Below are 262,468 nucleotides of genomic sequence, written 5' to 3' on the forward strand. Positions count from 1 at the left end.
TGAGTGGATTAGAAAAACAGTGGTATATCTACACAATGTATTATTACACTGCTGTTAAACAAAACAAAAAAAAAACAAAACAAAAAAAGGAGCTCTTGCCATTTGCAACAGCATGGATGGACTTGGAGAGCATTATGCTAACTGAAGTAAGCCAGTTGGAGAAAGATACATACCACATGATCTCACTCATTTGTGGAATATAATGAATAACATAAACTGCTGAACAAAAATAGATCCAGAGACAGAGAAGCATCGAACTGACTGTCAAACCTCAGAGGGAAGGCAGGGGAGGGGTGGGGATAAGAGATCAACCAAAGGAGTTGTATGCATGCATATAAACATTACCAATGGACACAGACACTAGAGGGGTGAGGCCACGTGCTGGGGAAAATATTGTAATAGCTATGTACAGGCCAAAGGGGGGTACTTGAAATACCAGGGGTACCACTCTGTAAAGTATATGATTGTCTAACCACTATGTTGTACACCTGAAACTAATACAGAATAATATTGAGTGTGAACTCTAACTGAAAAAAAGATGGAAAATTGTATGTTATATGTTTTTCATCACAATAAAAAAAATTCCAATAGCATTTTTCACAGAAATAGAAAAAATAATCTAAAAATTGTGTGAAGCTACAAATGTCTCCAAATAGCAAAAGCAATCTTGAGAAAGAAGAACAAAGCTGGGGCATCACACGTCCTAATTTCAAACTACTAGTATATTACAAAGTAATAGTAATCAGAACACTATGGCATTGGCATAAAAGCAGACACATAGAACAGTGGAACAAAATAGAGAACCCAGAATAGATCCATGCATAAATGGTTAATTTATGACCATGGTACCAAGAATATAGAATGAGGAAAACATAGTCTCTTCAATAAATAGTGTTGGAAAACTGAACAGCCACATGCAAAAGAATGAAACTGAACTCTTGTCTTACACCAATCAGAAAAATAAACCCCAAAATAAATTAAAGACTTGAATGTAACTCTCCTAGAAGAAAATATAGGGTGTAAGCTCCTTGACATTGGTCTTGGCAATGAGTTTCTGGTTTTGATACCAGATGCAAAGTTAACAAAAACAAAAATCAATATGTGAGACTAAATCAAACAATAAGCTTCTTCAGAGTAAAGAAAGCTATCAACAAAACGAAAAGGCTACCTAACTAAGTGGGAGAAAATGTTTGTAAACCATATATCTCATAAGGAGTTAATAGCCAAAGTACCTAGAGAACTCATACAACTCATTAACAATGACAACAATGAAACAATCTGATTTAAAAAATGAGTAGAAGACCTGAACACACATTTTTCCAAAGAAGACATACAGGGGGCCAACAGGTACATTAAAAGGTTCTCAACATCATTAATCACTAGGAAAATGCAAATCAAAACCACAAAGAGATACATCTTATACCTTTAGAATGACTGTCATTAAAAAAAAAACAACCAAGAGATATTAAGTGTTGGTGAGAATGTGAAAAAAGGAAAGCCTGTGCACTGTTAGTGGGAATGTAAATTAGTGCAGCCACTATAGGAAACAGCATGGATGCTCCTCAAAAAATAAAAAATAGAACTACCATATAATTCAGAAATCCTACTTTTGGGTATATATCCAAAGGAAATGAAAACAGAATATTGAAGAGATATCTGCACTCCCATGCCAATTGCTCCACTATTCACAATAGCCAAGGTATGGAAAACTAAGTGTCCATCAATGGATAAGTGAATAAATAAAATGTGAGGTCTCTCTCTCTCTCTCTCTCTCTCTCTCTCTCTCTCTCTCTCTCTCTCTCTCTCTCTCTTTTAATATGTGTGTATGGTGCATGTGTATACAATATATACATATATAATATGTACACATATATAATATACATACACACAATGACATATATTTCAGCTATGAGAAAGAAGGAAATCCTGCTATTTGTGACAACATGGATCGATCTTGAAGGTATGATGCTAAATAAAATAGACCAGAGAGAGAAACACAAATACTGCATAGTATCACTTACATATGGAATCTTTAAAAAAGTAAAACTCATAGAAACAGAAAGTAGAAAAGTGGTTGCCAAGGTTTGGGGGTCAGGGTACACAGGGAAATGTTGGTAAAAGGGTACAAACTTTCAGCTATAAAATGAATAAGGTCTGAAGGTGTAATGTAAAACATGGTGACTATAGTTTATAACACTGTACTATGTAATTGAAATTTGCTGAGAGAGTAGAACTTAAATGTTATCATAAAAAAATAAAAAAGATAAAGTGAAAATAACAGAATTTCTGAAACAAAATTTCTAGAGAAAATATATTATAGCCTTGACATTGAAGTTAAATGGAATTGGCATAATTAAATAGTAAATTAGACACAAGTCAAGAGAAACAGTGAACTGAAGATAGATAAAAGACATTGACTTAAAATGCAGCAGAGGAATATCCTATTTAATAAAAGCCTAATATGCTAAGTGTCCTGTTGGCTGTTCAACCAATCAAAGTGTAATATGCTAATGATATGCTAAGGCCACTCAACTGCTTGCTATGTAGTGCACTGACCACCAGGGGGCAGATGCTCCGACCAGTAGGTTAGCTTGCTGCTAGGGTCTGGCCAATCGGGACTGAGCAAGACGGGCTTGACATGCCCTAGAGCCCTCCTGTGGTCCCTCTTTGGCTGGCTAACCTCCTGCATCCCTCTCTGTCCCCAATCGATACACTGGTGGAGTCCTTTGGGCTGGCTTGCACCCTCTCACAATCCAGGACCCCTTGGGGGATGTCTGAGAGCTAGTTTCAGCCTGATCCTGCAGACCAGGCCAAGGGACCCCCCCCCCCGCGCCCCCCCCCCCCACACACACTGGTGCACGAATTTATGCACTGGGCCTCTAATACGAAGTAAAGGTTTACAGACAGCAATTCTGATGAGAGAAACGATACAATCTTGATTTAACTAACATGGATGTGCCAACAGAAGGACACTAGCAAGATATTATATGGAGACAGCCTGCCATGTGTGCTCTATGGCTAAATTCTTCAGTTATTCAGAAAATTCATAGACAACTAGTATTTTTGTTGATGTCCTCATCAACTTTCTTTTGGCCTTTTGCTGTTTTACATGAATAAACCACATATTCCCTTGCATGAGATTCTCTTCCTTTGAGGTTAGGTGTCCTTCTTCCTGAAGTAAAGTAAAGTAAATCTTTGGGCAGAACTTTCAGTGAACTCCTTAGTTGAAAACTCCTTCTTTGCTCTAGCCAGGTTGGTTCAATGGATAGAGCATCAGCCCGTGGACTGAAGGGTCCCAGGTTTGATTCCACTCAAAGGCATGTGCCTCAATGTTTCTCTGTCTCTCCTTCTTCCTTCCATTCTTTCTAAGAATCAATGAAAAAATATCCTCAGATGAGGAATAAAACAAAAAAAAAGAAAAGAAAAAGAAAGCTCCTCCTTTAACTTAAGTATGGATGACTTGAATGATATTTTAGTTGGGTATAAATTTAAGTTGGCAGTTATTTTCTCTTAGCACTTTGATAATTTTTTGGCATATGCTGTTTCTGTTGATAATTCTGCTGTCTTTTAAACTGTCATTCAAATCTCTTTTCTAGACTAAAAACTTTTTAAAGACTTTTAAGATTTTATTTTTGTTTGGGGTGTCCTGCAGTTTTACCATAAAGGGTCTTAATGCAGATTTATTTTTGCTTTTCTTCTCAGATATCAGCGTATTAAATTTTAATACCTCTGTGAGAAAAAACAAAACACTAAAAAGTGAAAAAAATAAATTTGGAAAAGAGAGGTGCAAGAAGAACTTATAAAGGTCTAATGTTCAGATTATATAAAGGATGTCTACAAATCGATATAAAAAGACAAATGACCCAACCATAAAAATGGACAAAGGATTTAGACAATTCATGAAAAGGGCAATCAAAATGGCCAACAAACATATTATGTGCTTCTCAACATCAGCAGCAACAACAGAAATGCAAAACAAAACAGCAGTGAGATACTATTTCATACTTATCAGAATGGCAACAATTAAAATTTCTGAAAGTTCTTGCCTAGTTTATATGAGGTTATAGAGAAAAAGCTCTTCACATGCTGCCAGTAGAAGGGGAATTTGATACAACTACTTTGCAGTTAAGTTTGGAATTGTCAAATTCCATCCATAGGTATACACCCTAGAGAAACTCTAACACATATACATAGGATATTGTTGCAGCACAGCATGAAATGGCACAAAATGAAAGTAACTTCATTGTTCATTAGAATAAATAAAGTGGGATATAAGCATATAATTCAGTGTATCCAAAAATAATATACAGAAGTTAAAATTATTGAACTAGTTCTATGTATATCAACATGGTTAAATCTTAAAAAGCATATGGAGTTTTTAAAGAACAAGTTGTTGAATGACATGCAGAAAATAATGCTTTCAATATGACACTTTTGGCATATTTCAGTATAACACATTTTATGGTTATACTATAGAGATATGGACATATACTATATAGATATGCATTGAAACTATGAATAAATCCATGAGAATGATGAACAACAAAATTAAGGTAGTGGTTACTGCTGAGGGGATAGAGTATGATACAATGATGACAAAAATATTCCCAATTTTTTCCCTTATGCTGTGTCCATGCTTTTTGCATTGTAACTTTTGTAGTACTTCTGGGATGGCTTTGTGACTTGCTTTAACCAGTAGAATGTGGTGGAACTGATAAGAGTGTCAGTTCTGAGTCCAGGCTTCAAGAGTCATTGCGTGATTCCACTATCTTTGCAGCTCTGCTGCTGCCATGTGAACAAGTCCTGGCTAGCTTCCTGGAGGACGAGACCCACTGAAGGAAAGTCCAGGTGTTCCAGCTGAGGTCATCCTATTCCAGACTATAGCCAGCCAACCTCCAACCACGTGAGAGAGACTAACCAAGATTATCAGAGCTGCCTACTTGACCTACTGAAGTCGTTCTGAAGACTCACGAATGAGCCCAGGAACGACTAGAAGCACTGCTGAGGTGACCCATAGAGTCACTGAAGAAAGATAAATTCTTACTCTTTCGGCCACTGTATTAGAATAGTTTGTTACTCAGAAATAGCTGATATAAGAACAGAATAGAATTGGGAGGGGCAAAAGAGAAAAGGGTTCAACTGTACCTTCCACGTTTTATGTCTTAAAAAAGGAGACCTGAAGCAAATGTAGCAAAATGTTAAAATTTAACAAATATAGGTAGTTGTAGATAGATGAGTATTTGTTATATAAGCCTCCCAATTTTTGCATATGTTTGAAGTATTTCACAATAAAAGAAAATTTAGAGTAAATACATCAATGCAATATACTACACAAGATAGCCAAGATGATGATAAAAAAAAAAGATGTACTTTTCCTATTGCCTTCTCCCCCCTCACACACACACAAAGTACACAAATTAGAACCCAGTGATTTTTGGGCTCTAATCCTCTTCTTGCATCCTCAAGACATCTTCTCTGTACCTTCCTAGCATTTAATTCTTTTTGCCAGCATTTCATTTTCTGGCCTCAGTATGTCATTTGTAATACAGCAAACACCTGATCAGATCAAACACTGACAAGATAGTTACAAGACATGAAGCATTATAGGGTAAGTTCTACATAGCTGCCACGTGGGGTAGGAGACTGTAAATTTCGTAACTACTTCATACTACTGTTACATCTAAAACCTAGATTCACCTATAAAAATGTGATCATTATTCCTGCCTCACTCAAATACAGGTTTACTCACCTACCTTGTGACTGACTTCCTCTTGACATTCTACCCTGACCTGTCCTTTGTATCTGAAGTTGTTGCTGCCGCTGGCACAGGTGACACTCTGTCTGCCAGGAGGATTTGTGCCTGACCTATTGAGAGTGACAAGGGCTCCCAGAGGGTGCCCACTCAATGCCAGAGAAAGGGAGGGCTAGGCAGGCTGCTCTCAAGGGGCTCACATCCCTCTGGCCCACTGTCTGCTCATGCTTCCACTTTGACTTCCGCCACACTCCACGTACACCTTATTATGCACTGACTGTACACCTTTACCATATACACTGGCTGGCACTGTGAGTTATACAATGTGTTCTTTTCCCAGCTCCAGCAGGCTGTAAGCCCCTTGAGGACATGGTGTTTTAAGCAACGTAGTGTCCTTACTATCTAGTGAAAGGAAGGAAGGAAAGAAAGAGAAAGGTCAGACAGGAAGGAAGAAAGGAAGGGGAGACAGGAAGCAATGAGGGAAAGGAAGGAGAATAGATAGTGGCAAGTATTTATAGAATGACGATATGCCAGGTAGTGTGCACTTTCTTATTTAATCCTTCCAACTACTCAGTGATGTAGATACTATTACTAATTTTCCTAGCTTACAGATGAGGAAACATGCTTATGAGGGTTAGGTAATACGCCCAATGTGACAGGCCACAGTGAGAAAAGCAGGCTGTCCACACTTGAACCAGGTTTGTTTAACTTTAGGGACTGTGCTCCCCTCTGATGCTATACTGTTGCTCCGAATAGAGTTTTGAGAACAGATTTGCTGATAACAAGAAACCAGAATTCATTATAAAGAAAAAGGAGGGAAGGATAGAAAGTAGGAGAATAAAAGAGGGAGGGAGAGACCCACCAACACATTCTCCCCCTGCAGAAGTCAGACCTAACCTGTGTCAGCACGGTTTCTGCCTCATTCTCAAACACCTCCAGGAAGGGCCTGTTTGCTTCTCTGGTCATGCGTTCCAGGTTTCATTCTCCATGTGCCAAATGTGTCCAGGGAGCTATCTATGCACGCTCATTGGACAGTCATTTCCTTGAGTATAAAATCAAGACACATTCCATGGTGTGGGGAAGCATTTTGTATGCCAAGAGTTTCTCCAAGTTATTATATGTAGGCATACTAATCGAGTGCTTTTTGTCTCTTGGAAACAAAATATAACATTTTATCATGTCAAAGGTCCTCCATATCATTCCATTGGCCATTTACAACATCCATACAACATGAATTTGACAAAACAATTGCTTTTGTGAATGCCTTTGGTCAGTGTAGTGAGTGCTCATTGCAAATGTTACAGGTGGGATACATAAGCGATATGCAGCACTTGAAAAATTATTCTACAAAGAAAAACAATGGAGACGGAGAGGAAACAGCAGAGACAGAAATGGGGACATCATATCAGCAAAAAACTGCAAGTAGAAGAATGGTTAAAGACGCTGAGAATGCAGACAACAGGATGGAGAAATAAAAATGATCCTCATTGTCTGACTGTCAGTATTGATGGGCACTACAATACTACCAGGTGCTGGATTAGAATAACTTTCCACTGGGCTTGCAAATAAGCACACTATTTTCCCAGCTCACGAAATGTTACTAACAGACAAGGGCAAGTCACAGAAGGAAGATGAGATAGAGGAAAAGAATCCAATATCTTTTTCTGTCTCTGAACTTATAAAACCTTAGTAAGAGTACATTAAAAACAAGTTTTGAAATAGAAGAATTTTAAAAAGTATATGTCTCATATATTTGTGTTTTGACAAAAAAGATTTTCACAAGACGTCCAAATGTGTAATGTGTATTTCAGTGCTTTTAAATTTTCACTCGACAAATAAGATAGAGGAAAGATTTTATTTGTATGCTTAATTAAGTCTTGTATCTGATATGATTCATACCTTTGGGAAAAGACAAATGTCTTTATGAAAATGCAGTGAACACTCTCCTACATCAAGTGTCCTTGCACGAGATATAGGAAGTTTAAACCTACTAATATTCACAGATAGGATACAACAATAGGAAAAGACATTTTTTTTTTCATAGAGACTTTAGCAATAAATGTTTACATCAGGGGCTGATCATCAGCCTGTACAGTAGATGAGTCTTTGGAATGTTTAACAGACATCTATCATGATTTGATTGGTGGCTTGGGTCGCAAGTTCTCTTTCTGGGCATCTTTGCTTGACAGAATCCCAGCAGAGCTCAAGTTCCTGGAGAGGTTAACAATCCTCTTCTGCCAGCATGGTGATATGTAAGGGTTTAGTGCTTGGATGTCAGAGTAAGTGTTGATGATACTCGGAAGATCTGGGGAAGCATGTTACTAAGTTGGTAAAACATTTCTTCAGAAATACTCTGTAGGAGGTTAAAAAAAAGTTTGTATTTGTTAAATCAAACTGATTTTTTAAACATTTAAAATATTTTAAATTATGGAACTAGTTCTAGACATAGAGTGCAATATGTAAAAATTATCTTTCACGACTGATTTAACTGCGCAGCTAAGGACTGGAGTGTTTTCCTCGCTCCCTCCTCTGAGAACATATGTTGTTCCTATCAAATAAGGTCTGATTACCAGAAAGACCCTAGATAACACTAGTATAATCAATTTTAAAAGTGCCACTGATTCGCTAAGGGCCACACAGAATACAGAGCCACTCTCTGCTGTTGCCCTTATCTATGAGCTCTTCAAAATCTATATAACACATATGTGGGGAAAAGGGGCAAATAAGTCAAGTTTGGTTTTGGGGTTAAATAAAAAGATCCCCGGAATGGTAGATGCTAACATCATTGACAATAAACTAAGTGCCTTTTTGGCATCCAAACACTTAAAAAAGAGGAAGCTGTTAGCATTTTGTTGTGTTATATTGAGTTTAGGGCAGTGTGCTCACTATACCTGTGAAAAATACTGTAAAAGAGATTAAATTGGGGTGAGATATATTAAGATAACACACCTGTGGTACCAGAAATTGCACTGTCCTAGAAATTCCGCCGTCCCATGAAGCCATTTCCATCATGAAACCTAAAACAGAACAATAGACTTTGCTGAATTATGCGTTCTGCTTCAAGCCTACCTAGCCCTTCATCGAAATATACGAAATTTTCATTCGTATATTCGTGGGGCTTCATGTCTTGACTTTTTATGTAGTCATTTACTGCAAGAGAGGCTCAGCCTACAGGGCAGATAAACATCTGCACCCTGAATTCGCCATGCCAGACATGTTTAACGTCGCTTTGTCAACACACTTACTTATGATTTCTCAAGTCCTTTTCAGTCTCCATACAATAAAAGCAAAATAAGTTATCGAAGGCTAAACATATGGCTCTATTTTTTTTAAAGAATAAAAGACAATAAAGAACAAGCTATAATCAGAGCAAAATATAAATAATATCAAGATATCTTGTATTTGAAGAGGGCTGAATATTTGTGTCTAGGAAAGGATAAGTAAGAAAATGTCTGCTATGAAATATTTGCTTAATAAACCATTTAATTGAGGCACCCGACGATGAGTAACGTTCACAATTGTCCTCCTCGGTTGCTCTATTTTGAGTATTTGGGAGGAAGATATATAGGTCGTTGTTAAATATAAGGTTATGCTCACCTTTGACACACTTAAACACAAGTTCTGCTCTCTTTAAGCACCATGGTATAGTCATTTCCTAGAAACAGAAACAAAACAAATCTTGTTTCTAAAGAACTCTAAAAAATACATACTCAGATCTTAATTTATCTATAATGTTGATCATCCAGCTTGTGAACAAAGTCAGGTAACTATTAGTCAATTTTAGCTGGATTTCTCTGTGTGTGTTTTTTAAGGCACATGACTTCTTCCATTTGCTGTACTATACATACATACTATATGTACTATACATATTTATTGCATTAGGAACTAAAACTAATAAAATCTTGCTGACCGCTCCCCCCTGCCCCCCACAGAAAGGGCTAGGATTCTGGGGGAATCTTCAGAACACAATTTAAAAACTGTTGTTTTATTGAACTAATATATCATAATTTATTTAAACAGCCCCTTATAGCTAGATTTCTATTTTTAAATAACATTGCAGTGAATATATTTATGTATATGTGTGAGTATACATATCTATCTGTATTTTTTTATTTACTGATTGATTTGAGAGAGAAAGGGGGAGACAGAGAGACCTGTTGTTCCACTTATTCATATACTAGAGGCCCAGTGCACAAATTTGTGCATTAGTGGGGTCCCTTGACCTGGCCTGCAGGATAGGGCTGAAACCGGCTCTCTGGCATCCCCTAAGGCAGTGGTTGCCAACCTTCCTAATGCTGCAACCCTTTAATACAGTTCCTCATGTTGTGGTGACCCCCAATTTCATTGTTACAAATTGAACATAATGAAAACATAGTGATTAATCACAAAAACAGTATGTAATTATATATGTGTTTTCCAATGGTCTTAGGTGAATCCTGTGAAAGGGTTGTTCGACTCCCAAAGGGGTCATGACCCACAGGTTGAGAACCGCTGCCCTAAGGGGTCCTGGACTGCGAGAGGTTGCAGGCCAGGCTGAGGGACCCCACCAGTACACAATTGGGGCAGGGGAGGGATGCAGGAGGTTGGCCAGCCGGGGAGGGACCATGAGAGGCCTCCAGGACATGTCTGGCCGTCTCACTCAATCCCAATAGGCCCAACCCTAGCAGCAAACTAACCTGCTGGTTGGAGCGTCTGCCCCCTGGTGGTCAGTGCACATCATAGCGAGCGGTTGAGCGGCCTTAGCATATCATTAGCATATTATGCTTTGATTGGTTGAATGGCCGACCAGACGATTAGACACTTAGCATATTGGTTGATTCTTGTATGTGCCCTGACCAGGGATCAAACCCAAAACCTTGGTGTACTGGGACTATGTTCTAATCAACTGAGCTGCCTGGCCAGGGCTTTATATCTTGTTTTTGAGTAATTTCTTGGTATACTTATAAAATTTAGGTCCTTCCCCTAAAAGTTTTTTCAATTTACATTAGCCATTAGCAATGTAAGCACCATCCAATTTCATCATATGTTCACTAGCATCTGGACATTTAAATATTACTTAAAATATTATTCGACATTATTACTAATTTAATAGATCCAAAATTGCATTACCCTGAATGTTTTTTAAAAAGAGACTTTATTTTTTGAAAGTTTTAGGTTTACAAAAAAATTATGAAAATGATAGAGAATTTCCCTATAGTTTCACACCCAGTTTCCCCTACTATTAACTCCCACACTCATTACTATTAACTAATATATTAATATATTACTAAGAGTGAGGCCGTTTAGCCACCTATCAAGAATAAAGAGAACAGATTACAGCAAACAATAGCAGGGAAAAGTCTTTAGCAATTCTAATTCACTTTGGGTTTTTGGGACAGAATGTCCCAAAAAATGTATACACACTTTAACAGTTGATAGCTCAATTTTGAAAATGAAATGTATTTTAATAAACACTGCCTTTATTCACTTTTGGGACACTATAAATACATATATATGAGTTACTACAACTGAATTCTTTTCTACACTGTGAAATAATAGTTTATGAAATTACAGAAATTCTGGTCATGATATTTAAGTGAAATAATCAACATATATACACACACAAATAGAAGACCTCATTTTAACAACTGACATGAAAAAAATTAAGAACCTATAACTTCATTTAGGAAATGTTTTCCAACAAATAAATGCTGTCTCCCTATCATTTCAGGAGCCAGATGAATTGGAAGCCATAGAAAGAAGCAGCTGTAGAATTTGATCTTGCAATTACCCCATGGACCTTTACTGAATATAGCCATAATATTGTCATATTGTCATGATCTCACTAAAGGGTTTCTAGTCGCTGCCAATAAAAATAAAACCCCAAATACATTTTTATTCTTTGTACTGAGTGCATTGTCTGTTTTCTTTGTAAATGCAGTACAATAAAAAAATCATCCTATAACACCCCCCCCCCAAAAAAAAAAACACACTATTGCTACATTACTATTAACTAAAATCCACAGTTTATGCAGATTTCCTTCGTTTTTACCTAATGACTTTTTCTGTTCCAGGATCACACCCAGGAAAGCATATTGGGTCATTATGTCACCTTAGGTTCCCTGCCTGTGAGTCTCTCACTTTCCTTGTTTTTGATGAGCTTTGAGGAAAACTGGTCAGATTTTGTAGGATGCCTTATCTTGGAATTTACCTGAGGGCTTTGTGATTATTAGACTTGCGCTATGGATTTTGGTAGGAAGTCTACAGTGCTTAAGTGTCATATTCATGGCATCATACCAAGCGTATATACTGTCAACAACATATATGACTGTTGCTATTGACCTGGATCACCTGGTACAAGTACTGGTAGTGTTTTTTATGTTTCTCCATTGTAAATTTATCCCTTCCCCCAAACTTTCCACACTGGACTCTTTGGAAAGAAGTCATCCACTGTGTGCAGCACACACTTAAAAGTTGAAGGTGTTTTTGTGCCCCTCCTTAAGGATGGAGTACGTACATAAATTATTTGGACTTCTGCATGGGAGATTTATTTACTCTTCTCCCCTCCCTTCCCTTCCCCTCTCTTCCCCTTCCCTCCCCTTTCCCTTTTCCCTCCCCACCCTCCTTTTTTTTAACCAATTATGTTTAATCAGTAGGGACTCATGAGTCTTTACTTTAGATGTTGAGTTGTAATTCAATGATTATTACCAAAACCTTTCTCAATCTTATTCTGATTGACCTTTCTGGCATAATTCCCATTAATGACCACTCCCTTTTTTCATGAAATTTGCCAACCTTCTTGGGGGCTGATGTGTCACTCAATTATCCTAGTTCTTGACTAAACTCTCAAGGTCTTTGGACCTCATGCCTACTTACTGCTAAGACTCCCTACCTGGTTTCCTGGACTCCAACCCCCCTCCAAAACACTGATTTGGCTAATTTAAGTACATTTGTGATCATATTATATTCTTGTTTAATAACTTATAATTGCCTCCTATTGTCTCATAAATAATATCTAAGACTTTATTTAGTACTCAAGGCTATTTACATTAGGACCAAAACAACAGCAGCTTCTAGACTTTTAAATTTAAAAACGGTTTCACTCATACACATCTGCCCACCTTTGCCTGAATATGATCTGTAATGCTGTCGCCCACCTCCTCGCACTCTGCCGCAAGCCATTTCTTCCACCTAGAATGCCCTTCCTGTTATTTCCATCTGTTGAAATCTGATCTTCATTCTCCAATGTCCAGCTTAACTTCCTTCGCCTTCATAAAGTACTTCCCCAGCTATGAATGGTGTCGTTTCTTTCTTTCATCTCAACAATCACATTTCACTCTGTCTTTTTTGGAGGGTGTGTGTGTGGAGAAATAGGTAGGGAGATGGGATTTATGTTTTCTTTACTTAAGTTGTGTGAATCATTTTTTAGTTACCTTTAGTACCTTTATGATATTTCTATAATACTGAGCATATAGATGCTCAGAAACTTAGGTTGAGTGAATCATTATTTATGGAAATCTAAAAAGAAAGTGACTTTCTTTACAGAAAGACTTTGATAGGAAACTACTTTTTGTGTCCAAAATACTTTAAAATTGGTAAGTAAAAGGAGTCTAGTTACTGAGAGGACTAAAATGTCCAGAACCCTCTTTTCCAAAGTTTTGGAAGCTTATGAAAATGACTAGTGAAATTTTCTGATGTTTACAGTATATTTATAATACTTCTCCGCTTCAAAATTCACAAAGGGGAACAGTGCCGTATGGGAGTATACACATGCACAATGACGATTTTTTGTATTTTGACTTGTTCCTCCCTAGTTTAAAAAAATAATCTACAGAGAGAGCAAGATGACTAAGAAATATCTACCTACAGCTAAGAGGAAATACTGAAAGTTCTTAAAACTACAATAATAATGTCTTATGTTTTCATGGAATTTTACAATGTATACAATTTATATTTCATAAGAAACCTTAATTTTTTTAAAAAAAGACACCAAGAAAGGTACAGCGAATCATCCAAGGCCATGGGACAGTCTGAAATGTGCATTTTCATTTTCTTAACAGTATCTTCTGATAAAAAAGGTTTTATATTTTAATTAAGTATGATTTATTAAGTTTTTCTTTTATGGCTTTTGTGTGTGTGTGTGTGTCCTAACACATCTTTGCTTAACCTGATGTCATCAAGGTTTTCTTTTATGTTTTCCTCTAGAAGTTTTATAGTATTAGCTTTTTTGGTTTAGGTCTATGATTCATTTGAAGTTAATTTGTATGAATGATGTGAGGTAAAATTCAAGCTTATCTTTTCTATATGAATATCCAATTCTTCCAACACTGGTGGTTGAAAACACTACCCTTGCCCTGCTGGTGTTGCTCAGTGGTTGAGTACCTATGAATCAGGAGGTCACAGTTCAATTCCCAGTTGGGGCACATGTCAGGTTGCAGGCTCAGTCCTCAGTAGGGGGTGTGCAGGAGGCAGCAGATCAATAACTCTCTCTCATCATTGATGTTTCTCTTTCTCTCTCTCCTTATCCCTTCCTCTCTGAAATCAATAAAAATATAATTAAAAAAAAAGAGAGAGAGAAAACACTAGCCTTTCTCCCATTGAACTGCCTTGGCAACCTTGCTGGAAATCAAATGATCATATATGCATGGATTTATTTCTGGATTCTCCATTCTATTCCTTGGATCCATAGTCTATTCTTCTGCCAATGTAACACTGTATTGGTTACTATACATTTATAGTAAGTTTTGAAATCAATTAGTGTAAGATCCCCAACTTTCTTCTTTTTCAAAATTTAGGTTCTATGCATTCATCTAAATTTTAGAATTTTTGTTAATATCTTCCAAATTGCCTTATATGAATTTTTGTCATGATATTAAATATTTTATTTAAAATTAAAAAAAATTCCTGATGCTAGACTCTAGAAGAATTACAACAAGATGTATTTGTAATATCAAATCTCAGTTGCAAAGACCAACACTAATGGCACCAACATATAAATATTATTGAGTTTACACATTGTCAAAAATAGCTTACTGGTAGGCTGCTAGATAAAATAGTTGGAAGGTTATTGACTCAAGCAAGCTAACGGTTCTCCATCTATTGAAAAAAAAAAGCTATAGTAGTTTTGGGGAGATATTTTTCAAATTCACAAATATAATCTTGGATCCTATTAATATCATCTATAAGGTGAAATAGGATTCAAAAGCTTAAGTTTCTCATTCAGGGATCTTTAATTTTTAATTGTTTTGTTTTTTTTTTTGTTTTAAAATTCTTTATTGTTAAAAGTACTTATATGGACTTTGATTAACATTTAAGTCTATATAGATCACTTTAAGGAGAACTGATAAAAGTATTGAGCCTTCCAAACCATGAACACAGACTACCTCTCCATTTATTTCGATCTTTGAAAAATTTCTTTAGGTAAATAAAAGCTCAATTCTGTAGTTGCTAGGTCATTTTTCATAGCATCTTTTTACCTGAAGACATTTTAAGCTTTTTAAAAATTTTTTAAAGACAGATATCAACTATTTTATGGTTTGTGTCCATTCTGGTGCTTCAAATCTTTGTATATCTGTTTCTATGTTTGGTTGTTTCTGCTGGTTTTCAATTAATCATGATGTTTTATTCCTTAAGGGCCTACTTATCTTTCACTTATGTCAAACATTTTATTGAAGGATCATATATAGGAACAAATATGTATTTGCATCACCTTAAAATGTTACTCTAATATACACCACTTTTTAAAATACCATGAAAGTAACCAGAATCAAGGAATTATTACTATTTATACTATTATAAGTAACTAGCGGCCCGGTGCATGAAATTCGTGCACGAGGTGGGGGTGGGGTCCCTCAGCCCGGCCTGCACCCTCTCCAATCCGGGACCCCTCGGGGGATGCTCGACTGCTAGACATCCCTCTCGAAATCTGGGACTGCTGGCTCCTAACCACTCGCCTGCCTGCCTGATTGTCCCTAACTGCCTCTGCCTGCCAGCCTGAACTCCCCTAACTGCCTCTGCCTGCTGGCCTGATCGTCCCTAATTGCTTCCCTGCCGGCCTGATCGCCCCCTAACTGCTCCCCTTGCTGGTCTGATTGCCCCTAACTGCTCCCCCCTGCTGGCCTGATTGCCCCTAACTGCTCCTCCTGCCAGCCTGATTGTCCCCAAACTGCTACCCCTGCCGACCTGATTGCTCCTAACTGCTCCCCTGCCAGCCTGATCACTCCCTAATTGCTCCCCGCTGCCGGCCCAATCGCCCCTAACCTCCTCTGCCTCAGCCCCCGCCACTGTGGTTTTGTCCGGAAGGATGTCTGGAAGACGTCCAGTCTAATTAGCATATTACTCTTTTATTAGTATAGATCTGTGGTTGGCAAACCACAGCTCTTGAGCCACATGTGGCTCTTTGGCCCCTTGAGTGTGGCTCTTCCACAAAATACCACGTGCGGGTGTGCACATACAGTGCGACTGAAACTTCGTGGCCCATGTGCAGAAGTCGGTATTTTGTGGAAGAGCCAGTATTTTGTGGAAGAGCCACACTCAAGGGGCCAAAGAGCCACATGTGGCTCACAAGCCGCGGTTTGCCGAGCCGTGGTTTGCCGACCACTGGTATAGATGTACTCGTTTTTATATATACCAAAACATTATCTGACAGTTGTCTTATAATCTACTAGAGGCCCGATGCATGAAATTCATGCAAGGGCCTTGGCCCCGACCCCCGCCCACCACTGCAGCAGCCGGGGGGCCTCTGCCACCTCTGCCTCGGCCCCTGCCTGCCATGGCTTTGTCTGGAAGGAAGGATGTCCGGAAGGACATCTGGTATAATTAGCATATTATGCTTTTATTATTATAAATAACATACTGATACTTATGATTAGCCTCTGAATTATTTCAGGCCCAGGTTAAGACTAACCATCACTCTCACACGAGTATAACTAATGTGAATTGTAAGCATAGAGCTTCAGAGCTACTGTTTGCAAATATCATCGCCCCTTTGGTGGACTGCCTCTTTGTTTTGTTGTCAGTTTCTTTTGCTGTGCAGAAGCTTTTGAGTTTGATATAGTCCCATTCATTTATTTTTGCCATTACTTCCCTATCTTTGGGGTCAAGTTCATAAAATCTTCTCTAAGACCAAAGCCCATAAGTTTGGTTCCTATGTTTTCTTCTATGTAACTTATTGTCTTGGGTCTTATAATTTAGGTCTTTGATCCAGTCTCATATTCCATTTACTTTAACTTAATTCTGCTTAGCAGCATATGAATCAGAAAGGAAATGCTAGACAGTATGCATCCACACATATATAATCCTAGTTGCTTTTAAATCTCCCGTTTGTCTACCCAGAGACTCCATCCCAGACATGTTTGTCATTTTTTCTCTGTTTAAAACCAGCACCTAAAAAGTATGGCTTTTTATACTTGAAAAAGGTAAACCATAGGCTTTAGAAGTTGTTAAGGTCATGAAAAAACATGACTTATTGGATATCCTCATGGGATGTGGCCTTCCAACCCATGAACACAGTTACATAAGGAGCTTTCTTCTGGAAACTAATCTTAGTATACGTATATTATATAGTAGATGGGATATACAACATAGTGGGCTAGTAAGAGTATAGAAATTTTTTTATCATGAGCTCTAAATAATGGCAAAAGTGACAACCTTACTGTCACACCCGTGAGAACGCACTATGAAAGAAATACAGTGATGCCCTAGACCAGTGGTCAGCAAACTGCGGCTCGCGAGCCACATGAGGCTCTTTGGCCCCTTGAGTGTGGCTCTTCCACAAAATACCATGTGTGCGCGTACAGTGTGATTGAAACTTCGTGGCTCATGGGCAGAAGTCGGTATTTTGTGGAAGAGCCACACTCAAGTGGCCAAAGAGCCACATGTGGCTCGCGAGTTCCAGTTTGCGGACCACTGCAGCCGGTTTGGCTCAGTGGATAGAGCATCGGCCTGCGGACTGAAGGGTCCCAGGTTTGATTCCAGTCAAGGGCACGTGCTCAGGTTGTGGGCTCGATCCCCAGTAGGGAGTGTGCAGGAGGCAACTGATCAATGATTCTCTCTCATCATTGATGTTTCTCTCTCTCTCCCTCTCCCTTCCTCTCGGAAATGAAGGAAAGAAAGGAAAGAAAGGAAAGAAAGGAAAGAAAGGAAAGAAAGGAAAGAAAGGAAAGAAAGGAAGAAAGAAAGAAAGAAAGAAAGAAAGAAAGAAAGAAAGAAAGAAAGAAAGAAAGAAGAAAGAAAGAAGAAAGAAAGAAAGAAAGTCATTGAAAAAGCTGAATGGATCATGTGAAATACTTCACACTTTGGAACTGAGGCAGAAAATTGGGCCCTATGGCTATCTATGGCTATACTTTAGATCAGGGGTCCTCAAACTATGGCCCGCGGGCCACATGCAAATACAAATATTGTATTTGTTCCCATTTTGTTTTTTTACTTCAAACTAAGATATGTGCAGTGTGCATAGGAATTTGTTCATAGTTTTCTTTTAAACTATAGTCCGGCCCTCCAATGGTCTGAGGGACAGTGAACTGGCCCCGTTTAAAAAGTTTGAGGACCCCTGCTTTAGATGATAAGTGGGCACTGAACACCCAGAATAAATGCTAAACTTGTGAAATTAAAATGTCAATTCTGATTTAACTGCACACAGTACTGTCTAAAGTTAATGGCCATACCTTGACGACTCAACTTGAATCTTCTGATTAGGGTAAGGCTAACTGTAGAGGTGACTACGATTTAGATGGTATACAGGTCTTCACTGTAGGTCTTGGAAGTTAGATATCAGAATTATTTTATGAGTTTTTGAATAGGAAGGAAATTGCAAAATTATTCTTTACTCCCAAGTATGTGCCACTGAAGTACCTAAAATACTTGTATTAATCTGTTTCACAGTCATTATCAGAAGGTGAGAAATACTCTGGCTTTCTCATTTTTCATATTCAAAAGCAATGGTGGGTTACAACCACTCTGAGGGTGTATTTGACTGTTTCTGCCAAAGTGGAACATATGCACACCCTGAAACCTAACAATTCCATCCCTAAGTATATGCCCAACAGAAATGCCAACATGTATGTACAGAATGTTCATAGAAACATTTCTCACAATAATCAAAACCTGGAAACTACCCAATGTCCCAAAATAGTAAAACAGTAATAGTAAAATTGTAAGCTCTGTGCTTACAATTCACAGAATGGAATGACATATAACAATGAGAATGAAGTCCATAACCACAAGCGATAATATAAATAAATTTCATGAACATAAGATTGGGTGAAAGAAAGAAGCCAGATACAGGAGTATGTACTATATGATTCATTCTGCTTATATGAACTATAAAAACACACCTAACTAATTTCTGCTTTTCAAAGTGAAAATTGTGGTTACCCTTTTGGGGGGGATTGTGGTTTACGTGATTGGAAGAGAGCATGAGGTGCTTCCGGGTGCTGGTAATGTTCCGTTCAATGATCTGGGTATTTGTTACATTGCTGTTCAGTTTGTGAAAATTTGAGCTATGTATTTATGATATATGTATTTTCTATATGTGCATTATACTGTAACAAAAAGTTAAAAACAACCTCTTCACCAACCACAATAATTACAACTAAAATCCCTAAGTCCCAGATTATTCAACAAATTAATAGTAAAAATAAAAGAAAGGCAGGGCCCTAGCCTGTTTGCTCAGTGGATAGAGCATTGCCCTGCGGACTGAAGGGTCCCAGGTTTGATTCTGGTCAAGGGCACATGTCCAGGTTGTGGGCTCAATCCCCAGTAGGGGGAGTGCAGGAGGTGGTTGATAATTGATTTTCTCTCATCATTGATGTTTCTATCTGTCCCTTCTGAAATCAATTTAGAAAAAAAGAAAAAAAGAAAGTCACGAATATAGGATTCTTGACTTGCAGGTTCATAACACATGTATCAGGTTAGACTAACTCCAGTAAGAGAGTATCTTCAGATCACAAAGACCTACACAGATAAATCAGTAATATCAGTATATTTTTCTTCTTACTGACAGACTATTGTTTCCTTTGTTAAAAACAACAAACTACAATTAATTTCTACAGCTCTTTTTATTTACCGTAGTCTATAGTCTGTTCTAGACAGTATCATCCCGCACACACTAAAATGTGGTAACTGAGTGTCTAGCAAATTCTGTTAGAGGAAGAAAACAACACCTAAAAATGCAGGAAACCTAAGACAAATATCACCGCTATATCCTGTGTAGTGTTGTCTGAATTTATAGAATAAACTTCTTGACCTGAATGAATGTTTAAATGCAACAAATGGTAAGATCATGGCCCAATATACTTTTGTGAATTAAAATGGACACTTTGGAAACAAACTTAATGTTCTGCAGCTGGCTGTCCCGATTTAAAACATGTAACTTTTGTAACTTTGTGGGAGAGGGAATGCTGGTAGTATCCGATGTCTGAAGTAAATCCGAACTTAGTGACTTTTGGAAACACTGCTTTGAGGTTATTTCCCACCTACATGTGACCATTTTTATAAACTGGTTAACCAGGAGCGCAGCTGCAGGAATGTTTGAATGTTTTCTTGTGGCTGGAATTCATTACGAACTTTCTTTGTTATTCCCCAAAAGCTCTTTTATATATGGACTAATTAGTGATGATATCCTAACAATGGCTAAAAATTCCTGATGGAACTGAGACTTTATAAAGCTACAGTGGGGGAAAAACATGTTGATGTCAATCTCCCCTGATACCATATTAGGTATGACAGGCTACAGAAGTGAATGGAATGAGAGGTTAGGAAATATGAGGCAACTTTCAGGATGGAACCAGAATTCTCTTAATCAAAATAATAATGTGTCTGGTGAAAATACAAATGGACTATAAGTGGAAAAGCACTGAAAATCATCTTGCCCTATATGGCAATGATTTGTGTGTGTGTTTACATAGGGTATTGCATTTAAAAATGAGGCCTCTTATAATCAGTCTAAGTGGAGGCTCAGCCACTCTAAAAAGCAAAACATAAAACCTTTTACACACTTTACCATATAGCATTACCACACATCTTTTATTTTGGTAAATAACTTTTAATAATCAATGATCAAACTTCCTTCCTGACATTCACAATCTGCACTTACCAATCAGCCATTTTACTTAAAAAAAAAAAAAAAATGCCACCTCAAGATAGGCAGCAGCAAGTGTCTGACATGGGCCCTTTATCACCAGGCTGACCCCTGGCTCTCCCAGAAAGACATGCCTGCATCCATTTCTTTTGAGGCTGCTTTGTTCCTTCAGACTATTTGAAATTTAATTTTCAGTCCTGGTATTATTTCCACAACTTAGCCCCTCTAGCCAGTTTTTATGTGGGTGAGGGAAGGAAGCAGGAGAGAAAACAAACAGTCATGGAAAGAGATTTTTTAAAATGTAAAATATAAAGTACAGTATTTAATAAAATACCATGTTTTAGTTACAGAAGTCAATACTTGTATTATCCAAAGATCATCTTTGACAAAATGTTAAAATGAAGCTGGCTTCTTCCTGTCATCTAGCATCTCTGTCCCTTGCCTATTAGTGCAGACTCAGAGATTGCAAACTAAGTTTAATGTTAGCCTAAGCCAAATATAAATGTGGAGGCAAATCTAATGCTAAATAATTTAAGACAAAAATGGAGGAGAAAAAGGAGGAGGATGGAGAAAAGAGGAGTAGGATCATATGCTTTATGCAAAGCTAAAGATAATTTTGATTTTCTAGTTTACCTTCTATAGAATAATGCTATAATTCTCTGAACATAAATGGTTAAGAATTATTCACTATTTTGTATTTTATGCTACTCAATTCTATTAACCAGATAGGAGATAAAAATGTCTATTAGTAAAAAAAAAAAAAAGTGCTTTTAAAATGTAAAGTGATTATTATATGGAAGGTTAGATATTCATACAATTACAGCATTTTCCTATATGCTCACCTCTGACATATCATGCACAAGCAAGAGAGGAATACTTATTGTTGTGATGTCGTGGGTGCAGCAAACCTTGAGGATGTTTCGGAGTCCCATAATGGCAGGATCGCGAGCAGTGATGTTTCCAGATTTCACATTGTCATCCACACAAAGATGAAAAGCAACATGGATTTCCGAGAGATTAGAATGCCGTGTAATATAAAATTCTCCTGTGAACAACAAATGCAATCATGATTTTCAAATGGCTAAATCATCGCCATCAGTGGAGTGCATAAAGAGCTGGAATGGGCAAACAATGTATCAAACTAGTAGAGGTGAATAGGAACCTATTTTGGATTCAGGAAGCAATTATGATTACCACTTCTAAATTCTTGGAAAGAAAGTGACGAAAAAAGAAGCAATATCCAATTTTGCATTAGGTTCATAAATTGGTATGAAGTCACCACCAAGAAGTAAATCAAATGAGTATTCATCATCTCTATGTTGATATCAATGCTCAAAGTGTCCCACTTAACTCAAACTTAACATGTGAAAACAGGTTACTTGCCTACCTTTCATCCCCATAACCTAAACCTGCTCTTTTCCATCTCAATTTATGGCTCTAATTTCTATCCAGTTATTTGCTCAGGACAGAAACACAGAAGTTGCCTTTCATTACTTTTTTTCTCTCAGTGTGTCTGCCCAATCCCCAATCCAATTCACCACCAACTATTTTCAGTAACATCTCCAAAAAATATCTCAAATATGAACACTCCATTTTTACTGCTATCACCCTAATTCATGCTACCATCACCTCTCACCTAGGTTTTTGTAATAGCCTCTTAATGAATCTCTCTGTTTCCATTGTTGCCCATAGTGCTGGCAAATGATTTATATGTAAATCATATTATATCAACCCCCCTATGTAAAATCACCCAACAGGCTCACACCACATTAAAAAAAAGTCCAAATGCTTTACTGTGATCTGCAAGGCCTATATGATTTGGACACTGCCTATCTGTCTGACATCCTCTTGTCTCAACCTCACTCTTCCAGCCCAGCCACAGTGGCTTTTGTTCAGCTCTGCAAACATGCATAGCTTGTTCCCAATTCAGGCTGCTTTGTGAAAGGTGTCCCCAAGGTTTTTGTACAGCTGACTTTTCATTAATCATGTCTCATATCAAAGGCCACCTCCTAGGAGAGGCCTTCTTTGACTGTTCCAGGGGCTGGAGGACTTCCTCACCCCTCATTTCTCTTTCAGGTTGTTATGTTTTATTCTATTCCTGGCAGTGAAAGTTTTCATTGTTCATGAGAGTATTTTAAAGAGACCATTTGTTTACACTCCATAACTAGGAATTTTGTCTACCTTGTTTAATGTTCTATCTCTAGAACACAGAAGAGTACCTGGTACATAGAAGGTAGTTAATAAATATTTGTTGAATGAATGGATGAACAAATGTTTTAGTCTGAATTTTAGAGCAGTACCTATGGAAACTTAAAATCCATGCTTCCTACAATCATTCCATTTTCTATGTAGCCACATTAATTACAGAATATAAAATCTCATCAGCCTTTGTATTCTGCAGTTTCTGTCATATAAAGAAATAAAATATAAAACATAAAGAATATGTTTTAAAAAATACACATTGTTGCCTGGAAATTCTGATATGTCCTTCTAGGAAAGCTGTGCTCTTCTAAGAAGTATTCTTGTATCACTAACCCCTCCCCACCACACATTCTTCTCACCTTGGTTTCAAAGTCATTATCTCAGGATTTTACTTATACGTACTTATAAACAAATAGTATAGTTAAAGGTACTTAATATACTTTAGCACAATGTTTAACCATTTCTAGTTACCAGTGTACACGAATTATACCCATGAACGCCACTGACAGGCCCCAGGCGGTGTTTTTCTTTTTAACTTAAGATAAATGAATTAGATAAGCAGGAAAAGGAATTAAAGAAAAAAAAACAGAGATATAAACATGAAAATAAACTAGTCAAATAAAAAGTTAAAAAAATTATCTGATGAAAAATAGTTTTGTTACAATTTCCTGGAAGGCAATAAAAGGCACGGGTAGATTATCAGAAACCTGGAGACAATATCCTTGTGGGTCCAATGAAATGCACTGCCTCCTAAACTCCTCTGATCATTAGGTAATGGAGGTTGTAGCAGGAAATGTGGCCATGGTCCAGCAGTGAGGCAGATGACTTAGTGAGCAGTCGCTCCTAACCCCCACATCGCTTTGGGTGACTTTAGAAGACCTGTCACTGGGCCTCATTTTACCCATTAGTAAAATGGGGGCTGTGGAGCTGGCAGCAGTAATCACAGCAAAATAATATTGTAGAAAAAGGACTAGATTGGGCATTAAAAGATCTGCCTCTAGCGCTTATTGGCTGAGTGATCTTGGGTAAAGCAATTCAACGTATAGATCCATCATACTTCATGTATAAAATGGAAAAAATAATGCCGAATGGCTTTTCTTGCAAAGTATTTGTGAGAATTAGATGATTTGACTGTAAATACTTAGATAATGACAAAGCAAAACTACTAGTTAAAAATTATATGAATAAAATTGTTTTTCTTTGCAACTTAAAAAATTTAAAGCTTTTGTGATTTGGATCTTTTTTCACTCCTGTTTACTTCCTAGCTGTGTAGGCATCCTTTAACTAAATGGAAATTCAGATGCTACCTGTATATCAAGTTGAAGAGCTTAATACTCCTTTTTTAATGCAGACTTAATAGCATAGTTTCCTGATTTGGTGGTGATAACCTATAGGCTTTTTCCAAAAAGGAACAAGGAAGGAAATAAATACAGCAATGAAGAGTTAAGTTTTGCCCTGGCTGGTTTTCTCAGTGGTTAGAGCACTGGCTCACAGACAGACGGGTTGCAGATTTGATTCCCAGTCAAGGGCACATACTTCAGTTGTGAGTTTCATCCCCAGCTCCGGTTGGGGCATGTGCAGGAGGCAGCCAATCGGTGTGTCTCACTCACATTGATGTTTTTCTCTCTCTCTCTGTCTCTTTCCCTTTCTCTCTCCCTCTTCCCTCCAACTTTCTCTAAAAATCAATGGAAAAAATATCCTCGGGTGAGGATTAACAAAAAGAAAAAAAAAAAGTTAAGTTAAAACAAAAAACAGACAATGTTACTTCCGGAGATATTAAGATTGGTACATTTTAAGAAAACCACAAAACATGGATAATTTAAATTATGGATCTATGAAGAGAAATATAATGATTCCTGTCTCAATGAAGGTATTTTTAGATAGAGAGGAGGACAGTTTCCTGTTCCACAAAGTGGTGATGCAATCCGGCCTCTAACATTATCCACTAAGGTAGGATATCTGAAGGTGGAAGGAAATTCAGAAGCTGATGACCACAAGTTAACTGACTGGGACTGACAAGGTAATACCAGAAATGGTCATGCTATTTTCCTAGATTAAATGGAATGTGACCTACATGTAGAAAATCTGGGAAGGAAATGTGAAGAAATAACCTTGGTTATTTATGAAACTGCAAAATATACCATTTAGTTTAAAAGGCTTTACACTTATAAAGTAAACAGATAGGCCTTCCTTGTTATGCCCTGTCATACAAACACTATTAAGGATCATCAGAGTGAATTCAACCTGGGATAGAACCTAGAGACTGAATTTCCAATTTATATACTATATACTCAAGAATAATTAGGAAATTAAAGAAATGGAAAGTAAGAAAGTTGATGGGAAAATAGAAAGATTCTAAATTAGATGACCCATGTTCTCTCTGCAAGTTCAACTGTTTACACTTCTATGTACCATTGTTTATGTTTCGGAGTAAAATTATTTCTTGGTTCATTAAAGAAACTAAGAAACCAATGTATGAACGAAGAAATCTAAAATAGCAAATAACAATAAGGCTTATGCAACTCCTTGAGCAAGTTTTCTTATATGGATCTAGAAAACTCAGTACTAGTATAAGATTTAAATTGTAGAACATCTGTGACAGTACAGTATACTATATAGATACGATGCTGTTTTAAAGTGATACACTGACAAACTTTTTATGAAGTATGCCATAAGAACTAATGTTTCAAATCTGATTTCAATGTATATGATTATAAGAAAATTGCAATTTGAAATAATACTTACCAGGTAAAATATTTAAATAGTTTCTATCAGCATTTTTAGACTTATCTTCACTTCCTCCATTTCGGTTTCCAGAATCTATTAATAAGATAATGGACCATGAAAGAATATCACAACATATGAAAACACATTACTACTACTATTGCTCAAGCAATCATGACAGCAAACATTTATTAGGCATCTCTAGGTGCCTGGCATTCTGAAGCATGCTTTACATCAGGAGTGGGGAACGTCCAGCCCAAAGGCCGCATAAGGCCTACAAAATCATTTGGTCTGGCCCTGCCAAGGCATTAGGGGCGAGTTAATTAAATGTTTAACCAAATATAGCAGGCTAATTTTTAAGTTGATAATTTTGTATGGTCTGTGAATGATGTTATAAATATCTACATGGCCCTTGGCAGAAAGTTCCCCACCCCTGCTTTACATGGATGATCTCATTTAATTCTTATAAAATGCCTATAACCACAACCTTATGAGTTAAGTACTTTTAGTACTTCATTTATATATGAGGAAACAGAGGCTTCATAGGTTAATTAACTTAACCAAGAATTCGTGGGTAAGTGGTGGAACCAGGTATTGAACCTACATATACAGATTCCAAATCCTCTGATCTTAACCACATTATATTTGCCAATACTCTATTTTTCACCTGAGAGGTTCAAGGTACTAGGTTAACAACACATAAAATAACTTCATTAGATAGTTGTCATGTGGCTATCTTTATTTTTAGAATCTGAGTCACTTTTTTTATATAACTTGTTCAGAATTATAAACAAATAATTATTAGCACCAGGAATCACTTTGTTACTTATAATTTGACATTATATATAATTTATTTCAAACAGATATGTAAGATCCTGTTTCAAATGAAGCATTTTTTTCAGGTAGTCAATAGCTATTCTTTGTAGAAGGCATGATATTACTTAGGATACATGTTAGTGAAATGAGATACATCACAATTGAACACACATTATTACGAATTATTTTACATATACACATACTTTTAACAGAAGATACATATGAATTTCATAAGAACTTTATCAGAAATCAAAAAAATGCAGAACAAATATTAGCATTCAAAGTAGCTCTTTTAAAGAAGCTGTATATTAAAAAAAAAAAGTTGTATATTGATTCCAATTAAATACGAAGCTATTTGGAATGGCCTTTGGCATCAGAAAATCACTTGAAAAGAGTCAGAACTTCAAATGAGTAAACTGCAAATACCAAGGGAATATCATGGTTTCAAGAAAGTTCTGAATAAAAATAACTGAATATTTTTTACCTAGGGACTACTTTGATGAATTGATTTATAACATCATACCTTGTAAATACATATATTTTATGAATGGACAGAGGGAGAGAGTGGCACAAAGAGAAGGCTCTGTATTGCCAGAATCCATATTTAATGTAATAGTCAGTTTCTCATACAGAGCCATGTAATTGATAGACTCTTAATACGTATCTAATTATAGCACAGAAAACAAAAAAACAATAAGGACTCTAACTTTGTTCACGTAAGGTATGAACAAACAGAATTCCTATTCAGTAAACAAGAGAGAACAGTTCATAGTCCATTTTCCTTTCCATGCTTATTTGTTTTTTAAGAGAAGAAGAGAGAGAAAGAGAGAGAGAGAGAGAGAGAGAGAGAGAGAGAGAGAGAGAGAGAGAGAGAGAGATATGATGTGAGAAACATTCATTGGTTGCCTCTCGTACATGCCTCAATCGGGACTGAACTTGCAACCTAGGTATGTGCCCTGACCGGGAATTGGAGCCATGACCTTTTGGTATATAGGTAAATGCTCCAACCAACTAAGCCACACCGCCCATGGCTCCCTTTCCATGTTTACTAAGAAAATGACTATTTTTTATCTTTTAAAAATGTATATAAAATATGTAAAGAAAACCACTGTTTTTGAAGGAATATAAAGATGATAATATAATAAACACAGTAAACAATGGAATGTCTTAGATTAAAAGGTACTTGTGTATCAGGATATAAATGTGTAGCACAGAAAAGGAAAAGACAGAGGAGTATTTTTAAAAAGCTCTTCTGTAACAACATGCTAGTCCCTTTAAGAAGGTTGTCTTTTACAAACCTACTTGTTTCACTGACTCACTTAAACCACAAAATAGTTGCTTGAACAAAAACAAAATAGTACCATGATGTACACACATTGCCTTAAGCGTATGTGGTTTAAAAACTTCCTGTCATTTACTGCACACTTGCTATCTCTCCCAAATATACTTAGAATCCTCCTTCTCCCACACCTGTCATGATCTCAATCTTCATGTTTTAGTCACTACTAAGAATACTATTAAAATGTTAGTGATCACATCATTGCTAGTTTTGAAAGAGATGGAGGAAGATGGTAGATGAATAAGAGGGCACACTGAAATTTTCCGAATGGTCCCGGTTAGGATATGCTTCCATACCAATTTCCTAGTACTCAGCCTGGCTCTGTCATACACATACTGCCATAGCACAGCCACAGTTACCTATAGTGAGAATACAAACTGGTAGAACTTCAATGGACAGTGGATTAAAGGACACTTACATTTGTAACTAATGTAAGTGTCCTTTAATCCAGGAATTTCTCCTTAGGAATCTATTCTATAGATATGGTCATACACACACAATGATGTATGTGCAAGGTTATTTATACATTATTACTTACTAGAGGCCCTATCCACGAAATTCGTGCAAGAGTAGGCCTTCCTTCCCCTGGCTGCTGGCACCAGCTTAGCTCCAGCACCGGGGACCCGGGCTTCCCTCTGGCCGCCAGCAGGCACCCAGGACCTGGGCTTCCTTCTGGCCGCCAGCAGGCACCTGGGACCTGGGCTTCCTCCGCAGCCCCAGATTCGTCCGGAAGGTCGTCCGGTCTAATTAGCATATTATGCTTTTATTATTATAGAAGAAGATAATAGCAAAAACTTTGTAACAGATTAAATGTTTATCAATGTGGAAATGATTAATAATGGCACATCCTGCAATAGACTGTGCTAGTAAAAGGTATGAGAATGCTCTTTATGTATTGATATGAAATATTGTCCAAGATAAATTACTCAGTGAAAAAGGCAGAATTACTCTATAATTTGAGTCAGAGTTTTTTCTTTTATCTATAGAAAGAAAAAGTCTCTTTATCCTATTTAATAAAGAGGTAATATGCAAATTAACCCTCACGCCCTCACAAGATGGCTGCCTATGACCAGGCTGACCGGGGGGTTTGTGAGGGACTAAACGACTAAACAAGCAGGCTGTGTGGGGTGACCAGGCTGGCAGGGGGGATTAGTGAGCAAATGACTGAATAGAAGGCTGTGTGGGGTGACCAGGCCAGTGGGGAGGCCGTGAGGGGCGACCAGGCCGGCAGGGGGTGAGGTAGTTAGGGTGACCAGGCAGGCAGGCAGGTGAGCGATTAGGAGCCAGCGGTCCAGGATTGTGAGGGGGACGTCTGACTGCCGGTATAGGCCCGATCCCCGGGATCGGGTCTAAACCAGCAGTCGGACATCCCCCAAGGGGTCCCGGATTGGAGAGGGTTCAGGCTGGGCTGAGGGGATTCCCCCCACTTAACAAATTTCGTGCACCGGGCCTCTAGAGCATATATAGAAATCTTCTGAAGAAAGATGCCATGAACTTTTTCCATAGCCTTTAAAATATTTCCCAGTAAATTTCCTAGTTAGAAAAGATGTTCATATTGTGGATAGATATAGAAAAAGCAGGACATGGTTCTGGACATCGTAATATTTTAAAAGAACAACCAAAAACAATTCTTATAATTGACTTTATGTTATCTAAGTGGATGAAAGATATAAAAAGTGTATATTTTGTGCTACTATTTATTCTGTGACTCCAATGCCATCTGCAGTAATAATCATATCCATTTTAGATACAGAACTTGGTTGAAAGATCAGCAACTTTCCACTCTGAGTGCCTATTTCAAATATAATTACAGAAGTGAAATTCATAAAGTTTTTGCTAAGGATCTTGTACAAAATCATGCAAAAAAGGGAATTAAGAACGGAATCTAAGTTCCTAAAGATAGTGAATTTTATTCTTAATTTCTTTCTTTCACCTCTCCACCAATGCAATTTTCTGTATTTCAATGATGGCCCATATGCTATTAGAGTGTATAGGGACAGAACATAATGAGAGTGAAATTTTTAAAAATTTGAGTTTCACTGACCATGTGGTTCTTTCAACTTACTCCTGCGCTGGGTTCTAGCATAAAGTACCACCTGCTGGACAACTTCCAGTTGCTCTTCAATTCGGGGAAAATGAAAGTCAGTGCACTCTTGGCAAACTGTGGCAAAATCTAAGGAACCCAAAACATGTACAAACTTTAAAAGTGAACTATCAAATATTAAGTATTTACTTACAGACAAGGAGATCCGGTGAAATAGAACATAAAATTCACAAGTATGATTTCTTATACTTGTCCTTTCAACAATTATGTCTTATGAAGTTAAGGTACAGCAATTTTGTTTTTATCAGAAACAATCTCTCCATCACTCAAAAGAGTAAACAATAGACAAGGAAATTTTAAGGTAATTCCAAGTCTTCTTTAAACAATAGATAGTTTGGTCATAATCCAGTCACAAATAGACTTTCTTCAAGCTTCCTTTAAAAAGTTAATATATTTTAAAACAGTTTATATATTGAAATCTTTTAAATAATCATAAAAAATGAGTTGTATTTTGAGGGAAGGTATACATTTTACCTAGCACATTTAAGAAATAGGTTATTTAAAAAACAAAAAGGTACAAATGGATAAATTAAAATTCACTAAGCCAGGATCTGTTTCTAAATTGAAACTACATTTATCTTTCTTTTTTAAGCTATTGCTATTCTTTTCTTAAAAAAATATTTTTTTATTGATTCCAGAGAGGAAGGGAGGGGAGAGATAGAAACATCAATAATGAGAGAGAATCACTGATTGGCTGCCTCCTGCACACCCCTCCACTGGGGATCGAGTTTGCAACCAGGGCATGTGCCCTTGACCAGAATTGAACCTGGGACGCTCTAGCCACTGAGCCAAACCAGCTAGGGCTACATTTATATCTTGATTATTCTGTTTGTTGTACCTTGAAACAAGGAACATGTAAAAGCATTGTTTATAATATAATACAATTTTAAGAAAAATTAAATATTCCAAAGCACCATGCCCATGTTAAAGCATGAAACAAATCTAAAATAGCTGTGACTGAACAGGTTGTTTGGTCTACTTGAACACTGGGATGACTACAAATTTTTTTCAACTTTTCCATAATTTAATTACTTTCTTTGTAAGAATAGTATTTTTAAAAGAAATTTAATGAAATAAATATGTATAATGGTAACTTACCTCTTTTAATACCACTATATGAATTAATTCTATTATCTACTAGTAAAACCAGGCCACAGAGAGATGTGGAATAAAGTGACAGAGCTGTCTGGAGTCGATGGAGTTTCACACCACTTCGATGATTTCTTTTGTGCTTACAGAAATCCAGCATGTCTGCTCTCAGCAATCTCAAATTATGCATGGTCTTCAACTGAGCTCCTAGGGGATATAGGCAACAACCCCAAAAAGATACTTAGCTGAAAAATCTAGTACAACAGAATGCAAATTTCTATGACAAGCATCCCGATAAATCTGTGCTACAAATTACTGAAACTAGGCCTTGCATTTTCCCATTTTAATAACTAGTAATATTGAATCTTTCTATTTGCAAAAAGTAATATATAAGCTAAAACTTATAGCCAAAAATCTGTAGGTTTTTTTGGAGCAGAATATACTTTGTAATTAAAACTAACATAGGTATGTTTTACTCACATGCTAGGAATTTTTCTTATAGCATACAAAAAGCTTCACAACTTACAATACATTATGACTGTAAAAAATTAATATACTTACCTAAGTGAATGGTAAAACTTTCTTCTAACTTTCTCTGTTCCTCATAAATCCTTCCATTTGGTTCTACTGATTCTCTGAACTGACTTGGTTGAACTTTAATTTCTTCACTGAAATTAATAAAATTATTGATTTGGGGGGGGGATGTTTATCAAGAACTTGTAAACTTTTCTTTTAAAGAAAAGAAAGGTTCCTAACAAAATGACAAACTAACATATGAGAGTAACTGTTAATTTATTCCTAAACTTATCCTTAATCCATGATGACAAATAAGATCATAAGTACCAAGAGGTTCTAAAGTTCCCACTTGTTCTTTCATTTCCTCACAGTAAATAATGCACATAATTCATTTTCAGTTGCTATCATATCAATTCATATATTATCATTTTATATTTCTTTGTGGCCTACGAGAATGATTAAAAGAAGTGACCAACTTATCACTTTAAAAATAACATTTAAAAAATACATACTACTGATTGTATGTATTGCGGTAGACAAAATTAGAAAATAGGCAAAGTGAAAGAAATGAAAATTAAAAATAAAACATCACATGGATAAAGGACTTAAATATACAATGGGAAACCATAAAAATACTAGAAGAATCCAAAGGCAACAAAATCTCAGACATATGCTGAAGCAATTTCTTCACTGATACAGCTCCTAGGGCATTGGAAACTAAAGAGAAAATAAACAAATGGGACTATCTCAAAATAAAAAGCTTCTGCACAGCAAAAGAAACCATCAACAAAACAACAAGAAAGCCCACTGCTTGGGAGAACATATTGGCCAATGTTATCACGGATAAGGGTTTAATCTCCAACATTTATAGGGAACTCATATAACTTAACAAAAGGAAGATAAACAATCCAATCAAAAAATGGGCAAAGGACCTAAATAGACACCTTTCAAAAGAGGACATTCAGAAAGCCAAGAGACATATGAAAACATGTTCAAAGTCACTGATCATCTGAGAGATGCAAATCAAAACAACAATGAGGTACCATCTAACACCTGTCAGAATGGCTATCATCAACAAATCAACAAACGACAGGTGCTGGAGAGGATGTGGAGAAAAAGGAACACTCGTGCACTGCTGGTGGGAATGCAGACTGGTGCAGCCACTATGGAAGACAGTATGGAGTTTCCTCAAAAAACTTCAAATGGAACTCCCATTTGACCCTGTGATTCCACTTCTAGGAATATATCCCAAGAAACCAGAAACACCAATCAGAAAGGATATATGCATCCCTATGTTCATAGCAGCACAATTCACCATAGCTAAGATCTGGAAACAGCCTAAGTCCCCATCAGCAGATGAATGGATTAGAAAACCGTGGTACATCTACATAATGGAATACTATGCTGCTGTAAAAAGGAAGGAACTCTTACCATTTGCAATGGCATGGATGGAACTGGAGAGCATTATGCTAAGTGAAATAAGCCAGTCAATGAAGGAAAAATACCACATGATCTCACTCATTTCTGGATAATAAAGACCATTATAAACTTATGAACAAAAACAGATACAGAGGCGGAGCTACCTCGAACAAACTGTCAAACTACAGCAGGAAGGCCGGGGAGGGTTGGGGGGCAGGAGGGCGAGTTAAGAGATCAACCAAAGGACTTGTATGCATGCATATAAGCATAACCAATGGACATAAGACACTGGGGGGTAGGGGAGGCCAGGGTATTGTCAAGGGCGGGGAAAAAAGGAGACATATGTAATACTCTTTGTAATACTTTAAGCAATAAAACAATAAAAAAAGAAAGAAAAAAGAAAAGAAAATATATATTTTATGAAGAAAAAAAATAAAAAAAAAATAAAACATCACATAATAATAGAAAAAAAATAAAGTTAATTTTGATGTATTTTTTTCCCATCAACATTCCCCTCCCATTAAAGGACTTCTCTATTTGCCCTACTTTGCTCTTGTATTTCCTGAAAAGGTTTCCATGGAGGCACTTTAACTGTACAGTTGTTCAATTCAAATTTCATTGTATTGTTAGGGACAGAAATAGAATAGTGAGGACTAGTCCTATATAATAAAAGAGAAACATGTAAATTAACTGTCACTCCACCATGCTCAAGCCACGCCCACAAGCCATGCCAACCAGCCAATCAGGAGTGAGTACTCAAATTAACCCAACTAAGATGGCGGTGGCCACGGAGCTGGAGTGAGAAGGAGGCTTGGGTTGCCCCTGGCGATGGAGGAAGTCAAGCTTCCCTCCTGCACTGGCTGGCCCCTGGCTCGGCTCAAGGCTACAAAGTTTCAATTATAGAAGATAAATAAATCCCAGAAAAAAAAGAAAAAAGAAAAAAAGGAGAGGCTGGTAGCTTGGGTTGCTGGGGGGTGTGGCCAGCCTGAAAAGGGCCCTCAACCCCTCACCCAGGCTGGCCAGGCACTCCAGCGGGACTCCCTAACCCTGAAGGGGCTGTGGCCAGCCTGCAAACAGCCATCAGCCACTCACTCAGGCTGGCCACACCCTCAAGGGGAGAGGGTCCCTGCTGAGGGGCTTGACCAGCCTGCAAACAGCCCTCAGTCCCTCACCCAGGCTGGCCAGGCACCCTGAAGGTGCTGTGGCCAGCCTGCAAACAGTCATCAGCCACTCACCCAGGCTGGCCAGGCACTCCAGCAGGGACCCTCACCCTGATCTGGGACACCCTTCAGGGCAAACCAGCCTGCCCCGACCCATGCACCAGGCCTCTATCCTATATGATAAAAGGGTAATATGCAAATTGACCCTAACAGCAGAACGACTGGGAATTACGGGTCACTATGACACACACTGAACACCATAGGGCAGATGCTCAATGCAGGAGCTGCCCCCTGGTGGTCAGTGCACTCCCACAGGGTGAGCTCTGTTCAGCCACAAGCCAGGCTGACGGCTGCCAGCAGAGCAGTGATGGCGGGAGCCTCCTACCTCCTCAGCACCGCTAAGGATGTCTGACTGCAACTTAGGCCTGGTCCTTGCTGGCAAGTGGACATCCCCCGAGGGCTCCTGGGCTGCCAGAGGAATGTCTGACTGCCAGTTTAGGCCTGACTCCTTGGGGAATGGGCCTAATCCAGCAGGTGGACATCCCCTGAGGGGTCCCAGACTGCGAGAGGGCACAGGTCGGGCTGAGAGACCCCCAGGCTGAGGTCTCTAGTAGTTTAATAATAATGCATCCATCTGCCTATTTGAAAACAGTTTAATAATAAAGCATCCATCTGCCTGTTTGTTCCCAATCCATAAATATTTACTGAGTATGTCTTATGTGCCAGTATCAAGAGCCAGACACTTGACAAGGATTTGGGTATACAGTAGAAAAGAGATGTATTTTTTTGTCTTCAAGGCAAGACTAATGGGGAAGACTGACATTACACAAATAAAATGCTACTTCTAAATGTTTATAGTATATACCAGTTGATGCTAGAAATAGGATCATTATACTATGCTAAGTATATTTCCAGTTGAATATACTTTAGGATTTAAAAGAAAGATATTCTCAAATATAAATATACTAGAGGCCCAGTGCACGAAATTCATGCACAGCGGCGGCAGGGCGGGGGGGGGGGGGGGGGGCTTAGCCCAGCCTGCACCCTCTCCAATCCGGGACCCTTGGGGGGATGTCCAACTGCCGGTTTAGGATCGGGCCTAAACTGGCAGTTGAACATCCCTCTCACAATCTAGGACCACTGGCTCCTAACTACTCACCTGCCTGCCAACCTGATCACCCCTAACCGCCTCTGCCTGCCAACCTAATTGCCCCTAACTGGCCCCCTACAAACCTGGTCGCCCCAACTGCCTCGCCCTTCCAATCTGGTTGCCTCCAACTGCCCCCCCTGTTGGCCTTGTCGCCTCTCACTGGACCCCCTGCTGGCCTAGTCACCCCCAATTGCCCCCCTGCCGGCCTGGTCGCCCCCAACTGCCCCCCCTGCCAGCCTGGTTGACCCTCACTGCCCCCCAGCCAGCCTGGTCGCCCCTAACTGCCCCCTCCACCGAACTGGTCACTCCCAACTGTCCCCCCACCAGCCTGGTTGCCCCTCACTGCCCCCCCCCTGCTGGCCTGGTTGCCCCCAACTGTCCCCCCTGCTGGCCTGGTCACCCCTCACTGCCCCCCCTGCCAGCCTGGTCACCCAACGCAGCCTGCTGTTCGGTCATTTGGTAAACCCTCACTGTCCCTGCTGCCAGCCTGGTCGCCCCATGCATCATGCTGCTCAGTCGTTTGGTCATCCCTCACTAACCCCCCTGCCAGCCTGGTTGCTCCACACAGCCTGCTGCTCAGTCGTTTGGTTGTCCCTCACTAACCCCCCTGCTGGCCTTGTCACCCCACTCAGCCTGTTTGGTCATCCATTCAGTTGTTTCGATGTGACGGCCCCTGGCTCTTTATATATATATATATAGACTAGTGGCCCGGTGCACGAAATTTGTGCATGGGAGGAGGGGTGTCCCTCAGCCCAGCCTGCACCCTCTCCAATCTTGGACCCTTTGGGGGATGTCGACTGCCAGTTTAGGCCTGATCCCAGGATGTCCGGCAGGCCTGATCCCAGGATGTCCGACTGCCGGGATCGGGCCTAAACCTGCAGTTGGATATCCCTCTCACAATCCTGGGCCGCTGGCTCCTAACCGCTCACCTGCGTGCCTGCCTGATTTCCCCTAACCGCTTCTGCCTGCCAACCTGATTGCAACCTAACTGCTCCCCTGCTGGCCTGATTGATGCCTAACTGCTCCCCTGCTGGCCTGACTGATGCCTAACTGCTCCCCTGCTGGCCTGATTGATGCCTAACTGCTCCCCTGCTGGCCAGATCACCCCCAAGGCTTTTATTAGTATAGTATAGTATGAAATTTTCACAGAAAATTTCACTAACCCTGCTTTACAATAAGGGCTTGATGATTGAATCATTGGGGCCACACACCAAGATTTCCTTTCTTTGAATACTGGAGGGAATAATTATCTTATCTTTAAGTTGCCCTAAACATCAAATAAGATAATGGCTTAGAAAAGTATAAAAGCACCATATAAAGACAACTGTCTTTTTCAAGTACTGAAAAGACAATAAAATGGTAAAATGAAAAACACTATTTTTATTCTCCCCCTTCCTTCCTTTACAGCCTTTATTTAAACTTTGAAATTTAGAAAAATTTCACTATTTTCATTTCTTTACATTCAATATTATTTTGTATTAGTTTCAGGTTTTATATTAGTTACAGAATAGTGGTTAGACAATCATATACTTTATAAAGTGTCCCCCGATATTTCCAGTACCCACCTGGCTTCATACCGTCATTACAACACTATTGACTATATTCCCTATTTAAGTGACAAAGGTTTACAGGTTCCTTCCAACCTTTCTTTTGTGTTGCTCGCCCTTCCTGTTCTTTCTCACGTCTTCACTCATTTTCTTTATATAGTATCTCATTTGGCCCTCAAAGCTCAGTGAAGGCACTGGGACACGCTTAATCCATTTTACAGACCAGGAAACTGAGGCCAATTCCAGTTCGCTATGGAACTGGATTCAGCGTGCAGGGAGCCCTCACAGCCGGCTCTCCGCCTTTCCTAAGGGACAGCCGCAGGACAAACAGAACAAACCTCCCCGTGAGGCTTCCGAGCCTCATTCTCCAGCACCTCTTCATCGTGGATGCTCCACATTCTTTCCTCTCCCCACTCCCACCCCCATTCTTTACTGCCTCCCCTTCTGGGGAGCAGGTGGTAGGCTTGGCATTCACTGTGCAGGCAAGCGCCCCCATGGGGAGGGGCGGGAACTGGGCGCAGGGTGGGCGCAGGCTTGCTTTTGGGCCAAGGCGGGAGCAGGAGCCCCAGCCTCTCAAGTGTGCAGGCCACAGCAAGGCCCCAGTTAGCGCCAGGAGCTTCACCAAACCACTGCAGTGGGGTAACCAACAGTGCGGCGCTCCTCCACTGAGGTGGTGCTGCCCCTCAACCCCCGCCTCAGGGCTGCGAGTTTGTGCCCCTCTGCCCGGGCGTCCTTCCATGCTGGCAGTCATTGCCTCTTGTTTCCCACGTCTTGGGGCCACTGCAGAACTTCGCTCTCTGCAGACGAGGCAGATCCCCGCCCGCCAGCACCCTACCAGGCCTGAGACCCCTCCAGTGCACCCCGCCTTGGCGCCGCTCTGCGCCCCTTGGGCTGCCCGCCTCCTGGCCAGCAGCTTCGCTGAAGCCATAGCGCTTGCCCCTCAGGCGGAGACCTGTCCACATGCCTGCAGACGCCATGGCCGCGGCTCCTGGCTGGCCGCTTTGCCAAAGCTTCCTCTTCCTTCATGTGCTCTCCTCAGACCCCCAGGAGCTTGGCCCTGGCGGCCCTGCCCTTCCATGGCTCCCTGCAGCCCCGGCTCAACTCAGCTCTCCCAGGCCGCCTGCCTGTCAGGAAGCTGCCGGGGCACCTTGCTGCGGGCAGTGCGGTTCTGGAGCAGGGGCTGGGGGCCTGGGTCCGGACAGTGCAGCGGCGGAGGCGGTGGCAGCAGAGCGGAGAGGCTGCATTGGCCCGCCTGAGTGGGCAGGTCATGCCTTCCTTCCTGCTCGCCCCTGCGGCCCCGGCCGGGTCCACAGGCCTGGACACTGCCGTGATTAGCCCGCCGGATTGGTAACAGGCCTTGACACTTCAGCAGTGGGGCTGAGGGGACTGGGCGCCGCCATCTTTGTGACGGAGTGACAAAGTGACGGTTAATTTCCATACTACTCTTTTATTAGATAGGGTAGCCGGGAAATAACAAAGCACTGTCAAGCTCTTGGGTTATCTATAAAATATAATGTAATTAGGCCATAAGGAACCATGCAAGTTATAAATCACGAAAAGTCCTCTATACTACTTTTGTACTTTGTACATGCTATTACTGTACCTATTGCTCTATGTAGTTTTATTTTATTTACAGGTCTCCAATCTCTCTAGAATATAAGCTCCACATGGGCAGGTAACGTTTTTATTTTTTTGCTTTGATAATACTTAGCATTTAAGATGCATTCAACTAATGTTTATTGCACTGAAGGAAACCACTTTAAAGAAACAAGAGATAGTACTTGGGGTATTTAGTTATATACACCTAAGAAATTTACAAGGCTAAGTTCTAGGGGAGAAACCACTATTTTAAACCAACCAATTAATCCTCTTCCAAAATAATCCACATAAAATTTATAAAACAAAAGGCTTTTTAAAGAACCCATCCAATTTGGAATCCCACCAAAGCTGTTTGCAGCAGCTTTTCCATATGAATGTCTTGTCGTGGCTCAGGCTTCGGACTTCCCTAAAATCTTTCAAACAAGCAGCAGCTGGCATCAGTATGCCCCATACCTATCAATAGGTGCCCAAGACTCAGCACTAGCACCAACCTATGTTGATTCACAGCTTGGTCTCGCCTGAACACTTCTAAGCCCAATATAAGTAGCAGCCATCTGAAGATTGCTCTGTAGCTCCTGCCAGGTGGCCCCAGGCAATGCCTGACTTTGCACCTCCCAGGAGGCCCCAGAACCAGTGCACCTGGTGGACAGCTTCAGACCATACTAGAGTACAACTCTACACATCCACAAGTGACACACTCAAGTGGCAGACTCAGTGAGCACCAAAGCCCCACTGAAGCAAGTCCTGCTCCACAGGGGTGTCTCCTGCACAGCAGCTCTTCCATTATAGTCACAGCTGGTCCTCACAGCAAACTGGTCTGGAGGTCAATTCCTCCCAGTGATACCAATGGCAATCAAGGCTCAACTACAACAAGAGTGTGCACATAGCTCACTCAGGGGCACTGCTAGAGTACCCTACCCAGTTCAGGTGACTGCGGAGGCTGAACTACTGGACCCTACAGGACATCTCCTATACAAGGCCACTCTACCAATTCCAGGAGACATAGCAGCTCTGCCTAATACACAGAAATAAACTCAGGGAAGCAGCCAAAATGTGGACACAAAGAAACGTAACAAATGAAAGAACAGAACAAATCCTCAGAAAAAGAACTAAGTAAAATGAAAGCAAGCAAACAACTACATATAGAGTTCAACACAATGGTTATAAGGTTGCTCAAGGATCTTAATGAAAGCTTCAAGGGACTTAGTGAGACTTTCAAGGACCTTAGTGAGAATTTCAAAGACATGAAAAAGGACCAGTCAGAAATTAAGCACACACTAACTGAAATGAATAATTTACTGGGATTCAACAGTACAGTAGAGGATTCCAAGAATCAAATTAATGATTTGGAATATGAGGAAGCAAAAAAACAAACAAACACCCAATCATAAGAGCAAAAAGAAAAAAGAACCCCAAAATATGAAGATATTGTAAGAAGCCTCTGGGACAACTTCAAGCATACCAACATTAGCATCATGGGGGTACCAGAAGGAGAAGAGAGAGAAAAAGATATTGAAAACCTATTTGAAGAAATAATGACAGAAACCTTGCCCTATCTGGTGAAAAAAATAGACTTACAAGTTCAGGAAGCGCAGAGAGTCCCAAACAAGAGGAACCCAAAGAGGCCCACACCAAGACACATCTACAATAATAAAAGCATAATATGCTAATTAGGCCAGATGTTTTTCCAGACGACCTTCTGGATGAAGCCTGGGCTGTGGGGGAAGCCCGGGCCCCGGGTGCCTGCCAGCAGCTGGAGGGAAGCCCAGGTCCTGGGTGCCAGAGGGAATCCAGTGCCGGCAGCCAGGGGAAGAAAGGCCTACTCTTGCACAAATTTTGTGCATCAGGCCTCTAGTCATAAATAAAATGCCAAGGGTTAAAGACAAAGAGAGAATCTTAAAAGCATAAAGACAAAAGCAGTTAGTTACCTACAAGGGAACACCCACATGACTATCAGCTGATTTCTCAACAGAAACTTTTCAGGCCAGTAGGGAGTGGCAAGAAATATTCAAAGTGATGAAGAGCAAGTACATATAATCAAGATTGCTCTACCCAGCAAAGCTCTCATTTAGAATTGAAGGTCAGATAAAGAGTTCACAGACAAGACAAAGCTAACGGAGTTCATCACCACCAAACCAGTATTATATGAAATGTGGTATTCTTTAAGAAGAGGAAGAAGAAGGAAAAAAAAAAGATAAAAAATATGAACAATAAAATGGCAATAAATACTTATCTATCAACAATTGAATCTAAAAATCAAAATAGATGAACAAGGAATCTAATGAACAAAACAAACTGATGAATAAAATAGAACCAGAGGCATGGAAATATGGAACAGACTGATGAATCTCACAGGGAAGGGAGGGGGCGGGGGATGAGAAGAAATTAACCAAAGATCTTATATGAATGCTAGAGGCCCAGTGCACGAAATTTGTGCAAGAGTAGGCCTTCCTTCCCCCAGCTGCCGGCACCAGCTTCCCTCTGGGACCTGGGACCCAGGCTTCCCTCTCTCTGGCCACTGGCAGGCACCCGGGACCTGGGTTTTCCTGTGGCTGCCAGCAGGCACCTGGGACCTGGGCTTCCCTTGCAACCCCAGCTTCGTCCAGAAGGATGGAAGGACGTCCAGAAGGATGTCAGTCTAATTAGCATATTATGCTTTTATTATTATAGATATGTATTACTTATGAACACAGATAATAGGGTGGTGAAGGCCTGGAGTGGAGTAGGAACCTGGTGGAGGAGGGCAATGGGGGAAGAAAAGGGGGACATCTGTAATACTCTCAACAATAAAGATTTTTTTAAAAAAGCATAAAATTACCTTGAATTTTCTTTGGTAACTTAAAAATACCTACAACTAAAAAGGTTCAATTTTACAATAAACACAAATTATTAATAACAGTGAACTTTCATCTAATAAGAATAATACATGATTAATACCTGAGGGAACTGTTGTTGGGGTTTTTTAGGTCCTGATGAAGTTTTATCACCCATTCCTGATACTCTTGTTTTTGGATGGCAGTCGATTGTTTTAATTCATTTGACCATTTATTTTCTAAGTCCTAAACACAGACAATATACCAACTAGTTAATTTTTTTATGAAAATAAGTAAGAAAAAAAAAATAACTGCATATCTAAAATCCATTGTACTTTACTTACTTGTTGGGATTCAAAATGCTGAGCAGCCAGTGAATTTACATCTTGATCTGTCAGTGATTTTCCCAACTCCTGCATCACTTTTTCCATTTCAATACCTTGTCTAAAACATAAATAAGAAGATCACATATATCATTAGAATTTTAAGGTAATATGACCACTCCAGATTCATTGAACAATCTCTAGAAAGTAAAAATAAAATTTTTATTTTATAGGAATATGTCCAAGAATGGCAACTATAATACCTGGAAAACATTATAAAGCCTTTTCAGTGGAGATGTGGAAATAATAATGATAATTTCATATAATATTAACAACATCATTTGTACAGCTAAATTTTTATTAATTGATTGATTTTAGAAAGAGGGAGGGAGGGAGAGAAAGAGAGAAATATAGATTTGTTGTTCCACTTATTTATGCATTTATTAGTTGCTTCTTGTATGTGCCCTGACCAGAGATTGAACCCACAACTTTTGTGTATCGGGATGATGCTATACCCAACTGAGCTACCCAACAACGGCCCTGTGAAGCTAAATTTTAATCTAAATTTAATGCAAAATGAAAGCCGTCAAAATCTAGGTCATCTTTCAATTTCCATGGCTAATGTTTAAAAGTCCAAACCCCATTTCATCTGAAGATTTCCTCAAAGATATTCTGCAATTCCAACTTAAACACATTTTCTATTTATTTGTACATGAGTTAAAGTAATTCCAATCTTTGAAAGTTAGTTTATAAATAGAACCTGCCAATTAGACTCTAAAAATCAAACTGCTATTAAGTCACAAGTTGCCTTTACAGAGAAATATAAAACACTACTAAAAATATGCTTTAGTCTTACCTTATTCATCTATCCAAATAAATAATGTGCAGACACTAAAAATGGTTTTCCCTACAGGAAAAACTAATCAATGGTATTATAAGTTCATATAATGGTTATTTATGGGGGATATTGGTAGTGACTAGATGGACACCAGGAAGCCTTTGGCAGTGCTGGAAATACTCTATTTCTTGAGCTGGGTGATGATTACAGGGTGTACTTACTTTGTAAAAGTTTAGTGAGTTTACACCTACAGTTTGTTGCCTTTCTGTAATGTTATATTTTAATAAGTTCATTCAAATTTTCAAATTAAAAATTATCTTTTAATGCAATGTGTTAAAAAGTTTGTTCTAAAACATATTTTAAACAAACTTAGAAAGAATGAAACAGACATCAACTAAAAGAATTTTACATCATTCTAGTTAATTTAAATAAATGCTCTTAGAAGCAAGTTCATACTTCTTTATAACAACTGATTAAGATACTTATGTATATGATAAATGAAATTTATCCATACATCAGACACTTACATATTTCTATACATATCTTCTAATATTATATATTCAACACCACTTAGTCACCACTTAATTCTAATGTAGGTGACCCCCTTAACTTTTTAATAACTACTAGAGGTCAGGGGAGGATTATGCTAGCAAGTAAGATTTTTATTTAAAACAGAAATAACTGCTAAATATTTATAAAGACAAACTTCCATGTGAATGTATTAATATTTTACATTACACATGTTCCCTCTAGTGGATAAAATATATCACTGCCATTTATACATTTAAAAAAATATCTTGAATCTGGTATGCCAAAAGAAGCAAATTTCCAGTGAGGAAAAAGAAAGACTAATAAATAAGAACTCAACAAATAAAATGTCACGAATATTTTTTACCTTAAATGTATCAGAAACACAAGTAGCTAATGATATATAAGATGGGGCAAAAGTAGATTTACAGTTGTTTCTATAAAAAAATACCATAATTAACAAATAATACAATAAACTCTGTTTCATGTACTCACAACTATAAACCTACTTTTGTCCCACCCTGTATTAATAACACAGTATATATTTTTTATGATTAAGATCAAAGGGAATATTATATTTCAGACATATGTATGTAAGGCATGACAATTCTGACAACTGTATATAATCATGAACACACTCTGGAAAAAAAGATCATACACTGATGCTGTGCTTAGAAACTGTCTTTTTAAATATATATATTTTATTGATTTTTTTACAGAGAGGAAGGGAGAGGGATAGAGAGTTAGAAACATCGATGAGAGAGAAACATCGATCAGCTGCCTCCTGCACACTCCCCACTGGGGAGGTGCCCACAACCAAGGTACATGCCCTTGACCGGAATCGAACCTGGGACCCTTCAGTCCGCAGGCTGACGTTCTATCCACTGAGCTAAAACGATTAGGGCAGAAACTTTCAAAGATGTAAAATAGAATTAAAATAAAAGGAGATATAGGAAAATGTGTCACTTCTGCTCACACATTGGATAAATGAATTAAGCAAAATTTTGGGTGAAATTCCACAAATACTAGTGAATTCCAACTTACCTTAAGTATACTGTTCACCTTTGCGATAAATATTATGGACTTTAAGAGCAACATAGCTCATATTTCCTTTTTAAGCTAACAGTTTGAATATGTGAAAGATAAACTATAAAACTGTTTTAAAAAGAAATGTATTGCCCAGCTGACATGGCTCCATGATTGAGCGTCGACCTATGAACCAGGAGGTCATGGTTCGATTCCCTATCAAGGCACATGCCTGGGTTGTGAGCTCGATCCCTAGTGGGAGATGTGCAGGATGCAGCTAATCAATGATTCTTCTCATCACTGATGTTTCTATATCTTTCTCCCTTCTCCCTTCCTCTCTGAAATCAATAAAAATATATTAAAAAAAGAAATGTATTCAAATATTGATATTTTAGAAGGAAAAAAAGCAAAGTCCTATCAAGAATTTTGGCCAAAGGACATTTTAAAAATATAACGTAACAGCCTGGCCAGTGTGTCTAGTGGTTAGCACCAACCTATGGAGCAGGAGGTCACGGTTTGGTTCCTGGTCAGGGCACATGCCCCGGTTGTGGGCTGAATCCCCAGTGGGGGGCATGCAGGAGGTGGCCGATCAGTGTTTCTCTCTCATCAATGCTTCTATCTCTCTATCCCTCTCTTTTCCTCTCTATAAAATCAATAAAAATAGTTTTTAAAATAATAGCATAATAAAACTTTACTAAAAACTATTCCAGGATAGAGGGGAAAAAAGTCTAAAGTTCCAATAAATGCAGAAAATTAGTAAGTTAATTCAGCTTCCCAAAAGGTAAAAGTCTCAAAATACTGATGGCCACTACTGAAGTTTTCTGGGAGATGTAGTGACTAGGCAGCAAAATGGGCCACAATTTAGAGTAGCTCCCCAGATGAATAAAAGGACAGTAAAAGCTATTGATATAAACTATAGATGGCCAAGTTGGGAATTTTTTCATATACCTTAATAGGCAGAATGACTATAGTCCCAGAAAAACTGAGATCCAAGAACAAATTTAGAGAGAGTTATATTAGTTGAAGCCCTGGTAGGAAAATTCGTACATGGGTAGGTGCATAAAATTCGTACATGGGTAGGGTCCCTAGGCCTGGCAGGCAATCAGGGCCGATTGGGGCCTTCCTTCCCCCAGCTGCCAGCTAGGGCCTTCCTTTGTTCTGCACCACCCCCTGGTGGTCAGCACACATCATAGTGAGTGGTTGAACTCCTGAGGGGACAATTTGCATATTAGCCTTTTATTACATAGGATATTTAAAACTCTAATTTTATTTTGTTCTTATCTTGAAAATATATTCACAATTTTATTGGCTACATAATAAAGAACTAGAAAAAAGAATGTTTCTCTCCCCCAGGGACACAGCTTCAACTCTTTACCCAGTGGCAACTACCCAAACTACAGGTATCCCATCTAGAAAAAAATAAACTGCTTCAAAACAGCTAATCAGCAAACCCAAACACATAAAGAGTGACAAATGTCTCAAAACATCATATTCTTTTTGAACCAGAAACAGTTCTAATATCTTATTGGATATAAGAATAAAAAGTCCAAAGGAGTTGAATTATTATGAAAAGTTACAAATCTATGCAAAATAGGAATACTGATCTGGTACACAAAAGACAGTAGCCACAGGAAAAATGATTAAATCTATTTGCTATGATTTCTGTGTTTTAAGATTTTTTTTAAACTATGACAACCCTCAAAGTAACACATTATTCTCATCTTGCTAGTCCCAAAGTCTCTAATGAGAAGCTAATGAAGGCCAGAAGCAAACCAGTACATCATTTTAAATTTATTTCTTTGGGGCTAACTTCATAATATGCAATTTTTCCTAATAAACTTTCACAATTAAAGAAATTTTACATCAGCAACACTAAAAATTATCTTAATGCCACATATACCTAAAGTCTTATAAATAAATGTTTTTAACTTAATGCAATTAGAGTCAGCTAGATCAAAATGGGTTATTTGGAAGAAACGTGTCCTGAATTACTAATTATAGAATTACTAGGAAGCAGTCTAGAAAGTTATGCTTTAAAATAATGCTAACAATTTTTTACTTACTCTGAAGAAAAAAGTGGATCATAAAAACACTGCATACTCCATTAAGCAATTCATACAAAATGAATTCAAATCTAATCAACATTTCTTGGAATATTATTAGTGTTTTTGCTTTTCCCCCCCGAATGTAAATAAGCTTACAAAATGAACTGAGACTATGGACTTAGTCACAGCAAGGTTTTAAATGGGTCCTGAATAGGGAGGCAGTATGGTATAGTGCAGTGATGGCGAACCTTTTGAGCTCGGCGTGCCAGCATTTTGAAAAACCCTAACTTAACTCTGGTGCCACGTCACATATAGAAATTTTTTGATATTTGCAACCATAGTAAAACAAAGATTTATATTTTTGATATTTATTTTATATATTTAAATGCCATTTAACAAAGAAAAATCAACCAAAAAAATGAGTTCGCGTGTCACCTCTGACACGCGTGTCATAGGTTCGCCATCAGAGTGCTTAATAGCTTTAGAGTCAGACTTCCTGGTTTCAAATTCTAGCTTTTCCTTAGACAAGTTACTGAAGCCTCAGTTTCCTCATCTGCATAATGGGTATAACAGTAGGGTTGTGGTAAGGATGAGATAGGGCACCTGTTATAAACTGAATGTCTGTGTCCCCTTCAAGCTCATATGTTGAAACCCTAATCCCACGCCTCCCCCCCCCCCCCCAATATGATGGTATTGAAGGTAGGGCTTTGGGGAGGTAATTAGGCTTAAAAAAGGCCACGAAGTTGAAGTCCACATAATGGAATTAAAGGAAGAGATGCTAGAGCTCTCACTCTAGAGCTCTCACTCTAGAAGACACAGTAAGAGCACACAGTAAGGAAAGGCCATGTGAGCACACATCAATACGGTACTATCTATAAGCCAGGAGTAAGAAACAAATTTCTGTTGTTTACACTACCCAATGTATGGTATTTTGCTATAGCAGCCTGAACTGACTAAGACAGCATCCAAAGCATTTTGTACAGAAATAAGCTGTTCTTCTTATGAGAAATAGAATATATAAAGTCATCATTATTTATTTCAATAAATCACTTGAGAAGTTTTATAAACTTATGAGGATTTCCCAGTTGAAATTACACATGTAAACACACAAGAAAATTAATTTCTAATATTAAAGAATTTTTTCTATTTATTCTTCAATTTTATAACAAAATAAAAACAAGTTCTGCAGGACACATTTGATGATGTAACATTTAATTATGATAGTGCAAGAAATTTTAAATACCTCTCTCGTAATTTTTTCAGCTCCACATCTCTTTCACCAATCAGTTCTGAGATACTAACAAAGTAATTATGTTCCAAATTTAGGAGCGTTTCAGAGGCAGGAGAATGAATTAGGTCATGGTACACATCTGCAAAATCTTCATCCCAGCTGGGCTCTTCAGGCCTTGCATGCTCTAATGTGGTCTACAAATGATACACAGACATTCTTAAATCACGATGTAGGGTTTTTATTTAACACACTACAGAAAAGCATGTATATAATGATTCTATTTTTGTACATCAATCATGGACAGAAAGACTTTGTCTTTTTATATATGTGTATATATTGGTTATCTAGGATTATCTTAGTACACATGCAAAAATTAAAAGATGTCAACTAAGTTGTTAACATGAGTTACCTGGAGGCAGGGATGGGGAGGGGCTAATGTGGAAGAAGAGATGAGAAGTGTCCACAATAAAAACAAAACACTATGCTATAACCTAATTTCTGTAAAATAGCAAGGATGTGATCAACAAAATGCTAGTGATGGCTATTTTAGGACAGTGGGATTGGTGATGACCTTTGCTTTTATATAACTAGAGGCCCGGTGCACAAAAATCGTGAATGGGAGGGAGGGGTGTCCCTCAGCCTGGCCTACACCCTCTCCAATCTGGGACATCCCTCTCACAATCCAGGACTGCTGGCTCCTAACAGCTCACCTGCCTGCCTGCCTGATTGTTCCTAACTGCTTCTGCCTGCCAGCCTGATCGAAACCTAACTGCTCCCCTGAAGGCCTGATTGACGCCTAACTGCTCCCCTGCTGGCCTGATCGCCCCCAACTGCCCTCCCTTGCCTGCCTGATCACCCACAACTGCCCTCCCTTGCCTGCCTGATCACCCACAACTGCCCTCCCCTGCCGCAACCTGCCTCCTCAGCCGGGCCCTGCCTCCGCTGTGCACATGGCCATCTTGTGATGGCCATCTTGTGACGACATTAGGGCGTGATGTGTGAGGGCGTGATGACCACCTAGGCCCATGGTTGGCAAACTGCGGCTCGCGAGCCACATGAGGCTCTTTGGCCCCTTGAGTGTGGCTCTTCCTAAGCCTTAGGAGTACCCTAATTAAGTTAATAACAATGTACCTACCTATATAGTTTAAGTTTAAAAAATTTGGCTCTCAAAAGAAATTTCAATCGTTGTACTGTCGATATTTGGCTCTGTTGACTAATGAGTTTGCCGACCACTGACCTAGGCTATTATTAGTATAGATGTACTAGAGGCCTGGTGCACAACATTCGTGCACTCAGGGGGGGATGGGTAGAGGGGATCCCTCAGCCCGGCCTGCACCCTTTCGCAATCTGGGAGCCCTCGGGGAATGTCCAACCGATGGCTTAGGCCTGATCCCCTGGGGAGCAGGCCTAAGCTGGCAGTCAGACATCCCTCTGCAGCCTGGGAGCTCTCAGGGGATGTCTAAGGGAGTGCGCCTAAGCCATTAGTGCTGCCACAGAGGTGGGAGAGGCTCCTGCCACCACCACTGCGCTGGCCAGCCATGAGCCGGCTTCGGGCTCAACGGTGCTCCCCCTATGGAAGCATACTAACCACCAGGAGGCAGCTCCTACATTGAGCGTCTGCCCCCTGGTGGTCACTATGCATCATAGTGACTGGTTGTTCCGCCATTAGGGTCAATTTGCATACTACCCTTTTATTATATATAATAATAAAAGCATAATATGCTAATTAGACTGGACAGCCGAACAACTTTCTGGACATCCTTCCAGACCAACCTGTGGCAGCAGGGGCCGAGGCAGAGGGGGTTAGGGGCGACGAGGCAGGCAGGTGAGAGGTTAGGAGCGATGAGGCAGGCAGGCAGAGTGGTTAGGAGCCAGCAGTCCTGGATTGCAAGAGGGTGCAGGTCAGGCTGAGGGACACCCCCCCCCCGTGCATGAATTTGGTGCACCGGGCCCCTAGTATAGGATAATAAAAGGGTAATATGCAAATTGTCCCCTCGACTGGGAGTTTGATGGAGTTCGACCTGGGGGTGGGGCCGGCCTGCCAACCTTCTGCATCCCCTTCCCCCGGCCAGCGCTGGGCTGCTGGGGCCAGAGCCAGTGGGGAGACAAGCCCTCAGGGGGTCTGGACCTCAGCCCCAGTCCTTGCGGCAGTGGCGCTGGGCTGCTGGGGCCGGAGCCAGCGGAGACACAAACCAGCAGAGATGGCCCTGATTGAGCCGGTCCCTATGACGCCCAGTGTAGCCAGCAAACCAGCTGATCAGGGGTTGGGGCCTTCGGCCAGCCTTGCAGCCCCTCCCCGCTGCTGGCCTGCCCCTGATAGGACTCTCCCATCCTGATCAAGAGCAGGGCGTACAGAACCTGGACCCTTCCTGGCAGCCCCGAGTCCGTGAGGTTGAGAATTCTGATGGCCCTGATTGGGCCGGTCACTATGACATCCACTGTAGCCAGCAAACCAGCCCGATCAGGGGGTGGGGCCATCAGCCAACCTCGCAGCCCCTCCCCCCTGCCAGCCTGCCCCTTATATTACTCTCCCATCCTGATCAAGAGCAAGGTGCACAGAGCCTGGACCCTTCCTGGCAGCCCTGAGTCTGTGGGGTTGAGAATTCTGATGGCCCGGCCCAGAGAGTAGAGGTGCCTGACGGGCAGGGACAGGGACCACAGGCCTTCAGGGAGCACTGTAGAGTTCGCAAGGAGAGGAGAGGGCCTGCGAAAGGGGAGGAGGTGAAGCCAGCCGACATTAGGCCGAATCCAGCCCTTCCCCTCCAGAGGCAGCAAGACCTAAACCCAGAACACCAGCCCGAATCAGAAGAGCCCTAGGGAGGCTTCAGGAAGCTCTATGCAAAGCTGCGCATTGAGAACTAGAGACTTCGTGAGGCCCTGACCCAGACCACACTGGGGCTGGCACAGCTCAAGGTGGAGCTGGAGCACACCACGCAGAGGCAGGAGCACTTTGCAGAGAGGCTGACCCTCCTGGAGCTGGAGAGATTTGAACCCAGGGCTCTGGAGCACAAGGCTGCTGAGCTGGAAGAGGAGCTGAAGGGCCTGTCCAACTTCTGGGCTGACAACCAGTGCCTCAAGGAGAAGAACGTGGTGCTGATCCGCGTCATTAGCAAACTGTCCAAGTGACCCCAGAGGACTTGCCCCTGCAATCGCATTTATACGGCTGCTTCTGCCACATGCACCCCTTCCCCTATGTAAACATGAGTGACAGGGCTGCTGGGGAGTCTCTGAGAAGCCATAACCTCCCCTTGGGACCTCCAGGGTAGGGGAGGACAGAGCTCCCAGAAGCCAAGGGGGCCATCTGAGGCCAGGATGGAGACGGGAGGCTGAGCCAGGTAGGGGGACCAGGGCTGCAGGCAGGACCAGAGTAGCCACCCAGAAGTCCCCTTTCACATGTGCTGCCACCAGTCACCCCTCTAGCCCCTGAGCGGGGGTCTGAGAATGTGCCAAGCATCCCACTGGCCTGGGCCAGGTGGGCCTGTATATAGGGTCCGTGTGCAATAGGGAGGGACGTCTTCTATTTTTTGCTGCCCCGTCCCCAATGCTGTCCCAGGCAGGGGGAGAAGGTATTTTTGAGACATAGCACAGGCACCACAAATAAAAGTAGTGAAGTTGCCAAAAAAAAAAAAAAAAAAAAGTGGGCTGGCTGGCCAAGCCCCACCATAATAGGCCCGCAGCCCTTCCCTGAAACTGCCTGCCCTGATTGCACCCCCCTCCCCACCCCAATAGGGGGCAGAGCCAGCCAGCCAATCTCCTGTAGCCCCTCCCCCTGCTGGGCCCCACCCCAGATCAGCCCCCTCACCCTGATCAGGGGCAGGGCTGGCCAGCCAACCACCCATGGCTCCTCCCCCAAGCCGCTGGCCCCTGATTGGCACCCCCCCCCCCATTCAGGGGCGTGGCTGGCCAGCCCACCGACCATAGCCCCTCCCCATGGCCGACCCTGGCCCCAATCAGGCCAGCAGGAGGGGCATTTTGGGAGCGATCAGGCCAGCAGTTGGGGGCAATCAGGCTGGTAGGCAGAGTGGTTAGGGGCGATCAGGCAGGCAAGTGAGCAGTTAGGAGCCAGTGGTCCCGAACTGCGAGAGGGATGTCTGACTGCCAGTGCGGGATCAAGCCTAAACCGGCAGTCTGACATCCCCCAAGGGGTCCCCAATTGGAGAGGGTGCAGGCTGGGCTGAGGGAACTCTCCCCTACCCCCGCATGAATTTCATGCACGGGGCCTCTAGTACATTTATAAGGATGACCTGGGGTCAACAAGAAGTTAGAACTGAATCTGATATACCATGCTTAAGAAAGCAGGGAAATGTGTACTACATTTTAAAAAGATTTTCATCAAAAGGTGGTTAAGGTAAGTTTCATGATTTAAGTACACCACATCTGAAATATCTAAAATGGAGCTCATTCCCTCATAACCCTAGGTGACTGGTATTCCTATAAACATTCTGTTAACTTACTTCTTTATTAATGCTCCTATTATTTGTCTCAGTGTTACTGAAAGACTGTTTACTCATATGTTGCAAAGATGCTTTAGCACTCCTCTGTCTCTTCCACTACTCTGTCCTGCCTGCACCATCAGAGTCTGCTGTTGATCATAATTTGATTCTTCTAATCTCCACAATGCTGCATCTTCTCATCTCTGCCAGCCCTTCTGCAATCTATTACAGAGTTTCCTTTTCATTTTTTTAAAATATATTTTATTGATTTTTTACAGAGAGGAAGGGAGAGAGATAGAGAGTTAGAAAAATCGATGAGAGAGAAACATCGATCAGCTGCCTTCTGCACATCTCCTATTGGGGATGTGCCCGCAACCCAGGTACATGCCCTTGACCGGAATAGAACCAGGGACCTTTCAGTCTGCAGGCCGACGCTCTATCCACTGAGCCAAACCGGTTTTGGCCCTTTTCATTTTTAATTCCTTCCTTTTGGTCACTGATTCCCATCTTTCTTGAGCTTGTATTAAGCTGCTTGGCTTTTATAATTATCATTGACAGTGAGAGTCCAGATATATCCAGTGGGTATGTCTATAGCAATATTTGGGTTTTCTTATTTATTTTCCCGATTGTCAATATTTCTTTTTTTACTGTTAGAAATAGCTTCTTTGCTTTTTCTTTCCTTACTTCTTTAAAGATGATCAAGCTACTATAGTTCTAAAATCCTGGCATTGCTAGAACTCTGAACTCCAAAAAAACAAGAAGTGCTATGTACCTACTAATTTTACATAGGGTAGAACAGAGTACTTGCTTCAATTGATACTGATGATTTTAATTCACTGTTAATCTGTACTCTTGTGATTAAATAAGTTAATCAGTATAAAGTGTTATTATTTTGTACATTGGTGTTACTATTATTGTTACTATTATTAGGATCATTAATCTGAAAGATGGTCAAATTCCTATTTTTAGAATGGCTAAAGCACACAAAAAATAAGTAAAACCATAAATTTTATAAATATGGTAATTATTTTTTATAATAAGATAAAAGCCCAAGCTGGTGTGGCTCAGTGGATGAAGTGTCAGCCTGCACTGAAGAGACAGAGGAGTGCTGAAGCATCTCTGCAACATATGAGTAAACAGACTTTCACTAACACTGAGACAAATAATAGGAGCATTAAAAAAGAAGTTAACAGAATGTTTATAAGAATACCAGTCATCTAGAGTTATGAGGGTATGAGCTCCGTTTTCTGTAAACGGATTTCCTAGATATTTCATGATACTTACCTTAACCACCTTTTGATGATAATCTTTTTTAAATGTAGTACACATTTCCCTGCTTTCTTAAGCATGGTATATCAAATTCAGTTCTAACTTCTTGCTGACGGAAGGGTCCCAGGTTCAGTTTCAGTCAAGGGCACATGCCCGGGCTGCGGGCTCAGGAGGCAGCTGGTCAGTGATTCTCTCTTGTCACTGATGTTTCTATCTCTCTCTCTCTCCCTCTCCCTTCCTCTCTGAATCAATAAAAAGTATATACTAAAAAAAAAAAAAGATAAGCAAATAAGCATTTATTGACCTAGTATTCAGGAAGTTCTCTCTTTGGTTACATAAAATCAGGGAGAGGGGAGGTTTTGCTTCCAGATTTTATATCAAAATAACAACACTCCTAGAGGAGAAACTGCTTTCTTCAGTCATTCTTTCTTGAACACTCCTTCTTCCCCCAACTTCTCTACATGTTCCCACACTGATCCCACTGACTGCACAGTGTTACAACAGTCTGTGGATTTCTTTGTATCTTCCTACTAGATTGTATGCTTCCTGAGGGCAAAGACTTAGCCTCAGCTCTACACCCAACCCATTTCAGAATGGGTATAAAAATATTGGTTGAATAAATTAAGTGAAATTACTCTTTTAATACATCTTACAGCTTTATTTCTTTTTATCAGAAGAAAGATTATGATTCTTTAAATTGTAATTGTCACAGATTTTTTAAATAAAATAATTATGTTTTTAGTATTTAAAATAATATATGAGCATAGTGTCATCTTTTTTAGGAAACCTTACTGGGCACAGAGCAATCTGCTTAGAATAACAAATATGACCCCATAAAATTGATCTCTTTCAAAGTCTCATAGACTGAGCTACTTAAAGTGGAATGTAAGTTAATAAGCATAAAGTGTTATTATAGCTTGCAATTCATTCATTATAGCTTGCAATTATTAAATTTGTTTGTTTACATATTCCTGTATCTGGCTCTCTAAATAAAATGTAAATGTAAATTTCACTTGTGTCTGTCTCACTCGCTATTTTACACCCAACACCTAGTAGAGTACCTTGCATATAAGAGATTCTGAATATACTGTATTCCATCAATTCTAAGATACATATTTTTTTTATTATACAACTCTCAAAAATCAGTATATATTTTATATTTTTGGGCATTCTATCATAGTTTAAAAATAGAAGTGTTCTTAGTAGTAAATAAAATAATGGTATGTATTATGATCAATGGCATGTTAGACTTTATGAAATAAGATATATTTAAATGGAAAAATGAAGACGTTATATAACTATCTAAAAACAGTTAGAAGGTAAGTAAGAGGACAAAAGTAAACCAGATGAAAATAAGCTACTACTGCTAGTTTAAGGTTGCCAGATAAAATACAGGTCATCCAGTTAAATTAGAATTTCACATAAACATCAAATAATTTTTTACTATAAATATGTTCCACAGAATATGTGGAATATACTAATACTAAAATTATTAACTGTTCATCTGAAATTCTAATTTAACTAGTGTCCTGTATTATTAATTACTAATTCTGGCAACACTACGTTGGTTAGAGATACAAAGTAGTTTTTCATTTTATATACGCATTACATAAAGCATTGAGTCTTGGATACTTACCTTCATATAGAAAGGAAACAGTCAAGTATTAATATGCTAGTGGCCTGGGGCACGGATTCGTGCACATTGAAAGGAAATTAATTAGAAGAAATATTTTAATATAGCTATTCGCCCTTTCTCTATAATAGAAGTGTCAACCAAATTCACGATCGACAATGACAGACTGAAACACACGCATGCGACTGGTGCCAGCGAGAGCTTTATAAGTATCGCGCGTGCGCGAGTCAACTTAGCCTTTTATATATATAAACTTGCTTAGTTAGATCTACTTTCTGATTTAGCTAAACTTTTTCTAACCCAGTGAAGTACCCCAACTTCTCTTTCAGGTAATTGTCAGCAACACAGCAGTAAATACCAACATGAAGCAGATTATTATTGTAGACTAGAGGCCTGGTGTACAAAATTTGTGCACTGGGCGGGGGGAGAGGATCCCGCAGCCTGGCCTGTGCCCTCTTGCTGTCCAGGACCCCTCAGTGGACATCATCTTGCAGTTCAGGAGACCCTCACTCCTTACCACCTGCCTCCTCGCTGCTCTTTAGCACTGCTGTGGAGGCGGGAGAGGCTCCCATCACTGCTGCTGCGCCCGCCAGCTGTGAGCCTCGCTTCTGGCTAAACAGCACTCCCTCTGTGGGAGCGCACTGGCCACCAGGGGGCAGCTCCTGCATTGAGTGTCTGCCCCCTGGTGGTCAGTGCACATCATAGTGACTGGTTGGACAAATGGACATTTAGCCTTTTACATATATAGATTACGCAGCGAGAACAAAGGGTAAAATATTTAACTGCAGCAGTATTTGACTATATTCTGCGCAGTGAGAAAACCTGAAGTCATTTTCAAGGTCCACCATTTCTTACTTATTTTCAGTCAGGTCAAGTTCCTAAACTTTCTAAATCTCCGTTTTCTGGCTAATGAAAAGAAAACGGGGGTCCCACTGAGTCTCCTATTTACCTACCCCAGGATTTCTGCAAGGATCAAATGAGATGAGGCATGGGAAAATGCTTCACAGACATTTGGTGAAAGTGTGAAATGTTTGCACCTAACTATAAAGCAAGTGGTGTTCCTGGGCTGAAGAAACTGCAAGGAGGCTAGTTCTCACTAGGGAGAGGAAACCAGGCGTTGCTATGTGACGTCATTACCAGGCGCCCACAGTGGCCGTTTCCGGGCTGGGCTGGTCTGTGGGCCGCATTTACCGCCACGGGGTCTCGGCAGCACTGGCTGCGATTTGGTGAGCTGTCGCTCTGGGGTGGTGGCAGGGCCCTTGTCCCACTGGGGGGAAGCCGAGTGCTGCTTTGTGGGCGCCAGGCCCGCAGAGCTGTTTCTCTGTAACTGGCTAGTGCGCATCATGGCAGCTCCTGCGTTGAGCGTCTTCCCCCGGAGGTCAGTGCGCGTTATAGTGACCGGTCAAACGGTGGGACACTTAGCATATTAGCCTTTTAAATATATAGATATTATATGTTATGGAAGAAATTTTTGTAATTAGAGAAAAAAGGATTCTACACCTGTTTCAGTATTATCTTAGCAATTTAAAAATCCTCATCAAAGTCCAGAATATCCTTAAAATTTACAATCTGATCTATTTTCTTACCTCAGCGTAAGCTTTGGCCCATGTACTTGCCAGATGATGTAAATCTACTTCACCTGATTTCACAGCTTCCAGCGATGCTTCAGCCTCTCTATCATAATCTCTGAGGGATTCTCCTTCTATAAACTGGCTCAGAGCTTCTTTTAAGTCTATATCAGGGTCAAGAAATGCTATCATCATCAAAATCCAGACAAAAACAGGAAACATTTTACCTAAGCAATCCAATGTCAAATTTTATTTTATCAAGTACAATGTCTAAATAAAATAAAATAAACTTAGGGGATCATTTATCTACTTCACAACCATTTTTCTTTTTTAAAAATATCTTTGTTATTGAAAGTACTAGAGGCCCAGGGTGCACCCTGCTAGTAGCTCACGCCACCATGCCCTGCCCCAACCCACCCCACCTGCCAAGAGAACCGCTGCTCATGGGCAAGGGGAGGGGGGAGGGACCAAGAGGTGCTCAATGCACCTCCTGGTGGTCGTTATGGCGTTACCGCATTACTGCCATGGGCCTTTTATAATATAGATTACATATGTCCCCTTTTTTCCCCCATCGATCCCTGCCAACCCCCCCACTCAGGCCCTCACCACCCCACTGTCTGAGTCCCTGGGTTATGCATATATACATACAAGGTCTTTGCACAACCATTTTTCTTTACTATTACAGGTTACTGCATGGACAATGGTCAAAATTCTTGACTCATGTATAACCTTGATACTAATTTGAAATGTTAATTTCTTAAGCCTGATGTTTCAGTTTGAAACTGAGTTGGTAAAATCACATACAGAAAAACTTCTACAGATTTCAAGGGTTTGAAGGTTACTGTACTTAAATGAAAAAGTTTCCTATATATACACTGTTACACACTTTGAATTTGAAGAAATTAAATAATTAGTGTATTAAAACTGATGTAGTTCAGATGCTGTATAAATCCAATTTTAGAGACAATACTTAAAAAACAGATATAATGGAAAGAGCACTGGGATAGAAGTTAGTATGCCTGTGTTCTGTCCACCACATTACATTAGACCAGTGGCATGCATTATTAGAATGCCCGAGAGGGCTTACTGAAGTAGCTTGCTGCATGCTACCCCCAGAGTTTCTGATTCAGCAAGAATGGGGTGGGGCTCAAGAATATGCAATTCTAACAAGTTTCCAGGTGATGCTACTGCTCCTGATCAGGGAACAACTTTTGAGAACCACTGCCGTAGGCAAATATTTTAACCTTTTTATTTGCAGATTTCCTTACCTATACAATGAAATAGTGCTAGAAAGTTTTCAGGTTCCCTAACTCTAACTTTCTATGATCCAACACATTCTCAATTAAATTTTTTTCTTCATCTGTGAGGTAGAACACAGGCTTTTAAAATGGTTTAATACAGATGACTTCATGGAATTAATTTAGGTAAGCAAAAATTATTCAACGATTTATATTCCTTCTCTTCCATGACATCTCAGGAACTGAGAACCAGATCATTAAAGGGACAATGCATTTAGCAATATAATTCTATAATAAGTGACAGCTGAAGTGCCTTATGAATTCATCCAACTAAGAGGTTAAAAGTTCTATTCCAGACTTTGTAACTAATTTTTCATTATATAATTTAATTTTTATACTAACCTGCCTTATCAACAACTACAAGTTATAGGAAAAAGCACTAAATAGAACAAAGGTCTGGGGAATCTTTTTATTCTTAAAAGCAGTTAACCACTTTATATTTTATGGTTCTTTCCAATGCTTCTTAGTTGTATGCTTTCTAATATGAGACTTTTAATGTCAGAAACTCTAGCTAAACAATAAAATAGTATTAAAAAAAATCAGTCCTCACCTTTTTCTATAAAGCATGGCAAGCTGTGCAGCAGCATCAGGCGCCCATGTAAGTAGCTGACATTCTCCTGAACAGGAAATTTGAGGGGCACCCTCAGTTCTAAGCACTGACTTCCTATTTTGAATTTATACACAAATTCCCTCTCTCTGCTGCAGGATCTTTCTCTGTTTTTCTTCATCTTCTTTGGCAGGATATCTGCAGAACTAACAAAAAAGCAGCACGTTATAAGTTCATAAAAACATGCTATTAAGAAAATGTTCCACTACTCAGAGATTTTATTTGTGTGACTCGAAGCCAATTATTCTAGTTTTTTCTACTTTTATCCTTGTGTTTTCATCTTTGTGGTGAAAATATAGTGCACCTTTTAAAAAGGAGGACAGTTTCTTTTAAGCTTTATTTAAGGAAAAATATGCCCATAGAGAACGTTGCATTCCTAGGCAGGATTCTCAAGAACAACAACAACAAGAACAGGGAGAAAAGAGCAGAGAGGAGTCTGAGGAAGGGATGCATAGCTGGGATAATAGAATTGATGGAACAGTTGGTGAATACAAAATCAAAGAAACAGCACCGCCGGCTTGGTTCAGTGGTGGAGCGTCGACCTCTGAACCAGGAGGTCACAGTTAGATTCCCGGTCAAGGCACATGCCCAGGTTGCCGGCCCCATCCTCCGTGTGGGGCTTGCAGGAGGCAACCAACCAATGATTCTCTCTCATCACCGATGTTTCTATATCTCCCTCTCCCTTCCTCTCTGAAATCAATAAAAATATATTTTAAAAAATCAAAGAGATCAGGAACCAAGAAGTGATCTTGGAGATCTTAGATGTTGTATGAGATCAGATTGGGGGTAGAGGGAAGGGAGATGGGTGTTGGAAAGATTTTCATGTGGGAAGAAGATACACAGAAAATAGAAAATAAAAAATATCCCACAAGGCAAACTGGATGCTGTTCAAAAAGAAGAAAAATCTAGTAAAACAGAGTAAGAATCAACATTCTGTAAAGGTTTGTCAGCCTCCTTCCTAGACTTACAGTCTATACCAGTGGTTCTCAACCTTCCTAATGCTGCAACCCTTTAATACAGTTCCTCATGTTGTGGTGACCCCCAACCATAAAATTATTTTCGTTGCTACTTCATAACTGTAATTTTGCTACTGTTATGAATCGTAATGTAAATATCTGATATGCAGGTTGCATTTTCATTGTTACAAATTGAACATAATTAAAGCATAGTGACTAATCACAAAAACAATATGTAATTATATATGTTTTCCGATGGTCTAAGGCGACCCCTGTGAAAGGGTCGTTCGACCCCCAAAGGAGTCCCGACCCACAGGTTGAGAACCGCTGCTCTAAGCATTTCCTCATCACATTAGTTGACACTATTCTGGGACAAAACAGAATACGGCACAAACCACAGTAACCTTTCCAACAAGTAGATACCGTGTTGTCACCTGCTTAGGACACTTTTATAACATTCCATTGGCCTTGGGATAAAACTCAAACTCCTTAACCCAGTTTACAGTGCCTCTGTTTATATCTCCAGGCTTCTTCCTCCCCAGCATCTGCTTCCCAAAGACACAAATTTGCTGAATGCTCTTCCCAACCTTTCTGAATGCTTTTCCTTTACCTAGAACACTCGTACTGCTCTTCTTTCCTTGGCTAAATGTTTTTAGTAAATAATAACCATTAGCTTTAGTTTCAATCGGTTCAACATGTAGACTTGTTTCGACAAATTATTATTTAGTTCCCTCCCCCCACTTTTTTTTAAAGAAAAAAAATAACGCAGGGGTGAAATAAGAAAAGGATTCCCGTGCAAACATGGGATGGGAGTGGGAGGGCAGGACCGAACTCACGCCGTCCACAGCGGAGATTCTGAGGGCAGACTGCGGGGCCGCGCAGCTCCGGCCGACCGAGGGGGCACAGCCGCTCTATTAGGGAGTTTTATTCTGAAGGGGGGTCCCTGCTCTCACCTCTGGACTCAGCTCCCCACGTTCCTAAGTCCGCAGGGTCCGCACTCCGGGGCCTGTCAAGAAGCCGCGGCACGGGGAACGTCAGCGGACCCACTGATTGGTATTTACAGCCAGCCAATCCGCTTAAGCCGATTCGCGCGCACCTTTCCCTCACCTGGCACCCCGTAGAAAAGTCCCCGATCTAAGTGCCCCCGTGTTCCACCATGCACCAGTGTAGTCATTCAAAAACTGTGAGAAGGTGTATTTCTACCGCTATTGTGTATGTCAGAGTCCGCGCAAAAGCCACCGTCGTGGCGAAAGCGTAGCGGCCAAACACACCAACTTGGCTCCGGCGGACCGGAAGCGGAAGGGCCCCGGATAGAGAAGGGGGTGAGCACTCCTTTCAGGACGCCTGCGCTTGCGCAAGGATGGCCGGCGATCATTGGAGGACTGGTGGCGGGGGGCGGGGAGCTCGGGTCCGATTTTGGGCGGGAATTGAAACCGCCTCTGCTGCCCGCAAGCCCTTGATAGCTGCAAGTATCCAGCCTGGAAGGGAGCCATGGTGCGGCCTGTGAGGTGAGGGTTCGGGACGTCCGGGGGGGATGGGGAGAAAGAGCAGGAAGACGCTGTAGACCCGAGGGCCCAGTAGAACGGAGGTAGCGACGGTGGGTGGGATTGACAGTTACTGGAAAACTCCCCAGCCTCCCTGAGGGTCCCCCTTCTGTCCCCCCGCCCCCCATTCCTCAGAAGTACCCTCTGTTTCCGTCTCCTTGCGTCCCCGCCTAGCTGCTGCCCTTTCTTTTACCCACCCCATTCAAGTAAGACCTTGTTGTGGTAGCATCGGATCAGCGCCTTGCGTCTCACCGAGCTCCTGCTTATTTCATTTGTTCTTCACTGTCGTTTGGTATCCCTGTTTCATCGGTTTAAACTAGGCGCAAAAGCCAGTGAACCCAAGTCGCAAAGCTAGAGAGCGGCAGGATAACCCTCACACCCCACACACCGGGCTCCAGATCCTCTGTGCTTTCCCTTGCATAGTATTTGAAACGATGCCTCTCCTTACCAGGTGAGGGCTAGGGCCAGCCATTCAGTAAGAAAAGCTACGGAATATATTTACTTCCCTGCGTTACTGTACTAGGTGCAGGCGGTGACATTCAAGGGGCGAGGTGAGGGGGCCCGAAATCACCAGGGACAGGTGAGAAAGGGTGAGGAGGAAAGCCTTAATTGCAATAGGGTAACTAGGCTGTGCCTCCCCGAGGAGATGTTACAAGAGCTGAGGCCCGGATGCACGAAGGATGTGGCCGGTGAAAATCCGGGGCAAGCCCGGGGGCAGCGCCAGGCCCTGAGCTTGGCCCGTGTGAGGGACAGAGGAAGGAAGGCCCGAGAGCGCCAGCATCCCCAGCAGTGGGGAGAACAGTCGGGGTTCGGTCAGAGAACGAGGCAGGGACTAGAGCAGGCAGGCCCCGTAGGCTTCCGAAAGGAGTGTGGGCTGTATTTTCCGTGCAGTGGGAAGCCAACAGTTTTAAGGAGAGGAGAGAAGTCTAATGTTGGCTGTCCGTAGGTGGCTGGTGGAGAATGAATGGGAGACCGGGTAACCGGGAGGGGAGCGGGAGAACCACTTAGGAGGCTAGCGTAGCATTGAATACTGGTTTCCTGTGGTCGGCCAACTGCGGCTCGCGAGCCACATGCGGCTCTTTGGCCCCTTGAGTGTGGCTCTTCCTAAGCCTTGGGAGTACCCTAATTAAGTTAATAACAATGTACCTACCTATATAGATTAAGTTTAAAAAATGTGGCTCTCAAAAGAAATTTCAATCGTTGTACTGTTGACATTTGGCTCTGTTGACTAATGAGTTCGCCGACCATAGGGTGTTATTATCCGTGGACAGGAACTGGGACAGATGCATTTGGGATGCATTCTGGAGGTACTGTTGCCAAAACTTGCTGAGGAAGTTGATTAGGGAGGTAAGGGAAAAACAAACATGGGTGACTTTACAATATTTTTGGTCTGAACTACTGAAAATCTTTGTGCTACTGAGGTGGGGAAGACTAAGAAAAGGAACAGGTTCAGGAAGTGTGGGGCCCAGGGGTTCTGTTTTGGCCTGGCCACCGTGGCTCGGTGGGTGAGCATTGACCTATGAACCAGGAGGTCACGGTTCGATTCCCAGTTGGCGTTTATGCCCGGATTGTGAGCTGGATCCCCAGTGTGGGGCATACAGGAGGCATCCGATTGATGATTCTCTCTCATTGATGTTTCTATCTCTCCCCCTTCCTCTCTGATATCAATAGAAATATATATTTTTTAGAAAGAGTACTGTTTTCAACATGTTAAGTTTAACATCCAAGTAACAAAGATTTGCGACTCCTTCAGGTCCCTGGGATGTTCCCAGGAGCTCCATGAGGTTAAAACTATTTTCATTATAACACTAAGCCATTACTTGCTGTTTTTAATTGCTCTGTCATTTGCACTGCAATAGTGGTCAAAGCGCTGATGCCTTAGCACACACAAATCAAGGCAATGGCACCAAACTGTGGGAGTAGTCATTGTATTCCTTACTGTTACACATTCAGAGTAAAAAATAAATAAAAAATAGAAAATGCCAGTTTCAATGAAGAGTGTGTTTGATGACACAATAAGAATTATATCATTACTAGAGGCCCGGTGCACAGATTTGTGCACCGGTGGGGGGGTCCCTCGGCATGGCCTGCGGGGATCGGGCCATGGCAGGTGGCCGGGGAGGAGCCCGAGCCTGGTGCTGCACCACTCCGCTCATCCCAGCCCAGCTGCACCTGCCGCGGGCTCACGCCCAGTCAGTCCTGATCCAGAGAGGCTCACACCACCGCAGTGGTCCTCGCCAGTGTAGTGGCGCTCCCACTGTGGGAGCGCACTGACCACCAGGGGGCAGCTCCTGTGTTGAATGTCTGCCCCCTAGTGGTCAGTGCGCATCATAGCAACCAGGTGAATGGTTGAACCGTCAACCAGTTGCTTAGGCTTTTATATATAAACCATTGAGCATACTTTTTTTTTTTTTTTTGCAAAAAAAATGAAAAGAAATTTATTCCTAGATACATCATAGTGAAACAAGGACAATAATATGGATCAAAGCAGCCAGAGACAAATGATACATTCTTTAAAAAGCAGTGAATCATAATTCATGAGGTTTTCAACAATACAAGGTCAGAATATTTTTGAAATGTTGGGAAAAATAGCTGTCAACCTAGATTTTATACCCAAAATAAACCATTATGGAACTGTTAGGGTAAAATAAAGACATTTTCAGGTACCCAAACACAGAGGCAGTTATTTAAACAAGAAATTCTCAGGAAAGGTGCTTTCAAAAAGCAAATTTCAAGATCACATAGATGATTCCAGAAGGAAAGCCTGGGTGCAGTCAGTAACAAAGAAGAAAGATAACAGCAAACATATGGGTTCATGTAAACATATATAATAGAACTGCAAGTGCATGTTTTTTCATTTCCTAGGATTTTTATCAGAGGGAGTTTCCAAGAAGTGTAAACCATAGATGAATACCACTAGAGCATACTTTTTAAAAATATTTTTTTATTGATCTCAGAGAGGAAGGGAGAGGGAGAAAGATAGAAACATCAATGATGAAAAAGAATCATTGATCGGCTGTCTCCTACACACCCCACACTGGGGATCGAGCCCACAACCTGGGCATATGCCCTGACTGGGAATCTAACTGCAACCTCCTGGTTGATAGGTCTAAGCCCAACCACTGAGCCATGCCAGTCAGGCTGAGCATACTTTTTTTAAAGTGTTGATTTTATTTTACTACTAGATGCCTGGTGCACAAAATTTGTGCACTGGGGGTCAGGAGGCTCCCTCAGCCCGACCTGTGCTCTCTCACAGTCTGGGATCTCTTATTCCTTACTGCCCGCCTGCTTGCTGCTCCCTACCGCTCGGCTCGCTGCTCCTTAGTGCTGCCATGGAGGCTCCCGCCACCACCACTGCACTCGCCAGCTGTGAGCCTGGCTTCTGGCTGAGCAGCACTCCCCCTGTGGGAGCACACTGACCACCAGGGCGCAGCTCCTACTTTGAGCGTCTGCCCCCTGGTGGTCAGTTCATAGCGACCAGTCATTCCACCATATGGTCGATTTGCATATTAGGATTCTATTATATAGGACTAGAGGCCCGGTGCACAAAAATTTGTGCACTCGGGGGGGGGGGGTAGGGGGGGATCCCTCAGCCCGGCCTGTCCCCTCTCGCAGTCTGGGACCCCTCGGGAGATAACGCCCTGCTGGCCTAGGCCTGCTCCCGGGTGACAGAGGGCAGGCCCAATCCCTAGATGCAGCCCCTGGTTGGGCTAAGAGGAGGGCCGATTGGGGAGTTGGGGTGCCGCCCCCTGTCATGCACAGAGCAGGGCGGATTGGGAGGTTGCGATGTCACCCTCAGTCACACTCGGGGTAGGGCTAATTGGGGGGTTGGGGCACCGCCCCCTGTCACACTCAAGGCAGGGTCAATGGGGAGGTTGCAGCGCAACCCCCTGTCACGCACAGAGCAGGGCCGATCAGGGGGTTGGGGCGCTGTCCCCTGTCACGCACAGAGCAGGGCCCATCAGGGGGGTTGGGGCTCCGTACCCTGTCACGCACAGAGCAGGGTCGATCAGGGGGTTGGGGAGCTCCCCCCTATCACGCACAGAGCAGGGCCCATCAGGGGGTTGGAGGCTCCCCCCTGTCGCGCACAGAGCAGGGTCGATTAGGGGGTTGGGGAGCTCCCTCCTGTCACGCACAGAGCAGGGCCCATCGGGGTTGGGGAGCTCCCCCCTGTCACGCACAGAGCAGGGCCGATCAGGGGGTTGAGGAGCTCCCCCCTGTCACTCACAGAGTAGGGCCGATAGGGGAGTTGGGGCACTGCCCCCTGTCACACACAGAGCAGGGCAGATCAGGGGATTGTGGCGCCGCCCTCTATCACCCACAGAGCAGGGCTAATCAGGGGGTTGGGGCGCTGCCACTGTCACACTCAGGGCAGGGCCGATGGGAAGGTTATGGCTCTACCCCATCACAGAGCAGGGCCCGTGGGGGGTGGGGGGGATTGGGGCACCGCCTTCTATCACCCACAGAGCAGGGCCGATCAGGGGGTTGGGGTGCCGCCACGCTCACACTCAGGGCAGGGCCGATGGGGAGGTTATGGCTCTACCCTGTCACACACAGAGCAGGGCCCGTGGGGCGGGGGTTGGGGCGCCACACCCTGTCACACACAGAGCAGGGCCCGTGGGGCGGGGGTTGGGGCACCGCAGCCTGTCACACACAGAGCCGCAGGGCGATCAGGGGGTTGGGGAGTTCCCCCGTATCAGGCACAGAGCAGGGCTGACCAGGAGGTTGGGGCGCCTTCCCCTGTCACGAACAGAGCAGGGTGAATAGGGAGGTTGTGGCCCCGCCCCCCTGTCACACACAGAGCCGCAGGGCGATCAGGGGGTTTGGGCGCTGCCCCATGTCACGCTGATCCCGGTGCCGGGAGGCCTCGCGGCTCCGCTGATCCCGGTGCTGGGAGGCATATTACCCTTTTACTATATAGGATAGAGGCCTGGTGCACGTGTGGGGGCTGGCTGGTTTGCCCTGAAGGGTGTCCTGGATCAGGGTGGGGGTCACCACTGGGGTGCCTGGCCAGCCTGGGTGAGGGGATGATGGCTGTTTGCAGCTGGTCACACACCCTTCAGGGTGGGGGTCCCCACTGGGGTGCCTGGCCAGTCTGGGTGAGGGGCTGAGGGCTGAAACTCCCAACTGCTCCTTTTTTTCTTTTTCTTTTTTTATTCTGGGCCAGCTTTAGCTCTGAGGCTCCAGCTCTTAGGCCTCCGCTGCTGAAAACAGGTATCTGGTTTGTTTTGGTTCTATAATCGAAACAATGTATAACTCCAGCTCTGAGATCCCGGCTCGCTGAAAGCAGGTTTCTGGGGTTTTGTTTAGCTTCTATATTTGTTATAATGTTTGAAACTACAGGCTCAGATGCCGGCAAGGCAGGCGGGGAACGTTGGTTTCCTCCGTCACTGAAGCAAGCAAGCCTCATGTTAGTTTCAAGCTGCCTGGCTGCCGGCCGCCATCTTGGCTGGCAGTTAATTTGCATATCTCACTGATTAGCCAATGGGAAGGGTAGCAGTCGTATGCCAATTACCATGTTTCTCTTTTATTAGATAGGATAGGATATTGAATGTGAACTGTAAATGAAAAATAAAATTTAAAAAAGAACCAAATAAAATTTTAGATCTGAAAATTTTTAATATATATATATTTTTTTAATTCTCACCTGAGGATGTTTTTAAAATTGATTTTTAGAGAAACATCCATGTGACAGAGAAATACCAGTAGGCTGCCTCTGCACCTGCTGACCCACCGGGATCTAACCTAAACCTAAGTATGTGCCCTAACCTAGAATCCAACAGGAAATCCTTTGGTGTACAGGTTGAGACTCCAATCAATTGAGCCACCTGGCCAGGGCAGATCTGAAAAAAAAATTTTTTAATGTGCCTCCTGTCCCTGGTCTGTGTGGATCAGTAGTTAGAGTGTCCTTCCATGCACCAAAGGGTCATGGGTTCGATTCCAGGTGAGGGCACATAAACAGGTTGTGGGTTCCATCCCTATTGGATTGCTTGGGCAACTGATTGATGTTTCTCTTTCCCTTCCTCTCTCTCTCGAATCAATGAAAAAAACATATCCTTAGAGGAGGACTTAAAAGGAAAAAAAATGCTGGTTTGGTTCTGTGGATAGTGCTTCTGCAGGTGAACTGAAAGGTACCAGGTTGGATTCTGATCAAGGGCACATACCTGGGTTACAGGCTCAATCTGGGGCCCTGATGGGGGATTCAGCAAGAGGCAACCAATTGATGTCTCTCACATTAGTTTCTGTCTTTCTCCCTCCCTTCCACTCTGTAAAAAAAAAAATCAATGCAAAAATGTCCTTAGGTGAGGATTAACCTAATCAAACAAACAAACACCCACCCCCAGTGTGATTATTGAAGGAGCATATGAAGTTTTTGTTGAATGAATAAGGAAGGGATGGGACTTCACTTTCTAACTGTTTTAGCAACTCTGCAAGCCAGAGGGTTTATTTTTTTAATTTTTATTGATTATTTTAGAGAGAGGAAGGGGGTGAGAGAAATACCAGTGTGTTATTCCACTTATTTTATGGTCTCTTTGGTTGCTTCTTGTCTGTGCCCTGACCAGGGATCCAACCCGCAACCTTGCTGTATTGGGAGGAGGTTCTAACCCACTGTGCTGCGGGCTGCCTGTCAGGGCCCCTCAACAAAACCCCTCTGGCTGCCCTGGCCCCTGCTGTGGGCTGGAGCTCCTCTGCTACAGCAAACGTTTGGGTTGCATTCTGTCAGGGCATCTACTTAGGTTTCAGGTTTTATCCCCAGTCTGGGCTAACTGCTGCTCAGGAAGTGACCAAGGACTGTTGAGTTCCGTGTGCTCTAGTCATTCAGCAGGGAGCTGGGGTTCCATTGGCCAACTCCGATCCCCACTACCCCCGGTCCTCCATTGAGGATGACTTCAACTATGGCAGCTGCGTGGCCACCGCCAGTGTACACATCCGCATGGGTAGGTCGCTTTCTCCGCGACTCACCAGGCCTGGCTGCTGCGCAGTCTCCCCAGGAGGCGGGTTTCCATGTTCCCAGGGAGAACGCCCTCTGTGCCGGACTCCCAGGTAGAGCGGGGTCGCGGAGGGAAAGCACTTCGCTCCGCCTCCCCTTGAGGCTCTCAGGCTGGAGCACCCATCCTGTGCAGGGCTCGGAAGGGAGAGCCGCCCCAGGGAGGCCTCCTAGCTGGGTGCTGAGAAAACGAAACTGGAGCCCTTCCTCCTTGAACCCTGTTGTCGTCAGTGTAGAAAGGGGACAGATGAAAGCCTCAGCAGCTGTGCTGGGGCATCTTTCAATGAAGTTGTTATTTTTTTTTCGGTGAAAATAAGCTTATTGTGTAATCAATATTGTGTAATCATTATGATTTATTGTGTAATCATTGTGATTACACAATAACCTTCATTGAGTTATCTGCTGGGATGTTTGTGCTTTAGGGCATGTGAACACATTTTATTTTATGTGATGCAGCCTCATGTCCCCCTGCCTTGAGTGGCATGCAAGCCACATCCACCCGTTCCTGCAGGTCATTATCCATGAGGGCGTCTCAGCTAATTTGCATATTCCTCTATTATTATAATACAGGATTATTCAATTTCAGAATTTCTGTATTCAGCTCTCAAATTCTTCAATTCTAAAGAGTAGGAGATTAACAAGAATACTCTTCATTTTAATATTCTGTATGAGGAAATTAGAAGTATGCACAGAATACTTCTACAATTGTCTTAAGGAAAACCACTTGTAAGATTGAGTTGTGAGCTGAACTAGTCTCTTTTTCATAGAAAACTATTTTTACTTAAAAGAGCAACTGACATACTAGGTCATTCACACTTGGGAATTTGGCAGAGGACCATTTCATTTAGTGCCTAGAGAAAGGAAATTATTTTTTTCACATTTGTGTAAATGAAAAATTTCTGTGTTGGTTATAGGAATAAGAAGCCAGTCAATTACTCACAGTTTGAGAACTCCGAAAGCGATGGTACGTAGAGATTCTTATTTTGTTTAAAGTTCTGGAAATTTATTTCCTCATAAATGTATAAATGTGTGTGTGTGTGTGTGTGTGTGTGTGTGTGTATATATATATATATATATATATATATATATATATAACCCAATTGCATATGAGGTAGGTCTGGAAAAGTAATTTTCTAAGCATAATTTTCTAAATGAGAGGGCCAGGTAAAGTAGTTCTTTAGGTCAAAACTGCTGCAAGTGCCTGTTTCTCAAAGTGAGGTTTGACTCTTCACTTTGGAGGAGAGACTGCTTCTTTTTTTTTTTTTTTGAGACACTGCATTTTTTTTTTTTTTTTGACACAAATGTGTTACAGAATGTGATGGGAAATTCCCACTAATTGTACAATAAAACAAGACCTTGAAGAAAGGTTAGGTTTAAGCTATACCCTATTTATTTATCTCTCCTATTACGGGAATTTTAGTCAAAACACAGACACAGACAAAGTGAACAGTGTGGTGATAGCCAGAGGGGAAGAGAGGTGGGGGCTAGGTGGAAGTGGGTAAAGTGGGGGGAAATGGGGGCGTGAAGAAACTGCTTGGGGCGATGGGCACACGATGCAGTGTGCAGGTAATGTTTTATTGAGCTATCCATTTAAAACCTGTACAATTTTGTGAACCAGTGTCATCCCAATAAATTTAATTAATAAAAAGTGTTTGATAAATATGGGGCTAGAATACATTATACTTTGAAGCAGGTTTTGTATTTCTCAAACCATAAGAGATTTTTGTGAATCAAATACTTAGTAACTCTGAGGTTTGAAGGAATCTGTGTTTTGGGGTTTGTTTTTTGTCTTGGGCATAGCCTTAAATAGGTCTAAGACTTAGGAGAAAATAATACAGAATAATACTAGAGGCCAGTGCATGAAATTCATGCATGGGTAGGGCCCCTGGGCCTGGCCGGCGATCAGGGCTGATTGAGGCCTTTCAGCTGCTGGCTGGGGCCTCCCTTCCCCAGCTGCTGGCTGCTGGCCAAGGCCTTCCTTCATTCCGCACCGCCCTCTGGTGGTCAGCACACGTCATAGTGAGCGTTCAGTCTCCCAGTTGAACTCCCAAGGGGATACTTTGCATATTAGCCTTTTATATCTATAATATAAAAGCCAAGTGACCAAAATGGTGGAACAACCAGTCACTATGATGCAAACTGTGGCAGCCAACTGGCCTGATGGGGATCCCGATCAGTCCCCCTGCAACCTTCCACGGCCCCTCCCCTCGGCCAGCCCTGCCCGGATTCAGCCCCCATCGGGCCAGTCAGCTGGACCTCACCCGTGCAGGAATACATGCACCAGGCCTCTAGTATATAGATAATTTGTAGCTTTTTATCACTCTCATCTATCTCACACCAAATATTTATAAATCGCTGGTTGTGTTCCAGACATTATGGGATAGGTGTGGGGGCAAGTCACAAGTTATTATATTCCTGCATGAGGAAGCATAATATATATAGCCTATATTAATAAATACTAAGGCATATTATTAAGACTACATGTACCCTGAAAGTATGCATGCATGTGTCATGTGTAAGTTTAAAAGCTACAGCAGCAGTTTTATGTTGAGTGCAACAGAGATATACCAGCTTTTTAGTGAATTGGTTTTTGATAGATTGACATTTTTGATAAATTGATAAAGTTCACTAAAACAAAATTAAACATGAGTGAGAATAAAGACAAATAATATGCCAACAATATTTTTTAAATTGTAGAAATTAAATAATTTGCTTAACCTTATAATATGAACACACACTATAATGAATTTAAACTGCTAAGAAAATAATTTTATTTCTTTCTTTCTTAGAAAAAGTAATTTTATATATTCTTTTATTTTTAATTCACACATAGTAGATGATGATGATTTTGTTTCTGCAACTGGACCTTTAAATAAGAAATCCAGAACACCAAATGAGTTAAAACTAGAAAAACCAAAACCCAAATTGAAGAATCTCCAGAAAGAAGACATCCCATTACAAGAGAAAACTCCTAAAAAAAGGTGAGAGGTAAGACATGCAGTAAATGTACAACTTTAATTTAAAAGAGAAACAGATGAAATAAGCCAGTCAGAGAAAGATAAATATCACATGATCTCACTCATTTGTGGAATATAATGAACAACATAAACTGATGAACAAACATAGAATCACAGACATAGAAGCATCAAACAGACTGTCCAACCTATGAGGGGAGGCGGGGTGAGGGGATAAGAGATCAACCAAAGGACTTGTATGCGTGCACATGAGCATAACCAATGGACACAGACAGTAGGAGGGTGAGGGCATGTGCTGGGGGGGTGGGAGCAGCCAGGAAGAGATCAATGGGGGAAAAGGAGACTCATGTAATACTTTAAACAATAAAGAATTTAAGTTAAGAAAAAGAGAGAGAAACAGATTCGAACTCTTGGTTTAAACGAGAGCTTGAGCAGAGTCTTAGGTATGATTTTATTTAGTGCCTGTAGGAGAACAGGGTTGTACTATTAATCCCCTTCTGGCTTTCTGACTTAAAAAAGAAATTCACAGCCTTGGCTCAGTGACTTATTTGGTTGAAATGTCATCCCATACCCCAAAAGGTTGCAGGTTCAAGTCCCAGGTCCCCATCAGGGCACATACCTAGTTTGTGGGTTTGATCCCGGGTCAGGGCACATAAGGGAGGCAACCAATTGATGTTTCCCATTCACATCAATGTTTCTCTCTCTCTCTCTCTCTCTCTCTCTCTCTCTCAAAATCAATAAAGCATATCCTCAGGTGAGGATTTTAAAAAAACTTTTTAAAAAAGAATTCACAAGTATGTAAGCAAATATCCATTTAATTATTAAGGTAATCATACTTACAAAGTATGGTGGTTATAGCTTACTTTTATAGGACCTTGTACCTGTCTCTGAAGCCTTCAAGTCTTACAAGACTACTTTATTAAAAATTATGTTTGTAAGGACAGTTTTATAAAATTTAAAAACAGTTTTCACCAGATAAAAGATATTTTCTCTTTATATTGTTAAGACTTGTTCAGCAGTGAGAAAATCCTACAGTTTCTGTAGTATTTCTGGAATTCCATTAGTTCAGCGGTTCTCAGCCTATGGGTCTCGACCCCTTTGGCAGTCAAACGACCCTTTCACAGGGGTTGCCTAAGACCACCCTGCATATCAGATATTTACATTACGATTCATAACAGTAGCAACATTATAGTTATGAAGTAGCAACAAAAATAATTTTATGGTTGGGTCACAACATGAGGAACTGTATTTAAAGGGCCAGAAGGTTGAGAACCACTGCATTAGTTAATACCGAGAGAGTAAGGGAAGTCTTGAGGGGCTCAAAACATGTTGTGTGGAGAGTAGAAGGCCAGAAGAGGAATATTAACACATGGAAAATGGGGCATGTGATCGTTTATTGCTGCAAGTATGAGAAAAGTTAATTATCAAAGAGAAATATAGCCCATGTCATTCTCTTTATCTTTTTCTCTCTCTTAATTTTGTTTTGTTTCTATTTTTTGAGCTTCTTGGACTACATGTTAAATATAGTGAAAAAAGCAACCCACAAATGGGAGACAAGATCATATAATTGATGAGGGACTTGTATCCAGAATATTTAAAGAACTCTTACAACTCAACAATAAAAAGACTAATAATACAGTTTAAAAAGCGGGCAAAAGATTTGAGTAGACATTTTTCCAAAAAAGATACAGAAATGACCAATAAGCACATGAAAAGATGCTCGCTCAGCATCCTTAGTCATCAGGGAAATGCAAATCAAAACGACAGTGAGATAATACTTCACACCCACTAGAATGGCCATAATAAAAAAGACAGACAATAACGAATGTTAAGGAGGATGCAGAGAAATTAGAACGCTCATACATTGCTGCTGGGAATATAAAATGGTACACCTACATTGGAAGACAGAGTAACAGTTTCCCAAAATGTTAAACACAGAGTTATTACATGACCCAGCCTAGGCATATACACAAGAGAAATGAAAACCTATGACTATACAAAAACCTATACCTGAATGTAGAAGCATTATTCAGAATAGCCAAAAAAATAGAAGCAATCCAAATGTTTATTAACTGATGAAAAGATAATGTGGTATATTCATACAGTGGGATACTATATTTAGCAACAACAACAAAAATGAAGTACTGATATATATAGTATATTGTAGCATGGATGAACCTTGAAAACATTATGCTAATGAAAAGAAACCAGGTACAAAAGGCCACATATTTTATGATTCCGTTAATACAAAGTGTGCAGAATAGACTAGTCCAGAAGAACAGAAAGTAGATTAGTGGTTGCCAGATGCTGGGCAGAGGTAAGTGGGGAATTAATGCTAATGTATACAGGGTTTCCTTTTTGGGGTGATAAAAAAGTTGTGATGGTTTCACAACTGTAAATACTCTAAAAACTGCTGAATTGTACACTTTAAAAGGATAAATTGTATGCTATGTGATTTACATCTCAATAAAGTTGCTATTTAAAAAAATAATAAATCCTTCAAGATACACTCCAGATTTTCCTCCTTCATGCAGTTTTCCTTACCTGTTTTTTACTTCTCTTCCTTTTACACCCCATAGCACTTTTCACCATCTTGAATAGGAGACATAATAATCTGCTTATGTGGGATAATTTATAAGTATGTCTTATTTCCCCACCCTCATTAATTGCAGACTCCTTGATGGTACAGCAAACCCTTGATTTTTCAGGCCTCAATTTAACAACAAAATTTCTGATCTGTATATGTCATATGTGCAAATGAACACTTTGTTAGTTTTAAAATGCTTTTAACCAAGATTTGCTCATAATGAAAATAACAGGTTAATTTTTGTTATTAATTCACTGTTATTTTTAATAAATTTTAGTGAATAGGCCATATGTTGGACAAAACTGTAGTAATTTCACCGACATAAATAAATACTACATATTTACAACTATACATATTTAAATCTAAGAGTCACCACTTGTAAACAGTGTTCGGGGAATGATTAGCACATGATCACATGGTATTTCTTGAGGTAATTGGTTCTATTGTCGCAGGGTGTGACTTGCTGCAGCAGTTTTAATGTGTGCAGGCTGACGTTCCCATATGTGCTAAGCCGCACCCCAGCCATGTACATTTCTTTACTCGCATGACTGGTGAGTGCACACATTTACTAGACCTATCCAGTACAAACTTAACAGTAAATGTACAAAATACTTTTCTGTGAAATTAAACTTTTCATATACTCTTAATTTTAATTACACAAACATGTCTACCTACGTAAAAACAGGTAAACTAATTTGTCAATTTTTAACATACTCATGCAGAAAACCTACTTTATTGTATAACGGACTTTCAGCTTTAATGGACACCCCCTCACCCAAATTAGTCCGTTATATCAAGGTGTTAGTGTATTTTTGTATCCTATCTAGTGTAGTACCTCATACACAGTAAGTACTTGGTGAAATATTTGTTAAAATCTAGATTGGGAGGAACAAATTAAATATGTTTACATTAAATATAAGACCTAAAAGAGCTGTCCTAGGAAGTGTGGGTGAGGTCAGGGAAGATTTTTAAGTGGAAATTATGTTTGAGCCAAGTCTTTATTTTGTATTGAGCAGGTGCTTCCCACCTGTGTGGAACTAGTAGAAAGGACAGACAGTAAAAGGAAACAGTAAGTGTAACAGCACATGCTGCTCCTATTTCAAATCTCTTCTGATAGTTATAAAATGACATTGTGACATTTTAGAAGTCATCCTTAGAGGTCGATTATGGTCGTGATTATTGTTTAAAAACATTTTTGTAAGGTTAGCCACTCTTAAATAGTAATTCAGGAAAATCAAATTTTTCTGTTTGAGATCAATAATTTTAAGAACTCATTATTATTTGTGTGTCCACTCTAGGATGGCTTTAGATGACAAACTCTACCAGAGAGACTTACAAGTCGCACTGGCATTATCAGCAAAGGAACTTCCAATCGTCACCATTGATGTGGAGGGGTCTCAAGGTGAAAGTAACTTCATTTTCTATGTATTTACTTTTATAAGGTTCTTATTGCTTTGTAATCATTTCTTTGAATGAGCCTTCAGAGAGAAAAGAATAAATTTCAATACTTTGGACTATAAATAGTGCAATTTGCAGAGGGTATAATTGGGTTCAATTGTTTATTCTGTTGCATAAATCTCATCATACTAGTACATACCTCTCTGCTTAACACTCAGAGTAAACTCGACGACATGGACTATGCACTAGATGTTCAAATTACATCTTTGTATACAGTGAAAATTTCTTTTTTTGATCAAATGAATTGATCTATACAATCCTAACAATCTACCTTTCTCTCAAAATGCAAATTAGTTAAACATGACATAATTATGCTAATTTTCATTATTTATTATTAGTTTAGAAAGCTCAGTAGACTTAAAGGATCTATGATTTCTGGATTTCTCTGGAGTTTTCTTTGATTTTTCTGGCAACTGCAGCAGGTGGCAATATTGATATTCTGGAGAGGCAGAAGTCATTATTGCTGGATGAGACATTCAAACTGTTAAAATAATTTTGGATTGCCCTACTTGGTTTGGCTTAGTGGATAGAGCATCAGCCTGCAGACCAAGGGGTCCCGGGTTCGATCCAGTCAAGGGCACATGCCCCGGTTGCAGGCTGGATTCCCAGTAGGGAGCGTGCAGGAGGCAGCCAATCAGTGATTCTCTCTCATCATTGATATTTCTCTCTCTCCCTTCCTCTCTGAAATCAATAAAAATATATTTTAAAAAATGATTTTGGATTAAATATTTTTGGCTTACCTTCCTTTATGTTGGAGGATATTTTTAGCCTATTAGCTTATGTAGGGGTATAGGTTTTTAATCACTATTGTTTTCTATTTGAAAATAAATGAGACAGTGTTGATTAGAGGGCCTTTTAGTAATCAGGAATCAAAGAAACTTAAAACATTAATTGTCATATATCTAAGATTGAGAAAGTGAAATTCATCTCTGTATAGCAGGTATTCCTTGGAAGTACCACTTCTCATAGAATAACATACTTTATAGCACTGCAGTTTAACAGCACCAATTATCATGACTTAAAGTTCTCTTAAAATACTTGAGATCGTTTTAAGGTTATCATAATGATTGAAGAGTCTTAATGCTAGTGAAAACATGGATATGCCTACACAGAAATAATAGTTAATATAGTTAATATTTATTGACTGTTTCCTATGTACTGGGCATTACAACAAGCAGTTTTCATATGTGATTGACATTTAATCCCACACAATAACCTCATTTAATTCCCACACTATTTAAAAAAAATTTTTTTAATCCTCACCTGAAGACACTCTCCATTGATTTTTAGAGAGAGTGGAAGAGAGAAGGAAAGACAGAGAAAAACATCTATATGAGAGAAACACATCGACTGGTTGCCTCCTGCATGGGCCCTGATTAGGGCCTAAGCCGGGGAGGACCCTGCAACCAGGTACATGCCCTTGACCGGAAACGAACCCGGGATGCTTTGGTCCACAGGCTGATGCTCTATCTACTGAGCCAAACCGGCCAGGGCAATTGCCACACTATTTTTATCTCCATATTATAGATGAGGAAATTAAGTCTTAGACTTAGAGAAGATAAGCAACTTTCCCCTGGTCATATAGCCAGTTTAATTAGTAGAGCCTAACTTTGAACTTAAGTCTGATTAACTCTGATTTCAGAGCCCCAAACTCCTAACACTATGCCTGCCTCTCCAAGTAAAGTGCTAGTCTGAGTTTGGATCACTTATATGTATCTGGATGCTATTACGTTTAGCACTAATCTTCCTACTTCTAGAGTAGACATTGGTTGATTAAAGTACATCTGTTTTTTTCTTACCTGTTCCTTATATTTAGGCAGTGAAAAACATGACAATAGTGAAAGAGAAACAATGGATAAGTCTCCCCATATCTCCAATTGCAGTGTAGCCAGTGATTATTTAGGTAAGTTTTTTTATAGTAATAATATTTGTTTATTACAACAATGCTGTTTTTCTACCTTGTGTTTTAATTCCTGAAACTGTAGCTAGATCCAAGGTCTTTAATTTTGTCAAGGTTCCTTCATCTCTCTTTGTTTCTTTCTGTTTTGGTTTTCTTCTCGCTTACGGTAGATCCAATTTCTTCCCTGGTGAAGGGTCAGGAGTACCTACTCATGGCTTCTAATCAACAGCAGTTGGCCACTGAAGAAAGAGGCTGTATCTTCCCAGCTTCAGTTTGAAAATTCTTGGGGAGAGACTCTCATTTTGGGTTCTTGACTTATTCTTAAACCAGACTCTTTTGTCAGGAGACAGATGTGTTATGATTGGCCCAGATTGGGCTCTGTTGGGTATTACTAGAAACAGGGAAAGGATGAAGCTGGGCAAATTAGAACAGATGTAATTGGAGTCTATTCTCACTTCTATAAATATTGCCTGTCACAGAAAGTTTTCCATTGATTTTTATGCCTGCCTGAAGATTTAGATAAGATTACTGAGGAAGATGATGTTCATGGCGCTCAAGGGAGAAGAAAAGCAGCATCTAAAGCTGTGGTTCAGCAGAGGAAGATCCTTTTGGAAGGCAGTGATGGCGACAGTGCAAATGACTCCGAACCAGACTTTGCAACTGGTAAGTTACATCCTACCTCCAAATTCCATGGCAATTAGGTAAAATGCTCTAGAGACCGTTAATGTAAGATAAGACTTTGCGGGAAATTACAGGTATGTCCCAAATGAAATCATAGCATTACTAGAGGCCCAACACATGAAATTCATGCATGGGTAGGGTCCCTAGGCCTGACCAGCCATCAGGGCCAATCTGTGGGGTGATTGGGGGGGCCCCCCCACTGGCACCTGCCTTAGTGAGCCTGACAACACCCACTTGCTGCCTCCCCCCCCCCCCCCCCCCCCACCGCAGCCACTGGTTGCCTCTCTCAGAGAAGCGACTGGTGGGGTGTCAGGGGACCCCCGCTGGCACCTGCCTTAGCTGGCCTGGGGCCTGTGGGCTGGGGGCAGCTCCTGCGTTGAGCATCTGCCCCCTGGTGGTCATTGTGCACCATAGTGACCGGTCGTTCCGCCGTTCGGTCGATTTGCATATTAGGCTTTTATTATATAGGATCTATTAAGCTTGTTGTGGTATGGTTAGTCTCCTCAATTCCCAATGTGTTTCTGTTTTAGAATGCTAAGTTTATGTGATTAAGGGAAGGTGTGCTGTTATTAATACCACCAAGGTTATCATTTTGAAAGAGTAGCCAATGTAATATCCTACCATTGTTTTAAAAAGTTACTGAGCTAAACTGGTAAAATCAGAAGTAAAGATTACTAATGGGAAATTATAATGATAATAGTAATAGCAAACAATTCTACTTTGCTTGCTATAAGCCAGATGTTATTGCACATGCTTTACCTATATTAACTCATTTAGTCCACACAACAACCCTGTGACGTAGGTTTTGTGATTATCCCCACCCTATACATGGGAAACTGGGGCACAGTGCAGTTAGCAAGCAACCTGTCTGAGGTCACACAACATGTAGGTGGAGGGGCCAGGATTCAAAACCAGGGAACCATGCTCTCCATAATTGCAGTGTTTCACATAGGAAATGACTTAGCACAAATTTACACAAGAATCTGGTGCAAAAGCTGTAAAGTCAAGGCCATAGAAGCCTTACTTTTTATAACAAAACTGAAGCATGTAATCTTTTGTTTTAGGTGAAGATTCTGAAGATGATTCTGATTTTAGTGAGAGTGAAGATAATGATAAAGACTTCACTATGAGAAAAAGTAAAGAAATTAAAAAGAAAGAAGTGAAGGTTAAATCTCCAGTTGTAAAGAAAGAGAAGAAAGCTAAATCCAAATGTAATTCATTAGGTAAGCTTAGTTTAAAACACATTTATAAAGAAAATGTATTTAATTTATTTAATGAGTTTCTTTTATCTTTGCCTTTGGTCTCCTTAAGGTTTGCCAGTGTTCATTTCTGGTTAAAATACATACAGGAAAGTAGGGTGGGGTGGGGAAGGAAGAACAGCAGACAAGAGTAATGAGCTCCACTACCTATCTGGCACTTCCTGTGTATTACCTTCCTTTAGCACTGACAGCCACCCTCTGATATAGCAGTTGTCACCTGCATTTTGCAGTGAGAAAATAGAGGCTCAAAGAGTTTAAATAATTTGTTGAAATTTTTACAACTAATAAGTGAGGGGCTGGGATTTGCACCCAGATTTGCCCATTCCTGGTGTAAACTCTATCCACTGGACCACGTTTTCTCCAGGCAACTTTGCATGATTCTAACTTCTTGCTTTCATGCTTGTTTAATTTTTTATTTGAGAGCCCTTTTGCCACATGTTTAGGGCCTTTTTGTTTTTTTCAAAGCTAATTCCATTAGAAATCATTTCTACAATGAAACTTTTTCAATTTGTGATAATTTCAACATGGAATACTTGTTTCTTTTGTAAAAGAAGTTAAGATAGCCCTAACCGGTTTGGCTCAGTGGATAGAACGTCGGCCTGTGGACTCAAGGGTCCCGGGTTCGATTCCGATCAAGGGCATGTACCTTGGTTACGGGCACATCCCCAGTAGAGGGTGTGCAGGAGGCGGCTGGTCGATGTTTCTCTTTCATTGATGTTTCTAACTCTCTTTCCCTCTCCCTTCCTCTCTGTAAAAAAATCAATAAAATATATTTTCTTAAAAAGTTAGGATATTTTTAATTCATGATCTATGGTAGACTATTATAACTTTCATTAAACTGATATGTTTCACTAGTTGATATATATTTTTATGTGTTATTTACTTAATAGAAATGCTTTTTTGAAACTAAAATTTTCATTATTCAGGCTCCATTTATTAATGGTAGGAATTGCTCTTGCCTTAAATAGCGTGGTGTTGAGTACTTGCTAATACAGTGGTTCTCAACCTTCTGGCCCTTTAAATACAGTTCCTCATGTTTTGACCCAACCATAAAATTATTTTCGTTGCTACTTCATAACTGTAATGTTGCTACTGTTATGAATCGTAATATAAATATCTGATATGCAAGATGGTCTTAGGCGACCCCTGTGAAAGAGTCGTTCGACCGCTAAAGGTGTCGCGACCCACAGACTGAGAACTGCTGCCCTAGATGCTAATATATTGACTCACTGACACATACTAATGAGACTCTTTATGCAATGTTTAGAAGTATGAACTTTGGAGTCAGACCTGGTTCCTAATCCTATTATATTGTTTACTAGTGATCAAGCCACAGACAGTTTGCTCAACCTCTGTTCCCCTAACTGCTGACATTGGGGATAGTAATATCTGAATCAGAGTTTCTTTAAGGGTTAAATATAATGTTTATGATATGCTTACTACACTGCCTATCATATAAATGCTCATAAAAGATGGTTATTCTTAGGCTTTCAGTACATATTTATTGATTAATAAGTTTTTCAAAATGATACTGCCTTTTAAATTTTTATAAGATTATATAACTATAATTTTTACACATACATGCTGGATTTAAACTCTATTTTATGTGTGTTTTTCTAATAAATGACTTCAGTAGACTCTGCTCCAGCTGCTGTCAAATCAGAATCTCAGCCCTCATCAAAAAAGGTTTGTCTTTCTTCAGAGGCAACTAGGAAACCATTACAAATACGCAGTCCTTCAAGTGAAAGCAAGAGACCTAAGTGGGTCCCACCAGGTATGGTATATTTATCAATCAAGAGCAGGGGCTTGGAAAGTTACCACTGGTAGATTGTTTTTCTCATTGTAAATGGTATACATATTGTTATATTTTCTTCAAAACCAAGGTTTTGCATTTATTCATCATTTTATCATTCCCTTATATTGAGCATTGAGATTATTTATTAGTTTTTAATGTTATAAATAAGGTTGCAATAAGCACAAACATCCTTATTTTAGAAGTCTGTGGGCACATCCTAATTATTTTCTTAGGATAAATTCCTAGTAAAAAAAAATAGTGTCAAAGAGTATTAACAGTTAAGACTCTTATACATGTTTTGGCAATAAATCAGTTTGCTCAAGACTTGCTGACCTCCACAGTCCAACTGAAGAAGCATCAGGCTCACATGTGGGAATTCCAACATTTAGCAAATGCCCTAGCAAACTCAACCTCCGTCTCGCACAAACTTGACCTTTTTATTTTGTTTTCTTTGTTCCACAGCCAAGTCTCACTGATGCTTCAAGATTTCTTTGACCTTCACCCTTCTTGACATTACTAAAACCCTAACGCAGCCCTGTTCATTTTATATCCAAACTATTAGTGCCTTCCTAATAATTCTTTCTCCACTTGCTTTTGTCCAATCAGTTGAGTCCTCTATTCCAGTGAAATGGATACATTTTTTGCCTCTTAAACACAGTGTTTGTATTATTTTGTCACAGCCTCTCTTTATGCAGTTTTCTCTTTCTAGTAACTCTTCATTTGTCCCCTGTCCTCTGAGTCATTCCAAGTCTACTCAGGTTTATTTTACTTCTTTTCAGTGACATTCTTGGTTGGCCCACAGTGTTCATTCCTCTAGTCATAACTAGGTATTAATAGACAGATTTAGGCCTGAGACATGATTATTTAATTTGTGAGTCTTCATTCCATCATCTAAAATATTAGGCACTATATAATCTTTAATGTTTTTTTCCAGTTTAAACAACTAAGATTTTAAAATTTTTTGGAGAAGGAAAGGAGGAACATTAGTTACTGAATTAATAATGCAGTGTCATTAGAAGGATAATCCTCAGTGTATTTCTCCTGAGAATAATTAGTGATTCCCCAACAAAAGGAATTTTTAAAAGAATGATATAATGACAAGAAATGTAAAGGTAGCATAATAGAAAAAGATAGAAAAAAATAATGGAATGATATGGCATGGATGGATAAAGAGTTAATATCAGTAGGAATAGAAAGTTCATACCTCAACATCATAAAAGCCATATATGACAAACCCACAACCAACATCATACTCAATGGGCAAAAACTAAAGCCATTTTCCTAAGAAAAGGAACAAGACAGGGATGCCCACTCTCACCACTCCTGTTCAACATAGTACTGGAAGTGCTTGCCATTACGATCAGACAAGAAGAAGAAATAAAAGGCATCCAAATTGGAAAAATAGAAGTAAAACTGTCCTTATTCAAGATGACATGATACTGTACATAGAAAACCCTAAAGACTCCATCAAAAATTATCAGACTTATTAAATGAATTCGGTAATGTATCAGGATACAAAATTAACACCAAGAAACCTATGGCATTTCTATACACCAATAGTGAACTTACAGAAAGAGAGACTAAAAAAAACAATCCCATTTACCATTGCAACAAAAAAATTAAGATACCTGGGAATAAACTTAACTAAGGAAGTAAAAAACCTGTACTCAGAAAACTACACGATGTCGAAAAAAGAGAGGAAGACATAAACAGATGGAAGAACATACCGTGTTCATGGATTGGTAGAATCAACATCATTAAAATGTCCATACTACCCAAAGCAATCTACAGATTCAATGTACTCCCCAGTAAAAGTTAATATCATAAAGCACAAAGTGCTCATAGATTCATTGTGTGAAAGGGTAAGGCAAGTAATGTGAGAGAATTGGGCCTGAGTCATAAACTTGGATGAGAAAGGATTGTTGGACTTAAGAGCTCACACCCCTTTGATAGGAAGCATCTGTTGCTCAACTCCATCTAATTGTTTACACGCAGGATTATTTCCAGGTCTGATTTTTTACAAGAGAAACCAAAGATGTAGATTTTAAAGTGAAATCTCTTGTTTTAAAAATGAATTTTTTTTTTTTTACACCATGTGGACTAAACAATATATATTTGAGAGCTAGATTTGACCTCAAATTGCCAGTTAGTTACTGTTTTATTCAAATATGAGAAGATCACCAAGATCCCAATGGGAAAATGAACCAAAGACACGAACATATTAATAGTCTCAAGAAATACAACTAGAAATACATATGAAAAGAATTTCAGTCTCACTGGTAATTAAGGAAATATAAATTAAAATAATAAAATACCATTTTATACCTCAAACTAGAAAGTAATAAAGCAGTATAATCTAGGGCACTCTGGGTTATGGGGTAGCAGGAATAATTATCCTATACTCGAGGCCTGGTGCACAAAAATTTGTGCACTCAGGGGGGCGGGGGGGTTCCTCAGCCCGGCCTGCGCCCATTTGCAGTCCAGGACCCCTTGGGGGATGTCCACCTGTTGACTTAGGTCCACTCCCCAGGGGATCGGGCCAAAACTTGCAGCCAGACATCCTTCTGGCAGCCAGGGAGCCCTCGGGGGATGTCCAGCTAAAGGCTTAGGCCCCCAAGGGATCAGGCCTAAACTGTTAGTTGGACATTCTTAGTGCTGCCACGGAGGTGGGAGAGGCTCCTGCACTGGCCAGCCATGAGCCAGCTTCTGGCTGAGTGGCATTACTCGGTCTGACCTAAACCCTAGAGATTAGTACTTCATTTTACAACTTTTTCTCGATTTATAGGCAGCAGCAAACTAAGACCACACAGTCGGGTGTGCGAGAAATGTTGCTTTCTTTATTGTTTAGTAACCAAACCTAACTTCAGCTTCAGCCCCCATTCTGCCAAGTGAAAAAACAAAAACAAAGTATTATTTAACTTAGGTTCCCCACCCCCTTCTCTGGAGCTGTGCTTCCGTGTCAGACAGTGTATGTCTCAGGCGGAGGTGCCAGAGAGCCGAGCACAAGGACCGAGGGTCAAGGACGTCTGGGCCTCAGGCTTCTGTCTGGGCTGCCCCACCCGCTGCCCCTGACCCTCACCTCAGAGCTCAGTCCATGCTGTCCCTGGTATATTCTCCTCATCTGGGCCTTGAGCCTCTGGAGTCCAATGTGCTCTCTCCCTCCCTCCCTGCCACCTTCTCTCTCTCACACAAAGAGCTGTTGGGCTTTCTGGGGTGAGGTCCTCTGACACCTCCTCAGCCCCGTTTCACGGACACCATCTTGGTGCCTGGATCACGGCCACAAAGCTGTGTGGCTGCTCTCAGACCCTCCGTCTCCTGCTGCCTTAGGGAGTGACTCAGCGGGAGGGGAGGGTCACAGTCCTTTTTACATGGCCGCCAACCAACACTCAGCGTTCCTTCCCTCTAGTTCTCCTTCTCCTCACCCCAGTCCAGGCATGTCTATGTGCAGGGCAGGGGAGGTTGGGAGTTAGGGGTGTCTCTGACCCAGCACACAGGCTTCCAGATCGACTGCTCCCCCAGGAAGTCTTCCACGCTCTGGACCTCGACACCCAGAACCTGTCCCCTCTCAGCTGCAGGTCTTTGCCTGCAGTGGTCAAGTCTGTTTAGAGCAATGGTTCTCAACCTTGGCTGCACATTAGAATCACCTGGGAATCTTTTTAAAATCCTGATTTCTGGGCCTCATCCTCCGGAAATTCTGTTTCTTTGTTACTAATGTTGTGGCTTCACCGCATAACAAAGGAACAGAATTTCCAGATGAGGCCCAGAAATCAGGATTTTCAAAAGATTCCCAGGTGATTCTAATGTGCAGCCAAGGTTGAGAACCACTGGTTTAGAGGCTTGAAGTCAAGAAGTGCCTCTTCTCTGCTTTCTGGAGGCGGTCAGCGTGGAACATGCCTGCCCTGGATTGGGGAGGGGTCTCTGGGTGTTAAGAATACCAGGGTGGGGAGCACAGACTCCTCCTAGAGCTCTGAGAGGGGAAAGGCAGCACCCCCTCACCTCTAACCCCAGGATGTTTCTTTAGAAGCAGAATCCTCGTCCCGTGCAGGGGCCTGTGCTGGCTACCTCAGTTTCTCAGAGACAAAGAATTTGATGAACGTCTTTTCCCCACTGCAATAGCTGCTTCATTTGTTCGTTCTCGCATTTTTCATTTTTTATTAGCTGCTATCTCGCCCCTGTGGCTGCAAACCTGTTGTGCCTGACTCAGCCAGCGGGGGGCTATGGGAGCTGTGCAGGGAAGGGGAAGGGGGAGGGGGGCCCGGACTGCAGGGAGGGTCAGTGGTGCCTGCCGGGCTGTCTCAGAGGATGTGGCTTAGGTTAGGTCCTGTCCTTTGGCGACTTTAGGAGGGGAGTCCGTGTCCTCTGCTCCCCACTTTGACTCAGGGGCGGAAGTTCTCCTTGCTCTCTGGCCTCATAACTCAGTGGATCATAGTGGGATGCAGCAGGCAGGCAGCTTCTGCGGCTACACACGGGCGCCGGCCTGCGGCCCGGGACCTGGATCCGGGTCCCAGACGGCAGGCAGGCGGCTTCTGGGGTCGCACACGGGGGCCTGGATGGCAGCTCATGCCAGCTTATGCTGTCCCACCATGCCTGTAGTATGCAAATTAGCCGCCATCTTTGTTGGCGGTTAATTTGCATATCATGCTGATTAGCCAATGGGAGGTATAGTGAAGGTATGGTCAATTACCATGTTTGTCTATTATTATATAGGCTAATAAAACCCTAACATGCAAATAGACCGAATGGCGGAACGACTCGTCACTATGACACTCATTGACCACCAAGGGCAGACGCTCAACGTAGGAGCTGCCCCCTGGTGGTCAGTGCACTCCCACAAGGGGAGCACCTCTCAGCCAGAAGCAGGTTCACGGGTAGCGAGTGCAGCAACGGTGGTGGGATCCTCTCCCGCCTCCGAGGCAGCGTTAACCGGCATGCATACATCCCCCAAGGTGTCCCAGACTGCACTGCTGAGGGCCTTCCCTACCCCAGTGTACGAATGTCGTGCACCGGGCCTCTAGTTTACTATAAATCCTTTATAGGTAGAACAGCTTCACAGAACCCATAAAAATAAACCTGTCCTTTGGCCTAGGAACTAGTCTTAGGAATTAATTTCTTTTTTTTTTTTAATATATTTTATTTTTTACAGAGAGGAAGGGAGAGGGACAGAGAGTTAGAAACATCGATGAGAGAGAAACATCGATCAGCTGCCTCCTGCACACCCCCTACTGGGGATGTGTCCGCAACCAAGGTACATGCCCTTGACCGGAATCGAACCTGGGACCTTTCAGTCCACAGGCCGACGCTCTATCCACTGAGCCAAACCAGTTATGGCGGAATTAATTTCTTAAAAAGAATTCAAAAGTAGAAAAAGTAATAAGTGGTCAGATTTTTATAACTTTATATGAAAATGGTAAACACTTCAAAAGTTTGTTAAAAGAATTTGATATATGACACATACATGCAATTAAGAATGATAAATCAGATGGTTAGAAACATGGAAATATTTATAAATCTTTACTTGAAGAAGAGTACACACATTTGTACTTATGACTACAATCATGATCAATTATGAACATTTAAGTGGTTAAAATTTGAAATTTAATACTTGCTGGCAATAATTGCTACATTAGAATGGTAGCATAAATGAAGCCCATATAAATAAATTAAAATAGCATTTGTCATGTTTAAAGTGATTTAATAATTGAAAAAAATAGATTCTTTCAAAAGAGTATTTGTAAAAATTGCAGGATTTTAAAAAATGCATTAAATTTTTCTTCTACTTTAGAAATGATTACATTCATCTTCTTATGCATCAACAACCAATGTTATTTGCTTTTAACTTATCTATTTCAGCTTTTACCCTTAAAGTTTTGGAATCACGACCTTGCCTTTTGGGGATGTTTGAAAATGGACAATAATATATTTTTTTTTCTGCTCTTTAGTACTTTCTATTATTTTGATCTTGTTTATAACTTGATAGAACCTGTATAGCAGAATAATGCTTAACTATATTTTTTGCTTTTGTTTTGTAAGTTAATTTTTGTTAAGAGATTTCTAACATCATCAGCATCAGGTGATGTGTTTTCTTTCAGCGGTATCCGGAAGGAGCAGCACCAGCAGCAGCCCACTGGCAGGGGAGTTTGTTAAGTCTCCAAATCAGAGTCTCCGCCTTGGCTTGTCTAGATTAGCACGTGTTAAACCTTTGCATCCAAACACTGCTAGTAGCTGAGTGTGGTAGTAAAGAAATGTTTAAGAGAATCACAGTTTGACAAGTGTGTTTATATTGTAATATAAAGGAATCCTTTAACGTCATATAAATTATCTCTACCCATTTTGTGATTATGTTCTCTGAAAAGCTACTCAAGACTTCAATAAGATTTGTTTATAAGACTTAATATCATTTTCTTCTGAAGAGAATATTCTACATCCTTATATATAAAATAAGTCACTGTCATTAGTGTTTGTCTATTTGACATGGAGGAAGTCCACATTATATGATATTTTTTTTTCTAGTAACATGAGGGTTCTTTCTAGCTTTGACTAGTTTATGGCACTTTTGTTCAGAGTTTATCTGGCAAAATAAAACATTCCAATTTTTCCCAATAGATATTTCTGGAATATGTTACTTAAGCTACATTGTCAGTTTTATTGCCAAGATGCTTATTATTTTAGTCAAATATTTTTATAGGAAGAATTCAGAATGAATTTCCACATTAAAACAGTTGCTATAATATGACATGTTTTCTACTTAGGAATGGATGGTTATTATATAGCAGATAGAATTTCATGACATTTTGTGAAGTCCTCATTGTCAAACCCTTTAATAAATATGAAAAAGTTTTGATATGATCTTTTTCTTGATTCCATTGCATCCATCTGTCTCTTCTCTGACTGTCTGCATTTCATGATAAAATGAGTGTTTAGCCAAAAACATTAGCCTTTTGTTGTAAATATAAAAGGGGGCTGTTAAAGCAACCACTTTATGTTAAGTCAGTACTTTTGAGGGTGGCTGTTACGTACCTAATTATTCCTATTAGTTTATTTAGCTTTTCAGGAAACTTAGATCTGAATTTGTGAATAAAATAGTAGTAAATATTTTATATTGTGAAAATTCCAACCAACTCCTGAACACTTTTAATAAAAATTCTTCAAATTACAATAACCGTTTTAAAAATGTGTAATATGGCCCTAGCCAATTTGGCTCAGTGGATAGATTGTCAGCCTGCTGACCCAAGGGTTCCAGGTTTTATTCCTATCAAGGGCACATACCTTGGCTGCAGGCTTCTCCCTGGCCCAGGCCCTGGTCAGTGTGTGCAGGAGGCAACCAATCAATGTGTTTCTTTCAGATCAATGTTTCTCTCTTGTTAGGTCTGATCAAATAATTGAATTGATACCTCCTCCCCTGGGGACTGACCTTTAGGCCACTTCACAAAGAACATTCCCTCTTTCTTAGACCACATTCCACTTGCTAAGATCATTATCTCTCCCCTACAGACCTTCCTAGGATCTGGACCCACCCAGAGAATTCTCCGCCCAGAAAAAGCCCGCCTAGAGTCCTTTAAAATGTCTGACTCCCTGTTCTTGGGGGCTAGTGCCATTTAGGGGCTCAGCCTATATGGTATCCATATGACCTAATCCTATATAATAAAAGCATAGTATGTAAATTGTCCCCTTGAATGGGAGGTTGACAGGGACTTTCAACCAGAGGGCGGGGCTGGCCAGGGAAAGGAAGGGAGCACCCAGCCAGCAGCCACTTTGAGACCCTACCAGTGCACAAATTTCGTGCACTGGGCCTCTAGTAAATTCATAATCCTGCACCACTTTGGACTTGTGCATTTCTCCTTTTGTGACCCTAACATCTCTGTCTTTCCCTCCCACCCTCTAAAATAAATTAAAAAATATCCCCGGGTGAGGATTAAAAAGTAAATTAAAAAAATAAGTAAATAAAAATGTGTAATATGTAGCTCAGTTCTTTTTGATTTATGAAATCATGTGAAAATATGTAATTTAGAATTATGATTTAAGTAAACATCTGCATTTTGCTATTGTCCATTTTTATTATCCAGTAGATACTTTTACACTGTCCTATACCACCTCACCTACCCTACCCCATTTTTAAACTATATTTTCCAGTTATACAGTATTGAGATACCCTATATGTTGCAGTTCAACAGAAAACATTTATTAAGAGCCCACCCTATATTAGATACTGATGTCATTGTTTAATCACCTGGCACAAGTTCAATGAACCTGTTTTCTCTGTGTAATTCATAGTTTCTGTGGAAACCCTAAAATTTCTTAAACTGGCCTTGCAGAAAGTATTAATGAGCTCATTAATGTTGCCAAATCTAGTATACATTTTTCTCAACTAATCTTGTAGAACCCTATTCATCATGCTCTGGGTATGGGTAACACTATTCTTTCATAATTTCACCCCATCTCCCTGCCTACTCTTCATTATTTTGCAGCTTTCTAATCTTCTGTCACACCCATTTCTCCCTTCATGGTATCATATTCTGTGATTGTATTATTTTCCGTCCTTTAAAAAGAAAATCCAAAAGCTTTGGTGATTTCAAGCTCCAGTGGTCACCTATGTGACAGTGACTGCCATGTCAGGAACTTTAGTCCAGAGCTCACTCTGCGCAAGACTTGTTGCCTTGTCCATTGATAATTTGATGTATTAAATCATCAATAACATCTCCCCTTGCCCCCAAAGTCTTCCCTCCTATATTCTATTAGTAAATGGCATCATCACAAACTCAGGTGCCTAAGGCATTGCCACCCTTCACATCCTATCATCAGGCTTTATTTTCCTCAATTGCTCAAAACTATTCTCTCCTTCCACTGGTCCCTTACTCTAAAACATCATCACTTAACTACTTTTACCTTGATTCTTAACCTACGCTGGCTTACCCTCCATACCATTATTGCCAGAGGGAGGTTTCTAAAATAAAGTTTGAGCATGAACACTCCCCTGCTTAAAATTCACGCACATACACCTTAGCCTGTTTAGCTCACAAGCTATTTTGAATTAGTCTGGCCCCTGCCTGACCCCCATGATATTATGCCCTTGGAACCCTGGGCCTTCAGGTTGGCTCTAATTTGCCTTCTTTACATTGTCAGTTCTTACTTGTCTTGAAAACTCAAATTCAACTCAGCTTTTCAGAAAGCTTTATTTGGATGTCTGTTGCCTCTGTAGACCATACTGTGTATTCCCTGAGGCCACCCTGCCATCATCGTATATAATAAAAGCCTAATATGCAAATCGACTGGACAGCAGAACAGGGTTGCTATGATGCGTACTGACCACCAGGGGCAGACATTCAAAGCAGGAGCTGTCCCCTGCAGGCTTCAGGCCAGCCAAGGCGGGTGCCAGTGGGGGCCCCCCTATCACCCTGCTCGCCGCCCCGCAGATTGGCCCTGATTGCTGGCCAGGCCTAGGGACCCTACCCGTGTACAAATTTTGTGCACTGGGCCTCTAGTTTAACTATAACTTTCCTTAGTTTTCCTGTTTTTAAAACCTGGTGCAGAAGCAAGTGCTCTAAGTGTTCATCTGATAAACACATGTATTCAAAACTTGTTTTATGAATTCTGGTAACCACAAACTTTGAAAAAGGAAGAGGGTAGGGATAATTTTACGAATCTGCTCTGTTTTGGTCAACTATAATCTGTCCTTGGGAAGTCCTCCAATTCTTGTCCCAAACTTTAAAGGACTGGGGCAAGAGAATCGGAGCAGGATGAAAAGAGATGTGTTTTTCAGGTTGATGTAAAAGGTGGTTCAGGACTAGACCAGAGCCTTAAGTCCTTTCAGCTCTGGAGTCACAAAAAGGGCGGACACAGTTTCTATAGCGACATGAGGAGGGTGTGGTCCTCCAGCTGCACTCCTAGGCTCCAGCAAGGTGCCGCTCCTCCCACCTCCTACCCACACCTGAACAAAAGGCAAGAGAGGCCACAGGGGCTCGCAATCCGCAATCCCAATCCCCTAGGTCCCAGTGGCCCTTCCAGGGTAAGAAGCACCCAAGGCAATAGGGGAAGGAGGTTGGGTAAGCGGGAGAATGAAAGGTCTACAGAATGCAAAGAAGTAGAAGGGAGTGTGTGGGTCGGAGGAGAGAGGGGCGGCTCTGAGTGCAGAGGGAAGGCAAATAGAATCTTAGATCTTGCTCTGAGCAGCTGCAGCCTCACAACCCAACATTGACAAAGTTTCTGCTAATGGAATGTTGTATCGCTGACTTCAGCTGACTGCTGGTGGGGAGAGATGGATTTTAGGGAACTCAAGACCTACCCTAAAACTGCTTCCAACCCTGACCCCAACAACCCGGGACACAAATTTCCTACCCCCTTTCTTTATGTTCACTGTATGTCCAAAGTGAGTCCCTGACCATTCGTGGATGAGGTCTGGCTGCTACTAGCCTATTCCTACCCAGCTCATAGTCCCGCACCTCCCAGGTCAACCAGAGCGGAATCCTCGACACAAGAGCACTTTAAAGTTTATTCCTTCAGAGCAACACTTCAGGTGCTACTTGCCGCTCCTCTGGGGTAATTCCCAGTAGTGGGGTTTTTTTGTTTGTGTGTTTGTTTTCCTTAAAAAGGGGATGCAAAATTTGGGATTTTTCTTTTTTAAGTGTAGTTAATGTGTGGTATTTGCTACGTTTAAAATGTCCATCAGCCAATTCAGGGCTTAAGTAACTTGTGACCCTTTGGACAATTTTTAAATGACTGACAGTCCACAATCTTAGTTCATGCTTCACTGTTCAGGTTTAAAGGGAAACTTAGCAAAAGTGTGAGGCCATTTAAATGAAAAGTTCAAACTGAGAAACAACAAATATAAGTGTCCCTTGTGACTAGTCAGTCTTTTTTTAAATTATCTTTATGGTTGAAAGTATTACAGATGTCCCCTTTGGTGTTCCTCCTCCCCCCCCCCCACCCCCATTAATACCTCCACCCGCAACCCACTCCTCCCAAGCCTTCACCACATTATTGTCTGTGTCCATGGGCTATGCATATATGCATATAAGTTCCTGGTTAATATCCCCCCCCACCCCCCCACCCCCCACCCCCCACTCACCGACCCCTACCTTCCCTCTGAAATTTGTTAGTCTGTTCCAGGTTTTATGTCTCTGGATCTATTTTGTTCATCATATTCCACATGCAGTCTTTCTCTGACTGGCTTATTTCACTTAGCATAATACTCTCCAAGTCCATCCATATTGTTGCAAATAGTAAGAGTTCCTTCTTTTTTACTGCCAAATAATTTCCATTGTGTAAATGGACCATAGCTTTTTTATCCACTCATCTGCTGATGGGCACTTAGACTGTTTCCAACTCTAGCTATTTTAAATTGCACTGGTATGACCATAGGAGTGCACATATTCTTTCTGATTGGTGTTTCTGATTTCTTAGGATATATTCCTAGAAGTGGGATCACTGGAACAAATGGGAGTTCCATTTAAATTTTTTGATGAAACTCCATATTGTTTTCAACAGTGGCTGCACCAGCCTGCATTCCAACCAGCAGTGTAAGAGGGTTCCCTTTTCTCCACATCTTCACCAGTACTTGTCATTTGTTGATTTGTTGATGATAGCCATTCTGACAGGTGTGAGATGATACCTCATTGTCATTTTAACTTGCATCTCTCAGACAATTAATGACTTTGAACATTTTTTCCTGTTTCTTGCCCTTCTATATGTCCACTTTGGAGAAGTGTCTATTTAGGTCCTTTGCCCATTTTTAAATTGGATCATTTATCTTCTTTTTGTTAAGTTGTATGAGTTCCTTATATATTTTGGAAATTGATCCCTTATCAGTTATATCATTGGGAAATATGTTCTCCCATGCAGTGGGCTCTTTTCACTTTGTTGATGATTTCTTTCGCTGTGCAGAAGCTTTTTGTTTTTATGTAGTCCCCTTTATTTTCTTCTTAGTTTCCTTTTCCTTAGGAGATGTATCCATATTGCTACGAGAGATGTCTGAGATTTTGCTGCCTATGGATTCTTCTAAGATTTTTATGGTTTCATGACTTACATTTAGGTCTTTTATCCATTTTGAGTTTATTCTTGTATATGGTGTAAGTTGGTGGTCTAGTCTCTTTCTTTCTCTTTTCTTTCTTTCTTTCTTTCTTTCTTTCTTTCTTTCTTTCTTTCTTTCTTTCTTCTTTCTTTCTTTGAGGTAGGCCTGTAGTGCTATGAACTTCCCTCTCAAGACTGCTTTCACTGTGTCCCAGAGATTTTGGGTTGTTTTATGTTCATTTTCATTTGTTTCCAGGAAGTTTTTTTATTTCTTTCTTGATCTCTTTGGTAACCCATTCATTGTTTAATAACATACTATTTAGCCTCCATGTGTTTGAATGTTTTAATTGTAGTCGATTGCTAATTTCATGCCATTGTGATCCTAGAAGATGCTTGATATGATTTCAATCTTCTTGAACTTGTAGAGACTTGTTTTGTGTCTTAACATGTGATCAGTCTTTAAAAATGTCCCATGCGCACTTGAGAAGAATGTATATTATGTAGCTTTGGGGTGAAATGTTCTGTAAATGTCAATTAATTCCATTTGACCTAGTGTGTTGTTTAGGATCACTGCTTCCAGTGATGTCAGTGGGGTGTTAAAGTTCCCCACTATGGTTATATTCCTGTCCATCTCTCCCTTAAAGTCTCCAGAAGTTATTTTTATATATTTGGATGCTCCTGTATTGGCTGCATATATGTTAACCAGAGTTATATTCTCTTGTTTTATTGATCCCTTTAGTATTATGAAGTGGTCTTCATTGTTTCTTGTTATGGTCTCCACTTTGAAGTCTATTTTGTCAGATATGAGTATTGCTATCTTAGCTTTTTTTTTTTTTTCCATTTGCCTGGAAAAAATTTTTCATCCATTCACTTTCATTCTGTGTGAGTCTTTTGTTCTGAAGTGAGTTTCTTATAGACAGCATATATAGGGGTCATATTTTCTTATCCATTCAGCTACACTATGCATTTTGATTGGAGCATTTAAGCCATTTACAATTAAGGTTATTATTGATATTTACTTATTTGTTGCCATTCTTACTCTTGACTAGTCAGTCTTGCTTGTGGGATTTAATCACCTATATGTGGTAGATACATAAAATCTAGAAATTCTAAGGAATTCTTCACAATGACTTGAGTCTGTAATTTCTCTTCCTTGTTTTAGTCCTTTTCAAAAGGGTAATGACAACCTGAAGGGAGTCTCTAGCAATGTGTCAGCCACTCTTCCTTAACATTCCCTGCTCATCTCCATGTTGTCAACAATGTGGCTAGAATGCTTGCTTCTCCAACTGGGGGGCCCAGTGTTGGGAATCAATGGTATTGGCTGAGCACCAACCCACATGAATGCGCTGTGACAGCTCAAAAGAGCAAATACTGGTCTAGGTGCATTAATAGAAACACAGTGACCAGATGAGAGATGTAAAAGTCTCACTGCCTGACTTAGCAGTGATTAGAGCATAATTTAGACTAGAAAACTTTAGCCACATTAAGAGAGGTCATAAAAAATTAGAAAACAGAGAGGGACAGTCACAATACAGGTTCCCTCTATTATGTTTGAATATTCAATCATATAAGGAGGGGTTTGAAACGAAACCACAGAATGCCTGGAGATGAGTAGGTGCAAAGGGAGACTAAAAGCCAGTTTTGAATACTCAATTTCCCTTGAGTAGAAGAGTGGGTAGTGTTTTCTTTGTTGCTCTGCAGAGGATAACAAGTGTCAGTGGAGGTATGTTGTTCAATATCATTTCTTCTGACCAACATTTACTGAGCACCAGCCATGTGTCAGTCAGTTAACAGCTGGGTGCAAATGGGGTGCCTGAAAAACAGTGAGATCTGTCACAGTAATATTTAAGTGGAGACCCATTGATTGCCATGGATACTCTAATCTAAAGAGGATTCCTGCCCAGGGTGGGAAAATGGGCAAGATGGCCTCTAAAACCTCTTCCAACTTTTAAAGTCTGTAAGTCCGTGGACCATGAAGAGTTTCCAGGAGAAATGCAGAGGGGCCAAGGAGTTCTCTTAGGCACAAATGCGAGTAACATAAATACATTCAGTACATTATCTCCTGTTCATAAAAATGCAAAGGGAATCCCTGCATGTCCTAAGTGGCCACAATTTCTGCCCCAAAGGCAGCCCTCCCTCCACCCCCAGCATAAAGATCAAGCTACTGACAACTGCACTAGAAATACTGAAATCATAGCAGGTAAATCTCAAAAAAGATATTTCCTTCAGGGGCATTGGCACTTGGTATACAAAGATAATTCATTACATATAAAATACTGTGCACATAGTAACACTGGCACCACTGTTTATGGGTCTGTTTTTCCCACCAGACTTTGAACTGAAAGCAATAATTCTGTTTTATTTATCACTGAATCCCCCATGCTTAGCACAGTATCTGGTATGTATTTGATGGTCTGAAATTTTTTTGATGAATTGATGTAAACTATTTTAGATTTCTCTCTCTTCAGCAAATATGTACCAAGAGCTTTCAATAAATTAGCCATTGTCCTCAATTCTATGAAAAATATAAAAATAAAATACAAGGTCACCATTCGTATTCCCAAGAAACTCATGATGAAAATATATACACTTGAAATAATTAACACTAAAGCTGCTGACCAAGTGACAAAAATGGTCCCCACAGACGAAAGTGTTGAAATCTAGAGAGGAGATTGGTATAGGCTGTACAGATTGGTAGGGAAACTCTGATCTTTGTGTAAAACAATAGGAGAACTTCTTAAATTTTAGTTTCCATTCCCAAAGTCATATTCACTCTAGCTCTGAGCTGAATTTATTTGTTATCTTTAATCCTTCACATAACACATAAACAAGTTATAAAACGTATTTTAATTCCTTTCCTGCATAACTCAGCATGTATTTTGAGGATAAAAGTGACATTTGTGAAGCTTTGAGTGTGGCTTAAGTGTAATGGGTTAAGTGGAAGCTAGATTGAATGTATTAAGAAAGGCACAGAATTCTTTGATAACCAAAGAATAATCCAAAGGAGGGAAGTCATGGAATAAATCACAACAGAACTCACCCCTCAGGCCCCACCCCCAATCTGGCAGTATTTAATAGTTAGAATCAAAGAAGCTTAGAACTGGAAGGGAAATTAGAGGTCATCTAGTCTAGCTTCGTCATTTTATAGATGAGGACACTGAATATAGAGAAGACAAGTGACTTGCTCAAAATCTATCTGGGACAGCACTGAGACTAGACTCCAATTCCTTGCATTTTCTTTGGGTTTCAGGTTCTCTTCACCTTCAGAGCTCCCAAAACTGAACAGAAGAAAGAGCTCCACTTACTTGGAAAGAGACACATTGGGATTTATTTTCTACTACTTCCGTGGGAAGTAGATGGAGGGAGCATCTGATACAGAGCCTTGGCAGGAGAAATTATATTCATTCTTTCCCAGTGTTGGGATTTTACAAACGCCACCCTGAATTGATAGCCAAACTTCTACCAGTTCTGTCTCCAAAATTATTCCCAGGTTCATTCCTCCACTCTGTCCTCACTGCCATTGCCCCGTGGAGGCCCTCATCATCTCTTGCCTAGATGCTCAGGGTGGCTTTCTACCTGAGCTCTCCCAACCATGCTCCATGGGATTGTCAGGGAGATGGTCCTAAAATACAAAGCTGGTATTGTCACCCCTAGAATAGCCACACAGGCCCCAATGCCCTACATGGACTATACGACATTTTACAATCTAACTCCTTCTCTGGCCCTCCACCAGCAATGTCCAGCGACTCAAAGTTTCTGGAAAAGGCAATGTTGTTTTATACTTTTGTGCTTTGCACAGTTTCATCCATCTGCCCTTGACTTTGTGCCTGTCCTGTTTATTCTTCAAGGACAGTTCTATTCTATGCAGTCAGGTGTGAAGACTTCCTCAGCCTTCCCAACAGAGTTAGTCACCCTGAAGTGCGCTGTTAACTCTTTGCCCAGACCTCTGTTAGTGTGTTGGTCTCCAACACCCTAACAGCCTGTCTCCAGGGGTCTCCCTCCTGGAGAATGAACTCTCCTTAAGGGCAGAGGCCATGTCAGGTGTACCAGGAGAATTGTTTCAGCAAATGTTTGTAGAAAGGAACGAAGGGGAGGGAGAGGTAAAACCATGGTCATTTGCAGAGAATCAACTATTACTTTTGCTTGCCTCTGCATAAGATTTTTTCGTGTGTGTGTGTGTGTGTGTGTGTGTGTGTTAAAATTAATGTTCCCACTCACCTCCCCCAACCCCACTCCTCACTAAATGTTTTAGTTTATTTTTTTAGATCCTTCAATATACCTGATAAAGACATGCAAATATCTTGTTTTTTTCTTAAGTAAATATGGAATCATATTATCCATATTTTTCTGTCTTTACTCAATATATTATGGACATACATAAAGATTTACCTCATTTTTAGAATGACTATATCATATACCATAATACATATGTGCCATATTTTTAAACTTCTCATATATAGACAAGTAATTTTTGATTTTTCAACATTATGCTCAATGTTGCTCTGACATCTTCAATTCTTTGAATAACTTCAAAATTGTGATTCTATCACTATGTATTATAGTATCTGCAGAAGCTGTGATAGCATTTGCATTGATTCCTGTTCTGTCCCTATTTTATGTATCCCTAATTCCCTTGATTCTTTCTAGAGTTAGGGGCTGAAAAGGGACTTCCAAGAGACCGGAGTTTCACAGTGGCCCGCTAATGGAGCAGGAGTATGTCAGTGGCATGAGAGCCCTTTAAGATGCTATCTTCCTTTTAGATATATCACCACTAGATTCCATATGCTTATGTGAGTTATTTTTTCATCTTGCAGTGAGGTCTTTATTTGTAGAACTGTGCTCTGAATGAAGAAGGTACAAAAGTGGCCAAAAGAGATCCAGGGACAGCATTTCTACCAATTATTATCTTTTCTTTTTCTATAGGCATTAAACTACCAAGTAACCATTAATATATCTATATTTTAGAACAAGAGGTATTTGTGGCAAAAGAATGGCTTACTTTGCAGTTAACTAGGGGAAATGGGTCTTTTCTCTTGGTGTCCTAGCTGCTCACACCTCAGTAGGCCATCTTCCTCCCCTGGCTCCTATCACCCTCTCCCTGAGCACAGGATGTCCCCGCTCCGCAGTCGCCAGAAGGGAAACAAAAGGAGCAGCAGAGACTCAGCCACTGCTTTTAGGCCTGCCACCTTTTTCCTCCAAGCCTGCCCCGTGTTCTTTGCATCTCTGCATGTGGGGCCATTACTTACATTTTGCTCCTACTGCCAATTGATTTTTTTACTCTCCCTCCACGGGATTAAAATGGATGCAAAAAAGCCAAGCAAAGGCAGTTTGAAATCCTTCCCAATATTGAAAACAAAAAAGAAACCAAATGTCACCTTTGTAAAGGTAAGTAAGGATCCTGGAATTTCATTTGGGGAAGAGAAAGGGACCATCATGAAGACTTGGGGGCCCAGAACCCAGTGGTGATTGTTGTGCCCCAAGCATTTTGCAAAGATGGGAAACTGAGATTCAAGTGAAGTTAACTAGTCATGACCATAAACCAGTGAATGGCGGGCAAAATTTAAACACATATAGTCTTTTTTTTCTTTTACTTTTTAAAAAATTTTTTTTTTATTGATTAAGGTATTACAATTGTGTCTTTATCTTCCCCATTGTCCCCTCATCCCCCCAGTCCTGCCCTCACCTCACCCCCTGTTGTCTGTGTCCATCACTTATGCTTACATGCATGCATACAAGTCCTTTGGTTGATCTCTCCCCCTTATACCCACCCTCCCCTACTTTCCCTCTGAGGTTTGAGCATCTGATTCGATGCTTCTCTGTCTCTAGATCTGTTTTTGTTCATCGGTTTATGTTGTTCATTATAATTCACAAATGAGTGAGATCATGTGATATTTATCTTTCTCTGACTGACTTATTTCACTTAGCGTAATGCTCTCCAGTTCCATCCATGCTGTTGCAAATGGTAGGAGTTTCTTCCTTTTTTACTGCGGCATAGTATTCCATTGTGTAGATGTGCCAAAGTTTTTAATCCACTAATCTGCTTTTTTTTCTTTAATTAGTATCTTTTTTATGTATTGGAGTGACACTGGTTAATAACATTCTATAATTTTCAGGTGTACAAGATTATAATTTGCTATCTGTGTACCCTAATGCATGCTCACTACTCAAAGCCTTTTTCTTCCATTACTATATGTTTGACCCCCTTTACCCACTTTGCCCTCCCTCTACTCCACTTCCCCTCTGGTAACCACCATTCTATTGTCTGTATCAATGAGTTTGATTTTGTTTGTTTTGCTAGTTTGCTTTATATTGCACATATGAGTGAAGTTGTAGGGTTCATGTCCTTCACTGTCTAACTTATTTTACTTAGCACAATAATTTCAAGATTTATTCATGTTATTGTAAATGGCAATATCTCATATTGTATGGCTGTGTAAGATTCCATTGTAGAAATGTACCACATCGTCTCTATTCAATCATTAGTCCATGGACACTTAGGTTGTTTCCCTTGTATTGGCAATTGTAAATAATGCTGCAATGAACATAGTGGTGTACATATTTTAATGAATAAATGTTTACTTTTCAGGTAAATATTCAAAGTGGCATTGCTAGATCATATGGTAACTCTACTCCTAATTTTTTGAGGAGACTACATACTGTTTTCTATAGTAACTGCACTAATTTACATTTCCACTAATTCTTTGCATCTGTGCATTTGGGGGCCATTACTTACATTTTGCTCCTACTGCCAATTGATTTTTTTACTCTCCCTCTACAGGACTAAAATGGATGCAAAAAAGCCAAGCAAAGGCAGTTTGAAATCCTTCCCAATATTGAAAACAAAAAAGAAGCCAAATGTCACCTTTATAAAGGTAAGGATCCTGGAATTTCATTTGGGGAAGAGAATGGTATCATCACGAAGACTTGGGGGCCCAGAACCCATATTCTTAACCACTCTATTCCATGCCTTTTTGCTGAGTAATGTCAACTCTGGTAAATGTTGTTGTATACAATTCCATAATATACTTACATTAATCTTAAGGAAAGTAAATTCTGTTGCAGTTACAGTGAAAGAAATTGTAAAATTGAAATTAAAAATCACACTGAAGATAAATTCATTTATGTTGTATTTTATGATAGCTACTGGCAAATTGATAATATCACTTGCGATACCATTTCAACTTACAATTATTATCTTTACATTGGTAATTATTCTGATGGGCCCTAAACAAATGTCTTTCCACCATCTGTTTATTTTCTCCCAATGGACTTATCATCCAATGAATTGAATAGGCTAAGTAAGGAAATGCAAACAAGTCAATAACTTTCCTCAGAACATAAAAGCTAGAGTTTTAGTGGACAGTTATATTAACGAGAATTAAAAGAATGAATTACAACCCCTTCACCTAAAACAATAGTGAAGATGAATGAGCTATGGATCTCAACATATCAACTGCCCCAAGCAGGTGTTGAAAATTTTTTTGATATTTAAATAAATTGATAATTTATATTTATTTCATGATATTTAATATGTTATAAATATGTTTATAATAATTAAGTAGTTCTATATGAGTCTTGATAGTATTTCAGCTAAGGGAATTTATTAAATGTGATGTTTAATAATTGATTTCACCTGGCTTTAAGACAACAAGTCTTAATATAGTATTCAATAATAAACGATTACTAATATTTGTAATAGTAACATATGATTATATTAATATAACTAGAGGCCCGGTGCACAAAAATTTGTGCACTCGGGGTGGGGGGGTGGTCCCTCAGACCAGCCTATGCCCTCTCGAAGTCTGAGACCCCTCGGGGGATGACCACCTGCTGGCTTAGGCCCGCTCCCCGGGGGATTGGGCCTAAGCTGGCAGTTAGACATCCCTCTGGCAGCCTGGCAGCCCTCAGGGAATGTCCACTTGCCAGCGGGGAGCAGACCTAAGCTGCAGTGGGACATTCTTAGCTCTGCTGAGGAGGCGGGAGAGGCTCCCACCACCACTGCTGTACTGGCAGCCATCAGCCTGGCTTGTGGCTGAGCAGAGCTCCCCTTGTGGGAGCGCACTAACCACCAGGGGGCAGCTCCTGCATTGAGTGTCTACCCCTGGGTGGTCAGTGTGTGTCATAGTGACCAGTCATTCCCAGTCCTTCTGCTGTTAGGGTCAGTTTGCATATTACCCTTTTATTATATAAGATAGAGGCCTGGTGCATAGGTGGGGGCCAGCTGGTTTGCCCTGAAGGGTGTCCCAGATCAGGGTGGGGGTCCCCACTGGGGTGCCTGGCCAGCCATGGTGAGGGGCTGATGGCTATTTGCAGGCTGGCCACGACCCCCAGCCACCCAAGCTCCCAGTGGAGGCTGGCTGGAAGCAGGTAACTGGGATTTATTTATCTTCTATAATTGAAACTTTGTTGCCTTGAGTGGAGGCCACAGACGGCTAGGGCAAACGGGAAGCTTGGTTTCCTCCATCGCCAGGGCAACCAAGCCTCCTACTTGCTCCAGCTCCATGGCTTCTGGCCGCCATCTTGGTTGGGTTAATTTGCATATAGTTGCTCTGATTGGCTGGTGAGCATGGCTTGGGGCATAGCAGAGATGTGGTCAATTTGCATGTTTCTCTTTTATTAGATTAGACTAGAGGCCCGGTGCACAAAAATTTGTGCACTCAGGGGGTCCCTCAGCCCAGTCTGTTCCCTCTCGCAGTCTGGGACCCCTCAGGGGATGTCCACCTGCTGGCTTAGGCCTGCTCCCCAGGGGATCGGGCCTAAGCTGGCATCAGACAGCCCTCTGGCAGCCCAGGAGCCCTCGGGGGGATGTCCACTTGCCAGCGGGGAACAGGCCTAAGCTGCAGTCGGACATCCTTAGTGCTGCTGAGGAGGCGGGAGAGGCTCCCGCCACCACTGCTGTACTGGCAGCCATCAGCCTGGCTTGTGGCTGAGCAGAGCTCCCCCTGTGGGAGCGCACTGACCACCAGGGGGAATCTCCTGCATTGAGCGTCTGCCCCCTGGTGGTCAGTGTGTGTCATAGTGACCAGTCATTCTGCTGTTAGGGTCAATTTGTATATTACCCTTTTATTACATAGGATAGAGGCCTGGTGCACGGGTGGGGGCCGGCTGAAGTGTGTCCCGGTCCGGATCAGGTTGGGGGTCCCCACTGGGGTGCCTGGCCAGCCTGGGTAAGTGGCTGATGGCTGTTTGCAGGCTAGTCAAGTCCCACAGTGGGAACCCTCACCCCATGAGTTTGTGGCCAGCCTGGGTGAGGGGCTGAGGGCTGTTTTCAGGCTGGCCACAGCCCCTTCAGGGTGGGGGCCCCACTGGGGTGCCTGGCCAGCCTGGGTGAGGGGCTGATGTCCATTTTCAGGCTGGCCACGGCCACGGGCTGGAAGCAGGTATCTAGGATTTATTTTTCTGTAATTGAAACTTTGTAGCCTTGGTCCCGCTCAAAGCCTGGGTTGCCCCTGGCAATGGAGGCTCCCAGCCCCTCCTTGAGTAGAGGCCACGCAGGCTGGAAGCAGGTATCTGGTATTTATTTATCTTCTATAATTGAAACTTTGTAGCCTTGAGCAGAGCTCAGGACCGGCCAGGGCAGGCGGGAAGCTTGGCTTCCTCCATCGCCGGGGGCAACCAAGCTTCCTGCTCACTCCAGCTCCGTGGCCACCGCCATCTTTGTGACAGAATGACAGAGTGAGGGAGTGAGGGTGTGACAGTTAATTTGCATATTACTCTTTTATTAGATAGGATAATATACAGTAAATAGTAGTATACAATTTTTTTAAAAAATGAGCCCTTCCACTTATCTAAAACATGGTAAAATATTAAAGATCCTCTACCATAGAGAGTCCTTTGTGTTTGATGTCTATGGAGAGTCTCCATCCTTGCTTAGCTGTCAAGGGTCATAGAACTCTCATAGTGGCTCTTGGTTACACAGGCTCTCTCTGCCCTCAGGAAAATGCTTTCATGCTAGAGTGTAGGGAACACACCCTCTTCCAGAGCTCAGTTGTCTTAGCTGGTCAGTTGGAGGAATTTTTACTCTTCTGTACCTCTATTCAAAGAGCACAGTGTTGCCTTGCAGTCAGCTTCTGGGACTGGAGGAGCAAGCAGAACTGCAGGGTCTCAGGTTCAGCCATCCCAGGAGAAGAACCTGGGAGAGGCCTGGGGGAGGAAGCTCTGTTAAGTTAGGATGTTACTTTACAATTCCCCTGACAAATGCTGAGTAAGTGATACACAGTATATCTGAAGGCATGCTTAAGACACATTTCCTATTTTCAGCACTGGAAGATTAGGTACTTGTGTTATTTCTCTTCTATCCTATCCTTTAAATCATTCCATTGCTGAATACCATTATTTTTCTACCACATGGGGACAGATGTCTACGTAAACACCAGCTATGAGACCCTGGTTAGGTTATTAAGTCTCTGTTTGCTGGCTGTGAAACTGGAATAGTTTTTCCTACTTCTCCTGATTGCAGTGGGATTGAATGAAATAAGAGAACCTGGGCTTGCTACCTGGCAGATACTGAAAGTCCAATAAATATTGACTGTGTCTACCTTCCCCACTTCTCTCCCTTTAACAGAAAGTAGTTTCCTGTAGGTGACCTACTTATTAGTGAGTCTCCCACACTAGAAGAAGGTATCTGAGGGCAATTCATTCAGGCTCATTTGTGTATCTCATTACTACTCCACTGGTGGCCCGGTGCACGAAATTCGTGCACAGTGGGGGGGGGGTGTCCTTCAGCCTGGCCTGCACCCTCTCGATTTTCGGACCCCTCAGGGGATGTTCGACTGCCAGTCCCACAAGGATTGGGCCTAAACTGGCAGTCGGACATCCCTCTCGCAATCCGGTACTGCTGGCTCCTAACTGCTCAGCTACCTTCCTGCCTGATCAACCCTAACCACTCTGTCTCCTGGCCTGCTCACCCCCAACTGTCCCCTCCCGCCGGCCTGTCTGCCCTCAACTGCCCCCCCTGCTAGCCCCCAACTGCCTCCCTGCCAGCCTGATCGTCCCCAACTGCCCCCCACTGCCGGCCTGCTCACCCCCAACTGCCCTCTCCTCCTGGCCTGATTGTCCCTAACTGCCTCTGCCTCAGCCCCACCACAATGGCTTTGTCCGGAAGGATGTCCGGAAGGTCTCCCGGTCTAATTAGCATATTAGCCTTTTATTAGTATAGATAGGAAAAACAAATAAATAAACAGTCTGGCCATTTGGTGTTGCACAGGAACCGAATTCACAGTCAATTATAACTGAAGAGAGAGCAAAAAGCAAGGATTCCATCCAGTTCCCAGTTTTGTCTAGGTTTTCAGTGTGCTACACTATTAATTATGGTAAAGAATTTACCTTTTAAATGCAAGTGGACCATTACCTTTTAATGGTCACAGAACTAAGAATTAAAACATTTAAACTATAATCACAAGCAGCCAATCTACAATTGGTGACTCAATAAAAAATGGTCATACAAGGTGGAGCAAAAGTAGATTTACAGCTATTCATATGGAAAGTAAGACAATAATTAATAATTGTACAAGAATAAATTTTCTGTTTCATGTATTCACAACTGTAAACCTACTTATGTCCCACCCTATATGATACAATGTAACATCTATGTTTGGGGTGCACTTGGAGTTCTGAGAGAGGCCACTTACCTACTTTTCCCCATTCTCTCCTAGGGCCCCACTCTTCCTTCTGGTATCTACAGAGTAAGTACTGGTTCCTTTGTTCCTCATTCCCATTGGAGCTCTCAGTTAGAGGAGAGAGAAGAAAAACTTGAGTTTACCTTCAATCGCTATAACTAGGATGCAAAGCAAGCTGGCATGGGGACCACCTCTGAATCCCAGCATTAATAAGAGAGAATAGAGAACTTCTCTCCCAAACTTCCTCAGACCATGACAAATAGTCTATCTGTTTGACATTGGAAGTGAGGATGAGGATATGTTAGAAAGACAATACCCACCAATATATGTGTTCAGCTTTTTACATTTGCTCCTTTCATCACCCCCATTTTACAGAGGAGGAAACTGAGACCCTAAGACAGTGGTTCTCAACCTTCCTAGTGCTGCGACCTTTTAATACAGTTCCTCATGTTGTGGTGACCCCCAATTTCATTGTTACAAATTGAACATAATTAAAACATAGTGATTAATCACAAAAACAACATGTAATTATATATGTGTTTTCTGATGGTCTTAGGTGACCCCTGTGAAAGGGTCGTTTGACCCCCAAAGGGGTCGCGACCCACAGGTTGAGAACCACTGCCCTAAGAGATTAAGCAAGTTAGCTAATCTACTTATATAAAAACCATGGGTGGTGTTCATTACATACAGATGAACAGCCGCAACGGAGCAGAAGGAAGTCAGTCCTACAGGGATTGTCTTGGCAATGGCTGTGCCCTCCCCCAAGCTGTTTCCCAGAGCTATTTCCTGTAAAGGCGGAGTTTGAGGCAGGAACCCGCCCTGGGAGGCAGATCTTTTTAAAGTGTGCTGCGCCAGCACGGGGTGAACCTGAGTGGGGCGGCTGAAAGGCTTAGAAAAGACAGACAAGAGAATGAAAGCCGGGTCTTGGTGGGATGCAGCTTCTCTGAGAGACAGTGACCATGCCCACAGCCATGCCTTTATTTTATAGCAGATGCTAGGAGGCAAAGTAAGGGCATGACCAAGATGTTTACAAACATTCTCCTGGGTTTCAATCCTACTCAATTACATGCACCTGAACTCTATCAAGCCCACATTACTCAGGCATGTGGGGCCACATGCTCGGACCATAGGTTCAAGCTTACAACTATATCTGTTGGCTATTTAAAGTGGTGTTGCTGTGAACGTTGTTGTGCGGTTCTCCTAGTGCTATGGTCGGCAAACTGTGGCTCATGAGCCACTTGCAGCTCTTTGGCCCCTTGAGTGTGGCTCTTTCACAAAATACCGACTTCTGCACATGGGCCACAAAGTTTCAATCACACTGTATGTAGGTAACTCTCTGTCTCTCTCTTGTAGCCTTTAAGATTCTCTCTTTGTCATTAACATTTGCCATTGTAATTATGATGTGTCTTGGTGTGGGTCTTTTTGGGTTCATCTTGTTTGGGATTCTGTGCTTGTGTGACATTTTTCTTCCCCAAATCAGGGAAATTTTCTGTCATTATTTCTTCAAATAGGTTTTCTAATCCTTGCTCCTTTATTGTCCTTCTGGCACCCCTGGTATACATATGTTACTTTGTTTCATGTCCCAAAGCTCCCTTAGGCTCACCTCCTGCTTTCTAATTTTTTTCTCTAGTTGCTGTTCAGATTGGGTGTGTTTTCTGCCCTATATTCTAAATTACTAATTTGATCCTCCACTTCTTCTAGTCTACTTCCATCATGTTTTTTTTTTAATCACAGCTATCTCATTCTTGATTTTGTCTTGATTCTTACATAAGTTGTTGATTTTCTCATCCATCTGATTTATGAACTGCATGACCCTTCCTCTGAATTCTTTTCCTGACATGTTGCATGCCTCTGTTTCATTTAGTGCCTTTTCTGGCAATCTTTTTCTTTCCTTGGGGTGTTGTTTCTTTGTCTCCCCATTTTTGCTGTCTCTTTCTGTCCCTGGGCACCCTGCTTGGGGTTTGAGAGGTTGAAGATCTTATCAGGGCAATGGTCTGGAAATCTTTAGCCCAGAGGCTGGGTCTGCCTTGAGTCTCATGCCTTTATTGTCTCTGCTCTTGGTTGTATCCCCTTCTCCCACAGAACTGGTCCCTCAGTCGTCTGCTTCAGATGCTTGGGGTGGTGGGAGCATGTGCACAATTCCTCTGATGTGTGCGTCCCTGTGAGGACCCAGAGCCCACTGGCATGCAATTCGCTGTGCGGCCCCAGCACCTGTGGCAGGTGACACCCTAGGTCCCTCTGGTAGTGCACTTGCGGCATGGTCCTGTGGCTCCTGGCTTGGCACACTGGCTTGCTCCAGTTCACCCGGGCAGCACTTTCTTATAGCCTGAGTGAGGCATGTGCTTGGTTGCTCCGGATAGCCCCTGCAGGACTGTTTCAGGGGCTGGGGAGAAGCAGGTGCTGGTTGCTCTGGCTCGCACTATCAGAGGTCCTCTGTGGCCTGAGTGGGACATGTGCTGGGTTGCTCCAGGTTACCCGGAAGCAAGACCCTGGGCTCCGGATGGAGTGGGTGCGGGTTTCTCTGGGTGACAGTCCCTGCTTTCTTGTAGCCCAGAGTGAGGCACATGTGGGGTTGCTCCAGTTTGCCCCTCCTCATTGTGGAGTGGGGTGTGTTTCCCTGGATCACTCAGTCTGCCCTTCCTTGTCACCTGGGGTGAGGTGTGCACTGGGTTGCTCTGGATGGCACTGGCATAACTCTACCGGGGGCCAGGATGGAGTGGGCACAGGTTGCTCTGGGTGCTGGGGCCCAACCCCAGAAGGTCCAGGGGTCCCCAAAGGTGTGGACGAAGTTGGTGAAGAAGGAATGACATGGAGACAGCATTCAGTTGATCAGCAGCCTAGCCAGGATCTCTAGCCAAGTTCTGGTCAGGATCTCCAGTGAAGTTCTGGTTAGGATCTCCAGCCAGGTTCTGTGTCCATGTTCTCTTGCTAGGTTCTCCAGCCAGGTTCTCCAGCCAGGTTCTGTAGTCATGTTCCCTTGCTAGGTTCTCCAGCCAGGTTCTGTCCAGGTTCTCCAGCCAGGTTCTGTAGTCATGTTCCCTTGCTAGGTTCTCCAGCCAGGTTCTGTCCAGGTTCTCCAGCCAGGTTCAGTCACCAGGTTCTAGTCAGGTTCTCTTGCCATGTTCTATCCAGGTTCTGTAGCCAGGTTCTGTCTCTAGGTTCTTCAGCTAGGTTCTGTGTCCAGTTTCTGTCCAGGATCTTTTGCCATGTTCTCTCCCTAGGTTCTGTTTCTAGGTTCTGTCTCTAGGTTCTGTGTCCTGTTGTCTTGTTACATCTGTATTTATACCAGTTGATTCCAATCCTATCAATCTCTATTCCAAAGGTTAGGGCGTTTCTTATCTCCGTTTCAGGGAGTAAAGTTTATGTAGTTTAAGCATGATTGTTCGTAGTTAAAGTGATTAATTACCCACCTGGCACTTAGTTAAGGGGTTTTATTCCCTCCCTAACTTCAGGGGAAAATCCCTACCTGGGGAAACAACCTTTCTCAGAGAGGTGACCTTGGTTAAAACACATAGTGCCAAGAAGGTGAGAAAACATATTAAGAACAGTATGCCATATATGCCAGGTCCCTTGAAACAGCAAGGATGGGCCGGCTCCCGGCATCTGGGTTGCATAATCAGAGCTCCTCTGTGGTCCAGACAGGAGTGTGCTCTGGGCTGCTCTGTGTCGCTCTGACAGCAGGTCCTGGGGCTCAGGGTGGAGCAGGCTCCAGGTGGCTCCGGGTTAGGCTAGCAGCATGGTTCTGGGGTCTTTGGTGGGGGTGAGGCACAGGGTTCCCCCTGGCTTGCACTCACTGCAGGGTTTTGAAGCCGGATACTAGGATGCTGGGTCCCAGTGGGCTGGTGAGAGGCCTGGTGAGGGAACTCACTCTTGGCATACGCTCCCTGCAGACATCTGGGAGCCTCCTGGGAGGTACTGTGCCACTCACTGCTGGGCATGGTGGTGGTTCCACATAAGTAATGGCTGGCAAGCAGCATTCTGTAGGCATTCTCTGCCCTTCCTTATGAAAAATTGTCTCTTCAGCTGTATCTAATTTGTTAATTCAGGGTGGATGGTCTCCGATTTAGTTGCTTTTCGGGCCTGGCTCTAGGACAGCCGTGGGCAAACTACAGCCTGCGGGCCGGATCCGGCCCGTTTCAAATGAATAAAACTAAAAAAAAAAAAAGACTGTACCCTTTTATGTAATGATGTTTACTTTGAATTTATATTAGTTCACACAAACACTCCATCCATGCTTTTGTTCCGGCCCTCCAGTCCAGTTTAAGAACCCATTGTGGCCCTCGAGTCAAAAAGTTTGCCCACCCCTGCTCTAGGAGGAGGTGCACAACACTGCTGCCTATTCAGTTGCCATTTTCTCTGACCTGTTTAACACTTGCTTTCTGAGTATCTGTTGTCTACATCACAATACAGCATGATCTTATTATTAATTAGAGACCTTTACAGAGAATGTACTTTATAATCCCTTCACATCCAGGTTCATGGCAGGACATAAAATAGGTCAGAGGAAGTCATCTGATGGCAGCATGATGCCATAGAAGGGCACTAGGGGGCATAGATTCTAGACTCAGGTTCCTGACTGTTTTGTTATCTTGGACAAGTCATTTCGATACTTTCTTAGTTTATTTTTCTCATCTGTAAAGTGAGGGCATTTAACTACAGGTTCTCTAAGGTGACTTCTAAGACCATGATTTTCTTTTTATTTATTTATTTATTTTTTTTTTTTTTAAAAAAATATTTTTTATTGATTTTTTACAGAGAGGAAGAGAGAGAGATAGAGAGTTAGAAACATCGATGAGAGAGAAACATCGATCAGCTGCCTCCTGCACATCTCCTACTGGGGATATGCCCGCAACCCAGGTACATGCCCTTGACCGGAATCAAACCTGGGACCTTTCAGTCTGCAAGCCGACGCTCTATCCACTGAGCCAAACCGGTTTCAGCCAGACCATGATTTTCTAAGCTCCGTGTCCAGAGGCCCTGAACGAGAAGCTCCCCCAAGGCTTTCCAGTGAATGCATTAAAAAACAGCTCCAAGCTTCTGGGCTTACAGGCTTATCCTCTTGCCCTTCCCTTGAGCCCTAAGGGTGGCCAAGGTCTTTTTCTCCCATTACCAGGGCATAGCCTGGTGGGAAGGCCCCAGGAAGGACATGCATCAGCCGGATGAAGGCTTGATTCTCTCTAGAGGCTGGTCACATTCACTTTACTAATGGGTCTCCAGGGGTCAGCCTGGACTGTGGGTGTATTGGAAGGCCACTTCCCTCTGGCTAGGCATCCTGAACTTTCTCATATACAGTAAAGGGGCTTGAAGACCAGAATCTGCTAGAAGAGGCAGTGGGAGAGAAGCTGTGGTTTGCCTAAAGCCTGCCAGTGATAGTAGCTTAAAAATGTGAGGAGCCTGGCACCTCCCTCTTTCTCCCAGCTCTCTGTGGTGCTCTGCTGTGCAAATCATGAACTGGTGTTTTTTAGAGAATCCCCAATTAGAGACCAATTAGTTTCTCTTCTCTCTCCTCATCATACCCTCTCCCTGCATTAATGCATTTGTTTTGATCTTTTGGTTGTTATGGCTTCTGAGAAGGAATTGTGGAGCCTGCAAGGAGGAAGTTATGATTTGAAATCAGATAACTTGACATTTTTCTGCCCATCCAACCTTGACAAGGCACGTGGGGATTTTTTTTTTTTTTTAAATGGGGAGGAGGCAGAGACAAGAAGGATCCAGCTGAGAAAAATTTAAAAAATTGTGTGATCGAGGAAGTGTAGTTTGATGGTGGTGTGCCTTTCTGAGAAGGCTGGGTGACTTCTGGGCAGGGGATCAAGTGGTTCTAATGCCTGCTGAGAGCCAATTGCTTTCTCTCCTGAACTTTACAGATGAGGGCATCCAGGGTCCCATCCAAGGTAATAAGATGAGGTCATGTGTCTCTGGGTTCTGCTTTAAGTAGCCCTACATAGGGACCAGCCATATTATCCTTTAGCTCTCAGCAGGAAATGTACTCCCCTGTGACCAGTGGGTAAACTCTGCATGTTGAGGGTGGGGGCTTGGCATGATGAAAAGGCAAAACAGAGAAGCGGAAGTGGAGTGGTACTGGGGAGAGGACACTGATGCCGGACATAGGACTGGAGATTTCACCTTTTTGTGCACATCCTTCCTCCATTCTGATGTAGAAGTGACAAGTCAGTGACTCATAGGAATGGGCTTCTGCCTGAGAGGGTTTGTAGAACCTTTCTTTGCTAAAATGAGCCATCCCTTTCATCCAGCTCCCAGTGCTGGGAAGTCTTCTTTGAGTAGAGGTTTATTTATTTGGAACAAATAAATTTCTGAGAATTCTCTTTGAACATGCAATTGCCTTTGAGATCAGCATATGGAAGGGGATTCGCTTGTGTGAATTAGCTGATTAGAAGGATTTTCTTCCAAAAGGAAGTCCAGGGAGCAGGAGAGCACTGGTCCCTGGTGGGAGTGGAAGCCATGTGGAGTGGCCACACTGGGAAATGCATGGACTACCAACCAAGGGGATACTGGGGTCAATGCTCATCTCAAATCTTTGAGGTACTAGTGCTTCCTGCTCTCTCAGTCTCTCCCCCTTCTTTCCTGTCTTCCGTTGGCAAATATATAATGCCTACTATGTGTGAGATACCATGTTAGGTTTTGGGATTCTGAGGTGAGACTCAGATCTTTTATTAAAGAGTCTTATAGTCCAGCAGAGGAGGACAGATGTAAAACAACCTCGTGCAACCAACCTTTGCAGGTCCTGTGAATGGAGCAAGTACAGAGCATGAGGTAGCAGAGGGTTACAGATGCAAGAGGGATGGTGACAGAGGCTTCACAGAGAAAGTGGTACTCAAATGGGGGCGGATTCACCAGGTGAATGACAGGAGCTTGGAGTGGAGGAAGTGGTGATGGGGTGGATGTTGGGAAAACATTCCAAGAAGTAGAGCAGGATTAAAAGTGTTGAGATGTGAAATAGCATGGGCATTTGAAAACTGCAAGTCATTCATAACGGCTGGAGCTAAAAGGCCAAGGCCACCGCCATGGCAAGGGATGAGGCTGGGAGGGTTTTGTAGGCCAGGACTTCAATGCCTAGGGATTTAAGCAACAAGATCAGATGCTCGTGTTAATTTCTAAGGTCACTTGGGCACTGGGGGATGGACTTCAAGAGGGGCAGGGAAACTGCTGAGGAGACCATTACAATAGATACCTGAACTAGGGATACTGCGGGCAAAGTGTCTTGAAGGAATAGCTTCTTTCTCACACAATTATGCTCCTCATGGTAAGAAATGGTAAGTGACAATTTGCAAGTTTATAAAAATATTCTCACTCTCACTACTGCAGGTGAAAGGATCCTATTCACTGCAGTCAGCATGTGTTGATTAATCTAGATTTACAATAAAGACACTTCCTCATGGTGTCGTATAAAGAGGCAGCCTTCATTAGAAGCAACCTGCAGCTTATCCTGCTACCCCAGCAAAAAAAGATGATACTTAATGAAGACCCCATCCCCATCCAGAGACACTCAGCACATCCAAGATTGGCTCTAGAGGTGACCCAGCTCAGTCTTGTGATAAAGGCATGGACATCAACACACAAGCTAGGCCCGGGGGAGGGGGGATGGGTTTGGGGCGGGTGTCAGACCCCTAGATGAATCAGAAAAAGGGACTGCTCTGGAGGGCTGGCATGTGGTGGATGGGCTAATGTTTACCATCATAAGAGCTTGTTGTGAGGAGATAAAAAATTAGGATGAGTGCATCAACATTAATGACATAAAGAAAAATCAAGTTCAGAGGTGGGAGAGATTAGTTCCAAAAGGGGGGGTTCCAAATTTGGCTGCCAGAACTCACTTGGGGAGTTTTTTAAAGATTAAAGGTTTCTGGGCTTTACCACAAGGGAGATTTTGTATTATAAACTCTCTTCAGACAAATTTGAATACCCCTGGACCATGTGATTGTGCTTAGCACACTGCCTGGTGCATAGATGTGCTCAGTAAATGTGGTAAGAATGATGTGTCTCCGGGGTCCATCCCCACTCTGTGATTCCATGCATCTCCCAGCTGGGGAGACAGGAAGGAGCTGTTCTAAAAGAATCCTTGAGTCACAGGAACCAGTAACTGGAATAGTTTGGCAACTTTGCAGCTATTTTGCATGAACAGGGGATGTAAGGGGGTTTGAGGAATGGTGGTGGTGGAGTAGCTGGGTTTCAGCTTTCTCACCTTTCTCTGGATCAGCTTTTAAGCTGAACTCAGCTTCTATTTGAGAAAGGTGAGCTGGCTTTTGCAAGGGAGTGAGATGGAATTTGTCTTTGTTTTTTTGTTTGTTTGTTGTTTTTTTCTTGAGAAAACGAAAGAAGTGTTAGAACCCAACAGCTTCCAGCTCAGAGGACCGAGGCACAAGAGAGGTGGAGGAGGGGCTCAGGATCAGGATATGAGGCTTGAAGCCCCTGATCAGCTCCCCTGGTGCAGTTGGTGCCTGGCACAAGCCCTCTGGATCTGTCAACCTGCCATGACTAGCACAGCTAGAGAGCGGGGGAGAGGAGGGGAGGGGAGGTCCCAACATTTGAATGTGGGCCTGGGTAATGGAGAATCTTAGCAACCTGAGCCTGCTGTGAGCGCAGGGGTCTCCCTCTCTTCCTTTGACCTCCACAGTGTGGTCTCCATGCTCTGAGGCTCTGAGTCCAGGTCCCCTGACAGCCTCTTCTCAAGTCCAATTCTCTCTGCTCCAGGCTCTCAGGTTGCTCCCTGCTGTTATTAGTCTGCCCCACCCGCCTTGCACTGCAAGGAACCATTTAGAATCTTGCTATATATATATATTAGAGACCCAGTGCACAAAAATTTGTGCACTCGGGGGGGAGGGGGTCCCTCAGCCCGGCCTGTGCCCTCTCGCAGTCTGGGACCCCTCGGGAGATAATGACCTGCTGGCTTAGGCCTGCTCCCGGGTGGCAGAGGGCAGGCCCAATCCCTAGGTGCAGCCTCTGGTCGGGCTCAGAGCAGGGCCGATTGGGGAGTTGGGGCGCCGCCCCCTGTCATGCACAGAGCAGGGCGATCGGGAGGTTGTGATGCCACCCTCAGTCACGTTCAGGGTAGGGCCGATTGGGGGATTGAGGCACCGTCCCCTGTCACACTCAAGGCAGGGTCGATGGGGAGGTTGCAGCGCCACCCCCTGTCATGCACAGAGCAGGGCCAATCAGGGGGTTGGGGCACTTCCCCCTGTCACTCACAGAGCAGGGCCCATCAGGGGGGTTGGGACTCTGTACCCTGTCACGCACAGAGCAGGGCCCATCAGGGGGTTGGGGCGCCACCCTCTATCACCCACAGAGCAGGGCCGATCAGGGGGTTGGGGCGCCGCCACTCTCACACTCAGGGCAGGGCCGATGGGGAGGTTATGGCTCTACCCCGTCACACACAGAGCAGGGCCCGTGGGGTGAGGGGGGGTTGGGGCGCCGTACCCTGTCACACACACAGCTGCAGGGCGATCAGGGGGTTGGGGAGCTCCCCCCTATCAGGCACAGAGCAGGGCTGATCAGGGGTTTGGGGCGCCTTCCCCTGTCATGAACAGAGCAGGGCCAATAGGGAGGTTGTGGCCCCGCCCCCTTCACACACAGAGCCGCAGGGTGATCAGGGGCTTTGGGCGCTGCCCCCTGTCACACTGATCCTGGTGCTGGGAGGCCTCGCGGCTCCGCTGATCCCTGTGCTGGGAGGCATGTTACCCTTTTACTATATAGGGTAGAGGCCTGGTGCATGGGTGGGTGCCGGCTGGTTTGCCCTGAAGGGTGTCCTGGATCAGGGTTGGGGTCCCCACTGGGGTGCCTGGCCAGCCTGGGTGAGGGGATGATGGCTGTTTGCAGCTGGTCACACACCCTTCAGGGTGGGGGTCCCCACTGGGGTGCCTGGCCAGTCTGGGTGAGGGGCTGAGGGCTGTTTTCAGGCTGGGGGTGACTGAAGCTCCCAACCACTCCTTTATTTATTTATTTATTTTTTATTTTGGGCCAGCTATAGCTTTGAGGCTTGGCTCCAGCTCTTAGGCCTCCGCTGCTGAAAGTAGGTTTCTGGCCTTTGCTTACAATGTTGCGATCCCGCTGGCTGAAGCCCGGCGGACTAAAGCAGGTTTCTGGGGTTTTGTTTAGCTTCTATATTTGTTACATAGTTGCTTAGAGTTGCAGCTCAGAGGCCTGCAGGGCAGGTGGGGAACGTTGGAGTCCTCCGTCACTGAAGCAAGCAAGCCTCATGTTAGTTTCAAGCTGCCTGGCTGCCGGCCGCCATCTTGGCTGGCAGTTAATTTGCATATTGCCCTGATTAGCCATACGCCAGTTACCATGTTTCTCTTTTATTAGATAGGATTTGTTTTAAATAATGGTATTTTTAAATGATAAGCAGTAAATGTTCATATAGAAAGTTTGGAAAATAAAGGAGGTTCACATTGACTTCTGGTGTTGAGGCCTCCGAGAGCTGTGATGCACAGACAGGAGTCTTGAAAGGGCCCTGCAGACTCCCTCTGTTGCCCTGCCTTCTGAGCTCCCACCCTCCAGAGGTTTTGCCAGCCACCGCTCAGCTCTCAGGTCTCAGCAACACAGAAATCACTTATGCTAGGCACTCCTGTGAACAGACTCCTTTTTACTCTGAGGAGTCTAAATCTGGATACAGAGTTCAAGACTGTTAGAGAGATTGCTACTATATCAGCTCAGAGGTCATTGAGGGATCACAGAACAATGTCATGAAACTCACTGTTAAAGGAAAAATTCTGTTTCGCCACCTGAATACAGGAACTCTCACCTTCTTTCTGCCTCCGGGGGAATGCTACCAAAGAATGAAGTGTTGTTACAGAGCATTGTGTGTCTCTTGAGGAAGATGCTTAAGACAACAAACCACTAAGCAAGTTCATAAACTTGTGCAACATACTGGTATCCGTGCACGGGGTGTGGTGTGCAGAGATATGGAGGCTACCAGCTCTCAAAGTGGTCAAGCCTGGGGCAGCTGGAACCCAGGACTGGTAGCTCCTGGCTGAGAGCTGCCTCTGGGCACCTCAGTTTGTCATACAAATAGTATTGCTATGTGAGGCATGATGTGACAAAGGCTGGGGAGTACTGTTCCATGCAATGGTTCTCAACCTTGGTTCCACATGAGGGATGAAGATTGCATTCAAGACACACTCCCCAAGGTCACTTGAATGACTTTTACAGGCAGATGTGATCTTGGCGATTACATCTTGCTCAGCCTCAATTCTATGCACATTTCTCACAGATGGGCTCGGGCTCTTCCAGTGATGGAAAGCTCACACCTCACGACTCGTGTCCCATTCTTGGACAGCTCTAAACTTAAGAAAATCCTTCTTTTTATTAAACCAAAAGCTACTTCTTTATAAATTCCACACTTGGACCAGATCCTGTTCCTTGGACCATGTAGAACAAGTTTGTAATGTGTCATAAGCAGATAGTACAGAATTCCCACATACCACTCCATACCCTGTGCCGGTTTCCCCTATTATTAGTATCTTACATTTGTATGGTGTATTAGTTACAATTCATGAGCATATATTGATACATTATTATTAAGGAGACTCCATACTTTAGGCAAATTTCCTTAATTTTAACCTAATGTCCTCTGTCTGTTCCAGGGTTCCAGCCAAGATACCACATTACATCTGATTCTCATGCTACTTCCTCTTGGCTGTGACAGTTTCTCAGACTCCCCCGACCCTTTTTTATGACCTTGACAGTCTACTGGTTTGGAATTATTTTTCTCATTATAAGATTAGGGCTATAGGTTTTGGGAGGAAGTCCACTGAGGTAAAGTACCTCTTTCATCAAATTCTATCAACGGTACATACTGTCAACATGATTTGTGACTGTTGATGCTACCCTGGATTACCTTGCAGAGGCAGTGTTTGTCTGGTTTCTCTCTTTCCATGCTGGGCTTGTTGGAAACCAGTCACTCTGCACAGCCCAAGCTGAAGGAATGGACATTGTGCTCCTCCTCCTTCAGGGTGGAGTATCTATGTAATTTATTAGAAATTCTTCTGCATGGAAGACATGTCTCTTCTCCCCTTTGTATTTCTTTATTAAATCATGTATTTACATCAGTATGGAATCACGAATATTTATTTTATACTTAGAGTTATCATCCAATGTTACTTTGTTGCTAAAATTGTTCCAGCTTTGGCCATTGGCAGCTCTTTCGGTGGGCTCATGTACTTTTCTCACACACTCTCATCATTGTCAGGTTTGGGTTTTTCTTTGAACACTTCTTTACTTTCTGTCACTACAAGATGCTCCAGGCTCATCTCGTACATTTCCTGCCCTGGTCCTAAAAGCAGCTATTTCTCCAAGAAGCCTCCGTTCCTCTTATTGGAGAAAGGAATTAGAAACCATGATCTGAGTGCTAGGTGTGTTTGCTTTTACTGGAGTGTTATTTCCTTTATGACCTCTCAGCTGACAAAGCAAACAAGTGTGTGTATGTGCACACATGTCCATAAATATTTCTGTATGTAGCCATCTGTACCTATATTAAGTTAAACATGAGTTCTTGCTGATATCTCCAACTCTAATCCATTATCCATGATGGTAATGTTGATGTTGAGCATGATTATCTATAAATTTCCACACTAATAGTGAGAAACCTGGTTTCTACCATCTATCATCCATTTATTAATTGTTTGACTCCAGTATATAATATTTGGCAGTATCAGAATTGTTACCCTCTCAGAAGTTTTGTCTTTTTTTTTTTTCAGATTAATCATCCTCAGCCCCTTTAATCATTTCAGGCCTCACACCATCTTGTGCATCCTGCATCACTTCTAACTCCATGGTTTTCCTGTTTCACAAGAAATGAGCAAAGATCTCTCTATTTTACAAATGAGGAAAATGAGCTCTAGCAAAGAATTATCCTTAGCATATACATGACACTGGTTTAAAGTGCTTTACACATATGAAATCAATTAATCTTCATAACAGACCTATGGGGTTGGTACTATTATTATCCCCATATTACATTAGGAGAGATTAATAACTTGCTGAAGGCCAAACAACTAATGAGCAGTGGGGCTGGGATTCAAAACCAGAGTCTGCTTCAGAGTCCATATTGATGAACATTATTTTATGCCACATTGCTGCTAGAGGGATCTTTCTGAAATGCTGCTTTGCATATGTAACTCCCTGTCTTGCACATAGGCACAGTGGTTCACAGTTGCCCACAGGATAAAGACCATGTGTCTTAGTTTAGCATTGAGTGCCTTCCACAATCCAGTGTACACTGTCCTCCAGTTCAACTGCATGAGCAGTGAAGACCCCTGGAGTGTGCCCAGATACTGTTGTTTCACCTAATAAACTTTCTGCCCTTCCTCCCAAGTACAGCCCAGAACAAGCCACACCCCTACCAAAGAGCCTCCCTTTATTCTCTTAGGCAGACTGCATTCAGAGTGATCTCTTCCTTTGTTGACACTCATTCTCCATGCTATTTATTTGGCATTTAGTCTGAATTGTGTTTTGTTGATGTACTTTTCATTTATCTGTCCAGTCTCCCCAACTCATTCTCAATGCCAGCTTGTCAGTATTGATGGTTATAAGTTTTAAACCCCACAAACTTATTTGATGAGAATTTGGGACTCACTAAAATTTGCCATTGTAGTGTTTGCTCAGATAGCATCATTGCCCATCCAATAGACAATTTAATCCTGTATATAGTACACATTAGCTAATGAAATGAGTTTGGTCTGAGGCGATGGCCCATGCTCTATGCATTCCCCTCTCCCTATCATAACTCTATTCCAGAAGATCGAGATAGACTATATTAAATAGTCCACACCATTACAGCTCTGTGGAGGGCTTAGCTGTGATAGGTGATATTAAGTTGAAGTATTGTACCCTGTGTCTATTTCAATGCAGCCAGTTTTACAGGTGTGAGTCTGGTACCAGCTGTGCCTCAACTTTGGATAAACTTCATTCAATTTGTAAGAGAGGGCTGGAAGGAGACCCCTGGGTTCTGCTTCAAAGAACCAGACATAGGTTCAAACTGCAGGCTGTTTTTGCTGAACTTTAGTCATTTCTCAGTGCTACTACCTTCATGATTTTTGCCATATCTATATAGTACTCACATTGTTGTTTTTTAACTTAAATTTTCATCTTATTCTAAATAATAACCACAAAATTACAGGTTTAATGTGTTAGTTATAGTTTTTCAAATAAATATTAAAATAAATGAATAACTCTTAGATAACTGTTATCTGTGTACTATTCACAATTATGCCACATGCTTCATTGTGTGCTTACCAACCTTTAGGACACACTGCTCTGCTGTTTTCATCTCCTCTCTCCACCTCTTTTTAGATGTGAAATCTCTTCTGAGTTCTAGTTACAATTTTATTTGATAAAAGGGTTATGTGAATTTTTTTTAAAATGTGTGCAAACCATAGGACAGGTTAATCCAGGATAAATAATGCTAGAAAGATCATTTGTCTGAGTATTCACTCACTCAGTCCTTTAGACATTCATTCAGCACTTTTTTGAGCCCCTCTTAGCCCATCCTAGCTTTGAGGTCAGGATAGCTGGCTTCAAATGTGTCTTGTTTATTGTAATGAAGCAAAATAAATGTCTGAGTGGCTTAAGATGAAACCATGTGAAGCATTATTCCAATTCTCTTCCACTTGATCCAGATTGAGTGTAACCGTTGTTTTCAAACTGAGAAAATACCTCCTAAGATCATGAAACAGAGAATGACCCAATTATTGCATAAGGTAGGAAGTGATGCTTAGTGTCTTTTCTCTAGGAGAGGATGAGGGCAGGTACTTTGTAACAGGCATTTTTGTTCAACTCAGCACAACATGATGAGTACATTCTTTCCACATCACCATGCCCCATCTCCACACGATGTTAACTGTTCTATTAATTGATAGTCAAACTACCTCTTTCCTAATCAATCAGTCACTCAATCAATGCAGGGTGGAGGAGGAATCCAAGTGAGTAGGTCAAGTCAATAACATAGAGTAAGTGGAAACTATGTTGTACCAAGGAAAATTTGCAGGAAGAACTTTCCCATGTTAAGGTTGTAAGATATTGCAGTGATGATAATAATGGCTAACACTTATGGACTGTCCTGCATAGAATGCCTTATTTACCTCACAGAAAGTATGAGGTAGGTTCCATTGTTGTCCCCATGGTAGTGATGAGATAATTGCAGCTTAGATAGAGTATGATCTGTTTATAGGGATTCAAACCCAGAGGCCATCTGCTTGATAACTCTGATTTTCTCTCTAAGAACTTTAAAAATGAATCTCAGAGAGAAGGAGGGGGATGGGAAGAGATTAACCAAAGAACTTATATGCATTACCCACGGACACAGACAATAGTGTGGTAGGCCTGGGGGTGCAGGTGCAGGGTGGAGGTGGTCAAAGGGGTAAATGAAAGGGACATCTTTAATACTTTCAACAATAAAGATAAATTAAAATTAATTAATTAATTAATTAAGGCCTAGATTTGGTTCATGCTCATCCTTGCTGTGGGGAGGATGCTGGGAGAAATGACTCCCAGAGACTTTTTCTTGTTTGAGGCTTCTGTAACTTTTCCACTTTCTCCTTCTATAGGATACAAACACCAGCATTACTTCACTCCCTTTTGTGGATACCAAGGGGAATAAAAACATGGTTAACTTCCCACACATCAGCCACAACACCATGCTGAATCCACCTCTGCTGTATACGGTGAGTGCTGGGTGGTGGGCATGATCTGAGCAGGGAGGTGAAGACTCGATTTCAGTCCAGAACCAATGTTTAGAAAGGCCCAGGAGGGTGGGAAAAGCCAAAGGCAGCCGAGGAGTCTGGTTTTAGTCCTGTTTTCACTCTTTACAATGAATGTAACTTTCAGCAAATACTGTTAAGTCATTGACTTTTTTTTTAATCTACAAAATGAGCTCTTCTAGGGTTGTCATGAGGATTCACTGAGGAAAGGAAAAATGAAGTGTCTGGTGTACAAAAAATTTTTTGCCTCCATTGTTTCCTCCCTTTTTTGAGATAGGACCAAATGAGATAATGTAAGAAAGTGCCTAGTTAAAGGGTGTTATGCACTCATAAGTATAGTGTTTGTGTCCTTGGACAAGTCACTTTATCTAGTTAGGAATTGTCCTTCTCAAGCAGCAGTAAAATACTGTTCCATACATATCCTCCTGCAGTAGAGGTCATTGGAGCTGTTAAGTGCATACTGTTAACTGCATAATGTACATGGATCTCACAAAGATGAGTCAGACAGATACTCTCTTTGAGGGAAAGACTGAGAAAACCTATTGTCTTATATGTTACCATTTCTCCCTGGAGAGGAAGGAGTAGAGCCTGTCTGGATATAGGTGTTCTTGGTCAGGTGAATAGTTTAGGACACCCAGGAGAAGCTTAAGGAGTTCTTTATCACAAGTTATTTCCATGAACAGGAGAATCAAAATCAGAATCAGATGCTGGCCTCTGAAGACAGGGCTTCAGAAATGCCTTCCCTTTCAAACACCAACCCCCAAGATCCCAAGTCCAAGGAGAAGCCACGAAGGAAGCAGAAGGTGCCTCTGACAGCGGCAGGTATATCTTCAGGGCAGTAGCAGGGTATGGTGGGTTGGTTATCCATGGTCAGGTGTGAAGAGCTGAGCTGAGCTGGAGGAGGCTAAGCTGCTAGGTACTGGATTAGTCAATTAAGGCAACAAACCAAAAGAAAGTAACAGTCAAACCTTTTGTAAGCAGGATGCTAAATAGGAGAAAACACTGACCCACTCAGTTCCTCCTCTTCTCCCCTCCCCCCACCCATTGACTGGCACCAGGTCAGGGTCTCAGGTACCAGCAGAGTCAGAGGCACTAGCCCACTGCCTGGAGAGCCTGACCAGGTTCCTGTCCTTTTATAGAAGAGAGGGGGAAGAGGAGTGCTAGAAGCGGAAAAGTACTGAGTACTGAGTCAGAGTGGGGAAAAATGTCTTGAAGTTTGTCCCATCTTCTTGATAAAGAGATCTTGGCAGAAGTACCTGCAGAGGCCTCTGAATGGAGGCTCCTGGGTTAGGTATATATAAGTGCATTGCCAGCAAGGGACCCTGAGTCCTTGACTTAAACTCTTCCCAGATGTTAATGCATTTGGCTGTGCACCAAGGCTGGTGTGGGGGAGGGCAGCTTCCCCATGACATCTGCCAGGTAAAGCCTTCATAATTGCCTATGGCAGTGGTTCTCAACCTTCCTAATGCCGCGACCCTTTAATACACTTCCTCATGTTGTGGTGACCCCCAACCATAAAATTATTTTCATTGCTACTTCATAACTGTAATTTTGCTACTGTTTTGAATCGTAATGTAAATATCTGATATACAGGATGTATTTTCATTGTTACAAATTGAACATAATTAAAGCATAGTGATTAATCACAAAAACAATATGTAATTATATATATGTTTTCCAATGGTCTTAGGCGACTCCTGTGAAAGGGTTGTTCGACCCCCAAAGGGGTCGTGACCCACAGGTTGAGAACCACTGGCCTATGGTCAGGCCTGAAAGCTTACACATTGGTTTTTGGCAAGGAGCTGGCTTCTCACAAGGTTCAGAGATTCATAACCTATTAAGATTCAAAGGAAGAAAACCCAAATCCACTGAGCATCTATCATGTCCCAACACTATCTCATGCTAGAGCTGTTCTCCCACATCTTTGAAATTGGTTGTGCTGCTGCTTCTAAAAAGCTCAGGAATAGCCCTGGAGGAGATATTCTAGTTCTGAACTAGTTCTGCCTTTGAAGAGCTGCTATGTGTCTCCCTGCTGTTTCACTCCTCAGTTCTTCTGGGCCAGGAACATGCCTTAGTCAGCTTACACTGTATATATGGAGACACACACAGGTCTTGTCCCCCATAAGTCTTTTTTATTCCCCCCCCCAACAATTCCTTCGCCAACTCTTCAGCAGTTTGTTAAATAACACTGTGCCCCTTCTCCTCCCCCACCCTGGTTTCCCTCCTCTCAGCACTCTCCAGTTTATCTACATCTCTCTTAAAGTTTGAATCCCACCCCACCCACCCCCAGACCAAACACAAGACCCTGATGTGATTGGGCCAGGGTAGAGTAGAGAAGAGCTAACACATGTTCCTTCCTTATAGTCTGAGGGACTCAATGCTCAGCTGGCAATACCTCCTGGGCTTTGAAAGTCATATTTATGTTACCTGCTTGACCCCTGAAGACATCATAGCTTTTAGATCCTCTAGGGATAAACTATTTGTGCAGCCCAATACCAAGTTAACTTGGGCTGAATGCCCCCTTTCACTTCCTTTGTGTTTTTCTCCTGGGTTGTTGAAATCAGTACACCTTGACCTGTATCCGTGTTATAGTTCAACCCTGTGAGACTCAAGATGCATAGTCCTTAGTAAGCCTCCTAGGTGCGGAAAGGGCTCACCGGCTCACAAACTGGAAGAGCCGCCATCGTCTCCACCTTGGGCAGATCCCTGGGTGCCTCACTGAACTGACAACCACAGTGTTTTTCACACAGAGGCCCTAAGGTGTTTTAGGAACCAACTGTCTTCTTATGAGCAAAGTGAAATCCTGGGCTACACAGAGCTGTGGTTCCTGGGGCTCAAAGCCAAGAAGCTCCACATGGATCCTGAGAAATTCAGCAAGACGAGTTTTGATGATGAACATGGCTCCTATATGAAGGTGATGGGAGAGTAGATCATAGAAACTGCAGGGGTTTGGGGCTTGGGACAAAAAGGCTTAGAAAGGGAAAAAAGTGTGGGGTACTTTATAGCCTTTGGTGCTGATATATCTGGGACTAGGCATCCTGAAGTATTCTAGTAGGTGCTAAACCAAAGAAATGCCATTTTTATAAATGGGAAAACATGCAATTAATACACAAACTACTCTAGTAACAGAATATAATTTTCTCTAAGAGTATTTGGGTTAACATTTCCTGGGTGAACTCCCACAGGCTCTTCTGCATAGCCCTGGACCCACTGGTAAAAGACTGAGTATGGAATAAGATGCAGTCTCCTCAACATTCCCTTTTTTGTCCCACACCAGCCCATACATGGACCTTTTTACTATTTTATAATAAATGTCATTTCTCCCACAGGCAAAAAATAAGAATAAAGAAAAAAAAGCTTTTGACACTATAGTCCCTGGTGCATAGAGTCCCTGATGATTGACTTCCTTCAGTTTTCTGTCTGTATCTCTGTGGCTTCCCAGGACAGGGCCTCTCCCCAGCCTCAGGTGAAATATGGGCGGTGGAAAGTATCCCTATTGCTTCAGGAAGTGATTTCCACTTCTGAGGATGTCCAAATAAGTGATGCTTGTTCCACTAGGCTGGTGGGTTAGTGGGAATTTCCTTCTCTGGACACTCTTCATAACTTGATTAGGTTTAGGAGGATTGGTCTTTGATGACTTCACAGAGAGGCAGATTGTTTTAATAACATTTAGGGTTGTGTTTCTCTTAGCTTTACTATGCACACAAATCACCGGGGGATCTTATTAAAATTTTGAATTCTTATCCAACAGGTCTGGGGTGGGACCTGAGATTTTTGTATATATATATTGATTTCAGTGAGGAAAGGAGAGGGAGAGAGAGATAGAAACATCAATGATGAAAGAGAATCATTGATCAGCTGCCTCCTGCACGTCCCCTACTGGGAATCAAGCCCACAACCCAGGCATGTGCCCTTGACCAGAATCGAACCCAGGACCTTTTGGTTCGCAGGCTGACACTCTATCCATTTAGCCAAACCAACTAGGGCTGATTTTTGCCTTTCTAAAAAGTTTCCAGGTGATGCTGATGCTTCTGGTCTTCAGACCACACTTTGAGAAGCAAGGATTTAGAGTTTCTGGCACACATCCTCTATCTAGAGCCCTAGTTCTCAACATTTTTAGGTCAAGAATCCCTTTAGGAATCTGATAAAAGCTATAAATTCTTACATCAGAAAAGGCACCCTGCACAGACACAAAATTTCAGTGGGGGTGGGGGGATAGTTAATGGATCCTTGGTTAAGAATCTTTAATATAAACCTTACCACCATTTCAGACAAACTTCCCCACATTCTCCCTTCCCTCCTCTTCCCTCTCCCCCTCATCTGGGCCTAGAGTCTCTGAGAAATTCCCCCAGGGATTTCAGCACTACCTTTAAGTTAATTCACTGGAATTCAGTTCCTCAATCTCAAGTCTTTGAGAGCTATGTTTTGGTTGGGGGGAGTGTGATATGTGTGCTTTCTGTATGCTTGGAATCTCCATCTTTGTTACATTCTAGTGTATGCACAAATATACAATGTACATAGAAAATTTCCAAACAAGCAACATAACCTCATTCTCACATTTATTCTGTCAGCAAATATTAATTGAGAACCTATCATATACTTGGGCATCTGCTAGACTCTGGAAATACTTAGGAAACTATAAAAAATGAGTATGGCCTGATACTTTGCCTCAATCAATGTCCAAGTGTGAGTGAATAATTATGATCTTCCAAACTGGTGGCATATAGAAGATATGTACAAATGCCAGGGAACCCCATATATCTTTACATCAACATGTGCAGAACCTTTACAAGTAGAGCAATCTATTTCCACATATCACTGAAGTTGTACATGTGCATGGTCTTGATTCCTACTATGAGAATAGATCCCCCCACACACAATCACAAATACATTCTGAGGACTTGTACACGAACACTTTTCCTTCACCTCTCCCAAATTCATGAGTTTAACACTAGGAATCACAGATTCTCAGAGCTGTAAGGTCTTAGAGATCATCTTATCTAGAACCTTCAGTTTCAGATGAAGGCACTGCAGCTTAGAGTGGGTATGTGGCTTGTCTGAAGTCACCCAGAAAGTTTTTTTTTATGTATAATTTTCTGTTGCTTTGACTAAACAGTTGCTTTGTAGTTTACACCACATGGAGGGGCATGGATGATTCTGGCTCTTGGAAATGATTTCTCTTTGTAGTTAAGAAAGGTCCAAGTTACGTAACTTGGTAACTTGATAACTCCAAGGTAGAATAAATCTGGATATGTCAAGAGGAGAAGTAGGTCTGGCCAGAAGGACAGAGAGCAGACACAAAGTCTTCTCTCATTGATGGAGACACATCAGGGGTCAGAAACAGAACTTCCCCCAAATGGAAGCTGCTCTTCCCCAAACAACACCCAATGTTCTTTGCATCACCTGACACGGATAGAGCCTGTGGGACTTTTCCTGGTATCACATGGGTAACGTGGGATCAAGACAACAACCTGACCGTTGTAGTAGCAATGAGATGGGGGTGGGAGTTGCACTAGTGCCCAGTGTGGTTCAGAAAGTCCCCACCAGGAGTCAGCCATGAGCTGAGAATGGGTATCCAGGGGCCTCAGCATCAGGGAACCTCAGAGTCTATGGCTCTGCTCCTCACCCTTTGCCTGGCTTCTGTAGGTCCTGCATGACCACATTGCCTACCGCTACGAGGTTCTGGAGATGATTGGGAAAGGGTCATTTGGACAGGTGGCCAAGTGCTTGGATCACAAAAACAATGAGTTGGTGGCTTTGAAAATCATCAGGAACAAGAAGAGGTGGGGTGGATAGTAGCATAGGCTCTAGAGGAGGGACTGCATGATTCTGGCCCCTACATAATGCCAACCCTTCCCAACTCTGCCCCTTCCTCTGATCTTTTCTTCCTTTTTTGCCTATCTGATTCCATGGTGGGGTGAAGGGGAATGCAAGGTATGGAGGGTTTAGTGCTTTCTGCCTTGCCAGGGTCAAGGGAAGGAGCTGAGGAAATGGGCTACTGCTGCAGCATGCTATGACACCATGTCTCTTGTCTCCATTTCTCATCCTCCCTGCCCCTCCCCAATCACTTCAGATTTCACCACCAGGCCCTGGTGGAGCTGAAGATCCTGGACTTTCTCAGAAGGAAGGACAAGGACAACACCTACAATGTGGTGCACATGAAGGACTTTTTCTACTTCCGCAGCCACCTCTGCATCACCTTCGAACTCCTGGGGTCAGCTGCTTTTTCTTTTTAATTCATTTACTTCCAAAAAGTGGCTTAAAGTGACAGAAGAGAAACTTTGAGGTCAGACACTAGATTTTTCTGGATGTAAACATTTATTGACTAAAATGGACATATAGAGAAAGCCTAGGAGACTGAGCCAAAAGCTGCCAATCTCACCCCATCCCTTCATCATGCCTGTCACCTGGGAGCATACACAGGATGTGCCACCAGGTGCTGGGTGCTGGACTGGGTGACATAACCAAAACAAGGCTTCTGCCCTCAAGAGTGAACCTGAAATACGTTGAAAAGGACTTTTTTTTTTTTTTTTTTGCTACCATTTCCCTATTTACTGGCTTTACCACCCTGTGATGCAGAGGTTGAAACTCAGGAAAGCAGGCAAACTGGCTGCTTAGAGTGGGTAAAGAGCTTTTTTTTATGTGCAAATAAGGACAGGAGCAGATTTTTTTGATAAGAGAGCAGATTCTGACTAAAATAGATTGGCATCACCTGGTTGAATATTGGAGCTGACAGAGTGTTCTAATTGGAAGGACATGCTAAGTTGATTACTTTTCTCTCTCTGAGAAGACCATCTGATAAAATTTAAATAAAACCAGAGATCTAGAATGCATTTAGCAAAGGAGAATAGTTGGAGGTGACCTCTCAGAAGCCCAGTATTATCAGCTTTACTGAGCTGGTAGCTTGGTGTTCCCATGACACCATTGCTGAAATTCTAGAAACCGGCTAAATTTGAATCAGGAGTGACGTTGACACTCTCCTCACCTTCTCTGGTGATTACAAAATGTAATCACTTTCCACAAGCAAATTCTCTTCCTGTGACAACATGGACAACCCAGGCTGCCTGATTTGGCCATTAAGCAAGTGCACAGTTAGCATGTCATTGTATTGAAAGTGCTCTGAGCAGTCAGGAGGAGCGGTGTATGTGAGGGAAGCCAAAGCTCAGAGAGGTTGCAGAGTTGCCCAGGTCACAGAGCTGGTTAGGATGAGGCCACTATGCCCATCAAAAATGAATGGCTTCCTAAATACAGGCAGAATTAGATAAAGTTTAGAGATAGAAGATTAGGAGAAATCAGAAAGAGGCCAATGCAGCGTCACTTCTGAGCTATATCCTATCCCTCCTCTCTCCATCTTACAGTTTGTACAGAGGTTATAACCTGGTAACCCACAAATGTTTTTCTTGTTAAAATGCTTTGCATTAGTTTCCCACATTTGTAAGTCGGCAGATTTCATATAATATGGTTGGTTTTTATATAATCCTAGAGGCCCAGTGCATGAAATTTGTGCATGGGGTGGGGGGTGGGGCCCTCAGCCGAGTCTGCACCCTCTCCAATCCTGGACCCTTTGGGAGAATCAGGCCTAAACCAGCAGTTTGACATCCCTCTCACAATCCGGGACTGCTGGCTCCTAACCGCTCACCTGCCTGTCTGCCTAATTGCCCCTAACTACCTCTGCCTGTCTGCCTGATCACCCCTAACCCTCTGCCTGCCTGCCTGATTGCCCCTAACTGCTCTCCCCTGCTGGCCTGGTCACCCCTAACCACTCATCCCTGCTGGCCTGATCATGCCTAACTGCTCTGTCTGCCTGCCAGATTACCCCTAACCACCTCTGCCTTGGCCCCGCCACTGTGGCTTTGTCCAGAAGGACATCCAGAAGGATGTCCAGAAGATGTCTGGTCTATCTGGTCTAATTAGCATATTACCCTTTTATTAGTATAGATTGCAGGCTTCTGCTTGTCTAGAAAGTTTAGTAAAATCTGGTAAGAATTAGACCTTATTCCTGCAAAGTGACAGATGGAACCAAGTGGTCAGGCTTGGTATAGATAGGGTAGGGTGTCTCTGTTTTACCCCAGCCCCCATCTGTCCACATTCTTGCTCTCTTACCTGTCGGGAACCTGACATCTTTCTTTTTTGTTTTTTTATTTTTAAATAATTTTTTAAAATTGACTTTTTAGAGAGAGGAATGGGGGGAGGAAAGAGAGAGAGAGAGAGAGAGAGAGAGAGAGAGAGAGAGAGAGAGAGAGAGAGAGAGAGAGATGTGAGAGCAAAACATCTATTGGCTGCCTTCTGCAAGCCCCGCTACCAGGGATGGAGCTCACAACCCAGCCATGCACACTGACTGGAAATCAAACCCAGCAACCTTTCAGTGCTTGAGACAACACCCAAACAATTGAGCCACACCATCCAGGCAAACCTGACATCTTTACATAGTCTTTTTAGGCTTGGGCAGAAGTGGCTGCTGGGTTGAGTAACTGATGGACTTCTTAGATTCTTTTCAAGGGCCTGAAGAACTATGAATATTTTAGAAGTTTGGTCCAATGTCTTAACACCCACAACATAACAAAGTTATTTAATGACCTTCTCATGTAAGAAATGAGGGCATATCTGAGAGGCCAGCACAACTGAGTGGCACCCTGGAGTCCCCATGAATCAATGGAAAAGTTGAGTTTATAGGACACAAAAGCCCTACCTCCTGGTCTGACACTTGCCTATTACCAGAGGGAAACCAGGTAGTATGGGATTGTTGGCTGGTTCAAACTTAGAATTATACTTTTTACACTGATGCACATTACTTTCTCTCTTTCCCAGAATCAACTTGTATGAGTTAATGAAGAATAATAGCTTTCAAGGCTTCAGTCTGTCAGTAGTTCGGCGCTTCACCCTCTCTGTTTTGAAATGTTTACAAATGCTTTATCTAGAGAAGATCATTCACTGTGATCTCAAGCCTGTGAGTACAATTTCTATCCTGCCAGGGTAGCTGATTCCTACCCTCAGAAGCTGTCTCATTCTCTTCCCAAGTGCTAACTAGACAGCATCATGGCCAGAGCTCTCAGATGGAAGCCAAGTAGTCATAAGTTGTGAAGAGTAAGGGATGGTTTGGAAATAATGAAGGGAGATGGTGTCATTGAGGTAGACAGGAATAGGAAGGTCTAGGGCTTTCCTGTGGAAGGTGTGCAGAAATGTGTCATTCAGGGGGCTGGATCTCTGCTGTATTAAATCCTCACTATCTCCATTCTACTCTGAATTGGTCCTAGGGTACAGCAAATCTCTGACTACTACTTCTACTCCAAATGGATGTGCTCTTCCCTCATGTCCTGCTAGCATTCTATACTTAGCTCTGTTACTTCACTGATTGCTTTCTGTAGGAGTTGTTTGCTTTATGTGTACCTGCCACTGAACTGCAAGTTTTCTCAAGGTCAGGAATCATGTCTTCTCACCATTTTATTCTCAGGACCTAACATGGTACCTGACAATAGATATTGCAGTCAATATGTAGGTAAATGTTTGTTAGATGAATTAATGATTGTAAATGTGAGGAATACAGAGAGGTACTTAGAGAAAAGGTATAAAAGTATGAAGATAGGAGGCCAGGAGCTAGTTCCCAAATCAACCTGACTCTCACAGATACTTAAATATCCTTTAATTTCTCCTTATTCCTTTCTCCTCACACCCCAAAATGGTTACTTATAAAAAAATGTAATCCATTGGATAATTTGGGATATTTAGACAATTAAGGATTGTGTAAATAGAGATGTTCTCTCAGTGCTGCCTGGAGGAGCCTCACAATGCCGGTACATTGATTTATTCTCCACACTCAAGTTCCTAATCCTTAGCTTTGCAGCTTCAACAGGTCACAATAACCATGGTCTTTGAGCTTAGGGGACTGACTCTCACCAGGAAATTCACAAGACACTGGTAGCCAAAATATTTATTTCCTTGAGAAATAGGTCAAGTAAATTGGAATGCATGTGTCCAGTAGGGGAAGTATGCATATAACCAACAGAATGATGAATGTGGGTTCAAGAATTGGAGTTATTCTTACAAACTTAATGTTTAGTATCCAAGACCTGTGATGCCCTGATGCATCCATGACCCACCCCCCCGGCCCCCGCCAAGTGGTTTCTGCCAATAAATTGGAAGGCCAGTTCCCTCTAGCTAAGGAGCTTTTTCATTGACCTAGAGACACACAAGAAATTCTCATTCTTTTAAGACTTGCTGACCGTACTCTTTCAGTTAACACAAATATTCTTTAGAAAAAGGAGTGGGAACTAAATTTGTACTTTCTTAGTTTATGGTGCCAGAGGTTTTGGATTAATCCTGCTATTCCATATCTAGAATGGTAAGGGACTGAGTAAATAATTCATTCTTCCAATATTAATAATAATCAATTCATCTGATATCCAGATTCTTGAAAACACAATTAGAAATTTAATCTTCCAGGGGAATACTGTCATGCTTGAGGAGGCGAGCCCAGGAGGTCTGCCTCTCTATCCATGACACTACTAGAACTCCTGGTTTCACATTTCCCCCAAAGTCAGCATAAGATTCACAACTTCCAATCAAATCATTGTCTTTTTGTTTGTTTTAGTCTTCTACCTTCATAGCTGTATGTGATTGGGCACTTAATGGATACATCAAATTCTGTCAGTTATATTTCTAAGGCCTTATGTAAGCAAGGCATAGGACCAGGTGCCTAGGAGATAAAAAAAATAAATGCATAATCTGTATGGGGAAAGGGACAAAATACATGTAAAAGAAATACTGCAAAGCAGCAAATAAGAGGTATATGACACAAGTCAAATGGGATGTCAAGGAAGGTAAACACATGGGATTTGGAGAAGATGTGGGAGGAGTCTACCATGAAGTAGTCTAATTTTGGACTGGGTCCTGGAGGATGGCAGACATTTAGATCAACAGAAGGCCTAGGACAACATTATTAAAATGTGACATATGTCCTTCTTCTTTTCAGGAAAATATCGTGTTACACCAGAAGGGCCAAGTCTCTATTAAAGTTATTGACTTTGGGTCAAGCTGTTATGAGCATGAGAAAGGTAAGCCCCATTCCAGTCTCTTTGTCTGAATTTTCCTATTGAGATTTCTTTCCCTACTGAAACAAGAACTTCATAATGAGGTTACTTGGGTTCTAGTCTGGCCTCAGTTGTTAAAATTGCTTGCATGATTTTGCACAAGGTGCTTCACTTCTCTGAGACTAAATTTCCACCTCTATAAAATGAGAAGGTTGGATTTAAAGCCACCAGATCTCATATTCTGTGGATTAGAAATTACCCAAGAGCACTGGGTCCTCAAAGTAACTAGATGGGCATCAAAATCACTTGTGGCCTCTGAAAAATTATAGCTTCCACAGCCTCACCCCCAATTGCCAAATCTAGTTTTCTGGGGAGTACCCAAGACTCTGCACATAGCCATTCTGAAGTTTGGGATTCACTGCCCTAGACTCCCTAGGCTTTATACTTCTTTCAAGCTAGAATCCAGCAAACAGCCCTGAGAACATTGGCGCAAACTGCTGAACTTGATTTGCTAGTCTCTACTTTGAGCTTTTATCAAGTTTGCTGTTGACAACAAGTAACATTCCACAAAACCAAGATGGTGGCATAGGTAAACACTGGAAATTGCTGCCTCACACAACCACTTCAAAAATACAGCTAAAAGACAAAATGGACATCATCCAGAACCACAGAAAGGCTGGCTGAGTGGAAATTCTACAACTAGAAGGAAAGAGAAAAGCACACTGAGACTCAGAGGAGGTGCGGAAGTAAAGTGCAGAGGTACGGAGGCACACGCCGAAAGGGCTGGCAACTGAGGACCCAGTTGTCTTTTTCAATCGGGAGGGAGTCTCAAGCACCCGACTGCTCTGAACTCCAGTTCTGGGTGAGTCTCTGGGAACCCAGACTAATACAGGGAGAAACTGGACTGTCTGGCACGGGCAGAACTCGAGGGTGGCTTTCTCTCAGAGGTGCTTGCAGCGATTACAGGGACACTGAGACACCAGGCCTCTTAGGGTAGGACTGGGGAGCAGCCATAGCTGCTTACTCTGCCCTGTTGATCCCCTGAGACCCCGCCCCACCCAAGCTGTGCTCAGAGGCTTTTGCATATGAAAGGCCTGACCCTTTGCAACCTGAAAATTACCTAACAAACTGCAGCTGAGTCAGAGAGACCCAGAACATCCAAAAGAAGGCCCAAGGCCCCACAGCAGCTTGCATTGCTTCACAGCTGGGCCTCATCTGGGCACCTTCAAACCCCAAACAAAGAAGAGGAATCTCTCCATAACTCCTGCTGGGTAGCCTCAGGCAGAGGCTAAATTAGCACCTCCTTAGAGATCCAAGAGCCAGTGTACCCAGTGGACAGAGTGGGACCATCCAGATTACAACTCCTCAGATCCATAAGGGACACACTCAGGGGGCAGACTCAGTGAGCACCAAAGCCCCCTGAAGCAAGTCTTGTCTCAGAAGAGTGTTTCCAGCTCAGAAGTTCTCCCACTGCAGACACAGCTGATTCTCACAGCCAATTGGCCTGGAGGTCAATTCCTCCCAGTGATACCTACAACAATCAAGACTTTACTACAACAAGACTGTGCACAAAGTCCACAAAGGGGTGCACCAAGAGTGTCCATCTCAGGTAATTGGGGAGGCTGAGCCACTGGGCCCTATAGGACACCTAGCACAGAAAGCCACTCTTATCAACACAGGGAAGCATAAAAAATGCGGCGACAAAGAAACAGGTCACAAATGACAGAAATGGAGGAAAGCAAACTACAGGATATCGAGTTCAAAACCAAACTTATAAGGTTTTTCAAGAATTTTCTAGAAACCGCCAATAAATTTAATGAGACCCTCAAGAAATCTAGTGAGACCGCCGATAAATTTAGTGAGACCCTCAAGAAATCTAGTGAGACCCTTGAGGTTATGAAAAAGGTCCAACTAGAAATTAAGCATACATAGACTGAAATAAAAGATATTATGCAGAGTTCCAACAGCAGACTAGAGGATTGCAAGAATCAAGTTAAAGATTTGAAATACAAAGAAGCAAAAATCACCCAAACGAAAAAACAAAAAGAAAAAAGAATCCAAAAATATGAAGATAGTGTAAGGAGCCTCTGGGACAACTTCAAGTGTACCAACATCCGAATTATGGGGGTGCCAGAAGAAGAGAGAGAGCAAGATATTGAAAACCTATTGGAAGAAATAATGACAGAAAACTTCCCCTACCTGCTGAAAGAAATACACTTCCAAGTCCAGGAAGCACAGAGAACTCCAAACAAAAGGAATCCAAAGAGGACCACACCAAGACACATCATAATTAAAATGCCAAGAGCAAAAGACAAAGAGAGAATCTTAAAAGCAGCAAGAGAAAGAAAGTCAGTTACCTACAAGGGAGTACCCATACGACTGTCAGCTGATTTCTCAACAGAAACTATGCAGGCCAGAAGCGAGTGGCAAGAAATAGTCAAAGTGATGAATACCAAGAACCTACAACCAAGATTATTTTACCAAGCAAAGCTATCATTCAGAATTGAAGGTCAGATAAAGAGCTTCACAGGTAAGAAAAAGCTTAAGGAGTTCATCACCACCAAACCAGTATTATATGAAATGCTGAAAGGTATCTTTTTTTTTTAAAATATATTTTATTGATTTTTTACAGAGGAAGGGAGAGAGATAGTTAGAAACATCGATGAGAGAGAAACATCGATCAGCTGCCTCCTGCACATCTCCTACTGGGGATGTGCCCGCAACTCAGGTACATGCCCTTGACCGGAATCGAACCTGGGATCTTTCAGTCCGCAAGCCGACGCTCTATCCACTGAGCCAAACCGGTTTCGGCTGAAAGGTATCTTTTAAGAAGAGGAAGAAGAAGAAAAAGGTAAAGATACAAATTATGAACAACAAATACACATCTATCAACAAGTGAATCTAAAAATCAAGTGAAGAAATAATCTGATGAACAGAATAAACTGGTGAATATAATAGAATAAGGGACATAAAATAGAGTGGACTGAGTATTCTCGGGGGGGTGAAGGGTGTGGGGAGTGTGGGAAGAGACTGGACAAAAATTGTACACCTATTGATGAGAACAGTGGCTGGTGGGGGTAAGGGCAGAGGATAGGGTGGGAACCAGGTGGAGGGGAGTTATGGGGGGAAAAAAGAGGAACAACTGTAATAATCTGAACAATAAAGATTTAATTTAAAAAAATAAAAAATAATAAAAATAAAATTAAAATTAAAAATATGAATGCCAAAAAAAAAAGTACCATTCCACAAAGATTTATTGAGTATCTACAATGTGTCAGTCACTGTCCTGGATACCAGGAACAAAAAAAACCTGTGCTCATGTTGCTTACAGTCCAATGGAAGACACAGAAAAATAACATGATAGGTGCAGTGATCAGAGATACACACAGGCTGTGCTAAGAGCATACAGAAGAGGCAGGGGTGGCAGAAGAAGCCTCCTGAGATTGAAAAAATAACTATCAGAAGGGATGTTTTTAAATATTCTGCAGCACCACTTTGAAGACATATGTCCTTTACCTTTTATGGATCCCATAAGAAATTCCAGCTAGAAAACAGTATGCCTCTTACAAAGAACCCGTGTGCTTACTCTTCTCGGCTGGAAAAGCAGTGTAACCTCTCAGTTACCATTCTATTGTGGCTGACAGAATGCTCAGAAGCAAACTTGTAATTATTTTATCCTTGGTTTCTGATAGTCATATCCCTCTTTATACATTTCCCTTTGTCTTTTGTTTAACTGTGTGACAGTATAGAGTAGAGATACTAGACTTGAATTGCCTGGATTCAAACCCCAGTTCCACCACTTATAGATGAAAGACCTTGACCATTTATTTAATCTCTGTATGCCTCATTTTTCTCATTTTAAAATGGGGGCATTAATAGTACCTCCTTCATAGGGTTGTTATAAGGATTGAAAGAGTTAGTCTGTATAATACACTTGGAATAGTGGCTGGCACATAGTAAGCATTATGCAAGTATCTGTTAAACCCAGTTTTTAACACTACCCTGTATGTATGTACTTTAGTTGAAAAGTGCTTCAAATCCATTTTGGAAGCAGGCAGGATATGAAAGTGATTTTTATTAAATATTTTGTCTTTAGTCACAAAATTATCATATCCTTACTATAACCAAGACAAACAACAAAGAAGGGATTACAGAATCCCTGCCCTGACCCATGCAGAGAATCACCAATAATAGCACGCGGAAACAATGAAAATATCCCATTTCTCCAACCTCAGTCTTCCTATAATATCATCTTCCATCCATACAGCCTCGTCTCCTGAGATTCCACTGAGCTTTCCCGTCCACATTTTACATTAAACAACATATGTGCATAATATATTGAATATACATTTTTATTTTTTAAAATATATTTTATTGATTTTTTACAGAGAGGAGGGGAAAGGGATAGAGAGAAACATCAATGAAAGAGAAACATCAATCAGCTGTCTGGAACCAAGGTACATGCCCTTGACCGGAATCAAACCTGGAACCCTTGAGTCCGCAGGGCGACGCTCTATCCCCTGAGCCAAACCGGTTAGGGCTGAATATACATTTTTAAATTGTGCCTTTTGAGTGCTTCTTTTTCAGTTCTCATATGCCTCCTCCTTTGCCAAATCACAATACTTTCAGAAGATGTCTACCCCAAACTAATATGACAGTTTGGAAACTCAGCTTGATATTGTCTTACGTTTCCTTTTTTTTAATTTTTTAAAATGTATTTTATTGATTTTTCACAGAGAGGAAGGGAAAGGGATAGAGAGTTAGAAACATCGATCAGTTGCCTCCTGCACGCCCCCTACTGGGGATGTGCCTGCAACCAATGTGCATGCCCTTGACGGGAATTGAACCTGGGACCCTTCAGGCCGACACTCTATCCACTGAGCCAAACCAGTTACGGCGCGTTTCCTTTTTTTAAAGCTTAGCTGACAAAAATTGATTTCCTAGAACCATGGGGAAATAGAGTTCTTTATCAATAAGGTGAGGATAATGACCTCTATAACAAGGCTGCACTGTAAGATTTGATGAGGTTAGATACAAGATGTGACTCCTGAGTGCTGCTCGGTTGTACTTCCAGTTTTCTGCAAAGCCCATAGAGCAAGCACGTCAAACTCAAAGGCTAACATGGGCCAAATAAACAAGGTTTAAGTTTATGTGGGCCGTAAAAAACAAAAGCTTCCATTTTTATAGAAATGTAGGTTTATTTCTTTTTTTAATTTAAATATACTTTATTGGTTTTTTACAGAGAGGAAGGGAGAGGGATAGAGAGTTAGAAACATCGATGAGAGAAACATCGATCAGCTGCCTCCTGCACACCCCCTACTGGGGATGTGCCCATAACCAAGGTACATGCCCTTGACCGGAATCGAACCTGCAACCCTTCAGTCGGCAGGCCGAGGCTCTATCCACTGAGCCAAACCGATTAGGGCGAAATGTAGGTTTATTTCAATAGAGACATGCTGAATACAAAGGGCTGAAATAAATGAGTAATCATTAACATAAAATAATAGAACATTTTAATAAAAATTAATATTTTTTCTTGAACATTAACTTACCAGACACTGAATAATGGCACAAATTAATAAGTGTAACACAAATAAACCTATTTTTCTTGTTCTCCAAAAGCGAAATAATTTCCTTTTGCACACACCAAACAAGTCAGTTCAAGGCTAATGATGTGGCAATCAGCTGCCAGAATATTCGCTGCTAGTATTAGTGGAGAGAAATGGTGCACCTGCGCATAAGGCACATAAGTGAAATGAATGCAACACAATTATAGCAATCAGTCATTAGCAAATGTTGTAGTTTGTTATTAATAACTAGGGGCCCAGTGCACGAAGCCATGCACCTTGAAAGGAACTGTTGGCCGCGAGGCTGTGGTGGGCACAGGGATGGGTCTCAGCCCATCCTCCACACCCCCGGCCTGCCCCTCCAGCCAAGGCCCCCAGTCCCCTGTCTGCTGGCAGCCCACTCCTGCCACTGCTACTCCCACGTGCTTACAACACCAGCCCCACTCACACCCGCTGACAGAGCAGAGCTATTGGGGCCGGCGCCAGCAGCGGGTGCTAGAGGGGCTAGTGCCATTAGTGGGTGTGAGTGGTGGTTGCTGCCCTGATCGCCTCTCAGGAGCAGGGGAAGGTGGAGAAGCCCTCAGGGACAATTGGGACCTGCAGCCACCGCTCACACCTGCTGATGGCGCTGAGCGATTAGGTCTGGAGCTGGGCGCCGGCAGTGGGTGTGGGGACTGCGCCGGCAGGAGGTGTGAGTGCCAGGCAGGACTGTGGCATGCAGGAGCTAAGAATTTTCAGTAACCACCAGAGACTCGCCCCGATGACACCAGCCAGCACCCCACCTTGGTCTGGTGCCTCCACTCATCCCACCACGACTGATGCCTGCCATGTTCAATGCTCTGCCACCTGCTGCCGATGCCCACCATGTTTTGCGCACACCCACTGGTGTTCAACACTTGTCATAGCGACTGGTGGTTCAGTTGTTCTGCCATTCAGTCTATTTGCATATTAGGATTTTATATAGAGAGATTATGTATAACAGGATATTGTAAAAATTAAGTTATGAAATTTTTATTACAACATTTCTTACATACCATTATACTGGCTGGGCTGAAAAAATATTTGTTGTGGCCCTCAGGCCATGAGTTTGACATGCTTGGTGTAGGGAGTAGTAGTTATCATTCACCTATACCTGAGAGGTTATCCTGGAGAAGGATGCTCTGGGGAGGAGAAGGTTTTCCTAGGGGAGGTTTCTCTTTCTTTTGCTCATAGTGTACTCGTATATCCAAAGCCGGTTCTACCGATCGCCAGAGGTGATTCTGGGCCATCCCTACAACATGGCCATTGACATGTGGAGCCTGGGATGCATCATAGCTGAACTGTACACGGGCTACCCACTGTTCGCCGGGGAGAATGAAGTGGAGCAGCTGGCCTGCATCATGGAGGTGAGGGGGTGGACTGGCCACGCTGCACTGAGCGGCGGCAGGACAGCTTGCTTCCACTCTCAAAGTTTGGGTTGTATCAGGCTCATTCTAGGGCAGTGGCCTGCATACTCTTCTGTTTTAGATTAGATGTTCCCTAAAAGTATTTTTGAAATTATGTATCCCCTTTTACATTTTTAAGTTGACATCTAACATTTTTTACCATTAATAATTACAAAAGATGTAATTTTCACATATTGTGAAGTGACATTTAAAAATAAAACTGTTATACCAGTCTTTCAAATATATTCAAAAGACTCTAAAACCAGAGTGACATAACACCCATCAAAATCTATGTGTTGTTTAAAAAAAATCTCTGTGTCATTCAGTCATTAGTCATTTATTTTCTTAGCTTTCTGGGAAGTATATCTCCCAATAAAAAGATACATCAGATGATCATTTATTATGCCTATTATTCTTTTACTTAAATGCCTTTTGTTATGAAATTAAATTAGATAAAACAGGAGTAAAATAACCTTAAAAAATAGAAAATTTCTAATGAACAAAGATATTTTGATTGTGAACAAAAAAGGCTCATTATCTATCATCTATCTATCTATCTATCTATCTATCTATCTATCTATCTATCTCTTTTTACCTATGTATACAAATCTCTTTTCTAAAGTGTCTCAAAGTTACAACTCAGAGACACAGACAAACCCTTGAGAATTATTTAAATACTAGAGGCCTGATGTATGAAATTCGTGCAAGGGTTGGCCCTTGCAGTCCCGGCTGCCTTGGTCCTTGGGGCCCATCCCCTGCACACGGGTTTTTCCGAAAGGTCATTCCAGAAGGTCATCCTGCCGTCCAGTCTAATTAGCATATTAGCTCTTTATTATATAGGATAGTTTAATTTCATGGTTGAAAATAATAAAGTGTTAAAAGAGCTGTAAACTGGCATGAGAATCAGTAAACCTGGAGTTTCATTCTGGATCTTCCTCTTTGGCAACTTGCAGACCCTGCCCCCCTGCTTTCTTCGCGTCATATCCATGCAGACCCTGCCCCCCTGCTCCTCAGCCCCACTGACACTGAGGTCAGGAGGAAGCGGACTCTGGGGCAGTAGGAACTCAGCTCAGACGCGAAGAAATGGAGGCAAGACAAGATCCTGATCAAGCCTCAAACTTTATTCTCACAGTGGCAGCATATATACTGTTTTAGGGACGGGGGGTGGGTAAAGGGGTCTATTAGCTTATCAGCAGGGTTGTAGCAGGCTCGGATGTGGCGGTAGTTGCTTCAGGGAATAGGATGGTTATCTTTAGCTGCTGGCCAAATCGCAGGACACACGTAATTTCTGGTAATTAGGAGTTTCTGGAAGAACCAGAAACTTATAATTCTTAAGATGGCTTTGTCTAAGCCAATATCTCTAATGGCTCCCAACAGATTGCAGTGAGGCAGGTAAACAAGTAAGTGCTACACTTACTTGGTACTTTCCTGCTCTGGATTTCTAAAAAGATGTAAGTATCCGTATAGATGGCTTCTAAGGTTGATGATGGATGATTTAATAAAGCACCCCTGAACTCTTTCTGCTTCCAGTACCAAGGAGAATGAGGAATATGGGATCTGAGCTGAGTTCCTACTGCCCCAGAGTCCGCTTCCTCCTGACCTCAGTGTCAGTGGGGCTGAGGAGCAGGGGGGCAGGGTCTGCATGGATATGGCTGGGAACCCAGCTGCAAGTGCAGATGACCCTTGGCTTAGGGTGACACCTGTAATTTCTCTATCTCAGTGCAAACTATAGATTGCTGCCCCAACCCGCGGGGCATGCAACGTGGGTACCGTGATGATTCCTGTAAGGGAATGAGAGGATAGGAGACGCGAAGAAATGGAGGCAAGACAAGATCCTGATCAAGCCTCAAACTTTATTCTCACAGTGGCAGCATATATACTGTTTTAGGGACGGGGGGTGGGTAAAGGGGTCTATTAGCTTATCAGCAGGGTTGTAGCAGGCTCGGATGTGGCGGTAGTTGCTTCAGGGAATAGGATGGTTATCTTTAGCTGCTGGCCAAATCGCAGGACACACGTAATTTCTGGTAATTAGGAGTTTCTGGAAGAACCAGAAACTTATAATTCTTAAGATGGCTTTGTCTAAGCCAATATCTCTAATGGCTCCCAACAGATTGCAGTGAGGCAGGTAAACAAGTAAGTGCTACACTTTTTTTTTCAAGTAGGTATTTTGTGATATAGTGTTTGATGGCCGCCTGTTTTTTCCCATCTTCTCTTCCTTTCCTCCCTCCCCAGTGCTCTGAGCCAGGATGTGATATTCCTTAGCTCAGGGCTTTCAGCATGGATACTGACTGGGTTGTTCAATGTGATAATGACATCTGGCTGCCATCAAGAGTGCCTACCTCTAGTTGGTGCCGATGCCTGTTTAGAGTGACCTGGCCGGTATTGACACTGAGCATGCTGAGACAGCCCTGGGTTAGTAGTCAAAGACCCAAGCTCTGGGCCTGCTCTGCCACTGGCTTATAGCACAATGTCCTGGGTCTGTATCTGTAGAAGGCAGAGTTTGACCAAAGGCCCCCTCAGCTCTAACAGTCTTTGAATGTGTGACTTACAAGAGTGAAGCAACTGCGTTTTAATTGTTGAAGGTGCTGGGCCTGCCACCATCTCACTTCATTCAGACGGCCTCCAGGAGACAGACATTCTTTGGTAAGTTCCCAGGTCTAACTCTCTTTATCCCATTGTGGCCTATGAGGCAGCACAGGCCTTGAAGACATCTCCCACACCCCAAACCCCATTTAGTGCTCTCCCCCTGGCCCCATCCCAAAAGACATGCTATGATTAGGGATCTCTTTCAGAAAAGTAAAACGATGCTGAAAAGTGGTACCAGATGGATTGGTGGAGACAGGATGGGCATGAAGTCTTGGCAGTGAAAATATGCAGGAACATGAAAACAATCAGGTTTCTGCTCAGAAGATATATCCGCAGATCTTGGAACCTTAAATATTATAACTACACCCTCTCCTGTAAGTTCTCCTAGCCTCTCCAAGCAGTTAGCCCCCTCACACCATGCAGTGTGCAGGGAAATCAAAGAGCAGAAGGTTCTTTTCAAGAATAGTGAAAGTTTCATTGCTATATTCTGTCATTATGGAGCATTTTTCTGCTGAAATTCTCTTATTTCTCCAGAACCTTACTATCTCAGTTCATTACAATTTTGAAATTAGATGGGTAAACAAGGGCCCTCAGAACAGTTTTGCTGGAGGTGTGTTGTTGCTTGCCAGTTATGTGCAGGACATCTGGCTAATTACTGGGGTTAAGCCTCATCCACAGTCCCATGATGCCTTCATCACAGTTTCCACACTTTGGAATCTATGATCCTCTGCCTTTATATTCAAGTGGTGCTGTGCAAGAAGGACAGGTGGATCAACAAGGTCCAACTAAGGCAGGGCTTCCAGGGCACTATTGACCAAAAAGACAAAATTAGTCTTATATTTAAAATCCCCTTGAAGAGCTACAAGAAGCTAAGGGATTCCCATCTAGAAAAAAAGCAATCATAGCCCAAAGGTCATCCCAGTGAAGTGAAGCCAGACACGAGGAATGGGGAACTCCACAGGCAGGGACTCCATGACATCTGGAACGACATTACTGACCAGCCATAGTCAATGGGTTGGTTCACAGGCTTATACTGCTATGGAATCCCAGTCATTCCTAACCCTCCCACCTCTTACTTTTCACCTGAGAGTGGTCTCAAAATGAAAGGCAAATCGCATAATTTCTCTCCACAACTTGCCCTGTCAATAGGAGAGTCAAACATACCCTCATGGAGGATCCTCCTGGTTAGCGTTTCAGTCATGTTGGTGGTCAGTGGGTATGCACTGGTTCAGCCATGTGGTGGCTAACATGTAGACTATTTCTATACCCTTTAGTAAAATGCCACAGCCTCAAGCCCCTGCCTGGCCCATCTCCTAGGACTCCTTGGATTCCCCATGACTTAGAAACTAAAAGTTTAAGGCCTGGCAAGAGGAGGTCCTCTATGATCTACTTCAGTGCCAAGGATGTCTGTCATCCATTGTGATTGGACAGTCCCCTGCCATTCCAATGGTTAAATTTTTTAAACATCACCCTGCAGTCATGGCTGGAGCTTTGAAGACCTTGCCTCTGAGTGGGGTCAGTGTCTTGGTAACCTTAGTATGCTGCTTGCACATTAACTAACGCTTCCAGAGCAGTCTGATGGCAGACAGAGGATCTGGCTGACTGGCTGCTTAAACATGGAGCAATGGAACTGGTCTTTTGATCCCAAACTGGTCTTTTGGATTTCAAAGGATTTAGGGAAAGAATAATAGAGATATTGGTGTTTCCTCCTTCTAGACAAAGACATTGTGGGAAGAGCCATATCTTATTTTTAAACCCCCACCCCAGAATATGTTTTTATTGGAGAGAGAGAGAGAGAGAGAGAGAGAGAGAGAGAGAGAGAGAGAGGAGAGAGAGAGAGAACAAAGGAGAAGAAGAAGAAGAAGAAGAAGAAGAAGAAGAAGAAGAAGAAGAAGAAGAAGAAGAAGAAGGAAAAGAAAAGATTGATCAATTGCCTCCCTCTTAACACTAAACTCAGGAGAGACTATGAGTGGGGACTGAAAGGAAGGGAAATAGAGCATCTTTGAGAGAGTACCAAAGACATATGCATGCCCATTTTATAGGGTATCCGATTTTTACCGTCAGCACTAGGCTTTACAATGATGATGTGGTTTTGGTAGCAACATCCACATATACTCACTTCCTGCATAAGAAAGAATATTATTGGGAGCTGTAGCCTCTTCAGTGTTTCTCAAACTTAATCTAATTATAAGAATCACTTGGGTACTTGACAATATGTTAATTCTCATGATCCTCAAGGGTCTATGTTTTTAACAATAGCTCTTTGTGATTCTCATGGTACAGTGAGCTTGGGAAACACTGTGTCCACTTCAGTTCTTGGCTCCCTTCCTCAGGTTGGATTGCCAACTCCCAGCCACTCCTTGTAAATACCACTAATTAGTAGCAAAGTGATGTTGCCTCAAAGGTAAGTAAGATACTTAGGAGTTCCAAGTAGCAAGAAGGAGATGGAGAGAATAGGTGGGGTGAGAAAAACCTGTACAAGTAAATCAATTACGTAATGACAACTTTAGGAACTATGTCATTTATAAGCCTTTGAGCCTGATTCTTCTTTGGCCATTTGTAAAAAGAACAACATAAAGGATAAGGTGGGGATGGGGTCACTGGTGCCACAGTTCAAAAGGGAAATAGAGATTTGTGTGAATTCACAGCGCCTATACTCTATGCCAGTGGTCGGCAAACTGCGGCTCGCGAGCCACATGCAGCTCTTTGGCCCCTTGAGTGTGGCCACGAAGTTTCAATCGCACTGTACGTGCACACCTGCACGTGGTATTTTGTGGAAGAGCCACACTCAAGGGGCCGCCATTTTCCGACCACTGCCCTATGACATGCATTGAATCCTTATACAAATAAATACATATATAAATACACGTCTGTGTATGTACACACATACACATATGCACATTCTTGGTCCTGCCAGGAATTAAGAGCAGATGTTCTTTTGGAGGCTCCACAATTGCACTGATTACAAAAGTAATGAAAGCCCTTGATTATGCACCTTCCAGAAGGTTTGTTACATGAACCCCACTGAGTTTTTGTGAGAATTCAGTTTAATCTGTAAATTGTGTGTACGTGTGTGTATATACATACCCACCCATTCACATGCAGATTTATAAGGTGTGAGCATAAGTGGTCAACTTTTCTGAACATACACACCAGAATCCAGGCGTCCAAATGAGTGGTCTCACCTGCACAGCATTGCACACAGCACCTTGGGAACCTTTGGAGCTGTTGTCAGGGCTTCTTTCAAGGCACGACAAACCATACATGTGGTGAGGGCTATAATTGGTGAAAATGACTGAAGAAAGTCACTTCAAGCTGTTCCCTAAGAAGCAATCAAGTTTGATTTCCAATTATGGACAAAAATTTTTGATGTGACTACAAAGAAGTAATGAGACTAATTTGTCTGTGTGGTTTGTAAATGGGCTCTGAAAGCAACTCATTCTCCTAAAACGACTTTCTTATTATGCCCCATGATGTCCCAAATTTTCACTTTATTGAGTTAGTGGGGAAGAAGCTAAGGTGTCAGTAATCTGAGAATGAACAATATCCTTTTTGTTCAGAGCTGAATGTTTTCATCATCTCAGATTTATTATTATTGTTATTAATCCTTATCATTATTATTTTACCTAAAATCATTGATTGATTCAAGGAGGAGGCGGTGGGAAGGAGACTCAGAACATAGTAAATAGCAGGGAAAATTGATCTAAAAGGTAGTTAAATCCATTGGATACTTCACACGTGGTTATTTCAATTGAGTGAGACTGCGGGTGTGTTTGTGTGGAGGGGGTGGTGAAGTACCGGGAGTGAGAGAGCTGCAAAGACCACCCAAGACAGCTTGGATGAGTGAACAGCTGTGATGTGACCAATGAATATTTACAACTGGAACTAAACACCGACTGTTGTATCTCTAAAGATTCCACAGGTTTTCCTAAAAATATAACTAACAATAGGGGGAGAAAAAGATACCCGGATTCCAAGGATCTCACGATGGTGCTGAAAACCTGCGACTCCAGCTTCCTGGACTTTCTCAGAAGGTGTTTAGTGTGAGTTTGTCAAGGGTGTCTTTGTCTCTGACTCTACTTTTAAATACTGTACTTTCCCACATGTTTGCTGGTGGAAGTCTGGGGCTGGGAGAGAGTTGTAAAAATAGTAAGTGCTGACCAAAGACCTTTAGAGTCTACAAAACGCTTCCCCATCTGTTGCCTCATCAATCTGCTCTCCCCACCTCCTGTGTGATTGTCAGGGCAAATGATTTGCTCTGTTTTGAGATATGACAGCTGAGGCTCAAAGAGATTAAGTGACTTGCCCTGGATTACAATGTGTGTAGAGCTTGCCTTCTCCTTGGCCTCCAGCTGCCTGGCAGTGAGGTGGTAGGCAAGTCCTGAATGTCTTCTGCACATATGCCCAGTGTACGAGTTCAAGGCCTCTCCCCATTCCCCCGGGGTTTAGAGCCTAAATTCTTTAGGGAAGGGAAAGGGTGAGTTATAAACCATTTATAATGTGCAGCTTTTTGAATCTACATGGGTATTTTAAGTCTTAGAAGTCAAGTTTCATACTTAAGTCAAATCACTGTAAGAAAAGAAGAGCACATGAATCACCCACCTAGTACCGTGCCTAGTTAGAAGGTGTTTGGAAAATGTAAGCTACTATCATTTTTTCAAATATGTTTTCATTGATTTTTAGAGAGGAAAGAAGAGAGAAACATCTAAGAGAGAAACATTAACATTGCTCAGCTGCTTCCTGTACACCCCTTGCCAGGGCATGTGCCCTGACCGCAAATCAAACTTGTGACTTTTGGTGCATGGGTCAAATGCTCAATCACTGAGCCACACCATCTGGGCACTACTGTCTTTTTTTTATTGTCTGAAGTTTTACATATGTCTCCTTTTTCCCCAACTGACCCCCCCCGCCCCCCCCCCAAGGCCATTTCCACCCCGGGCAAGCCCCTAACCATCCCAGTGTCTGTGTCCATTGGTTATGCTAATATGCATCCATAGAAGTCCTTTGGTTGCTCTCTAACCGCCCCCCTCCCCCACCATTTGTCTCTGGATCTATTCTTGTTCATCAAATTATGTTGATCATTATATCCCACATATGAGTGAGATCATGTGATATTTATCTTTCTCTGACTGGCTTATTTTGCTTAGCATAATGCTCTCCAGTTCCATCCATGCTGTTGCAAATGGTAAAAGTTCCTTTTTCATAGGGCGTAGTATTCCATTGTGTAGTTGCACCATAGTTTTTTAATCCACTCATCTGCTGATGGGCACTTAGGCTGTTTCCAAATCTTAGCTATGGTAAATTGTGCTGCTATGAACATAGGGGTGCATATATCCTTTCTGATTTGTGTTTCTGGTTTCTTGGGGTATAGTCTTAGAAGTGGGACTACGGGGTCAAATGGGAGTTCCATTTTTAACTTTTTGAGGAAACTCCATACTGTCATCCATAGTGGCTGCACCAGTCTGCATTCCCACCAGCAGTGCAGGGTTCCTTTTTCTCCACATCCTTGCCAGCACTTGTCATTTGTTTTGTTGATGATAGCCATTCTACTACTATCATTTTTTAAAAAAGGTTTTGCCAGTTGGTCTGTACCGAATGGCAACTAGATGAGCGTTGTGATATTTGGCAAGTCACTATCTCTCTCTGGGCCTGTTTCTTATATGTATATAAAGGGGTATTACCAATGTCCCTTTTAGTGATAAGCAGTCCTATTATTGTTCATAAAGACCACCACATCTTCATGTTCTGTCATTCTTCCAGGGTGGGGGGCGTGGAGTAGTTTTAGCAAACGCTTTTCTGGCATTTGTGCACTTTGGAATTTAGGTATTAGCTCAGAGGATAAACATCAGGTACTGCTGAAAGTTTTCCCATCTGGAGAGTCATGCTGCTCCTCTGGGAAATGGCGATAAAGAAGGATCCTGTATCCCCATTCCCCACCCTACTCAAACCTATTGCTGAAGCTGTAGAATGAATGTGCATTAACAAATGACAGAAACTCATTACTGACACAGAGGTGACTGATCCAGAAACTGCAACCATCCAGAACACAGCTTAGAAACAAGAAAGACATTATTTTTTTAATTAAATCTTTATTGTTCAGATTATTACAGTTGTTCCTCTTTTTTCCCCTCATAGTTCCCCTCTACCCGGTTCCCACCCTACCCTATGCCCTTACCACCACGCCCCCCTCACTGTCCTCATCCATAGGTGTGCGATTTTTTTCCAGTCACTTCCTGCACCCCCCAAACCCCGACCCCCCCGATTCTATGCCCCTGATTCTATTATATTCACCAGTTTATTCTGTTTGTCAGATTTTTTATTCACTTGATTTTTAGATTCACTTGTTGATAGATGTGTATTTATTGTTCATAATTTGTATCTTTACCTTTTTCTTCTTCTTCCTCTTCTTAAAGGATACCTTTCAGCATTTCATATAATACTGGTTTGGTGGTGATGAACTCCTTTAGCTTTTTCTTACCTGTGAAGCTTTTTATCTGACCTTCAATTCTGAATGATAGCTTTGCTGGGTAAAGTAATCTTGGTTGTAGGTTCTTGGTATTCATCACTTTGACTATTTCTTGCCACTCGCTTCTGGCCTGCATAGTTTCTGTTGAGAAATCAGCTGACAGTCGTATGGGTACTCCCTTGTAGGTAACTGACTTTCTTTCTCTTGCTGCTTTTAAGATTCTCTCTTTGTCTTTTGCTCTTGGCATTTTTTTAATTAAATCTTTATTGTTCAGATTATTACAGTTGTTCCTCTTTTCCCCCCCATAACTCCCCTCCTCCCAGTTCCCGCCCCACCCTCTGCCCTCACTCCCCACCCACTGTCCTCATCCATAGGTGCACGATTTTTGTCCAGTCTCTTCCCGCATCTCCCACACCCCTTTCCCCCCCAAGAATAGTCAGTCCATTCCCTTTCTATGTCCCTGATTCTATTATAATCACCAGTTCATTCTGTTCATCAGATTATTTATTCACTTGATTCTTAGATTCACTTGTTGATAGATGCATATTTGTTGTTCATAATTTGTATCTTTACCTTTTTCTTCTTCTTCCTCTTCTTAAAGGATACCTTTCAGCATTTCATATAATCCTGGTTTGGTGGTGATGAACTCCTTTAGCTTTTCCTTGTCTGTGAAGCTCTTTATCTGACCTTCAATTCTGAATGATAGCTTTGCTGGATAAAGTGATCTTGGTTGTAGGTTCTTGGTATTCATCACTTTGAATATTTCTTGCCACTCCCTTCTCGCCTGCAAAGTGTCTGTTGAGAAATCAGCTGACAGTCATATGGGTATTCCCTTGTAGGTAACTGAGTTTCTTTCTCTTGCTGTTTTTAAGATTCTCTCTTTGTCTTTTGCTCTTGGCATTTTAATTATGATGTGTCTTGGTGTGGTCCTCTTTGGATTCCTTTTGTTTGGGGTTCTCTGCGCTTCTTGGACCTTTAAGTCCATTTCTTTCACCAGGTGGGGGAAGTTTTCTGTCATTATTTCTTCAAATAGGTTTTCAATATCTTGTTCTCTCTCATCTTCTGGCACCCCTATAATTCTGATGTTGGTACGCTTGAAGCTGTCCCAGAGGCTCCTTACACTATCCTCGCATTTTTGGATTCTTTTTTCATTTTGCTTTTCCGGTTGGGTGTTTTTTGCTTCCTCGCATTTCAAATCATTGACTTGATTCTTGCACTCCTCTGGTCTGCTGTCGGGAGTCTGTATAATATTCGTTATTTCAGTCCGTGTATGCTTAATTTCTAGTTGGTTCACCAACATAACATCGAGGGTCTCATTAGTTTTCTTGTAGATCTCATTAAGTTTATCGGCGGCTTCTAAACAGTTCTTGAGAGACCTTAAAAGTGTGGTTCTGAACTCTAGATCTTCCATTGACAATTTTGTCCTGTTTCTTTGTCTCCGCATTTTGTTATGCTTCCTTGGTGCACCCCCTAGTGGTCTTTGTGCTCAGTCTTGTAGTTAAGCCTTGATTGTTGTAGCTAATACCAGGGAGGGTTTGACCTCCAGGCCAAGTGGCTATGAGAATCAGCTGTGTCTGCAGTGAGAGAACTTCTGTCCTCTAGGGAGGTGCTAATCTAGCCTTTGCCTGAGGCTATCCGGCAAATGCCTCTGTGCAGGGCTTGGGCAGGGCGGGTCGCACAGGATCAACAGGGTGGGCCGGAGAGAGCAGTTATGGGGGCTCTCAGTCCTGTCCCCAGGGGCTCTGCCTCTCTGAGTCCCAGCGACCACTGCAAACCTCGGAGAGAAAGCTGCACTCGCTCTGACCGAAGCCAGACAGTCCCGCTTCTCCTGTTTGAGTCTGGGTCCCTAAAGACTTGCCCGTATCTGGAGCTCAGAGTCTGCGACTCCCTCCCGATTGTAAACACCAACCGCACCCTCCGCTGCCAGCCTGCTCCGCGCACTCCGCACCTCAGAATTTGACTTCAGCACTGCGCCTCCTCTGAGTGTCCGTATGCGTTTCTCTTTCCTCCTAGTTGTAGGACTTCCACTCAGCCAGAGTTCCTGTGGTTCTGGGTGATGTCCGTTCCGTCTTTTAGTTTCAGTTTTGAAGTAGTTGTTCAAGGCAGTAAACTCCAGCGTTAACCTATGCCGCCATCTTGGTTCTCCCCCGCTCTTGGCATTTTAATTATGATGTGTCTTGGTGTGGTCCTCTTTGGATTCCTTTTGTTTGGGGTTCTCTGCGCTTCCCTGGACTTGGAAGTTTATTTCTTTCAGCAGGTAGGGGAAGTTTTCTGTCATTATTTCTTCAAATAGGTTTTCAATATCTTGCTCTCTCTTCTTCTGGCACCCCCATAATTCGGATGTTGGTATGCTTGAAGCTGTCCCAGAGGCTCCTTACACTATCTTCATATTTTTGGATTCTTTTTTCTTTTTGTTTTTCCAGTTGTGTGATTTTTGCTTCTTTGTATTTCAAATCTTTGACTTGGTTCTTGTGATCCTCTAGTCTGCTGTTGGAACTCTGTATAATATTCTTTATTTCAGTCAGTGTATGCTTAATTTCTAGTTGGCCCTTTTTCATATCCTCGAGAGTCTCACTAGATTTCTTGAGGGTCTCACTAAGTTTATTGGCGGTTTCTAGAAAATTCTTGAAAAACCTTATAAGTATGGTTTTGAACTCGATATCCTGTAGTTTGCTTTCCTCCATTTCTGTCATTTGTGACCTGTTTCTTTGTCGCCGCATTTTTTATGCTTCCCTGTGTTGATAGAGTGGCTTTCTGTGCTAGGTGTCCTATAGGGCCCAGTGTCTCAGCCTCCCCAATTACCTGAGGTGGACACTCTTGGTGCACCCCTTTGTGGGCTTTGTGCACAGTCTGGTTGTAGTTAAGCCTTGATTGTTGTAGGTATCACTGGGAGGAATTGACCTCCAGGCCAATTGGCTGTGAGAATCAGCTGTGTCTATAGTGGGAGAACTTCTGTGCTGGAGACACCCTTCTTGGGCAAGACTTGCTTCAGTGGGGCATTGGTGCTCACTGAGTCTGCCCCCTGAGTGTGTCCCTTATGGATCTGAGGAGTTGTAATCTGGATGGTCCCACTCTGTCCACTGGGTACACTGGCTCTTGGATCTCTAAGGAGGTGCTAATTTAGCCTCTTCCTGAGGCTACCCAGCAGGAGGTATGGAGGGATCATTAGATTCCTCTTCTTTGTTTGGGGTTTGGAGGTGCCTAGATGAGGCCCAGCTGTGAAGCAATGCAAGCTGCTGTGGGGCCTTGGACCTTCTTTTGGAAGTTCTGGGTCTCTTTGACCCAGCTGCAGTTTGTTAGGTAATTTTCAGATTGCAAAGGGCCAGAGCTTTCATATGAAAAAGCCTCAGCACACAGCTTGGGTGGGGCGGGGTCTCAGGAGATCAACAGGGTGGAGCAAGCAGCTATGGCTGCTCCTCAGTTTTACCCTAAGAGGCCCCACATCTCAGTGTCCTGTGGTAATCACTGCAAGCACCTCTGAGAGAAAGCCGTCCTCGAGTTCTGACCGATGCCAGACAGTCCAGTTTATCCCCGTATGAGTCTGGGACCCCAGAGATTCGCCCGGAACTGGAGTTCAGAGCAGTCAGGAGCTTGAGACTCCCTCCTGATTGAAAAAGACAACCAGGTCCTCAGTTGCCAGCCCTTTCGGCGTGTGCCTCCGTACCTCTGCACTTTACTTCCACAGCTCCTCTGAGTCTCAGTGTGCTTTTCTCTTTTCTTCTAGTATTAGAATTTCCACTCAGCCAGCCTTCCTGTGGTTCTGGATGATGCCCGTTTTGTCTTTTAGTTGTATTTTTGAAGTGGTTGTGCGAGGCAGCAATTTCCAGTGTTTACCTATGCTGCCATCTTGGTTTTAAGACATTATTTTTTTAGTGCAAATGGCTGGTTGCTCACAACTACCAAGAAGTAGTCAAATTACTGGAGCCTACTACTTCATCACTCCATATTTTGCTAATCAACAAATCTTGGAATGAGAGACTAGAAGTTTTTAATAAATTTAATAGTGGTGAATGTAAAGTGCTGGCCTAGGTTTTATAGACTAACTCTAGTTCTAGAAGTCTAGTAGAAGAGGGCAGATGTAGCTTAATAGCAGTTTATTTGACAAAGAACTGGGAATTTCAGTTGTGTATGGCCTTGATGAGTCTAGGACAGTGATGGCGAACCTTTTGAGCTCAGCGTGTCAGCATTTTGAAAGACCCTAACTTAACTCTGATGCTGTGTCACATATAGAAATTTTTTGATATTTGCAACCATAGTAAAACAAAGACTTATATTTTTGATATTTATTTTATATATTTAAATCCCATTTAACAAAGAAAAATCAACCAAAAATATGAGTTCGTGTTTCATCTCTGACATGCATGTCATAGGTTCACCATCACTGGTCTAGGATATAATGACCTGCAGTTAGACAACAACTGAAATTGCCTATCTAGGAAGGTGGCAACCACATTATATGATCAGCAGTTAGTAGTGTAAATGTTTTCAGATACTTGCAGAATTATAAAAGATGGATTAGTTGTCTCAATCCATATAATGCTGATGGGTAGCATAATATATCATAATATATGACCTGGGTCAAAGTTACTAGGCTTAAAATTCTGAGGAAGTGAATTTTGGCTTAATAAAAATGAAAAACTAAAGAATTGGCATTTAAAAAAAATGTGGTTCTGTGAGTTAGTGCCTTGCCACTAAAATTACTCAAGGACAACAGGATGATTCCACGCTAGGGGTTCTGTCAAATGTATTTTGTTACTGCATTAGAATTTTGGCTGGATTATATCCAAGTCTCTTATAATCTTACTTGGAGGCCCGGTGCACGAAATTCGTGCTTGGGGGGTGGTCCCCTCAGCCCCGCCTGCACCCTCTCCAATCTGGGACGTCCCTTTCACAATCCTGGACCACTGGCTCCTGCCTGCCTGCCTGGTCACCCCTAATTGCCCTCCTGTCCCTGCTGGCCTGATCGCCCTGCACTGCCCCCCAACTGTTCCCTCCCTGCTGGCCTGGTCACTCCTAACTGTCTCCCCCACTGACCTGGTCACCCTTTACTGCCCCCCTGCCAGCCTGGTCACCCCCACTGCCCCCCTCTGCCAGCCTGGTCACCCCCAACTGTCCCCCTCTGCCAGCCTGGTCGCTCATAACTGATCTCCCTGCCGGCCTGGTCATCCCCACCTGCCCTCTCTGCCAGCTTGGTTGCCCCTCATGGCCCCCCTGCCAGCCTGGTCGCCCCACGCAATCTGTTTGTTCAGTCACTTGGTTGTCCCTCACTAACCCCCCTGCCAGCCTGGTTGTAGGCAGCCATTTTATGAGGGTGTGATGGTCAATTTGCATATTACTTCTTTACTATGCAGGATATTCTATCATTCTATAATATTCTTTTAAAAAAAATACTAGAGGCCCGGTGCACAAAAATTTGTGCACTCGGAGACGCGGGGGGAAGGGGGGTCCCTCAGCCCGGCCTGTGCCCTCTCGCAGTCTGGGACCCCTTGGGAGATAACGATCTGTTGGCTTAGGCCTGCTCCCAGGTGGCAGAGGGCAGGCCCAATCCCTAGGTGCAGCCCCTGGTTGGGCTCAGAGCAGGGCCGATTGGGGAGTTGGGGCGCCGACTCCTGTCATGCACAGAGCAGTGCAGATTGGGAGGTTGCAATGCCACCCTCAGTCACGCTCAGGGTAGGGCTGATTGGGGGGTTGGGGCACCGTCCCCTGTCACACTCAAGGCAGAGTCGATGGGGAGGTTGTGGCGCCACCCCCTGTCACGCACAGAGCAGGGCCAATCAGGGGGTTGGGGTGCTGCCCCCTGTCACCCACAGAGCAGGGCTGATCAGGGGGTTGGGGAGCCTCCCCCCTGTCGCACACAGAGCAGGGCCCATCGGGGGGTTGGGGAGCTCCCCCCTGTTACTCACAGAGTAGGGCTGATACGGGAGTTGGCACATCGCCCCCTGTCACACACAGAGCAGGGTAGATCGGGGTTGGGGTGCCGCCCTCTATCACCCACAGAGCAGGGCCGATCAAGGGGTTGGGGCGCCGCCATTGTCACACTCGGGGCAGGGCCGATGGAGGTTATGGCTCTACCCCATCACACACAGAGCAGGGCCCTTGGGGTGGGGGGGTTGGGGCACCACCCTCTATCACCCACAGAGCAGGGCCGATCAGGGGGTTGGGGCGCCGCCACTCTCACACTCAGGGCAGGGCCAATGGGGAGGTTATGGCTCTACCCCGTCACACACAGAGCAGGGCCCGTGGGGTGAGGGGGTTGGGGCGCCGCACCCTGTCACACACAGAGCCGCAGGGTGATCAGGGGTTTGGGGAGCTCCCCCCTATCAGGCACAGAGCAGGGCCTATCAGGGGGTTGGGGCACCTTCACCTGTCATGAACAGAGCAGGGCCAATAGGGAGGTTGTGGCCCCGCCCCCTGTCACACACAGAGCCGCAGGGCGATCAGGGGGTTTGGGCGCTGCCCCCTGTCACACTGATCCCGGTGCCGGGAGGCTTCTCAGCTCCGCTGATCCTAGTGCTGGGAGGCATATTACCCTTTTACTATATAGAATAGAGGCCTGGTGCATGGGTGGGGCTGGCTGGTTTACCCTGAAGGGTGTCCTGGATCAGGGTGGGGGTCACCACTGGGGTGCCTGGCCAGTCTGGGTGAGGGGCTGAGGGCTATTTTCAGGCTGGGACTGAAGCTCCCAACTGCTCCTTTTTTTCTTTTGTTTTTATTCTGGGCCGGCTTTAGCTCTGAGGCTCCAGCTCTTAGGCCTCCGCTCCTGAAAGCAGGTATCTGGTTTGTTTCAGTTCTATAATCAAAACTCTGTATCAACTCCAGCTCTGAGATCCCAGCCGGCTGAAAGCTGGTTTCTGGGGTTTTGTTTAGCATCTATATTTGTTACAATGTTTGAAACTGTAGGCTCAGAGGCCGGCAAGGCAGGCGGGGAACATTGGAGTCCTCCGTCACTGAAGCAAGCAAGCCTCATGTTAGTTTCAAGCTGCCTGGCTGCCAGCCGCCATCTTGGCTGACAGTTAATTTGCATATCTCGCTGATTAGCCAATGGGAAGGGTAGCAGTCGTATGCCAATTACCATGTTTCTCTTTTATTAGATAGGATGCTTTATTTTCTTCAGAGATAGATAGAAACATCAATGATGAGAGAGAATCATTGATCGGCTGCCTCCTGCATGCCCCCTACTGGGGATAGAGTCCACAACCTGGGCCCGTGCCTTAACAAGGAATCAAATCATGACCTTCTCGTTCATGGATCAATGTTCAACCACTGACAACACTGGCCATGCTATAATATTCTTTGTGATATATTTGTAGGTCCAAATTCTGTTGTTTGGGAATTAAAATTAAGCATCTTTTTGTTTTGATCTTCTTAGTTTACAAATCCAAAATCCCATTGGTTAAGATTTTCTATATTTCTTATAAGGAAATTTCTAGAACTCTGGGAGACTTGGACTCTATTACATTCCTTGGCTTGTCATACACATTTACTAAAAATGATTATCCAGCCGAAACCGGTTTGGCTCAGTGGATAGAGCATCGGCCTGCGGACTGAAAGGTCCCAGATTTGATTCCGGTCAAGGGCATGTACCTTGGTTGTGGGCACATCCCCAGTAGGAGGTGTGCAGGAGGCAGCTGATCTATGTTTCTCTCTCATCGATGTTTCTAACTCTCTATCTCTCTCCCTTCCTCTCTGTAAAAAACCAATGAAATATATATTACAAAAAAAAATGATTATCCAATAGTTGTTTCCAATACTTTAAAATTATATGTAATAATCTCTGTTCTTTAGTATCTTTGAGTTATTACATAGCTTAAATGGGCTTTTTAAAATGAACCATTTATATTGTTTCTTATTTAGGTTTTTTATTGGAATCTTTGAAAATGTTTCATTATTAAAAATAAAACAATAATCCATGCTGGGCTTTGTTGGTGTGTAGATGGGAACCTTCTCTTCGCATGACCCCTGACCAGGCTCTCAAGCATGCTTGGATTCATGATTCACGGAAACTCAAAGCACAGCCCAGGCCCCAGGCCCTGAGGAAACTCAATCTCTCTTTATCCTCTGAGGCAAGAAAAGACAAGGTTCAAGGGCCTCACCACTTGGATAAAAAAGGTACTGCCCCTCAAATAACAAATCTTTTCCCCATAGTCCAGGAGGTAGGCATCTCTGGAGGATTGCATGTCAGCTTCTCTGAACTCAACCTTGGATAATTATTCTGGCTACATCACTAAATGGGCTGCCACTTCTTACTTTTGGGATGTTCCTTTCAGGAAACTTGGTTGTAGCCCTTTTTTGCTACCTTGTTGTTAGGATTTTCCATTTTTCATCTTATCTTCAATTCCCTTTCTGCTACTTTTCCCCCTGACTGTGTCCTTTTCTGCAGCCCCATAATTACCATTTGAATTTTTATCAGATCATGGAATTAGTATCTTTTATATACATATAAACTACTGGTTATATACATGGTCATTGGAATTAGACTGCCTGGAATTAAATTCAAGCCCTCTCATTTTCCAGGTGTGGGCCCTTGGGCAATTTACTTACCTCTCTGTATCTCAGTTTTTTCATTTATGAGAATAAGAGTTATGCCTTTTTTCTATGGTTGTGGAGAAAGGATCAAATGAATTAGTAAATATAAAGTCCTTAGAAGAAGGCCTGCCACATAGAATGTGCTTTATAAATGAATTGATTTAATATCATTTTGTCCAGAATTTTCCTGCTAATGGACAGCTAGAATTCACATTTGAACACTTGCTCCTTTGTCTTCTCTCTCCTTCAGCAGATGTGATTATCAAAGAGACTATAGACAAAATAAAAGATGGCACCACCAAGCAGTTTCAAAATTCAGGTGATCAGCAGGGCTCTCTCCAGCGTGCTGCTGAAGTTGTCCAACTGCCTCCCCTAGTAGAAGCTTCCAGTAAACCAGAGGCAGTTGTCAGGCCAGAGGAGTCCAAGACCTCCACAGAGCAACAAAGCAAGAACTCCTCCCCCAAGAACACAAGCATTTTACCACCTATTGTATGACCTCTGCTGAGGGCGTGTCCTGTTCCTTTTCACCAATGATTTGTATTAGAGACCACACTTATATTGTACAATACATAAGATTGTTGTTTTTAATGCATAAAGTTTTGTTTAAAAAACAAAACAAAAACAACTCTATTCACATGGCCAGTTGGCATGATTCCTGATATGAGGGGGTGGGAGAGAATGTCCTTGCATCTATATTCCCTCCTTATGTCCTCAACCAGATAAAGCAATGGGGGTGTGTTTGTATGGGTTTGTGTGTATGGAGGGGATGTTAAACACTCAGTTATATCATCACTAATAGAACTCTAAAATTTGTTTTTGCCCATGACAGGATTCTTGTTTGAAAATGAGAGAAGCTCTATTCAAACTAGTTTAAGTAACGAAGGACATTCATTGGTTTATATAATCGGGCAATCAGAAGGGTATGTGTAGTTTCAGGCACAGCAGAATCTAGGAATTCAAACAAGGTCATAGGGCTCAGACTCCCTCTACATTTTAACCTTGCTTCTTTTTATGGTTAACCTCATTCTGAAGACAAGCTGTGCCCAGAGTTAAGATTATCATTATCATCCAATCAAATATGCAGTCTTCCTTGCTGCCAGGGAAGTTTTAGAAATGATTGGTCTTAAACCAATCACTATGTCTGAGATATTGGGATCCTTGATTGGCCAGATGGGTCACAAGTCCATACTGAGATGCTGGTGCAAGTGATAGCACCATGTCTGATGCTTCTCTAGGACCACAATAGCAGGATGTGTTCATCCACCCACCACTCCCATAGTCTAATTAAGTTCATTTACATTTTTGCCTTTCCAGTCCTTAGCTAATGTGTACATACATAATCTCTATATGTTGTAATTTTAGTACCTATAAAATTTTACAAGAAACTCAATGCCGAAACCCGTTTGGCTCAGTGGATAGAGCGTCGGCCTGTGGACTGAAAGGTCCCAGGTTCTATTCCGGTCAAGGGCATGTACCTGGGTTGCGGGCATATCCCCAGTAGGAGATGTGCAGGAGGCAGCTGATCGATGTTTCTCTCTCATCGATGTTTCTAACTATCTCTCTCCCTTCCTCTCTGTAAAAAATCAATAAAATATATTTAAAAAAAAAAAAGAAACTCAAGATCGTAATGCCATAGACATGAAAAATATACTTAGTGTAATAGTTTTCATTTTAATCACTGTGTAATATTCTATGAAAAGACACACCAGAGAACTGAAGCTATGGGTTTGCATAAAGTCAGGCAGGAAAGATAATACAGGGTGAGAATAGCAGAGGGTCAAGAGAGTCCTAGGAAAGATAAATATGCAAGTGGTTGACAAAAGTAGAGTTCCAAAGAGACAGGAAAATTAGAAACCAAAGGAGGAGAAAGTTTCTAGAAGGAAGGATCAGTAATATAAAATTGCATAGAAAGGTCAGGATAAAAACAAAATGCTTTTTAAATGGGGTGATATGGACATTAACCCTTTGAGTGCCAACCAATATCCTAGGAACTATGCTAAAATTGCCAAGGCATTTTTGCTGATTTTACAGCAGTTTAGGAAAAAAATTATGAATCGCAAGTAAATGAAGTTACATATTCAAAATCTTAAGAAAACCTTTACTACATTTGTTTTCATCTTTGACATATATTGTTTGCTGATTGTATTATAGAATACTAGTAGAAAAAAATTTTTGAACAAAACATATGTTAAAATAGAGGGACACCCTTCTCCAATATCTTCCACAAAATCGTCATCTTCACAGCAAAAATTGACATATTTAGCAATATCATCATCACTAACAAAAGCAGACTTAGAACTGGATGCCATTTCAAAGCTTTAGGGCTACAAAATCTGAGTAAACTTCATAAAATCGTAGTACCTGTAAAAAATTAGGCAGATAAATGCCAGTGGTCAATTTTAGAACTACAAACGTTCAGCATCATAAGTAATCTGCACTTAGGTGTCATCTGTCAATAAAGAGTGAACTACTAGCATCTAATAGTGACACTGCAGGAGGAGCTCGATAGCACTCCCGGCACCTTTGGCGAAAGACAGGAGGAGCGCGATCGCATTCCCCGGCAGTCTAGGGGTTAAGTCAGAGCAGTATCATGGGAGAGGTAACTTGTCCCATGTTTTATAACCAGGAAGGTACAGAACTGGCAAGAAATCTCGAGTCTTCTGGACCTATCTTCAACCATGGATAAAGTTGAGGTGGACAGTTTTGTCCTTGAAGCCAAATCCTTGATAATTAGAATGATTTAGGTTGGACATTAAAAATATTTCCCAATTTGCATGGTTATAGAAGACTGAAATGAGTTGATAAATTCTGACTTCCTATATTTAGGGAACACTTTAAAGAAGGGGAGCTGCAAATTGTGACAGAATGGGGGATACATTTTCTTATGCTATCCATCTGATTATTTTTTCATCCCTGAGATTTCTTTACCTTATTGCCCCATTGGTGCGGGAAGCCATCCATTGTCAATACTATCATGAGAGTGCATCAAGGAACACGGAAGGCTGATGAACCTTGAGCTTTAGCAGGGTTAAAGTTATGCACCAATTGTTCCATGTTGAGATAGTGATGGCTTGAAGCAATTTCCTGACCTAATAGCCTCAAAGTAAATCTTTACTGACCTTTGAGATGGTCTGTCTGCTACCTGTTTGCTATGCTTTACTGAGGGCAAGATGTGTATCTAAAACTGAATAAAAAGTGGATTGGCCAAAGTTTCCGTGTGCTCTTCACAAAAGACACACCCCTGGCCCCCAAAGACTTCTAAATTCATATTTCTTGTCTAGCATTTTCATTTGTGTGAGGCCCCTTCTTCAGATCCTGAACCCCCGCTGCAAAAGGTTGTGGCACATTGGATCCCAAGGAAACCATACACAGGAGCCCTTTAATGTAATTTTATTTTATTTTATGTCCTTGCTCGCATGGACAGGAAAATCTGCAAAATCCAGTGACTAGCATAAGATGACATGTCTTTGATGTGAGTGGGATGAAGATAATGTTAGGGCTCTGTGAGGATATAGAGAGGGGAGCTGTGGGAGTGAAAATGAAGGGAGGGGGCAAGGCTGGGCCCACTTCTGGAAAACGGGAAAGCAGTGGGTGGGTTTCCATCACAAGTTCACCATCAGCCAGTCCAGCAGCTGCAGCCGTGTAACGTTTCCCACCGCCTCATCCAGCTGTCGCTCCTTCTCGTAGCGCAGCACTGACTGCAGAACCTCCCCTACACTGCGTCCCTTGTCCACAGCGGCAGCTGAAAGCTGAAGTAGCTGTGGAAAGGAAAGGAAACAGTAGTGGAGGGCAGAACATCCCAGAACAGGCCAGAAAGGCTCTGCCAAGGCTAGAACAAAGAGGTCAGGTAGACTTGGAGAAACGTCAGCAGAAGGGATTCAAAGTAGATGTTGAGACTTCCTTAATTGTAAAGTTTACTGAACTGTTGTCAGAAGAAAGTTGGTTATTTCACCTTCAATTTAAAAAGATATTAACATCCATCTGTTCATGATATGGAAAATATAATTTCCTTCTAGACTAAAATCTTCCTGCTTCCAGTGGCTGTTTGGTCAATGGTATTCTTGCTTTCTAAGAATTCCAGTGTTTTTAAGTTTACGTAATATCATCAAGCAGTCCCCAACAAGGGCAGGAGAGAAATACGTTAAAGGACAATGTGGATGCTGTCCCATGCCCCACAGGCGAGAGACCCCTCAAGTGTTAGAGAAGGAATGCAGTTCAAAGATCCATTCAACCTTCACTTGTCATAATCAGATTGCTTAAAACATCTTCATGAAGATGTTTCCCAGAGAGGTGAAGAGACTTGTCAGTGCTAGAAATTAGCAAGGGCAAAATTCATACCCAAGTCTCTGAATCAATGTTTAGTTTTCTTTCCAAGTATAAAATGAGAAAAAATATCCAAAGCAACTGTTCTAATATGAACATAGTAGATTGCCATTCATCTGGAATCATAGCAGCAACAAACTAAAGTAACCTTAATTTTTATTTTGTACATTATGCACCTGACTCTACGATGAAAAGTCAAAGAGCAAGGAAGCAGGCCAATATCAGGAGCTCTTTCAGAAGGGAAAATTTCCATGTGAGAATTAAAGTACTTACAAATACTGTTGACACAAATGGAAACACAAAAAGTCTTGGCATAAAGAATAACCAAATGGAAATTTTAGAACTAAAACAAAAAATTCAACATGAAAACTTGTTGGATGGGCAGAATAAAGATAGAGGAAAATCAGTAAACTTGAAGATAGAACAATGGAAATTAGCCACACTGAAAAACATAGGATTGATTATACTTCAAAAAAGATTAAGAAAATAAACAGACCTACTGGGCCTGTAGGACAATACAAAATGTTTTACATTTATGTCATGAGAATCCTAGAAGAGGAGGAAAAGTGTGGTATAGAAAAATACTTGAAGAAATAATGGATGAAAACTTCCCTAACTTGCCACAAGACATAACAAATTTAAGAAGCTCAGTAGCCATAACCGGTTTGGCTCAGTGGATAGAGTGCCGGCCTGCGGACTGAAAGGTCCCATGTTCGATTCGGTCAAGGGCATGTACCTGGGTTGCGGGCACTTCCCCAGTAGGGGATGTGCAGGAGGCAGCTGATTGATGTTTCTAACTGTCTCTCTCCCTTCCTCTCTGTAAAAAATCAATAAAATATATTTAAAAAAAAAGAAGCTCAGTAAACCTAAGTAAGATAAACTCAAAGAAATTCACTTTAAGACCTGTCATAATCAGATTGCTTAAAACAAAACAAAACAATAAAAAATCAAAAGCAACCATAGAGAAATGTTATATTATAAGGGAACAACAATTTGAGTGACAACAGATTTATCAGAAACCATAGACACCAGAAGGATATGACATAGTAAAGCACTAAATGAAAAGAACTTTCAAACCAGAATTCTACATCCAGTAAAAATATACTTCAGGAATAAGGAAAATTTCAGGGAGCGGGCAGGGAGAAGTCAATGGGGGAAAAGGGAGACATATGTAATACTTTCAACAATAAAGAATTTTAAAAAATTTCAGATTAAAGACAACTAAGAGAATTCATTGTTAGATAATATGTTCTAGTTCTTAAGACAAAAGGATAGTGATATCAGAAGGAAACTGGGAACAGTGAGAATAAATGAAGAACAACAAATAGTAAAAATTTCAGTTTTATAAAATACTTTTATGGTTGAAAGTAAACATAACATTGTATACAAGTTTTTAAATCTACATGGAGTAAATACATGAAATAACTAAATATAGAGGAAAGTGTAAAGGGGTCTAAATGGTAAGATGTCTTCATTCCAGTTAAAGTGGTAACTATCCTACATAGACTGAAAAGTTAGGTATATTCTAATTCCTAGGGGGAAAAAAAAACACTACAAAAACTACACAAAGAGATATAGTAAAAATAAATTAAAATGGAATACTAAAAAATGTTTAAATAATTCAAAAGAAGGAAAATAGAAAGGAAAAACAGAACTAATATTAAAATAGTAGACCTAAATCCAAACATATCAATGATTAGACAAAATGTAAATGGTCTAAACACATAAATTGTCAGAATAAAAAATATATATGACCCACCCAGCAGTGTGGCTCAGTGGTTGAGCTTGACCTATGAACCAGGTCACGGCTCGATTCTCGTCTGGACACATGCCTGGGTTGTGGGTTCGATCTCCAGTGTGGGGCATGCAGGAAGCAGCCAGTCAATGATTCTCTTTCATCATTGATGTTTCTATCTCTCCCTCTCCCTTCCTCTCTGAAATCAATATATACATACATACATACATATATATGTATGACCCAACTATATGCTACCTACAAAAAACTCACTTTGTATGGTTAAATGATATAGGTAGGTTACAAGTAAAATTATGAGAAAAGATGTACCACAAAAACACCTATTTAAAAAAAAAAAAAAGCTTGAATCTCAACATTTATGGTTAATTAATTTTTATGAAGGGAAAAATAATTCAAAAGGTCCAGATATCCATTTATCTTTTCAACAAATGGTCTTGAGAAAATTGCATATCCACAGGCAAAATAATGAATCAGACCCCTACTTCACATCATACACAAAATGAACTCAAAATGGATCACATACCTAAAAGTTGAAATTATCAAATATTTTGAAGTTAAAAAAAGAAGAAAATCTTCATAACCTTGGGTTGTGTCAATGTTTCTTAATCTGGCAAACTGACTCTATGGGCCAGATTATACTTTGTTGTGGGGTTGTCCTCTGTGTTGTGGAATGCTTAGCAGCATCCTTGGCCTCTACCCAGTACACTCTAGTAGCAATCCTGCTGCTAGTTCTGACAACAGTATATAGCTCCAGACATTCCCAAATGTCCCTTGGGGGCAAAACCGCCTCCTCCAATGGAGAACCAACCCACTGGGTTATGCAAAGATTAGCTACAACATCAAAACACAAGCAATAAAAGGCAAAAAGTGATAAATTAGATTTTACCATTAAAACTTTTGCTCTTCAAAAGACTCCATTAAGTAAAAAAAACAACAAAAAACATACTGAGAAAATATTTGCAGATCATATATTTGATAAAGAACCTGTATCCAGAATATATAAAGAATTCTTGTAACTTTATAACAAGATGAAAACAACCCAGTCAAAATATGGACAAAAGATTTGCATAAACAGTTCAACAAAGAACATATATGAAGAGCTAATTAGCACATAAAAAGATGCTCAAATTAAATCCACTATAGATACCATCATAATAGGTATAATATATAGTGTTGATGCGAATGTGGAGAAACTAAATTGTTGGTGGGAATATAAAATGGTACAACCATTTTGAAAAACAGTTTGGCAGTTTTTAAAGACATACTTACCATAAAGTGCAGCAATTCAACTCCTTGCTGCCCAAGAGAAAAGAAAATGTATATACACAAAAAACTTGTATGTGAATGTTCATGTTAACATTAATCATGGTAGCAAAAAAGTGGAAACAATTCAAATGTGCCTTAATTAGTAAACAAAATGTAGTTTATCCATATAATGAAACACTATTCAGCAATACATGTTATATACAACATGGATAAACCTCAAAAACAATAAGCTAAGTGTGAATAGCCAGATGTAAAAGACTATATATTTATAGCTTCATTGTTTAAAATTCTGGAAAGGTAACTTTATGATAGAAATCCAGTTAATGGTTACCTGAGGCTGGGGGTACAAATTGAGAAAAATAGCCTAGAAAATTCTGAGATAGAGAAATAAGGAGTCTAGTCCTATCAGATATTTTTAAAATTATAGAATGACAGTAATTAAAATGGTGTGCTAATTTAAATAGTATTAAAATAGTAAATAGTTAAATAATTCAATGAAACAGAAAAGAAAGTTCAGAAAAAGAACCAAAGGTAGGTATCCATCTGGAAAAAAATAAGAGATTGCATTCCTACCTCATATTTTATATAAAAATAAAAATAGATCAAAGTCTTAAAATTTTTTTAAAATACTGCGCATTGGAAGAAAACATGGGAAAGTATTGTTAATATCTTGGCGTAAAGAATGTCTTCCAAAATATGACATAAAATCCAGGAAAAAATAAAAGAAAAAAGTGTCTTAGATTTGACTTTGTAAACATTTAAAAAATTCTACATGGCATAAACAAAACACCAAAAGACAAATGATTAAAAACTGTATTTAATATCACAAAGACTAATTTCCTTATACATAAAATTCCTACAGATCAATAAGAAAAGGACCAACAACCCAACAGAAAAATGGGCTGAAGGTATAAACAAACAATTCATCCACGAAAAAGGGAATTCAAATGGCTCTTAAACATTAAAAAGATATTCACCCTCATTCCTAATAAGCCAAGTACAAAGGAAGGCAACACTTGGCAAAGATCAAAAGTTTGTCACTCACTGTTGATTAAAATACGGAAAACATGCATTTTTATATTGTTTTAGTAGATACGCAAATTTGGTGCAAGCTCTATGGAAAGCAATTTGAAAATATATATCAAATATACAAACAGAAAAAAATATATATACAAACAGACATTTATGGTGATCTTGAATCCTTTTCTAAGTATTTAGCATATACAGATACATTTGAATTCTGTGCACATGGCATTGCATATAGTAGCAAAATATTGGCAACTGAAATGTCCATACGTGGGAAAGTGGTTAAATCCAGTACCTTCATACAGTGAAGTAATATGCAGCTATTAAAAGGAATGCAGCAGCTCTATATGTTGCCAAACAGGATATACATGGTGTCCCCCCCCAAAATGTATATATACTTTGAATAATTATTAATTTCAATGGGTTAAATCTGAAAAGAAAGAAACATCAACTGAGCTATCAGCTGTGAAGTGTGTATACATTTTTTAGGACACCTATATATATCTTATTACCATTTGAGACTTAAAATGAGATGCATACATATAAGTACTTACTTGTGTATGCACATGTATTTCTAAAAGGATAAGCAAGAAATTGATCACAACAGTGTTCTCCAGAGAGAGCAACAGGATGGGAGATAAGAACGAGAAGAAAAAAACACCTTAGTTTTCACTGTACATCCTTTTGTGCCTTTGGATTTTGAACTAAGCACACATTACCTATTGAAAAAATGGATACAAATTTATTTAAAGGAAGTGGGCTCATGGACATCCCAGTGTTACTGGGTTCAAGTCAGCATAAGAATATTTGTGTACATTAATTAAATCTCTTTCCCCCCAAAATTGCAAATCTATCTTTTGGGAAGTTTCTTTGATGTATACTTCATCCAACTGTTCTTAAAATTATAGTGATATTCAATGAAAATTGCCTCATTAGTTGAAGTTTGGATGTCCTTTCCATTTTTTCCTTTAATAAAATAGATGACCGTCTTTATCTTTATAAATGGGAAAAGATGTTTGGGTATTGTGTGCTTGTGTGTGTGTGTACAGGGGAAGTACTACAAGGCTATTGTGCCCAATTTAGGTAAGTATGTTACAGACATTCTAATTCAAAATAATCTAAAACCAGAATGTATTTTATATACAATGGGTTGAATTAAGAGATGGCAATGGAACAAAAGCCCGTTTCACACATTGTACATATGAGAGCTATACTTTTTATATTTTTTCATCAGTCTATAGCTTTTTGAATATAGCCCCCTCTATAAATCGCTGTTTTACAGACTTGTAAAACTGTAGCGACAGAGACACTTTACATTTTGCTAAGAACTCTTAGGAATATTTGTAGGATTGGAAAACTCGAATGTACACACAAATCACCTGGTGATTTTGCTAAATTGCTACAGTCAAGATTCTGATTCAGTAGGGCAGAAGTGGAGCCTGAGATTTTAAACTTCTAACAAGCTCCCAGCTGATACCAATGTTGTTGGTTCAAATAGGCCACATTTTGAGTAGCCTTCTCCAGACCAGGTATTTTCTTGTTTAGGTTTAGTGTACTGTAGCCTAATCTGGATGCTATCAAATCCTGTGTCTTCTCAGTCATCAGATAAGCCAAGTAACCCAGTTGCAAGGGTTTCTAATGCCACTTATCAAACAGACAAAGCCTATTCCTCCACATCCTCTGGTTTCTATGAGCATGAATTATTTTAATAAATAACCCCAGCCTCTTTTGCCACCCCTTACTATTTAATTGTTAACCAGCATTGTTCCACTTTTATCAATTGAGACACAAGAATCAAAAGCCCTAAAATGGTGTGTGTGTCTGGTGAGGATAGTCTCTTCTTAATTCCTCTACAATAGCATGAGGCGGCAACTTGCGTAAGTGTTCATGCTTTCCAGACTCAAAATCTCCCTTCAGTGAGCGGTTCCAAGGCCTTGTCTTTATCAGTATAACAATTGATAAGCTGATTTCCCATTTGCCTTATTCTTTATATATATAGTTTTATTGATTTTAGAGAGAGGAAGGGAGAGGGAGAAATAGAAACATTGATGAAAGAGAAACATAGATTGGCTGCCTCCTACAGGCCCCCTACTGGGCATTGAGCTTGCAACTTGGGCATGTGCCCTGACCAGGAATTAAACTGTAACCTCCTGGTTCATCGGTCAATGCTCAACCATTGAGCCACACCGGCCGGACCCATTTGCCTTATTCTTTAGTCTTATTTTTCCAACTGATTCAGAACTTAGGGCAAGGAGAAGAGGGATGCTATTTATCAAATCTCTTCAAATCCCCAAGATCTCCTAGACAACCAGCTAAAAGAATAATGAAAGTTTTGAAAAGCTCATCAATTTAGATCCTTCATGCCACCTGCTCTCCCCGGCCCCCCTCCCACCTTAACACATCCCTAGAGTGCTTCCCAGCAGTCCCTTCTCATTCATTGGGCAATGCTGTCCTATCCAAAATTCAGCCTGAAGCTCTGACCTTAATCTGAGTCTTTTACCAAGTATCTTGGAGTTCCTCATCTATGCAATCCCACCAATATATGCAGAAAAAAGAATCAGATTTGATTTATCATATACCTCCTTCTTCCCCCTTTAAAGTGACTCTTATTGGGCAAAATATAATTTTATTTTGCCCATTATTTCTGCCAAGAGGCATGATCTTCAAATTCTTACTGTCCCCATTCTTCTTGTGCCTATCTTCCCATTTAGAAAGAAAACAACTTAAACCCCCAACGAACCATTAATAAGTATTTCCAAATTCCTCTGACTCTTCTTCCTTACCTTCTCTTGGATTCCTTCATCATCACCAGCAAAGTACAAAATAGGGACATTGAGCTCAGAGGCAGCTACCCATTGAAGAACGGCTTGGAGTTGCTTGTTCTGAACTGTATCAATTAGGTTGTGATTGCTGACAACCACTTTGGTTGATGCACACCCTTCAGGGAGCTGTCCCGATACACCTCTCAATTCATTATGGATAGCTTGATAGGCATTCTGCAAGACAGCCTCTGCTGTCCCTGTGCCCTTGACTGGTAAGCACTCATAGAAACTATCTGGGAAGGTTGAAGCTGGCCTGCTGGCATCCCCAGATTTATCATCTCCCAGCTCTGCCAAGGGAGAGTCACAGGACTTGGCAATAATGACACACAACTTCATCACTGAGTCCATCAGATGTTCTATCATCTGCCCATTCATGTGGCTGGTGACCATCTTGGCCAGCCCAGCAAGAGTACCACCAGGCTCATCGCCTTCACTCACTTGGATGGGACAAGGGGGTACAGGTCTTTCACATAGGTCTTCCTTTATGGGTTGCTCTGGCACCTTGGGTTCAGAGCTATCGTCATTCTTGAAAATGGTCTCACCAAGTAAATTCCTGATAAAGTTGAAGAAAACGCTCATTAGATCCTTCTTCTCTGTTTCTTCTTGGTTACTTTCCATATGTGCAGACTTAAGGTTGGTCTCAGCAGAAACCACAGGGGCCTTGTTGGTAGGAAAGTTGGTTCTACCAGCAGCTTCAAGGAAGCTCTGTGCATCCATGCTTCCTCCTTGGGCCAGGTGGTATTGAATCAGAAGTAATGCAGATACAAGCAGGTCCTTGGCCCAGGAGTCTGAATCACACATAAAATTCTCAGGGTTCTCTAGGTGATGCACAGGGGGGATGAAATTGCAAGTATCCAGAGGATATTCCAGCGGAAAGTCTGGGGGAGAGTCATACTGGTTGCTGGGAGTTGTTGCACACTGAAAATCTGGAGATTTTCCTTCTTTATTCTGAGTTTTATGCCATAAACTCAGGCCCTCTTTGATAATGTGTTCACCCAAAGTTTCAACACAAGTCTTCTCTGGTTTGCATGGAGGAGAGTACACTCTTTCCTTCAATTTACCTTCAGATTTCATTGTTGCAAAATTTACCTTTTGGTTTTTAGGACCACCCATTCCTTTCATGGAGACCACGGAATAACTCTCAGACTTGTCCTTGGTTTTCCTGATATTCTCAGGAGGTTTCTTGGCAAACATCACCCTGTACAGCTTCCACAGCATAGCATCCATAATATCTGAGGCCTTTTGGCTTCCATGAAAGAAGAGACTTCTTTTCACAGCCGAGACAAAGTCTGTATCAGTCATGAGGGTCCCTGTGACATTGTGGAGGTTCTTCATGAGGGAGTCAATGAGATCTGAGACTACCTCTTTTGCATGCCCAAGGAGTACCTTCTTCAGCAGAATGGTGGCAATGGTTGTGTCCTTCACTTGGATTTTCAGAGTCTTCATTATGGAGACCATCATATCAGACACCACACTGTTAGCATAGGTCATGATCTTTTGACTAACAGAAGTTGTAAAATCATCAGGCCTTTCTTGCCCTTTGAACATCTTTCTCTCCCCAGGTAAGGACCTTGCACCCTCTTTGGAATCACCTGCATTATGAGATTCAAACACTTCTTTATAGAAGAAAGACTTCTTAGAACTAGGCTTGCCATCTGGACCCTTGCATTCATTGATCTTCAAAGTGGTCTTGTATCTCAAATTTGAGGGACTCTGCAATGATCCTAAGACTCTGTCACCAGAGCCAGGAACCTTATCTGAGGTAGTATTCTTAGAATATTCAGACACTGTCTCATTCACCAGCTCTGATGCCACCTTACTCAGGCTTTTGGTAGGGGGGGGTTCATCCCCCATGTACACTGACTGATGAACACATTTGTTCTCAGAGCCATCGATCTTTTCATTGATCTCCTTGCGGGCCATGGCTATGACTAAATTTGTGAGGCGGTTAGCATAGAAGGAAACTTCATCCACTGTACTCCCATTATCATCTTGGGCACTGGACCCTGGGAGAGGGTTTTCTTTGTGAGTCATCTCAAAATGAAATCTCCCTGTATTGTCCTTGTTGGTGGTATTGTAGTAGTCCACAGTGAAACCCTTCTGTGGGTCTTCTGAGTTGGTCATTTCCCCATCAGGTGATGATTCTCCAGGCTTGAACCTAACACTTTGGAACCCTGCTGTAGTTTTTTCCAGGTCTTTGCGGAGCCAGCTGAGCACTCTGACAGGATCAGTTGAGGCTTCCTTAAAAACAGACAAGTATTCATCCGACTACAACAAAGTAAACATAGGGGATATTCAGGACAACTCAAAGATCAGTTACAAAAATGGTCACTTTGCTCAAGCCTGAACTCCTCTTCATCACAATAGAAGTAACCAATGTTTATTAAGTGCTTACTATTTATCAGGCACTGTTTCAACTATTTTGACTATTATCTCATTTAATATTACTCTCATATAAACTTAAATGTTAGCTCTCTTATTATTCATAGTTTACAGAGGAGGAAATTGAAAAACTGAGAGATTTAGCTACTCACCTGAGGTTATACAGCTAATCATTGATGGAACAAGAATTCCCACGCTGGCAGTCTGACTCCAGAGCCCATGCTCTCAGCCATTGCACTATATTGCATCTAACAACATGTATCCTTAAGATCTGACAGTTATCACATTCACAGCTGAATTAGCATTTGAACTAAATCAGATTTTTCTTGTATTAATGTTAATCGCTATTTCCTATGGTTAATCTGTTTTTATTTAGGTCTCTTATTACAAAATATAGTTTTCAAAAAATTATAAAATTCAAGGATAATTGTGCATAGTTAATCACTTTGCCAGGCTACACAAGCACAATCTGGATATGCTAAATGACTTCCAAAGGACTATTTAATATCGCTTTAAGTTAAAAATCTGATTTATAATTGAGGAGTTAATACCTGTGGACAATTTATTAGTTTTAAGGGAATACAGATTCTTTGGTGGACACTAGCTGTGATAAGCACATGCACATATTTATATGTTTATATTCTGTAATATATAATCTTCATTTGAACACAAGCTAAAATAAGAATGTATATAAAATTATCCTATTCACTATCAAATGTAAAGGATCATTGTAATTATTGGAGTTATAGCTCCTGGAATAACAAGTATTGCCCATCTCTAAAGATTAATTTGGTACTTTAATTACCAAGTGTCATATAGTTACTAACTACTATTTGTTAAATACTATGTTTGCCAGGCATTGTGCTAAGTGCTTTACACACATTATTTAATTTAATCCTCATACACAGCCTGTAAGGTTGATATCACTCATCCAATTTCACAGGTAGGAAAACTGAGTCATAGAAAAGTCAAATAAATTCACTAGCATCTCACAGCTACTACGTGATAAGGGTTAGTATTCAAATCCAGTTCCTACTCTAAAATTGGTGCTCTACCCGCAGCTGTATTTTGACGACTTGGAAAGAAGAGGAAAGTAGTTGTACAGTCCTCTGAAGGGCTGGTTTAAGCTGCCTGTTGGCCACAGTGCTTGGTTCAAAGTCTTCCTAGTTGATTATCCTTATATTAACAATGGGCACTGTAGGGAAATTTTGTGCTTCAGTGGAAAACTATGCATAATTTATAGCATATCCGTCCACATTTTCTGATTCTAATTCTCTTGGAGCTATTTTACAATTCTGTAAAGTGTAGACAACTGATAGCAATGAGATATAATTATTGTTTATACACAGTAATTTTGGCCAGGGAAGGATACATTGTATAAAAGGTGCTTCCATTTGCACATTCACTTCAATATTCCTAATCTATAAATATGTCTTTTTTTTCTTAGATTATACTTTGAACCACACCAGCTCTTTGTTAATAAGTTAAATAAAATATTTAACATGAGTTTATTTTTATATATTTCTGAGAGTCATTATTTCACCTTTCTCTGAAAATGACCTTTTAACAGTTTTGGAAATCTTTGCCAAGATGTCTGACATGCTCACCTAACAGACATAAATGTCATCATGAGAGTAGTGTACCAGGTGCTTCCTGGCCGTCAGAGATAAATGCCAAGTGGAAATGGAACTATGCAGGTATTCTGTTTTTCTAGTTTTAATTTTCTTCTCCACTAATTTTGCTTTTGATTTTCACTTTGGTTAAATAGTAGCAGTAATGATTAAGAAACTGGTTTTGTTGTCTCGCTACTTGGTGATTCTTTAATGAATTATGGTTTATAGAGCTCTATTCTCTGTTGGGTAAGATACAGCAGAAAATCTGTTTTGCTAGCATTTATTGCCTGTCTTAAAATCAATAATTTTGTGCCATTTGGAAGGAGAGGAGCCCTTTGATTTCTGGACAGGTAAGTTTTGTGTTTCTGTTTTTACTTTTGACATATGACTTAAAGTTTATTATTCTTAATTGAGATATAATTGACATATAAATTAGAATAGTTTCAGGTGTTCAACATAATGATTCAATATTTATATATATTGCAAAATGATCACTAATACATCTAGTAACATCTATCACCAGACATAGTTCAAATTATTTTTTCTTATGATGAGAAATTTTAAGATCTATTCTGTTAGTGAGCTTCAAATATGCAATGCAATATTATTTATTATAGTCACCATGCTGTACATTCTATCCCAGGACTTCCTTATTTTATAATTGGAAATTTGTATCTTTTAACTACCTTCACCCATTTTGTACCCCCAACTCCACCCCTCACAACCATGAACTGGTTTTGTATCTATGAGTTCTTTCTTTTTTTTCTTTAGATTCTACATATAATAAGGTCATACGGTATTTGTCTTTCCCTCTCCGAGTTATTTCTCTTAGCATAATGCCCTCAAAGTTCATCCATACTGTTGCAAATGGCAAAATTTCTTTCTTTTTTATGGGTGAATAATATCCCATTTTTTTTATCCATTCATCCACTGATGGACACTTAGGCTGCTTCTATGTTTTGTCTACTGTAAATAATGCTGCAAAAAACATAGGGATGCAAATATCTCTTCCAGATAGTGGTTTTGTTTTCTTCAGATCCCACTCAGACGTGGGATTGCTGTTCATATGGTAATTGTTATTTTAAGTATTTTTTCATGATTGATTAAATGAGATTAAATAAGATAATATGCACAAAATAACTTGTACACTTAATGTGGTGTCTATAAAATAGCTAATACCACTTAAACATTTCAAATAAAAATTAGACCTCAAAAGAGTTAAGAGAAGAGAGAAGCCAATAAACTTGATCTTTAGGGCAATGCAGTAAGACACAGTTAACTAGCTATAGAAGCACTGGGGGGTGAAACCTGACTTTCTGCATGTATGGGAAAGTAGTACTCTGGGTGGAAAGAGAAGTTCTGAAAGACAATATGGCTAGGGATGTGTTTATGATTCATTCCTGTCAGACCAGGTGGGAAGTGTGGGGAAACTACTGAGCTCCTGTAACAAATCTTTTAAAAATTATTTTTCATAACCAAAGGTCAATAACAGGTGGGAACTTCCTAATGAACAGAATTTACCTTTACAATGAAGACTGAGGGGGGAAAAGCTGCCCTTATGCATGCCTGGGAAAGTGACAGAGAAAAGGCGGTGGAGTCAGAGCAAAGACAGCATTCAAGAGATGGAAAATCAGGTTTCAAAGTAGATGCTAACTACCAAGAGGACCAACCTGATGGCCTGCTACTGCCGAGGTGATTTAAGGGAGACAAATGATGTGTAACACTAACTACCTGTATAATGCAACATGTATATCATGTCTGTGTACAACACACTATAGGCACTGTAAAACATACAAAGGTGAAAGAAATATGCAATCTATTGTAGAGACAAAACATGAACATAAATATTATTAAATACTATGTGATCAGTGCTATAAAATAATTAAAAGAGATATATTTAATATGAGAAGAGGGACAGATAATTTTGGCTGGGTAACTAAAAATGAAGTGACATTTGAGATGAACTTTTAAGCATTTTGATAGTCAGATACTTAGGCTGGCAACAAAATGACAGGCAAAATCTATTATTTGGGGTAATGCTAGTTTTAAATCAACTCAGTGGTGTGACAAAATAGAGTCTTGATCACTTTGCTTAGAGAGGGCATTCAAAGAGCAGCTGTCTTTGCAGTGACTCGGGGACCCAGGTTCTGCTTTTCATGGTTTCACCCTCTCTTTGGCCTCAGAACCTTTTCTTCAAGCCTGTGTATGAGGAACAACAGAGACAGTAAAGGTCTGGATAGGAGGCTTTTGTGGTCCAGACCTAGAAGTGACAAATATCACTTCTACCCATGATCCATTTGTCATTGTCTTTTGAAAGTTTGATTATAATGTGTTTCAATGCAGGTCTCTTCGAGTTCATCTTGAAGTTCATTGAATTTCATGGATGTTTAGTTTCATGTTTCATCAGATTTGGGAAGTTTCCAGCTATTATTTCTTCAAATATTCTCTCTGCCCCTTTCTCTTTCTTTTCTCCTTCTGGGACTCCCACAGTGTATATGCTTGTTTGCATGATGGTATCCCACAGGACCCTTTGGCTCTGTTCACTTATCTTCAATCTTTTCCCTTTCTGTTCCTTAGACTCAATACTTTCCACTTTCCTATCTTAAAGTTTGCTGATTCTTTCTTATGCCTGCTCAAATCTGCCTTTAAATCTACTAGTGAATTTTGCATTTCCATTATTATGCTTTTCACCTCCAGAATTTCTTTTAGGTTATCTGTAGATTTTATTTCTTTATTGATACTTCTTGTTTGTTGAGATACTGTTTTCTTGACTTTCTTCAAATCTTTTCTTTAGTTCTTTGAGTATCTTTAAGACAGTTGGTTATAGTGTTGTCCAGTAGATCTAACATCAGGGCTTTTTCAGAGACAGAGCCTGTTGATTTTTTTTTCCTTTGAATGGACCGTACTTTCCTGTTTCTTTGTATGTCTTGTGATATTTTGTTGAAAACTAGACACATGAATCTAATGGCTGGCTGATGCTATAAGCTGTCTATTAGGTTTGTATCACTGTGTCTGTCATTCATAAAAGCATTAAGTGTAAGTAGTAATGTTTTCCTATCTCCACATTGTATTAATAAGTTAATTATAAAGTCTATTAAATTAAAATACCTCTATTCTGATTGGATAAAGTATTATTATAGACCCTGACTCAGAAATATTTTAGGAACCTAAGTTTACATAAATTGGGTAAATCTTTAAAAGTTAGGTAAGTTAGGTAAGTCTAACTTAGGCAAGCAAGATTAGTTTAATAATTTTAGTAGAATAAAAATAGTTATGTCTTTTCTGATTTATCAGTGTTAAGAATAATACTAGTGTTCATTTTTATTTCACTTTGATATGATCTTCATAAATTTGTACATTACACAGATCCAATAAGTTAGTATTACTTCTACTTAATGTTTGAGATGATGAAAAATATAAATTTGTATTTAATCCAGTTGAATAATTATTCTGACAAACTTTATTTCAATTTATGTTTTATAATATGTCAACTTGATTATAAATTTCCAACTTTTTTTTTTACATTTTTATTGGAAGGGAGAGGGAGAGAGAGGTAGGTAGACTCATCAATGATGGGAGAGAATTATTGACTGGCTGCCTCCTGTACACCCCCTACTAGGGATTGACCCTGCTACCTGGGCATGTGTCCTTGACTAGAATCAAACCCGGGACCCTTCAGTCCATAGGCCCATGCTCTATCCACTGAGCCAAACCAGCCAGGGCATTTCCAACATTTTTATATAACTTAAAATACTGGACTGGTATTAAATTGAGTTAGTTAATGGATATTCCTGGGTTACTTAGATTATACCTAAGTAAAATAGAAAAGGAAATATTGATAACTAAGCATAGCTTATATGATTTTGCTTCTTATTTTTTTAAAAATATATTTTATTGATTTTTTTACAGAGAGGAAGGGAGAGAGATAGAGAGTTAGAAACATTGATGAGAAAGAAACATCGATCAGCTGCCTCCTGCACATCTCCCACTGGGGATGTGCCCGCAACCCAGGTACATGCCCTTGACCGGAATCGAACCTGGGACCTTTCAGTCCGTAGGCTGACGCTCTATCCACTGAGCCAAACCGGTTTCGGCTGCTTCTTATTTTTTATTGCTATAGAAAGTATATGACTTTGGATCTGTTAATGAATGTGTTCATTTTTGCCATATAGGTTGTAAAAGGAATGTGCGTGGCTGTAAAAATTGTCTTATGTATCATGAGCTCTACTAGTCTGTACATTAGCTGGTGTGTAATAGTTCACAATTATATACCTCTCCCTCCATAGTTTTCCTTTTGAAATAGAAAGGAAGAAAATACTTTGAAAAAAGTTATAATTAATAGAAATGCTTGAGATTATATTTAGGAACATAATGTCAAAGAAGTCCAATGGCATACATGCTTGTTCTTCTAGGAACTGCAGGTAAAACCTGGTAGGGTTTCTTAGTCTTGAATTTCTAGTCACAGAATAGCAAATAATAAAGGCCTTTACAAGTCCAATCTAAGATTCCTTATGAAAACTTCCAGCAAAGCAAACTATCTGGTTGCTGTACCTATGTAAATAATCAGGCCAATTCTGATGAGACTATCCTGATTTTGTGATCAAAGTTACTTTAAGAATTTTTATTAAACTGAAGGCAACTGTAGGGAAAAAAACTTGTACTTCAATATAAAACTATGTATTATCCCTAGTCCATAGTCTATAGACTAAGCATTGTTTACATCTTTCTACATAATCTGTTTTGATTCTATGGAAGCTATTTTACATGTCTGTAAACTAGATAATGATAGCAATGCAAAATAATTCTTTAGTCCATAGACATGTAAATTCTGCCCAGTGGAAGTTCAGCTGACTTCCCTTTCCCACTGTGGAAGAAGCCAGTTTTACCTCTATTTGTGCATTTATTTCAATATTCCTGACCTATAAATGTATATATATATTTTGTTCTTCTTGAAGTGGTTATAACACTTCATCAGTCTCTTCATTAAAGAGTTAAATAAAATCTTTAACATGCATTCATTTTCATATCTGATTGGGAATCTTGATTTCACCCTTTATTGAAAATTATCCCTTAATAGTGACTACTTATTTACAGATAGGCACACTATCTGCAAATAGGCGTGTTTCCATAATTGAGCTAACATGTAAAGGTAAGTCTGGTTAATGCAGATGTGAGATTTATTCTTTTATCCTTTTCAGTTCTTTCACAGAACATTAAAAAAATAGCAACAAACCTACAGCATAGCATAAAACTTCATGATAGAGTATAGAGTTGTGTTAGCATGCTGTGTTTTTAGGTTTTGTTTGTTTGTTTGTTTGTGAGAGAGAGAAAGACAGGGGAAAGGAGGGAAATATCAATTGGCCACGCCCCCACCGGAGATTGAACCAGCAACCTAGATATATGCCCTGACTGGAACCTGCAATCTTTTGGTGCCTGGGAGGACTCTCCACCCAACTCAGCTACACTGGCCAAGGCTTGCTGTGTTTATAGGTTTTTATTATCTATGTTTTTTAAACCTAAAATGTGTGTACCCTATGTTCATTATTCCACTTGTACTGGTTATAACACTTCATCAATTTCCTCATTAAAGAGTTAAATAAATAGAAGAATTTTGCAAAAGTCCTTGATGAAGCCATAGTGACTGACTGAAAGGCCAATCACATTTCTTTTTATATCAGTGCAATGTACAACTAAATACCCATCTCTTTTAGGGGAGGTGGATATCAAATTATTTCTGAATCTTCCTGAATCAAAGCTAGGGAAAAATTTCATGTCTTCACAAAGAATATGAAAAGGGCCAAGGGGTTTAATTTTCTCTCCTTGGCATCTTTTGCTTTAAGAGCTTAGTTTTATTTTTTTCAAAACTCACCTGAGGACATGTTTTTATAGATTTTAGAAAGAAAGGAAGGGGGAGAGAAAGAGAGACAGAGAGAAACAACACTCAGTTGCCTCCCATATGCGCCTCGACCGGGATAGAACCCACAGTCTAGATATGTGCCCTGAGTGGGAATCAAACCCACAACTTTTCAGTGTATGGAACAATACTCCAATCAACTGAGCCACTCACTAGGCCAGGACAGGAGCTTAGTTTTAAGTCAACACACTATAAACTTCCATTCTATTCTTCTTCATCTCTAGCTCAGTTAAGCATATTTTATAAAGGTTTCCCTGGCTACCTCCCACTTTGAAATTATCTGTTCTTTAAACAGCTATAGCAATTACTATCCAGAAAATCCATTTGGCAAATAATCATAGATTTCTTATCATTAGTATCTGCCAGTTATTTAGAGCTTTTAAATTATATTTATATTTTCATATTTATTTTTTATTTTCCCAAATTAATGATGTCTATGAAAACTGAAATAGTTTTGTTCTTTTTTGCATTCCCCAGAATGCTTCTCAGTGAAAAATAAAGAAATTTCTATTAATTTGTTTAATATTAAAACTTATCTGTTTTGTTTTTCTAAATGAAAGGACAGAGGTAAATAAAAGATCTGGTAGAAGCAGATTTGGTTGGCACTTACTCTATACTAACTGGATATTTATTATCTATATGTCTTAATATCTTTTATAGATATGTAAATGTTTTATCTCTTAGGCAGGCTGTGTGATCCCATGATAATCACACTTTCTCCAAAGAGATCTTAAGCAGCCTTGATTGAGAAAGGGGAGTTTTTGTGAATTTTTCCGTGTCTTCCTTGTTCACTCTCTCAGCCTAGGGATAGCAGCTTTTTGCATTTGCTACTGCTAGAACTCGAGAGTCCTCTTTTACAGCATTAGTAGTTAACTTGGTTAACTACTTCTAATAAACAGTATTTTAACATGAAATTACTGGTGTGGTTTCCATCTTCTGATTCGACCCTGACTTACAGTGCCTGATATTAAGTAAGTATTTAATAAATGTTTGTTGAATGATGAAGGCAGAATGACAATATTACTTAGATGAGAGTTTATAGTTCTGACCATTTTGAGGCAGCCTATATTTCAGAAAATACTTTCTATGAACAAAATTTTACAGCTGTAATGTATATTTTCATTAAATATAGCATATTTCTCCTACTAAATATCATATTATAGGAATGTTTCCCAAAAATTATAGATGGAAATTTTTTGTTCTAAACAAGTTCATTTTTTCCCAAGAAATCAGTATTCAAAAATAAGAGGTGGATGGTGGTGGTGGAGACAATAGGGCTACTCTTAATGGCACTCCACATACCCTGAACCCAGTATGTGTCTGTAAGGAGGTTTGACAACTTACCATTTTCCAGTCCTGGGGTTGGCTATCCCCAGGTGAATAGGCATCAACTTTGCACACCCCATTTTGGCTTTGTAACCAGTCAACCCTCTCAGACATCTGGAAGTAGGAAAAAAAAGGGGGTATCAGAAGGGTAAGTGATATGAAAGTAGGGAGAAATAAGGTAAATAGCTGAGGTGTGGAAAACAGGAGCAATGCTTTCAATAGTGACCTGTGTCAAGAGCTACTTCAAACTCACCTACCTCTGGGTAACTTCAGCTCTCAACTGCAGGAGGATTTCTTAAACACGTGTATCTCTTGTGCTAACGCTAGTGCCTGGTCTATACTAAAGGTACTTAATATAAATTTGTTCATCAAAGAACCTAAGCGCTCATGTCCTGCTTTTGGTGTGCTTGCTTGACAGCCCTTCCACATCCTGGATTTTCAGTAAACACTCAAAATTCAACATGATAAAATAGAATTAATTTACTCTTCCCTGCCTGTTCTTGCCCCCACCAACTTTAAAAAAAGTAATACACAGTTCATTTAAAAATACATATATTTTTATTGATTTTAGAGAGGAAGGGAGAGGGAGAGAGAGAGATAGAAACATCAGTGATGACAGAGAATCATTGATCGGCTGTCTCCTGCACACCCTACATTGGGGATTGAACCTGAAACCCAGGCATGTGCCCTGACCAGGAATCGAACTGTGACCTCCTAATTCTTAAGTTGATGTTCAACCACCGAGCCACACGGGCTGGGCACACAGTTCATTTTTAATTAATTTCTAGACCACCAGCTTAGTTTTATTAGCAGTAAGTCTAGTAGCTCTTCCTCCTCCAATTAGCGAAGAATCCTGGAGGAATTCTAACTCCCTGGTTCAGCCAAACTTCTGAATGCCAGAAGACAGATGTCATATGCACCACCTTTGTCCATGGAGGAGTAATACCTTGCAGATGTTGATCTTTCATAACCCTCCCAACACTTCTCTCTAATCCCTAATCTCTGTAATGACACCACCACTGACCTGCTTTTCTAAGTAAGCCAGAAAGCCGATACTCATTTTCTTCCACCCCAAGCCTCCCTCTAGCTATTACTATTTCTTTCTCAGTTGTCACTTTTCTTGAAAGAATTGCTAATCCTTGCTGTTTTTACCACCTTACCTCACAAATGAGCTTCATAACCCTTATTCCAAATACTCCTTTGGCCTTATTCTCATCCACTTTTCCTGGCATCTTATTTGATAGCCCTCGGGAACATGGCTAATTATCGTGATCTGCCCACTGATAATCTAAAAGCATGAGAAGCTTCTCTTTCTCCCTTTTCCATGCCAAACTTCCACCGCCAGGCTTCTACAATGAAATTTCCTTCTTTTATTAGAAACGTTGCTTAGGTCTATATTTGTCAATAAGCAACATAGAAAAAGATGGCCAATTTTTCCACTCCAATGCCCCCAAACATCTATGTGAAACATACATATATATCGATATTTTGATTCTAACAAATACACTGCTTTAAAATTCTATAATAATAAAGTCCAGGAGCTTATCCAGTTTTTCATGGTGCAATTGCATTTGTTTTTTTGTTTTATTGCTTAAAGTATTACAAAGGGTATTACATATGTGTCCTTTCTTTTTCCCCCGCCCTTGACAATCCCCTGGCCTGCATTTGTTCTTTGCTCCCACAGGATTTGTACCCGTTTTCTTTTCTTTTTTTTAAAGATATTTTATTGATTTTTTACAGAGAAGAGGGGAGAGGGATAGAGAGCCGGAAACATCAATGAGAGAGAAACATCGATCAATTGCCTCCTGCACACCCCCCACTAGGGATATGCCCGCAACCAAGGTACATGCCCTTGACTGGAATCGAACCTGGGACCCTTCAGTCCGCAGGCCGACGTGCCATCCACTGAGCCAAGCCGGCTAGGGCTGTACCCGTTTTAACACCCCAATCACTGACTCAGTTCACTGAGCTAGGGAAACTGTTTCTTTTACTCTTCCTGACACTGTAATAAGATTCCTTGGGTAAGCAATGAGTTCTCCACCCTGATTAGAATCATCCAGAAAACTGTTTAACCCCTTGAGTGCTGGGAAGCACTATCGCGTTCCTGTCTCTCGCCAAAAGTGCCGGGAGCGCTTTATTTTAATATTATATGTTTTGTTCAATTTTTTTTTCTACTAGTATTTTATAATACAATCAGCAAACAATATGTGTCAAAGATGAAAACAAATGTAGTAAAGGTTTCCTTAAGTTTTTGAATCTGTAACTTCATTTACTTGAGATTCATAATTTTTTTCCTAAACTGCTGTAAAATCAGCAAAAATGCCTTGGCAATTTTAGCATAGTTCCTAGGATATTGGTTGGCACTCAAAGGGTTAAAAAATACTGAATCTGAGGTACCATCGGCCCCGCCCCGCCCCGCCCGCCCCCCCCCCCCCCCAAGAGAATCTTATTTCAATGGGTTTAGGATGGTAAAACTTAGGCACTGAATTTCTTAAAAGCTCCATGGGTGATTTTAATATGCATCTAGAATTGGGAGTTTCTGGGCTTGGGCTTATTTGGAGAGATCCTCTCTGAGACAGACAGGCTAGCTCCAGAAAGATAATTATTTATTCTTTTCTTTAGAAATTTTCTCTAATATTTTCTAACCTTCTTTGTTATCTTATTTTAATATTATTTATAAACCCAGTAAGGAAGCTGTTAATGTCTATGAAATCAAACCCTTTATTGCCTCTTAGCAGCTCATATTAGATATAAATATTCTTATGCTTGAATCATTGCCATGAAGAAAGAAATAGGCGGTACTACTACTTGGCCAAAGAATGAGAAGACTAGGAAATGGGCTGTCCTGGACTGTTGAAATGCAAGTCTCTTAGCTGCCAGTTTATTATTTCATCTTAATGAGTTACTTCTCATAGAAAATAACAAAACCAACAGCATTACAGAATTATTTAAGCTATATATCACAATTAAAAGGAATATAGTTTAAATACAAAAAGTAAGGAAAAGATGTGACCACTTACTCTTACTGAGGATGGGTTCTGAGATATGAAGAAAGTTCTTGATCAATGTGTTGTTGTCTTCACTATCCCTAAGTTTACCCACCCCTCCTGCCATTTAATATAAGGAATCTACAATAGAAAAACACAAAAAATGATTAATTTTACACGTGAACCATATTGCTTTTATTACAAAGTAATAATTTTGACTTATTTTTCACATGTAGTACACAAGCAATGAGCACAAGATGACATTCAAATTTAAAATCCAGATCTTATTCTTGGAGCAGTCTGATGGTTTCCTAGTGACAAAAAGGGTTTCATCTCTTTGCCAATAATTTCTGAAATGACTATTTTCTATGTTCAAATCATATATACAGGCTTATTTAACAGAAAACAAAAAGTTTTTAGCCTAATTTCAAACTTGCTCTAAAGCAGTGGTTCTTAACCTTCCTAATGCTGCAGCCCTTTAATACAGTTCCTCATGTTGTGGTGACCCCCAACCATAAAATTATTTTCGTTGCTACTTCATAACTGTAATTTTGCTACTGTTATGAATCGTAATGTAAATATCTGATATGCAGGATGTATTTTCATTGCTACAAATTGAACATAATTAAAGCATAGTGATTAATCACAAAAACAATATGTAATTATATATGTGTTTTCTGACGGTCTTAGGCGACCCCTGTGAAAGGGTCATTCAACCCCCAAAGGGGTCGCAACCCACAGGTTGAGAACCGCTGTTCTAAAGGCAGTCAGAAGATAAGTAGCTAGAGTGGAGAATAAGTGCCCTGAATTCATAGATCTCAAAACACTTTGCAAGTATTCCTCTGAGGATTTGAGAGAAATATACACCCTCATACTATAAAAGGGAATTAATAGTTAATGTCAAAACCAGCTTCCAGATCAATTGTCTTCCATATAGTACCTCTACTAAGACATTTAAATAGAAGACATTAGGGCATTGTGCTCTCATCTTGGAATATCCACCCAGCCTCCTAAAAAGTCCCTCTAAATCCCATCTTGCTTCATAACCCAGGTCAAATCTTACCCATCCATGGAATATTTTCTAAATACCTAATTGAATGTGATTGTTCCATTTTGTTTCAACCCTCTTTATTCTCTTTAGCATTTTAATGGCTCGAGTATATTCTATCTCCTTTATTAGATGGCTTCATGAAGGCAGATACATTTTCTTTTTTAAATATTATTTCTTTTTTATATTTTTATTGATTTCAGAGAGAGAGAGAGAGAGAGAGAGAGAGAGAGAGAGAGAGAGATCAATGATGAGAATCATTGATGGGCTGCCTCCTGCATGCCCCACTGGGGATTGAGCCTGCAACCCAGGCATATGCCCTCACTGGGAATTCAACTGTGACCTTGTGGTTTATAGGTTCATGCTCAACCACTGAGCCACAGCAGCTGGGCCAGATGCATTTTTTTATCCATCTCGGTATCCCTCATAGTAGCTAGTATCTTAAAGTTTGTGCCGAGAGAATGCATATACAAATACTGCCTATTTCTAATTCCAGATAGCTAAATTTTTCTTTAAATTGGAGAATCTGAGAACAAAACAAAAATGGTTTGCTCAAGTTTGCTACGGTGGTAAGCCATACATTCAGGCTTTCTTGAAGCTTGACTCCTTATGCAGATAATTTTCCCCTAGAGCTTTATCTAAGATGTATATACTTAACCAATAATTTATTAACACACCTTCCTACTCCAATAATACTAATAAATCAACATCTCAGAAGTGCTCTTGTACTCCTTTCACAAGCAGAAAGTACACTTACTAAACCCATATATCCAGCAAACACTTCCACTTACATATATCCTAATGTTTTTATCCTATTTTTCTATGTCTTCTACATGTTTATCTGTATCCATGAAGCTTGTTTTAAACTTTAAGCTCCCCATATTGTCCTGGAAAATAGTATACATAAAGAGGTACTTAAACACTTTTTTATGATGATATTTAGACTTCTAAATCTGTATACATTTCCCATAAGGAAATGAAAAGGGGGGGGGGGGAAATCTGGAGAGTTTAATGAAGCCATGAATGGATTAATACATTTCTTAACTTCAAAGTTGGTAATGTCCTTGAGTTAGGGTGGAAAATAAAAAAGGATGCTTTGTGTTATCTATTAAATTTGATGGGGGAAAATAAGCTAATTATATACAGTGTAAAGATAAATTAACCTTAGAAGCCTTTTATTCTAACCCCCTCATTTAGAAAATAGAGACTCAGAAAGGGAATATTAAAACCAGTGGTATATTCCTTTAAATATTACAGCTATACAGGTTAACATCCTGGAAGCTGTGACATTTTTCTATGGCTAATAGAGGGATCCTCCAGCCAATCATAGGACTGACCTAAATGTTCCTTAAAAACACTACTGTGATTATTACTTCAATAATTGAGTGTAAATCACTGAATGCCAGTCAGGGAGGCCATAAGCAACACAGGGGTATGGTTATAGTTGTTGTGCCCCAGACCTTAACGCCATTTCTCCTGTATTCATCATAAGCAAGAAGTGCCTGTTTACTCAAGGTTCCTAAATTCATAGAAAAGCTCAAATTACAGGTGGCATAACTGAAGCTTTTGCAGGGTGGATACATATCTGATCAAGTTTTGAAGTTTATTTTATCCGGTTTTCTTACTAAGTTTAGAAAGAATGTATTCTATTATACCCATTATCTTTTTCTCTTTCATTCCCTAAGTGTTTGGCATGTTGTTAGACACCCAATAAATTTGGTTGCTGGTGAATCAGTTTCAACTGATTTTTTTAAAATAAGGATTGGAAATTTCTGTGTGTGTGTGTGTGTGTGTGTATCTTTCTCTCAATGGTACTATTCACTGTTAAGCTTGCCTGTGGATCTCCTCTACTTTCACTTCCCCTTAGTAATACTTCTTCCTGTACTGCCCTACTAGTAAAGACATGTTCTCAACATGGTTAGCCATCTATATATCCTGCCTTTTTCCAGTTCTCTGTTGTATAGCCAAGACTTCAGAAATAATAGCGAGAGGATGAAAGTGGATGAGAACTGGGACACAGAGCTATACAAGTCTGGTTTTGCTATTAGAACACTGGAGAAAAGAAGAACTTTTGGACAGCGACACCAAGAGGAGGAAAAGTCAGCAGGGAGTCAAGCTTCCAGTCTCATTGTCAGATTGAGAAGCAGAGTAAGAACCAGTCTTGTCCCCAAAAGGATGGGCAAAGAGGTCTGGCCAATCTGTAACAAAATGAAAACTCCAGCAGCCAAGATAGTAGGTTTAGCTGCAATGCTGCCAAGTTAGAGGCTCACATATTTCCAGAAGATTCATGTAAAATTAAAGTGACCCATCACATATCACTAAATTCTCCCTTTTAACTACAGAGGACCAGAAAACAGGCTGTTTCATCAGTCCAGTGGGATTGCCTACCTCTGTAGTACTGGAATAGTGACCACAGAAGACCCCAGAATATACTTATAAAATCAACGAAGATGCTGGGATGTTCTTGCTCAGCTCGAGATCTTGTTTCCTCCCCCAGTCTTCCATGTACCTCCTCCTTGTTAGGACTGGTGAGTGACATCAGAATCACAACTGGTGATATCACTATCTCTATGGCAACAGTGGTGAGGCCACCAGAAATTGTGTCATCAAAGGACAGGGGGCGAGGTGAAGATACACTCCAAAGCTCTAATGTTTAGTTTGGGTTAACTTTCTCTTGATAATTTTCTTCTTTAAATATATAATTTAGGAAAGAAAAACTCTTATAAATATGTAATTTAGGTAGGAAATACGGGAGGGGAAAATTTTACCAATGGATTCCACTTAAAACAACAGAGTAAGTATCATATATTAACAAATCCAGATAGATGCAGACAATAAGAATTAAAAGGATTGGGGGGAGGTACTAAATTTTGTATGCAAAGCACATGGAATCACTTCATTTTGTGGGATGCAGCTTGGATTCTTTTTCATTATAAACATCTTACCTTTCACAAAAGAAATAAATTTTGAGATATTTTTGCTAAAGTGACTATCTCTGGGTACTAATTCGTCTTTGATGGTCAGAGATACAAAAGCACTAATGCATCCTCTGCAATGCCTCCACCTCCAACTGTAGTGGGATGTCAGACCTTGAGGCATTTGGTTAGCAATTTCTAGGCTTTATTAGCAGTACATTCTCTTTGGAAATATAACCTTAGGTACTCTTAATTAATGATTAAATATAGGACTAGTGCATAGTTTCCATGAAGCAAAAAGAATCTCTGATCAAGGCTACAGGATATGAATTAAAATCATTAATGGATTCAAAAGTGACTGACTGGTTGATTACAGGCTTCCTGTAGCAGGTTATTTATTGATGGCCTTTTATATTAGGTCTCAGTTTCTTCATCTTTAAAACAAAGAAGTTGTGCAGGTTGATCTCCTACAATACCTTCCATCTCTAACATTCTATGATTTTGATACTTCAGAGGTGCTTGAATAAAACTACATGTACATGCATATAGCACTTTGCAGGTGACCAAGCGCTTACACATCCATTGTCATCTGATCCTCACATAACCTTTTGAGGTAATAGGTGCAGGTATTATTTTCCCTGTTGTACAGGTATAGAAGCTTGCTCAGGGCACAACTAAAAACTGGTGGAACTAGAACTTGGATCTAATTGTTTTCATTATAATTAACTAGTTATTAATACTAATAATAGGATGAGAGCAAAAGGGAGACCCAACATTATAAATACGGTCATCTGGGCAGCTTCGCCAAGAAGCTAGAGCTTCACGCTCCCTCGGGAACCACCGGTGCATTCCCGGCAGATCACTGGGGAAGGGATTGAACAAAGGGGGAGATGGTCACATGTGTAGTGAAGTCCAGGTGACAGACACAGGGACGGTGAATTCCTGTCAATATAACTGGGAAACAATGGATTGGCTAGGGCGTAGACCCCACTAGAAGCACATGAAATCTTGGGAAGGTAAAATCCCCAAAGAGTTCTTTCTCTCTAGCTTGCTCTTGTTGGCTTGTATTCTTGTTCTCTTTTGCTCTATGACCCGCACACCCCCGGGCACTCACCTGTTCTCTCTCCTGTGAGCTCAACCATTCTCTCCACAGCCATGTGGCCTTAAGCAGCCATGGCCCTGGGCCATGCAGACTCCACACTCAGGATGCTTGACTGGACTGGACTTTAATATGGAACAGAAATTCTGGGCGGTGGCCTCAATTCTGGCCTTACTGAAGACAAGACTGGACTTCTTCCATGGTGAGACAGATAGAGATGGGACCTTGGAGGGAATCCCCTTAATTTTACATCATCAATAAAGCTTTCCACAAAACCCCAGCTTCCCGTGAGAGCCATAGGACATTCCTTTCCTTGAGACACCCCAAAAACTCCACTTCCACCAATAACACAATTGTAAATTTTAAGTCAGTGCTCTTTCAACTATATTATGACACCTTGAAACTAGTATTTAGAACATGGGGCAGCCCTGGCTGGGTGGCTCAGTTGGTTGGAGTGTCATCACAGGGGGTTCCCTCCAACAAAAGGTTGCAGTTGCCTGGTCAGGACACATACCTAGGTTGCACAGGTTGGATCCTGGGGTGGGGTGTGTATGGGAGGCAACCAATCGCTGTTTCTCACATCGATGTTCCTCTTTCTCTCTCTCCCTTCCTTTCTCTCTCTAAAAATCAATGACCAAAACATATCCTCAGGAGAGGATTTAAAAAAACATGCGGCAGTGTTTGACTTGGAGGTGTAAAATAACATAACTGGTAATGCTACACAGGTGTTAGGAGATTGCTGATAATAGGGGGTCTATCAATTTATCAGGACCAGGAAAGTATGTTGATATTCATATTGACTCCAGAATCAAATATTACCAAACTTTAAGTGCTGACTGAACATAGGATGAGGCCAAGAAATGTAAGACAGCACAGCATTAGTAAATTTCTCTGATAAAATTTCCCTAAAAGTTTCCTGTTTTATTTCAGTTTGGTAGCTGCAGCTTAACAGTGGGGGTGGGGTGGGAACAACCAATCTACTCACTACATGTCTTTTGCCCATCTCAGCATGCACACTTTTCTTCCTAAAAACAAAACAGCCTGAATTACCAGGTGTAGAAAGATCCCTAAACCATTTTTTATGTTTTAGTCCCTCCCCTTGTAATAACTACCATGTTTGACAGTTTTCTATTTGCTAAGCTCTCCCTTTCTCTCTCTCTTTTTTCTGACCATAAGCTAAACTTGTTTGTTTTATGATAGATAAAATCCAAAGCAAATGTCTGAGGACAGGTTGCTGGTTGCTGTCTTCTACTGAGGTATCTTGAAAGTTGAGCAGAAGAAACTATTTAAAATTGCAAGTGTTTTGTCTAATCTTTCTGGAATCTCCTCAGGCTGTAAAACAGTGGTTCTCAACCTTCCTAATGCCGCGACCCTTTAATACAGTTCCTCATGTTGTGGTGACCCCCAACCATAAAATTATTTTCGTTGCTACTTCATAACTGTAATTTTGCTAGTTATGAATCGTAATGTAAATATCTGATATGCAGGATGTATTTTCATTGTTACAAATTGAACATAATTAAAGCATAGTGATTAATCACAAAAACAATATGTAATTATATATGTGTTTTCTGACGGTCTTAGGCGACCCCTGTGAAAGGGTCCTTCAACCCCAAAGGGGTCGCGACCCACAGGTTGAGAACCGCTGCTCTAAAACAATGCAGATTCTTAGGGAAGTCCACAGTTAAAAATCAATTATAAACCACTGCTCCAGAGGTTTCTTCCTAGTTCTCTAAATTTAAAATAACACGTCAGGAGGTTCATAGGCGTCCTGAATGAAATGCAATCATGAATCACACCCCAGGTCAAGAATCTCTGGACTCATATGTCAGGTGGATAGAAATGCTTTGATAAATGAGAATAGAAGACAGCAGGAATGATGGCCACCTGGGATAAGATGTCAGGGACGTCTTCTCTGAGGCCCCCTGCGAGCAGACCGGCGCTGGTGCAGACCGCTGAGGGAGCATGCCAGGAAAAGGGGACAGCAAGAAGCAGAGCTTCCAGGAGAGAACACAGAACGCGCTTTGGTGGATTCCACGTGCACACTCTCATTCCTCCTTCTCTCCCCCGCTTCCTCTCTGCATCCCTGCCCCGCCCCTTTCTCATACAACTTCTCCCCAGGACCTTGCTGGTCTCCTGAAGGATAAGGAGTTCGGGGGCCACGCCTCCACCTTCCCCCCGTCTCACCAAGGCTTCCCTCTCTGAAACAATGAATTGAGAGTCGGGTTCTGTCATGTTGTAGGCCCTTGAGTCAGTCAATTACTGGTTGACACTGAACTTCTGGTTTCTCGACCACGAGATGATTGTGACTGTTCGTTCTGTAATCTGAGAGCTGAGATTCCGATATCAGGGTTCTTCTCTGTCTACCCCCCGTTTCCGTCACGTCCCCTCCCAGCCGTTTTGCCCCCTTCCCTGCCGCCGTCCGCCCAGTGTCTGACCCGCCCCCTTTCCTGGTGTGCGCCTGCGCAGACTGTTGGGACGATTACTTTTGACCCTGCCGAGGAGCCGTAGTCTGCGGAGCGCCGGTGGCAGGGGATTGTGGGAGAAGATGGCGGCCGCCGCTCGCCCCCGGGTTGTCCGGGTCCTGCCAATGTCACGTAAGTGTCACTGGGAAAACGGGCCCGGGTTGGGATTCCGGGACAGGGTGACCATTTGGGGGGTGGCGCCGCGTCGCAGCGGCCATGCCGACGCCCTGGACATTTGGGTTTTCTAGGTCCAGGGATGCTCCCGTTCAGTTTCTCCTTTCCTTTCCGTCTCCGACTCACAAATTCACGGGCGCATTTGGGAAGGGGTCTGCGCCGGGAGAACGTGAGCAACGGGAACGGGAGAGGAGAAAGCGAGGGGCGTTTAACCGATCGAGAGAATCGGGGTTCTCATAGGGTTGCCAGGTTTGGGGTTCTGAGAAATACTTACGTCGGGGCGCGGGGTCGTGGAGAGGAGTCTGGAAAGGATGGGGGCGGGGAGGTTAGTGGCGAGAAGGTTCCCAAATGATTGGTTTTAAGACCTTGTGCAAACCTTTAATCGGGCTCAACTTAAGATCTTTCGTGACACAATGGAAATGATGATACCACAACGTCAGGGAGTTTCGGAAAAGGTTAAATTAGGTGATACTCATGAAAGCACTCTCTGAATCAAAAGCATCTCCGTAGAGAAGAGTGTGAGACCGAGGTGCGGGGGCCTGGGGACGAGGGATGCTTGCAGGGAAGGGAAGGGAAGGGAAAGGAAGGGAAGAGTAAAGGATAGATTGGGATTTTCCAAGCGGCGTTCATTCACCCCTCCGTCCTTACTAGATCGCCTGTTAGCGTCCTGAGATTGAAGACATGCATTTGCTCTCCCACCCAGTAAGAGAGGCTAGAAAGGCAAAGAAATTTAATCCAGTTATGTTTTTCACCCTCCAGCCCTTCACAAACACGCCATCGACCTCCAGAAGTTGTATTTTTTTTTTTTTATGGTACCTGCTATCTGCTAATTACAGCTCTAGATTTTTTTTTAAAAAAAAATTATCTATATTGGAAGTATTACTGATGTCCCCTTTTAGATATTTTTATAATTGCTTTTCAACTTTTTTTTTTTTTTAACTTACATCATAGCTTGTCATGCCGCGTTATTGTCTCTGGTAAAATAACCTTTTAACTAACTCTGGAGAGGCAAGTTTAATGTGTAATATAATCAAGGCACTATAGAACAATTGTGTGAAACAAAGATACATAGTGAAGTGTGGAGGGACTATTAAGTACCATAGGAAATCAGAAAAGGGAAAGATGGGTATCATTTGAAGCAGTGAGGGAAGATTGGAAGACCAGGGAAGAATGGCAGTTTCCCACTGATTTTGTGAGGGTTGTTATGATCTAGAAAGTCAGAAAGGTTGGACATTTTCCTGTCACTGGCAAGGACTAGGGGGTGAGAATGGAACCATGAAGTACTTTGAAGGCAGTGAAATGACTACCTGTAGGTCTGATAGTAGGAAAGGAAGTTGGGTACATTACATGGGATCGAATAATAGAGGCCTTTGAAAGCCAAACAGTTTCAGATCAATGGTCTCCAAAGTGGCTTTTGCAAGAGGAAATAATAGGATACAAAATAAAACAAAACCCACACAACAACCAAACTAATACTTATGTTATTCAAACTATGTACACTGTTCTTTTTTTAAAAAAAAATATATTTTATTCATTTTTTACAGAGAGGAAGGGAGAGGGATAGAGAGTTAGAAACATCGATGAGAGAGAAACATCGATCAGCTGCCTCCTGCACACGCCCTACTGGGTGTGTGCCCGCAACCAAGGTACATGGCCTTGACCGGAATCGAACCTGGGACCCTTGCATCCTCAGGCCGATGCTCTATCCACTGAGCTAAACCGGTTAGGGCTACACTGTTCTTTTTTTAAATTAAATTTATTGGGGTGATATTGGTTGACATATAGATTTCAGGTGTGGGTTTCTATGTTATAAGATCTGTATACTGCACTGTGTGCCCACCACCCAAAGTCAGATCTTCTCCTGTCACCACATATTAGGACTCCCTTCTCTCCCCACTCCATTACCTCTGGCAATTTGTTTGTGTTCACAAATTTCAGTTTTATATCTCACATATGTGTGAAATCATATGGCTATTAGCTTTTTTTGACTGACTTATTTCACTTGTAATATTCTCAAGTCCACCCATTTTTTTGTAAATGACACTATTTCATCCTTTCTTATGGCTAAGTAGTATTCCATTGTGTGTATATACCACATCTTTATCCAATCCTCTATTGCAGGACACTTCATTGTTTCCATGTATTGGCCACTGTGAATAATGCTATAATGAACATAGAGGTGCATATATCTTTGTGAATACATGATTTCAAGTTTTTCAGATATATGCCCAGGAGAGGGATTGCTGGGTAGTGCTGTAGCTCTGTTTTTAATTTTTTGAGGCATCGCCAGACTGCTTACCATAGTGGTTGTATGTACACTGATCTAAGTGATTTAATACATGTTTTATAATGTATACACTCTTAGAGTACTTAGAACATGTGTGTAATTTATAAATAAGCACTTAATAATTTAGTATGCAAGTAAATATGTTTGGAGACAATTTATTTAGATATTACAGTAGAAAACCAATGTAAGTTTTTGAACAGAGGAATGTAAGGAATAAATAATGTTACTCTCTTAATGGTGTCCATAATAAATGGAAGAAAATGGAGAGGCTGGAACCAAAGAGGGCAATAACACATTTATTGAGCACATACATGAGCAAGGCACTTACCAGTATATTATTAATATTCATACAGCCCTCTAAAATGTTAGCTCCATGAGGGTAGGGACTTTGTCTTTTTTTACTGTGCTAGACACAGTTTCTAGAATAGTTCTTGGCCCATAAATGTTGAAAAAACAAATAACCATGTGAGCTTAGTGTAACATTACCTTCTGAGGTATTTTGAAGTAGTAATAAATGAAAACAGCTATTATTCATGCAATGCTAAATGTGAGTTAGGTAATGTGCTGAATGCCTTATGTACATTTATTCTGATCCTCATAATAATCCTTTGTGTTATTAATTCTTTGAGTCCAGTAATTGTTCCCATCTTATTGAATGTCCTTTACCCAATGCCCTCACTTCCTTCCTTACTCATCATTTTAATAATTCCTTTTCATACATTCTCAACTCTCCAGCCCATCTCACTTTGTCAGCAAAAAAGTCAACACTGATTAAACCAAACTTTCCATGTATTTCCTGCCTGCCCCTGAGCAGTGGAGAATTGAGCTAGGAAAACACCAAACTAACTGACTGACCTTATTTTAAATTCATGAATACAAATCTCAAAGTAGATTTTCAATAGAATACAAAGTAGATACTCAACACTACCATTTCCATAGGAAATTTGCTTTCCCTTTCTCTATAACAATTACTTAACATGACCAATCTTTTAAAGCTTTTAACATGTGCTTCTGTCTAATTCTCTGCTTTACAGAGAGAAACCAAGGAATCAGATGAGAAAAATCTCTTTTTCCCACTGTAAAAATCTAATAGCTGACCTGTGATAATTCTCTGCCTTCTCTCCAAATGAGCTCCTTCAACTCTGATCTATAGCCATCCTCTCTTATCTATTCATTCCCTCTTTTGCATCATTAATTTTTCTCATCAACTGGGTCATTTCCTTTAGCATCCATATATATAAAGAGCCAGGGGCTGTCACAACTGAAACCAACGAATGGACGACCGAACAGGCTGAGTGGGGCGACAAGGCCGGCAGGAGGGTTAGTGAGAGATGATCAAAAGACTGAGCAGCAGGCTGCGTGGGGCAACCAGGCTGGCAGGGGAGGCAGTGAGGGACAACCAAACAACTGAACAGCAGGCTGTGTGGGCAACTAGGCTGGCAGTGGGGGCTGTGAGGGGCGACCAAGCTGGTGTGTGTGGGGGGAGGGGCAGTTGGGGGCAACCAGGCCAGCAGGGGGGACAGTTGGGGGCGACCAGGCCAGCAAGGGGGGAAGTTGGGAGTGACCAGGCTGGTGGGGGAGAGTAGGGGGCGACCGGGCCAGCAGAGGGGGGCAGTGAGGGGTGACCAGGTCAGTAGGGGGGGCAGTTAGGGGCGACCAGGCCAGCAGGGGAGGCCGTGAGAGGTGACCAGGCTGGCAGGGGGGCAGTTGGGGGCGACTAGGCTGGCAGGTGGGCAGTTGCGGGTGACTAGGCTGGCGGGAGGGGGGGGGGGCAGTTAGGGGCGACCAAGCCAGCAGGGGAGGGCAGTTAGGGGTGATCAGGTTGGCAGGCAGAGGCAGTTAGGGGCGATCAGGTTGGCAGGCAGAGGCAGTTAGGGGTGATCAGGCTGGCAGGGGGACCAGTTAGGGGCGATCAGTCAGGCAGGTAGGTGAGCCAGTTTTCCCAGATTGTGAGAGGGATGTCCGACTGCCTTGGGCCTAAACCGGCAGTTGGACATCCCCCGAGGAGTCCTGGATTGGAGAGGGTGCAGGCTGGCCTGAGGGGACCCCCCCATATATGAATTTCGTACACTGGGCTTCTAGTATGCTATAACATCTCATATTTTAAAAAAGCTACCTTCCTTGTCTTCATGTTACTCTAGTCCTATTTTTCTTTCCCCTTTATATCAGATCTCCTCAAAAGATTATTGGTACTCCTTTTACAATTTCCTTTCTTCACATTTTCTCTTTTGCTTGCTGCATTCAGGCTTTAATTCCTACTATTCCAATAAAATTTCTCTTGTTAAGGCCACTTATAGCCAACATTTTATAGATCTCGTAGTACTCTGTCTTCATGCTACTTAACTTTTCAGCATTGCTTCGTAGAGCTAACACCAGTAGACACCCCCCACCCTTACCTACAGTTTTGCTTTCCACAGTGTTAATTACCCTGCAGTCTGAAAGTATTAAATGGAATATTCCAGAAATAAACAATTCATAAGTTGTAAATTGCCCATCATTTTCAGTAGCATGATGAAATCTCGTGCTGTTCTCCGTGCTGCCAGAACATGAATCATCCCTTTTTCCAGCATATCCATGCTGTATAGCTACTTGCTTATTTGTCACCTAGTAGTTGTCTCAGTTATCGGATCAATTGTAGTGCTTGTGTTCAAAGTAACTCTTATTTTACTTAATACTGGCCCCAAAGAGCAAGAGCAGTAATGCCGGTAATTAAATTAACTTAATTTAAAGTTAATATAAGCTTTAACCTAAGTAAATGAAAATACTGATAGCAAATAATGTAATAGGTTCCTAGGAAAATGAGCTATTTGTATTCATTCATTGTCACTGTTATATTAATACTTCCATTTTTGTATATTCTGGGCTTTTGTTTAAGGTTCTTCTATTACTGCATTAGCCACAGCCGTGCTTCATCGCCCACCCCAGCGCCAGCTTCACCATGCACTCATACCTCATGGGAGAAGTGGGCGTTCCTCAGTCAGTGGGGTGGTGGCCACTGTGTTTGGAGCAACAGGATTCCTGGGCCGATATGTTGTTAACCATCTTGGTAAGTAAAGTTCCTGGAGTTTAGTATACTTCAGTGCCACTTTTTAGGGTTATCTAATGAGAAGCCAGGAGCTATGTTTCTTTTCATTTTAACAGTATTCTGAATGACTCCTGTCTTGGATTTATGTGATTTTGGTCTTCTGTGACCATTGTGAGTACATCCATACTTCCTCATACTTCCTATATGGTGCTAAAATGGGAATAGGGGACTCTGAAAAGTTATGGCATCTCTGACATGCCAAAATACACTTTTCGTTATAGATAGTGTCAATTCACATGTACTGGCATTTAAATATTTACCACATCACTCTCGTATAATCTAATCTAATAATAGACAAACATGGTAATTGACAATACCTCCACTACGCTTCCCATTGGCTAATCAGCAGGATATGCAAATTAACCCAACCAAGATGGCGGCCAGCAGCCACACAGCTGAAGTGAGCAGGAGGCTTGCTTGCTCCAGTGATGGAGGAAGCCAAGGTTCCCCGCCTGCCGCGGCCTGGCTCTGAACTCCGAAAGCAACAGCTCCAAAAGCAACAAAGTTGCAATTATAGAAGCTAAACAAACCCCAGATACCTGCTTTCAGCCAGCTGCGGCCTCAGAGCTGGAGCAGCAACAAAGTTTCAATTATAGAAGGTAAATAAATCCCAGAATAAGAAAAAAAGAGAGGCTGGAAGATTCTGTCGCTGGTGTGGCCAGCCTGAAAACAGACCTCAGCCCCTCATCCAGACTGGCCAGGCATCCCAGTGGGGACCCCACCCTGAAGGGGGTGTCACCAGCTGCAAACAGCCATCAGCCCCTCACCCAGGCTGGCCAGGCACCCAAGCGGGACCCCCACCCTGATCCGAACACCCTTCAGGGCAAACCAGCCAGCCCCCACCTGTGCACCAGGCCTCTATCCTATATAGTAAAAGGGTAATATGCAAACTGACCCTAACAGCAGAAAGACTGGGAATGACTGGTCACTATGACACACACTGACCACCAGGGGGCAGACGCTCAATGCAGGAGTTGCCCTCTGGTGGTCAGTGAGCTCCCACATGGAGGAGCTCTGCTCAGCCACAGGCCAGACTGATGGCTGCCAGTACAGCAGTGGTGGTGGGAGCCTCTCCCGCCTCCTCAGCAGCGCTAAGGATGTCCGACTGCAGCTTAGGTCTGCTCCCTGCTGGCAAGTGGACATCCCCTGAGGGCTGCCGGGCTGCCAGAGGGATGTCTGATTGCCAGCTTAGGCCCAGTTCCCTGAGGAGCAGGCCTAAGCCAGCAGGTGGTCATCCCCTGAGGGGTCCCAGACTGCGAGAGGGCACAGGCCGGGCTGAGGGACCCTCTTCCCCCCCCCACCCTCACCCCCCAAGTGCACAAATTTTTCTGCACCGGGCCTCTAGTCCTATCTAATAAAAGACAAAAAGGGTAATTAACTGTACCTCCGCTACATGTCCCATTGGCTAATCAGCAAGATATGCAAATTAACTGCCAACAAAGATGGCGGCTGGCAGCCAGGCAGCTGAAGCGAGCAGGAGGTTTGCTTGCTCCAGTGATGGAGGAAGCCAAGGTTCCCCGCCTGCCGCAGCCTGGCTCTAAGCTCCAAAAGCAACAGCTCCAAAAGCAACAAAGTTTCAATTATAGAAGCTAAACAAACCCCAGATACCTGCTTTCAGCCAGCTGCGGCCTCAGAGCTGGGAGCGCCAGTGACGGCAACAGAGTTTCAATTATAGAAGGTAAATAAATTCCAGAATAAAAAAAGAAAAGAAAAAAAGGAGAGGCTGGGAGCTTCAGTCGCAGGCCAGCCTGAAAACGGCCCTCAGCCCCTCACCCAGACTGGCCAGGGACCCCAGTGGAGACCCCCACCCTGAAGGGGGTGTGGCCAGCCTGAAAACAGCCATTAGCCCCTCATCCAGGCTGGCCACTCACCCCAGTGGGGACCCTCACCCTGAAGGGGGTGTCACCAGCTGCAAACAGCCATCAGCCCCTCACCCAGGCTGGCCAGGCACCCAAGCAGGACCCCACCCTGATCCGGGACACCCTTCAGGGCAAACCAGCCAGCCCCCACCCATGCCCCTAGGCCTCTGTCCTATATAGTAAAAGGGTAATATGCAAACTGACCCTAACAGCAGAAAGACTGGGAATGACTGGTCACTATGACACACACTGACCACCAGGGGCAGACGCTCAATGCAGAAGCTGCCCTCTGGTGGTCAGTGCGCTCCCACATGGGGGAGCTCTGCTCAGCCACAAGCCAGGCTGATGGCTGCCAGTATAGCAGTGGTGGTGGGAGCCTCTCCTGCCTCCTCAGCAGCGCTAAGGATGTCCGACTGCAGCTTAGGTCTGCTCCCCGCTGGCAAGTGGACATCCCCCGAGGGCTGCCAGGCTGCCAGAGGGATGTCTGATTGCCAGCTTAGGCCCAATCCCCCGAGGAGCAGGCCTAAGCCAGCAGGTGGTCATCCCCTGAGGAGTCCCAGACTGCGAGAGGGCACAGGCCAGGCTGAGCCCCCCCTCACCCCAAGTGCACAAATTTTTGTGCACCGGGCCTCTAGTGTTTTCATATTATGTTAACATTGATCTTTGTCTCAATCCATTCTCTTTTAGGGCGTATGGGGTCACAGGTAATCATACCCTATCGGTGTGATACATATGACTACATGCACCTTCGTCCTATGGGTGACCTGGGCCAGATTATCTTTCTGGTAAGAGCCTGTATTACTGATTACACATGTCAATAACTGTGAGGTCATTTTAAGAAAGAGAGGCAGTTAATAAAGCAGCAGTTTCATTCCAGTGTGGACCAAAGGCATCCTCTACTAGTATTCATCACAGGGCATTTTTGAAAACTTTAGTCTAGCAGTTGGTAAACTTTTTCTGTAAAGGTCCAGATAGTAAATATTTTAGGCTTTGTGGGTCATAAGGTCTTTACCATGATTACTCAGCTCTGCCCTTGTAACTCAAAAGCAGCTATAGACAATATGTGAAGTAATAGGGGTGACTGTGTTCCAATAAAACTTTATTTACAAAGTTGAATTGTAGACTAGATTGTCTGTGGGTCATAGTTTGCCAACCCCTGCTCTAGACCAATGCTGTCCAATATGGTAATCACTAGTCACATATGGCTATTGAACATTTGAAATGTGGCTAGTCAGAATTGAGATGCACTGTTAACTGTAAAATACACCCCAGATTTCAAAAACGTAGTATGAAGAAAATATATCAATATATCAGGTTCTTCCTTTACACCAGTAGTTGCCAATGGGCAGAGGTTTGGGGAATGGGGTCGGGGAGACCCTTCAAGGGATGCTTAAAAATATGTGGGCCCTTTTGGTGTCTCAGTTACTGGAGATCTTACTGGTTTATTAGGTAGGGGACAGAGATGCTAAATATCTTACAGTGCACAGGACAGTTCCTTTCCACAAAGAAATGGGCTGCCCAAAATGTCTGCAGTTTTCCTACTGAGAAACACTGGGCTTTGATGTTTGGGTCTACTGTTCTTTTAGCTAACTTTTCTTATTTTCATCCTCATGCATGGAACTGAGCCTCTTCCATTTGCACATGTTCCCTTTCAAAAAAATTTTTGGTAAATATCCTTAATATCTGATATTATTTTTATATAGGTGATTTGTGATCTCTTTAAATATTGACTTATTTTTAAAGGCATTTTATTCTTTACTGAATGTTCATAAACTATATTTATATTGGAAATTTTGTGTTTCTAGAGTGTTTTTCTTTTCCAAAATCTTATTTTCAAATATCCTCTTGTTAATGTAGCTACAGGAGCTTAGCTTTTTTCTAGTTCTTTGTAACTTAAGATTATTAGTTACTTTGTCAATCCTCAAAATAAAAATATTACACAAGTATAGGTGAAATGCTGTAAAGCTACTGGCTTGCAAATGTAGAGTCATTAGAATTGAGCTATATGACTTAATTCATTCTTTCCATAGATGCTTATTGAGTGTCTGCTGTGTGCCTGGCATTGAGCTAAGCTCTGAGCATATCTTGATGAACAAGTCCAGGAGGAGCTCACAGCCTTAGGGAATATAGACACTAAACACATAATTTTGAATAGAATAATGATTCTGAAAGGGGAAGTCCAGGGAAAGCAAAATTGATGGGGAGGGACTTCACTATGTTGTTATTGTTTATTTTTGAGAAGGATGGACCATATTGGGTGTGGGATTCTGATTTCTCTGCTTCAGTTTCTGTTTGAAACTGATCTCGAATGGCTACTTGGTCTGACTAGGACTCTTGGGAGCCTTGGGAGTCTGGTTTCCTTTTGATTCCTTCTCTCCAGTCCTCATTCCAGGGCCATTTATGCAGTTGATGCCTCAAACTCTTACACTCTTGAGTTATTTTATTTTTATTATTTTATTTTAATTAAAAAAAAATCTTTATTGTTGAAAGTATTACATATGCCTCCTTTTTTCCCATCTACTCCCTCCAGCCCATCCCCGCCCCCCACCCTCACCACCCCATTCTCTGCGTCCCTGGGTTATGCATATGTGCATACAAGGTTTTTGGTTGATTACCTCCCATCGGCCACCCTCCCCCGCCTTCCCTCTGAGATTCTGCACTCTGTCCCTTGCTTCCATGTCACGCTGTTCATCAGTTTATTTTGTTAATTAGATTCCATATATGAGTGAGATCATGTGATACTTGTCTTTGTGTGATTGACTTATTTCACTTAGCATGATATCTCTAGGTCCCTCCATGCTGTCTCAGAGGGTAAGAAATTCTTTTTTACTGCTGCATACTATTCCATGGTATAAATGTCCCAAAGCTTTCTTATCCACTCATCTACTGATGGGCACTTGGGCTGTTTCCTGATGTTAGCTATTGTAAATTGTGCTGCTATGAACATAGGGGTGCATACATTCTTTCTGATTGGTGTTTCAGGTTTCTTAGGACATATTCCTACAAGTAGCATTGCTGGGTCAAATGGCAGTTCCATATTTAATTTTTTGAGGAAACTCTATACTGTTTTCCATAATGGCTGCACCAGTCTACATTCCCACCAGCAGTATAACAGGGTTTCCTTTTCTCTACATCCTCGTCAGCACTTGTCATTTGTTGATTTGTTGATGGCAGCCATTCTGACAGATGTGAGGTGATACCTCATTTTCATTTTAATTTGCATTTCTCTGATGGTCAATGACTTTGAGGAATTTTTCTTGTCTCTTGGAGATCTGTGTGTCTTTTTTGAAGAAGTGTCTATTTAGGTCCTTTGTCCATTTTTTAATTGGATTGTTTGTCTTCCTTTTGTTAAATTGCAGGAGTTCCTTATATATTTTGGATATTAACCCTTTATCACATGTATCATTGTTCTCCCATATAGTGGGCTCTCTTTTTGTTTTGTTGATGGTTTCTTTTGCTGTGCAGAAGCTTTTTATTTTGATTTATTCCCATTTGTATATTTTCTCCTTAGTTTTCTGTGCCCTAGGAGATATATCCATAAACATATTGCTATGAGAGATATCTAAGATTTTGCTGCCTATGGTTTCTTCTAAGATTTTTATACTTTCATGACTTACATTAGATGTTTTATCCATTTTGAATTTCTTCTTGTGTATGGTGTAAGTTGGTGGTCTAATTTCATTTTTTTTTTTTGCATGTATCTGTCCAATTTTCCCAACACCATTTATTGAACAGACTATCTTGACTCCATTGTATGCTCTTGCTTCCTTTGTCAAGTATTAATTGAGCATAATGACTTGGATCGATTTCTGGGTTCTCTGTTCTGTTCTATTGATCTAAATGCCTGTGCTTATGGTAGTACCAGGCTGTTTTGATTACGGTGGCTTTGTAGTATAGCTTGACATCTGGTATTATGATCCCTCCAACTTTGTTCTTCTTTCTCAAGATTGCTACAGCCATTCAGGATCTTTTTTGGCTCCATATAAATTTTTGGAGTATTTGTTCTAGATCTGTGAAGTATGCCATTGGTATTTTTAATAGGGATTGCATTGACTCTGTAGATTACCTTGGGTAGTATGGACATTTTAATGATGTTAATTCTACCAATCCATGAACACGGAATATTCTTCTACTTGTTTATATCTTCTTCTTTCTCTTTTTTAAACAACCTTTTGTTTTCTGAGTATAAGTCTTTTACCTCCTTGGTTAAGTTTATTCCTAATTATCTTAATTTTTTTGTTGCAATGGTAAATGGGATTGTTTGTTTAGTTTCTCTTTCTGAGAATTCATTATCCTATCTAATAAAGATGGAATATGCAGATTGACCATCACTTCACGACAAATATGGCTGTGCCCATAGCCACAAGATGGCGGCGCCCAGTCCCCTCAGCACCACCGGAGTCCCCCAGTCCTTTAAGCCCTCGCCACAGGGGTGAAGGGCAAGCAGCGCCCCAGTCCCCCGCAGCGAGCACACAGCCGGGCCCAGCTTACCCCACACCAAGGTACTGAGGGGCAAGCAGGCCCCCGCAGCAAGCAGACAGCCGGGCCCTGCATGCCCCTCGTCGCAGCGCCGAGGAGCAAGCAAGCTCCCACAGAGAGCAGCCAGCAGGGCCCTGCTTGCCCCTGGCCATGGTAGCAAGGGGCAAGCAGGCCTCTGCAGAAAGCAGACACCAGGACCTGTGATGGCGTCGAGCAGGCAGGTCCACAGAGAGCAGAGAGCCATGGGGAGTGGGCCTAAGCCATCAGTAGGACATCCCCTGAGGGCTTCTAGATTGGAGAAGGTGCAGGTCGAGCTGAGGGGCCCCTGTGCTCGAATTTCATGCACTGGGTCTCTAGTTGGTGTGTAAAAAAAGCCATCAATCTTTGGGTGTTGATTTTGTATCCTGCTACATTGCCAAATTCATTTTTTAAATCTAGTGGTTTTTTGGTGGAGTCTTTAGGGTTTTCTATGTACAATATCATGTCATCTGCAAATAATGAGAGTTTTACTTCCTCCTTTCTAATTTGGATTCCTTTTATTTCTTCTTCTTGTCTGATCACTTTGGCTAGAACTTCCAGTACTGTGGTGAAAGCAGACATCCCTGTCTTGTTCCTGTTCTTAGGGGAAAAGGTTTTAGTTTTTGCCCATTGAGTATGATGTTGGCTGTAGGTTTGTCATATATGGCCTTTATTATGTTGAGATATGCTCCCTCTATTCCCACTTTGCTGAGAGTTTTTGTCAAAAATGGATGTTGGATTTTGTCGAATGCTTTTTCTGCATCTGTTGATATGATCATGTGATTTTTGTCTTCCAATTTGTTTGTGATGTATTACATTTCTTGATTTGTGAATATTGTACCAGCCTTGTATCCCTAGAATAAATCCCATTTGGTCATGGTGTATGATCTTTTTAATATATTGCTGGATGCAATTTGCTAATATTTTGTTGAGGATTTCAGCATCTGTGTGCATCAGAGATATTGGCCTGTAATTCTCTTTCTTTGTAGTGTCTTTATCTGGTTTTGGAGTTAGAATAATGCTGGCCTCATAAAAAGAACTTGGAGGTGTTCCTTCCTCTTGTTTTTTTTTGGAATAGTTTGAGGAGTGTAGGTGTTAGTTTTCCGGACCTGGACTTTTGTTTGGTAGGAGTTTTTTGATTACTGCATCTATTTTATTAGTTGTTATTGGCTTATTCACATTTTCTGATTCTTCCTGATTCCTTCCAATGTGTTCTTTATTTGTGCTATGTCATTATTTCTGATTTCATATTTACTATATCCTTTCTTTTGCTGTTGAGCATCTTTACCATCAATATTCTGAACTCTATGTCAGATAAATTGTTTATCTCCATTTCATTTATCTCTTCTTCTGGAGAATTCTCTTGTTCTTTCATTTGGGGATTGTTTCTTTGTCTCCTCATTTTGGCTGCCTGTTTGGATTTGTGACTGTGTATTAGGTAGATCTGCTATGCTTCTCAATCCCTAATGGAGGACAATGTCAAATGCTGTTTTTGACTATTTAGGCAAAGACTCAAAGCCTCAGGAGTCCTCCTCTGCCACAGACTGAGAGGATTCCATCTTGAATAGCCCCTAAGCAATCATGCACAGGTGTGGCAAGATTTTTTTCAACAAAGTGAGGCACTTGCTTATGCCTGGAGGCTAATTGTTATTCTTAGTCTTTTAGTCTTTTAATGGGCCTCAGAAATTCTGCACTGTGGGGCTAGGTATTTTTCAATAGGGTGGGTCAACTTTCTTCCCCCAGGCAAAGCCACCTGTATAGCAAATGTCTATATGAGTAAGATGACCTCTGTAACGCGAGGGACTGACTCAGCACAGGAAACTCGGGTGTCTGCCTTCTGAGTTCTAACCCCAGAGCTACCGATCCTGGCTTCTGCTCACACAGCTCCAGTCCACTCTGCCCTCCCTCTCCTGGAGCACAAGGTGGGTGACTCCACAGGGAATTTTGTGCATTGGTGCTTTAAGAGGGTGCCTGTATTTCCAGCTGTCTTTCCCTGGCAGACAGCAACCCCTCTGCTTTTCACAGCCAGATGTTATGTGGGTACCCTTCTCAGTTCTGGTGCTCTCTGCTGGGGGACCCAGCTTGGGGTTTAGACCCCAAAGTTCTCAGTGGGAACCCCCTACAGCTGAGATATCTCTCCAGAACTTCAGAGAGTATTTGGGAGCCCAGCCGCCCTTTGCCCCTCAGCCCCTCCCACTAGTCTCTATACAGTCTCTGCTTTCCATCCTAAGTTATCAGGTTTCTTTCCAGTGAGTCTTTATTTGATTATTCAGGAAGTTTTCCTGTATTTTAGTTATAATTCCAGTTTGATCCTGGGAGCATGTCTTTGCAGCATTCCCTTACTCTGCCATCATTTATTATTTTTTTGAGGGGAGAGTGGCCCTAGATAGCTTCAGGATGAGGGCTAGTCACCCAAAAGACCAATCACATTATTAGAGGGTTGGAACTTTGGGCCAGCCCCAACATTCAGGAAAAGGAGGAAGGCTGGAGAGCTCAATCACAGGATCCTTTGACTTCATCAATCATGCCTGTGTAACTGTCTGGACATCCAGGCCCAGGGCACTTCCTGATTGGTGAACATTGCAATATATCAGTGGCACACCCTGACTCCACAGGGACTGATGCTCTTGCACTTAGGACCCTTCCAGACCTTGCTCTATATCTCTCTTCATCTGACCATTCATTTGTCTCCATTATAATATAATGGCCATTATAGGTGTAGCACTTTCCTGAGTTCTGTGAGTTACTCTAGTTAATTATTGAATCTGAAGAGGTTGTGGGAAATTCTGCCTGAATTTGTAGTAGCCAGACTCTGCCATAATTTTTAATCTCTTGAGTTATTTTTTAGATTCTTCCTCTCCCATCCTTTCCATCTTGGCTGAAAAAAATCTGGTTTTTTTTTTAGCTCTTTATAGCTGCTTATTTTGGATGAGTGTGTCAGTCACTGTGCTGTAGATTTTATGCATATTTTACTTAATCTTCATGGCAACCCCATGAGTTAGGCTGTATTTTCAGATTTTACATGGAGCTTGGAGAGATCATTTGTGCACAGCTAGTAAATGGCAAACTGGAATTTGCATTCCTGTCTGACTCCAAAGCTGTTATTCTGTACTGTCTCTTCCACCCCACTCTCCATCATAACTAGTTCTTCCTAGTTATGGCTTTGTGGGTGTTTTTTTTTTTTGCTTTTGAATCTGATATCTATAGCCCATTCACTCTTTTCTAAATTACACAGGCATTTGAATATGCTTGCTCATGTTCACTCATCCTCTTTGTCTCCATCCCCCTTTCTCTTTTCCCTTTTCTCTTCCCCTCACTCTCCTTCCCACTCCATTCATTCATGCATACACACTTAATATTTGACTCTATGAAATTCTTATTATCTTTCATTGAAATGCTTTAAAAATTTAGTTTCACTGTAATATAGAAAACTCTGTACCTTTGTCTGAGGTTATTGAATTCTTAGTCACTATTTTGGATAAGAATCATCAATCTAACTGAAGTTCTAACTGATGCTCAGAATTGTAGTTCTACACCAGATTCTGCCATTAGCTTAATCTGGAGTTTTAGGCAGGTCACTTCTCTTTGAGTGTTGTTTTCATGTCTTTAAAGTAGAAATGACTAGATTTGGGATTATAAAGAGGAAAGAGTTTAAAAATATGAAAAATTATTATGAATGTTCCCAATTTATTATTAGCCTTTAGTAGATCCTCTTTATCTTCAGTCTGTAACTGATGGCTGCTGAAAAGGGAAAATCAGTTTATATCCCAGATGATACTTGGTTGTTCAGCTGTATTTCAGGAAGAGAGACTTGATTACTGGATTCCTTTATAGACATGTGGCATTTGGGTCGACAAAAATTGATGTGGCCCATTAAAAATGAAGAGCATTTTGCCCTGGGTGGGTATCTCATTTGGAGCATCGTCCTGGTACACCAACATTGTGGGTTCGATCCCCAGTCAGAGCTCATACAAGAAGCAACCAATGAATGCATAAATAGGTGGAACAATATATAGATGTTTCTCTCTCTCTCTGTCTTTCTCTCTCTCAAATCATTTTATTCTTTTAAATGAAGAACATTTTTTTTGCTTGTTCTACCATTTGATTACCTGAATAAAGTGGACTTTCAACTATTTGTCTCCAGAAGAGTCAGAGAATCAGCAGGGGTTTGAGATCTCAGAATAATTTCTGTTGTAATACATAGAGCCTGTGTGAAATGGCACTGTATTGTGACTACAACATATGGCCCATTTTGAAATTTGCCAGGGGATGTGGGTGGGGCCCTACAGAAAGGTTAAGTGCTAGCGCATACCCCTTATGTTTTTATTTGATTGTCTATTGCCATTATAGGAATGGAATGCAAGAAACAAAGATTCTATCCGAAGAGCAGTCGAGCACAGCAATGTGGTCATCAATCTTGTTGGGCGAGACTGGGAAACCAAGTAAGTCTTGACTCATTTCTTTGTGTAAGCTGTCTTAGGGTTCAGTAGACACTTTTTGGGCACTGTTTGTATGTTAAGCATTGTAGTGATGACATTTTAAATTAGTTCATCAATAAGCAACCATTTACATACTAAGCATTTGCACACACATCAACCCCCCTTCCCCTTAGGGGATTTAGTTGCATAAGTTTGGTATAAGTAAGCAGCAGTGTGATGTGTGACTCATAAGAAGTATGTATGGATTGGGTCAGTTTGGTCAGTGTGGTCCGTGTCATCAACTGGACAGGATGACCAATACTGGTCCTGTGCTTGGATCTTTCCGGCTGGGATGGGGTTTGGTAGGAGAATTTTGCCTGTTCCACTGTCAACAAGGTGACCATTGGGTTTTCCAGTGTGACAGTGTTCTAGATCTGTTCTCCATATTGTTAACTGAAGATGGCGTGAGTACTGGTTTGAACAGTTCTTGTGTGAGTTGTTTATCAACAACTATTGTTTAAAACCTGTAGTTCCACAAAGCTTTGTTCAGAGCTGTTTTTGTAGCATTTACTAAAGTTTGACTTAGATTTGTTTATATATGTCTACTTCATCAAATGCTCTTAAGTTCTTTGATGACTTGGAGGGTTTTAGTCAGCATTATACCTACCGTAGTGACTAACACAGTGTAGAACAGAGTAAGCATTTAGTTAATGTTGTTGGATTAAACTGTTGAGTTTAAACTGTTGCCATTAAACTGTCTGTTCTTTTTAACCCTGAGAGAAACAAAGGCCTGGAATAAAAAGTGATTTCCCTGGTCCCAGTGCTTTCCTCATCCCTACCCAAACAGTGCAGCCAGATGTTTTTCAAGGCCCTCAGCCTTGGAATTCATTGAGGACACAGAACATTATGCTGATTTGTAACATTAGTAAACCTTGAATTATATATATAGTAATAAACAGTGAGCAGTAAAATAAAAGTAAGTTTCATTTTGGGTGAAATCATTGCTGTTTTACAGTTCAGTTATTATGAATTCTAGCACTAGTATGAAAATCAGACAGAAAACTTTGAAATCCTGAGTTAAGTGTTCTTAGCAGACCCCCTTTTCTTTTCTTCTAGAAACTTTGATTTTGAGGATGTTTTTGTGAAAATTCCCCAAGCAATTGCTCAGGTGTCCAAGGAAGCTGGAGTTGAAAAACTTATTCACATTTCACATCTGAATGCTGATATTAAAAGTACTTCTAGATCTCTGAGAAATAAGGTAAGTAACAAGTTGATTTGGGAAGTGATTCACAGAGCTGGAGTTTCCTGGCCCCTTTAAAACATGAATTAAGTTTTTACTCAGGGTTTCTCATCGACATATCCAGGATTAAAAGGGGGTTTTTAATCCTCCATACCAGAATTAGATTTATGTGTGAGGGAGCGTGTGCATGTGCATTATGTTCTGCCATTTTGGTCGAGTGCCTTCTATTTGTAGGGAACTGTGCTAAGGGGCTTCAAAGATGGATAGACTATATTATTACCCTCTAAAATGCAGGTTATTGGGTCATAGTAGAATTACACAGTAAACAGAAATGGTAGAGTATAATTTCTGCCTGAAAGAATCATACCTGTGTCACCTACCAAAGTTACATGATCATCTTTTTTTCTCAAACTCCTTATATAGTTATGACCTCGTGCTACATCTGAAGGGGTGATATGAAGACTGAGAATGACCAGAGGTCCTTGACAGTGGCTCCAACTTTTTGATCCACTGCATTCCTTTATTGAACAAATTGTTTATGAAGCATCTACTATGTGCTACATTGTATGAGGCATTGGAGATATAGGAGTAAATAAAACAGACATGGTCTTAGCCCATATCTAGTTTCTAGTTCATTAAGGAAAATAATTCCCTATGTACCAGGTATTACAAAATAGCAAACTGCTGTAGGAGCCTATAATGGAGGAGAGAGGGTGCTTTAAATTACTAGCATCAGAAGATTCAGCATAAACTGTCTTAAACAAAGGGGAATTTATAGGTTCACATATCTGAAACAGCCAGCAGTAGGAAACCTTAGCCACATTGCTGCCAAGGTTCATCAGGGCTTCAGCTTTGTTTCTCTGTGACTCTCTGTGTGTGTGTGTGTGTGTGTGTGTGTGTGTGTGTGTGTGTTTTGTACTCACAAAACTGCCTGACAGCACCCTAGGCTTCATATTTTCATACTACACTAGAGAGAGAAAGAGAAAGGTCACACTGCCTGCCTCTGCCCTGGCATTTATAGAATCATCTGAATTCATGATTGTTTGGAAGCAACAGGGCAGGGGAAGTTAGTGGTGAGAAAGAGGGAAGAGTCAACTATGTCCAGCTCTTTGGCTTAAACCACTGGGTGGACAGTGGTGCTATTGAATGAGATGAGAAACATTTGAGACTAAGCTTTAGGGCAGTGGTTCTTGACCTTAGCTACACATTAGAATCACTGAGGGAGCTTTGAAAAATCCTGATGCCCAAACCGCACTGAGACGAATTCAAATAGAATCTATTGGAATACAATTTGGCATCAGCGTTTTTAAACTCTCCCTAGGTAATTTCAGTGTGCAGCAAAGATTGAGAATGGAAGAGGATGATTCAGTTTTGGACGCGGGTAGCATTTCAGATGTGTGTCAATCATCCAGGTAATGTGGATGAATGGGATTTATGATCCTGCAGCTCAGAAGAGAGGTCTGGTTCGAGGTATAAATTAGGGAGTCACCAGCATTTGTTGATAATTGAAGTAGTTGGAGGAGATAAGATGACCTAGTATGGAAACATGGATTGAGAAGAGAGCTTTGGACTGGGCCCAGAGGAATACCAGTGATTAGTGGTCTGGTAGATGAGGACTTGGTAGTCCTCATCAAAACAAACAAAAGACTTAGAGTGAACGTGATCAGGTAGGAGGGAAACCAGGAGATGTGAGGTTATGAAAGCCAAGGGAAGACAGTGTTGCAAGGAGCGAGCAGTTACTTATGAATGCTACTGAGAAGCCAAGTAAGTGAGAACTCTAAAGTAACCTTGGATCTACCCATATGGAGGCCATCGGTGATCTTAACCTAGAATCATTTGAGTATAAACTTTGGGGCAGAATCCAGAGTATAGGTGAGTGAGAAGTTAGTAGGAGCTGAGTCAGTGGGACAGTAAGGGCAGGTGGCATTTTAGGTGGTTTGGTAATGGAGTAGGGGACAGATGGACAGGAATCTGGAGGGTCACAGGAAGTTGGAAAATTATTTTTCTTTTAAGGTAGAAGATCTTTGTTTAAAAGACGTTGTTTTAAATGCTGGTGGGATGGTGCTGGTAAAGAGACTGAGGCTGAAGATACAGGAGAGAGAAAATGGGGCAGGTTCCTGAGAAAGTAAAGGAGGTGAGCTCCAAAGCATTGGTGGCGGCACTGCTCCTCTGATGTGGTGAGAAAGAAGGAGGAAATGTTGGTCATGCACCTCAGTTTGTAGATTAAGTGCTGAGAACTGAGATGGTTGTTTTCCTCCGGTATATCTTCTCTTTGCATTAGCAAGTAATGTCATTTACTGGAAGGGAAGGGAAAATAAAGGAGAAATTAGAATAGAATAGAAAATGTTTGAAATTGTCACATGGGAGAGTAAAGTAATTATAAGAAAACACTATATGTGGGAAATGTTAAGGACCCAGTTAAAACTGGTGAATTTACAGTCATGGGTCACTTAGAATTACATTCTGAGAAATGCGTTGTTATGCCGTTTTGTTGTACGAACATTGTAGAGTGCATCTATACAAACCTAGATGCTAAAGCCTATTGCTCTCAAGGCTATAAGCCTGTACAGCATGTTACTGTACAAACAACACAAGATTAAATCAAGAACAAGTGAAAATTTAAGTATAAAGAGTACACATTAAAATAAAAATATAGTATAGTAAATATATAAACAAGTAATAGTTGTTTGTTATCATTATCAAGTATTATGGACTGTATATAATTATATATACTATTTTATATGACAGGCAGTGCAGTAGGTTTGTTTACATCAGCATCACCACAAACATGTGAGTAATGTGTTGCACTAAGTTGTTAAGGTGGCTACCCCATCTCTAGACGATGGGAACTTTTTTTAACTCCATTGTAATCTTAGGGGGCTTAGTGTATGTGATCTGTTGCTGACCAAAGTGCTATGTGGGCATGACTATATAGTGGTACCAATTTGGCATTTTTATTTATTTAATTTCTTCCAACTCTGAAGGTAGAGGGAGTTCATGGCTCAGAGAAAGAGAGTGATGGGGTTCTCCCAGGGTTGGTATTTTGCCTAGTGGGTGGAGTAGTGGACAAAATGACAAGGCATTTTACAGTATTGGTAAGAGAGTGATTGAGAAGTTGGACTTTGGAATCTAATCAGAGACAAAGGATGTTTGGAGGGCTTGATATAGAGGAAAGCAGAATCAGTGGACTAGAGTTTCTGAAAAGATTGAGAAACAGATTATATGTCAGGAATAGAAAAGCAAGAACAAGCAGGCTGGAAGTGTAGGAAATTGTTCTCTGAGAGGAAGGTGTCTTCATTTAGTTTCAGAAGAAGGGCACTTCCAGTTGTTGATATGGTCTGTGTCCTGACCGAGTTGAGAGTGCAGAAGTGGACTGAAGAGGTGGTTATTGGTGTTGAGAAGCTCAAGAAACAGAGATCCAAGTCCACTTGGACATTGATGTCACCCACAGTGGTGGTGTAGGTGGAAAGAAAATCGGAGTGGAAAAGAAGATTGATATCTGCATTGAGCAAGAGATCTTGTCTAGGAGGTGAATAGATGACAACAAGTGAGGACAGGAAGATTATGGACCTACCTGGCCAACCACACAGCTCTTTCTCTGGCATGATGATAAGTTGTTGACACAAACCAGAGAAACTGTAATTAAAAGGGAAAATGGAGGCTAGAAAAATTCTACTCTGATTTTTCTCCTTCTGTGTAAGCTTCCCTATAATAATTATGAGAAGAAATCCAATAAGAGCTATAAGAGACGGACTTTTTTTATGTGTGATTTAAAAAAATTCTGTGTAATTGAGATTTATGAACAGTACCATTACCTTAATCTGGAGGAACATATGACCTTTGAAATGTAAGTAGTGTCCCAATAGTGAAAAAAATGGATGTTTTTTTTTTTTTACTCAGAACTCTGTTTGGTTCCTTTAGGCTGTTGGAGAGAAAGAAGTGAGAGATGCATTTCCAGAAGCCATTATCATAAAGCCTTCAGACATCTTTGGACGAGAGGATAGATACCTCAATTATTTTGCAAGTGTGTATTCTTTCTTAACTAGGGGCCCAATGCACGAATTTGTGCACCTTGAAAGGAACTGTGGGCCCTGAGGCTGCAGTGGGCATAGGAGAAGGTCTTGGCCCATCCTCTGCACCACTGCCCAGCCTCTCCTGCCACGGCCCCCGGTCCCCTGTCTGCCGCAGCCCCGCTCCCGCTGCTGCTCCCATGTGTTGCTATCAGCGCTCACATTTGCTGAGCAGGGGGAGGTGGAGAAGCCCTCAGGGGCTATTGGGGCCGGCAGCTGCTGCTCACACCCACTGACAGTGCTGAGCAATCTGGACTGGCACCGGGCGCTGGCAGCGGGTGTGAGCGGCGGCTCTGGTACCAGCAGTGGGTGCGAGTGGGGCCCAAGCCGGCAGCAGGTGTGAGCAGTGGTTGCCAGCTCCAATCGCGCCTCAGGAGCAGGGGGAGGTAAAGAAGCCCTGAGGGGTGATTGGGGCCAGCAGCCTCTGCTCACACCTGCTGGCAAACACTAATCTTTTAACTATCTCCATAGTTTTGCCTTTTCCAGAATATTATATAGTAGGAATCATACAGTTTGTAGCCTTTTCATATTGGCTTCTTTCTACCTTTTTGCTGTTGTGAATAATGCTGTTTTGAACATGGGTATACAGATATCTCTTTGAGACCCTGCTTTCAATTTGGGGGGTATATATCCCGAAGTGGAATTGCTAGATCATAAGGTAATTCTATTTTTATTTTTTTTAGGAACTGCCACACTATTTTCCATAATGGCTATACTAGTTTACATTTCTAAGTACACAAGGTTCCAATTTTTCTCTTTTTTCATCAACACTTGTTATTTTCTGTTGTTTTTTTTAATAGTAGTATGAGGGCCCTGACCAGTTTGGCTCAGTGGATAGAGCGTCGGCCTGTGGACTGAAGGGTCCCAGGTTCGATTCTGGTCAAGGGCAGGTACCTTGGTTGCGGGCACATCCCCAGTGGGGGGTGTGCAGGAGGCAGCTGAATCGATGTTTCTCTCTCATCGATGTTTCTAACTATCCCTCTCCTTCTCCCTTCCTCTCTGTAAAAAAATCAATAAAATATATTTAAAAAAATAGTAGTATGAGGTAATATCTCGTGTTTTTGATTTGCATTTCTCTAATGATTAGTGATATTCAGCATATTTTCTTGTGCTTGTTGGCCATTTATATATCTTATTTGCAGAAATCCCTATTCATGTCTTTACTCAACCTTTAATTTGTTATTGTTGAATGGTAGGAGCGCTCTATATATTGTGAATAGTGACACCTAATTAGACATAGGATTTGCAGATATTTACTTTTATTCCTTAGGTTACACTCAGTTAACTGTGTCCTTTGATGCACAGAAGCTTTTAATTTTGACATAGTCTGATTTATCTATTTTTCCTTTTGTTGCTAATGCTTTTTTTGTTGTCATATTCAAGAAATCATTGCTAAGTCCCATTTCATGAAGCTATGTTTTCTTTTGAGGATGTTTAGATCTTTGATCCATTTTTATTTAATTTTTCTGTATGATGTAAGCAGTGGTTCTCAACCTTGGCTGCACATTAGAATCACCTGGGAATCTTTTTAAAATCCTGATTTCTGGGCCTCATCCTCCAGAAATTCTGTTTCTTTGTTACTAATGTTGTGGCCTCACCCCATAACAAAGAAACAGAATTTCCAGAGGATGAGGCCCAGAAATCAGGATTTTAAAAAGATTCCCAGGTGATTCTAATGTGCAGCCAAGGTTGAGAACCACTGATGTAAGGTAAAGGTCCAACTTCATTCTTTTATACAGTGGGGCCTTGACTTACGAGTGTCCCGACTAACAAGTTTTTTGAGATACCAGCTGTCTCTCGGCCGATTTTTTGCATTGAGTTGATAGAGTAATTTGAGTTAACGAGCTCCTTAACGAGCTCGGTCTCGGAACGAATTAAACTCGTAAGTCAAGGCCCCACTGTACGTGGATATCCAGTTTACCTGGCACCATCTTTTGAAAAGACTTCATCTCCCCATTGAATGGTCTTGGCACCTTGGCAAAAATGATTTGGCCAAAGACACAAGGGCTGTTTCTCTCTATTCTGTTCCTTTGGTTTATATGCCTGTCGTTATGTCCCTGTTTTGATCACCATACACTGTTTTGATTACTATAGCTTTGTCATCAGTTTTAAAATCAGGACGTGTGAGAACCCCAACTTTGTTTTTCTTTTTCAAGATAGTTTTAGCTATTCAGAGTTCCTTAAGATTCCATATGAATTTTAAGATGGAATTTTCTCTATTTCTGCGAAAACACCATTGAGATTTTGATTGGGTTTGCATTAAATTTGTAGGATTGCTTAGGGTACTATTGATATTTTTTTTTCCTTTTTTGGTTAATCCTTGCCCAAGGATATTTTTCCATTCATTTTTAGGGAGAGTAGAAGAGAAAAGGAAAGACAGAGAAACATTGATGTGTGAGAAACATATCAATTGGTTGCCTCTAGCACAAGCCCTACCCAGGCCCGGGAGGAGCCTGCAACTAAGGTACGAGAATTGAACCTGGGAATTGAACCTGGGAATCTTTGGTCCACAGTCTGATGCTCTATCCACTGAGCTAAACTGGCTAGGGCACTATTGATACTGTAATAGTATTGTCTTCCAATTCGCAAACATGGGATGTCTTTCCATTCATTTGTGTCTTTAAATATTTTTGGAAATATTTCATAGTTTTCATTTTGCAGGTCTTTTGCCAACATGGTTAAGTTTTTCCTAAGTATTTTAAATTCTTTTTCTGATGCTCTTATAAATAATTTCTATTTATAAAAATTTTTTGAAAAGCTTTTTTTACCTTTACATTTAATCCATTTGGCATTTGATTTGTTTTGGTTTATGGTGAGATGTGAACCATTTCTTTTTTTCCCCAAGTAGTATTGTCTCAGCACCATACATTAAATAATATTTCCATTTTCCATGTGTTTGTGATACTGCATTTTTTATATACTAAATTCCCATTCTTTTTTTAAATCCTCACCTGAGGATATATTTTAATTGACTATAGAGTTGGGAGAGGGAGGGAGAAAGAAAGAGAGAGAGAGAGAGAGAGAGAGAGACATCAATGTGAGAGAGAAACATTAATAGGTTGCCTCTTGTATGCACCCTGACCAGGGAATGAACCCACAACCTTTTTCGGTGCATGGGATAATGTGCCAACCAACTGAGCCACCCATCTGGGGCCTAAATTCCCATTCTTAACAGCATCTTTTTCTGGGTTATGTACATTATATCACTGTTGATTGCTATATCCTCCTTAAAATGGAGTGCAACTTAGTTTTCGAGTCCAGTCTTAGGAGTGGTCATACATTTAGCATTATAGAGTAGAAGACAAGTAGCCAAGCCATTTGGCCTGTTTCCCTTTCTCTCGGTGTCCTTAAATCCAGGGTGGGGCAAAAGTAGTTTTACAGTTATGAGTATGAAAAATAATATACTAACTAATAAAGAATACAAGGATAAACTCTGTGTTTCACCTTCTCACAAATGTAAACCTACCTTTACCCCACCCTGTATTTGGTCTTTTTACTTTCCATATCTGTCGTCTGAAAAGGAAAAGGCTGCTCATTCGTTTCCTCAGAGTCACCTACATTTATTTCATTACTAGAGGCCCAGTGCACAAAATTCGTGCACTGGTGGGGAGTGGGGGAGTGGTCCCTCAGCCCGGCCGGCACCCTCTCCAATCTGGGACTCTTCGGGGGATGTCCAACTGCCAGTTTAGACCTGATCCCTTTCGCAATTCGGGACCGCTGGCTCCTAAATGCTCGCCTACCTGCCTGATCACCCCTAATCCCTCTGCCTGCCTGCCTGATCGCCCCTAACCACTTTGCCTGCCTGCTGGTGTGATTGCCCCTAACTGCCCCCCTGCCAGCCTGATCGCCCCTACCTTGCCCCCCTGCCGGCCTGATCGCCCCTACCTTGCCCTCCTGCTGGCCTGATCACCCCTATCTTGACCCCCTGCCAGCCTGATTGTCCCTAACTGCCTCTGCCCCTAGCCTAAGCCACAGTCTGGACTCCCTCTGCCGGAGGCGACCTGGCCGATTGGGAAGGTGCCACACCCATCACCCTGCTGCTGCTGCCATTGGCGGGCCACCATGGCTGCTTGAGCCTCGGGTCTCGCAGCCACATGCAGCTGCCTGCGCCTCAGGCTGGCCCTCCCAGTGGCAGCCACCATCAGGGCTTGCCTGAGCCTCAGGCAGCCGCTGCAGCTTTGTCTGGAAGATGTCCTGATGGTTGTCCAGAAGATGGCCACCCTAATTAGCATATTACCCTTTTATTAGTATAGATTTCTGTTATGCAAAATGTTTATGTTAACCTGGAATACCTGGAGGTGGTGGGTTTTTAGCAGCTTAAGCATTCTAAGAATAGTTCTTTCTTCTGCCAGATATGCGCTGTTTTGGTGGTATACCTCTTGTGTCCTTGGGCAAGAAGACAGTGAAACAACCAGTATATGTAAGTACTGTGAATGAAGGTTGACCAGTTTTCTGGTTTTATCCTAATCCTGTAACTCTTGTCATTTTCTTCTTTGTCAGTTTGCTTCAACTGGTTGCTTTACAGTTTACCTAAGAGTGACATGAATTCTCTGTGTCTTGTTCGTTCATTTAAGGAAAATGTATTGAACCCTTAATGTAATAGGCCCACTGTACGTGTCATGGGGGATATAGAGATATTAACTATATATACTCACAAATTGCTCTCCTCAAGTTGGTCTTCATAAAAGGCGTATTAGCAAAGCAATGATCATGCAGTGTGATAAATGCCGCGACTGGGAGAGAGATTATAGGGTTATGTGAGAGGGATACCTAATCTAGACTTGATGGTCAGGGAAGGCCTCCAAGAGGAAATGACATATCAGGTGAGACCTTAAAAATGATTAACAGTAAGTCAGATGAAGAGGCTGGAGAAGAGTATCCTATGCAGAGGAACAGTGTGTATAGGAACCCAGAGGTGAAAGAGCATGTTGGGTTTCATATTATATTGAACTAGGGTTTCTCACTCATCTGTGGCGCTATTGACATTTTTGGCCAAATAATCAGTTCTTTGTTGTGGGGGCTATTGTAGCTGTATTCCTGGCTTCTGGCCACCAGATGGCAGTAGCATCCCCTACCAACCCCCCAGTTGTGACAACTAAAACTGCCTCTAGGCGTTTGCCAAATGTCCCTTCGGTGTCAAAATCACCCCAAGCTGAAAACCATAGATTTAAAACTATATAAAATTATTATTTTTTAAAGTCAAATTGGTAGAATTATAGGCCAGTCCATGTGGTTTAGCCTAATAGTTTGAGATAGCTTAGTAACAGAGGAGCTTGGAGTCGTGGTGGGCAAAAGCACATCAGGAAGGCCTGACAGCCATCTATCTATCTATATATATATAAAAGCCTAAGCAACCGAACGACCCAATGACCGGCCGACTGGTCGCTATGATGCTCACTGACCACCAGGGGGCAGACACTCAACAGAGGAGCTTCCTCCTGGTGATCAGTGCACTCCCACAGCGGGAGCGCCGCTCAGCTGACTGATGGGCACCAGACGCTGGGTTCATGATTGACAAGTGCAGCTGCAGCGGCAAGCCTTTCCCGCCTCTGTGGCAGCACTACTGAGCAGCGGCAGGTGCAGCAGGGCTGAGATTAGCGGGAGCGAGGTCCTCCCCAGCTGCCTGCTGCTTCGTGCATTACTACATTCCTTGGGGATGTCAGACTGACTGCCGATTTCGGCCTGATCCCCACAGGCCTGCTGAGGGACCCAACTGGTGCACAAATCCGTGCACTGGACCTCTAGGATAAAGATAAATACCTTTGACTAGAAAAAGTATTTTAAAATTTACAATGTGGAGATGGTTTGAGCTCTTAAGTCTGTTCTTCAATAAGTTTTTGAAAACAGACATGCCATTATTTTAACATGGGTTTGTCTCTCTGTGTGATTGATGTGACCTTCTTTCCTTCTTCCCTCCTTTTTTCCTTTCCTGCCTCCCTTCTTTCTTCTTTTTCTCTCCTGAATCTCTATTTCCCTCCCTCTCTTCGTCAACAATCACCTAAACATGTGTTATAATTTCTTATAGGTTGTAGATGTATCCAAAGGAATTGTGAATGCAGTTAAGGAGCCAGATGCCAGAGGGAAAACTTTTGCCTTTGTTGGGTAGGTGGTTAGAGTTTGACTTTAAAATTGTGTTACCTGTTAAAATGAAGGACTCATTATGATTCACAGCAACAATTTCAAAACATGTCACTCACAGATTTATTCATTGCATTTTTATAGTTTCTTTCTTCTATGTATTTATTCCAGAAACCTACTCCCTTAGCCCTTAGACCAGTGTGTCTCAAAGAGTTGTCCAAAGGCCATCTTATCAGAATCTTCTGAATGCTTATATTAAATCAGAATATGAAGGAAACTGGGAATCTGCTTTTTAATAAGTGATTTTTTTGTCACCAAAGGCTGACAAGCACTTCCCTAGAGAATTGTATTTACGTAGTCCCGTGACCACCATAGATGGTTTTGTATCACTCCAGTGATGTTTTTAATATATAAAAGGATATTACTGTAAATGCTAAAACACAAAATACTTTTAGGGAGTAAGTACAGTTGCAAAATCTAATTAATGTTGCTAGAGTATCTTAATGCCCCCAAAAGTTGAAAATGGCTGGTTTAGGGTACAGTTGCTAACGCTGTACAAGACTGATCTTTTGTTATATGCTCTCTTTGTTGAAGTTTGCTCTCCAGAAAAATGGGACACAGTTAAACTGACTTTCCTAAAATTGTTAAATTATGACATAGCTAGGTTTAGAACCTTTATACTGAATTGACTAAGTCTAAAAAACTAAGACTTAATCTGTCAAGTTCAGAAGTACCAGATCCATCTAATAATTGGCTCAGAATCCCATCATTCTGTGAAGAAAACTAGTGGTACCTGATGTTTTGTGACATGTGGGGATCTGATTCAACATTGAAGGGATAGCCTCATTCCTAAGAAATATTTGATTCTACAAAAAAGACACTTTTCTCTCTCAACCAGATGCATAGTATTTATTTCCAGGATTATGAATTCATACATTTTTATGTTTCACTATTATTACAAGTTTAATTTAGTTAAAAATGGTCTTTTGGTGCATGGAAAGACTATAGTGTGTTTCCATGTCAACCAGCTGCTGCAAGATGTATGTCTCTCTTCAAATTCCCAGTTTGGTACATTAGTATGCAGGTATATGACCTAGACTAGAAAAATCACTTACAAAAAAATGTGTTTAGCACAGGTTTTGTAAAACACAAGATTCAAACACATCAGGCTTTAGTTAGGTACTTAGACCAGGATACTAAGGAACAGATGAACAGAAATGATTTTTACAAACTTTGCTTGCCTACTGCTCAGCGGGGATGGCTCTGGGATAAGTTAGCCATTTTCTGTGGCTTTGCCCTGCCCCTTCAGTCTCTTTGCTAGGCTCTGGTAAGTCATACTTGTTTGGCACAGTGATGGGTCAAGTAATGCTAGACTTGGCAGTGTAGGCATTTTTCCTTGTGAAATTATAAAAATGCATCTATATTTCTCTTTTGCCTCTTCAGTTCCAGGGGAAAACTTTGCTTGTTTCCTTGACACTTTGAGGTTAAGGCATAAGCAGAAGACCTGAATTTTGCTTCTACTTTTTTCATAGTTACTAATTATATAATATTGGCCCATTCTGCTTATTCATTTAATAACTACCTATGGACACACACACACACACACACACACACACCTGTGAGAACTGATAAGTTCAGCAGACCATAAGGTATAAGATCAGCACGTAAAAAATCAGTTTTCTATGTTAGCATATGAACAATCTAAAATAAAATTAAGAAAATAATTTTATTCAAAATAGCATAAAAAAGAATAAAATACTTAGGTGTAAATTTAACAAGAGAAGTAGAGACCTATACACTGAAAATTATAAAACATTGCTAAGGGAAATTAGGGAAGACCTAAATAAATGGAAAGGCATCTCATGTCCATGGATTGGAAGAATCAATATTGTTAAAATGGCAATTTCCCCAAAACTGATCTATATTTTCAACTTAATCTTATCAAAATTCCAGCAGGCTTTTTCTGTTGTTGCAGATATTGACAAATTGATTCTAAGTCTACATGGAAATGCAAAAGAAGCACAGTAGCTGAAGCCATTTTGTCAAAGAATTATAAGGTTGTAGCAGTTAAGCTTCTTAATTTCAAAACTTACTATAAAGTTACAATTATCAAGTGTGGTACTGGCATAAAAATAGACATATAGTTCAGTGAAACAGACTTGATAGTCCAGAAGTAAACCTTATGGATGGTTGCTTTTTGACAAAGGTGCCATAACAATTCAAAGGGGAAAAGATAGTCTTTTTAACAAATGGTACTGGTATATACAAATGCAAAAAGATGAACATTGACCCTTACTTCACACCATACATGAAAAAAGTTAAGTCAAAATATATCCGAGACCTAAATGTAAGTATTAAAATTTTTGGAATATAAGTAAAAATCTTTTAGATCTTGGGTTAGGCAAAGATTTTTTTTAGATATGACAAAAGCATACTCCATAAAAGAAAAAATGGATAAATTAGACTTGATCAAAATTAAAAACTTTTGTATTTCAAAAACACTGTTAAGAAAATGATAAAAAGACAAGCGAAGAGATCATCACTGAAAGGATGGGGTGGATCAGAGAGGTGTCTGGAAAGTCTGAGGACACAGAAGAGATGGAAGTACTCCCTAGGACAGTGATGGCGAACCTTTTGAGCTCGGTGTGTCAGCATTTTGAAAAACCCTAACTTAACTCTGGTGCGGTGTCACATATAGAAATTTTTTGATATTTGCAACCATAGTAAAACAAAAATTTATATTTTTGATATTTATTTTATATATTTAAATGCCATTTAACAAAGAAAAATAAAAACATGAGTTCACGTGTCACCTCTAACATGCATGTCATAGGTTTGCCATCACTGGCCTAGGAGAACAGGAAAAGGGCACTCCTAGGAGAGAATAGTACGATTGCAAAGCAGAACTGAGTCTTCCATTTGAAGGTAGTGATCAGAAACCGAAGGTGAAGCCCATTCACCCAGTTGTACTTTCTCTACATCTCTGTCTTGCTGGTGGTTTAGGCACTGAGAAGGTGAATATTTGGGTTAACCAGAGTACGGGTTTTGCTACACCAGTATAGTGGAGAGGAGGCTGGAGACAAGGTTTTGCTGAGGATATTTGCAAAGGAATGACCATGAAATCTAAGCTGGCAAGGACACAGGCTTCAGTGTACCTTTGTCTGTGAGCAGGGGCATTTAAACCAGTCTTCAGGTCACTGTTAATGGAACACAAAGTGCTTTAGAAGAGCTGAAAAGGAAGGATGCTACGTATTAGTTTGCCCATGAGTCCAGTATTGCTTGGCATCATAAAGATTACAGGTTGTTCTTTGGCACAGCATATATTATATGCCCTGCAGTGATCTTCACATCCTTATAGATTGGAAGAGCGCTATTTAAAGGCTTTCTCCCCTAGCGGACATTTTCTTTTTTTTTATTTTTTGGGTGAAAATATCAGAATGATGAGGTTCTCACTAAATTCCTTTCATTTTGCTCAGTGATCTCAGGCTTTGTGATGCAAAAGGGGTTAGAAAAATAGGTGAAGAGATATTAAAATGTATTATAAGCAACAATAATTATTAAAGCAAGGTTATACTGGTTCAAAACTATTCAGATCAGGAGAATGGAATATAAAGTCCAGAAAAAGTCTCAAGTGTATGTAAGAATATGGTATGTGATAAAGACAACATTTAAAAATCTGGGGGAGCCGAAACCAGTTTGCCTCAGTGGATAGAGCGTCGGCCTGCGGACTGAGGGGTCCCAGGTTCGATTCCGGTCAAGGGCATATACCTGGGTTGCAGGCACATCCCCAGTGGGAGATGTGCAGGAGGCAGCTGATCGATGTTTCTCTCCCATCGATGTTTCTAACTCTCTATCTCTCTCTCTTCCTCTCTGTAAAAAATCAATAAAATATATTTAAAAAAAAAATCTGGGGGAAGGTTAGATAATTCAGTAAATGGTGTTATATCTTTATAATAATACAAAAATATATTGCTGAAAGAACTGATGTTACGGATTTAAAAATAACAACTTATTGGTAGAAGTATTAGTAAAGATATATGGAAAGTTATGTCACTGATGATTGGAGAGGAATTTTCTAAATATAAAGCCAAACCATAAAATAAAAGAAATCAGTAGTTTTAAGTGAAATGTTTAGACTTTTATATGCCACAAAACACCTAACCATTAAAATGTAAAGAATAAACAATAAAAGATATTTCCAACTCTATTATTAAAATATAAAGAACTCTTAACAAATCATTCTTATAGACAGGGATCCCAGGAGGAAAAAAGGAAGTGTAAATGACCAAAAATATATAAAAAAAAAATTTAAATCTTTAGTATTAAAATAATGCTAATTGAAACTTTGAGGTACCTTTTTTTACCTGGCAGATTGACAAAATTTTGTTCATTTTTTTGACTAAATTCATTTTTGGTAATGGGGTTACTAGCATTTTATGTAAATTGATATAACCTTTTCGGAAGGCAGTTTGGATATCTACACCAATAAAAGTCAAACATGCAAATTGACCGTACCTTCGCTATGCCTTAATCCACACCCACCAGCCAATCAGAGCAACTATATGCAAATTAACCCAACCAAGATGGCGGCTGGCAGCCACGGAGCTGGAGCGTGCAGGAGGCTTGGTTGCCCCAAGGATGGAGGAAGCCAAGCTTCCCGCCTGCCACGGCCGGCTCTGAGCTCCACTCACAGCAACAAAGTTTCAGTTATAGAAGGTAAATAAACCCCAGATACCTGCTTTCAGCCGGCCGTGGCCACGGAGCTGGAGCAAGCAGGAGGCTTCCCTCCCGCCCGCCCTGGCTAACTCTGAGCTCCTCTCAAGGCTACAAAGTTTCAATTATAGAAGGTAAATAAATCCCAGAATAAAAAAGAAAAAAAGGAGAGACTGGGAGCTTCCATTGCTGGAGGGGCTTGGCCAGCCTGAAAACGGCCCTCAGCCCCTCACCCAGGCTGGCCAAACCTCCATGGGGTGAGGGTCCCCACTGGGCGGGGCGGTGGGAGGGGGGCGCTTGACTAGCCTGCAAATAGCCATCAGCCCCTCAGCCAGGCTGGCCAGGCACCCCAGTGGGGACCCGCACCCTGAGGGGGTGTGACCAGCTGCAAACAGCCATCAGCCCCTTACCCAGTTTGGCCAGGCACCCCAGCGAGACCCCCACCCTGATCCGGGACACCCTTCAGGGCAAAGCAGCTGGCCCCCAAACGTGAACCAGGCCTCTATCCCATATAATAAAAGGGTAATATGCAAATTGACCCTAACAGCAGAATGACTGGTCACTATGACACGCACTGACCACCAGGGGCCAGACGCTCAATGCAGGAGCTGCCCCCTGGTGGTCACTGCACTCCCACAGCGGAAGCTCTGCCCAGCCACAAGCCAGGCTGATGGCTGCCAGTACAGCGGTAGTGGTGGGAGCTTCTCTCGCCTCCTCAGCAGTGCTAAGGATGTCTGACTGCAGCTTAGGCCGGCTCCCTGCTGGCAAGTAGACATCCCCTGAGGGCTCCCGGGCTGCCAGAGGGATGTCTGATAGCCAGCTTAGGCCCAATACCCAGGGACTGGGCCTAAGCCAACAGGTGGTCATCCCCTAAGGGGTCCCAGACTGCAAGAGGGCACAGGCCAGGCTGAGGGCCCGCCCGCAAATGCACAAATTTTTGTGCACTGGGCCTCTAGTATTCAATAAAAGCCTTAAAATCCCAAAGTATACTTTTTAGCTAGTTCTACTTCTAGAATGTATTATCCTATATAATAAAAGGCTAATATGCAAATTGACCAAATGGCAGAACAACCAGTCACTATGACCTGCACTGACCACCAGTGGGCAGATGCTCAATGCAGGTGCTGTCCCCTGGTGGTCAGTGCGCTCCCATTGGGGAGCGCTGCTCAGCCCGAAACCGAGCTCAAGGCTGGCGAGTGCAGCAGCAGTGGTGGGAGCCTCTTCCGCCTCCACAACAGCGCTAAGGATGTCTGACTGACGGCTTAGGCCTGCTCCCCGGGTTCCTGGACTGCAAGAGGGTGCAGGCCCGGCTGAGGGATCTTCCCCCGCCACCGAGTACATGAATTTCATGCACTGGGCCTCCAGTAAACACATAATTATGGATAAGTACAAATATTTCCTATAAGAATGTTTATTAAAGCATTATTTTATAAAAGAAAAATATTTGAATAGTTTAAACATCCAAAAATGGGAATTGGTAAAATAGTTATAATTACTATTTTTGCAGTATGATGTGCAAGCATTAAACATGCACTAGAATATTTAATGACATTGACAGATGGTTGTGATTTAATGTTAAATGAAAAAGACATAACAGAATAAGATGAACTGTAATCTTATATTTATAAAAACAAAAATGTATATGTAAGGGGATGAGAAGGATATATTTTAAACATATTAACATTGTCTTTGGTGGGATTATGATGATTTTCCTCTGTGCTAATCTAATCTGTATTTACTACAGTGCATATGTGTTCCTTTTTCATAAGACAGATGTTATTTTGTTAAATTAAAAAGGTGAATTTTTAGGTGCAAATAATTTGAATAACTGAATTTTTTTTTTGTAGGCCCAATCGATACCTCCTTTTTGACCTGGTGCAGTATGTCTTTGCTATGAGTCACAGACCCTTTTTACCATACCCTTTGCCACGTTTTGCCTATCAGTAAGTAAAGCACTTCTTTTTGTGCCTTCTACAATAGAGCTAACTAGATACATTTGTTCATCATGCTCTCTCACTTGGGGTTATAGGGAGTATGTTTCTTACAGTGAAGTCTCGGAATCTCTAACTAGAATGTTGTTCTAATATCTTGATGTTAGTCTAGGAAAGAACCAGAGACATCTAAGAAAGGTAAATGCAGATTAGTGTGGATGAGAAAAAAGATGTGTTGAGGGGTTAAATCTGCAGTTCTTCAAATTCTCCAATTAAAAATCACTGAGTTTTAATATGGAGAAGTATCTTGGCAGGTTGGATAAAGCAGAGATCAAGTTTCTCTGTTTCATATCACTTACTCAGAGTGGCAAAGGGACTCCTCTTTATTAAACCATTCTGGTCCTGCAATTGGGGAAAGGAGCTAGGTTGTTGCAGACTTGGCCTATGGTTGCCTTGTCTTATTTCCTTGCTTCTTAGTTCGCTTCTTCCATTTGTAGGTTTAGAAGCTCAGAATTATGTCACACACTTTCACATCCAGTTTGCAAGATCTTTTTTATAAACCAGCATGGCAGTTCACTCCTTCATTTGTTTTTTCTTCAAATGCTTGCTGTATCATAGGCAATGCACTAGGCACTCGAGATGTTACAGTAAGCCCTGTTATAGAGGTATCAGAACAGTAGTCAATTAGAATGTAGTGTGATGATAATATCTATGAAGTGTTCTGTTTTTAGGCTGTCTCTACTTCCTCCTCATCCTATCTAATAATAGAGAAACATGGTAATTAGCTGTACCTCCGCTACCCTTCCCATTGGCTAATCAGGGTGATATGCAAATTAACTGCCAACCAAGATGGCGGCCGGCAGCCAGGCAGCTTGAAGCAAACAGGAGGCTTGCTTGCTTCAGTGACGGAGGAAACTAACGTTCCCCGCCTGCCTTGCCGGCCTCTGAGCTTGCAGTTTAAGAAACATTGTTACAAATATAGAAGCTAAACAAAACCCCAGAAACCTGCTTTCAGCCAGCCGGGCTTCAGCCAGCAGGACTGCAACATTCTTTCAATTATAGAACAAACGCAGATCCCTGTTTTCAGCCAGCCGGGATCTCAGAGCTGCAGTGAGCAGGACCGCAACAGTGTTACAATTATAGAACACAAACAAACCAGATACCTGCTTTCAGCAGCCGAGGCCTAAGAGCTGGAGCCAAGCCTCAGAGCTAAAGCTGGCCCAGATTAAAAATAAAAAGAAAAAAAGGACAAGTTGGGAGCTTCAGTCACCTGCCAGCCTGAAAACAGCCCTCAGCCCCTCACCCAGACTGGCAAGGCACCCCAGTGGGGACCCCCACCCTGAAGGGTGTGTGACCAGCTGCAAACAGCCATCAGCCCCTCACCCAGGCTGGCCAGGCACCCCAGTGGGTACCCTCACCATGATCCAGGACACCCGTCAGGGCAAACCAGCCGGCCCCTACCCGTGCACCAGGCCTCTATCTTATATAGTAAAAGGGTAATATGCCTCCCAGCACCGGAATCAGCGGAGCAGCGAGGCCTCCCAGCACCAGGATCAGTGGAGCTGCGAGGCCTCCCGGCACCGGGATCAGCGTGACGGGGCAGCGCCCAAACCCCCTGATCACCCTGCGGCTCTGTGTGTGACAGGGGTCGGGGCCACAACTTCCCTATTCGCCCTGTTCTGTTCGTGACAGGGAAAGGCGCCCCAACCCCCTGATCAGCCCTGCTCTGTGCCTGATAGTGGGGAGCTCCCCAACCCCCTGATCGCCCTGCGGCTCTGTGTGTGACAGGGTGCGGCGCCACAACACCCCCCACGGGCCCTGCTCTGTGTGTGACGGGATAGAGCCATAACCTCCCCATCGGCCCTGCCCTGAGTGTGACAGTGGCGGCGCCCCAACCCCTGATCGGCCCTGCTCTGTGTGTGACAGTGGACGGTGCCCCAACTCCCCTATAGGCCCTACTCTGTGAGTGACAGGGGAGCTCCTCAACCCCCTGATGGGCCCTGCTCTGTGTTTGACAGGGGGGAGCTCCTCAACCCCCTGATCGGCCTTGCTCTGTGCGTGACAGGGTACGGAGCCCTAACCCCCCTAATGGGCCCTGCTCTGTGCGTGACAGGGGGCAGCGCCCCAACCCCCTGATCGTCCCTGCTCTGTGTGTGAAGGGGTGACGCCGCAACCTCCCTATCGACCCTGCCTTGAGTGTGATGGGGCGGTGCCCCAACCCACCAATCGGCCCTACCCTGAGCATGACTAGGGGTGGCATCGCAACCTCCTGATCCGCCCTGCTCTGTGCATGACAGTAGGCGGCGCCCCAACTCCCCAATCGGCCCTGCTCTGAGCCCGACCAAGGGCTGCACCTCGGGATTGGGCCTGCCCTCTGCCACCCGGGAGCAGGCCTAAGCCAGCAGGTCATTATCTCCCGAGGGGTCCCAGACTGCGAGAGGGCACAGACCGGGCTGAGGGACCCCCTCTACCCCCCCCGAGTGCACAAATTTTTGTGCACCGGGCCTCTAGTTTAATTCTTATAATGACTCTAAGTATGTAAGGTAGAGTGTATTGTGTGAGTAAAAGAGGGAGGCTAGGACAGAGCATGAGGAATATCTACATTTAAAGAGCCAGCAGAATAACAACTTTGTCAAGGAGGCTAAAAAAGCGTAATATGAATGTTTAAGTGAAAAATGTAGAGTTTGGAAGCCTAAATACCAAAAGAAAAGTGATGTTTTGAGTTTTTTCTTTTTAAAAATTTTTTTTCAATTATGGTTTACATGCAGTATCATTTTGTATTAGTTTTGGAAAAGGAGTGTTTTAAGGAGAGAATGAATGAATGTTTTAAGAAGGGGAGCATTGCCCTGGCTGGTATGGCTCGGTTGGTTGGGTGTTGTCCTCTGCACTGAAGAGTCACCAGTTCAATTCTCAGTCAGGGCACATGCCCTGGTTGCAGGTTCGATCCTCAATTGGGGTATGGCAGGAGGTAGCCAATCAGTGTTATCCTCTCACATTGATGTTTTTCTCTCTCCTCCTCTCCCTTGCTCTCTCTCTAAAAGTAAATTTAAAAAATGAAATAATTAAAAAAAACAACGAAGGGGGAGCATTGCTATTTGTTCACATCTCTATCTCTAGCACCTAGAACAATGCTTGGCACACAGTAGGCATTGTTAATATTTGCACACTACTCAGCTTGCCCTACATCCTTAATGGAAGCATATTTGAATGTCTGAGCCTTAAATTAGATTGAGTTTCAGACTTCTGAATGTTGGATCATTTTGTTTGTTTTGGTGGTGGTGGTAGCTTTATTTTACTTTTTAAGATTAGTTGTCACTTTGGTAGAGAATAAGCAGTGTCAGCAGTTATAGCGGTCAGGCTGGGTTAACTTGAAAGAAAAGGTAATCTCACAGAGAGTTGTGCCAGGATGTTGGTTCTTTTCTTTCTTTTAATTTTTTATTGATTTCAGAAATGAAGGGAGAGGGAGAAATAGAAACATCAATAATGAGAGAGAATCATTGATCCACTGCCTGCTGTACACCCCACACTAGGGATCGAGCCCACAAATCAGGCATGTACCCTGACCAGGAATCGAACCAAGAACTTTCTGGTTCATAGGTTGGCGCTCAACCACTGAGTCATGCTGGCTGGGTGGTTTTCTTTAAAGAAAAACGCCTCTACAGTCGTCTCTCTTCCTGTGATTCTTATAACCTAGCTTGAATATTGGGCATAGAAACCCTTACCCCATGTGCTATATCTATTCCTTTGTCTAGATGGATAGCACGACTCTTTGAAATCAGTCCATTTGAGCCCTGGACAACGAGGGATAAAGTGGAGCGGGTGAGTATAAGTGTGTTGAACATCTGCCTGGATAGCTGCTGGGCAGAGAGCTGCATAGATGGGTAAGTTAGGAAAAGGTGAAAGATTTATATGATCTGAAGAGGAACCCGATTATAGAGACTGGCAGTTAGAAGTGATTTTTGTTTGCTTGGGTTATTTTCATGCTCTTGTCTATCTTTTACCCTCCTGGAAAGGTCAGCCCTCTGCTTGTGCACTCAGACTCCCCCACTCTCAGCTTGCTCCAGGTGTGGTTCCTCCACTGCTTTTTCTCTGATGCTACTAATTTTTCTTTCTCTGTTGGTTCATTTCCCTTAGCATACAAACAGGCCATAAGAGCTCCACTCTTTTTTAAAAACAAAACCCTCCCTTCTCACCCTGTTTGTGCCATTGCATCAAAACTCCTCAGAAGAGCTGTCTGTAACTGCTATTGACAGTTTCTTACTTCATTCCTTCTTTAACCCACTTCACTCAGGACTCAGGCTTTTATTCACATTTTGCCCCTAAAATTGTTTTTTTCAAGGTTGCCTGTGATCTCCATTCTGCCAAATCCATAGTGAGTTTTCTGACGTCTCGCTGATGAGGTGCTCTCTCCTTGCAACCCTGGATTTCCATCTCTTTTCTGGCCAGTTCTACATTCTCTTGCATTTCCTCCTCTCATTGGGCCATGCTTTTCGGTCTGCCTTCCTGGGTCATTTTCTTCCTGATCTCTAAATTTTGGGGGACCCAAGGGCTCTCTTCTCAGCCTTTTGCCATCTTTGCTTATTCTTTAAATGACCCTCACCTAGTCCCATGCTCCAGCTGCTGTCTGTAACTCATAACTGCAGTTTTATCTCTAGCCCTGAATTGCCCCCCAACCCAGATGTAGGCTCTTAACAATTTAGATAATACTACAGTCATCTGAAATAAAATATGTCCATAAATAGAATTGCAAACCTGCCTCTGTCATCACAATTAACAGAATCACTATTAGCTCTGTTTGTCAAGTTAAAGATGTAGAATTTCTTCCTTTCCCATCCAGTCTAGATCTAAATCAGTGCTCTCCCATAGAACTTCTGCAGTGCTGGCTGGGAATATTTTATGATCTACAGCAGCGGTTCTCAACCTGTGGGTCGAGACCCCTTTGGCGGTCGAACGACCCTATCACAGGGGTCGCCTAAGATCATCCTGCATATCAGATATTTACATTACAATTCATAACAGTAGCAACATTACAGTTATGAAGTAGCAACAAAAATAATTTTATGATTGGGTCACAACATGAGGAACTGTATTTAAAGGGCCAGAAGGTTGAGAACCACTCATCTACAGTGTCTAAGATGTAACCGCTAGCAACATGTCACTATTGAACACTTGACATGTGGCTTGTGTGACTCTAGAAATAGGCTTTGAATTTTATTTAATTTTAGTTAATTTAAACTTAAATTTGGTTAGTGGCTATCGTATCAAAGAGCACAGCTCTAGACCATCAGCAGGTATGATTCTGGCAACCCTCAAATATGCGCCAGATCTTACAACTTCTCTCCTTTCTACCTTTTTATTCAGCTTGTTATGAAAATATTATAATAGTATTTAAATTTTTCAACTTATAGAAAGGTAAAGGAAATAATTGTCTCTCCTCTGCCCACTTTAATCCAGGTGGCTAGCGTCTTCTTTCTTATTGCCTTGAGCAGTCTCCTGTTGCCTCTCTGGTCCCTCTGCAGTATTGGACTCCAAAGCTCTGGCTCTTCCCAGCCTGCCATCTCCCATTCTAGTCTGACTCATTGATCAGTCACCCACTGTCTATAAAAGTTTCTAGGGAGGACACAAAATAAAATAAAAATAATATACCACCTCTGCTGCCGGGGCCCAACCCCAGCAGGTCCAGGGGTTCCCAAAGGATAAGGCTTCTTGATCAGCAGCCTAGCCAGGATCTCCAGCCAGGATCTCCAGCCAAGTTCTGGTCTGGATCTCCAGAGGGGTTCTGCTTAGGGTCTCCAGCCAGGTTCTGTGACCATGTTCTCTTGCTAGGTTCTCCAGGTTCTCCAACCAGGTTCTGTAGCCATGTTCCCTTGCTAGGTTCTCCAGCCAGGTTCTGTCCAGGTTCTCCAGCCAGGTTCAGTCACCAGGTTCTAGTCAGGTTCTCTTGCCAATTTCTGTAGTCAGGTTCAGTCCAGGATCTTTTGCCATGTTCTCTCGCTAGGTTCTGTCTCTAGGTTCTGAGGCCAGTTTCTGTCCAGGATCTTTTGCCACGTTCTCTCCAGCGAAGTTCTTCTGTCTCTAGAGAACGTTCTGTGTAGGTTCTGTGCCAATTTCTGTCTCTCCTCCTTCTGTCTTCTTACATCTGTATTTATACCAGTTGATTCCAATCCTATCAATCTCTATTTCAAAGGTTAGGGCGTTTCTTATCTCCATTCCAGGGAGTAAAGATTATGTAGCTTAAGCATGATTGTTCGTAGTTAAAGTGATTAATTACCCACCTGGCACTTAGTTAAGAGGTTTTATTCCCTCCCTAACTTCAGGGGAAAATCCCTACCTGGGGAAACAACCTTTCTCAGAGACCTTGGTTAAAACACATAGTGCCAAGAAGGTGAGCAAACATATTAAGAACAGTATGCCATATATGCCAGGTCCCTTGAAACAGCAAGCATGGACCAGCTCCCGGCACTCTACCTTTGAACACCTGTTGACCTTTTATCAATAAGAAACAGCCAGATTGTCCTCTGAATGTTACCCGAAAGCTGGAATGTAGAGAGGATGAAAAAATAGTCCTTGGGGAACAGATGTGAATGGACAGCGTTATCTTCCCATCTGATAGGGTGGAAAGCTAAGACCATTTCAAGGTGTCCTGCATATTCATGAAAGATTGGGCAAGAGTACTAATTGTCAGAATACTTCATTGTTTCTTGCACTAATGTACCTCTCACATTTGTAAGTGAAAAAGTGTTAGTACAGTAGGCTGAATGGGTTTTAGATTTTTGGAGGTTGCTTTACAGCACTGGTAAAAGAATTGCAGACTTTGTCAGTTGGGAGAATGAAGAATCTTTTTAAGTCTTATATTTCATTCTCCTCTACAAACAAGATCGGTTTGGATTTTAGATCTGAGCATTAGTCAACCAGGTTAAGTATAGCTGGAGCACAAAGGTTAATGGGTTATCTCTTAATGAGCAAGGACAAATGCTAGTTATTTCTGTAATTCAACAGTTAAAACTGAGGCAGAAAGTCTGTGCTCAGAGCATGGACACACAGGCTTTAAATCCTATGTTTTACTTAAAACCTATAAAGCCACCCCTGACAAATTTGACGACCTATGCCTCTCACTTTAGATTTATTTCTGTTTAAATCTCTAGAATGACTCTCCTAGAGCCCATGTTCTATGCCCATGGGTAGTGCTAGGGACCTTTGAGCTGCTATTTGGTGAACTTGCCCTTTTTTCCTTAAACCCTTTGCCTGTGGTCAACTTTTAGAGAGTGCTGGAACCAAGCACTGCCACATATCCTTTGAAAACAGTGAAGTATCAGTAATGGGTCTCAGCTGGAGGGTTGAGTGACTGCTGGATAGCATGTGGCGTTCTCGGACAGCGTTCAGTGTTCTCTGTGGTTCTTTGTTTGTTCAAAGGTTCACATCACCGACATGACATTGCCTCACTTGCCTGGCTTGGAAGACCTTGGTATTCAGGCCACACCCCTGGAACTGAAGGCCATCGAGGTGCTGCGGCGTCATCGCACGTACCGCTGGCTGTCTTCTGAAATGGATGAGGTGAAGCCAGCCAAGACTGTCAACTTTTAGTGGCCTCTGAGCCGCCCTGGGTTTTTGGTGTCATTTGGGTCATCTGGCTAGTGACTAGTCCACTTTCATCAGAGAATCCTGTAAACAGTGAATAAGAGCTCTCTATTAAAACATCTGAGATTATATTCTGCAACAGTTTTTTCTTTCTTGATTTATGAAATGAGAAATTTAGCCATTTAGAGCTTAAACATAATTTTTGTTTAAAAATATATATTTAATAATGACTTGTATCATTTATCTTCTGTAATGCTGAAGGATTGGAATTTCACTGTGTCAAGCTACTTCTATAACAAGGACTCCCTTTTAATGTCAAAATATTACGACAACCACAAGTGATAGGTGATTATCTCTTACTATCCATTAATTGAGAAAATATATAATGTTCCATAACTAATCAGAATTTATTTTTAAAATTTTAATGATAACTATATATATTTTTAAAATAGTACATACATATAAAACATTGTGGACAGATTTTCAAACTGCATGCAGTAATTCCATAGTCCTCTGCTCAGGCCTAAACTACCTGAAGTCTGTCCCCCCTGCTATTAGGACAGCTAGATGGTTTTAGATACATGGAAATAGAAAGGTTCTCTCCACGCGAAGGAGGTGCCACAGTCTCTTCGCAGTGATGACTAATGCACAGGAATTAGGACTTTTGTGTAAATTGATATTACAGCCAAGACCCAGATGATCAGTTGGTTTAGTCAGCAAATTCCTCAGTACAGTATAATTAAAAACTCTCATAATTCGAGGGGAAGCCATCACATCACCTTAGGTGAGCCACAGCTAGGTAACCCAAGGTTAGGCACTGCTTTCCACCACAGTTCAGCCCCTTGATATGTAGGTGGGAATGTCAGTGAAAAAAATCCTGTTCAGTTACACTAACACCCGTCTCATTCTTCGAGTGAGGAATGTGGATGTTGAAAGTGCTTTATATATAACAATCTGGGCAGGTGCACTGACCGGGAATCGAACCATCACCTTCTGATTCATAGGTCCACGTTCAACCACTGAGCCACGCTGAAGGTGAGTTTTCTACCTTCCATTCTCTACATGTTATAGAATCTTGTCCCAAAATGGACAAAAATGTACTATTAAGTGTGGTTTGTGGACCAGCAACATCAGCATCACCTGGGAGCTTGTTAGAAATACTGAAAACCGGGCCCTACCTACTTCAGACCTGTTGAATTAGGGTCTGCGTTTTATTTTATTTTAATCCTCACCAGAAGATACAGGGGTTTTTTTGTTGTTGTTGTTTGGTTTTTGTTTTTAATGATTTGAGAGAGAGAGGCAGGGAGAGAGAGAAACATCAATTGGTTGCCTTCTGTATGTGCCCCAACCAGAGATCAAACCAGCAACCTAGGTATATGTCCTGACTGGGAATCAAACCTGCATGGGACGATGTTCCAACCAACTGAACCACCTGGCCAGGCAGAGTGCATTTTAGATAGGTCCCTGGGAGATTTGTATGCACATGGTGTAAAAAGCCCTGATGTACAGACATGCTGTGTCAGAGTAGAGCAGTTCCTGTTATTAAGTCAGGTGGGCGAGCCCCACCACAGACCTACTGAATCAGAATCTCTAGAGAAAGGGCCTAGGAATTTTATTTTTATTCTCATGCACAGTAATATGTGAGAATCGGTGTTCTAGGGAAAGGTGCCCAACTTCAGCTTCACTTTTTTTCTTCAGTTAAATTTATCTCTTGTTATTGCCCCTAATACTCCTGTTTGCCATAAGCCAGCTAGTAGGCACACACATGAGTGGATTTGACTTGAAAATAAATAATAATTCTGTAACGCACAGCATCTCACAGTATCTGCATATTCATGCTGTTTCCGCATCAACTTATAACTCATGGTGCTATCTACTTGCTTTCCCTAAAACCAAGATAGTTTTTCTTTCTTGTCACACCCAGTACCCCTGCTTATATTTTGTAATGCATTCTTTATTATCCTGACATGAAAGTCATAGCTACTATAATCTACCTAACATGAAATCAAAATAGAATCCTATATAATAAAACCCTAATATGCAAATCGACCAAACGGCAGAACTACTGGTCACTGTGACATGCACTGACCACCAGGGGGCAGACGCTCAATGCAGGAACTGCCCCCTGGTGATCAGTGCGCTCCCACAGGAAGAGCACTGCTCAGCCAGAAACTGGGCTCATGGCCGGCGAGCACAGTGGCGGTGGTGGGAGCCGCTGCCACCTCTGCTGCAGGCAGGCGGTAAGGAGCAAGGAGTCCCAGACTGCGAGAGCCCCAGACTGTGAGAGGGATGTCCAACTGCCAGTTTAGGCCCGATCTCCTCGGGCTAAGCCAGCAGGCGGACATCCCGTGAGGGGTCCCCGACTGTGAAAGGGTGCAAACTGGGCTGAGGGCCCCCCCCCCCCCACACACACACACAGTGCATGAATTTCATGTACCAGGCCTCTAGTACGTAATTAAAAACAGTACTCCAGTGTATTGGCGTGTAAGCACAACTACATGGAAGCCATAATGAAGTCAACTGCTTGCATCCAGGTGGGCAGTCAAAATAGGTACCAATGTACACTGGTCTCAGGAGGAAGGGGTTATATTGGTCACTTAAATACTGTGAACACCATGTCAGCTTCTGAATTAGTGAACAGCTTTTTTTATTGAAGTATAATTGACTTAAAATAGTATATTAGTTTCATAATGTACAGCATAGTGTTTCAACATTTGTATGCACTGCAATATGATCACTGCAGTAAGACAGTTACCATCTGTCACTATGCAAAGTTAGTACAATATTATTGACTGTTTCCCCATGCTGTACCTTACATCCCCATGACTTATTTATTTTATAACTAGAGGCCCGATGCACGAAATTTGTGCAAGGGGCTCAGCCCCCGCTGCCGTGGCGGCTGCCTCTGCCTTGGCCCCGCCACTGTGGCTTCGTCCGGAAGGATGTCCAGTTAAATTATCATATTATGATTTTATTATTATAGATTGGAAGTGTATGCCTTTTGATCTCCTTCACTTATTTCATAACCCCACCCCTAGCCCCCTCTGGCAACCCCCATTCTGTTCCTGATGCATCTGGGTTTTGCTTTGTTTTGTGTTTTAGAGTCTACATATAAGTGAAATCATATGGTACTTGTCTTTGTCTGACTTATTTTACTCAATACCCTCAAGGTCCATCCATGTTGCAAATGGAAAGCTTTCATTCTTTATGGCTGAGTAGTATTCCATGGTAATATATACCCCATTTTCTTCATCCATCTACCCATCCATCCATCCATCCATCCATCCATCCATCCATCGATGAACATTTAGGTTCTTTCTATATTTTGGTTATTGTAAATAATACCATGAACATAGGGGTGCATATATCTTTTCTGATTAGTGTTTTCATTTTCTTTGGATAGATAACCAACAGAGGAATTGCTGAATCATATTGGTAGTTCTTTTTTAAACATTTTTTGAAAAACCTCCATACTGTTTTCCAGAATGGCAGCACTAATTTACATTCCTATCAATAGTGCATAAGGGTTATCCTTTCTCCACAATTTGGCAAAAACACTTGTTATTTCTTGTCTTTTCAATAATAGCCATTCTGACAGGTATGAGGTGATTACCTCTTTTTTTTTTAAATTAAATTTATTGGGATGACACTGATTAACAGAATTATACTGCTCTCAGATTTCAGGTGCACAATTCTACAGCACATCATCTATACACTTGTGTGTTCACCATCTCAAGTCTCTGTCCATCACCAGTTATCTCCCATACTCTCCTCTGTCTCCCCCTACTCCTTTCCCTGGCAATCACACTGTTGTCTATGTCCAAGAGTTCTTTCTCTTTTTTCTTTTTGCTCAATCCCTCCATGAAGTGGTATTTCATTGTGGATTTGATTTGCATTTTCCTGATGATTAGTGATGTTAAACATCTTTTCATGTGCCTGTTGTCCATCTGTATGTCGTCTTTGGAAAAATATCTCTTCAAATTCTCTGCTCTTTGTTTGTTTTATTTTTTTAGAGAGAGTGGAAGGGGAGAACAGAGAGAGAGAGGGGAAAAAAAAAACATCAATGTGAGAGAGGCACATCATCAATTGGTTGCTTCACATGCCCTGACCGGGGCCAGGTATCAAACCTGCAATCCTTGACTGAGAATTGAACTTGCAATCCTTCTATGCATTGGCCAATGCTGTAACCACTGAGAAACACTGGCCAGGACTCCTCTGCTCATTTTTAAGTCAGATTTATTTTGTTATTGAGTTGTATGAGTTCTTTAAAAAAAAGTGTATATAAAATAAATTATTGAATTAAGAGAGGAAAGGAAAGAGACATAGAAACATAAGTGATGAGAGAGAATCATCAATTGGCTACTTCCTGCATGCCTCACACTGGGATTTAAGCAACCTGGGCATATGCCCTGACCAGGAATTGAACCATGACCACCTGGTTCATAGATCGGCGTTCAACCAGTAAGCCATACTGGCTGGGCACTTAACATTCACATCTTTAATCCATTTTGAGTTAATCCTATATAATAAAGAGGTTATATGCAAATGACCATTACGCAACCGATCAGCAGGAGGGCGGGGCAGCGAGCTTATTTGCGCACAGATTCGTGTGTAGGACCACTGGTTTTTCACATGTGGTCTAGTTTCATTCTTTTGTATGTAGCTGTTTAGTTTTGCCAACACAATTTATTGAAGAGTTTCCTTTCCCTATTGAATATGCTTGCCTTCTTTGTCATAAATTAATTGAATGTATATACATTGGTTTAATTCTGGGCTCTATTCTGTCCCATTGATCCAAGTGCCTGTTTCTAGGCCAACACCATACTGTTTTGATTACTAAAGATTTGAGTATAGTTTGAAATCAGGAACATGATACTTCTGCTTTGTTCTTCTTCCTCAAGATTGCTTTGGTGATTTGGGACGTTTTGTTTCATACAAATGTTAGAGTTATTTGTGTTAGTTCTGTGAAAAATTCCATTGGAATTTTGATAGGGATTGCATTGGATCTGTATATTGTTTTGGGCACTATGGGCATTTAAAAAGTATTGCCTGTGTGGCTCAGTTGGTTGAGTGTCCTCTCATGCACTAGGTCGTGGGTTTGATTCATGGTTCGGGCACATGCCTGGATTGTAGGCTCAATCCTCAGTGCGGGGCATGCAGGAGGCAGCCAATGGATGTTTCTCTCTCATTGATGTTTCTATCTCTCCCTCTCCCTTCCTCTCTCTGAACCCAATAAAAACATATTTTTTAAAAAAATAAAGACATTATTTCAATCTACAAGCACAGAACATCATTTACTTGCCTCTTCTTCAGTTTCTTGCTTCGGTGTCTTTTAGTTTTCAGTGTAGAGATCTTTCGCTTCCTTGGTTAAATGAGCATTGTTCCTAGGTATTTTATTCTTTTTAAAAAAATCTTTTATTTATTTATTATTTTTTAAAATAAATCTTTATTGTTCAGATTATTACAGTTGTTCCTCTCCCCCCCGCATAGCTCTCTCCACCCGGTGCCCACCCCACCTTCTGTCCTTACCCCCCCACACACGCTGTCCTCGTCCATAGGTGTACGATTTTTGTCCAGTCTCTTCCCACACCCCCTTCCCCCTGAAAATTGTCAGTCCACTCCCTTTCTATGCCCCCGATTCTATTCTATTCACCAGTTTATTCTGTTTGTCAGATTTTTTATTCACTTGATTTTTAGATTCACTTGTTGATAGATATGTAGTTGTTGTCACTTTGTTGTTCATAATTTTTATCTTTACCTTTTTCTTCTTCTTCCTCTTCTTAAAGAATACCCTTCAGCATTTCATATAATACTGGTTTGGTGGTGATGAACTCCTTTAGCTTTTTCTTACCTGTGAAGCTCTTTATCTGACCTTCAATTCTAAATGATAGCTTTGCTGGGTAAAGTAATCTTGGTTGTAGGTTTTTGCTATTCATCACTTTGAATATTTCTTGCCACTGCCTTCTGGCCTGCATAGTTTCTGTTGAGAAATCAACTGACAGTCCTATGGGTACTCTTTTGTAGGTAACTAACTGTTTTTCTCTTGCTGCTTTTAAGATTCTCTCTTTGTCTTTTGCCCTTGGCATTTTAATTATGATGTGTCCTGGTGTGGTCCTCTTTGGATTCCTCTTGTTTGGGGTTCTCTGCGCTTCCTGGACTTGTAAGTCTATTTCTTTTACCAGGTAGGGGAAGTTTTCTGTCATTATTTCTTCAAATAGGTTTTCAATATCTTGCTCTCTCTCTTCTTCTGGCACCCCTATAATTTCGATGTTGGTACGCTTGAAGTTGTCCCAGAGGCTCCTTGCACTATCTCCATATTTTTGTATTCTTTTTTCCTTTTGCTTTTCCATTTGGGTGTTTTTTGCTTCTCCGTATTTCAAATCGTTGACTTGATTCTTGCGATACTCTAGTCTGCTGTTGGATCTCTGTATATTATTCTTTATTTCAGTCAGTGTATGCTTAATTTCTAATTGGTCCTTTTTCATATCCTTGAGGGTCTCACTATATTTTTCAGAGGTTTCTAGAAGATTCTTGAGTAACCATATAACCGTGGTTTTGAACTCTGTATCCAGTAGTTTGCTTTCTTCCATTTCTTTTGTTTGTGACCTGTTCTTTGTCTCCGCATTTTGGCTGCTTCCCTGTGTTGATAGAGTGGCTTTGTGTGCTAGGTGTCCTATAGGGCCCAGTGGCTCAGCCTCCCTAATTACCTGAGTTGGACACTCTTGGTGCACCCCTTTGTGGGCTGTGTGCACAGTCTTGTTGTAGTTAAGCCTTGATTGCTGTTGGTATCACTGGGGAGAATTGACCTCCAGGCCAATTGGCTGTGAGGACCAGTTGTGTCTACAATGGGAGAACTTCTGTGCTGGAGACACCCTTATGGAGCAGAACTTGTTTCACTGGGGCTTTGGCAATCACTGAGTCGCCCAGGTTTTTAGGTGGAGAAAGGCCAGGCCATTCATATGCAAAAAGCCTCTGCTCACAGCTTGGATGGGGTTGTAAATTGGGTGGGACAGGGTCTCAGGGACTCACCAGGGCAGAGCAAACAGCAATGGCTGCCAGTCTGCTCTGCTCGGAGAGGTCCCAGGGTCTGTGTCCACTGGCCCCGTGCAGGAACAATAACCGCTGCAAGCACCTCTGCGAGAATCTGCCCTCATATTCTGGCCTGATGCCAGACAATCCAGTTTCTCCCCGTATGAGTCTGGGTCCCCAAATTCTCACCTGGTACTGGAGTTCAGAGCAGTCGGGAGCTTGTATCTCCCTCCCGATTGAAAAAGACAACAGCGTACCCAGCTGCCAGCCCCTTTTGTGCGTGCCTCCATACCTCCTCCACACTTCCACACCTCTGCACCTCCTACCGGACTCAATGCGCTTTTCTCTTTCTTTCTAGTTGTAGAATTTCCACTCAGCCAGCCTTCCCATGGTTCTGGATGATATTCGTTTTGTCTTTTAGTTGTAGTTTTAATGTGGTTGTGCACAGCAGTAACTTTAGGTGTTTACCTATGCCGCCATCTTGATTGTCTCTATTTTATTCTTTTTGATGCAACTATAAATGGGATTGTTTTCCTGATTTCTTTTCTGATAGTTTGTTATTAATATAAAGAAAAACAACAGATTTTTGTATATTAATTTTGTGTTCTGCAACTTTACTGTATTTATTAGTTCTAACAGGGTTTTGTGTGTGTGTGTGTGTGTGTGTGTGTGTGTGTAATCTTTAGGGTTTTCTTTTTTCTTTTTTTCTTTTTATTGCGTAAAGTATTACAAAGAGTATTACATATGTCTCCTTTCCCCCCCCCCCCGCCCTTGACAATCCCCTGGCCTCCCTACCCCCCAGTGTCTTATGTCCATTGGTTATGCTTATATGCATGCATACAAGTCCTTTGGTTGATCTCTTACCCACCCCCCCTCCTGCCCTCCCACCCTCCCCGGCCTTCCTGCTGTAGTTTGACAGTCTGTTCGAGGCAGCTCTGCCTCTGTATCTATTTTTGTTCATAAGTTTATAATGGTCTTTATTATTCAGAAATGAGTGAGATCATGTGGTATTTTTCCTTCATTGACTGGCTTATTTCACTTAGCATAATGCTCTCCCGTTCCATCCATGCTGTTGCAAATGGTAAGATTTCCTTCTTTTTTATAGCAGCTTAGTATTCCATCATGTAGATGTACCACAGTTTTCTAATCCATTCATCTACAGATGGGCACTTAGGCTGTTTCCAGATCTTAGCTATGGTGAATTGTGCTGCTATGAACATAGGGGTGCATATATCCTTTCTGACTGGTGTTTCTGGTTTCTTGGGATATATTCCTAGAAGTGGGATCACAGGGTCAAATGAGAGTTCCATTTTTAGTTTTTTGAGGAAACTCCATACTGTCTTCCATAGTGGCTGCACCAGTCTGCATTCCCACCAGCAGTGTACAAGTGTTCCTTTTTCTCCACATCCTCTCCAGCACTTGTCGTTTGTTGAATTGTTGATGATAGCCATTCTGACAGGTGTGAGATGGTACCTCATTGTTGTTTTGATTTGCATCTCTCGGATGATTAGCGACTTTGAGCATGTTTTCATATGTCTCTTGGCTTTCTGAATGTCCTCTTTTAAAAGGTGTCTATTTAGGTCCTTTGCCTATTTTTTGATTGGATTGTTTATCTTCCTTTTGTTGAGTTGTATGAGTTCCATATAAATGTTGGAGGTTAAACCCTTATCAGTGATAGCATTGGCAATATGTTCTCCCATGTAGTGGGCTTTCTTGTTGTTTTGTTGATGGTTTCTTTTGCTGTGCAGAAACTTTTTATTTTGATGTAGTCCCATTTGTTTATTTTCTCTTTAGTTTCCAATGCCCTAGGAGCTGTATCAGTGAAGAAATTGCTTCGGCATATGTCTGAGATTTTGTTGCCTTTGGATTCTTCTAGTATTTTTATGGTTTCCCATCATATATTTAAGTCCTTTATCCATTTTGAGTTTATTTTTGTGTAAGTTGGTGGTCTAGTTTCATTTTCTTGCATGTATCTGTCCAGTTTTCCCAACACCATTTATTGAAGAGACTATCTTGACTCCATTGTATGTTCTTGCCTCCTTTGTCAAATATTAATTGAGCGTATTGATTGGGGCTGATATCTGGGCTCTCTATTCTATTCCATTGATCTATATGTCTGTTCTTGTGCCAGTACCAGGCAGTTTTGAGAATAGTGGCTTTGTAATACAGCTTGATATCTGGTATTGAGATCCCACCTACTTTGTTCTTTCTCAGGATCGCTGCAGCTATTCGGGGTCGTTTTTTATTCCAGATGAATTTTTGGAGAGTTCGTTCTAGGTCTGTGAAATATGCCATTGGTATTTTAATGGGAAGTGTGTTGAATTTATAGATTGCTTTGGGCAGTATGGACATTTTAATGATGTTGGTGCTACCAATCCAAGAACATGGTATGTTCTTCCATCTCTTTATGTCTTCCTCTCTCTCCTTTTTCAACGTCCTGTACTTTTCTGAGTAGAGGTCTTTTACCTCTTTAGTTAAGTTTATTCCTAGGTAGCTTAATTTTTTTGGTGCGATGGTAAATGGGATTGCTTTTTTAGTCTCTCTTTCTGCACATTCACTATTGGTGTATAGAAATTACATAGATTTCTTGGTGTTAATTTTGTATCCTGCTACATTGCCGAATTCTTTTATTAAGTCTAATAGTTTATTGATGGAGTCTTTAGGGTTTTTAAGTATAATATCATGTCATCTGCAAATAAGGACAGTTTTACTTCTTCTTTTCCAATTTGGATGCCTTTTATTTCTTCTTCTTGTCTAATTGCAATGGCTAATACTTCCAGTACTATGTTGAACAGGAGTGGTGAGAGTGGGCATCCCTGTCTTGTTCGTGTTCTTAGGGGAAATGGTGTTAGTTTTTGTCCATTGAGTATAATGTTGGCTGTGGGCCTGTCATATATGGCTTTTATTATGTTGAGGTATGATCCTTCAATTCCCACCTTGCTGAGAGTTTTTATCAAAAAATGGGTGTTGAATTTTGTCAAACGCTTTTTCTGCATCAATAGATATGACTATGTGGTTTTTTTCTTTCAATTTGTTTATGTGATGTGTCACGTTTATTGATTTGCGGATATTGTACCATCCTTGCATCCCTGGGAGAAATCCTACTTGGTCATGGTGTATGATCTTTCTGATGTACTGCTGAATACGATTTGCTAAGATTTTGTTGAGGATTTTGGCATCTATGTTCATGAGTATATTGGCCTGTAATTCTCTTTCATTGTGTTGTCTTTACCTGGTTTTGGTATTAGGGTGATGCTGGCTTCATAGAATGAGCTTGGAAGTGTTCCTTCCTGTTGGATTTTTTGTAGTAGTCTGAGGAGGATAGGTTTTAGTTCTTCCTTGAATGTTTGGTAAAACTCCCCTGTGAAGCCGTCTGGTCCTGGGCTTTTGTTTGCTGGAAGCTTTTTGATGACTGCTTCACTTTCTTCCATAGTTATTGGCCTGTTGAGATTTTTAGATTCTTCCTGATCAAGTTTTGGAATGTTGTATTTTTCTAGGAATATGTCCATTTCCTCCAGGTTGTCTAGTTTGTTGGAGTAGAGTTGTCCATAGTATTTATTAACAATCATTTGTATTTCTGTGGGATTTGTTGTTATTTCGCCTCTATCATTTCTGATTTTGTTGATTTGGGTCCTTTCTCTTTGTTTCTTGGTGAGCCTGGCTAGAGTTTGTCAATCTTGTTTATCCTTTCAAAGAACCAGCTCTTTGTTTCATTGATTTTCTGTATTGTTTTTTTGGTCTCTATGTCATTTATTTCTGCTGTAATCTTTATTATCTCCTTCCATCTGATCACTCTGGGCTCTTCTTGTTGCTCTGTTTCTAATTCTTTGAGCTGTAGAGTTAGATGATTTATTACCATTTTTTCTTGTTTGTTGAGATAGGCCTGTAGAGCTATAAACTTCCCTCTCAGGACTGCTTTCATTGTGTCCCAAAGGTTTTGGATTGTTGTGTTTTCATTGTCATTAGTTTCCAGGATGTTTTTTATTTCTTCTTTGATCTCATTGGTAACCCAATCAATATTTAATAACGTGCTATTCAGCTTCCAAGTGTTTGAGTATTTTGAGTTGTTTTTGTTGTAGTTTATTTCTAATATTATGGCCTTGTGGTCTGAGAAGATGCTTGGTATGATTTCAATGGTCTTGAATTTGGGGAGACTTTGTTTGTGACCCAATATGTGGTCTATTTTTGAAGATATCCCATGAGCACTTGAGATGAACGTATATTTTGTGGCTGTGGGGTGAAGTGTTCTGAAGATGTCAATTAAGTCCATCTGATCTAGTGAGTCATTTAGGATTGCTGTTTCTTTGCTGAGTTTTTGTCTAGCGGATTTATCCAGTGATGTCAGTGGTGTATTAAAGTCCCCTACTATGATTGTATTGTTGTCGATCTCTCCCCTGATATCTTCCAGGAGTTTTCTTATGTATGTGGGTGCTCCTGCATTGGGTGCATATATGTTTATCAGGGTTATATCCTCTTGTTGTATTGATCCCTTTAGTATTATGAAGTGGCTTTCCTTATCTCTTGTTATGGCCTTCATTTTGAGGTCTATTTTGTCCGATATAAGTATTGCTACCCCAGCTTTATTTTCATTTCCATTTGCCTGAAAGATATTTTTCCATCCCTTCACTTTCAGTCTGTGTGAGTCCCTTCTAATGAGGTGGGTCTCTTGTAGACAGCAAATATATGGGTCATGTGTTTTTATCCATTCAGCCAGTCTTTTGATTGGACCTTTTAGTCCATTTACGTTTAAAGTTATTATTGAAAGGTACTTGTTTGTAGCCATTTCTATTTTGTGTGTGTGTGTGTGTGTGTGTGTGTGTGTGTGTGTGTGGCTGTTTTCTTTCTGGGCTTTTTAGTTCTTCTTTTTACACCAGTCCCTTTAGCATTTCTTGCATTGCTGCCTTGGTGGTGATAAACTCCCTTAGCCTTTTTTTGTCTGGGAAGCTTCTTATTTCCCCTTCAAGTTTGAATGATAGCCTTGCTGGATAGAGTATTCTTGGATTCAGTCCTTTGCTTTGCATCACTTTGTAAATTTCTGTCCATTCTTTTCTGGCCTGATGTGTTTCTGTTGAGAAATCATTTGATAATCTGATGGGGGATCCTTTGTAGGTAACTCTCTGTTTCTCTCTTGCAGCCTTTAAGATTCTCTCTTTGTCTTGTACATTTGCCATCATTATTACGACGTGTCTTGGTGTGGGTCTTTTGGGGTTCATCTTGCCTGGGACTCTCTGTACTTGTGTAACTTTTTTCTTCCCCAAATCTGGGAAGTTTTCTGACATTATTTCTTCAAATAGATTTTCTAATCCTTGCTGCTCTTCTTGTCCTTCTTGCAGCCCTATTATGCATATGTTACTTCGTTTCATGTTGTCGCAAAGCTCCCTTAGGCTCTCCTCCTGCTTTTTAATTTTTTTCTCCAGTTGCTGTTCAGATTGAGCTTGTTTCTCTGCCTTATTTTCTAATTCACTAATTCAGTCCTCTGCTTCTTCTAGTCTGTTGTTGAAACTTTCCATGGTGTTTTTGATTGTAGCTATATCACTTTTCATTTCTTCCTGATTCTTGCATAGGTTGTTGATTTTCTCATCCATCGGTGAATGAATTGTACAACCATTATTCTGAATTCTTTTTCTGTCATGTTGCATGCTTCAGCTTCATTCATTTCCTTTCTTGGCGACTCCTCATTGTCTTTACTCTGGGTGTTGTGTCATCTCTTCATTCTGATTATCTCCCGATGGTTCAAACGTTGAGTTGCATGGACCTGGGCTGTGTGCAGTGGGAGCCTCCCGCCACCCTAGTGTCACTGAAGAGCTCTGACACTAAGATGTGTGGTTGTTGTGGGTTGGTGGGAACCAGGCTCGCTCAGTGTTGTCAGCACTCAATGTGGCTTCGTACGCGCCCTTAGAATCAGGGACCCTGCCTGCACCGTGCTGAAATGTGTACGCACCCTTAGAATCAGGGACCCTGCCTGCACCGTGCTGAAACAGAGACCCCCCTAAAGCGTGTTGAAAACCAGAGCCCCCTAGCGTGCGCCAGGAGTTGGAGTTCCCCAAGAATCCAGTATCAGAGTCTCTGTTGCTTCGCGCGACCTTGCCTTGAGAATCAGGGTCCCTGCACCAGGAATTGGAGTCACTGGCTCTTAGTATGAATGCACAGGGAATCAGGATCTCAGGCGCAGGTGATAAGAAACACAGTCAAGTCACTGGTGCTTGGTGCTGCCTCCTGCCCAGAGAATTGGGGTCCCTGGGCCTGTGATATGCGGGACAAATTCCCGGTGTTCACGCGATTGCTCCCAGCCCAGGGCTCCGAACTCGGCAGTGCGCACAGGATCAGTTCCTGGGGTTCTGGGGTTCGCGCGTTTGCTCCCAGCCCAGGGCTCCGAAGCCGGCAGTGTGCGTAGGACCAGTTCCCGGTGTCTGCAGGATTGCTCCCAGCCCAGGACTCCTGAACCCGGCCCTACGCGGGATCAGTTCCAAGGTGCTCGCGCACTTCCAGGCTAAAGTTCCTGCAGTGCTGAGGCCTGGGCAAGGGGTGGGTCTATCACTTAGTTACTCTGGCGCAGCCCATAAGCCTGCGGGAAGGGGGGATGGGCTCTGTTACTCAAGGATCTGCCAGGGGGATTTCTGAACTTTTGGTGTCCGCAGGTCTGTAGCTGTGGTCACAGGTCTCTGCCCCCAGTGGCTGCAGGGTCCTGGTATGTGTCTGAGATCAGACTGGGTGGTGCTGAGGCCAGGATCTTAGTCTCAAGCAGCTCTGTTACCCAAGATGGCGTGGTCGCCATGCCTGTGCTGGCCACCCAGGAGTGTCCGCTGCCTATCTTTAGGGTTTTCTACAAATAGTATCGTGTCATCTGCAAATAGTGACAGTTTTACCTTTTTATGATTTAGATGCCTTTTCTTTCTTTTTCTTGCCTAATTGCTGTGGTTGTACTTGTAATAATAGTTTGTTGAATAAAAGTGGGGCATCCTTGTCTTATTTCTGATCTGAGAGCAAAGGATTTCGACTTTTCACCATTGAGTGGGCCCAGGGCACACCACGGTTCAGCCTTCCCACTTTTGATTCTCTTGCCTTTTTATGCTCTTTAGTAGAGTACACATCTGAGGTTCAGAATACAGAAAGTTACCATAGCATTTCTATCTTTCTAGGTGATCATTTTAGTTATGTAAATTAAAAGTATAGACTCACTGTTCATGGTTTGCCACAAATTAGCACAGTAACCAAACTTTTAGTGAGTGGTTTTACTTGCTTTCGCTTCTAGGTTGACCAGCTCCTCATATACTCATTCTTTGTTTGGGCTGTCTTTTGCTTGTCCTTTCACACTCTTCTTTAGACCAGTGCCAATGGTTTATCTTTCATTTTCCTTGGCTCCTGAGGAATCCTGTTTTGTTTAACCTGAGTTACCTGGCTTTCTGCTCAAGCTCCAAATCAAAATGCCACAACAGCCGACTAATCATGAAGGACGTGTTCCCTGGGCCTCCACCAAATAATCCTGAACCCGGAGCACTCTTCCTGATGCTTCTAAGGGCAGTCAAATTGCTTTCTCCTCCTTGGTCACCTACGTTCTTCCCTTCAGAATCATGTTTTTTGAAGTTTAAGGAATTATTTAACGTCAAATATGCACAGGTTGTTCCCAACTTAACAAAATACTAATCAAGGTTTGAATTACTTGTATATTTAATTTTAAGTCTTTCGGAGATTGATCACCTTTGCCAACTAAGGAAACAATTGGACCATCCCAAAATGTTTGAATTCTCTTCCTAGTGTGTGGAGATTGCATGTGACCAAGGACTGTGCCCTGGGTGCAAGATCTGGGCACCAATATCCAGGGTGATTCTTATTCTGATAAGGAGGGATGAGGTGAGTGTCCATTTATAGTGGCTTTTCCTGTAGATACTTCAAGCCCTGCCCTGTGGGAGGTGCACTTGTAGCCTGTCAAGTGGATTCAAGTAGCACTTTACCTGACCATCAAAGCTGATCTCAGCCTGCAAGACGAACCTGCCCATTTATCATAATGTTGTCATTGCACCTCTATAATTTAACAAGTCTATCTACCTCCTGATCCTACTCTAATTCTAAATTCTTCCTGGGCACTCCTGTATATCTCCCTCATCACCTCCAACTTTATCCTAATGAGAAATATAAGTTCTATAATTGAAGTGTATGTGGAGATATGTGTCACAGGCTCTGAGAGTATAGAGAGACTATTTCTGAAAGAGGAAAACCCCATATTAAATGGATTTGTAAAGCTGTCTTGAGGATAACTAGGTGAAATGTGTGAGTGTGCAGATGAGTGTGTGTGTGTGTGTGTGGCAGTGTGTTGGGGGAGGGAGAGGAGTGAGGAGTTTAACTTTTATCTAGGAGGTAATGCAGAGTGGTTTAGCTGTTAAGCCCTAAACAGACTTGGGTTCAGATATGAATGCCACCACTTCTTAGCTGTGAGGTTTGGACAGAATCACCGACCTCTCCTGCTCACTTAAATGAGGGAACAGGGGTTTAGAGAAGGTAAATTGCCCATGACGGTTGTAGGCAAATTAGCTATAATTTCACACTGAAGTTGCTAGAGGGCCAGACCATTATAAACAGGGAAGCAGGTTGTTTACCATGACAGTAGGAGTGATTTTTTTCTGAAGATACGGGTAAACAACACGATTTAACAGCCTTTGAACATGGGATATATTTGAATGTTAGTGGCCATATTATTATGACCACCCCATCAGTGCTTCGTTGGGCCACCTTTTGCCTTCAATACTGTGGCAATTCTTCTGGCATTGACTCCATGAGATGTTGAAAGGTGATGCGAGGAATCTGACACCATGCCTTATGAATAGCACTGTCCAGTTCTGTAAGTTTTGATGGTTGTGGAACCAGTTGCCTGATGGCTCTTTTAACTTCGTCCCAAAAATGCTCAATTGGATTGAGATCTGGTGATTGTGGGGGCCACCTAAGCAAGGTAAAATCTCTCTGATGTTCTTGAAACCACTCCTGCATAATACGAGCACCGTGGCATGGCGCATTGTCTTGTTGGAAGAAGCCATCTCCATTGGGATACGCCATCAACATGATAGGATGAACCTGATCAGCAATGATACTTAGGTATGTTGTGCTAGTCAGACGTTGTTCCACATGAATTAAAAGGCCCAAATCATGCCAGGAAAACATGCCCCAAACCATAACACTGGCCCCACCAGCTTGAAGGGTTGTACTCATGCATGTGGGGTGCATGCTTTCATGCTATTTCCGCCTAATTCTCACTCTGCCATCTGCATGATGTAACTGGAAATGTGATTCATCGGACCACATGACTTCTTTCCAATGCTCGGCTGTCCAATCCTTGTGTTCCTGTGCGAATTGGAGATGTTTTATCTTGGTAACTGCAGACAGCAAAGGTGTTTGAACAGGCCTTCGGCTTCCATATCCCATATGATGCAGTGTACGACTAATTTGCCTACAAACATCAGGTGGTCATAATAATCTGGCCACTCAGTGTATATTTGTTAATAGAAAACTTATTTGCTATTTACTGAAAGTGCAGCTTTAATTTTTGTCTCTCAACTTTTCATTAAAATCTCTACACTGGAATGTAAACCATATGAAAGGAAGACTTTTTATTTGTTGTATATATCTGCTATATATCAAAACCTAAAAGTGCTAGATACCTACTCGGCACTCAATAAATATTTGTTGGATGGATGAATGGATGAATGGATGGATGGATAGATGGATGGATAGAATGGGGAGATTCCTTACTCTTATGTGAAACCTCCCCCTGACCCCAAATTATTACGGTCTTGTTCAGGTAATAATGGTTTCAATTTTGTAATACAATCTCAAATTATATTAAGCTCCGTTTGGTCATTAGGATGTCCAGTCTCCTGTATTAATTACAATCCTGGCTAGTAACCTAAATGTTTTCTCTGCACTCCAGCAGGGGTCCAGGAAAACTGAGTGACTGGCCCCCTTCACTTGTCTTCCTCCCGTTTACCAACAGAGGTCATCCCATCCCTGGAACTGGGCCTAGTGTGCTGAGGGATTGGGGAAAGGGCACAGTCTTCAGGGAGAGCAAGGGTCTTCACTGACAGTCAGATGTCTGGGCCTTCTTGACAACAGATGTTTAAAGCTGCATCTTGTGGAGTGCTTTCATGAAAGTAATGATTGTTTGGGATTGGAACTGAAGCTGTGAAAGTAGATGTTGCAGAGGATAAAGTGTCATATTAATAAAACATCACCCATTAACACCTCAGTACAAATTAAAGTGGCTGCACCTCACTGATAAGGACCTGCAGAGTGAAAGGGATAAACAATTTATGGTGGTGATGATGATGATGGTGGTGGGGTATGTGTGTGTGGAGAGGGGTTGAATAGAAGCAGCACTGAGAAATCGGAATTAAGGAGTTGTAAGGGAATTTAGAGATTATTCAGTTCAAGCTCCACGTTTCATCACTGAAGAACCTGAATAAAAACGAGAGAAATTACAGCTCTATAGGACCTGGTGGACAAACACTTCTGGGGCCAGACAGTCCATAAATAGTATGGCGGGAAATAGATGTATAGAGGGAAATCTGTGCTTCAGTGAAAAACGATACATTGTCTGGAGTGGACACTCATGAGAGCACATTCTTCTGGGCTGTGATTCTGATTCTATGGGGGCTGTTTTACAACCCATAATGCAGAATGCTTTTTGTTCATAGACATGTAAGTTCAGTCCATGAGGGTTCAGCTGAACTTTGTCCCCAAGTTTTCTCTCCAATGACACCTTTATTTCAGTGTTCCTGATCTTTGGATTCTCTCTTGAACTGGTAGTAACACCTCACCACTTTCTTCATTAATGAATTAAATGCAATCTTTAAAACGTGTTCATTTTATATCCATACTGGAGGTCCGGTGCATGAAAATTTGTTGGAGACCGGGTGTAAGCTGACACGGTCCTTGCACCTGAAGGGGCTAGCAAGGCTGGGACCCTTACCCACACAGTTTTACCAGACTTGTTTAGATGGCGGTTATCAGTAGAATGAGAGCAACCTTTGTAGAATGAGAACAGCCTTTCGTGGCTTATCAAGAAGTCTGTAAGTATTTACTGAGATTTGCTGTACTGAGAACTTGTCCTTCTGCTATGTCTCTCCCTTAGAGATTAAGAGGAACAAAGAATACATTCCTCTTGACAGACCTCCTATTCAGTGTTTTGTGTATAAAAGGCATTGGGTGGTTAATAAACTTACTGCAGTTCCTCAATTGACCTATAGTCCTCCCGATCCTGCTCTCCTGTCTTTCTTTCTTTTCTCATTTCCCACCTCCCTACCTCAGCCCGGTTCAACCTGCCAAAAATTGTGCACTGAAGGCGTGGGTGGTCCCTCAGCCCAGCCTGCGCCCTCTCGCAGTGTGGGAGCCCCATGATGGACTGACCCGCAGAGGGAGGCCTGGCCCACCCGCTGCAGCACCGCTGGCCACTGGCTGGGTAGCCAGGACCTCCCTCTTTGGGGCGATCGATCGCAGGGCTCAGTGATCAATAACCCCACGGAGGGAGGCCCCACTCACTGGGCTGGGGCTCCATGATCGATCACCCTACTGGCCAGTGTCCTGGGCCTCCCTCTGCAGGGTGATCATGGGGCAATGGCAGGGCCTCCCGATCAATCATATCACACCCACCTTGGCTGGCCTGGCATAGTGTGGTCATCCAGACGGTTGGACTGTTGTTCGGTTGATTTACACATGCTTTTATTATTATAAATGAGAGTTGTGATTGCTGCCTTTGTTTCAAAACTACCCGTAACAAAAGGGACTAGTGGACTGGGGCAGTTTTCCTGCTCCCTGCAAACGATCATTTCCATATGGGGATTTGCTCAGAATTGAGGTTTCAGTTTTCCAAGGGATGCTGAAAATCTAATTTTCATACAAGTATGAAAACTTTAATTTTAAATGTTGACAACCAAATTTTTTAAAAGCAAAAATAATCTGTGTGTGCCCAAGAAAACTTGGTGGCCTGATCCAGCCCATTGGCCACCTTGTCAGGTCAACAAAGCAGTGGAAAGAAACCTAGATCCCAGGAGGACAAGTGGGCCCAGGGCTCCCTCATCTGTTTGGTCATCCTCACTGCAAACCTGTGAAGTAGATGCCACTCTGTTTCACAGGATGCCCACAAAGAGGCCAGGTGTCAGAAAGTCGATGGCAGCAGCAGGACCGAACCCATTTTTCTGTCCAGCACTGATTCCCCTACAACCAGGGCAGTGGGAGGTGGGAGGTGGGATGGGAAGGGAAAGGTGGTTTGTCTTTACCTGTGTGGGGCCAGGAAAGCCATGTGAGATCCTCAGCTTCACGAGAAATGTCAGTTTGGAGATCATTTAACAGAGTGAGATGGGTGGATTTCCAAAGAAGCTTTCACAACCCCTACCTTCTCCAAATGATTTTTTTTTTTCAAGGACAACTGAAGAAATATTTCTAGATTCTTTAAGCCTGATTCTTTCTCAAGGATAGTTCCAACATAATGATTATAAATCAAAATGGAAGTAAAATCATGGAAGAATTATTAGGAAATATAATAGGGTAGATTTTAAGAAGCCTCTGCACTTTTCAGTTGTTTTAATATGTTTCATAACCAAAGTACATAAAGCATTCATTCATTCATTTATTTTAAAAAATGACGACCTCCTACCCAGTTTGCCCGTTACTGTACCAGAGTCTACTTAGTTTATCAAATATGTAAAACTATCTCTGTCCTTATTAATTTCACTCATGTAAATGTGACAGGCAAGACCGAGTTAGGCTCACAACAACTCAGAGAGAAACATAGTATCTCCATTTTACAGATAAGGAGAAACAAGGTGGATTTACCCCAAATTGCTTAGCTGATTAGTGGCAAGATGTCAAGATGTCTGACTCTAAGTCTAGAGCTCTAGATGTAACTTTGGTTACATCAGTTTTGGGGGTCATATTCAGACACTTTGAAATAAAAATTTTAAGGCAGAATACATTAACTGCTAATAATTGATAAAAACAAAATACCTTCCTACAACCCTGGTTCAATTTTCTTCATTAAATATTACAAAGTTTCCTACTCAGTTCAATAACTCTCATGACATTTTAGACATTATGCTAGGTGCTGGTGATTCAAAGAAAAGACATTAACACTCCTCTAAGGAAGACCTGATTGGTCTTTTTATGTTGTGTAAAAAAAGCATTTTTACCTAATGGATCTTTTTACCTTTCTACTCATTGAAAATCTCACCGTTGTCACAGTTTTCCCCTTAATATAGAAGTTTGAATTTTTATTCCCTTGCTTAAAAATGCTAAATTGTTCCCATAAAAGGATTCAACAAATAATTCTGTAAAGAATATTCTTGTACATGTTGTCCACAATTCTGATGATTTCCTCAGGAAATCGAATTACTGGGCTAACGGGAGTGAGCATCTTAAGGTTTTTGAGAACCATTGAGAAATTGGCCTCAAAAAAGGTTGGACAATTTACATAATCTACCAGTGGTTTATTTATTCCTAATACTAAATATATTCCTTGCTTTTGAAATCTTTGTATATTTGATAGGGTATATATCTTACTGTTCATTCTTGTGTGTTGCTTTGATCATTTTCCATATGTTTGTTGGTCATTTTCTTTTGTGAATGCAATTTGTATAGTTTTCTTATTGAAATAAACTTTTTTTTGCCAACATGTACCAATATTTTATATAGTCAAGCTATTAACTACTAGTATATGTTATATGTTGCAAATATTTTTCCAGCTGATCACTGGACTTTTAATATATAGAAGTTAAGTTTTATTTAGTCAAATTAATTACATGTTTTCATTTGTAGATTTTTCCATTGTTCTTCCCTTTTTTAATATCAAGTCAACATGTCACTATATTTTCTTATGTTGCTAATGTTTAACTAAAACATCTGAATTTATTTCAGGACATAATACCTAATGAAGCTATAGCTTCCTTTCCTTTTTCTGTTGTTTACTAAATAATCTTTTTCTTAGCCAATAATTTGCGATATCATCTTTGTCATAGGATAGAGGTTAAGTGCATAGATTCTGGAATCAGCCTGCCTAGTTCAAACCAAACTCCAGTAATTGTGGAAATCTGAGGCAACCTGTGCCTCCGTATGCTTGTCTGTAAAATGGTTATAATTATGTCAATTCAACTGATGATTGTGAGAATTCAATTAATGTATGTAGAACAGTTAGAATAGTACCTGACACATGATTAAATGCTATGTAGATGTTGGCTGTTATATACCAAACTAGAGGCCCGGTGCATGAATTTGTGCACCAGTGGGGTCCCTCGGCCTGGCCTGCAGGATCAGGCCAAAACCAGCTCTCCAACATCCCCTGAGGGGTCCCGGATTGCAAGAGGGCACAGGCCAGGCCGAGGGACCCCACCAGTGCACGATCAGGGCCGGGGAGGGACACTGGAGGTTGGCTAGCTGGGGAGGGACCGTGGGAGGGCTCCAGGGCATGTCTGGCCTATCTCAGTCCCAATCGGACAGACCCCCCAGTAAGCTAACCTACTGGTTGGAGCGTCTGCCCTCTGGTGGTCAGTGCATGTCATAGTAACTGGTTGACTGGTTGACTAACTGCCCCCTGGTGGTCAGTGTATGTCATAGTGAGCGGTTGAGCTGCCTTAGCATCTCATTAGCATATTACACTTTGATTAGTTGAATGGCTGACCGGTCAACCGGACACTTAGCATATTAGGCTTTTATTATATAGGATTCTGACACGCTAAGGGTCTGTTTGGGAGCTCTACTGTTTCATTGATATATCATATTTTGTACCAAATTGGATTCTATCTTAATTATTGTAGCTTAGCACTTTAAAAAAATGTACTTTCAAAATCCAATGAGGCACACCTGAAATCCACCTCGGTACTTGATGGATGAAGGCCTTGTATAAAATGAGAAGCAACAGAATTGAGGTTAAAAAAGAACACAGTTCTTTTGAATCTGTAGCCAAGGGGTAGGATGCTCCCCAGGCAATCTCAAACAGATGTGGGAGTTCCAGCTACTGAAATCCAAGATGGGGCTGCAGGGAGGTGTGAGTAGGCCTAAACTTCAGTTCCTCATTTCGCAGGCCTGGAAACAGCTCTCCCTGGGGCAGGGGTGTGAAGTGAGCTCAACAGAACTGACTGGGTGTCCAGAGGGTCCTTACAAAAGACCATTGAGAACGTGGGTACTTCATTCCTTACACCATGGGAACGTTGAAGGAAAAAGGACATAACAGCCTAATTCACCAGGGACCAGCCACATTACTGCTTCCCAAACAGACTGCACCAAGATTCTGCTGAGGGGACCAAAAATATTTAAGTTCTGATGTGTTTGGATTTTGTTTTTTTGTGATTGTCATTGTGACACTAGAGGCAAATAGAAATAACTATGTGAAGAATGGCCTGTGTATGTTTTCAACCAATAAACTTGGGCTGGGTTAGTTTAATGTAGGAATTCAGAGAGGGCACCAATTCCCTTGGGCAAAGAATGGCCAGCACTGACCAGGTGGCTCAGTTGGTTGGAGCATCGTCCTACTGATCACACTTCTTAGTATCTTTGGACAATGTTTCACATACTGCGGGTATTCAATAAATATTTAATGTAATCCCTCACAGCAACAGGTTAAAGGAGAAAAATCACATAATTGTATTATTAGATCAGATAAAGCATTTGACAAAATCTAACAGCCATTTATGACAAAAACTCAGTAAACTAGGAATAGTGCATGAATGTCATGCACCAGGCCTCTAGTATTATATAATTTTATTTATTTATTTATTTTTAAAATATATTTTATTGACTTTTTACAGAGAGGAAGGGAGGGGGATAGAGAGTTAGAATCAATGAGAGAGAAACATCGATCAACTGCCTCCTGCACACCTTCCGCTGGGGATGTGCCCGCAACCAAGGTACATGCCCTTGACCGGAATTGAACCTGGGACCTTTCAGTCCACAGGCCGACGCTCTATACACTGAGCCAAACCGGTTAGGGCAGGGGTGAGCAAACTTTTTGACTCGAGGGCCACAATGGGTTCTTAAACTGGACCAGAGGGCCGGAACAAAAGCATGGATGGAGTGTTTGTGTGAACTAATATAAATTCAAAGTAAACATCATTACATAAAAGGGTATGGTCTTTTTTTCAATAGTTGTATTCATTTCAAACGGGCCGGATCCGGCCAGTGGGCCGTAGTTTGCCCACAGCTGGGTTAGGGCTATAATTTCATAGTTAATGTTTTAAAAATGTTGGAGCTTCACATCAGTGTAATTTCATTACCTCCCCTTTCTTTGTGCTATTGTCACATATTCAATTTCTACATACATTATATTTCCACTTTACAATGTCACTATTTCTGCTCTACACAATCATTTGTCTTTCAAGGTCATTAAGAGGAGAAAAGAAATATATAGTCTCTTTTATTTAGGCATGTATATATTCTTTCTAGTGCTCCTCATTCCTTACTACAGATCAGGGACTCTTTCTAGTGAATCTTCTTTTCAGTCTGAAGAATTTTCTTTAATGTTTATTGTAGTGCAAGTATACTGATTCAGTTTTCATTTACCTGAAAATGTCTTTATTATTTAGGAATAGTTTTGTTTGATGTAAGATACTAGGTAGACTACCTCCACACCCCTCTTCTTTATGATGTTATTCCATTGCCTTCTAGCTTCCACGTTATTCATATAATTGCTCCTAGAGTGGCTTTTAAGATTTTTCCCCCCCAGCAGTTTAATTTTTATGTGCCTATATGTGTGTTTCTTTAAATTCTTCTGCTAAAGAGCTGCTAGAATTTGTAGGTTGATGATTTTAGACTAAATTTAGTATGTTTTCCTCATTAATTTTTCTATATTTTTTCTGCCTCATTCTTCATCTGCTCTCTTTCTATGACTCCAAATGCAATTAGTTAGGCCAATACACACACACACACACACACACACACACACACATATTGGGTAGTCCTCGCTGAAGATTTTTTTTCTCATTGATTTTTAGAGAGAATGGAAAGGAGGGGTAGAGACTGTGAGAGAGAAACACTGATGTGAGAGAGACACATTGATTGGCTACCTCCCACAGGTGCCCCTGAATGGGGCCAGGGATCAAGATAGCAACCAAGGTATGTGCCCTTGAGCAGAATCAAACCTTCAACCCTTCAGTCTGCAGACTGAAGCCTTAACCACTGAGAAAACTGGCTAGGGCTAGACCACTTGATATTGTCCCACAAATCACTGATTCTATGTTTTTTTTTAAAATTTCAAATAGAATTTACTGTGGTTACGTTGGTTAATAAAATTATATAGGTTTCAGGTGTAAAATTCTGTAACACATCATCTGTATATTGTATTGTGTTCACCATCCCAAGTCAAGTCTCCTTCCATCACCATTTATCCCCCCTATACCCTCTTATACCTCTCCTCACCCCTCACTGACTCTATTTTTAAAAATAATTTTCTCTTTTCTTCACAATGGATAATTTCTATTGATATGTCTTGAAATTGATGACCCTTTTATCTAAAATTGCCAATATGCTGCTAAGTTTATCCAGTGGACCTTTAATTTCAGATACTGTAAATTTCAGTTTCAGAATTTCCATTTGGTTCTTTAATTTTAGAGTTTCTACTTTTTCCTTGAGATATCTCCCTTTCTCCATTCATTATGTCCATCTTTTTCTTTAAATCTTTGAACATTTTTATAAAAGCCATTTTTAAGTTGTTTAATTACCACATCTGGATCATCTTCTGGCCAGTTTCTATTGACTACTTTTTTTTTGTTCATCAGTTACATTTTTCTGCCTCTTCAAATGTACAGTAATTTGTGATTGTGTCCTTGACATTCTGAATGAATCCTTGTGAGCATCTGGTTTATGTTGCATTTCTTTAAAGGATGTTGAGTTTTGTTTTGATTGTTACACATTTGGGTGCTGTTGAGACTTGCTTTTAGGCTTTGTTAGAGTAGGTTTAGAGTGGCCCTTGTCATAGGGCATGGCTGTTACTCTTAAGGAGTGGTCTTCCTCATGTCATAGCAAAATATGCAGGGTGTTCAGTGTAGATCTCTCTGTTATGACTCAGCCAGAACTCCTGTGTTCCACAAGACTATGTGACCTCTGATGTCTCTGTTATGCTCTCAGCTCTGGAGCAGTAGCTCTAAGCTAGACCTTGTTGAGTTTCTCCATGGGCCCATTCAACCTATTGCTTGTCTGGGAATCTGGAGGGAATCCATAGAAAAAGGGGGGCCTCTCATGTAGCTATTTTAACTTTGGTACCCTGCACTGAAATTTCCAGATGCCTTAGCAGTTCCTAAGCTCTGTTGTCTGACTCACCAGCTCAGTGGGACTATTTGTGCTCTGTGGTTCACCCCAAGCCATGATTGTGAAATTGTCCCCAGGTAAAGAGATGGAGTAAATATTTATCTTTTCTCAGGGACCACAGTCTTCTGTTTCCCATTGCCTGAAAACAGTTGTCTCATATATTTTGTTCTGTTTGTAGTGCATTGTTTTTGTTTTTTATTTGTTTTTTGGCAGGAGAGCAAATTTGATTCTGATTGCTCCAACAAGGGTAGAAACAGAAGTTGATTCAAAAAATTATTTTAAATATTGTGGTACGTTTCATTTGATATCAGCAGATTTTTCAGCTAATTTTATACAAGTATCCTTTCTCAGACTTGTCAAACTAATCTTCACTTGCTCACAATTCCAGAGTATCTTTTCCCAAGTGCTTCTTACAATTTTCTTTCAAACTGATAGTTTCAGCTTGAATTATTTAAAGTCTCAATAGAATGCTTAAATGAAATGGAAACTAACCTGTTGGCAGGCAGGTGGCAGATGGTAAACAGGGTAGTGCTTTAAATTATTATCCATCAGTTAATATTAGAAGAGCTGTGCCACAACCTTTTACGGCTAGGGTTCAGGATCTGAAGGAGGGGCTGTGCACAAATGAAAATTCTATACAAGAAATATGAATTTAGAAGACATGGGGGGCCAGGTGGAAACCTCTCTCTTGGAGAGGCCCACTGACTTCTGGCCCATCTGCTTTTTATTCACTTTTAGATACACATCTTGCCCTTAGTAAAGCACAGCAAACAGGTAGCAGACAGACAGTCTCAAAAGTCAGTAAAGATTTACTTTGAGGCTATTAGGTCAGGAAATTGTTTTGAGCCATCGTTATCTCAACACAGAAAAATCGGTGCATAGCTTTTAGCCCTGCTAAAGCTCAAGGTTCATCAGCCTTCCGAGTTCTTGGTGCACTCTCATGACAGCATTGACAATGGATGGCTTCCTGCAAAGCTGAGTATAAAGGCTTATAAAATTCAATTATATGGACAAGTGTGGGCTGTATAAAAATTGTGTTTACTCTAGTTCTGATGGTAATGGCCAAGACTTCCATGCTAGGTCACTGATGAAAATCACAACCAGGTATGGTTAAAAAACCACAAAACCCATGCTTTGGTTCTAGTCCCAGTTCTCCTCTTCTTGTGTTACCTTGTTCTGCAATCTATATTGGTCTATTTTCCAGGCCATTTTTTCCCTTGGTTCAATTCCATTTTTTTGGTAGATATTATGGGCTAATGAATCAGTTGCAAAGAATTTTATTACTCTGCCATTTCTCAAAGTTAACTCTTTAACCATTGTATTGACTACTCCATTGGCTCTTTCTAACTTGTACTCTTAATTATGTACAAATGCATAAGCTTTTAAGATGCTCTCCAATTATGCAGTATGATTCTTTTTCTTCTGTGGTGGGAGAGATTTGTGTAAGCCTGTTGATTATTGGTGGGAAAATCGGTTATATCTCAACATTTTCTTACTCAGGAATTTTACTTTATGAATACTTCCTGGGTCAAACTATTTTATATTCCCACTCCTGGCTGAGCAGCTGGAGTGAAAAAAAATGTTGTCTTGGGACACTCATATCTTTGTCATACATAGACTTCAGCGCAAAGATAAATATATAGGCAACCAATCCAGGAGGCTAGAAAGGACATTAGAAAATGAATATATAAGCAGAAAGAAAACTATCTGCAGGTTATCTGTACTAACCCCCAAAAACTATGGTATGAAGAACTATGACTCAAACATTGAAAATAATATAGCCTGGTAAATATTACTCAACCTTCTGTCCCTCAGATTCTTTATCTGTGAAATGGGGTCATGATCCCAACATCACAGTGTGGTTATGAAGACCAAATGAAATCACATGTACACAATGACTAACACTGGTGTCCCATAGAAATGCTTACAAAATACTTATTTATTTATTTTTCTCCAACACATACTCATAATCTACAAATAAGCTTTTCTCAGTCATTATTATCAACCCTATTATTTGGCGAATGAATGCATCTTCTGCAATTACAGATATTTGTAACTGATTTAGTAAGGGAAGTTTAATCTCTTGAGAACCTATTTCCCCCAACTGAGCATAGAATGAGCAGTAATTTTAGAGAAAATATGTGAGTCAGGGAGGAGTCCCTCCCCCAAAAAGTCAGCAGTATGACCAACAAAAGTATTTCATTCTGAAATATTTACTGACTGGCTAGAGGTTTTATGCTAAGGGAGAGAAAAAATAGACATTATTCATATTGAATCACTATTTTCCTCCAATATGGTTTTAAGACACTACAACAAAATTGTCCATACTTGAATATTCTATTGCTATGTTTAATTACAATCTACTTTGACTCTCAAAAGCTTTTTTCATTACCTCTGAGAAATTTTTCTGCCCTTGATTTCTCCCCAGAGCTTCAGAGCCAAATTTTCATTTTCTTTTTTTTTCATGTTTATTGTTGAAAGTATTCTATATCCCCTTTTTCCCCCCATTGACCCCTTCTAGCCCACCCCCGCCAGCACTCCCCCACCCCTTCACCACCCTATTGTCTGTGTCCATAGGTTATGCATATATGCATACAAGTTCTTTGGTTGATCTCTTCCCACCCAACCACCCCTGCATTCCCTCTGATATTCCACAGTCTGTTTCTATGTCTCTGGATCTATTTTGTTCATCAGTTTATTTTGTTTATTGAGTGATATCATATGATGCTTGTCTTTCTCTGACTGGCTTATTTTGCTCAGCATAATACTCTCCAGGTCCCTCCAGGCTGTATCAAAGGTAAGTGATCTTGCAGAGGCCTTTCAAGTGAACCATATGCCCAGTTTACCTAATTATTCCCCCTCCCCCATGTCTACTCTTCCTCTTTGTTCTCTCCCTATATTCTGGGCACTGCCAAGCAGAAGCTAGAAACTTCAGAGTCCTCTTTCATGACTTCTCTCCCATAGCCTCCAGTTTCAGATGGCGATTATATTTTAAATTATCATTAATTTAAGGAAATAATAAAGATCAGAGTGGAAATAAATGACAGAGACAAAAAAAAAAACCCCACAAGAAACACACACACACACACACACACACACACACACAACAACAAAACACACACAAACAATATAAATGATCAATAAAACCAAAAGCTGGTTCTTAGAAAGGATAAACAAGATTGATGAACCTCTAGCCAGGCTCACCAAGAAACAAAGAGAGAGGACTCAAATAAACAAAATCAAAAATGAAAGAGGTGAAGTAACAACAGACCCCACAGAAATACAAAGAATTGTAAAAAAATACTATGAACAACTCTACTCCAACAAACTGGACAACCTAGACAAAATGGACAAGCTCCCAAAATACAAGTTCCCAAAACTCAATCAGGAAGAATAAAAAAATGTGAATAGGCCAATAACTACCGATGAAATTGAAGCAGTAATAAAAAAATCTTCCAGCAAACAAAAGCTTCACAGGGGAGTTCTACCAAACATTCAGAGAAGAACTAAAACCTATCCTCCTCAGACTATTTTAAAAATTTCAATAGGAAGGCACACTTCCAAGCTCTTCCTATGAAGCCAGGATTACCCTAATTCCAAAACCAGATAAAGACACCACAAAGAAAGAAATACAGGCCATTATCCCTGATGAACATATATGATAAAATCCTCAACAAAATTCTAGCAAATCAGATCCAGTATTACATTCAAAAGATCATACATCATGACCAAGTGGGATTTATGCCAGGGATGCAAGGATGGTACAATATCTGCTAATCAATAAATGTGATACATCACAAAAACAGATTGAGAGACAAAAATCACATAATCATATCAATTTATGCAGAAAAAGCATTTGACAAAATCTAGCACCCTTTCTTGATAAAAACCCTCAGCAAAGTGGGAATAGCGGGTTCATACCTCAACATAATAAAAGCCTTATATGACAAACCTACAGCCTACATCATACTCAATGGGCAAAAATTAAAACCATTTCTCCTAAGAATAGGAACAAGGCAGGGATGCCCACTTTCACCACTCCCATTCAACATAGCACTGGAAATGCTAACCATCATGATCAAACAAGAAGAAGAAATAAAAGCCATCCAAACTGGAAAAGAAGTGAAACTGTCATTATGAGAAGGCTAAAAAGGGCTAATTCCAATGTAACCCTGATATTTGGGGGGCTAGCAACCTGAATCCATGCCAGCCAGCCCAGTGTACATTTTTGATAACCTATAATTAATTCATTACTTCTTTCCCAGAAACTAGTCTTGCAGAACCTGTTACAGAGGCCATAAAACTGTGAACAGTGCACTGCCCTGGAGGGAGGGTTATTAATGCTGGTGCCAGGCCAGACCATCAGATATGGCCTGGAGGCCCCCAACACCTGGGGGCCTTCTTGCAAAGCCAGCGAAAAGGATCAAAAGCATAATCCATATTTGCGGGACAAAGACCCCAGAAAGATATAAAAGAGAAGCCCCCTGCATGTTACTTTACTCAGATTTGGAAAGTTATTCCCTGAGTCTGCTGGCATAAATAAAAAGTGTCACTCCTCTTCTTTAAAGCATCACTTGGTTTTTCTTTGGTCTTCTGCAACAATTATTCACAGATTACATGATATTGTACATAGAAAACCCTAAAGACTCCATAAAAAAACTACCAGACCTAATAAATGAATTTGGCAATGTAGCAGGATACAAAACTAACACCAAGAAATCTATAGCTTTTTTATTCACCAATAATGAACTCACAAAAGAGAAACTAAAAAAAATATTACCATTTCACCAAAAAATTAAGATACCTAGGAATAAACTTAACTAAGGAGGTAAAAGACCTGTACTCAGAAAACTATAGGATGTTAAAAAAAAGAGATAGAGGAAGACATAAACAAATGGAATAACGTACTGTATTTATGGATTGAAAGAATCAACATCATTAAAATGTCCATACTTCCCAAAGCAATTTATAGATTCAATGCAATCCCCATTAAAATACCAATGGTATATTTCACAGACCTAAAACAAACTCTCCAAAACTTCATATGGAATAAAAAGATCCTGAATAGCCACAGCAATCCTGAGAAAGAAGAACAAAGTTGGAGGGATCACAATACCAGATATCAAGCTATATTACAATGCCACTGTTCTCAAAACTACCTGGTATTGGCACAAGAACAGACATATAGACCAATGGAACCAAATAGAGAACCAAGAAATTGACCCAAGCCATTATGTTCAATTAATATTTGACAAAAGAGGCAAGAGTATACAATGGAGTCAAGACACTTTCTTCAATAAATGGTGTTGGGAAAATTGGACAGATACATGCAAAAAAATGAAACTAGACCACCAACTCACACCATACACAAAAATAAACTCAAAATGGTTAAAGGACTTAAACTAAGACAGGAAACCATAAAAATCCTAGAAGATTCCATAGGCAGCAAAAATCAGACATATGTCGTAGCAATATCTTTACCGATACGGCTCCTAGGGCAATGGAAACTAAGGAGAAAACAAACAAATGGGACTACATCAAAATTAAAAGCTTCTGCACAGAAAAAAAAACAAGTCAACAAAATAACAAGAAAGTCTACTGTACGGGAAAACATATTTGCCAATGTTATCTCAGATAAAGGTTTAATCTCCAAAATTTACAGGGAACTCATACAACTTAACAAGATAAACAATCCAATAAAAAATAGGCAAAGGACCTAAATAGACATTTTTCAAAAGAGTATATACAGAAGGCCAAGAGACATATGAAAACATGCTCCAAGTCACTAATCTGAGAGATGCAACTCAAAACTACAATGAGATACCATCTCACACCTGTCAGAATGGCTATCATCAACAAATCAACAAAGAACAAGTGCTGGGTAGGATGTGGGGAAAAAGGAACCCTTGTGCACTGCTGGTGGGAATGCAGACTGGTGCAGTCACTGTGGAAAACTGTATGGAAATTCCTCAAAAAATTAAAAATGGAATTCCCATTTGACCCAGTAATCCCACTTCTAGGACTATATCCCAAGAAACCAGAAACACCATTCAGAAAGGACATATACACTCCTATGGTCATAGCAGCACAATTTATAATAGCTAAGATTTGGAAACAGTCTATGTGCCCATCAGCAGATGAGTGGATTAAAAAACAGTGGTATATCTACACAATGGGATCCTACGCTGCTGTAAAAAAGAAGGAACTTTTGCCATTTGCAACAGCATGGATGGACCCGGAGAGCATTATGCTAAGCGAAATAAGGCAGTCAGAGAAAGATACTAGCAAATATCACATGACCTCACTCATATGTGGGATATAATGAACAACATATATTGATGAGCAAAAACAGATTCAGAGACAAAAAAACACTGAACAGACCATCCAACCTCAGAGAGAAGGCAGGGGAGCTGGGGCTGGGGGCGGGGGGCCGGGGGGGGGGGGGGGGGGAGGGTCAATCAGGGAAAAAGGAGACATACGTAATACTTTAAAAATAAAAAAAAATAAAAAAATAAAAAATTAAAAAAAAATCACAAAATGAAAGCAAAGGTAAAAATAAAAAATAAAATCATCATGATTTCTAATCTAAAAAAATTACCATTAATTTGCTAATGTTTCCCATTATGAAGCTGTTAAGACCATATCAGCAAACAAGTAAGAAGTAGAAAAAGTAAATTAAACTGCCTGTACTGCTAATTTACACAGTTGAATTAAGAGAGTAATGAAATCTTAATAAAACCATTCTTATCATTTCAGCATATTTCCTTCCAGTCTTTTTTCTTGTACTTCTGTTTAGTTTTTTGGTCTTACTTTTCCTTTTCTGATCATTTTCTTACTTTCTGCTATTACAAGATGCTTCGGGTTCATCTTGTATTTGTCCTGCTCCAGAATCAATCATTTCTTTAAGATACATTGGTCCCTTGCATTGGAGAATGTGGGCATTGGGTACTGGTTTTCTTTCAAACATTGCTGTAGTCACCATCATGTATTGGGGGATGTTGGAGAGCCGGTCTTGGCCCGAACCCCGCAGGCCAGGCCAAGGGCTATTTTCAGCCTGATCCCCGCAGGCCAGGCTGAGGAACCCACTGGTGCATGAATCCGTGCACCCAGCCTCTAGTATGCATAGAAGATGTTTGG

General features: G+C 41.5%; 5 protein-coding genes across 8 annotated transcripts; 3 read left to right on the plus strand and 2 right to left on the minus strand.

Moving 5' to 3' along the window:
- Positions 1-7,545: 7,545 nt before the first annotated feature.
- FERRY3 (FERRY endosomal RAB5 effector complex subunit 3) lies at positions 7,546-60,117 on the minus strand. Its single transcript, XM_081084957.1, has 14 exons — positions 59,997-60,117; positions 58,031-58,233; positions 56,201-56,346; positions 47,292-47,473; positions 41,633-41,732; positions 41,413-41,534; positions 31,646-31,752; positions 31,094-31,291; positions 29,936-30,064; positions 25,758-25,832; positions 21,653-21,855; positions 9,350-9,407; positions 8,702-8,769; positions 7,546-8,105 (listed from the first exon to the last, which is right to left on the minus strand). The coding sequence occupies exons 2-14, from the start codon at positions 58,206-58,208 to the stop codon at positions 8,013-8,015; spliced, it is 1,659 nt and encodes a 552-aa protein (XP_080941083.1). The 5' UTR covers positions 58,209-58,233; positions 59,997-60,117; the 3' UTR covers positions 7,546-8,012.
- A 278-nt stretch (positions 60,118-60,395) lies between these two features.
- On the plus strand, positions 60,396-87,075 carry RAD51AP1 (RAD51 associated protein 1). 2 transcript variants are annotated; one of them, XM_081083719.1, is made up of 9 exons: positions 60,396-60,551; positions 68,490-68,539; positions 70,412-70,556; positions 74,436-74,539; positions 76,412-76,498; positions 77,009-77,158; positions 78,241-78,399; positions 80,072-80,209; positions 86,320-87,075. In XM_081083719.1, the coding sequence occupies exons 1-9, from the start codon at positions 60,535-60,537 to the stop codon at positions 86,454-86,456; spliced, it is 987 nt and encodes a 328-aa protein (XP_080939845.1). In that variant the 5' UTR covers positions 60,396-60,534; the 3' UTR covers positions 86,457-87,075. The 2 variants fall into 2 exon arrangements, with proteins under 2 accessions (XP_080939845.1, XP_080939846.1); XM_081083720.1 differs by lacking the exon at positions 86,320-87,075 and adding an exon at positions 80,693-81,354 and having other exon boundaries at positions 60,508-60,551; positions 70,409-70,556.
- Positions 87,076-97,531: 10,456 nt separating this feature from the next.
- On the plus strand, positions 97,532-155,649 carry DYRK4 (dual specificity tyrosine phosphorylation regulated kinase 4; the record flags this gene model as incomplete). The annotated part of the gene is made up of 14 exons (XM_081083956.1): positions 97,532-97,618; positions 118,479-118,559; positions 119,406-119,522; positions 120,242-120,380; positions 122,309-122,472; positions 125,205-125,341; positions 125,632-125,772; positions 128,367-128,505; positions 130,528-130,609; positions 137,365-137,537; positions 140,159-140,219; positions 144,076-144,205; positions 154,562-154,737; positions 155,408-155,649. 14 exons carry the CDS (start codon positions 97,532-97,534, stop codon positions 155,647-155,649), a joined length of 1,869 nt encoding a protein of 622 aa, XP_080940082.1.
- A 2,907-nt stretch (positions 155,650-158,556) lies between these two features.
- AKAP3 (A-kinase anchoring protein 3) lies at positions 158,557-188,568 on the minus strand. The gene is made up of 5 exons (XM_081083721.1): positions 188,545-188,568; positions 180,603-180,710; positions 177,601-177,696; positions 166,309-168,588; positions 158,557-158,912 (listed from the first exon to the last, which is right to left on the minus strand). Exons 3-5 carry the CDS (start codon positions 177,694-177,696, stop codon positions 158,757-158,759), a joined length of 2,532 nt encoding a protein of 843 aa, XP_080939847.1. The 5' UTR covers positions 180,603-180,710; positions 188,545-188,568; the 3' UTR covers positions 158,557-158,756.
- Positions 188,154-230,167, plus strand: NDUFA9 (NADH:ubiquinone oxidoreductase subunit A9). 3 transcript variants are annotated; one of them, XM_081083724.1, is made up of 12 exons: positions 188,162-188,228; positions 193,433-193,603; positions 193,989-194,241; positions 196,189-196,286; positions 204,349-204,440; positions 205,533-205,674; positions 209,578-209,680; positions 214,079-214,146; positions 215,752-215,828; positions 222,365-222,460; positions 226,201-226,267; positions 229,862-230,167. In XM_081083724.1, exons 4-12 carry the CDS (start codon positions 196,194-196,196, stop codon positions 230,030-230,032), a joined length of 909 nt encoding a protein of 302 aa, XP_080939850.1. In that variant the 5' UTR covers positions 188,162-188,228; positions 193,433-193,603; positions 193,989-194,241; positions 196,189-196,193; the 3' UTR covers positions 230,033-230,167. The 3 variants fall into 3 exon arrangements, with proteins under 3 accessions (XP_080939848.1, XP_080939849.1, XP_080939850.1); XM_081083722.1 differs by lacking the exon at positions 193,989-194,241 and having other exon boundaries at positions 188,154-188,228; XM_081083723.1 differs by lacking the exons at positions 193,989-194,241; positions 222,365-222,460 and having other exon boundaries at positions 188,154-188,228.
- The last annotated feature ends 32,301 nt before the right edge of the window (positions 230,168-262,468 follow it).

Source organism: Myotis nattereri, assembly GCF_964212035.1.
Source record: "Myotis nattereri genome assembly, chromosome: 2".
Lineage (NCBI taxonomy): Eukaryota > Metazoa > Chordata > Mammalia > Chiroptera > Vespertilionidae > Myotis > Myotis nattereri.

What these genes read in the sequence shown, in the direction of transcription:
- RAD51AP1 (XM_081083719.1), top strand. An exon ending in CGAACCAGACTTTGCAACTG is followed by an intron (nt 77,159 to 78,240) that starts GTAAGTTACATC and finishes CTTTTGTTTTAG; the next exon opens with GTGAAGATTCTGAAGATGAT. An exon ending in ACCTAAGTGGGTCCCACCAG is followed by an intron (nt 80,210 to 86,319) that starts GTATGGTATATT and finishes GTTTTCTTTCAG; the next exon opens with CGGTATCCGGAAGGAGCAGC.
- NDUFA9 (XM_081083722.1), top strand. Translation starts at nt 188,180, where the DNA reads ATGGCGGCCGCCGCTCGCCCCCGGGTTGTCCGGGTCCTGCCAATGTCA. An exon ending in ATATGTTGTTAACCATCTTG is followed by an intron (nt 193,604 to 196,188) that starts GTAAGTAAAGTT and finishes ATTCTCTTTTAG; the next exon opens with GGCGTATGGGGTCACAGGTA. An exon ending in ATACCTCAATTATTTTGCAA is followed by an intron (nt 209,681 to 214,078) that starts GTGTGTATTCTT and finishes TTCTTCTGCCAG; the next exon opens with ATATGCGCTGTTTTGGTGGT.
- AKAP3 (XM_081083721.1), bottom strand. Translation starts at nt 177,696, where the DNA reads ATGTCTGAGAGGGTTGACTGGTTACAAAGCCAAAATGGGGTGTGCAAA. An exon ending in AACCCCAGGACTGGAAAATG is followed by an intron (nt 168,589 to 177,600) that starts GTAAGTTGTCAA and finishes TCTGTTTTTAAG; the next exon opens with GAAGCCTCAACTGATCCTGT. An exon ending in ATGAAGGAATCCAAGAGAAG is followed by an intron (nt 158,913 to 166,308) that starts GTAAGGAAGAAG and finishes TCCTTTCCACAG; the next exon opens with CTACTTCAGCTTTCAGCTGC.
- FERRY3 (XM_081084957.1), bottom strand. Translation starts at nt 58,208, where the DNA reads ATGAAGAAAAACAGAGAAAGATCCTGCAGCAGAGAGAGGGAATTTGTG. An exon ending in ATATAGTGGTATTAAAAGAG is followed by an intron (nt 30,065 to 31,093) that starts GTAAGTTACCAT and finishes TGGGTTCCTTAG; the next exon opens with ATTTTGCCACAGTTTGCCAA. An exon ending in CTATTTAAATATTTTACCTG is followed by an intron (nt 21,856 to 25,757) that starts GTAAGTATTATT and finishes TGTTGTTCACAG; the next exon opens with GAGAATTTTATATTACACGG.